Source organism: Salminus brasiliensis, chromosome 1, assembly GCF_030463535.1.
Source record: "Salminus brasiliensis chromosome 1, fSalBra1.hap2, whole genome shotgun sequence".
NCBI lineage: Eukaryota > Metazoa > Chordata > Actinopteri > Characiformes > Bryconidae > Salminus > Salminus brasiliensis.
The window spans coordinates 33,125,761-33,368,260 of record NC_132878.1 but is presented as its reverse complement, the minus strand read 5'-3'; the positions used below and the strand labels follow the sequence as shown (position 1 = coordinate 33,368,260).

The 242,500-nt window shown below is 41.4% G+C and overlaps 10 protein-coding genes across 14 annotated transcripts in view; 5 read left to right on the top strand and 5 right to left on the bottom strand.

Moving 5' to 3' along the window:
- The window catches only part of trim67 (tripartite motif containing 67), a 59,081-nt gene extending 30,130 nt beyond the window's left edge, over positions 1-28,951 (bottom strand). For both annotated transcript variants that reach the window (XM_072678166.1, XM_072678176.1), the window contains exons 1-2: positions 28,027-28,951; positions 3,373-3,468 (exon numbers count right to left, since the gene is read on the bottom strand). In XM_072678166.1, coding sequence (XP_072534267.1) covers positions 3,373-3,468; positions 28,027-28,866 — 936 coding nt within the window. In that variant the 5' untranslated portion in view covers positions 28,867-28,951. The remainder of the gene's footprint in view (positions 1-3,372; positions 3,469-28,026) is intronic.
- A 3,552-nt stretch (positions 28,952-32,503) lies between these two features.
- Positions 32,504-34,974, bottom strand: exoc8 (exocyst complex component 8). The gene has a single exon (XM_072695435.1). It carries the CDS (start codon positions 34,850-34,852, stop codon positions 32,798-32,800), a length of 2,055 nt encoding a protein of 684 aa, XP_072551536.1. The 5' UTR covers positions 34,853-34,974; the 3' UTR covers positions 32,504-32,797.
- Positions 34,975-35,222: 248 nt separating this feature from the next.
- On the top strand, positions 35,223-40,465 carry sprtn (SprT-like N-terminal domain). The gene is made up of 5 exons (XM_072695422.1): positions 35,223-35,989; positions 36,443-36,542; positions 36,677-36,805; positions 37,264-37,555; positions 37,815-40,465. Exons 1-5 carry the CDS (start codon positions 35,682-35,684, stop codon positions 38,843-38,845), a joined length of 1,860 nt encoding a protein of 619 aa, XP_072551523.1. The 5' UTR covers positions 35,223-35,681; the 3' UTR covers positions 38,846-40,465.
- A 2,703-nt stretch (positions 40,466-43,168) lies between these two features.
- fam89a (family with sequence similarity 89 member A) lies at positions 43,169-49,066 on the top strand. Its single transcript, XM_072678153.1, has 2 exons — positions 43,169-43,561; positions 44,120-49,066. Exons 1-2 carry the CDS (start codon positions 43,322-43,324, stop codon positions 44,393-44,395), a joined length of 516 nt encoding a protein of 171 aa, XP_072534254.1. The 5' UTR covers positions 43,169-43,321; the 3' UTR covers positions 44,396-49,066.
- Positions 49,067-56,356: 7,290 nt separating this feature from the next.
- On the bottom strand, positions 56,357-65,810 carry arv1 (ARV1 homolog, fatty acid homeostasis modulator). The gene is made up of 5 exons (XM_072678143.1): positions 65,328-65,810; positions 63,076-63,195; positions 61,800-61,953; positions 59,963-60,184; positions 56,357-57,992 (listed from the first exon to the last, which is right to left on the bottom strand). Exons 1-5 carry the CDS (start codon positions 65,421-65,423, stop codon positions 57,859-57,861), a joined length of 726 nt encoding a protein of 241 aa, XP_072534244.1. The 5' UTR covers positions 65,424-65,810; the 3' UTR covers positions 56,357-57,858.
- Positions 65,559-84,865, top strand: ttc13 (tetratricopeptide repeat domain 13). 4 transcript variants are annotated; one of them, XM_072678111.1, is made up of 23 exons: positions 65,559-65,800; positions 67,513-67,607; positions 69,036-69,111; positions 69,202-69,272; positions 69,863-69,928; positions 71,103-71,195; positions 72,002-72,118; positions 72,231-72,341; positions 72,878-72,960; positions 73,059-73,200; positions 73,982-74,156; positions 74,435-74,591; positions 75,190-75,320; positions 75,532-75,664; positions 75,835-75,927; positions 76,029-76,112; positions 76,259-76,343; positions 77,234-77,340; positions 78,562-78,697; positions 80,554-80,633; positions 81,248-81,326; positions 81,702-81,781; positions 83,583-84,865. In XM_072678111.1, the coding sequence occupies exons 1-23, from the start codon at positions 65,632-65,634 to the stop codon at positions 83,695-83,697; spliced, it is 2,478 nt and encodes an 825-aa protein (XP_072534212.1). In that variant the 5' UTR covers positions 65,559-65,631; the 3' UTR covers positions 83,698-84,865. The 4 variants fall into 4 exon arrangements, with proteins under 4 accessions (XP_072534212.1, XP_072534205.1, XP_072534233.1 ...); XM_072678104.1 differs by having other exon boundaries at positions 65,560-65,800; positions 77,231-77,340; XM_072678132.1 differs by lacking the exon at positions 71,103-71,195 and having other exon boundaries at positions 65,560-65,800.
- A 146-nt stretch (positions 84,866-85,011) lies between these two features.
- On the top strand, positions 85,012-96,821 carry selenol (selenoprotein L). The gene is given in 10 exon segments (XM_072693781.1): positions 85,012-85,033; positions 85,353-85,526; positions 85,631-85,724; positions 89,406-89,464; positions 90,310-90,350; positions 92,296-92,423; positions 93,269-93,383; positions 94,337-94,459; positions 96,216-96,353; positions 96,702-96,821. Coding segments are annotated over 10 exon segments (1,014 nt in total).
- A 3,028-nt stretch (positions 96,822-99,849) lies between these two features.
- Positions 99,850-110,228, bottom strand: clec11a (C-type lectin domain containing 11A). Its single transcript, XM_072678092.1, has 4 exons — positions 109,756-110,228; positions 107,275-107,494; positions 104,907-105,098; positions 99,850-102,144 (listed from the first exon to the last, which is right to left on the bottom strand). The coding sequence occupies exons 1-4, from the start codon at positions 109,867-109,869 to the stop codon at positions 101,744-101,746; spliced, it is 927 nt and encodes a 308-aa protein (XP_072534193.1). The 5' UTR covers positions 109,870-110,228; the 3' UTR covers positions 99,850-101,743.
- Positions 110,229-116,523: 6,295 nt separating this feature from the next.
- On the bottom strand, positions 116,524-122,330 carry c1h1orf198 (chromosome 1 C1orf198 homolog). The gene is made up of 4 exons (XM_072695411.1): positions 122,009-122,330; positions 121,566-121,616; positions 119,613-120,182; positions 116,524-119,422 (listed from the first exon to the last, which is right to left on the bottom strand). Exons 1-4 carry the CDS (start codon positions 122,318-122,320, stop codon positions 119,366-119,368), a joined length of 990 nt encoding a protein of 329 aa, XP_072551512.1. The 5' UTR covers positions 122,321-122,330; the 3' UTR covers positions 116,524-119,365.
- Positions 122,331-123,311: 981 nt separating this feature from the next.
- Positions 123,312-171,796, top strand: rps6kc1 (ribosomal protein S6 kinase polypeptide 1). The gene is made up of 17 exons (XM_072695397.1): positions 123,312-123,445; positions 130,890-130,925; positions 132,702-132,822; positions 133,274-133,389; positions 138,069-138,162; positions 139,064-139,123; positions 141,178-141,504; positions 144,774-144,898; positions 145,404-145,496; positions 146,039-146,086; positions 147,289-147,421; positions 151,295-151,638; positions 152,041-153,184; positions 156,324-156,413; positions 163,993-164,075; positions 167,905-168,000; positions 169,072-171,796. The coding sequence occupies exons 1-17, from the start codon at positions 123,344-123,346 to the stop codon at positions 169,171-169,173; spliced, it is 3,114 nt and encodes a 1,037-aa protein (XP_072551498.1). The 5' UTR covers positions 123,312-123,343; the 3' UTR covers positions 169,174-171,796.
- Positions 171,797-242,500: the final 70,704 nt, after the last annotated feature.

The following is a 242,500-nucleotide window of genomic DNA, read 5'->3' as shown; positions in this document are numbered from 1 at the left end:
CACCGAATGAGTCTGTGAAGCTGGACCGGAACAGTAGAAGGAGAGGAGGTGCAAAGAGGCTTACGATGGCTGGTTAGATGGATGTTACATTATATTAAGTTTACCATAACATTAGCATGGGTGAAGTGAAAAACACAGATTATCTTTATCTACAGTGGCATCTGCCAAGGCGGCAAGTGCTCAGTCAGTTTTTTAGGTTCATATGTTGGAAGCAGCAAAAATCGCCAAATGTAAGGATGTGAGCAAGGTCACTAATGTGATCAATGGAGGCCCCCCACCTTACAACTTAAAGGATCTGTTGGCAACACCTTGGTGCCAGATACCCCAGCACACCTTCAGCAGTCAGATCTATTGTGGGGGCACACTGCCTATTCGACATTGCAGGCGGTGCTAATCTTCTGGCTGATCGGTGTACCTAGTCTACAGTAGGTAGACACTGATCCAGCTAGACGTACTGTAGGCGCTCAGGGGATATGACAGCACAGGGAGCAAGAAATGTGTATGCGAGAGAGAGAGAGAGAGAGAGAGAGAGCGAGAGAAGAGAGAGTCCCAGTAGACTGCAGCATAATGCTGATCACAGTGGCACTCTACAAGAGCAAGCTGAAATGGTTGAGCACACACACTCAGTGCTGTCGCTCTCTCTGCCTGCTGGGCAGTACGAAGGGGCTTTAAACTCTCGACTGGACTAAAAATAATCCTGACCCCTATAATCCAGAGCCAACTCCACATAAAACAGCTCACCAAACCTGCATCAGTGGAAAGGCTTCGCTGACCCAAATTCCCCTCTGTGCAAACCCTTATCGATCTGTGCACGGTAACAAACACTTGTTTTTAACCCCCGTCTCTTAAATATTCATATCCGGCCCCTCCAGCGAACCTGCTCAAATATTCTGCTTTATACATGTAGAGAGAACCATCACACAACCCCCTTCAGCTCACGTGTGATCGCGGCTTGTTGCTTAGGAGCGCTATTAGGAGCGCTACTGTGACTGCGGATGTTTACCGTCACTTCAAACACAGTTTGTTTACCACGGCAAAAAAAGTAGTAGTAAATGTTGACTAGATATCTGTTTTCTTTTCCTCGTATGCATAAAAACACAAATGTTACACTTTTATGTCTTTGACATGTTTCAGTGTAGGAGATTCCAGCATCATGTATCTGGATCAGGACACTGAACAAGTACACCAAACACACGATTCACAAAATTCACAACCTGATCCCATACGATACTGTGACGTCTCCATTTGATTCTCTGCCTTGAAGTGTAAAATGAAAATGTGCCTTACATTAAAAAAGAACTGCAGTAACACTATACAATATATACAGTACATCTACAACACCACTATAATAATCTACAGTAGCTTCTTCTATCTATCTATATAAGATATCTATGATATTTACCTAAAAATGTCCTGCACTGAACCATAGTAGTTAGATAGATAGATAGATAGATAGATAGACAGACAGACAGACAGACAAACAGATAGATAGATAGATAGATAGATAGATAGACACACAGACAGACAGACAGACAGACAGACAGACAGATAGATAGACAGACAGACAGACAGACAGACAGACAGACAGATAGATAGATAGATAGATAGATAGATAGACAGACAGACAGACAGACAGACAGACAGACAGACAGACAAACAGATAGATAGATAGATAGACAGATAGATAGATAGATAGATAGATAGATAGATAGATAGATAGATAGATAGATAGATAGATAGTGCTTGGGCAGGATAATTAAACAGGGAGAACCAAATCTACAAAGCAGCTTTTGGCAAAAAGGGGATAGGTAGGTAGGTAGGTAGGTAGGTAGATCATGAAGGGAATTTAGCAGCCAGTAGCAGTTACAAAATAGAGCACAGTAACACGATACAATTATAAGGGTAGTACAGTAAAAATAAGAAATAAGATCCAGGCACAGCTTTAAAAAAAGAATTAACTATAGATAATACCATCAACTATAGATACATATATCCTTTATTACAATGAGGCATGAATTAACTATTAACTATAAGTTACAATCAAGTAAAATATTTACTATAAATAAATAATAATGTAACCTATAGATACATATCTCACTTAGTACAATGAGTCAAGAATATATACCAAAAAAACAACTATACAAATTATCACTGTAGATGACACATTAAAAAATGTCAAAATATGCATTTGAACCTAACTGAAGGTGAAAGGCAGTGCAGTAATAAAGAATACAGAATGAAGAATGTGCAATATAAGCGGGTATCAACAGATAAAAAGAAATAATAATAATAATTATAAAAAAAAAAAGCCTGACAACAAAAAAAAAAACATGCAGTTAAATAAACTAAATAAACATGCGGAGTTATCTGAATTTGCTGCACCATTCTTATTGGAATACTGTAGAAGTTGTAGTATTCCTGTACTTCTTTTTTGTAAGGCCATGGTAATGTGTTCATGTTTCTTTCTTTTTTTTTTAGGTTCTTAGAGAATTTTACATAAATAAAAGCACAGTTTCTGGAATTATGGTGAATACGAGTTCCCGACTTCGAAAGTTGCACATGAACACCTCCTTGAGACCTTCAACTTTTTAACGTGGCAAGGAAGAGGACAGTATAGTATTGTATAGTTCATAATTCTTTATTTTAACAGTGCAGTTGCTGTTAATTGTAGTTTGTGCCCATTATTTGAATCTGCAATCTATGTGCATTTAACCTGATATAGAACAATTATATTTATCGTTCTATACATCCATACTCTAACTACTGTGCTACCATGTATCACAAGTAAAAGGTTTTTTAGACATTATAAATGTTTCTATATTATTATTACTTAAAGCACATCAAAACTGGCTGCAAAATCAGTAGTGAACCATTATGTTTATACTATTTCTTATATTAATTATATTATATTATATGAATATATATTATATTAATATATTATATTTAATAATAAATAAACTTTGGCATTTATGCTGCATGCCATAAATGTAGGATGATGTACTATTAGGTCTCTTTTAAGAACTGTGTGTTTCAGCATATCTCAGAAGAACATCCGTACAGAGCATGTCTTAGTAGAGCCTCGTATTCCTGTATGCTACAACTACGACTTTAAATGTATACAAAAAAATCTAAAATACTTAGAAATACCAGAAAAATGTACATACACACAGATTCCCTACAGATTTTGCAGCCAGGGTTGAGGTGATAATAGGGTTGGTACCCTGTGACACACCCCAGTTGTCCAACCCACTGTTGACATGCATTTCAAGCTACAGTTCTGTTAAGACTTTGCGTCCAGGACACATACAAATAGAAAAAAGGGCCTTGGAATATGAACATCCCCTCAATAATGTTCAGAAAGCCAACACCTACCTGTATCTGTTGTAGCAGGTTCTTTAGCTGAACCAGGAACTCCTTGGCATCCTTTGCTTTATCAGACACGCCATTCAAGGCCTGGGACAACTGGCACTGCAGATAAGACACACATAAACACACATGCAGGTTAATGGAAGATGAGTTTTACAATTACGCTGCATGTCATTAAACATCTCATTACTGTGACGCTGCTGGTGGAATGTAGGATGACCCCTCTAATATATTCCAAATAGCCTTCTTGTCACGTTCCAACGCTAGATGACTAAGAGACGGACTGGGGGAGGAAATTGCCTCCGTAATGAATGACAGCATGCTAGCTGATCTGCCGCCTGGCCAGGCATGCATTGGCCCAGCACAGGCCCAAGTACCAAGGCTCAGCCAGGCCAGCGTTGCGACAAAGCACTGTTGTCCTCAGTGCCAAACACAAAACATCCCCCTGTATGCCAACCCAGCCAACAGCAGCAATCCCAAGAGCTGTGTTGCTGAGCTACATCTGTTTGTTGGCATGTCTGGAACGTTTTCCTCCCCTGCCAAGAACCTGCTAGCACTGAAGTGCTTTTTTTTTTGAAGACTGAAGCTAGACCATCAGAACATGTATACCCTTAACTTTGCAGTTGATAACCCCAGAAGACCCAAATCAATGAAATTTCTTACAAATTAACTGGACAAATCTGTCATATAGTACATGAATGAGTCACTATAGCCTACAGAAGAATGGTTGGAACCGTATGCTAAAGCACATCCAACCCCAACACAGCTCTGGAAGCCAGCACTGGAGAGTCTCTCCAAGAATAAGACAATAAGGACTTGAGCATGCCAACTAATGCTAACAATAAAATTAGAACAATGCCCACTATCCTTATAGCCTTAACCCTCTACTCTGCACATTTTAATGGTACATGATAAGATGATTTTACATCATTTATTAGTTCTTTTGTGACATTTTATTGATAACACTCATGCCTCTATATTATTTTGGTTGCCTAAGAGCAACGATGTGTGGCAATGGCAAAAAATCATTTAGCAAAACAAGGAAGCTGTGTGTCATATCATGTCTTCTCATGCCTCTACATAGAACCGTTGTCTTTCCTAAAGAACCCTTGAGAGAGAAAATAGCTATATAAGAATGCGAGACCATAAGTGGTGAGAACACATCAAGTCTAAGCACTTCATCTGTGCTGTGAAACAGAGGTGTACTTCACACGTTTTGCACATCACCTTGGGTATGCCTGTGCACCCAGGAGCCCTGCACCTTCCCCTCAGGTCACATATTATAACATGAGGTACTGTCCAAGCAAACATCCAGGCTAGGGATGGGAGCAGTCAACCCCTGCTTCCTTCCCTTCTCCTCATACTGTTGGGAAATCCCAGCACTGGTTTCCCCCTTACTTCCTAAACTGTTTTTGGATTTGCACAGACTCTTGAAGGCATAAAGGCGCATGTGTTCACTACTCATCACTCCACCATCAGCACAATCCCATCTGTAGTTGAGTCAATGTCACCTCTGCAATTTAAGTCAAATGAAAGACAAGGCGGTGGTACCATTTATTTCATCTGATGTTGAAGCTCTGTACAGAACCTTATACAACACATTCAATCTGAAGAATCCTACATAAAACCACTGCCTTTACCCCTTGAAGAACCATATTAAAAAAGAATGTATAACTATCCATACAGCTGTATGAGAATAGGAGACTATTAGTGGTGAGACCAAGTGCCAAGTTATAAGCCAAACATAACAAGTCTGAGTCAAGACAAAGAACTTCAAAAGCCGTTAGTTAAGTCTGAGTCAAGTCCAAGACTTCATAGTAGCTGAGTCTGAATCAGTAGAGACCCAGACCAAGACTTCATATTAGTTGAATCTAAATGCAGACCAAGAACCAGATACATTACATCTGAATCACTACTTAGACTTTATAGCAGAGTTCAAGTCTAGACCAAGACTTCATAGCAGCTGAGTCTGAATCCAGACCAAGAATCAGATACATTTCATCTGAATCATTACTTAGACTTTATAGAAGTTGAGTTCAAGTCTAGACCAAGCCTTCATAATAGTGGAGTCTGAATCCAGACCAAGAACCAGATACATTCAGTCTGAGTCATAACCCAGACTTTATAGAAGTCGAGTCCCAGTCTAGACCAAGACTTCATAATAGTTTAGTCGGAATCTAGACCAAGAACCAGATACATTCAGTCTGAGTCATAACCTAGACTTTAGAGAAGTTGAGTCCAAGTCTAGACCAAGACTTCATAGTAGTCAATTCCAAGTCAAGACCAAACCAAGACTTTATAGAAGTTGAGTCCAAGTCTAGACCAAGACTTCATATTAGTAGAGTCTGAATCCAGACCAAGAACCAGATACATTCAGTCTGAGTCATAACCTAGACTTTAGAGAAGTTGAGTCCAAGTCTAGACCAAGCCTTCATAGTAGTGGAGTCTGAATCCAGACCAAGAACCAGATACATTCAGTCTGAGTTATAACCTAGACTTTAGAGAAGTTAAGTCCAAGTCTAGACCAAGACTTCATAATAGTCTAGTCGAAATCTAGACCAAGAACCAGATACATTCAGTCTGAGTCATAACCTAGACTTTAGAGAAGTTTAGTCCAAGTCTAGACCAAGACTTCATAGTAGTCAATTTCAAGTCGAGACCAAACCAAGACTTTATAGAAGTTGAGTCCAAGTCTAGACCAAGACTTCATAGTAGTCAATTTCAAGTCGAGACCAAACCAAGACTTTATAGAAGTTGACTCCAAGTCCAGACCAAGATTTTATAGTAGCAAAATAAGGAAAAATACAATAGTGGTTTCTGTGACTTACACACACAACTCAGTAATTAAGTGAAATGTTACTTCTAACATCTTACTTCTCAGGCTGAATCTTGAGAAATATCCGGTGGTGATCAGGGTTTGAAGGATTTGGACATGTAACCAACACTGCTAAGGGCCTCTGAGCTTGTGCGCTGATTACTGAGAGTAGATGATAATTTTTAAGCCCTGAGAGACCTTGGTCTTCATCCATGAATATACACATCCACATTACCATACAGACACACACACATACACATACTTTCCCTCCCACCTGCTCATCTTCCTCTCGGCCTTCCTGGGCCGCCTGAGATCAGCAGGGTCTTAAACAAACCGGTCCTCAACACTCCACACACATACACACAGACTCAAGACACACACACACACACACACATCCAAGCCCACACCTCCTCGCTCCATTAATGTGCCATCTGCCTCAACAAGCTGTCCAGTCCGCTAACAAGAGTGAGACGGGTCCCCCTCCTCATGGCTCCCTGCTCCCACAATGAGCGAGTGTATGTGTGTGTGCAAACACTAGGACACTGCCAGGGTCAGTGGTGCAGTAGGCTGGTCACTCCACCTCTTAGCCTAGACCTCTTCTTTAATTGGCAGGCTGAACTACTTCACTAAAATGCTAACACTGCAAAACATGACTAAATGCTAGAAGTTAGAAAAGATGATGCTAACTGGCCTCTCTTAGGATTCATGAATTTTTAGCTTTGTGATCATTTCCCCTAAATGAATGGGACTGAAGACTGAAGACTTGACCTTGCTTCTTGACCAGATGCACCCAGCGGAGGCTGATTATTGATTTCTGCTCAGAAAAGTCATTTAGTCTGAGCCAGCTGTCTGCTAGTCTTGCTAGGCAATCTTCAGCTGGTGATATGTTAAGACATCTTGATAACTGGTCACATAAACGTCCTGAACAACAACGTTTCAAATGAGTGACTATATCTTACTCTAAAACTGTAGGTATTATCCTGATGCTTGAAAGTAGTGAACAGCTAAAATTGAGCTTAGGAAACAACGGTTTCCGTTCAGGCAGGGTTGGGATTAGGGTGGTTTAGCATGCTTATGGATCTCAGACAATGTGTTTACATGGTGAAACCATCTAAGAATAAGAATACGGCTGACCACTGCTTGTGGGTGCTATTAACCAGTTATGCTAATAACTTTTTCCCACTGTAAATATGGCGGTATACTTTGCCAATCAGGATGCAACTGATAACTGACAGAAATCTGATAACTGATAAACGACAGCTTTGAGTGTTAACTGATATGAAATGCTCCATGTTCAGTACCTATGGCTGAACACATGTGGATAAGGACACTTGACCAATGTGCTAATGTGCTACTACCAATGAGCTATCTTTTTACTATAAATAGCCCATAACCGCACTGCAAAAATGTATCAATTATTAAATAGCAAAATACTATTCTGACAAGTACAGACTAGTTAAAACTAGCAAATATAAAAAAAAAAAATAAATAAATAAATAAAAATATTACATATATTTAGTAGATTTACTTGCCAAGGTGTTTTTATTTTTGTAAGTAGAGTATTATTACTCACATTATTGTAGGCCTTTGTTTACATGGTTTCAATAATTTTATCTGGTGAAATAATTTTATTCTATTGGAAAATAATTTAGCAAATCAAAACAGGCCAGTAATGATGCTTGAATTCAGGTCTGCTAGTTTTCAATTTCTGAACTAAAAAGCTTCCCGAACATCCTAAACAGACATATTATTTACAACATATTTTGTCTTTGTAAGTTTTAGATGATTCCACTAGCCATGGTCTTATTTTCTGTAGTGTAGATGTAGTTGTTATTAGGCTCCCATTTGTCTATGTGAGGAAAACCGAAGATGGAAAGAGCCCAAAGTCTCCATGAGGTAGAAAGCCGGCTGGCCTCCTGCTAGTTCAGCCACATATGGAAAACTGCCTGGCACATTTGGCACACCAATCCATATTATGCGCCTGGTGTTTGAAAACAACAGTGAGAGGAATAATGTAGGGATATGAAAATGAGAGGGAAGGTGGAATCCTCTGTGTGAATAAACTGGGAATAACATTGGGGTAATTAGGGAATATGTGGGAACTAGGGATGGACACAGCTATATGAATATATGGCTATTCAGACTGGTTATTAGGTATCTGAATAAGGTATAAACCCCCTAGAAGTCATATGCATGTTGTAATGATAAAAACAGTTTTATATTGAATATTTCAGTACCATTTACTGCTCATTAAAACAAATTCATATAGTTTGTTGAAAGAGCAGATGTGAAGCTTTCCGTTTGTGCCACGTCTGCATAGAGGAGAAATTTAATTATGGTTGTAATTAGATGGAAAATAATTATTTTGTGTACAGTCATGTTTTACGAAAAGAAAAAAACAATTTTACACATTATTCTTATTTGTTTTCATCAACACAAACTCATATCTGTCAACACAAAAAATGTTCACTGAATGTAGATGTGCTCTTCATCATGCATCTAATTACGTAACTGATGTGTAGAGAGTTCAAATAGTAAAACAATGGGGTTAAAAAGCCCTAATAGGAATGATGTGATAATAATGCAGGAGGGATAGGAGAATAATAAGGGACTACTCTGTAGTAGTACTCTGTGTATGCTGACAGTGTGTGTGTGTGTGTGTGTGTGTGTGCGTGATGGGGTTGAGCTGAATCAGAGTGCTCTCTGAAAGGCTGTAATGAAATGAGGTGTCCTGTTTTATCCTCTTTGCATCCGTCCTGCTGAAAACACCAAGTGCTATTATCCTATTATCTAATTCAATAGAACAATGGAGTCATGAGAGAGAGACACAGCGAGAGAGACAGAGACAGAGAGAGAGAGAGAGAGAGTGAGAGAGAGAGAGAGAGAGGGAGAGAGAGAGAGAGAGAGAGGGAGAGAAAGAGAGGACACTTCAGGGCTGTGCGTGACATTTAAAGCTGCTGTTTGCTGTTTTCAGACTGATGGGCTTGGCGGGTCAGTGTGTATGGCAAAGGAAGGCTTGTGCTGTGTGTGTGTGTGTGTGTGTGTGTGTGTGTGTGTCTAAGCAATCCAAGACAATACAAATATGTGCTGATGTAGGAGTGACCTTGATTATGAGTCCTCAGGGAACACACACACAGAGTGGGTCAGCTTAGCCATACGCATACACATTTTCACACACACTCACACACACACACACACACACACACACACACACACACACATAGTAGATCAGATTGTATAAATTCATATTCAAATTCTCTCTCTCTCCCTCTCTCTCTCTCTCTTTCTCAGAGCAGCTGTGTCATTAGTGGTCAGTGGAACCTATTTCGTTCTCTATCTCGCTCTTCCATCTCACTTTCTTTTTTTATCTCACTCTCTCATCTCTCTCTTTCCTTACTTTACTTTATGTTTATCTTCCTCTCTCACTTCTCTCCTCCTCTCATTCCCCCTCTCATTCAGTCTTTAGTTAAGCAGTATCTCACTCTCCCATTTTTCCCTCTCTTTCTTCATCTTCATCTCATTCTTCCATCTCTCTCTCTCTCTCGCTCCCTCTCTTTCTTTCTTCATCTTCATCTCATTCCTCCATCTCTCTCTCTCTTTCTCCTTCTTTCTTTACTCTATCTTCATCTCTCTCTCTCTCTTTCTCCTTCTTTCTTTACTCTATCTTCATCTCTCTCTCTTTCTCCTTCTTTCTTTACTCTATCTTCATCTCTCTCTCTCTCTTTCTCCTTCTTTCTTTACTCTATCTTCATCTCTCTCTCTCTCTTTCTCCTTCTTTCTTTACTCTATCTTCATCTCTCTCTCTCCCTCTTTCTTTACTCTATCTTCATCTCTCTCTCTCTCTTTCTCCTTCTTTCTTTACTCTATCTTCATCTCTCTCTCTCCCTCTTTCTTTACTCTATCTTCATCTCTCTCTCTCTCTTTCTCTTTCTCCTTCTTTCTTTACTCTATCTTCATCTCTCTCTCTCTCTCTTTACTCCTTTCTTTACTCTATCATCCCTCTCTCTCTCTTTCCTCTTTTCTTTACTCTATCTTCATCCCTCTCTCTCATCACTCTGTCTCTCTTCCTGCTTTTCTCTTTAATCTTTATTTCATTCCCCAATCTCTCTCTCTCTCTTTCTTTACTTTGTTTATCTCTCTCTCCCATGTCTCATTCCATCTTTATCTCTCTCTCTCTCTCTCTCTCTCTCTGTCGTGATGCAGCAGTAGGAGAACAGCAGTAGTGAGGCTGTGTTATTCAGCTGTGAGTGAAGCTCTTGGGACTGATTAGAATACTACATTACTACATGCCCCATCATTCATATATGCTTAAAGACCTCGCTGTATTAAATATTAATGGAGTTCTAGTTTTTCAGCAGTGAATATGCAGCAGAGAGAGCTGGCCTTCACCCACTGGCTCATGTTCCCTCCAACCCTGTCCGTTCTGTTCAGTTAAGAGGCAGCGCAGTTTTTATTTACTGTCAATCTGAAAATTAAAACTCACCGTGTTTTTAACTGAGCTCCTTTCCCTGCTTATATATGAAGCACACTGCATCATATCACGTCACTTTATAGACTACTAGTTTGTTTCTCCTTAGCCTTTCATTCAAATGCGATGACGTTTGCCGCCTCTAAGACGTCTGCTGTTATTTGATGATGTCCCCACGAACCAGCGGGCAGGGCAAAAATATATCAGCCCATCATACCACTTGCCTCTCCCTCATCAGAAGACGAGGCTCAGCTAGCTCAGAGGCCCTCCCTGATACAGTAATTTACTACATAATGTTACTGAGGAAAAACACACTAATTCACATTGAATTTAAAAAAGTGCCAAAGGGATCCCTGACAGGAAGTTGGAGAACCACTGATGTCTTCATTCAGCAGTGTAACCATAGTAACTCAAGCAGTGGAGCCGTGGACGCTGCGTGTGGGATTGGAGTTGCTCTCGTTCCATAAATAGCTGAGTGATCTTCAGGCGTTTCTGGCTGTGTTCACATTACAGGACTGGAGTGGTACAGAACCAGTGTTTTACTGAACTGACACAAGCAGGGGTGGCAGGCTATATGGCTATACACACACACATATATATATATATATATATATATATATATATATATATATATATATCATATTAACTGGTACACCATGCATATCAGGCTTTTGTTTTTCAGTGGTCCAGTAAGCTGGAACAGACGACACATGCAGGCAGTTAAACAGGATTAATTCTGCTCTCTTTTAAAGAGTATTTTTAGAGTATTTTCTACACACTTACAATATTGTCTATGTGCTCAGAAAAGCGCATTGTGCTGAAATGTATCAAGATAATCATCATATTTCAAAACTTTTAGACAAGTGATTTTTTTAAGAGCAGTGTGAACACAAAAAATCGGATTTTTTTTTAACCAGATTTGAACATTTACATAACAATCCTTATTGATGAATTCTTTGCTCAAATAAAAAAAGGCTCTTAAATGCATATACAATATAAAATAGTATTCTTAATTGTTACTGACAAACAGTTCTAGGAAAAACCTTGAATTGGTTTAGAACCTTTATATTATGTGGTTCTCTGAACTAATGTGACCATATATTTTTTTAAAACGACATCCCTTTAAAGAGCCATCAATTTAAAAAACTCTTTTTGACACACTGCAGTGTATGTAATTTTTTTTTTTTGCTGGTTTAACTGCTACTGCTGTGTGTGTGTGTGTGAACACAGTGATATGTGCAGTGAAATGTTATATAAAAAACAAACAAACAAAACATGAATTCGAGTCTCCCGGTTCACACTATTGACCGTGGCCACCTACACAGTAAGATACTGATCCGATTCGATAAAGCAGTACACACCAATGTTTATTATGACCAACTGCCCAACATGCTGCTGGTCTTCCTCCTGCCACCAAAACAGCTCCCTCTACCAGTCCTGAAGGTGGTATCTGTGGTATCTGGTACCAAGATGTTCCAGCAGATCCTTTGTGTAAGTGGTGTAAGTTGCAAGTTGAAGCTACAACGGATCAGACTTCTTATATCAGCACCTCCCAAAGGTTAAAACAAGACCTAACGGACCAGGCCACCTTCTCTGATGCTGTCTGCCTGTCCGTTTTAGCCAATTTTGACAGTGGACAGTGAGCACTGGCAATCTGACCGGCCTGCATCTATACAGACCCGTGCTTCCTGTAATCATCATTAAATCATTAAGCATTTCTGGGACTTGTGCCACAGTAGTCCTTATGTTGGTTTGGTCCAGATGGGATAACCCTCATTGCCCTTGCGCACTGATGAGTCTAAGGTGCTCAACACCCTGTTCGTGGTCGGTACCTTCTAGGACCACTGTCGAAATGTTTTTAGCAGTGCTGACTGGGTGCCCCTGACAAGCCTAGCTGACCAGTCAACTGGACGTAACAATCTAAAGACCTGAGCCTCATCAAAGTGGTAGTCACACTGTCAAAACTCTAAACACAATTAGCACAACGTCCATCTGTTATATTCCATATATCATCCCCAACTCCCAAACTCATCCCAATATTATTGGATGAAGCACCAGAGAACACAGTTCCACTGCTCCACAGCTCAGTGCCAGGGGGCCTTAAACCTCTCTAACCCCTCTAGGCATGGTGCCATACATTTATAGGTTGATTTGCCCCAGAGAGTCCTGTTCTATTGGCAGTACCTCTCTACAGGGACTAGAGTAGCTGTGTGTGTGCATTTGCACATCCGTGTCACAGCCATTTCACAGCATGTCAAGCATTTCTTTAACATTAAACATTCGCACTGACCATTTGTGACGGGCACAGATGGAATTTAGCATCCATGCAACAAACACACACATACACACCACTGAAACACACACAGTGGACAGTAAGCACAAATGCCCGGAGGGGTGGGCAGCCTTTGTCGCAGCGCCCGGGGAGCAGAGAGGGTAAAGGGCCTTGCTCAAGGGCCCAACAGTGTCAGCTTGCCGAGCCCGGGTCTCGAACCCACAATCCTTTCATCAATAGCAACCTGTGGCTCTAACCGCTGAGCCACCACTGCCCCAAGTGGTCAACAAGATGAATGGCATGGGAGTGATTCTGACATGAGATCAGTCGAATGCTGAAGACCACTGAGATTACCGTAAAACAGCTCTGTTCATGTCTGGGAACCCCTTTTTCGCACACAATGCTCCCGAACCCAGTGAGGGCGGACTAGCACGCGGCTCCTCCTACGTTGATGTCCCCCTCTGAACTGCATACCTGGCACCAATGCACCAGCCTGCAGATGGCAATCGAAGCAACCAGCAATCCTCTGATCATAGTGACTTTTGTCTACTCTACATTCCATACAGTAGATATCAATCATTTACAGTTTGTTGCCAAAAATGCATTATTTGACTCTCAAACTAAAAATACTGTGGTTTGCAGTAAAAACGAACTGAATTATAATTTTTAAAAACTATGAATATCATAATGTCAATTTGCTGGTAGGGAATAATAAATTACTGCTGTTTCTGCAATGCCATCAACTGTTAGTATTTGGACAGTGGTTGTGCTGTTGTTGACTAGAACAATGTTACAGAATTCATGAAATTCATTGTGATGAGGCCTATTTGGTCCACTCATACAGATACAACATAAATGATGCTCTTAATAAAGGGTTAGATTCACAGAGGCACCCCTCGCAGGACGCTGGTTACGAGCGTTAACGGAAGCGTCCCACTTTCTGCGTGAAGACTTGGGTGAAAACGTCAAACACCTCATTTAGTAGCGTAACCATAGTAACTCCATGATGTGTGTGTGTGGGTCCGAGCTCACTTTCATGCCATAAATAGCTGAATCATCTTCAGGCTTTTCTGCCCTTGCGTATTCTGTTGCAGTGTGCGCTCTCTCGCCTGCCTGCCTCCGCTACAGTGCTAACATGAAGCTCTTTGCTTACGGAGGAAAAGGCACACGAGAGTGGAAACCTTACTCCAAAATGATCAAACACACTCGATACAGGGTTTTCAACCAGTAACCAAAGTTACTCAGTGCTGTTATTCAGTATTACACACTGACATAACGACTTGAGGTGAGGTGATCATTGTAAGCGTATTTTTTAGGGCATTAATAAACATATGAGCCCAATTTTGGTTCAACCGCCACTGATGAAAGCGGCTTCGCAGCTTTAGGGCATCGCCTATGTGTCCCAGCAATGCCCAGTTTTTATTCTGGTTTCTGTGTTCTGTGCTTTTGCTTGTACAAAAACTGCACCGTTTCCCTGGCGACATATTACTGGTAGGCGAGAGTGAGGGGGAAAGTGCGAATGAGAGGGGAAAGGGGTCAAGAGTGAGTGTGTCTGTGCTGTACTCTGGAGCTTTAGCATGTGGAGTGGAGGTGCTGCACGTTTCAGCTACATTAACCTACATTCTCCTCACACTACTGTGTGTGTGGGTGGGTGTGTGTGTGTGCGCAAGCATACGCTCCTGTCTTCATCTTTAGTCTTAACCAGGGCCACAATATATCACAAAAAATAACTTTATAAGTGGAAAAAAATATATATTTTATTTAAGCCACATTGTATGCATCCTGTATCCTTGCCACTCCGTTCTCAGAATGCTGCTCTGTGTAACTTTGGTGAAGTGGGCAGGACAACGCTTGAGAGAACTGTTTTATTTACATCCCCAACATTTGCATAGGCTTTTCGAGGCTTGGCGCAGAATATGGAAGCGAGGCTAAAAGCTAACCGCAAAATGCATTTGCATATTTCAGTATAGCTGATAACCTTATGTTTACGTTTCAGCTGTGCACGTTTCAGCTGTGCATGCATTGTTGGATGCTTGGTAACAGACATGAAAAATAATTTCCCCAACAGTAACAGGAGGTACATAGAAAATGCTACAAAATATGTTAAAATTAAGATAACATTTGCTTCTGCAATATGAATTTGTCAAAACATCTAACCTTATTATTGTCAGATCTTAACTGTTAACTGTCAGTCCTGATTGTTCAAAGCTGGCAAACACAAGATTATCCTATCCGGCATCCCCAGCAGAGCACAGAAATGGTTTAAAGCCTACAGGAGGGGCGCTCTAATCTGGTAGCACTGAGGAGTATCTACAGCCACTCTTTCCTGAATCTCCATCTGTGTCCCACAAGGATTTCTCTTTAAATTCGCAGTCTTGTCGACCACTGTTGCTGACAACACTCAAATACTCGTCTTTTTCTTCCCACCGTCTGGCACTCTGGTTTCCAGTTGCATCTTGTCTTGCCTGGTTAAAATTAAGGAATGGTGCCCACCCCTAAATCTGAATCTCTCCAGTCTGGCCATCTCATTCGAAAACTTATGGGTCATTTTGCCGGAAAATGCACAAATCCGTGGTATAATTCTGGATAACCGGTTATCATTCTCAACTCATACTGCAAGCTGGCCATGGCCATGCAGATCAAATTTCTCCTCTACAACATCTGAAGGATTTGATCTTTTCTCTCCAGGGAGAAACAGGCCATTTGGCTTGTTTAGTCTGATGTCATCTCCAGGCTTGACTGCTGCAGCTCTCTCCTGGCTGATCTTCCTAAGCCTGCCATTAGTCCCCTTCACCTGATCCAAAATGCAACAGAACGATTCGTCTTCAATCTTCCTACGTTTAACCATGTCAGCCTAAGTGAAGCCTTCATCTGCTTGCCTGTGGCTGCTCACATTAGATTTAAAACCCTGATGCTGGCCTACAAAGCTAAAAATTAGTCTGCACCTCCCTATCTGATGGCAAAAATCTAAGTTTGATCCATGTTTGGAGCTCTTCAGCCTTGCGTACAGCCCAGCTTGTCATCCCTCAAGACATGCTTGTCCTGAAAGACAAGCTTTAAGACTTGGGTCAAAGCATCTCCAAAATAATAGGCAAGTCTTGGTGAGTTTTGACTGGTATGCAGTGGTGAGTACCTACCAAAAGTGCTCCAAGAAAGAATTTGGGGATCTACACAGCCCAGGCCTTGGCAGTGTCTCAGCTGGACCTATTTGTACTTGTCATTGATACACACATCTGTCCAATGCTGCAAATATGAATGAAAAGGGGCAGCTGACAAATTTAAGCAGTGTAAAAAAAATTATACACACAGTGAATACACTCTTAAGATAAGATAAGATAAGATAGTCCTTTATTAGTCCCGCAGTGGGGAAATTCCCAGTGTAAGAGCAGAAAGGGATAGCAAGACACTCAGTTACAAAAATTTGGATAAATAATTTACACTATATACACAATATAAATAAGAAAAGAGCAATAACAATATTATTTACAGCAAAAGACTCTTAATTGCACATGGGGGGGGGGTATTGCACATAGTATTCCCTGAACATGAACATCTGTGTGTAGTTAAGTTAAACACACACAAGAAATAATTCAGCAGAGGTGATGTGATTATTCTGATGGCTGATAAATAAATTGCTATTCTGTTTCTTCCATTCTTTCCCTTCTACCAGTCATTGCAAGCACTGTATGTGTTCTAGTGGTCAGCTGGTACATCAGACAGACGATATACTGAGGCAATATTTGTCATTTTTTAGTATTGGTAAAATGAGGATCAGTTATGTAATGCGATTCGATCCAATTATATTCACAGTGGATTAGTCTCATTTTTAAAGCCTATGCTTTATTAAGATTTTATTTTATGCCAGCATTGCCATTAGATCATCATCGGCCACACTGCTCTCTAAATATCAGAACTGGAGTTCAAAAATATCTGTATCGGTCAGCCACTAAAGTGGGTGTTGCAGATATTGCACAGCATTATTAAAACCCTCTCGCTCTCCCTCTTCAATCACAAGAGAAGTAAAGGCCGATACAGGTGTATTGACGGGGGACTCGGCTGGAGATGAAGTGGGGGAAAGTGATATTTTCATCATTTTATTATGTGTTTGGAACAGGAGGGTAAGCCTCCTTAGGCTGAACTGCAGCGCTGTTTTTCAAGCTTTTTAATATTTGATCAGAACCACACCAACACATTCGTGTGTATGCATGCTTCAGCTTCCACATCACAAGACTTCCATATCGGTGCTGTTTACTACAGAGAGCTAATGTCTGCAGTTACAGTCACTGAATGGGGCACATAGCACTGGCTACTTTATTAGAAACCTCTCTCTTACTGGTGTACAGAGACTGTAGAGACTCGTCTGGTAATGCCCAATTTAGCAACCCTTTAGTGTCCTTCATCAATGTTCAGCTTCTGACCACAGAGTTGCTCTTGATATTGGATATTGGATTTTGGGTGGTGGACCCACTCCTAGCAGTGACACCTCCCGTGTTGCGCAGCCATCTAAGCATTAGAACTACAAACGGCACCCCCCCCCCCCCCCCCCAATACTCAGCCTAATGCTAGCCAGGGCAGTCGTTAGTGTTCTCCTTCAAGCGCCTTTAGCTGTCTAATGACGTTGCATTAGTGGCAGTTTGAAAAGATGTAGTTGGCTGGTTGGTTGGCTGGCCCTCTTTCTCTCTCTATATATATATATACATTGAGAGAGAGAGAGAGAGAGAAGGGGGGGGGGGGCAGAAAGAAAGACCCCACAGGGATTTATTTAACATTACAGACATGTACCAAAATGACTCATACAGAAATCTGCAGTGTTGCCTGAGGCAAGAGGAAACACTTGCTCTCCTTTACCATTAACTCCTTTATTTAGACTTAAAGTATAAAAGTATATTAAAATATTCTATCTTACTCTGAAATGCTCCACCAAGACACGTTTGGTGTATTAAGTTGAACAGTTTTATGTCTTATTTTATCTACAGTATGTCAAGTATTATTCTAGAGCATGGTTACCAAAACCTTTAGCCAAAAAAACATGTCTATTACAATATTACATTGTATATCTGTTAATTAACTCCTTCAAGATAATGTTAGGGTCAAATTCAGTATACCCATAACATTAACATGCCTAATATTGTGCAGGCCCCCCTCAAGCCGCCACAACAGCTCTGACCCATCCTGTGGTAGTAGTAGGTACCCCACAAGACCTGCCTGATGTTTCGGAGATGCTCTGACCCAGACGTCTAGCTATCACTATTTGGACCGCTGCACCAGAAACCTGTCAGTGTTGCATACTAAAGATGGTCTGGTGAAAAGAAACAATGGTTTGTCCTGTGTCTTTGGCCCATATTGCATTCCTAATTCATATAAACCACATCAGAAATTGTTTGGAAGAGGACCATAACCAGCCTCTGAGGGCTCTCTGTACGCTTGTTTGTTGCACATAAGGGTTCTCACTTGACTACTGCACCAAGGGTGCTTTCATACCTACCTCTGTATAGCTAATTAAACACAATGCCCTCAGTAAATCCTAATACACAGTCACTCTTAGTGTTTCATACCTTTGAACATTCTAAGCGTTGCAAAGGCTCAGATTTCTTTTTGACAAGATCTTAGCAAATCAGACCTGAGGCATATCACCAAATGTAATTAAGAAGAACTGTCAGCAGGATCAAATTTTCAATTTTCAAGACTCTTTATACCTGCACTAACGCTCACCAAATATGGGTCTTCTCAGCAACTGTCTAAAGATCTGATAACAAAAGTAATCGATCCCCCAAAAAGAAGAGGAGGATAGTTTTTTTAGCTTGTGGTCTCTGCAGTGCAGACTGTTATTAAGAATTAGCAGTTCAGGGGAACTGTGTAGGTCAAGAGATCTGAAGGACCTCATATGCTGGTAAGAAAGGCAAATTAAAACCCCCCATATGACTGCCAAGATACTACAGGGCAATTTATCATGGGATGTGTGAGTCCTATGGGAGAAAAAAACAAATAACAGCAACACCCCCACCTACTCCCCCCACAAAGGTCACTCTCTGCCCTCTCAAGGGCCAGGATCATTCTAGTAGTGTTGAGACAGATGTTAGAGGTCAGAGTTCGAGCATCACTCTGATGAGGTGATCACTGTTAATCAGGCGGGGATGCAGAGGGTCAGTGTAAACACACAGCTGGTGAGCAGTGAAACACAGCCAGTACAGGGAAGCGTCTGATGTGGTTCATCCAGTTCTGTGCTGTTGCTGAATGCCATGGTCAGATTATGGCCAGATCAATGGCATTTCCATCAGTAATGATGTGAAAGTTGCTCTATAAAGTGACTGCATGGTTCATAATCCCACCCTTACCTTAAGTGTACGCAATCAGCACTTGATACACAGCACTTCAAACAAAACAAATATACAAACCTCTTTTTGGATGCACTGTGTTTTTCCCTGAGTGAGCACATGTGCAGTTTGGATCAGTTAGTGCCTACTACTGCTTTGTTTATGTTTTTTTTTTCAACCCGAGTACCATAAATGTGTGTGATATGCAACGTACATTCCCCTTCTTGTGTTTTCCTGTTTAAAATGAGTTTCTGACACTACCAGAATAACAGCTATAAGGTATATAAAGCTATATAGGGCCTTTATTTGATCATCTTAGATCTTCAAGTAAAAGCAACAATATTAGTGGGGTGTCACAATTATATTAGAGGAAAGATTGGGTTCAGAGTGGCTCAGAAGTCTAATGCTCTACCACTATGGCCCGAGGGTCTCGATTTTAAATTTTAAGGCATGCGGCCTTGCCATCAGCAACAGGCTGGCTTCACATTTATGGGAGTAGACATCTGTTAAGAGTACCAAATTATGAGAAAAAGGGGGAAAATGTACTAATTTATTTTTTAAAAATTAGGTAAAGGAGAGTAAACAGCAGAAATAACGGCTACTAAAGAAGTTGGCATGGTTGGAATCGAGGCCACCGCTGAGCTCAGCCCAAGTACTGACCCATATTTGATTCATCTGGACTCAGGCTACTGACTAATGAAACGTGTACCCTTACAGTGCAGCGTGCTGTTGACGTTTTGCAGCAGTCGACTCAGTTTCAGCAGTAATTCTATGTGACTCTGAAGATTTGGCGTGTGGTGAGTAATGCTGAGTCAACAGTCTAAGCGCTTTTGCCCCGGTGGGGTAAACACCGCCACATTCACATCGTCTCTAATCTCTAACTGCACTAAAATGCTAATACAGTGGTTCCTCTGGGGCCTGAAAGAATAAATCAGAATCAAACTCACATTCCCCAGATATGAAGTACAGCTTTAACTGCTCTGTTTTCACTTACAAAAGCTTTACATACAAAGAAGGATGGGGGGGGGGGGGGGGGTGTAGGTCATGAGAGAGCTAAAGAAGGAGGGTGAGCAAGAAAGAGAAAATTAGGTTGTGGTTAGGTTAATTGTGGTTAATTAATGGTTGTAGGTTAATTCCCTTGGTCCAGATTGAGGAAGGAAATGATAAATACTGTTACATTTTGGTCCTGGCTTGCTTTGAGTAGGTATTCGTTTTTTAATTTTGGTATTTGGATATTAGTTTCTTTCCCTTCATTAGTTCCACCTCGCTCTAAAATCACACTTCAGTTCAGGTTATCAGTACATCGGTATTAGAGATGCAAAATGCAGAGAAGCTTAGCTATTTGAAAGCACTTCTCCTGCTCCACTGGTAAATTTCTTAGTTTTTTTGTTTGTTTGTTTGTTTGTTTGGCATTTGTTTAAGCTTCTCTGTAATCCATAATAATATGATAGTGATTTCTTTTGAAGCTATTAAATTTTGTATTTGTAGTTTGCAGAATCTGCAATTTTTAATGGTTAAATAATGAAAGTTGTCAGGCCCTCGTTATCGTGCCCTCTCCCGGGGCGATCCCGAGCCACTGCCCACAGGCACATAAGGATTTCCTGTTCGTTTCTGTTGATTCATGTTCTGTTGTGTTGATTCACGACTTGTTGTCTGTTCATGTGTTTCACCTGGGACTGGGAGCGTTATCCCCTTTGTTTACTGCCGTGACTTGACTTCTTTGGGATCTCTGAGACGCTCTGAGATTCCTCACACATTACCGGAGTGTTCAGGTCGGCTCAAGATTGCGGTCCACGTTCGGGAGAAGGTCTCCACCCTACTCTAGAGGCAAGCGAGGTGCGTTCGCTTCCTGCTCAGGTATCAAGGCGACCCATGTTCAAGGCCGTACGCTGCAAAAAAAATGGTATTCGGGCCAGCCCTACTGTGTAGTGAGTTACTGTGTGTGATGGGCAAGCCTGCATGAAGACTCACCCGTGTGACTCATAAGTGTGGCTGCAAGAAGGCCTGTAAAACATCCATCTTGTGATATGTCTTCCTGCGTTTGGTTCAGATAGATACTTCTGGTTCATACTTCATACATTTTCAAAGGAAGCACTTTTCAGAGTTCGGTTCCGAATGGACCAAGACTAGAGCTGCATGCGTAATAGTTCCTTTGCAGGATGTGCCATGTCATGTGATAACTCACAGATTATATCTAATTTTATGGAGTTTATTTTACTCCAATCCTGAAAACAGAGTGCATAATCAAGACATGTTGAAACATCGGCTTCTGGAGAAATCTGATTATCACAATATATATCACAGAAAAAATATATATTGCATTGCCAATATTTTCCAATATTGTGCAGCCCTAACCGAGACAGACTGATGAGCATGTTTGGTGCGCACCATAGTTTCAAAAAGGCATTCACATTTCCAGAGCAATCACACCAGGGTTCGTTTTATTAGCCAAGGCTGACAAGTATAAACACAGCCTTACAGGGAGACAGACAGGAAGAAGAAGAAAGAATGAAAGGCAGAAACAAAGCTGACAATAAATGAACTGAGAGAGAGAGAGAGAGAGAGAGAGAGAGGTCGAGAAGAAAGACGAGAAGAAAGACAATAATAAGAGAAACAAAAAAAGAATAAAAGAAAGTGATATTTACAGACAGAGAGAGCTATGAGAGAGCAATGAGACAGGGAAATAGATAGAGAGAGAGAATGAAAGAGAGAGAGAGAGGATGAGGCTTAGACACAAAGAGCTGCTCGCGTTGTTTCACCAAATGCCACGACAAGAGATTTATGACCTCCCCTTTCTTCCATTCGACACACTCATCTATTTCTCCCCCCTCTCATCTCCTCCTCACGCCAGCAAAATGTAGCCAAATAAAAGCATGAGAGATTTGTAAGAGGTTTAGAGTACCCTCTCCACTTCACACACTCATCCTCTCTCTCTCTTTCTCTCGACCACTACTGTTCATGTGTCATGGCTAGTGAAGTGTTCTCGCAGTGTGGTCGGCTAATGATCGTAATGAACGTGATAGCCCTAAACCCTAAAGCTCTCGCAACCCGGAAAGATCCCGGCAAAAGCATGTAAGTAAGGAAGAGTTGTCCATATATTATTCATTAAGCTCATCACATATTTACAGTCTGCCACATGTACAGGGATTTAATGCTGGGTTTGTGGGACAGATTGGTGAAAGGGTTAAAGAAACTGATAATGAACACCAAGCAATATTTGTCACAGGACCCAGTTCCAGAGTCAAAACCAGTTAATAGAATGTATTTTCTGGCATTATAGTAAAGATATCAGTAAATTCAGCTACTTTGAGGTGCACCCATTGCTGACATAGGTGCACACATACACTCACGGATATACTGGGCACTACACTATACACTCCCCTAGCTCTGAGAACAGCCTCAAGTCATCGTGACATGATTTCCACAACATGTTGGATAATGTTGCATGTCTCGTTAATTTGGAGTTAATTTGGACCTGGCCTTGATTCAGATTCACTCTACTTTGGACCTGGCCTTGATTCAGATTCACTCTACTTTGGACCTGGCCTTGATTCAGATTCACTCTACTTTGGACCTGGCCTTGATTATGATTCACTCTACTTTGGACCTGGCCTTGATTCAGATTCTCTCTACTGTGGACCTGGTCTTAAATCCCTTTCTCTCTACTTTGGACCTGGTCTTAAATCCCTTTCTCTCTACTTTGGACCTGGCCTTAAATCCCTTTCTCTCTACTTTGGACCTGGTCTTAAATCCCTTTCTCTCTACTTTGGACCTGGTCTTAAATCCCTTTCTCTCTACTTTGGACCTGGCCTTAAATCCCTTTCTCTCTACTTTGGACCTGGTCTTAAATCCCTTTCTCTCTACTTTGGACCTGGTCTTAAATCCCTTTCTCTCTACTTTGGACCTGGCCTTAAATCCCTTTCTCTCTACTTTGGACCTGGTCTTAAATCCCTTTCTCTCTACTTTGGACCTGGTCTTAAATCCCTTTCTCTCTACTTTGGACCTGGCCTTAAATCCCTTTCTCTCTACTTTGGACCTGGCCTTAAATCCCTTTCTCTCTACTTTGGACCTGGTCTTAAATCCCTTTCTCTCTACTTTGGACCTGGTCTTAAATCCCTGTCTCTTTACTTTGGACCTGGCCTTAAATCCCTTTCTCTCTACTTTGGACCTGGCCTTAAATCCCTTTCTCTCTACTTTGGACCTGGTCTTAAATCCCTTTCTCTCTACTTTGGACCTGGTCTTAAATCCCTTTCACTCTACTTTGGACCTGGTCTTAAATCCTTTTCTCTCTACTTTGGACCTGGCCTTAAATCCCTTTCTCTCTACTTTGGACCTGGTCTTAAATCCCTTTCTCTCTACTTTGGACCTGGTCTTAAATCCCATTCTCTTTACTTTGGACCTGGTCTTAAATCCCTTTCTCTCTACTTTGGACCTGGTCTTAAATCCCTTTCTCTCTACTTTGGACCTGGCCTTAAATCCCTTTCTCTCTACTTTGGACCTGGTCTTAAATCCCTTTCTCTCTACTTTGGACCTGGTCTTAAATCCCTTTCTCTCTACTTTGGGCCTGGTCTTAAATCCCTTTCTCTTTACTTTGGACCTGGTCTTAAATCCCTTTCTCTCTACTTTGGACCTGGTCTTAAATCCCTTTCTCTTTACTTTGGACCTGGTCTTAAATCCCTTTCTCTCTACTTTGGGCCTGGTCTTAAATCCCTTTCTCTCTACTTTGGACCTGGCCTTGATTCAGATTCACTCTACTTTGGACCTGGCCTTGAATCCCTTTCTCTCTACTTTGGACCTGGCCTTGAGTCCCTTTCTCTCTACTTTGGACCTGGTCTTAAATCCCTTTCTCTCTACTTTGGACCTGGTCTTAAATCCCTTTCTCTCTAATTTGGGCCTGGTCTTAAATCCCTTTCTCTTTACTTTGGACCTGGTCTTAAATCCCTTTCTCTCTACTTTGGACCTGGCCTTGATTCAGATTCACTCTACTTTGGACCTGGCCTTGAATCCCTTTCTCTCTACTTTGGACCTGGCCTTAAATCCCTTTCTCTCTACTTTGGACCTGGTCTTAAATCCCTTTCTCTCTACTTTGGACCTGGTCTTAAATCCCATTCTCTTTACTTTGGACCTGGTCTTAAATCCCTTTCTCTCTACTTTGGACCTGGTCTTAAATCCCTTTCTCTCTACTTTGGACCTGGTCTTAAATCCCTTTCTCTCTACTTTGGGCCTGGTCTTAAATCCCTTTCTCTTTACTTTGGACCTGGTCTTAAATCCCTTTCTCTCTACTTTGGACCTGGCCTTGATTCAGATTCACTCTACTTTGGACCTGGCCTTGAATCCCTTTCTCTCTACTTTGGACCTGGCCTTGAATCCCTTTCTCTCTACTTTGGACCTGGCCTTGAGTCCCTTTCTCTCTACTTTGGACCTGGTCTTAAATCCCTTTCTCTCTACTTTGGACCTGGCCTTGAATCCCTTTCTCTCTACTTTGGACCTGGCCTTGAGTCCCTTTCTCTCTACTGTGGACCTGGTCTTAAATCCCTTTCTCTCTACTTTGGACCTGGTCTTAAATCCCTTTCTCTCTACTTTGGACCTGGTCTTAAATCCCTTTCTCTCTACTTTGGACCTGGTCTTAAATCCCTTTCTCTCTACTTTGGGCCTGGTCTTAAATCCCTTTCTCTCTACTTTGGACCTGGTCTTAAATCCCTTTCTCTCTACTTTGGACCTGGCCTTGATTCAGATTCACTCTACTTTGGACCTGGCCTTGAATCCCTTTCTCTCTACTTTGGACCTGGCCTTAAATCCCTTTCTCTCTACTTTGGTTTTCACCTCAGTTTCATGTTCCATTTCACATCCCTGCTCATAACTGTAGCAGCCTTCAGCATTTGGGAGTAACAGACAAGTGTTTGTTTTTTTCAGCCCTGCGCTCCGAACTGAACCCAATCACAGAAAAATGTGTGATTAGAGACCAATCTGTGCTGCAGGGGAGAAAAGCTCCTAAATTCGTTTTGTCAATTTGACAGCTTTATGCGGTAAAACCATGCATTCAAGCTGCCTGCATCCAAATCCATTAGTGTGTGTAAGTGTATGCGTGTGTGTGTGTGTGTGCGGGGGAGAGAGAGAGAATCTGGATCTGGGCTGAGTCACACACACACACACACATACACTTAGTCCTCTTCCTCTTACTGTAGCTACAAACTGGTGACCTACTCCCACAGATTCAAATTACACACACTGAGCTGCAGGCAGAGTTTGCGTCAATGGAGTAAAAACCACACATACACAAAACAGCTTTTGGAGGCAGTGTGTGTGTGTGTGTGTGTGTAATCAAGATACAGGGACAGAATGTGTGCGAGTGTGTATGTCCATACAGCTTATTCTTTTTTGTGAAAAGGACAAGAGGTCAGTAATGATAAATCAAATCCACATACACACCGCTGGCCTACAGCAAACTGACCACCTGCAGGACAGAAGTGACCAAAGCAGAGGCTGGAGCTTATAGCTAATCCTGTTTCATAAATCAGAAATTTGCCCCTTAGATTTCACCCACACCTGGACACAGCAAAAAACTCAAAAAAAGATCCCTGACAAAACACCTTACAACACTGAACAAACACCTATCAGTGCAGGATTAACACCTTACAACACTGAACAAACACCTATCAGTGCAGGATTAACACCCTACAACACTGAACAAACACCTATCAGTGCAGGATTAACACCTTACAACACTGAACAAACACCTATCAGTGCAGGATTAACACCTTACAACACTGAACAAACACCTATCAGTTCAGGATTAACACTTTACAACACTGAACAAACACCTATCAGTGCTAGATTAACACTTTACAACACTGAACAAACACCTAACAGTGCAGGATTAACACCTTACAACACTGAACAAACACCTATCAGTGCAGGATTAACACCTTACAACACTGAACAAACACCTATCAGTTCAGGATTAACACTTTACAACACTGAACAAACACCTATCAGTGCAGGATTAACACCTTACAACACTGAACAAACACCTATCAGTGCAGGATTAACACCTTACAACACTGAACAAACACCTATCAGTGCAGGATTAACACCTTACAACACTGAACAAACACCTATCAGTGCTAGATTAACACTTTACAACACTGAACAAACACCTAACAGTTCAGGATTAACACCTTACAACACTGAACAAACACCTATCAGTGCAGGATTAACACCTTACAACACTGAACAAACACCTATCAGTGCAGGATTAACACCTTACAACACTGAACAAACACCTATCAGTTCAGGATTAACACTTTACAACACTGAACAAACACCTATCAGTGCAGGATTAACACCTTACAACACTGAACAAACACCTATCAGTGCAGGATTAACACCTTACAACACTGAACAAACACCTATCAGTGCAGGATTAACACCTTACAACACTGAACAAACACCTATCAGTGCTAGATTAACACTTTACAACACTGAACAAACACCTATCAGTGCTAGATTAACACTTTACAACACTGAACAAACACCTATCAGTGCTAGATTAACACTTTACAACACTGAACAAACACCTATCAGGGCTGGATTAACACCTTACAACACTGAACAAACACCTGTCAGTGCTGAACAAACACCTACCCATGCTGGATTAACACCTTACAACACTGAACAAACACCTAACAGTCCTGGAAAAACACATGACAACACTAAACAAACACCTAACGGCTGAATAAACAGCGAACAGTGTTGAATTAACACATTACAACACTGAAAAAACAGCTATCAGTGCTGATTAGAGACATTAACTGGATTAACAAATTACAACAATTAACAAACAACTAACACTGCTGAATAAACACCTATCAGTGCTGGATTAACACATTACAACACTGAAAAGACACCTGTCAGTGCTGAATAAACATCTATCAGAGCTGAATAAACACCTATCAGTGGTGGGCAAATAAGTTTCAAAACTAAATGGTTACATTTCAGAACATCTTATGCATCTTATGTTAGTATTGAATACACACCTTACAGAACTAATTAATTTCCTGGATAGCTGGATAAACACTTTTTAGTGCTGGAAAAATGTTTTTCAATATTCTTGAATACCTTACAGAGCAGCATTAGCCAATTTCAGTATAAAACAAACACATAATAGTACTATAATAGTAACTAAATACCTTTCATGGCTGGATTAACACTTCCTAGCAGCATCGATTGAATACCTAAAAGTGCTAAGGCTGGATGACCACCTTGTCATGCAGAATTAACACTTTAGCAAGGTGGAAGTGGAACGTGTAGAATTGAAAGAACACAGCAGTGCTGAATAAGTGATGAATTCACAGTGTTCAATCAATACTGTCACTTATTTAACACGATAAGTGCAGGCATTCAACACTGTATGTTAATTCAGCGCTCTGCCTGCACAGCATTATGAATGGAGCTTTGTTCATTAGGTGTTCAGAGGGGTACAGAGCTTCTGTCACTGCAGGGTGTTGGTTCAGGACTGTGTGTTCATTCACCACTGTAGGCTTTAAAGCAATACCACTGATGGTGGTACAGCACTGCAGGGTTCAACACTCTACAGTGTTACTGTGTATACGTTAATTCAACACTGCTGGACTAAAATTAGCCCAACACTGCTGGTGTTTCTTCAGCACAGTACTCTGCAAATTTTGTATGTATGAGACTCAATAAACACCAGTTCAGTACTGTAGGTGTTACCCCAGCGCTACAGGTGTTCGTTCTCCCCTCTCTCTCTCTCTCTCTCTCTCTCTCTTACCTTATGCTGTTTCCACATCACCGCCAGGGGCTTCACGTCGTGTTTGCCGTGTTTGCCGTCCTCCACGCACACATAGCACACGGGAGTCCTGCAGCTCGCGCAGTACGCGCTGTAGTTCTCCGCCTCGTGCTCCATGCAGGTCGAGGGCGCGCGTGCTGCCGTGGCTACAGCAGCACTGGCCGCGTTGATGGTCGCGCCGGCGCTGCTGGAGGCGGGCTGCTGCTGCTGCTGCTGCTGCTGCTGAGCGAGCGCGGCAGGCGGCACGAGCCGGTGCTTGGCGAGCGGTCCGCGCGCGGGGTGGCACCTCTGCTGGCACGCAGCGCAGTAGGACACGTCGCACTGCTCGCACGTGACGGTGGCGTCGGGCGGGTTGCGGTCGCACAGTTGGCACTTGACGGCGCGCGCGCGGCCCTGCCGGTGGCGCGCCACCACGGCCTCGAGGAGGCGGTTGCGCGGGAAGGCGCGCAGCCCGCGCTCGTCCAGCGACACGCTGCGGTGGCACAGCGGGCACGTGACGGAGCAGTGGCGCGCTGCGAGCAGCACCGGCGGCGGGAACACGCGCACGCCGTTCGGCGACTTGGCGCACGGCGTGTACGAGCCGTAGCCGCTGTCCGTCTCGCTGTGCGTGCTCATCTTGTCCACGTCCAGGTAGTCGTAGTCCGGTGCTCCCCCCGAGGCGGCCGAGCGGCCGTGCGACGCCGCGTGAGGAGGGGTCTCACCCTCGGGGGTCTGCACGGCGATGCTCCGCGCGCACCCGGCGCACACGTTGTGCGAGCACGGCAGGATGATGGGGTCCGTGAAGAGCGAGCCGCACACGGGACATTTCAGTTCCTCCTCCATCGCGAGCGCAGCGGAGAGACAGCGAGAGAAGGAGCCCAACAGCACCAGCTCCACTCGGACAGCTCCCCCCACACATACACACGCGCGCGCGCGCGCGCACATACACCGCTTGTGGTTTCGTTTCCCACCCGTATTAGGGCCAAGCCCCGCCCCCTAGAGCGCTACGATTGGCTAATTAGATCACATTGGCCATCGTCTGTGTTGAACGTTCTAGAACACTGTTTACATTCAAGAACCAGCGATCTAGAACACTAAGGCAGAACGGCGTTCTAGAAGGCTGTATCAGCAAATCCCTCCCGCTCCTGGTCACGAACGGCTGGTCGTTTACACGCGCGAAGCGTTCTAGAATGTTTGTGAGTGAGACTTACTAGCCAATCGCAGTGCGTTCTAGAACGCTGCACCGCATGACAGGACCACCTACCAGCCAATCCTAGCGCAGGAGGGCGAGGCTTGCCTGAAAACGGGTGAGGAAAACAACGTCTATGCGCATGCCCGACAAGAGCAGAGCGTCGTGGCTGTTGTAGTCCGTACTGAATCGAATCTAAACGACTGCTCGCGGCTAAAAACTACAAATCCCTTAATCCCCCTAATTAAATGCGAAAAAGGCGAAGGCTAAAAGAAGAAAATCTATCACGGCCCCGTATCCTGAATAAGGGTCAACCAGCCCGAAGAAAAAAATTCATTTGCAATTTAAAGAAAATGCCTGTGCTATCAGCCGCGTCCAAATGAAGACAGAGCGTGTAAACTGCACAGGCGTTTCCATTTGTATTCAAAGGGGCTGCTAGAGAAAACGGCCCCTAAATAATTAGGGCAAGGCCATCACACAACAGCAGTGCTAGGCTTTATTTCAGAGAAGCTACCTCGTAGAATTGAGATTAAGCTTCTTAAGCTGTCTTTAATGTGATTTTTCTCCCGTTGGGCTGTTTTCAATTCCATTTTCTCATTAGGTCTCATTAGGCTGTTTAACTATATACATTATAAGCGGCATTTATTGGTCAGTAGGTGAATAAAAAGAGACACCAAGTCCAGGATTCTCGAGTGTGATCGATGTGTGTGAATTTATGGATACGTTTCTATTTCATCCTACAGTGCAAGTGTTTTCTAGGCTACATTTCAAGGAGAGACCTTAAAGGATGCATTTTCTAAATCACCTGTCCATTTACCAGGCTACAACCAGCCTGGTTTTGTTTGGTAGATTAGGGCCTAATGCTGGATATGAACGCCATAGAGCAGGGGTGGGCAATTCCTTTCCTGGAGGGCCGGATTCCTGCACCGTTTTGTGCTTTTCCTGCTCAAGCATGCCTGATTCAACTTTCCTGTTATTACAGCGGGGAAATCAGCAAACCGTGCTGGTGCTGAATGTGTAGGACATTAATAGGGAATTCTACTTAATTTAGCCATTGTGGTGTAAATAACGTAATTTTGAGACTCAGATTACTTCACTTTAGTGGTCTCTTTTAGCCCAAGAGACCTCAGAGCTGTAGACTACAGTCACTCTCCTTGGGCTGGCACTGGAGGGCTCCTGTAAAAGTGGACCTGTAAACATCTGAGTCACTCTGGTGGCCGGCCTAGAAACCCTCAGATTTGACCATCATCATCATTACATATGACACTTAATAGTCACTGATTTCACTGATTTTATATATATATATATATAATTGGGTTGTAATCATGGCAACCCCTGGTTCCTGTCACCACCACTGTAAGTCATTAGGTTTCTCTACAATGATGGCTTGTATCACAGTTGTTGTAACACAATTATGGATGCATTTGACAATTCAGTGGAATCGGTCTTTAATGAAGATGAACGGGACATTTCATCGGTCCAGTAGGGGTAGCTTCCATTAGAGCCTTAGGATTTCATCCGAAGCCTCCCCTCCCTTTCACTGGATTATCTGTCTTTACACACCAGGGGGCACCAAAGTGTAAAATCTCTGATTTAAGAAGAGGAAAACAGCCAAGGGCCAATGTTGGCTACAAGCATGTTATCAGGTTCAGACACACACAGTGCCCACCTTAATGTCCAGGACAAAGGCACTTTTTGCTGTAATGTGGCCCGCTGCACCTCAGACATTAATTTAAGGGTATCTGCAGTCATTTGAGTTTCACCTTTTTGCCCCCTCATTTCAATTAGACAAAACCAAGACCAAGAATTAGACAAAAAGGATCTGCCCACAATCCGAAAGCATACCAACTCATCTATGAAACATGGTGGTGGGGGTGTCATGGCTTGGGTATGTATGGCTGCCACAGGTATTCATGCACCTAACCTCAGAAACGATGTAACTGCTGAAGGCAGTAGAACAATGAATGCTATGGCATACAGGAACTTCTTATCTGCTCATGTTCCAGTAAATGCTTTATACTTATCGGGCGGTACTTCAGCCTACAGCAAGTTAATGAGCCCAGATCAAACAGCTAAGGCAACACAAGTGTTTCTCAAAGTAAAAAAGTTCTTGAATCTGGTCAAGCCAGTCCCCAGTCACCTAAATCCTACTGAGCATGCATTTATTATGCTAAAGAGAACAATTGAGGGAACGAAGCCCCAAAACAAGCAAGAGCTAAAGATGGCTGCATTAGAGGCTTGGCAAATCATCACCAGAGAAGGTACTCAGCACCTGGTGATGTCTGTAAATCACAGATTTGCAGGCAAGAGATATGCAACAAAGCACTAAAGATTACTGCTGAGATGTACTTATCATGGCTATGTACCAAACATGGTGCCCCAACATGAGTGGGACGCTGTAAAAAGCGCTGTAACTTCATATCGTTGGCAATTTTTGCCTTGGACAAGAGATACAAACATAACACTAAAGCAGTTCTGCTCAACCCCAATACTGAGCAGTCCAACACCAACTGACATACTGACGGACAGCCATCAGACAGCCTCATTAGAAATATATTGTAGTGTAATTAAATGAAAAGCATCATTTTAATCTGAATGTGTTTACTGTTTACTGTACTCTACCACCGCTCATTTACTTCATGCAGGCCTTGATACTGATCTGTTACTGGCATTGTAAATTACTAGGTTAAACAACAGTGACCTTTTATGAAAGGTGACATAAACCCCATATAAACACCCAAGTTCTCCACCCTCACTCCTACACAGCTTCCATTTTCCAGTGTATAGCAGCTACAAAATGATGAACCATAAGGATGCAGTGGTGTTGATAAGAGCCAATGGTCATTTACCCCCTTTAGTATCTCCCTGCTGCGAATGTATTTAAAAATGTATCGTTAAAGTGTCAGAGACTTAAGGCAATGTCTGCATAAGAATTTTATTATAGTGTAACAGTCTACTAAGATGTGGCTTTCAGGGGCATTCCACTGATTTTATCCACCAAACCAGTCTGACCTATCTTGAATTATGCCAAAATGTTGAAAAAGGGAAGGAAATCCCCTTTAAAGTGTGATTTTCCAGAACAGTAAAATACACTCTTAGGAGGGAGGGTTCCATATAGCACATTTAGCTACATGGAAACCATTTTTTTTTTTTAAATACAATAGCATTTTATCATAGAGATGATTCTGCAATAGAGCCCCTCAAGAACATTTTAAGAGTGTAAATAATGAATACTATGTAATTTGTGTTGTTTATTTTGTCTATTTTATGTCACGAGGACCACAATGGAAATAAGCTTTAGGGCTTTATTGTGCTTTTAGCATTGATTATGTGTAGTGTAGTGTATTTTATCATATTTGAAGTCACACTCATTCATTAATTCATTCATTTACTGCACAACACGTGTAGTTTAGCTGGTTAAAATTGTCCGTCCCTAAGATACCTCTTAGAAAAGTGAGTGAGTGCTATTTTTTGTATCATTTTAATGATGTAATTACAAACAATGGTAATTACACACGTGGCACTAAGAAGCACTGTGACATTTGAAGCTGTCATACTAGTAATTAACGTTATCTATACTCCCCGTCACACCACAGACATGGTGCTTTCTGGGTTGACTCGGACAGGCCGTGAGCTCTTCCTCAGATCCTGTAGCTGCTTGGCTGGTTTCCCCACACCTTCCTCGAATCTCCTTTCCACCACAGGAAGCACCGTCTCATGCAGGAAGGCGGCGTTCTGCAGGATGAAGGCTTTCTTCTCAGACTCCTGCTCACAACGCAGGCTGTAGTCCACATGCTGCACGGCCACCAGGATGATCTCCCTTAGGCTCTCCAGGAACACCATGTGCAGCTCCGGGAAGTAGAGCTTCAGGCCTTCTTCCAAAAAGGCCATCATCTGCTTGGTGAAGGCCACCACGGTGTAGCTGAGGTTGACCCAGCAGTCGTCACCCGTGTACTGGTCGAAGGTGCTGACCCCGCAGCTCCGCATTTCGTCCTTGAGCTTGGCCAGGGCTTCAGGGGTCATCAGGTTCATTCTCCTCCACATCTCCTCAGAGTTGCGGTGCTTGGTAGCCTCGATGATGATGTCCTTTTGGCTCTGCAAGGCAGCCTTGATGTCCTTGACCAGCAATGACTGCAGGATGAAGGTGAGGTCTAGGCCGATCTCGCCAAGCTGCCGGCAGTGTTCGCTGGCGAACTTGACACATTCCGCAGCAGTGGACAGGCTCTCCTTGCTGTCAAACACCTGCTTGCTGAAGGCATCCACAAACATCCTCATGGCCGAGCGGGACCACACCACAAAGGCCGAATAGCAGCCTGTGTTGCCTGCGAAGTCCGTCTCAAACTCACGGGCTGTCTCCAGCAGGCTGGTGAAGAAGATGTTGCAGAGTTTCTGGATGTAGAGCAGCGTGGCACCCTCAATGCGGAGCTGGCGGATGGCCGTGTGCACTGCAGCCGCACGGTTCTTCAGAAATAACTCGCAGGCCTTGGTGGACTGGCCCAGACGAATCAGCTGGGACACAGCCCGGCGGGTCGCTTTGGGACCCCCACGTAACGATCTGTCAGGTGAAAGCTCAAACACCAGGACCTCAGTCAGCTGTCGGACACGCTCCTCCACTTTGGTCCGGAGCTCTTTGACCCGCGGAGTCACTGGCTGGTCCTTCAGGTACTCGTTCAGCTTGTCCAGGAGGTCCACAGCACCCTCAAAGTCCCGCTGGGCGATGCAGACATCCAGGTCCTCCGGTAGCTCCTGGATCCACTCCGGGCTCAGGTCCACCAACTCCTCTGAATCCAAAGGTTCATCCTCATCAAAGGGGTTGGTAGAGGCCTCTGGCCGGACTGGCGACGTGGGGACCTCCTCCTCTTTCTTGTGCTGGTCTTTCGCCACTTTGTTTTTCTTGGTCTCTTCCAGGATCTCCAGCCATTCTTTTTTGATCTTGCTGTTCTCCGCTTGGAAAATGCGGCTGTCCGGGTACATCAGAATCTTGAACATGTCTTTCATGGGCGGGTTGTCTTTCACATTAACAACCGCAAAGCTCTCCAGGTCGTACAGCGCGTTATACTTGTACTTGACAGTCCCACGTCTGTTCGCCAGCCAGGTAGCAATAAGCAAGCAGTCGTTCATCAGGAAGGCGTGTACCTTCTGAATCTGTGACATGTTATCAGCGTCATATTCAAAGAGGTCACCATTGTAGACCAGATACCTGCCAGGTGCCTCCATGATGTTCTTGCACCCTTCCACCTTCTCGAGCAGCGTTGTCAAGGTCCTCTGCTTCACCTCTTCTGTCTCTTTGGGAAAGGCAGCCAGCATTTCTTTTGCGGTTTCGTCCTTGTCTGTGTAAAGCAGGGCCTGGGTGATGCTCTCCATGATGCTCTTCTGCTCAGTCAGAATGTGACTCAGCTGGTACATCTCACTTTCCAAGTATGAAATCTCCTTGGCAGTCTCAATAAACTGCCTGTAGTTCTTGTAGACGTTTTTCTTCAAGTTCTGGGCCGTTTCGTCGGCCAGGCTTTGGATCTTCTGGCGATGCTCCTGCAGGTCTCGGTCTCCATCTGACTGCTGAGACAGCTGCTTCACGTAATTTTGCGGGTCGAAATTAGCCGATTCCAGCTGCTTGCGCAGCCTGCCTCCAGTGTCAGTCATCTCAAAGACCGTGTTGCTCCTATAAGGATGGGAAGAAATCGCCCAGACAATCGTATTATTTGTCGAAATCAAGCCACCATTACTGTTTTGCTACCAGCCTTCTTCCTCCTCAGGAAAGAGAACAAGGCGGCTCCTGATTACGTCAGAGCACGAGACTGCCAATCGTAGGTTAAACCTTTTTAATATTTATTTATTTAAATTTTTTTTTAAAAAACGGCCAAAGAACGAAGTAATTATCATCGTATTTATTTGTAAAAATAAATAAATAAATAAATACATAATAATAAAACAGTACATGCAATTCCGGTCTGACGGCCACGCCCTCTGTTTACGTTTCCCGGAGGACTGAACGTATCCCGGCAGGCTCTTCCGAACCGGAGGAGCTTAACGCTAGCTGGTTAGCTACATGCTAACGTTTGTTTTCTTTCAGAAACAAACACGATTGGCTTTTAACCGCTTTAAATGCATTTTAAAATCATAATATATCGTTCAGCTTGTTCCTGGCGAGATTTAGACTTTGCTCTACTGCTAAAATACAGATTTATTTGACAAAATAATCGGTTGTTTTCATTTGAATTCTGCTTCGTCGCTTATGAGCAGGGAGCCGTTTCTCGCTCTTTCTATTTGAGCCGCTCTGGCATCAAAATAACAAGTTTATTTCACCTTCATTTGAACAGCTAAACACATTTGATCGTAAATGTGCTCCGAATGGGTGTCCCAGCAGGCGTAACGGTAGTTACAGCGGTGGGGATGGTAATAGTCAGTGCCGTTTCATGAATAAACAACAACCTAGCTAAAAACAAGGCAGCGATAAACAACAGTCATCATCATGGCAGATGAGGATTTCATCCTCGCTCTGCAGCTGCAGGAGCAGTTCAATAACGAAGCCTTGGCTCCTTCATGGACCGATGAAGACCAGGACGGCTTCCCTTTCAGCAAGAAGCGGAGAGTTGATTCTGCTGATTCGTCTGACTGGACTGTTGTCCACCCTCGAGCACCCCTCTCCATAGTGGACGAGAAGTGGGAGACGCTTGACCCCAGTCCTGATGTCCGAGCCATGTTCCTGCAGTTCAACGACATGTTCTTCTGGGGGAAGCTCAGCGGGGTGGAGGTCAAGTGGAGCCCTCGAATGACACTGTGAGCTTGAGATGATATTTGCTCTATTGAATATCACTTTATATTCACATTAAACTGTTCACAGCTTCTTGATTTGTCTGCACTGTTAGGTGCTAGCTAGCTAGCTACGTTCTCCAGGACCCTCGAGTAATATCTGAACTTTTGATCAAAAGTTTTTACAATGTTTTGGGATGCACTGATATGGAAATCCTGGGCTTATGCCAAAATGCAATGTTTTTATTGTACATATCGGTCAGTGTTGATGCCGATACACCTAATACATTTATTTGCTTCAGTAGTGCAGAACAGTATCTGTATTAAATAGGCCTGATGTATGTTTAATGAGGAGGGTCAGTGAAGTCTTCAGTGCTGTAGCATGTGAGGACTGGATTCTGACATGCCTTTGCTAAGTGTTTTCAATTACTTGGGACCTAGCGAAGTTGTTTAATATATGTTTCCAATCTTTTGATCCAGGTGTGCTGGTGTTTGCTCTTATGAAGGGAGAGGTGGTCTGTGTTCAATTCGTCTCAGTGAGCCGCTATTGAAACTCAGACCCCGAAAAGACCTGGTGGAGGTTGGTAAATAAATATAACATAAATATGACTGAATGTAGTTGTTGTGTTATTTGTATGGTGTTGGCAGTTTTTGGTTTAATCATATTGCTCTTCAAAACTGTTTCACACAACCTGTATGAAATTCTGTTCTTAGACACTCCTACATGAGATGATACACGCACTGCTGTTCGTGACCCAGAACAACAGAGACCGGGACGGTCATGGGCCTGAATTCTGCAAACATATGAACCGAATCAATAACGCAACTGGAACCAACATCTCTGTATGCATTTCACTGAATTTCACTTTAATTAAGTTGAATTGAACTGATTGTAGATCTGTAGTCAAGTAGTTTATCCTGCACTCTCTGCTCCATTCTTTACTGAGTTTCTCAGCACAGCTTTGACGCTGAAGGGATATATACAGCTTATTGGTGTATAGTTACAAACTATAGCTCACCTTTTTCCATGCATCAGTGGTCAGTTAATGTCCACAGAGGCGTTTGGTTGGTGGATCTGAGACCATGATATAACTGTACTGCTCCTATAGGGTAGGAATGCCTGAGAAAATGGCCAATGAGTATAGGTAGAAGGTAGATGAGTTGTAAATCTGTGTTGCGAATGGGTTGGCTAGCAAGGTGCTTGTTAGGCTGTGTCACTGAGCTGTATTACATGATGCTTACATCCTGTATCACACTTTATTCTGAGCAGTAATATCTCCCATGTCTCCCATATCTTCCAGGTTTATCACTCCTTCCATGATGAGGTGGATGTTTACCGGCAGCACTGGTGGCGCTGTGATGGGCCATGTCAGAACCGCAAGCCGTTCTTTGGTTACGTAAAGAGAGCGATGAACCGAGCTCCTTCAGCCAGAGACCCCTGGTGGGAGGACCATCGGAGAACCTGTGGAGGAACGTATACTAAGATCAAAGAGCCAGAAAATTATGGAAAAAAGGGCAAGAACGTGGAGAGGAAGGATAAGAACGCCTCCAAGAAGTCTGCAGGCAAAATCATGCCAGCTAGCAGCGCTGCAGGTGATTTAGGCTGTGTCATTGTGTCATGAAACTGATCGCCAGTCAGCTTGTTTTAAAGGAGCTGATAGGGTCTCAAGGAGTCTCAAATGCAATGCTGTGACAACTCTGATTGTGTATTTGGTTGAATTAAGGCATTCACATTACCTAAAAACACCAGATCATTTTGGTCACAAGTTATCCAATCAACTGCTCACTAATCTGTTCTATATGTTGCAGTTAGAACATGTTTGAATGCAGTCACTCTTTTGTTTTTGTTTAGGTTCTGGTTCCCAGGATATCAGGAACATCATTCCTTTCAGTGGCAAGGGTTTTGTTCTCGGAGGGAGCACACAGCTACCAGCATCCATACAGAAACCACCCATCCCAAGTCCCACACCCTTGCTGAGAACTCCAGAGGAACCAGCTAAAACTTCACCCTCAGACACGCGACCACAGCTGACTCCAACCCAGGCTGACCAGAGAGTCAGCACCAGCATTGTGACTGTGCTTCCTAAAAGGTCAGTCAGCAACACCAAAGCCTTCATCAACATCAATGGCTCTCCTGTGAGAATTACAAAAGAAAATAGTAGCTTGATGAGACCCAAACAAAGGACAGTACAGGACCTCTTCCAGGCCAAGAGCCTAAACTCTCCAGAGAAAGCAGCTAGCACCACAAATGCCTTAAAGTCTGCCACTGGAGCCACAGCATCAAACCAGCCCTTTAGAAAACCAACTGTAAGTAGTGCCTTGGACCGAAAAGCCTCTGGGCAGGTTTCTCATGGTACAAGCTGTACTGAAACTAACCCGTTTAACAAGAGTTCTTCCAATAACTCTGTTGGACCAAAGCCTGGTTCTGCAGGGCCACTCCTTTCTAAATACTTTGGCAGCCCCAAAAATTCCTCAGACATTTCCAGTGTGGCAAACTTTGGAAACCAAAAGAGGCCAGGAAGCAGCTCTACCTTTACAAGTACAAAATACTTTGGAAGTGGCTCACATGCTCCTGCCTCAACTTCCTCCAGACCCTTCGGGAGCCCTCACAAGTCAGGCACGGATTCTCCAGGAGGGCGGAAGAGATCGAGGGAGGATCGTAATTCTGCACATATCTTTGACTTCTTTCAGAGGGAGGTCAAGCAGTCGTCTGCGTCTGCCTCCTCCAGGGAGCAGAGAGAGGGGGGAAGGGCTAATGGTGGAACTGCTGAGGTGGCTAGCACCTCCCACAGCACTGTGCCTGTCACTGTGCACTGTCCCGTGTGCCAGAGCAAAGTGCTAGAGTCCCAAATTAATGTACATTTAGACTCCTGCCTCAAGTGATTAGTACAGAGAGGCAGAGGAGTGTCGTGAAATGTTCTGATGGGTTTGAATGCGTTCTAATGTGTTTGTTTTTAGCACTTTGTAAGAACCACATCATGATTGAAATAGAAAGTTTAGTATTAATGAGGACTTCACGTTGATCCTCTAAAAGCAAACAATTGGTGAATCCCAAATTGATCCCTTTTCTCTATATAGTGAACTTCTTAAGTACATGAACACTACTGTGGCATGGTCAGTTTTTAGTCTAGGTAAGTATTATTCAGCTGCAGTAATGCAGAAGTCATTGGAGATCCTCACACTTGTGGTAATATTGTGTTTTTATGTGTTTTATGTGTGGTCATTTCTGAATATTTACATTAATGGTTCAGCTTGACTGAGATTTGTGGTGGTCGCATATTCTGGCCATAGACCGTAACCTCGCCCTTCAGGGATTTTCAGTCATAAAAAAGTCATAAATCATTGATAAGCATTCAGTGACTTTTAATGCACTATGGATGCGAGGGATTCAGGTCAGATTCACTTTGGTGAGTCTGGTCTACTATGCTGACTGATTCTTGAATCATTTCAAAGCACTAATCAGATAAATATAACATTTTATATCTCAGGTTCAACAAGATAATGTTTCTGGGCGCACCAGCGTAGCCTGTTCTGGAATTCAGCCTTGCCACTCAACAGATTTTCTTTAAATGTGTCATGTTTGGTGCTGCACTTTAGAATTACAGTCAAGCAAAATGGTCATCTTTTGTGGACTGTAACATTGGTTTCATTTCAAGCTCTTAATGAGCATCCCATCCTCCTGCCAAGAGAGTGTCCCAATTATGGTAAAGGTGTTGGGATTAGTCAGCGTTACTGTGATCGACAGCATAATTGGCACTAGGCCAGTCATTCCCGTCCTCTCTGCAGGTCTTGGGACACTTTTTATGCCAATTCAGCGGTATTGAATTTCGCCTGCTTGCTGTTCACCTCTCTGCGTTAAAAAAGTGCTCCACTGTGTGCAAGGTCAGCCCGTAGTGAGGACGTTTTCATGTCTGGGTCATCAATAATACTTGTGCATGCTTTCTGTTCTTCATTCTGCATGTCAGCCACGTCCATGACCGTTTCTTTGAGGAGAATCAAGCCTGTTTTTAAAGGTCAGCCCCACCCAGAAAGCGTCTTACTTCGCACAGCATTTGTTCTCAGCCTAAAGGACTGATGTAATGACGTCTTGCCTAATGTCCGATGCACAAAACATTGCTCAGGTAACACCATATTAATCACCTTTCACCGCTCAAGGGTGAGATAATAAGGTGTTGGGTGTCGTAGAAGAATACCTCTTTAATGACTCATGAAAGCTGTTATGTCATTCCTGGGCGTTCTAGTGTTTAGGGAAGCGTTTAGATTTGTTTGTAATGTAAACATGGATTTGGATTTTTTTTTTAACCTTGTTTGTATTGGTTTTGTTTTTCACATGTAAGTGGACACTTAACCTGTTCGGGTTCTGTCTTCTGGGTCCACCATTTTAAGACTGAACATGATGCTGCTACTTTTTCTATAGTGTTAAATTATTTTAAAGGAATAACTAGGGATCAAGGTGCCTAATTCATTTATTTGCTGTGTTTCTGTTTGAGATGTTTGTCTATATCCTTGTTTGTGTTGAAGAAATAAATGTTTTTTTTAACTATACATAAATGTTTCAAGGTGTTTCACTCTCATGATCGCTTGTGTTGTTACTTTCTGAGAGCGCTCCTTTCATACTTTTTCATTCATTTTTTTTTTTTGTTATTTTGTAAAACTGTTGCTGAATCAGGTACAAACCAAAGCATTAAGTCATGGCCTTTCTAAGCTTTTGCACATTCCTGACTTGACAATACATTTGACTAACAGTAACCAGATGTTGACGTCCTGCGTACACACCATTGAGAGTTCCTGTTCTAACAGGATGTGCTTCCTGAAGGCCAGAGTACACTGACCAGACAGATACAGACAAAGAGATAGACGTTTGATTGGTGTGTCATACCTGTGTTTCATTTATTGGGGGAAACAAACTCTAAAATTGTCAATCATGAACTACTCCAATGCGATTCTGTAATAAATATATTGTGAAATGGCAGGGAATGGCATGAAGATGGACATACACTAAATGGACAAAAGTACTGGGACACCTGCTCATTTCTTCAGGAATCAAGAGTATTTTAAAGAGAGTTTGGGACTAGCTGTCTCTACTGTCCACAGAAGGCTTTCTACTAGATTTTGGAGCACTGCTGTGAGGATTTGATTGTGTTCAGAGTGTTAGTGAGGCCATGATGTTGGACGATTACCACCCCACCTCACCCTCAACTCCTTTACTCCTCCTAAAAGTATTTTAGTAATAGTTTAGGCATTATGCCAATAGGTTCATGTTTATCTGCTCCACATCTGTGTCGGCAATGAGCGTAGCTTTAAGTAGCTGGATGCATGCATTTGAAGGGGTGTCCTCATTTTGGACCAGCAATTGGACATATTGCGTACGTTCACCCAAACCTTCACGTGAAGCGTGGGAAGTCATTTGGAAGCTGGTAGAAACAACTGCGAGTAATAACATTTCAATTAAGACTCGGGCAGTGTCCTAATTGTGTACTACACACTAATATTGTAGGGCACAGACTAGTCTTAGTCAGTGTGGATTTGCCAGGTTAGTACACTTAAATATTAACATACGAACCCATTGTCTACTAACAGGACGTTTTGAAGCATTGCTATGGCAACATATGCCACTATAAGTTCTTCCCCGAGTGTGAGTGGCTCCCCCCCTTTCCGGTTCATGCTGCATAGTGGGATAATGGTGTCCATCGTAACCACACTCAAAAATCGACTGGATCTGCATCTGGAACTGCATAGCAGAAAATCCCAGACAAGTCCTGCCATTTTTGGGACGTTTTTGGGTCGTCTAGCCATCCCAACCCAACTCTTGTGGGATGTTCTCTGATTATTACGCTGATTATTACATTTTTCACACATCAACTTTAGGAACTGACTGTTCACTTGCTACCCAAATGTATGTCACACCCCCTGACAGGTGCCACTGTGACCAGATAATCAGTTCTTCACTTCAGCTGTCTGTATAGTGCCTGTATTGGAAGACAGACAGTGATAGCCTGCCATCTCCAGTTTGTTCATACATGTGTCTGTACAGCAAGCTTGGATTCCAGCTGTCAGTGCTAGCATATACAGGTGACACTCCAGTTGACTTTTTCTCCCTCCTCCTTTCCTCCTTTGTTTTCAGATGAAAGCTCCTGGAAGCTGGCGAGAGCCCTTGTCTTCCGCTCACAATTGCCGTGTGTGTCATTACACGCTTTAGCACGCCTTTGGGCCTAAACAATCTTAGAACATAGCAGCTGTGTGTGAGTGCAGTGAAGGCCATTGTGCTGGCCACATGGCGCTGGACTGGAATGCTTTTGTCTCCATCTGCGGCAGGGTGTGTGCTCTTGTGTGTGTGCTCGTGTGTGTGTGTGTGTGTGTGTGTGTGTGTGTGCCGTATCAGGGCAGGACAGTCTGTGTAGCTCCACTGAAGGCCATCTGCTCACCGCTCCTGACACATTAGGCTTCCTGGCCTGACCTCACCCCAAACCATGCCTGGACCACAGCGTTTAGGAGTCAAGGTCCTGCCAGCTGACTTTGGGAGGCTGTAACAGTTCATACTGTAAAGCACATAAAGCACAGTCAGATAGGAACACTGCAACACAGGGTGTTAAGGGTTTCCAAATAGTATGAAATGCGACTGTTCAACAAAGATGATTCTTTTGCACAGTAAGCCAGCTAATATGAGCTCAGATTACAATCTGTTCTGTTTACAGTTATGATTGTCTCTTTTTTAGCAAACAAAATTACTTTATTACTTTAATTAAAGTAGTTGATTGTTAGTTTTGCTGAATCAATTGTTTCAATGTTTAATTACTGTTTCAAAAACCCAGCTTTGATTTTTTGTATTTTGTTTCTTTACTGAAACATGTGTTTACAAATCGTTTTAATAACGTGGTGTTTAGATTTATTTAATGTATTATCGGAGTCTAATTTATTTTGTAATCTGTTATATTAAATTATTAATTCATGTAAAAGAGCCGTGTGTTTGAAAAAAAATTGTCTGATTAAAAACCTTCATTTGCTTTTTTTTTTGTCATTTTTTAATGTAAACACGGAAACTCCTAGTGGGTTTCTTTTTGTTTATTAAAAACGCTAAAGAATAAAAATAATAATTAAAAAAACCGCTCATGAATATTCATCGAGGCTTTTCCTTACGTCACGGTCAGCCTCGTCCTCTTAAAGGGGCCGCAGCAGTGAAACTCCTCTCGCAGCGATTTTCAGCTCCTCGGCGGACGGACGGGAGAGCTCGGCTCTTCTGTGCCGTTGTGTTTTGACGCTGGGCGTCGGTTCTCCTCCACCGTGTTTCCGCCTCGGTTAGCGTCTGTTTACGACTAAATTCGGTCAAATATCCGAGTTCGGTCAAATATCGGAGGTAAAATGAACGGGAAATCAGCGAGCGGAACGCCGGCCTGTATCGAGGGTCTCCCCCCTCTTCCGAAGAGCCTGAGTGGCTTGCTGAACTCGAGCGGCGGCTCTTGGAGAGACATGGAGCGGGTGTACGTGAAGAAAACCATGATCCAGGACGACCTGAGCCGAGGCAGGGCCAACGCTGACGGCCTGCTGGCCAGCAAACCGGCCAACCTCGACGCCGCTTTGGCTCTCCTCAGAAAGGAAATGGTGAGCGGGGCTGGGTTGAGCGGAGAGCTGAATCCTGAGAGAAGAAAGAAAAGCAACAGCTGCTTTAGCTCCGTGTGTGAACACTGCTGCAGCCCTGGCTTTCTAACCTTCTCTAAAGCCCACGACGTCTGAGTGGTCAAAATGTGCCCTTTGTCAAGCCAGGCTACTCCAAGTAGTTTTATTATTATTATTATTACTATTATTACTATTATTTACATTGGTGCTAAAAGGCAGCTGAACTCTGAACACAGAGGTGTCAAAGTATATCAGGTAGCTATAGCTATATGTTACCGGTTTATTCTGTTTCTAGATGTAAAAGCTGTCAAAAGTCACTTTAAATCATGGAAATAGAATAAACTAAATATTAACTTAAATTTATGTGAGATTAAAAAGATTAATGTATAATATTTTGGTGCATTCAGGAAGAAAAATGGACAAAATGCTAGATATAGGCCTTTCAAGTCAACAAATGGCTCTTTTGTATTTACATAGTGTGTGTGTGTGTGTGTGTGTGTGTGTGTGTGTGTGTGTGTGTGTGTGTGTGTGTGTGTGTCCTAGGTGGGCTTGAGGCAGCAAGATATGTCTTTGCTCTGCCAGCTCTGGTCCCTCCACGAGTCCATCCAGGAGTACAAGGGCAGCTGCCAGGACCTGTCGGCCGGGTCCAGCGCTGATGGCCCATACGGGATGGAGAACGGCTACTTTGACGAAGATGACGAGTACTACACGGAGTCCGGAGTGACCCCCACGGAGACGCCAGAAGGGCCCGAGTTGTCGCCCCAGAACGGGACGGCCCAGGGCAAGTGGCTTCACGACTCCCTTCACGTCACGATATGAGAGACTGTGCTGCCTTTCTGGCTGCAACCCTGAGCCGGCTGGGCCGCAGCGGAGGCAGGAGGCTGCTCTCTTTGAGACAGAGCTGCGACGCTGCTTCTGTTTTTGCTGGCTTTTTCTTCCCCCTTGTTTTTTCCTGCAGACTTTTTTCTATAGAAGATATAAATCGAGATTATTTATTATATAATACAGTATAGGATTTGTTCTGATTTAATGGACGTTTAATTTTTTTTATGACTTGTATATGAGGAGTGAAGCGCGTCTCGTAATCTTCACGTTTACACTAAAAACATTTAACTTGACTGACTTATCCATGCTTCGCCCAGAAAAGTGATCTTCTGTAGCAACAGTTGCTATGGTCATGTGATGTGCCACAGTCCTCTCACCTGCCAGCTCTGGTCTCTTTTGGCAGATTATTTAACAAAGGGGGACGGTCATCATACTTCCTCCATTAAAATTTAGTTCAAACTATCATAAGGCTATTGAATTATGAATTCGGTATTGTGAGCATCGTTAGACCCATGTTCGCTACATAAAGTTGAGTCTCCTACTTCACATTCTCATTAAATTCCTGTTTACGGAGGAAGGAGAACGCAGCGTAGGGTGTCTTGCCCAAGGACTCTTACTGATGTAGCGGGGCTTGCTCGCCCAGCCAGGGAATCGCCAACCACCATGCTCACGTTATCCTGATTACGTTAAGAAACTTTTCGCACACAAACAAAATAATTGACTGCGATACAAGCTAGCAACAGTTGCTATGAACTATGGACGCCTTTATATGGCCGAAGCATGGGAAAAATCGGTTATGCTGTGGGATAGAAATGTGACCTTGGTCTAGCTGGAATAGCAACAGACGAGTCAGAGATGTGGCGGAGAGATGTGGCGGTTGCTATAAAAGCTCTCTTAATGGGCGATAAAAAAAAATGTGAATGAATTATAATGCTGGAAATGCTACCTATATTGCTCCAGCATGTAATCCAGGGTATAACCACCAAACCCCAAGCAGATCCTCCTCCTAAATCTAGGTTATTTATGCTAGAGATCAGATATAGTAATCAACGGCTTCTGATGTTCTTATATCCAGCAGCGTTTTTACTAGCTCCTCTTTTTTGTTATAGACTTTCTGCTGAAACCGCAGGCAAGACACCACACACACACACACACACACACACACACGTTCTGAACAGCTGCGCCATGTTTTAATGGCATTTCTTACCATGGCAGGAATTATTTAGACAGCCTGTACGTTAATGGAATAATTTGGCAATAAAAGGTTTGCTTGAACCTGAATCATAACTAACCCCAAGTGCAGTCGATCAGCCAAGATGTGTTTGGTATCTGCTTTGTGCATTCGTTTACAACGAGAGATACTAGGCTAAAGTTGCTAGCATACACTGGGCTTGGATTGTCACCAATTCCATCTCTGTAAATGCACTTCCAAAAACGCCCCTCGCTTGAAGTGCAGCCAGATGTTCATGTGCCTGATGTGGTTTAGAGCACCTCAGTCTATAGAAGTTTTTTAGAAATATTTAAAGCAAATAAATAATTTTGGCAATTTACATTGGTGACAATCTAAGGCCAATGTTTTTTGTTTGTTTTTTTAAAAAGCAATGTTGGCCCACTTTTTCCAGATCAGACACCAAACACGGCTTGCCTGATTGACTGTGTCTGGGCTAAGTGATGAGTCATGTTCATGATTTTTTTTTTTACTTTTACCTTTAAAACTACACAAACAACCCCTTTCATTAGTCTACAAATTACTGCTTGTGGTATGCACATTCGAACCAAACCAAACATTACTGCGGGAATATTAAAAACCAGGCTACAATACTATATGCATACTAATATGGGTGCTAACATGCCTAATGTCTTCCATTATCGATGGATTCCTCCTTTATGTATGTCAAGGGAGTCATTAGCAAGCACCATAATGCTCCCTCCATTGTAATTTTTTACTCTTACTCTGTTAAGTTTCCTACTAACTGATCACTGCTCAGGCACGCAAACCAAAGACAAATGCTGTGCTTATATCCTACATGAAGCTGCATATCAGTTCTACTCACTCGAGATGCTATGGCATCGTAAATCTTTCTTAAGATACGTTGTCGTTATTGGCGGACGGTTCTGTGCTGCGTCTTTCTGGTACTGGTATTCGAGGTGGACGGTGTTTGAAGTGATGCCGCTTGGCAGTCCTTGGCATCATGTCTGAAAGGATAAAGGTTCAGTTAGCTCCAGAAACTGGTGCAGAGTTTACTGAGAGCATGATGACTGGTGTATTTGTATTCGGTGTCAGATTGGGGCAGTAGGAACTGGAACTCTAAGAGGAGTTGAATCGGGTGTTCTAGACCAGGAAACCCACTAAACTCTGCAATGGCTGTGGGCCCTGTTTGGAATTTAGGGGGGCTTCTGATTCAGGTTTCTGCAGCTACCCTCACCAGATGTAGTCAATCGGCCAAGACCTTGTTTGGTGTCACAAGTTTGCTTCTCAAGCTTTATACTTGTGCTATGAGCGTAACGTAGCTAACAAGCAATAGAAGCAAATGGTCCACCAATGAGCATGAGGCTAACTGCATGCCTGATTCGTCACATGCTTGCATCAAAAAAAGTTACTTATGTGGCTTCCATTACATAAATGTGCAAGTTATGGGCCACGTTCATGTTCCAAGCCGCACTGAATGGGGTGGTGTGAACTGTTTCTGCATAGCGTAAACAAACCTGCGCCCTGAAATGACATGCAGGTGTGGTTCAAATCAATGACATCATGGGAATGAACAACGTGCATCATTAACATCAAACCAAGGCTTAATGCCCAAATGGCTCCCTACTCTAATGCACTCCTAGAGTTCACAGCTTCTGTGATCAAGTAGTGCACTACATGTCTATTAGGGACCTCATTGATTTGAGGGCTTCATACCAACGCATCCATACCACTGCAACCTCGGTATGTGAACGAAGGCTTAATAATGCAGGCATGTGATGGTTAAGTTATGCAGTTTGCAACTTGTCAATATGGGTTACACATGGTGTGTCTTGGCTGGTCGATTGCATTTGGTTTAAGGGGGATTGTGTGAATCTGAATTTCTGTCCCACTGTTCCCATTTAATAGGTACAACACAGGCCAGGAGGAGGACTAGCAAGGTACTCTCCATAATGGACAGTGAGAGGAGATCAACCAAGAAAGCTGTTTGTTCTACCTCTGCTCCAGACTGTGTGCTATATCATTCTGAATAACCTGGTGGCTCATTTCCTCACATCAGCAGACACAAATGAATGGCTCTTCTCTTCCCTCCCTTGAATTCCTGGCCTTAGATTGCTGTGGCATCACCAGGGATTTAACATGTGATCTCCTGATGATTGGGCCAACTCGTTCTGGGGTTTAGATGGGATTGGATGGGGTTAACATGAAAAACAATGTTTATCTTTGGGGGTTATTACACCCCACAGAGCCTTGTATGTATCCCTCCACCATGAACAGATATAAACACGTTCCTGGCCAAGACTTTAGCCCAAGGCGCCAGTTAGCATATGTGTAGCTCTTTCGCGTAATAACTTTCTGTAATTCTGCCGTTAAACTTTTCAGACTTCCAGCTAACTTCCAGCAAACTTTCCATTCAGCACCACTCTGAATACATAGTTTGCAGCTGGTAGTTATAGTGCTCCTTTCTTTACAACGCAGCATTTGATACCAAACCACTTTTGAGAAGTCTGGAATTGTGCGGTAACTCTCAGAGAACCATATCAGCCATATCATACACTCACAATGATGCTGCAGTAGTTGTGCGTTTCGTGTGTAGCTACTGCTGAGAGGTTGGACGAGCTTTACAGAATCGTAAATAGGGGGTCTGGGCAGAGCTATACTACAATGTACAATCAGGGCCCAGGTTCCTAAAAGCATCGTGGTGTTAAAATCATCTTAACTGGTTAAGAGGGTGTTCCGGGTGATGCTCGCACGGCCACCTTTAAGAACCGTCTTTGTGCTGAGATGCTTTTTTTTTTTTTTTTGTGGTAAGCCAGCCCAGAACAGTGGCAACAATATGTCTATTGTCTGTATATGCTGCCAGGCTTTGTGTACGTTCACATAGAAACATCACTGATCGTTCCTCACATAGTGCCTTCTGAACAGCCCGGGCCTCAAACACCAGACTTCTTCAAGCATTCTGGATTTGCAATCGTCTCCGTCAATCACTTCTGACATCAGTAACTGCATGTACCACATATATACAGCTGGTAGGAAGTTCTAGAAAAACCTTCATGAATGTCTCTCCACCACTCAACTATTGTATCGCATCATATCGTATATATCTTTTTTCCTCCCTTGTGGAAATCCCATTTGTTCACAGCAATGTGCAAAAAAAAAAAAAGTTTGCGATGAACTCCATCAGTAGTTGGTCATGAGATGCATTCCTCCAATGCTTTGTGTGCTGTGATTGTAAATGAGTGATGGATGAACATGATGGCAAGATTGGCTATTTTTATGGTGTTTTTGTTTTTTATCAGTTGAAATCAGACTTTCTTTCTGAGAGCGAACAAAAAGGCTTGTCCAGAGTGAAGTTCATATGTGTGCGTTCTACAGAATGACCTTACTACTGTAAGTTTTGGAGGATTGTTTTTTTTTTTTTGTATGCTTTTTTGTATATGTAATTATATTAAAGGAATAAATCACATCAGATGAAACTGTCTGCATTGTTTTCACTGATGCTACCATGCTACCAGCCTTTTGACCTTTCCTCTAAAGATGCTTCACAGGTCCTTTGACTCATGAGAATTATATAATGTTTTTTAAAAAAATTCTACAGCAGACTGTGGGATCACGTAAGCAAGTGTAGCAATTTAAGGTGTTCTGTTGCCAGAGATCTTGGAAAGAGAACACGAAACTCCATAAAGACTGCGAGCAGAGTGAGGATTAAACCCACAATCCTACAATCCTTGGGACCCCCCCAAAACTTGCAGAAAATACTAAAGTGATAGCAATTAATTATTAGTTTAATCTTGGTTAAATGGTTGTGTTTCTACAGAGCATCTAAACTGTACCATCCAAATGTAATGGACATGATTTAGAACTGACTATGTTTTACAGCAGGTGATGCTAGGCTAACATTGCTAGCCTGTGGGCAGTGGTGGCTCAGCGGTTAGAGCGCCGGGATATTGATAACAGGGTTGTGGGTTCGATTCCCGGGCTTGACAAGCTGCCACTGTTGGGCTCTTGAGCAAGGCCCTTTACTCTCTCTGCTCCCCGGGTGCTGGAGTTGGCTGCCCACTGGTGTGTGTGTGTGTGTGTGTGTGTGTGTGTGTGTGTGTGTGTGTGTGTGTGTGTGTGTGTGTGTGTGTGTGTGTTCACTACCAGATGGGTTAAATGCAGAGGACACATTTCGCTGTACAGTGACAAATACATGCACCTTTAACAAATACACTGCAGGTAGACTTACCATCTAATCTCCATCAATACACACAAAATCATATTTGCTTCTACAACATTGAAGGTTTCTTTTTTTCACTAAAGCAATTTAGTAACAGGACCTTATTTAATCAGGCACACTAAATTACAGTTTGTGATACTGTGCTGAGGTAAAAGCGGCGTCGTTTACCTAAAATGGCTGCCCTCATCATTCAGCTCTGTGGAGATGTTTAATTTTGTGTTTATACACTATTAGAGTAATGCTGCGTTCCATTTCAACTGGGTTGTCTGGATTTCTGGGTTTCAAGTAGAACATTTCAACTGGAACTCCCCCACAGGTCAGGTTTTCTACTGAGAAAGGCGGCAAAGCCTCGCCAACCCTCAGTTTAAAAAACCAAGATGGCGGCACCGCACATCAACAGTAATAAACGCAGTAGTGTTACACAGTCTGCAGTCAGCACTTCTGTCTGCGTTTCATGACTGCATTCATATCTCTGCTGTCCAGTGAAAACCATGTATCTCCATTTGTGTCCGTTTTTAGTTTTCTCCATGGTTTGAACCCTGTAGCTGCTCTGTACACCATGTACATAATTCTGGATGAATAGACCAAATAGAAATGCTCTGAATTACTTGGAATAAACATTTTTATTTACATTGACTTCCATTCAAAGCTAAGAGCATTTTTGCCTTCTCCTGCGAAGTCACCATTTTGGAGAAAGTATGTGTTTTTTAGTGGACTGCGACGATATGCTCAGTATACATACCAATAATGCTAACCTGGGACATAAAAAGTGGAGCATATATCAGTATATAGACCACCGTAAAACACCAGATTACCAGTTGTGGTAAACTCTGAAGTCTTCAGCTAACTGTTTTGGAAATATTTGACATAGAGTTCAGTTCAGTAGAAAGCAGCACTGTGTTCTAAACCACTCTGATTTGTCTGCACCAAACAGATGAAGATCTAGGTGTGTTTTGAGAGACCAGCTGAGAGACTATGGGGGGGGGGGGGGGGGGGGTACTGACAGAAAGGCGACGAGAGACAATCTGAGCAGAGTGTTTGTTAGCAACGTAAAAGAAAACTTCAGATACCAAACATGCCTTGACTGATCGACTACATTTGCAGTCTTACAGTGAGAAATCAGGGTTTTAAAAAATGATTCTTTAGGGAGAAGCCATAGAAGACTTAGTTTTAGCACATGGTTCTTTAAGGGACTGTGTGAACTGTGTGTGTGTGTCCTTTTTAATGAATGTTTACAATAACCATACAATACAGTGTGTTTCTTCTACTATCTGGGTGTTACGTGGGTTTCCCCCCTTTGCTACACTGTTAAAGGTATCCCTGAGAATCCTTTTCTTCTACGGTCCTTTTCTGGAAGGTTCCTCAAAGCACGTTCCTCCAGTTTCAAACGGAAGAACCTCCAAATGTTCCTCAAGGATCTTATACTTATACTATAACAGTGCAAAGTAACAGCATCCATTCTTCTCAGAATGCTTTACACTAAATGTTTGAGCATTGCTGTGATGATCTGATTGAATTCAGGCACATTGGATGATTAGGTTGGCACTCCAATTTATGCCAAAGGGATTAGATGAACTCCATCAGTCCAGAGAACACAGTTCCAGTGCTCTACAGCCTAGTGCTAGGGCCTTTCGGCATTTGGCATTTGGCATTGGATTCATGACCTTCGGCTCATGTGCAGTCTCTTCAGAGAGTCCCGTTCTGTTGGTTGATGTTTTTCTACATGGAATATACATATAAGTTGTGTGTGCAACTGAATGCCTGTAACAGCAATGAGTAGACCAAAATGAAGCTGAATTGGCTTATTAGAAGGGACACTGTCTGAATACTTCTGGACATGTAGAAATGTGTATAACAAACTTTTTGAAAGGTATTAAGCTGTGAACTGCTCCAGCATTTCTCTACGGGCAGCTCAATATACGCCTCAGTGTGTTCAAACACCTGCTCAGGAGATTGGAATGGATTACAGTAATCTTCACTGAAAAGCAAAGCCATGGTCTGCGTCACAATGGTCGGGAATTGCGCTGCTCAGTGTGCAACAGGTGGACTTGGTCAATAAGCTGCTAACATTCTTCAGACTGCAACAATGAAACTTCTGACTTCATTTATGCAACTCAACATTTCATAAGGAGCATTAGTTATAGCTCTTGCAATCAATAACTCAGTCTGGTAAACTCACAAAAAGAGCAGGTGTCCCACTGTGGCCTTTCTGAGAAGTTGATCCAATCAATATATATGGACATTCCCTAGAGTACACTGTGAGGAATAATGTTTGTTCTGAGGTTTATGAAAATATTTTCTCAAAATAAAGACTAAATATAGTTTAGACAAATATGGATACATATGGAAGACATATTTTCTTAAAATAAAGCCTATATAAAAAAAGAAATACCTATCTTACCTTCTTATAATTTGCAACTAGTTTCTCAATATAAAGACTCAATTTCTCAAGATTTTGCTTAGTTTTGCAAATTAGACATATTTAGTGAAGTGTGAAATAAAGACTTTAAAACAAAATGAACACATAGTTTCTTAAACAATTTTAAATACTTTCTTAAAATAAAGAGTAAAAAAAATGATAAAAAATAAATAAAAGAGTGAAAGACTTCATTTGTGCTTAGTTTTGCAAAATAGATGTTTTTGTTTTTAAGTAATAACTTTTAAATATAATTAAACTTAGTACTTACAAACTTACATTTGTACTTAGTTTCTCAAAATTAACACCTAGTTTCCTAAAGTAAAGATTTTAAAAACATTTTTAAATAGTTTCTTAAAATAAAGACTTTTCAAATTTGTACTTAATACAAAATAATTAATGGTTGAGCTCAACATCTTAACTTTGATTTTGTTAAAGAGTTTTAGCGTAGATAATTATTACTTCATTTTAAATAAAGCAAATATAATATAATATATAATATAAGTCATTATTCCAAAATAGTCATTATTTTGAGATGAAGTCTAAATGTTTGTGAAATGTGAAACCCATTTGACTCCCATTTAGTGTTACAATGACTTCTTATCTGGAGCAGTAAAGCTACTGTTTGCTCTGACACACTTACTGAAACTCTTATGCTGCTGATCTGATTAGCCAGGTACAGCAGCTGCTGCTGCATGATGTTAAAGGCTTACAAGCCTGAGCTACAGATGCTTGTGTTTCAAACCAAATCACTGTTTCACTACTATTTCATAAACAAACAATTCATTCAGCAGGAAAATAGGTACACCACACTTACATAAGACCTTATAAAAAGCCACCGATTTAGATTTCATGTAATTGCAGGTATTTGAACATAACAGTTGCTACCTTTCTCACTGTCTATCTATGTAAATATCTATAGTTAAGGTCAGAAGTTTACAAACACTCATCATGGACATGAATGTCATGGCAATATTGGGCTATCCATGATTTCTTTGAACTGTTGTCTTCTGGGGGGCAGAACAAAAATGCTACATACATCTTTATTAGAAAAGACAAGAAAAGTCAACACAGGGTCAACATTATACATACAGAGTAAACAATATACATACACCAGCTTAGAATATTAATTCAATGCTCTTAAAAAAGTTATCCTTAGTGTCTTAAAACGTACCAGTACCAAGACCTCTTAACTTCCTGTTAGTGATCATGACTAACTACAGCTGGTAGCCTCCCTGTGCCCACATAAAAAGAATTTGTTTGACAGCGCTCACGGAATTGACCACAAGACGAGTACAATGGGAAAGTCCAACAGATCTGAGAATAATGTAATAAATGTAGATTTAAATAAGTCAGAAAAGTAACTTAGTAAAGTAATTTCTAAACATCTGCAGATTCCATGACCATCTGTTCAAACACCTGCATGTAGGGTGGATTGTCACCCTCAGTAAGAAGAAATTGGCCTAGACAGTCAGGAACAAGTCATGAACTGTTAGCTGCTGGAACACCAGTGTCACTGTCGACTGTCACATGGGTTTTACTGGGCCTGTGCTCCAAAATCAACAACTTCCAAGCTCAACTAATGTTTGCAGTTGACTACTTGGACTACGAGAAACCTTCTGGAAGACAGTTTTATAGTCAGATGAGTCAAGAAAGGTTTGGCCACAATGTCCAAGGGTATGTTTGAAGGAGAAAAGGTGAGGCATTCAACCTCAAGAACACTGAGCCAGCTGTTAAGCATGGTGGTGGTAGCATAATTCTCTGGAGCTGTTTTGCTGGTACATTGCACAAAGTGGAAGGAGAGTTCTTTTAATAGCTTGTTGATGTATACCAGAAGTGCTTGGCCAAGATGCATGTACTTAACCAAATATAATGTCTGCTATATGTATAGGGTTAGAAAAAAAACCCAAATAAAGCCAGAAAAACAACAATTTGATAAAAAATACATTTTTGGCATATTTATGTCCACAATGTGTGTATGTGAACTTTTGAACACAACCTTCTATCTATCTGTCGCAGACTATCCATTAACCCAAATGAGATACATTAGATAAATCAGGAGCGTCGGCCCAGGCATGGCTCTCTGTCAGAGGTTAAACTGTCACATGTGTTTACTGGGTAAGGTCATTTTTCACTCAATTTGTCCTTACATGCTGCTAAGACAGTAAGAACTGGGACTATTCGAGGTGTAGACACAATGGCTGCAGTTTTCTTGAGCAGGCACAGCATCAGAAAGCCAGGCCTGTGGAATGAAGGTATCTCCAGAGCCTGTCTTAACTTGCGCAAGTCCCGTGGTGTCTTATATTAAGCAAGTGCAAGAAACATATGGCTTGCAGTTTTAACCAATGAACATATGTTGAATATCTGCTGGGGAATAACTGTTCCTCCAAAAAACACAATTATTTATAAGACTGTAGCGTATTAGCAGGTATCTTGACGCCTGGAATTTTGCGTTGGCTGCATCATCAGGAAACAACAGTGCAAACCCCAGTTTTGCCACAGCCATCCAGGCCCAGGAGTCCTAGTATATAAGCATTACCAGCCTTCCTTTCTTTGATTCATCGCAGTAAATATTCCTGTCCTGCAAAGGGTGCAGTCTGTGATCCACAGCTAAAGATCAGCATCAGCTTAGCTTTAGCCTGGCTCTCCCCTACATCAGCCCCTTAGCCACAATGCTTTACTGCTCCATTTCTCCTACTTATACAAAGTGTAGTCCTCAGCCTCGCAGGTACAGGGATGTACTCAGAAACCAGGCTGGATGACGACTTGTGAACATTTCGGCTAAATTATTGCTGATGCTAATGAGCAGAGGCTACATCATCATTACAGTGAAGTAATGAACTTAGACCTTTTTAGAACAATGAAACACAAGCCAGTGGTGTATTAGCAGTCATATTAGACTTGGTTAAGCCATGCGTTTTTAATGCTGCTAAATGTTAGTGCTGTTGAAAGCTGAGCACAAAGTACGGGACAATAACACACACACTAGAATGCAACAATACGTATGTTGTTGTAAGGTAACTTGTCTAACCAAGGTGAAATCATAAGGCGAGAATTGGGACAGGGCCTAAGCCTTAAGCAGCGCCTGGAAGTGCACTTTTATGAAGTTGTCGAAGGGCAGGAAAAGGGGGCTTGAGCTTTAAAGGTGTCGAAAGAGTTTAGAGCAGAATTGGGACACACTTGCTGCTAAACTGCATGAGTGGTCAGTGGCAGAGAACCATTTCAAGAATAATAAGACTTCAATATCACTATAGCAAGTAAAACACTTTGAGAGTCTCTTTTCTCCATTTTTTGGATGGTTAATGCAAGGAATGTCACTGGATCGCTGTGGAACATGCACACCTAGTGGGAATGTGCAAACGAGAGGTACGAGGGTGCAAGAGTAATGGGACAGGGCCATACTCTGGTCTAAACCACATTAATTTGTCTGTGTTGTTGGTGTGGTGCAACAGATAACACCCGTCAATGATCATCACGCCATGTAGGAGACTGGGGTTTGATTCTCGGTCTGACTGTGCTGCGCTACATTAATAAGAGTCACTGGGCAAGACTCCGAACACTACATAGGCCCGCCTCTGCAATATGAGTAACCTTGTAAGTCGCTCTGGATAAGAGCGTCATCTAAAATGCCATTAATGTAAATGTAAATGATTTTCTGTGTGAAACAAATAAAGAGGTTTTTGGAGATTGGTGACAGTGTTTGTTAGCAACATTAGCCTAGCGTCTCTCATTGTAAACTACAAAAAGCAAATTTCAGATATCAAACATAGCTTTGTTGATCGACTGCATCTGAGGTCAGTGATCATCAAGCTCATTCATTATTTTGTCAAACTACTCCTTTAAAGTGTATCTCTGAAGTGTGTCCTGGTGTAAATGCAGAATTCCTGAATGAGAATCTGCAAAACAATGTTGGGTGGCGTAGCAGAACAGCTAATCCTCAAAAACAGTCAATGAGCTCCAAGTATTTCCAGACACAGATTAAGCTCAGCCAGCGGGAGGAACAAGGGGTTTAGAATAAAGAACCCTCCCACCACCAAGAACAGAGGAACTCGGTCTGAAACCTGGTTTAATCGGTGTCTGCAAAGCCACCTCCTGCAGACAGGTTCGTAACAGATATACACAGACTGCTGATTTGTAAACAAAATAGCTTTATACATATTTTATTCAGTGTACAGAATCACATTAGGATTGTGAAGCATGGCAGAGGTTAATGAATAGGAGTGTGTGCTGTAGGCACAGGCCAACATCTGCAGTGTGTTTGGCTAAATGTCTGCAGCTCAGTGAAGCTAATTGGCAAGAATTTGACAAATGACCTCAGGAATGTGCAGCAGCCCCTCTGAAAACTCCGTAAACACGCACAGGATTCTGCCCTCTGCCTTCATCGACATATGTAATGGGGCAAGCTGGCACGGTTTTCTCCCTCCTGCCTGGAACAAAGATTACGTAAAAGTGTTCCTACACACACATGCAGCTGAAGGTTGGTTGATCATTCTTAGCGCTTCTTTTTACAGTCATAACAAAAACTCACGGCAACTGAAGGAGGAAAATTTGAAATGTACATTAAGAGCATTTCAATTTTGGACTGTTTTCTATGGGTCTATGCCTTATGTAGCGTTCACACAATGTAAAGAACAGCTAAGGTTTAAGCCTGTCTGTGCATTACATAGATTTTCCATTGAAGATGAAAATCCATTGAAGGTCAAAGAATACATTTATTTAGTATCAATTTTTTTTATTATTATTATAATTTTTTGGTGTATAATTAAGCCTTTGACTTTGCTGACAATTTTAGATGCTCATTTAAACCCTTGTTATTTTGTCTCAGAATAAAACACAATGACTTTTTTGTATGGGGGTTGGTTTACAGCAGCACCATGGCCCACTGGAGCTGCTTGGCCTAGCCTACCCTAGCCTTGACTAGCCTAACACAGCTTAGCACTGTAACAGGTTACAACACGTTTTCCTGAATAACTGCTGTCCACTTGCTATGGTGTGCAGCTATCTTGCTCGGGTTTAGCGTCCGCAAACTGCATTTCTGAGTTCTATTCTGCTGTAAGATTAGCTATACTATGAGGTAGTCCAGTTTGTTTTTGAGGGAGCAGATGGTAAAACTGGTCAGCTAGCATCAGCTTCTAGCCTAGCATGGATCCCTGCTTACTTCCAAGCTTTACCTTCCTTGCTCCGTAGGTTTGAGGTACCCTCCTGCGTACACTGGCACATCAAAATGCGATCATGAGGTCATTCAGAAATTTACTGACCTTAACCTACATTACATTTAAGTGTTTTTCCCTTCTTCTAAAAAGTTACCATTTGTGAGATTTAGGTACAACTGTAAAAATCCTGTAAAGTTATGCAGCAAGCTGTATGCACTCACATTTTTAATATTCTTATGTTATCGTGGATTCCAGGAGAAGCAGCTGTTGTCCTTGTCACTGCTAGTGTGATCCAAAGCAATGAATAAACAGTCCTAGAGGCAGGCATGCATTATTAGGCAAAAGGCACCTAGTTGGTTTTTGACACACTTCCACAACTTATTGCTGCAAAGGCAGTGCAAAACGTCTTAGGAGCTGCCGACTGGTAGTGTTCCCTTAGCTGCCACCAGTACGCTACACAGTCACGGCGGTGTAACCGGTTCAGGTGTACAGGTCCGGCAGGTAGTCCTGTGAGTTTAGCTGCAGTTTTTGTAAAGCGTGTGACACACACATCTCTAACAGCAGCCCTCCGAACACAGCCAAGACGGATAGTCTTCTTCTGCAGTTCAAAATCACTGAAACACAACACACAGGAGAGCCCAGAGTCACTTAAAGCAAACAGCAGAATGAGTGGTGAAGAACGAGCACACAGGGATGCTTGATGAAGCAGGATTTCTCAGCTAGCCAGATAACTCGAGCCCTCAGGGCAGCGCTGTACTGACTGTTCAACATTTCACTCTTCACAGGCACTCGCGTGATTCCTGCAGCACAAGATTCTCACGTACAGACCGTTAAGGATGTTAAAGATAGGCACCCAAACAAACGAGGAGTGTAAACCGCCTTAGAGGATGCAGTTATTGCAAACAATAACAAAAGCTTGGTGTAATTCGATTTGGATTATTTTGTATTTTTATTTGAACTGGAAAAAAGAGCAGAATTTGTGTAGAAAGCGCACTTTAGACTTTGTTAGGGTTTATAAGTAAAAACAAGAGATCTGGTGTGTCCCAATTGCATACTAATTACTAATACTAACTAGTTTGAAGTATGTTAAATAGATAAAAGTGTCACAGTTGAGTATATTTAAATAGCTAAGAACCGTTCTTGAGTGTGGTGACTATGGACATTACCCCACAATGCAATGCGAAACAGAAAGGGAGGAGCTACTCGCGTTGTAATGAATAATAATAATGTAAAATTATATCAAACACGTGATGAACAAGTTTTTTGCTGCTTGATAGAAAATGTAAATCCACACTGTTCTTCTTGTTGACATATCTGACACATGACATATCTACCAGAGCTGCCCAGTATTGTTTGCCCAGTATTTTACTCTTGGATACAATGAGTGCATTTTTTATATAATGACAAGTCGGATCATTGACTTCTGGTGAAAACTGTTTAAAAATGTATATTTTAAATATCGCAATATACAATGCAGAAAATATTTATTTTGCCATGTCAGTTTTTTGCAATGTTGTACAGCCCTAGTTAGTACATTAAAACTTTGTGTACTTAACCTTTGCTTTTAAGAGTACAGTACATAGTATATACCTTGCATATACACACTGTCAAACCCACAATATTAAGATTAGTGCATAGCATATACCTTATAGTAGTAGTGTGTAGTATGCAATTGGGATTCAGCCATATTATATCATGTTGATTTCCATCAGAAGTTACTGTTGTGTTAACAGGTCAACATGAGCCCTAAATGAATCATCTAAATTATAATGAAAATGCGACACAGTGATGTGAAGTTGTTTGTTCTCCTCCATTTCTCTGAGCAAGGGTTTTGTAATAACCGTTTATGTAGAGTATCCAACACTCAAGAACATCATTTCTGCAGGTGAGAATTTCCCACCTTATACGCAGAGCAAAGCAAAACAACAGGAACAGAAGCAGAAAGATGTCTTAGCACACTGGCGCCATCTAATGCAGGCATATGTTAGCCTAGGCTGCAGAACTGGTAGTCATCATTGCACTGCATTAGTGGCAGTAAAAATAAATCAATAAATGCATGCTCTGAAGAAGTATATGTGCTAGCCTTCACTCTCCCAGCGCTGGTAGCACTACACTATGGTAAATAAGAAAAGCAATAAATAACATAATGACACAATTTAGGGCTGCTCAAAGCTGTCCAATAGGAGCTCAGGGGTATTCCTAATGGACAAGTTATCCAGCTTCATAAATACTGAGAAATCCTGCTTTCCAAAAATATTCACTGAAGATATAGTTTGCAAACTGTGGCAAATCCTCATTCCCTCAATGAGTGTTTCTTACTTCTGTACAGGTCAGCATGTTGGTGATTTTGGCTCCAGAATGTCTGCGTTTACTCTTTATGGAGTTATGTTATCTGTCAGGGTGTGTGTTGACCCTAAATGGCCTGCGTGCTGGAGATATATGTACCGGCCTGTGTACGTATGGCCTAGGGGGTGGATTTATGCTCATCCACTCTGTACATGCCTTTAAACCCTCCTACACTGTTCTGTGTGTGTGTGTGTGTGTGTGTGTGTGTGTGTGTGTGTGTGTGTGTGTATATATTTACCCCGTATGGCCTGTGTGTTGGAGGTGAGGACGAACAGCCTGATGAGTCTGAAGCACAGGGGAGAATAGTCGTGCTCCCAGATCACCGCAGGAATCAGCAGCACTTTCCCGTAGCAGGAGAGCAGCAAACCCTTCAGCAGTGGAATCACCTCCAAAGAGAGGCCGTACAGCCACTGCACCGGCCACAACACTGCCAACACGCCTGCACAGTACACCGCCAACTCTGACAACACACACACACACTTACACACTTAGTTTGCTTCTTGCTTAGGTTTTCGCTGGAGCTGTGAGGCTAATTAAGCTAACAAATAATGGTAGTTTTTACACCACCAATTAGCACTGCGCAAACTGCTGCTTGCATAAAAAAAAATAAAATAAAAAATAAAAAAAATTCATATACCATCATATACCAAGTAATGTCTAATAGACTTTCTGGTGCGTTTTCTGACCATCTTATCTATGACTGGACAAATGGAAAAGGTGAAAACATGTCAAAATATAAACCGTCCTTCAGAGCAGGTTCGGTGTGAAACGCCCTATTCTAGAGAAACTTGCTTAGTCAGGATTGTTCACAGTGGCGGTGAAAGGAATCAGACGTCTGAAGAACTGCGTGCCTTTCAAAGGTCAATCACAAAAAGCTATTCCATGAAATGCATACCAATATGATGGCTCATGCATTTCTGTATATGTGTATCACATTTCTGTATGTGATTCTGGAGAACAGCTTTTGATATTTAAACCCAACAGCAAAACACACACACCCCTCCCTTCAGTGCTCATTCAGAAGCCACACCTACCAAATTAATGCACGCGTAATGTCAAGGTAATGACAATGATGACGTCCAAGCACCCCACCAATGTTTACACGTGTGTCTTCACCCATCTACTTTTGGGCTGTTTCTGGGCCATCTCTCCTTGACAATGCATGTAGTTCAGCACGTAGCAGATGCACAGTCTCCCCTGCCCCTCTCCATCCCCCGTCTGTGCGTGAGCACGAACGCCCCCTGTTGCTGATTGGCTGGAACAGTGTTGTACGAGATACTTTCTTTGTTTCCCATTTACTGATCTAGGACTGAGTACACACACCAGCTTTTTTTTTTTTTTTTTTTTTCCCCATTGCACAAACAGATCGGAGACCTTGCCAACCATGAGGAAACGTACCCTGAATATTTACAAAAATAACAACAACAACAACAACAACAATGTACTGGATTGAAATCATTAACAGTGGAAGGTCATGGAGGCCGGTCATGATGCTCTTTTTTTGAGGATATATTCTTCCACAACCCTTAAAGACAAGTTGTGTTTGGTTTTTTTTTTTTTTTGAAAGGTAATTAAAAAATATTATATATGTGTTGTACTCATGGTAACTCCTAGTTCGTATTACCGCCACTGTAAAATCGAGAAATCTGTGTGGGTAAGCTTCTCAACAATAAATCTTTCATCCATTCACTCTGCATGACTTTGATTACATCTAAGCCTTTGAACTGCAGATCTTAAATATCAGTGGAATTTCCCCATAAACAACTCGCCAGGTTTGAGGTGAGTGTTATGATAAATGATGGCTATAAGCCTTCATTACATGAACCCCCCCAATGCAAAGTTCCAAAAAGGAAGAGTGCCTCATTTGCCACAGCACTGTACTGCTAAGGTCTCCAAAGGACGGGAAAACAACAATCCTCTGTGCAGTTAATATGATCCTACAAGCATGGACTTGCTTGCAGATGCTCCTATAGGAACTAGCGTACTGAAACAGGTCATCCAAAAATGTGATCCAACAACGAAAGGCGGTCAGTTTGTAGGGGTTTTTTTTCGTGCACCATGCAGTGTGTGGTTACCGAGAGCAGCCAGAGCAAACATCCCATAGAAGTCCCATTCTTTTGTGTATCTGATGATATCAGCAGGATCGCTGGTTACGTCTGAACCCTGGAGCTGGGACCACCTCAGATATGCCTCGCACAACAAGCAGAAGATGCACAACTTCCAGTGAATCTGGAAAAAGACAGAAAAGGAGGGTAAGTTCAGTTCTGTCAGTTCTGAAGGTCTCAAACACATAAGCCTTTTCATAAGTCATAATTCTGTTTGACACAATCTCAATTAAAAACAGCAAATTAATGAACCTCTGATTTTTATATTTTTTATATATCGTACCGCTGTGCAAAAATCTCCAAAATGTCAGCTTTCCAGGAGTTAACCTTCTTAACTTTCAATAGAAGTGCAAAGACTTTATTTAAAGTCATTCAGAACATTTCTATTAGTCCATTCGCCATGAACGTGTCACAAAATGTACAGAACAACTGGCAGATTTACATTATGTTAAAGTGGAAAACAGCAAAAATGGAGGGACAAGGTTTTTGCTTGACAATATATAGTACAATATTAGAACCTTTAGATCAGAACAGCACAGGTAGGTTTTGCTTCAGTTTAGTGAAAGCAGTGCTTTATATTGCACTGATATGACACACTTAGTTCTGCAAACTAATATATTAGCCTCAAGCTAACACACTCAGATGCTAGTCACAGAAGAATCATGCCCAGTTATTCTAGTACCCATGTTATATTCATAAGGTTGATGCAATGCATGTCTGTCCCAACAACCTCTGTGAACGCTTCAGACAGATAACTTACAAAGCAGCTTTTGTATGTCCCAGCACACTATAACCATATTTCGCCGATTAGAATACTTCAAAATATATTAACATGCATTAGAAACCCATTTCATTCAATGTAGGTTATGAGAAATATGTGTTTTAGTTGTGTCCTTCAACACTCACTCGACCCTGTTACCTGAACAGGTTCACATCTCTGACGTATTTGAAATATTCCACAACTCACCTGTTTTACTAAAAGTTACATCATCAGAATTTCCTGAAGATAGTTAAAAGAGGATGTCAATTGTTTTTGCATTTGGCAAATAGCTTGGATGCTAACTAAGCATATTTTGTGAATTGCTGTGTTCAATGCTAAAAAACCTAAAACTCTGAAGTACTACCCAACTTCAGCCACTGGCAGCACAAATACTGGTCCTCAAATGGCTGTTAAAAATACTAAATGGCACCCATAAAAACGATCTGTAGGAATGTCAGCACTGCCTTGGAAAGGGAACACACTTACCTTTATTTCAGTGTTGAATAGAATATGCCTGAAAGCCTGGATCTTGCATAATATGGCATCTATTAGAATAATGACAGGATCATATTCGATGTACTTGTCCACAGGCTTCGCACATGATTTCTAAAAAGAAAAGGATTGAACACAGAATCTTAATTTGTAACAGCCAAATAAAACAACAGAATCCAATCAGTAACCATAATGTTATTCTTCTGTTGTCAAATTGCATTGTTAGGTCCTAGCCACAGTATTATCCTACTGCCATCGATCTAGCCATGATATGTAATCTATTATTATCCCATTGGTATGGCTCTAACCATACTATCCTGTCATTACTATATTATTATAATTCTGAGAGTGCAGTTCTATTGTTTGCCATGAACTGCAGTCCACACCTGATAACACATAGTATATTTAATATTCAGTGTTAAATGTGTTGATAAGTAATTGGAAAAATCAAAGTGACATAGTTCATTTGTTCGCTTTATAGCCTATGTGGTATCCATAACTACCTAACTACGTAATTTAACTACCTAACTGCCTAATTTAAGTGACACTAAAGTCACTTTTATTAAAGAATAATAATTAAAAAGGTCAAAAATATTCACAGTGGTGATAATTGGAGCCGTACCTTAAAAGGTTTAATGCTTAGAGCTTTAAGAGCTTTTTCACAGAAAGCTTTTATAGGACAGGGTTACAAGTATACTGCCTCATGCATGAGATATTGTTCCAAATTAGTTTTAAGAAGCTTTCAGACTTATATTTATAATTTTTATATATTTTATGTTCACATTACAAACAGACATAGAATATTCATACAGAAAAATTAGTCCACACAAACTTTACAATCTAAAGCTCAATCTAAAACTCAGAACACATGTGATTCACTGAGGTGTTTGGATAGAAAATAAATTGGATGTGTATGTGTGTTGTAGACAGGATGGCCCCTGGTTCCTATTATCACCACTGTAAAGACACCTCTACAATGAACCACTGTAATATACACTCAGAGAGTCCTTTATTAGGAACACTATACTAGTACTGGGTATCTTTTGCCTTCTATATCTTTCAATTCTTTGTGACATGGTCCATGCTGACATAATGTTGAATCCTAAATGTGTGTGTGTGTGTGTTGTGGTCTTCAGCTGTTGAAGTCCATCCGCCTTAAAGATGTTTCTGTATCTGTATCTGAGTATCCTTTCTGCAAGCTGCTCCCAGTCTGTCCATTCTCTGGTGACCTCTCTGATCAACAAGGCAATAGTTAGCTAGCATCACATCACACAATTCCTGCAGATTTTTCAGGAGCACTTAATAGCTGTAAATCTGCCATTCTACAACATCCCAAAGATGTTCTCTTGGATTCAGATCCGGTGACTGGGAAGGCCACTAAAGAGCAGAGAACAGTCATGCTCCAGTTTGAGACTTCTTTTGCTTTACGACATGGTGCATCATCATGCTGGAAGTAGCCATTAGAAGATGGATAATCAAACAGGCTGTGGCATTCAAACAATGGCTGATTGGTATTACCAGGCCAAAAAACATTCCCCACGCCATTACTCCACCTCCACCAGCCTGGACTGTTGACACAATGCAGGCGAGGGGCCACGGATTTATGTTGTTGGTGCTGAATTCTGACCATGAGACCCTTAATCTCAGGGTCGTGGGTTCGAGTCCCACGTTGGGCGTAGTTTCTTTATGGGGGTGGCTGAGTGGTGGCTCAGCGGTTAGAGCGCCGGGCTATTGATAACAGGGTTGTGGGTTCGATTCCCGAGCAAGTCCCTTTACCCTCTCTGCTCCCTGGGTGCTGGAGTTGGCTGCCCAGTTGCTGTGTGTGTTCACAGATTGGTTAAATGCGGAGGACACATTTCGCTGTACATAGTACAGTGACAAATATGTGCACCTTTACCATCTATGTGCCTCAGCAGAAATGGATGTTCATCAGACCTGGCTACGTTTCTCCAGCTCCACTTTACTCCTCTTTTGGTGAGCCTGTGACCACTGCAGCCTCAGCTTTCTGTCCTTAACTGACATCATTTTGAATGTGTGTGTGTGTGTGTGTGTGTGTGTGTTTTGGTCTTCAGCTGTTGAAGTCCATCCGCCTTAAGGATGTATCTGTATCTGACTAGCCTTTCTGCGAGCTGCTCCCAGTCTGTCCATTCTCTGGTGACCTCTCTGATCACCACGGCAATAGTTAGCTAGCAACAGTGTCGTCAACAACACATCAACAAAAGCACCCATACAGACACGTTACTCACACAGATAGTTATCTTCAGTATCCCGTTGCTGTAATCCCGGTGTAATTCAGCTGCGTCTTCATTACATTCAATACACTTAAAAGCCGGTTTTGCCATCCTGACACATTTGGACAGCGTTTGCCGGCCACAGGCGTTCAAACGCTCAACATCCGGGAACGCATCCGCCTTCGTGCGCGGTCAGGCCTGGGAATTGTAGTTTTTCTCGACTTCCTGTTCCAGCGCTGTCGCCGGCGGCGAGCAGTGCCACGGAACTACAATACCGAGCCGCCACCGCTGCCTTACCTGAGCGAGTGGCCTCAGAAACATGGCACCTGCTGGCAGGGCTGTTGTTGTGGTAGCGCTGTCGCTGCTGTACTTGAGCCGGGCTATTTTTTCCACGGAGTATTTCTCCACGCTCACGTTCTCCGACGGCGAGCTGAGCGAGCACGGCTGCGGCCCGCCGTCCGAGTGGGAGGAGTACGCAGCGGACTGCGGTAAGAAGGAGAGTTTTAATCCTCCACACACAGTTTTTTTTTTCGCCACGTCCTCCTAACTCGCTTCTTCTTCTTCTTCTTCTTCTTCTAATTCATGTTTCATGTTTCCGGATCCGTTGACAGGCGTTGGTTGATGCAACTCAGCCTGTGGGTTTGGGCCAAATATCCCATTTGTCCGCGGGTTTTCTCCAGTACTAGATAGCTACCCTCTCACCCTAATGTCGAGAGTCAGCCCAGCTTAGAAACACCAAACTACTCCTGCTGTGATAAGACTACTTTGAAACACTTTCTGCTGAGCTGGATTTGACACATGCCATGTTTACTTAGCCCTAGCCAGCCAGCCAGCTTAGTGAAGCCCCTGGTTCACAGTGAAAACTACAGTCAGGCCGCTAATGTAACTCAGCTGGGCTTCTTGACTGACAGACCTCCAGTGTACTCCAGCCTTGCAGCTCTAGTGCAAAGCCACAGAAGCACACACACACGTCTAGCTAGCTTCAAATGCAGTGCAAGTTTACTCAAATCATGCTTAAAACGTCTTACTTTCCCATCACAGTGTATTTACCTTTACTGCCTCCAAAAGGCCCCTGATGTCAGCATGCACAAGTGTGCAGAGCAGAACAGTATTAGGAAATAATATCGTGTTTCATCTGTCATCCCCCATCTGTCATGGAGAGAAAACACCCAGCTAGCTCAGAGACCCTCCCTGATAGCGCTCTTCTGTTTATCACAGGAAATGCACAGTAAGTTCTGTTTCACGGTGTGATTTCACTGTTAATACCTTTATACTGAAGATGGGGGGGGGGGGGGGGGGGGTCACAGCCCGGCCCTCAGTCACATTCGAGGGTCTTTAGTGCCTGGACTTCCGAGTCAGGACTTTGACTACTCCTGAATGGTTCTATCTATTAATGCCAGTCACCCAGTGCCCCGAAGCAGCAATGCATCCCTGCACCTTTACACCTTTTACCACCACCATGTTTGACAGCTAGTATGATGTTCTTATTGTGGGATGCTGTGTTAGGTTTACGCTAGATATGACGGTACTCATGTCCTGTAAAAAAGTCATAGTCAAATCGCAGAATTACAAACACTGATCTCGAAGTAAGCGAGGCCTCCAGGCTGATATATTTTAATCGCGTATTAAAGCGAGTGCATGTTTTTTATGTTTCATATCATGTTCAAATTGAAAGTACTGTTGAGTAGTCATTTCGAATGGGCCACTAATAAAAGTGGGGCAGCCTAGACTATATATATATATATATATATATAGATTATACTTTGCCTTATTGTAGTGTTAGCACTGTATGTTGTAGTATATGAATGGGGACAAGTAATCTATGTTTTACTCAGTTGTTCCCATTTAGTTCCTTCCTGAGTTCCTCACATGACCTTCAATGTCTTTCTGTTTTGCTGGTTCTACTTCTGAACTGCTTTACATACCACTGATCCTATCTCCTATCTGACTTTACTGCTTTAGCATTACTTAGACAGTGTTCTCTCATTATTTGACTTTTATTAGTATAGTATAGAGATAGGATGTGAACAACAGTGAATGACAAGCATATTCAGCAGTGAAGCTGACAGGCTGGTCCAAAGTCTCACTGAATCACAGCACTGATACTCTGCTGTTACTGATTGGGGGTGGGTGGGGTCAAACTGTTACCTGTTGAACACCTGCAACATAATTGAGTGTGTGTGTGCTTGTTGTCCTGCAGAAACTACGGTCCTCCAGCTGGAAGACCCTGACTGTGAGGAGGGGAGCAGCCCACCATGCGAGTCAGTCTTTTCTCTGAATGCAGAAAAGATCCTGGTAGGTGTTACGTTAGCTAACACACTGTGTTCCAGTCAGGGCCACTGTTTAAAGAGCTTTGAGGTTGCACTGTAATGCAGTGTCCGTCTGTTTGTCAGTGTGGTACTGGAGCTGAAGATGGTGGTGCTTTCTGGGGCTGTCAGGATTAGAATGTTTGAAAAAAGTAAATTTGGGGTTTTGTAACTTGTCAGTCTTAAACGAAGATAAGGACAAAACTTGAGTATAATTTACAAAACTAGCTGGAAGCCCTAGTTTAACTTGTCTGGGAGTCACTGAATTACACTTCATAGAACCCCGTTGCTCAGGTCTGATGGCCGCAGGAAGTGCGTGCATCTCACAGCTTGTGTGCACTCCCTGGGTCTGTGTGGGTTACCTTTGGGTACTCTGATTTTCTTCCAACTCCCAAAAACACACATGGTAGGTAAACTGGCCATGCTAAATTGCCCCTAGGTGTGTAATAGAATAACCGTGTCCTTTGATTCCGGGTAGGCTGCAGACCCACCGTGACCCTAGCCAGGAAGATGCGAATGAGAATATCTGTACACACAGACTGGAACACCACAGCTCTTTGTTAGACATTTGATGCTGCTCATTATGTCAGAGTAATATATTCTGATGGTTATTTGATCAAGGACCGCAACTAATACTGGCTCAAATCTGAGAAGATTAGACTCAGATCAGAAAAAGTGGTTGGTGTGGCGCAACAGATAACACCACTAGCTACCACACTGGGGAGACTGGGGTTCGATTCCCGGTCTGGGTCACTATGCCGCTTGCCTTGGACTCAGGTTGGCCCACCTCTGTAATAGGAGTAACCTCGTAAGTTGCTCTGGATAAGAGTGTCAGCTAAATGCCATTAATGTAAATCTAAATGTAAATGTAAAAAAAACTAATCTGATTTAACCTGGTAGTGCAGGGGTATATATACAAAACCTTTATTAAAGGCTGAACTCAAATGAATGAAGTAAATATGTACATGTTTAAGCTCTGAGGAAACATAAAATGTAGTGTTATTCACAGTATGTTATAAAGATATTGATAATTATGCAAAGGTGCACAGGGTGGCGGTCTGGACCAAAGTAAAGGGGCTTGGCAAAGTTTTGACGTTCTGTAGTTCCACCTAGATCCCTCTTCGGCTATGGACAGTCATGGAGACTGTGTTGCTGTTATGAAGAGACGTGTGGACTTTTGTAATTTGATATAGGAGTATTTGAATATCGGTGTGTGCACAGTAGAAATGACTGATTTGTGATTTCATTTGCACACAGCCACCTTCTGCAGCGGTCAGCACTGTGATAACTATAGCAGGCTGTATTGTGCCAACATTTTAAGCCACATAGGAAATAATTAAACAGCAGAGAGTGTCATACACTGTCAGAAATCACATTAGCAGTAGTGGTGAGTAACTCCGTGTGACTCTCCTTGCAGAGCCAGGCGAGACTGTTTGTGGAGCAGCAGCGCTTCCCGTTCCCCGTTGAGGACCACAGCACCAATGAAGAGCTTGGTATGTTCCGTTATGTGCTTTCTCTCTCAGGAAATTGTGTGAAGGGTGAGTAATGTATTGTACTGATGTGGATGTGTGCTGGCTTTGCAGCCATAGGATACGTCCTCATTGGCAACGGGCTCTACGATGAAGCCGTCAAACACTTCTCCCTCTTACTGCAGGTCAGTTTTATGTCTATGGATTGAATGGCTGTCTGTTAATAGTCCTTTAAACATATAGTTTGATACCACACAACTACACAATTTCCCATCTACCCACAAATCTAGTCAATCAGCCAAGACCTGTTTGGTGTCTGCCATAGTGAGAATATACTACTAAAGGCAAGAAAGAAAGTAAAATTGGAAGCATATTAAACAGCTTCAGCGTCCCACCTTCAAGCTGCGTCATCACAATGGGGGTTTCCTTGTCTTTAAACCTGCAAATGTCTCTCTAAAGGCTACTGCAGCACTGCCGAGGGGCAAGTAGGCATGTTTACAACAGAATTAGTGATGGTTGTATTTTTGAGTTCCCCCTCATCAGCTTGATGCAATTTTGAGGATGTTTCTGCTTAAGGCAAGCAGTTTGCCTTAATGCGAATTTGTGGTTGTAGATGCGGTTATCAGCTTGTTAGTTACATCAGCCTTGTAGTTGCAGTTCAAAACTGAAGCGGCAAACCGCAGATGCCAAACATGTATTGGTTAATCAGCTACATTCAATATAAGGCACCGTGATTTAAATTAGTTTGTAAGCAACTAAATGGTTTCTTCATCAGGGCGACCCAGAGCTGGTTAGCGCCATGTATGGGAGAGGGATAGCCTATGGGAAAAAAAGCCTGCAGGTAAGACATCATAACTTTTAATGCTGTTTAATATGATATTGTTCACTTGCTGCCTAATATGTCCCACCACTTGACAAAAAACACTGTAGATTAAGATTAAGTTAATGTTTTTCACATCACCTGTCAGTGGTGCTAATGCTATGGCTGATCAGTATATATGTATACATACATGCATCAGTAGCAACAGATTCTTAAAAACTGCTGTTTATTTACTCTGCTCTGAGTGACAATGATGTATATTCACAATCTGCTGCACTGCATCTAATTAAACGGCACTGATAACACCCTCTGTAATGAACTGTGCAGTTGGTCTGGATTCCTTAGGTACTGACTATACCCACGATTAGCTCGCTTGTATCACAATAACAAAATCCATCACGTTTGATCAAATTTTGTCTCATTGCCTAACCCTACTTTAGGGGTCTTGTGCAGTCCATGCCTATTGGCCATATTTTATGTGGCAGTATGAGAGGGACCTACTCAATAATACTTAATCGTAGGCAGCTAATGGTAGGTGTTAATGTTATGGCTAATGCACAATTTACCTCAAACTGGTTTCTTGAACATGACAGTGAGCTATGTTCTGCAGTCGTCTTCCAATAGGACCTTTGGATGTGGTAGAATAGGAGATTCGCAGAATAACAGTGTTCCTGAAAAATCATGACACCATCATGTCAACATGGAGCAGAATCTCAAAGCGCACATACAGTATTCACAGTAAGCGTATTGTGATGCAAATTGAAGAGAAGCCCATCCCTTCGGGCCTATCTGGAGCCTGCATTACCTGCTGAATGACATCACCCTGCTTCCCCCTTGTCTGGCTGTGGAGAGTGCTTACCAGAGCAGTTTTAGGATGAGCTCTGATTACAGTGTGTGAGGAGACAAAGTCAAATCAGTGGCTCAGTGCCGTTAATGCACCTCTAAAACTGGCTGTCAGCAGGAACACACCTGTATAAACAATGCTAATGGATTAGAGGCAAACGACAGGCTTTTCTAATTCCATTGTCCTTATTGTGTGTGTAGAGGTGATGCTCATCGGGTCTTCTTTTTTTTTTTTTTTTTTTTTTTTTTGTCTTTTTTTTTTTTTTCCCTCCCCTTCTCTTGCGCTATAACCGTTTCACTCGTTGTCTGTCGATCAATCTGTCTGTCTGTCTGTCTGTCTGTCTCTCTGTAGGACATAAAGAATGCAGACTTGGCTCTGTATGAGCTGAGTAGAGTGATCACACTGGAGCCTAACAGGCCTGAGGTGTATGAGCAGAGAGCAGAGGTATGCATTTGCATATTTGTGTATGAGCAGAGAGCATATTTATGCATTTGCATGTTTGTCCTTCACTGGTAAAAAAAAAAGCTAAAGGTGCACGTAGTGTACACCGCACAGCGAAATGTGTCCTCTGCATTTAACACATCTGTGGTAGTGAACATACACACACACACACACACTAGTGAACTAGGGCCAGTGAGTACACACACACCAAGAGCGGTGGGCAGCCAACTCCGAACCCACAACCCTGTTATCTACAGCCCGGCCCTCTAACCGCTGAGCCACCACTGCCCCTAGTTCCCCTGGTAATTCTCCACAGGCAAATATGTATTAATCTCACTTGTGTCTGTGTGTATGTGTGTGGGGGTGGGTGTTCTATTACTTGGAATGGTGCTTCATAACCGTGTTATAAATGGGAGAAATGTTCAGTTCTTTGGTTTAGGGCTCTATTGGCCATTTACCTCATCACCATCTTTGCTCATCTTATCAGCACTGACATAAGCTGTTTAGAAATACCCATAGTTTTAAATATGTTCCTCCGTGCTTATGCATGCCTTAGGGAGTCACTATGCAAGCCTTCAAATAATGTTTAAAATTTATGCAGGATTTACACAGAGTAAGAAACCCATCACTGTTGTCTCTGTTGGGTTACTGAAACAAAATACAATACAATACAATGCATTGTGTATGAGTTTGATAATTATTGTATGTAATGGATATTGGAAGTTAATTGAAGCTCATTGTATATGTGTTACTTAGTGTATAGTGTTATATTAATGTGTGTGTGTGATTGATTTATTTATTTTTTTAAGATCCTCTCTCCTCTGGGCCGTATCAGTGAAGCTCTGAGTGACCTCACTAAAGCCATCCAGCTGCAGCCTTCAGCCAGACTGTACCGCCACAGAGGAACACTGCTGTTTATTTCAGAGGTATACACACTGGACCGAATGAACCGAATTGGTAGATTATAGAGACCAATCTGAGTCATCTGAGTTTATGTCTCTTATCTGAGAGCTGTTTTTCTATGCATGTGTGTTTTAGGACTATATCGCTGCTATGGAGGATTTCCAGCAATCTCTGGAGCTGAAGAGGAACCAGCCCATCGCCATGCTCTATAAAGGTCTCACCTTCTTCCACAGGGGACTACTCAAGGTACACAGGCCTCTGTATGTGTGTAGAAACTAATTGGCTAAAGGAGGAATTACTCTGGTTGCAAAGTTCATGTGGTATGTGGTATGTGGTCATTAGGCCATGATCTTTACTTTCTATTTCTATTTCTAAGACAATTGCTTTAGGATGTAAAAGCAACATATTGGCCCTCTTTGCTGGACTTTTTTTCTTTACTTTGCAGAACTTCTGTATAGAAAACTTAAGGCCTTGTGTTCTCTTTTTGCTACAATATTAGGACATCCTTAAACCCGATCAGATAATTAGACGACTCATATTTTGAGACACACGGACAAACACTGGACAGCATCACCTTGACTGTACAATTACAGGAAAAAGAAATAAAATGTAACAGCTGCATTATTCAATAATAAATAAGAAGTCAACTTAGGCCATGTTGTGGCCTACAAGTGTTCTACATTCTCTTCTCTGTTTGAAACCCAGAGGACACTGCAGTAAAAGCTAAAGGGCATTAGGAACAGAATTGTGTCTAATTTAACCAGCTTTTCTTTCATGTGCAGGAGGCCATTGAAACATTTAAAGAAGCACTGAAGTTGAAGTCAGACTTTATCGACGCACACAAAAGCCTGGCTCAAGCCTACAGGTAAGACAGAACCGTGCTGTTCACACCCACACAGCCAGGATCGCTCTGCTTATATGGATATGACCGTATACAATTGTGTATGTATGTGTGTTTTGTAGGGAGCTGGGGGATTTTGACAATGCCATGGAGAGTTTCCAGAAAGCTCTGCTGCTCAACCAGAATCACCTCCAGTCTCTGCAGCTCAGGGGGATGATGCTCTATCACCATGGCAGCTTGCAGGATGCCATTGGCAATTTTAAGGCAAGTGTGTATGTATGTATGTGTGTGTGTGTCTCCTCGGATCTCCTACAAGTTCGATGCACAACGTTCTCTACTGTTTAAGCAAAATGTTGTGATAATGGAAAATTTGAAGGAAGCTGGTCAGACTGGTTCGAAAGAAAGGCTGGGGTAACTCTAACCACTCTGTGCAATTGTGGTGGCCACAAAAGCAGCTACACCATGAGGCAGATGGGTTACCATAGCAAAACACCATGTGGGGTTCCACCCTCTGTCCGCTATAAACAGAAAGCTGAGGCTGCAGTGGAAACAGGTTCACCAAAACTGGACAGCTGAAGAGCTGGAGAAATAAAGCCTGTTCTGATGAGTCTCTGTTTCTGCTAAGACACACAGATGGTAGAGGCAGAATTTGACACCAACAGCAGGAATCCATGGACCCAGCCTGTCTTGTGTCAACAGTCTAGGCTGGTGGAGACAATAGTGTGGGGAATGTTTTTTTGGAGAAATAGAAATTAAGGAATTGGAGGTGGAATGAGCCTAATACAACAGATTACTATCCCAATCAACTAGATTGGATTTGGACATTCCTAATGTTTATTTATCTTTAATGTGTTTTTGTATATTTGTTGCAATAGAAATCAAAATATCCATTCATACAATATAACCTAACCCAACTCAACCTAGCTAGCTTGGCAGTGTGCAGCTAAGGGAGTGATGTAGAATGTATGCTCTGTGGGACGTATTAAGGTAAAATCGCTTGCCCTGTTACCATGTTGACCCTCTTGTTTAACCGTTTCCCCTGCAGAGATGCCTGCAGCTCGAGCCGTATAACGAGGTGTGCCAATATATGAAGGGTTTGAGCCACGTGGCCATGGGACAGTTCTACGAGGGCATAAAGGCTCAGACTAAAGTCATGCTCAACGACCCTCTGCTAGGCCAGAAAGCCAGCTCTGAATACCTGAAAGTCAAATACCTCCGAGGTGAGACACAGAAAAGCACACAGGCTTTTAAAACAAAGATCCATAATACTGGTGTTTAGCACCAAGCTGTCCATTAACATAATACACTGTCTAGTAAAACTGTACGTATTGTATTAAACCCTTGTTGTTGATAACAGTGACTGAACAGTTTATAAATGTTCTCACACTTCTAATGTATCACACTTGATTGAGCTGATGAAGCTTCAGAGTTTCTGAGTAGGAGATCAGCTCAAAGCTCGGTTTCCTCATTTAATCATGTCCATTCTTTCTTGTTTCAGAATATTCTCGATATTTGCACTCCCATCTGGACATCCCTGTAGCAGAATACAATGTGGACCAAGATCTCCCTGGAAACTTCAAGAACCACTGGGCCAAAAACCTGCCTTTTCTGATAGAGGACTATGAGGAACAGCCTGGCCTACAGCCACACATTAAGTGAGTTGGGTCTGGCTGTTTATATTCTGTCCAAAAATTCATTTTTAGGACTGACTTTGACTGTATAGGGATTTAGATTGATTATAGTTTTGTAAGAAATGATTTAATGCATTATGAAATGTAAAATGTCATATTAAATATAAAATATAATAATATAATAATATAATATGACATTTTATTATTTCATAAATTACATTTTATTAGTTAAATTACATTTTATTAGATTAGAATTAGATTCTAAATTAATTTCTGGAGTGGCAATTTAGACTACCAAAATATAGACAATAAATACAATCGTTATCATTTAATTTTGGCTCATGCATCCTGAATGTAATGAAATATAAACATGATAAATTCATTTTAATGTGGCATTTTTTTAGTTCCAAAATCATAAAGTACTTTACATAAAATACAAGGGGAAAAAACATGGTAAATGAAAATGGCACAATTGCAAACAATAGAAAGAAAGAATGTGTAATTGTGTTAATTGTAATCATCAGAACTTAAGGAACTAATTTCATAATTACACATATCCTCACTCTAAAATCTAAATCACTAAATCAATCTTTCTTTCTCTTTCTCTCTGTCTCTCTTCTAGAGATGTTCTACCTCAGGACTTTGAGAGTTATTCTCCAGAGGTGCAGAAGTTGATATGTACGGCGGATCACCTCGGTAGTCTGATGCAGTACAACACATCAGGCTTTTTGCCCAACCTGCGCATACAAAGGGGTCAGTCCACAGCCCTGATCCATCTCAGGTTGCCTTAAACGACAAAAATGCACTTATCAGGAACAGTTCAGGAATAATTACTCCTCAGAGTTTGCACTGATTTTAGGAAATAAATATTGTCTTCTTTTTTTTTTTAAAGCCTCAGAAATGAAAGAACTGAAGAAACTCCTTAATTAAAGCTATTAATATGCGTCTCTCTCTGATTTGAAAGCTATGGGTTTGGCCACCATCGAGGTTATGCAGGCGATGCAGCGTACCTGGAGTAACTCAAAAGTGCGTGTGAATGGTAAAACCAGGCAGCTGCAGTGGAGAGACATGTTCGATATTGCTGTTAAATGGAGGAGGTGAGACCTGAGATGGCCATATAAGGCTTTCCTTTAATCTGTTTAGTTAAAAGGACAAAAGTATTGTCACGTATGTCAGAGTTAAGAGGTGTGTGTGTGTGTGTGTGTGTGTGTGTGTGTGTGTGTGTGTGCGTGTGCGTGTGCGTGTGTGTGTGTGTGTCTGTGTGTAGAATTGCAGATCCAGACCAGCCTGTTCTGTGGTTGGACCAGATGCCAGCGAGGAGTCTCAGCAGAGGATTTAATAACCACATTAACCTCATCAGGTAAAGGATGACACCCGTTTTATGCTAATGAATGTGCTCTCTATTTGAATCTGGAGCAAAGCTTAGTAGTAGCTAAAATGGTTAAGTTTTTGTACTTTCAGGGGACAGATCATCAACATCAGATACATGGAATATTTTGGCAGCATATTAAACTTCATCAAAGAAAGAATATTAGTCTACCACGGGTAAGTAGCATTTCGAGGCAAAACATGTTGATCTTAAAGCTTGTTTGTCTTGTTTTTAATTGTTGAAGTCAGAAATGTAATGTCCCCATATGAGAACGCAGGGGGTCTCAAGAGGTTAATCTATGAATTCTTTCTCTTTCTCTTAGGGCATATAACCCTCGTGGTCTTCAGGATGTGAAACAGGCACTGGAGAATGTGAATAAAGTGGAGGATCTGCTGCCTATAATGAAGGTATAGCAGTCTGTTATTCTTGATGATCCCCTGTTAAGGAAGGCTATTTTGCTCAGTAATATAAGAGTCATATATTGCTGACAGTCGGCAGATACCAATCCAATCTTTGTGTTTCTATAAATAATACAGTCCTCAAGATAAGCTAATGTACACTAGTAAACAATAGTGAAATCCCTATTTTTAGGAACAGTTCCTAAACTGATTTACTTAGTTTGGATCAATTTAAAACAACTGTTTTAAACTCTGTAGTGTGTAATACCTCGCAATCCAGTATGATTGACCTAACTGACCATTCAGCTCCCAGTTCCTTTAAAACTCTGCAGTCAGATCACTTATGTGTGCATTAGCCAAAGAAAGGATGGTAAGATGAGAAAAAAATTAAAAGAGAACTTTATTGATCCTGGAACATACATACATTATTAGAACAAAAATATATAGTTTTCTGAAAAAAAATTAAGTTTATTTACAGCAGAGGATCAGGTCTAGAGGACGCCAGATGGTACCCTGCTACAAGGATAGAAAGTGGATCGGAACCTTAAAAGCCGATACCTGATCCATTAAAAATGTCTGAATCGGCCCCTAATACCGAGTCACTTGTTCGGACTGGGCCATCTCTGGTTCTGGCAGCAGATCAGGGATAGACCAGTAGTACTTAACTTTTTGGTTTGGATGTGCTCTTCCTAATTTAGAAGTCAGGTGTCTTCATTTTATTACAGAACTTTCAGTCGTGCTCTTCTGTGTTTTGTGCAAACATGAAAAGTAATGCGTATCATTGATTTTTATACATACATCTGTACATATTCTTTAGTTGTCTAAATGGTGTATATTTGCATATTTCTGTGTGTGTGTTTGTGTGTGTGTGTGTGTGTGCATGTGTCCCCCTGAAGCAGTTCAATAGTAAGACGAGGGATGGCTTCACGGTGAACTCGAAGGTGCCTAGTATAAAAGATCCTGGGAAAGAATATGACGGATTCACTATCACCATCACCGGAGACCGGTCAGAAAAGATGCCTCTATAACCTTTAACCGTTACCTAACCAGAGCTTAATTTCACTATGCTACAAGGCTAATGTTACTAACAGGTAATGGAAGCTTATATTAAGTAACCTATATCAGGCAAGTGTGGGATGGCTTTGGCGGGCTACTTGATGAGCTACAAGCTTCCAATACTTAAACGAAACCTAACCTCAACTACAAGATTGTTGGAAGAAAGCAAGTATGGCAAACAAAAGCTGGGCTGGGTTTGGATTGAGACTTGCAGTTGGAAGGCATTTGTCTCGTATTAGTATTGTACGCATATATCAAGCTGTGTGACAGGGCTTGAAACAGAATAATATTTCCCAGAGAGGGGAAAATAAATTCAGCAGTAAACCTGACATTTCACTGTAAAAAAATTGTTTGTCTTTATTATGTAACATTATATTCCCATTCATTTTTTTTCTAAACTCCATAAAACATCTTTTTCTAAAAACACATAGATAAGAGTCGCTTCTCTTTTGCCAGAAAGGATGCAGGCCAGATTTTTAAAGGAGAATTGATTTCTGAAACGCTGGCTGTGAGTAAAGACTGTTGCTTAGACTGAATTCCATCTGTAGGTGTGTGTGGAACACTTGATCCTGGGCTTTCAGAGCAAAATATCATAATGATGTTGAAATAACATGTAGTGGATGTCTGGAGCCAGACTAACATATCACAAGTTCTAAGATCTGGCTTTGTGTTATGTGATGACTTCTCAAACTGCTCGTTTAAACCTGTTTAAGCTGCTTTTGTGCATTTTGATGCCATTTAACCCTGGAATGTGTTGGGAAAACTGATGCTTGTTGAAATAAGCACAATATAAGTATAACACTTAATAAGCTTAATAAATGTTATATGTAAGGGGCTCAGCGTGGCTCAGCATGGCTCAGCGGTCTAATGCGCTACCACTGTGGTCTGAGGCTCATAACTTTGAATCCTGAGTCATGCTGCTTTGCCATCAGCATCCGGAGTCTGAGAGCACAATTGGTCTATTAGGACGTCTGTTAGTCTGAGCATCTCAGCTGTCTGGTAATGCCACATCAGCTTCAGTTAGAAAAGAGTCGGTGTCTGGCTTATCCTCCGACACATGTGTTAAGTCCTTCACCTCTGCTAGTGCTAATTGGTTGGTTAATTTACAGTACCAACAGTGTGTATTTAGAGATATGATGTATTAATATAAACAAAAATTGTATGTGTCTAGTGTGGGGAACATGCTGTTTTCAGTGGAGACTCAGACAACGGAGGAGAGGACGCAGCAGTATCAGTCTGAGATTGAGGCCCTTTATAAAGACCTGACTGCTAAAGGAAAAGCGCTCATGCTCTCCTCTGAACTAGGGGTATGTTTGACTCCGCTTCATTCAAATGCGTTTTATTGGCATGAACATGAAAAGTCAGTTTTTCCAGAGCACCTAAATCTGTTTCTTAAACGGTAGTCTTAGCTAGGGATGTCACAGCCACACCATTAGGTGCTAATTCATAATTTGTAAAATGTTTATAATGTGACATTTTTGTTTCTAGGCCTTGTTTCTACTTTTCTACCTTTTTTTTACTTTTTGTTTATAATTTTAAATAGGTTTGATCCAGTTTACTGTTCACTTTGTATACATGTGCAGTGATGTACACTGATGTCTTTTATGTGGTATAGTTGTATGAAAGACTTTTTTATAGTGTGGCCGATTCACTATGGCTAAATCAACTAAATCAGCTCCTTATTTCCTAAATAGTGCACTAGATTTTTAGTGTGGCCGATTCACTATGGCTGAATCAACTAAATCAGCTCCCTATATCCTATATAGTGCACCACATAAGTCATGAAACTATAGCTTCTGCACTTAAATAGTGGAAAAAATCCAGCCTGTGGCTTTCTATTAGACAGAGAATAGTCCTAATGTCCTAAAGACAACCATATTCACCATTTGTGGACACAGATGTAATTTAGCCTCTCCCTTTAACCTACCCCATGCAGTGAACACATGCATACACACCAAACGTTCAAACACACACAGTAATTGTTAGCACACATGCTCGGAGCAGTGGGCAGCGAAGAGGAAAAGAGAGGGTGAAGGGCCTTGCTTAAGTGCCGGGCAGTGGCAGCTTGCCGAGCCGAACCCACTGCCCTGTCATCAATAGCCCAGGGCTCTAACTGCTAAACCACCACATCAGCACAGTATTCTGTATTGAGAATTGAGAGGCAAGCTATGGCTCCTTACAGCAATATGAAAATCAGAGGCTGAATCTCAAATGGCTCTGTACACCCTATGTTCTAGTGCACTAGTAATTCAAGTTATTACAGACATGACACGAGTAACAGAATTCTTAATTAGACAGCAGTCAGGAAGTGTAATCTTTTTACAATGCATTACATTACAGCTTCCACCACATTGGCCTTAACACAGATCACTCATGTCACTATTTAATATGATGAATGGCCTTTTTTAAATGTGGAAAAACCTAAACCTTGCAACCTGTCTTTTCATGATACATTAACAGAGACAAGGAAGGTTATACCCTTCTCCTAAGTACACAGGTCTGCTATTCACATTCCCTGAACCTGCTCTTCTGACCACCATAGATTGTAGTCATTTCATCCTCAGGCCATTTTTCAAACATAAAACTTAAACAGCAGCTCAATGTGTTGTTTGACTGTATTTATTTCAGTTGCTTTTGTATGTTAAGTATATTTAAAATATTATTATTATTATTATTATTATTAATAATAATAATTTAGTTGTAGTTTACAGTAGTGCTATCATCCAAGTGTTGGCCTAATCATTTAGAGATGTTTGCTGTCAGTGTCGTCCTCCCCCACCCCCATGACTCAGAGCAAAAAACTGTCAGTTAGCATTTACCTCTAAGCTTGTTTAGCTGTCCATTTATGTCTCTTCAGTCATAGTTCAGAAAAAGTAGTTGGCTGGCTTTACCCTGCCAGTGCTGGAAGCATTGTGGATGACTTCCAGCACTGGCACTTCCATGTGCTTCCTCCGAGTCGAAGCCGATGTGAAGCCGGAACCACTAACACAACATCACTGGACAGCTGAACCACTCATGGGTCTAATTGTAGCCTATTGTTTGGCTAAAGAATTGTTTTTGTTGCTTTTTATGAATAATAAATGTGTTTTATAAATAAATTCATTATTATTGTTTAGTTAATTTTATATGTTACTTTGCTCGCTTACACCTTCTCTCCTTGCAGGATGCAGATGCTGTGTGTAATCTAATCCTCTCTCTGGTGTATTACTTCTGTAACCTTATGCCCCTGTCCAGAGGCTCCAGGTAAAGGAATCCATTCTGTACAGTAGCAACTTACACTTAGCAACATTACTTCACAGCTTAGCAGTACTTCACTGCTGCCATTCTTGTGAACGGTGGTAACAGTATTATATAAAGCACACTGCAGTTCATGTCACATGCTGTTGTGAGCTTGTGTGGTTTGCTTTGGGTCACCTAAGTGTGTGTGAAGAGGTTTTACTAGTTTTATATAGGGCCCATATCCTACACTTTTTATGGATTTATTTTTTATGTTTCCTTAAGGTCCACTTGTGTCATAATTCATTTTTTCACAACTGCTGCTCATCCCTTCGCATGAAATAGGCTTTTAAACCTTGCAACATATGTAAATAAGTTGGTTTTCACCAGAGAAGCAGTTCATTCAAAATGGGCTGTTTACTTTATTTCCTTGTATGGACAGTTCAGACTGGCGTAGTAAACAGGAGGTTTTGACATTTTAACAATTATGTTACTTCAAATGTCTTTATTTTAATGAAGTGAGCGAGTTTTAGATTGTCATGATGGAGGGCCTTTAAGAAGGTGGAGACTAGAAGTCTTATAATTAGGTCTATCTTTAACAGTTCAGTTAGGAATAAATTTTGTGTGCTTTTGTCCTGCAGTATTGTGGCTTACTCCGTCGTGATGGGAGCGCTGATGGCTAGTGGCAAAGAGGTGGTAGGCCGAATCCCATCTGGAAAGGTAACGTCAAAACCACATAAGCAAGTCTATTATAGACTCCTGAATACAGCCACACTGTTTCCGTGATTCCAATTGGTGGCTGTAAGCTTCCATTACTTTCCAGCTACATTAGCCAGCTACATTTAGCCAATGAGCCAACTTTAGACACCAGACCTGTCCTGGTTGATCAAACATATGTGAGAAAAGTCAAAAGGGAGTTGACTTTACTGAAGTCTTTCTTTAAGCCTAGCCCTAATTGCCCTAAAGGCAATTTCATAATCTCATTGTACGTTCTCCCAGCAGTCGACAGCTAATAGTCAGCAGTCTGTTAGAGAACAGCTCATTTTGAACAAGTGTTTGTGTGAATGCAATAAACAGTTATGGTTCATCTTCCAGCTGGTGGACTTTGAGGCCATGACCACACCCAGTCCTGATCGCTTCAGTAAAACCACCAAAAGCTGGATGAACCTTAAGAGGTGAGACTTTGCAGAACTGCTTAAAATGAGTTTGTTTATTTATTCATTTGTCTGTCTGTCTGTTTCTTCTTAGTGCTGTGCAACATGTCAGAGGGCTGTCAAGATTACTCAATTTTCTTCTCCCAATGTGTTTCCCAAGTATCCCAATGTGTCATCACATCACTTTAGTCTGCACCAGACATGTCTAAATGTCGTGCAAATGTAAACAAATCACAGGAAAGCTCAGAATTACTAGCTGAAACTTCCAGCACTGCAGCAGTTTCCATTAAAAATGAGCTCTCATTTTTTTATTTTCATTGTTCAATTAATTTATTTTTCTAAAATAAAAACAATAGAGGGAGGATAATAAAAAAAAAAACCTTGGGTGTTCTTAAATGTTTTGCAGCCAGAGCCCCCACAGATGTTTATAATGAATACAATCCAACTGCTGAAATGTCGGGCGCATTAAACAAGCATGTACCATCATGCTTATTTAATGGCAGCACAAACTGTTCTCCAGTGATGTGTGTTTTTTGGCTTTTAGCGATACGCTGAGCTGTGTTTTGTTTTGGTTTTTTTCCTGAAGATTCCTTAGTGTTACTGGTGTAATCAGGGTACTTTATAACCAGACGTAGCTCTGTTATTATAATGGGAGGGTTTTGGTTTTGTCATTCCAGTCAGAACAAGGTGCACATTAGTCCCTATACTGAAACTGCTTTGCCAAATACAAAGTTCAAAACTGAAAGATGATGTTTATTCAACCCTGTTACCCTGAGGAATGGTTGTTATACTTGGAACTTTTTTTGCATTTTATCATTTGAAGTATAAAATATAAGTGATTTATATTTTGATGTGAGGGCTTCTTAAAAATATATATATATATTTTGTAATGTTCAGTTAAATCACTTTTCTATTGTGATAACAACTAAAACTACAGACGATCTGATTAGTTATATAAGTGTAAAATAGTGACAGCCCATTTTTATAATTAAACACACATGGAAATGTTGGCTGATGTGATGTTTTTCATGTACACATCTGCTGATGCTGCTACATAAACCAAGAAATCTTATCATTTATTCTGGGGTTACAAGAGAAGTAAAATGAATATAATTTTAGTGCAGTAGTCAATAAACATGCCATCTGTCCTATGTTGATGTGATTGCGCACAGTGGTGAATCTTTTTGTTTTACTCAATTTTAGTGTTTTATGACGACTGAAATGGCTTACAGTAAAATCACTGACAGGTGCAGTGAATAACCCTGATTATCTACTTACAGTGGCACCTGTCAGATATACACTATATGTCCCAATGTTTGTGGGCACCCCTTATACTATAGGCATTCAGCTACTTTCAATTGCACCCATTGCTGACACAGATGTGCAAGTGCACACCCACAGCTTGTCTAGTCCCTGTAGAGAAGTATTGCCAATAAAATAGGAGAAACATGGTGCTCCATCTAATACTTTTGGGATGAGTTGGGGATGATGTGGGGTGGTGATCATCCAACATCCTGTCGCTGAATGCAATGAAATCCTCCTAGCAATGCTCCAAAATCTAGCAGAAAGCCTTCTTTTCTGGACAGTAGAAACAGTTACTCCAACAAAAGCAGGATAAACTCATTGTAATACCCTTGATTTCAGAAGAGACCATGAACCAGTGTGTTGCCCCTGTCTCTATAGTGTTCATATACATTTATATCATTAATTGTGTTGATGAGATTAACACCGAATGCATCCCCAGCCATTACTGTCATATTGGTGTTGACGGTCCTGCTCACTGTCCTTCTCACCTTTTTTTCCCCCCTCTGTTTTTCTCCAGTTTGCCGAGTTGGTATCAGAACCTTCCATCTGTAGCGGAGACATTCCAGTTTTCCAGAACCATGATCGAAGTCCTGAACACTGACTCTTCCTCCCACTGTCCCAAAAAATCTTAATGTAGCCTCGTCCTGTTCTGACACGGGCTGCTTCCACTCCTTCTGCCCCCCCCCCCCTTCCCCCCCTCTACACCCACATGGGCTGGATTTCTGCTTATCCTGTCTTCCATTTAAAAAGCTGCTTCACAGTAAAGCGGGCAACGGCAGACCCTTTTCCCTTCAAGTCTTAAACTTAGGGGCTCCACTGACGTCCCTATTTACAGATAGGCCTGTGTGTTCATTCCCTCCTGGCTGATGCCCGCAGATGGTTTAGTTTATTAGAAATGACCCAAACAAAGCACACTTAAACCTATTCTTTCTTAAACTCTGTTTTGAATTGTTTCTCTTTTAAATTTCATGACAATCATATTTTAATTTGGCTTTGGAGTTTGATTAACGTTTCGAAGCAAAGACTGCAAACCCAGCACAAGTCACCCTCGTGGCCTGAACATTGTGGATTTCCCGGTTACACGCTTGTTAAAGGCTTGATAATTCCATCATGAGTTGAAACATCTGCGCACAAGCGGGGAAACCCGAAAAATGTGAAGACCAAAATAAATGTGCTGGACTCATTGAGCCTGGATACTGAGAACCACTTATTGAGTCCAAATACTTGATCATAGCCAAAAAAACAACAACAGCAACAACAAAACAATGGTCTTTGTGATGTTTGGAAGAAAAAGAGCCGTTAGGCAGGGTTTATTGAATTATTTTGATCTCTTATTATTCAGAATGTAACCCTGCTTCCTTTTTTCCCCTTCACCTCTGAGCGTTTCAGGTCATTTTCAGTCTGTGTCTGAGCGTGGAGGATGGTGGAAGAGTTTCCTAGAAGCTGAGAAACGGATTCTTTGAGAAACAGTCCTGCCATCTCCTCCCTGTTCAACATTTAGTTTGTCTCTCTACTGTGAACTTGAAAGAACAAAACATTGGTTAAGATTCACTCTCTGTATTTTATTTGGAAAAAGCCTTCCAACTGCTTGACTTGAACCTTTTACTTGATGCCATGTTTTAAGTTCCTTTTCTTAAGGTTTTTATTTAAGTACTGATTTAAAGAGGAGACGTTTGAATGGCTTACTCTAGGAGGGCATTGTCTTATCCTGAAATGAAACTTGAATAAAGGTTGAGTTTTTTTTGAAGAGCAGTGGGGGGGAAACAAGCGTTAATAAAAGTCATGAGATTAACAATCCAAGCTGCCCTGATTATTTTATTATTATTATTTTTTGGTGTGATGAACCTCATGGACCTGATGCACTCACACATTTACTCACTTACTCACTCATGTTCATCTAGATTGTCTATAAGGGGGCTCAAAATAGCTTTGAGCCTTGGGTGCCCATGAAGGTACTTCGCCAGGGAGGTACTGACCACTGCATAACAGGAACACTTCACAAGAGCTGCCCTTCTGGAGACGCAGTCGTCTAGACCTCATGTCCTCAACACATCACTATGGCTGATCAGTGTAAAACTGTACAATATAATGATGTAAATTAAATTTTTAATTCAAAATGTGAATTACTGTTTATTATTTGTGTGAATCGTATAGTACTATCATTTGTAGGCCAGTGCAGTTCAACACAGTGGCCGCTAGGTGGCCCGTGGAGAGAGAGACAGGTAGCCTTGCCTAAAGACGGCCGACTCTAGCTGACTTGGTGTGGGCAAAATCTCGCCCATTAAAGCACTGAGAGAGCTGGTCAGCGTTGGACGCGCTCAGCTGGACGGCGTGGAGAAAAAGCTAGCTCAGGGTGAGTCGAACAGCCTTACAGCCCAACTGGAGCCTGCTCACCAAACCCACATGACCAGGGCAGCAGAGCATCAAGCAGAGGAGGCCCAGCTGCTGTTGTCGAGCATGTGTTTGTTTCTCTTCTGCTGTATTTGCACTAACTTAACTGGATTCAGGTGATGCCATGCTCTGTTTTTGTCAGGAATGATTTGTGTCCTGTTTCTGTTTCTGCAGCTGGTCGTTTCCCTCCTAAGCGCCCACATTTCACATTCCTCCCCGTTTACACAGTAGAGCTGCAGCAGCACCAGCACAGGACACCGCTCGTGCTGTATTAGAGAGCAGCAGTAGTGAGACTTACGCAGTGGATTAAAAGCAGTTATTTTTACACACAGAACTGTATGCTTTTATTATAGAGATTTTATATTATTATTTTTTTTTTTTAAATAAAAATTAATATATAAAAAAAAGTACGTTTTCCTGGACCCATTTGTCCAAGTAATTAAAACACACACACACACACACACACACACACACACACACACACCCCTGATGCAGTCCATCAACCAAGGGCACGAGACGCTGGGCCAACGTTGCCAGTTTTATTTACGTCAATAAAGACCAAACTCTATCAAAAGACTACGGAAACAGAACAGATGTTGAGTTAAACAGCGCAGACAGTCCTTATTTAAGTATTTGAGCTAAAACTTCCTCTGTTGAGTGAGGTACTGTAGTTTGTATGCCGCTTTCCTAGGAGCGATAGCCCGCGTTTTACTGAGGAAGCCAGTAGCGGGTCCAGACACTAGCGCTCAGCTCTGCGGACAGGTGTGGTGATGTGTGTATGACCTCTTTATGGAGGGGGTCCCGCTAAAACACACTGAGTTATCAGCACCGGACAGTTGAAGATTGCTGTAAGAGGACTGAGTAATGTTGTTGGCGTGTATTTACAGAGCTGAGATTGGTGACACGAAGTCCAGTGTTTGTGAGCAGCGTTAGCCTAACGTCTCCTGTCCCTAACGCCTCCTGTTCCCAACACCTCCTGTTCCTAACGCCTCCTGTTCCCAACACCCCCTGTTCCTAACGCCTCCTGTTCCTAACACCCCCTGTTCCCAACACCTCCTGTCCCTAACGTCTCCTGTTCCTAACGCCTCCTGTTCCCAACACCTCCTGTGCCTAACGCCTCCTGTCCCTAACGCCTCCTGTTCCCAACACCTCCTGTCCCTAACGTCTCCTGTTCCTAACGCCTCCTGTTCCCAACACCTCCTGTCCCTAACGTCTCCTGTTCCTAACACCTCCTGTTCCTAACACCTCCTGTTCCCAACACCTCCTGTGCCTAACGCCTCCTGTTCCTAACACCCCCTGTTCCCAACACCTCCTGTCCCTAACGTCTCCTGTCCCTAACGTCTCCTGTCCCTAACGCCTCCTGTTCCCAACACCTCCTGTTCCTAACGCCTCCTGTTCCTAACACCCCCTGTTCCCAACACCTCCTGTCCCTAACGTCTCCTGTCCCTAACGCCTCCTGTTCCTAACACCCCCTGTTCCCAACACCTCCTGTCCCTAACGTCTCCTGTCCCTAACGCCTCCTGTTCCTAACACCTCCTGTTCCCAACACCTCCTGTGCCTAACGCCTCCTGTCCCTAACGCCTCCTGTTCCCAACACCTCCTGTCCCTAACGTCTCCTGTCCCCAACACCTCCTGTCCCTAACGTCTCCTGTCCCCAACACCTCCTGTTCCCAACACCTCCTGTTCCCAACACCCCCTGTTCCCAACACCTCCTGTTCCTAACGCCTCCTGTTCCCAACACCTCCTGTTCCTAACACCTCCTGTTCCCAACACCTCCTGTCCCTAACGCCTCCTGTTCCTAACATCTCCTATTCCCAACGTCTCCTGTTCCTAACATCTCCTGTTCCCAACGTCTCCTGTTCCTAACATCTCCTGTTCCCAACGCCTCCTGTTCCCAACGTCTCCTGTTCCCAACACCTCCTGTTCCTAACGCCTCCTGTTCCCAACACCTCCTGTTCCTAACATCTCCTGTTCCCAACACCCCCTGTTCCCAACACCTCCTGTTTCCAACACCTCCTGTTCCTAACGCCTCCTGTTCCCAACACCTCCTGTTCCCAACACCTCCTGTTCCTAACGCCTCCTGTGCCTAACGTCTCCTGTTCCCAACACCTCCTGTTCCCAACGTCTCCTGTTCCTAACATCTCCTGTTCCCAACGCCTCCTGTTCCCAACACCTCCTGTTCCTAACATCTCCTGTTCCCAACACCTCCTGTTCCTAACGCCTCCTGTTCCCAACACCTCCTGTTCCCAACACCTCCTGTTCCTAACGCCTCCTGTGCCTAACGTCTCCTGTTCCCAACACCTCCTGTTCCCAACACCTCCTTTTCCCAACACCTCCTTTTCCCAACGCCTCCTGTTCCCAACACCTCCTATTCCCAACGCCTCCTGTTCACAACTTTTCACGTTTCCTATTCCCAACACCTCCTGTTCCCAACGCCTCCTGTTCCTAACGCCTCCTGTTCCCAACACCTCCTGTTCCCAACGCCTCCTGTCCCTAATGTCTCCTGTTCTCAACGTCTCCTGTCCCCAACATCTCCTGTTCCCAACACCTCCTATTCCTAACGCCTTCTGTTCCCAACACCTCCTGTTCCCAACACCTCCTGTTCCTAACATCTCCTGTTCCCAACACCTTTTGTTTCTAACGTCTCCTGTTCCCAACACCTCCTGTTCCCAACGTCTCCTGTTCCTAACACCTCCTGTTCCCAACGTCTCCTGTTCCCAACGTCTCCTGTTCCCAACACCTCCTGTTCCCAACACCCCCTGTTTCCAACATCTGTTCCCAACACCTCCTGTTCCCAACACCTCCTGTTTCCAACACCTCCTGTTCCCAACGTCTCCTGTTCCCAACACCTCCTGTTCCCAACAGCTCCTGTTTCCAACGTCTCCTGTTCCCAACACAACTGTTCCCAACACAACTGTTCCCAACATCTCCTTTTTCTAACGTCTCCTGTTCCCAACATCTCCTGTTTCTAACACCTTCTGTTCCTACTAAAGAAGTGAACCTCAAAGACCAATCAGCTCAGTTTAGTTCAAATCACTTAAGTTTCATTCAAATCAGTTCAGTTTCATTCAATTCAAATCAGTTCAGTTTCATTCAAATCAGTTCAGTTTCATTCAAATCAGTTCAGTTTCATTCAAATCAGTTCAGTTTCGTTCAGATCAGTTCAGTTCAAATTAGTTCAATTCAAATCAGTTTAGTGTCATTAAAATCTCAGTTTCATTTAAATCAGTTTAATTCAGATCAGTTCAATTCACATCAGTTCAGTTTTATTCACATCAGTTCAGTTTCATTCAAATCAGTTCAGTTCAATTCAAATCAGTTCAGTTTCATTCAAATTAGTTTAGTTTAAATCGGTTTCATTCAAATGTATTTCTATAGGCTTTTCATAACAAATATTGTCACAAAGCAGCTTTACAGAGATCTGGAAAAAAACTTCCTCGGGTCGAGAAGGAGAATCCTTGAGAGGAGGATTAAAACAGTCTGTTGTTACTGAAACCTGCAGCAGATCAGTGTTTATTATGCACTAACAGTATCCTCCATAAACTTAGAAAAGCTTATTGATATCACGATAACACAATTTATCACAATATGAAAAAATATCATCATATTGCTCAGCTTTGTCTTGAGGTATTGTGTATTTATGTCAGGTCACCAACTCCTATGTTAAAGTGTTCGATAGATTCCAGTGTAGTGTGTATTGGTCTATAGGATATAGACATTCCTGTCTTGTTCCTACTATTCCTGTAGACTGTTTTCCATTAGGGGCTCACTCAGGTTTGGATTGCAGGTGGATCACAGGCTGCAGGTGCCAGCTTCTTCAACAGGTGAAAGACAGATATTTGCTCCATCCGTGATTCACTTTTCTCTTGCATATTGTTGACATCATCTGTCTAATGTTTTTCCCCATGGCCTGACCTTACGTATGGCTAATATTCTTGATATTTTTCAGCCTTTCTGTGAAAACCAGGGGAGAAGCTGGGAGCCTGTGGGAGCAGCACTTTCAGAAAGAACGAAAGAGGGGCTTTACTTGTTGCACTTGATTAATCATGATTCTTGAAGTGCATGTCTCTGTCTCATGTCTCTTTCTTAAGACTCATGTTTCTCCCATGCGGTCTCACAGCTGTGAAGACAAATCCCACACGTTTTGCATTTTCTGAAGGTTTGTTTCAATATGTGCTGTTCGGTTTCATGAACGCATCAAAGCCCAGCGATATTGGCCAATACAACAGTATTAGCTTAAAGGCCCTAGTCCGATATCTTCTTGTATTATATTTCTTTCTCTGAGGTTCACTGGTAACATTTGTGCAGCTTTATGTTTCAAAAAGGGTCTTAATTTTTTTTATACAACATTTCCAACCTTTCGTTAACGCTCAGGATTAAACAGGCTTGGACAGATATTAGATAATATTTACAGTCGGCTGATGCTCTTACCCATAGCAACTTACATTAAAACATTTCAGACAGGGAGGGGAATATTGTTAGGAGCTGCATAGTTCCTGGTGTAGAACTGAAATGGACTTTGCACTGGTTGGCTGTCCTATAAGAATAAGAATGGGCGGGGATAAATTGTGGTAGGTTAAAGTTTTCTCTATATAGACTGGACTGGTGAGGGAAATTCAGTTTCATTACATTTGATTTCACTCATGTAAATTTAGGAAAAGTTGGAAGCTAAGATGAAACTGCCATCTCCTTCATACATGAGACACCTTTTCTAAATAGAACAGTCACATTTGATTGTGTTGATAAGTAAATATGTGTGGGTAATGTTAAACTGACACAGTAATAAAGTAAATTATTAAGTTAATTCATTATTGTTATATTGAATTTTTTCTTTAACTTTTCTATTAGGAACACAGAGATCCAGGATAGTGTTGAAGAGTTGGTGCAGCTGGAAGTATGTGATGCTAAATATATATTCTCTCTCTCTAATATAGTTATTTGATTTTTTTATCTGGATTACAAATGTCACTTTGATATTTTGTATTGTGTCACAGTTTATTTGGTTCTGCATGTGTTTTCATTGATTGGTTGTAGGGGAGTAGCGGTATGTGTATTCGCCCCCAACCATCATGGTTTAGTGCATCCCATTAAGTACATAGTACACATAGCCGATATGTGTGTGTGCAAAAATTGATGAATGTAATGCAGAACTAAAGTTCACAAGCGCAGGTTTCACCCGAAACTGGTTCACCGTACTTCCAAGGGTACTAAGGAAAGCTGCATTCCAAACACTAGGCTGCAGCTAAGGTAGGGCGGATCCTCTGTGGGACCTGTCCTATGAAGACTCCTGCTTAGTAGCCTATTGGTCTCACACACACTTCTAAAAAATGTATTTTTAACTGTTTTAAACTCTGTTATGGAGGGTTCCTATTAGATGTGCGCAGAGAACTATGGGTAACCGACAGATGGAAAGATCCATCAGTTGCGTCATTTGCCTTGAAAACCCACAGAACGTAGGCTGCATTTCTGGGCTGTATACGAAAGTTCCTTCTCTGTGGAACAGCCTTCTATGACGTATCGACTGAGAAATGCAGTCTACCTCGGCTGCAGTCTAGGCTTTGGGACGCAGGTTACCTTCTTTGGTCCGGATCTTCAGAATTTTCAGTTTGATCCGCACCAAAATAGTAGATGTGAAATGAGGCACCTAGAAACAACAGCAGGATAAAATAACTAGCATTGTGCCGAAATCCGACCCTCCTTTTGTGTGTGGGAAGTTGCAACAGATTTCGCTTGCAAATTTCTGTTGTGTCTGTTTCTAAATAATTCTTTCTCTTGAATTTTCCAGCATAGCAAACATCAGAACACTGCCACTGTGTTTCTGATTCTTTGTGAAGCACACTGGTTTTTGGATGTTAATGGATGTCTGAAAAAAAAAACCAAGAAAGTCACGTGTCAGCATTCTCATCATTTGTTTGACATTTACATGATATTTTCATCTTTTTAAAGACACAGTTACACTTTAAATGTTGATTGACCCTTATTTCTAAACAGAAATGAAAGGACTCCTTGGAGCATAATCTGTTACGCTCATTCTGCTGTCTGACGCTAGTGCACTCAAAGAGAGTCCCGTCGAGTTGACAACACTCTGACCCCAGACGCTCACCCTTGAAGTTCTTTGGTGCACTCACTAAATTGCAGTGTGAAACCAAAAGTATCTGGTTCAGGGTTATACAACATAACAAAAACATGAGCCTTGGTTAAGACCTTCCTCTGGACTTTCAGGTGTAAAAATGCCCTGAAGCGCGTCACTCGTCCACATTTTTTAAACTGAAGTCTGAAATAATCCTCTCTGTCTGCAGTGACTGGTTACTACCCAGTTACACACCAGTGAAACCAGTACTGACAGAGTGATCAGATACAGAGAAACCGTCCTCAACAGCTTCCTAATATTAAGATCATCTTAAATGGGTGGAGAGAGTGTTTCATCTGATGCTCGCTCTACCATTTCCCAACAACCTTTTATTTGTGCTCAGAGGAATCCCAGGCTTGTAGCTTAACGGCACGGATCACAACACTTGTAAAATGTGGCTAAATATTAGTGGACTGTATTATTATGTTCATACTGATCATTTGTGCTGACTGGATCACATCTAAATACAGAAAAAATTATCATTTATTTTATTTATAAATAAACAGTAAACTGATAAAAGAGCCGTAATGAAGTGTGGGGAACCCTTGCTGTTGCCTGCAAGCTTTTAGCAACATGCCATGCTAATGTTAGCTCAAGCTGATTAGTGTCTAAAATGAAAATATGAATAAAAAAGTTTTTTTATACCCCCATCTGAACAGTGACTTGTGTCACAAATTCAAATTCAAAACACATTCCTTTTGATCAACAGGCCAAGTGGGATGGGTTTCTGGCCCGCTTGGACACTCAGACCCAGATGAGTGATGGGACTCTTTCTGTCGTTCCGCCAGCACACATGCTAAGCCCTGACTTACAGCTTACTGATGTCAGAACTAAACAGTGAGTATTACACCTTACTCCCCACACATCAGGTATAGAACGCTCAGTAGCTGAACACTCTGCAGATTGCTAACATGGCTATCAGGAATGAAAGGTAATGGGGAATGGTCTTCTCAAATAGAGTAGACTGTTCTCATAAACATAGTTCTAATAAAGGTCTGTATTTGGCCTGCTATTATTGCGAAGCAGCATTGTATTTTAACTCACTAGGAACCCTGATGATGTCCGAGACCTTCTTCCATGCTGTGCATTTCTTTTACTTTTGTCTCTGTATTCTTGCAGCGTAGGATCAAATAGAGCAGTGGCCTTTATTTGATTTTTGTCCATGTCGTGCAGACAGAGCTGTGCAGACAGAGCTAATGGTTGGGCGGTCCTTCACGCATTTGTCTGCTACTACCCATAGAAAATAAATAGGGGTGGCATTTGGGGATGACAAGTTTGCCTGCAGTGGCTACGTACCATAAGAGTTGGCCATGTTAGCAGGAGATCCCCAGTTCCACTCTTAGAGATGCCCCAACCAGCAGAGGCTGATGCAGCACACCTGATGCAACTAATAAAGCCCCTGATTTGCAAATGTGTGCTTATATGAGGGTTTCTGTTCAGGGGTTGAATAATTCTGAGACTGCAGTGGTCACTAAAAATGGCATTGTGTGTTAAATATGGAGAAAGCTCTTGTTCTGTTAGTTGTGTTGAGCTATTTAAGTTGGTCTTGTTTGATTAATTTATGGTAAACAGCGGAAATTTGTACATTTTGCTGATAAGTCTGATTTGAATTGCAGCTGTATTGTGTGTTAGGCTAAGAGAGGACTGTACTGAATGCTCTATAAGTGTGTGTGTGTGTGTAGGACTGTTTCTCTGGTTCAGTACCTGGGTAAAGGGCAAAAACTGTTGCTGGTCCTTCTCAGGCATTTCGGATAACTGCCGTGACGAGACCACCTGACTGAGCTTCAGGACAATAAGGTAAAATTCCAATGAGCGGTTGGTTACTGGACATGCGCACAGTATATGTATGGTGTAAGAACTGCACTTTTATCATTTTTAATATGGTTTATGGTTCATGCTAATTCTGATGGTTGTGTTGTATAAAGAAGAATTAAGTTCATCTAAAAATAGAATGGATCATATTTCTTAGAATTTAAATGGTTTCATGTTCTTAAGCCAGACTGAACTCAACGACTGAATGACCGTTATGGTTAGAGCCCTGGGTTAATGAGAACAGGGTTTTGGCTTCGATACCCCAATTTGACAACCTGCCACTATTGGTAAACCAATTATTATTTGTAAACCAGTGAGTTTATCTGGCAAAAAATGTAAATAAATGTAAGAAAAATGGTTTAGTAAAAGCTGGCGCAATTTTATTGCCTCCATTTTGCCTGCTATTAGTCTGTGGTCAGAGAGAGATTCTAATGGCTAAACGTTAATATGTTTAAAAGGGTAATTGATGCATGCATTTACACTCAGGCCTAACATTTATTATAATATATATTTATTATAGATAGGATAAGCACTGTTCTGATGCTGATGTTCTGATTGTATTATTTTTGTAATAAAATATTTGAATACTGTAATTACACCTGTAAAATTTGTCTGATAACCCCCCCCCCCCCATGTGATTAAAAACTGGCAATAGCACCCAAACCCTACCTATAATTTTCCTAAAATCTTATTTTTAGCATTATATTGTAATTACAGTGGTTTCAGGTTCCTTTTTTTAATCTGGACATTGCTGACCTTGCAGTCCTCAGTTTCACTTTGATTGTTTCCATGTTTTGCTACATTCCCTGGCAGAGCCCTGCTGTGCAGTGATAAGGTTGCCAAAGTCTGTGGAATTTCATTTCCATTTGGAACATTCTCTGCTGTCCTTTAGTGCCAAGAAACCTTCACCTCTCTTTCTCTTTCTCTCTCCCTCTCAGGCTGCTCTTGAGGCTCAGTATGTGCGGGTTCTGGTGCTTTCGTACGGTTCTTTGGAGGGGGCAGAGTTTTGGCTGACTCAGACCAGCTGTGACTTTGACATGGTCTTTGATCCCGAGCGTAAGGTCAGAAAGGTCACAAATCACACATCACCTGAGGATCCCATAACTGTAACACTTCTTAATTTAGATGTCTAGCTGTGGTGAATCAAGGTGACTAGTGTTTGGAGTCATGTGTGAGGAAGGTTGTATGTGTTTGCTGTGGTTCTTTGGGATTTTAAACTGCAGTAATAGAGCAATAGGAATTATTCAGGAGCTATAGACTATTCATGAAGTTTGAGGATCCTAAAATAACATCAGTCAGTTTACATAGCTTATTGTCCTTTTGCTGCCCAAACTGCCTTCAAGGCCCAGCTGTCCCTGGAGAACTTTGTTTGGTTGCTGGGCAGCCTTTGCTTTGACAGCAACAGGAACATGGCCTTGGAGTTGTGCCACCTGACTCAGCTGTGTGGTTTAAGTTTTGCCTCAGCTGTTTGGCCTCAGTCGCTTCTGGCCCTTAAGGTGTCTGTTCATACAAGTCCCTGATTGACCAGATACACACTTGATTGTGTCTGATTCATACTTAACTGACACCCAAAGAGCACAACCTGTACCCAGAAATCATTCTGGGAATTGATTTCTTGCACGGTTTGCTTACCAACAGAAACTCTGGAAAACAGCACTGGGTGCTGGGAGCGTGACATGTCTCATGCAGGAACACGAGACATGGACAAACACAAACACACACAAACTGGACTCTTTCCTTACCAGAGAATATTTTTAGCCATGCAGGCTTTCACAGGACTGATGCAGAAAAGTGCAGTACCCTCCCTCATGGAGAATCTGCAACCTCATATTAAATGTTTAAAAGTTTATGTTTGTTAAGTTTCTTTCTAGATCATTTGTTCATTTTGCTTCACTAGTTTGTTTACCTAATTGGTCTAATTAGTCTGTTTACCTAATTGGTTCATTTCTTAGTGATTAATTTTAGTTAACACAATTATTTAATCGATGTATTTTTATTAGTTTTATAATAGCTTATTATTAAATAGTCTTTTAGTTCATTTGTTTAATAACTGGGTAGTTTAGTAGTTAATTTTTAGCAAGGTTGTTAGCTAGTCAGTTGGTTCAATTTTTTCGTTAGTAGGATAGTTTGTCCATCAACATATTTGTTTGTTAGTTCATTAGTTTGTTTACCAATTGGTATATTTGTGCATTCTTGTAGTAATTAGGGGATTGATTAGTTTATTAATTTGTTCATTATTTAGCTAATCTGTTCCTTAATCAGTAAATGTGTTAATTTACTAATTAAATTATTCATTGATAGGTGACGATAAGGTAGCTCCTTAGTTCCTTAGAGAGTTTGGTAGCTAATTGCTAAATAAAGCCCTTTATTCTGTATTTCATTACTCAGTTTAATTTCTTAATTAGATGGATAGTTACAAGTTTCAGTTCATTGTTTTTAGTTTTTTTTAGTTAGCTAGTTAATTTAGTATTATGAACTAGCTTTAGGTATACATAGTTTAGTTAATAGTGTAGTTTAGTTTAGTTAGTTAATTGTTTAATTTTAGTTTTTTGTTATCCTGTTAGTTTAGTTTTAGTTTAGTTTTGCTGTGACAAGATAATTGGATCATGTTATTCGGTTGGGTGCTCTGAGTGGGTAGCCTTTGAACACAGTCTGTACCGCTGGTGGAAAAGAGGGCGTTCACAAAGGTTCAAAAACAATTTGTACATTTTACCAGATATTCTAGACTTTTCTGTTCCTGGCTCCAGAAAAAACTTCCTGTTCAGAGAACCCTGTTGTAACGGCTGTGTGATCATTTCCTGTTCTCTGTTGCTTTAGGTCTACCAGGCATTCTCTCTGGGCTCCTCCTTTGCTAAAGTGATGAAGTTCAACAACATGCTAAGCTACGCGAAGTACCATGTGACCAAGCGGAGCATTCCTCAAGTTCCTCCGCAGTTTATTGAAGACCTTTTTCAGGTACCCTTTTACATTTAGCACATGAGGCTACATTGACAGCACCACTGATGAATAAGCTCCCAGCTTTTGCAGGTACAAGTCTGTAAATGTTTCTGATTAAATCTGGGGAATATCGGAGCTTGCATCTTTCCTGGAATGCTGCTCATGTGAACGGAATGGGCTCCAGTAATCCAAATGAAACAGAATTCCTTGGAAATGTTGCTTAACACCAACTGAAAGAAAAACATGTTTTCTTTCATTCCCTCCTCTGTCTTGTTATTGTATTCTCTGTTGGTCGTGTTTTCTTTATTTCTTTCTCTCACTTGCTGTCAACCTCTCTCCTGTTCTCTACTCCTCTTTGGCTGATAGATGGGTGGTGATTTTGTGCTGGATGAAGGAGGTACAGTGATCTTTTCCCACCAGTGTCAGAGCCCAGTGGACCGGCCTTCGGCTGAACACATCCTGGCTGCCCTCTCGGCTTCATCTTAACTGCCTCTGCTTAAAGCGACAGTTTGACCATCAGTCAGATTCACGTTTACTTCCCACCTCTTTCCTCCAAATGCCATTAATCAGCCAAGGCATGGTTTACTGTCTTAAATGTACTTCTTTAGCACGCAGAGTAACGGAGGTAGCAAAAAATGAATGTTTCTTCACACCATTTAGCATAGTGATAACTCCAGTGCTGATGGGCTTTAGTCCAGCATAGTTTGACCATTTCTTCCAGCTTAGAATCTGCAAAAAGTAAACATATACACAGTTGTCCGTATATAAGATTGAATTATTTTGACCTCTTAAACTGCAAGTTTACCCTTTAATATTTTTCTTGTTTGGACATATTTCATCTAAATCATTCAGTAACTGCTACGAATTACTCATTATGTTTATAGACTATTTATACTAAAAAGTATTCAGTAACTACAATTATTTTTTTACTTTACTTATTAGATTAATCACTAATGTAAACCAGACACTTATTTTCTTGGCAAATTGCAAAATTTTTGTTGTTTTTTTAATGACTCTTTTTAATAACTCTAATTTCTTAGTCCGTGTGATAGTTACATGTTCATATATAAGATATTCTTTAATGTAATTCTTATTCATCTTAAAACCTCAGCATGTGAATCTAAACTACAATGTATTTAATATAATTTATTAATTAATTTATTAACTGCTTTGCATTGTGGAGTATTTAGTAACTACAATGAATGCTTCAAGTATTACTATGCATTATTTTGTAACTTCTATAATTTTATTCATTAAGTTCTGTGTGACACAATGCAGTAAGTGATTTACCAGTTACTCTTGATTAATTACTATAAATTATTCATACACTACCATTATCTAAGTATGATTCAGCCATCAGTGTGAAGTATTTTGTAACTATTAATTATTCAGTGTTACAAATGATTCAGTGACTATAAATTATTCAGTTACTACTATGATTATTATGAAGAACTGAAATGTGAGTCTTTGCAGTTTGAGAGGTTAAAGATTCTGCCAGATTTTGGCTAAAATCACACTGTCAGCTGAGTATCTGCAGTGAAAATCATTTTACTGTCACACTGCGCCTGGAAAATCAGCCACGTGCACCCAAGTGTTTTGTTTTTCTTCTGCTTTAACGCCTTATTTATACGCCAGCTTATCCCAAGATCTTCAGGAGTCCAGTCGGTTTCAGTTGAGGAGCAACTTGGCTCCTCATACGTTCACTTTGCAGGGTTGAAGTGAATTCTGCAGACTCAAGAGAGAGAGAGAGAGAGAGTGCTGTACCAGATGCTGTGAGAATGACGAGGTGACTCCAATTCAGGTAGAAGAGTCACTTCTGAAAAAGTACACACCTTCTGGTCCACTCAGCTTCTCTTATGTTGAGTCTGCAGTTGCACTGTCATTCACACTATTTTTACAGATGAATGGACCATTTTTATACACTGACTAAATCTTCTAAATAATAATCTCATGAATGTGAAGCACATGTTTACTAACGGAGCAATGGAGAAAAAATGATTGACTGATTTGATTAATGTGATCTGGTGCAGGGTTTTTTTTGTCAAACCTGAAAATGTGAGAATGCTACTAGATATAATATTTGAAGTATGATGATCTACTACTTTTGATCTACTACTCCTGTAATACCATGGTATATGTGTGTGTACTGTATATGCATGTCTATGTGTGTGTCTTGGTTTTTCCCCAGGTTTCTTCCTTCAGCTTTCAGGGAGTTTTTCCTTGCCACAGTCGCTTTTGTAAAGATGTTCTAAAAAGCTCTGTACAAATACATTTGGGATGTAATGATATGCATATTTTAAAGGTTTACAAGGTGTGCGTTATGCCTCGATTTAAAACAATCCAAATGTTGTCTCTGAAAAATAAAAAAAAGATCTCTAGACCAGTGTAGACTACTAAAGACCTGTAATTTGGTTGTCAGCATCATGCCCAAATTAGGAACTCTGGTTCCACTCCCTTTTCTCTAAGAGAACAATGTACTGTTTTCTATTTCTGTATGAAATCTGACTTCAGATACAAATCACATCAGATACATAGAGGTCATTCTTAAAACCCATCATTTGTCTCCTTCTGGCTATATAATAGTGTGTAGTGCTTGGACCCCTATGATCATCATTTACAATGTCATTTGTAGACAGCCGTCCTAGGCTGGCATAACAGTGATCATTTATATAATAACACTGTACATCAACCATGCTACACAACATAGACATAAGCCAAAGACATGTCATATGCATGCATTTGAAGACTAAGATTATGTGTCATGTTACCATGACCACTGACTGTCAAGATAGATATTGGGAGTGGTGTCATGACCATGTATGTGACATGCACATTTAAACTCATGACATCTGTATATGGATGTATCTGCCATGATGGGTACCCGTGATGGTGACATGACACAAGCTATAGCTCCATCGACTTTCTGCACAATTTATAAGCTCTAAAATGTTGATGCATATTAATGTTTGCAATTTTTTTTTTACCAGCTCTGATTGAACACATGACATTATGTGTTAAAAGAAAGTTTAAAAAGGCTGCAGCCATTTCTGGAGCTTTCTCTTACTTGCTATCCTGTTGAGTGCACTTCTAGTTTTTAAATAGAGAAGAGAGTGTGCAGTTTGGGACGGCGCCTCCGTGATAACGGTGTTCTTTTCAGAAGCAGGTTTTTGCAACATTTCTAACATGGAGAACCCAGTCAATGGGGTTAAAAAACACATTCATTAAATATAACAGACAATGTAAGTTTCACACAAATACTTTGTATGGAACACATCTACTGTTATATTACTGGACATAATATGACATGTTTATGGTGTGTATGATGTCAATATTACAAATAGAAGGGTTCAATAATGTGTTTAGCATATAGAACAGTTTTTGAAAGACTCACTTTTTGAAATCTGTTGAAGAAAGAATTGTATCTCCACACACACACTCTCAGGGTATCAGTATTTGGACTGTGACTATTTGTTTTTGACTCAGCACAGCAATCAAGAGGAGATTGAAGAGTAGATTTCCAGCTTTCATTCAAGACATTTAATAGAAACTTAGCAATAACCATTAATTACAGCCATTTTTACATAATCCCTTGGTTTTCACAGGCTGAAAAGTAATTTGAAAAACTTTCAATACTTGAATGAGAATTCCTTGTGGGCAAAGACTGCCTGAAGTCTGGAACCTATGGACATCACCAAATGCTGAGTTTCCTCCCTTGAGATTTTTTGCCAGGCGTTCACTGCAGCCGCCTTCAGCTGCTGCTTGTTTGGGGCTCTTTCTGCTTTCAGTTTTGTCTTTAGTAAGAGAAAAGCTGCTCAGTTGGGTTGCGGTCAGATGACTGAGTCAGCCATTTAAGAACAATCCATTTCTTCGCCTTGAAAAGCTCTTAGATTGCTTTTTCGTTGTGGGTCATTTTCCCATTTTCTGTACTGTACAATCTGGATCTAACCAATCTGTTTTGCAAAATTACTAAATCTGAGTACAAAGTATAACTCTATACAATCCAGAATTCACCCTGCTACTTCTATCAGCCGCCCCATCATCAATGAACAACAGTGACTTAACTACGTCCCAATGCCTCAGTTGCTGAATTTCTCGGCCGCTGCGTCACAAAAGGCTGTACCAAAGTGATAGCCTCTTCGTATACAGTCCAGAAATGCAGCATGACTTAGAGAACAGAACTGACGTATCCTCCCCAGCCCTCGGTTACTCACAGTTCTCTGCACACATTCAGCATGGGGGAAAAAAAGGGGAAAAACAACACTACAAAAATCGCGAAAAATGAAGCTTCCAGAGCAGAGTTCATTTTAAAATGTTACTATTCATGAAGAAATAAAAAAGCAAACAAGTTCTTATGCCACAATTGAAAGAAACGGGAACACCCGTTGATGTCAACACGCAGCCTGATTAGACTGTTCAATCTGTGTGATCAATAGGCTACTAAGAAGAAGTCTTCAAAAGACAGGCCTACTGAGGCCCTGCCCTAGCCCATGCTTTAGAACACAGCTCTGGTTTCATTGGCAGTGATAAATGCCCATACTGTAACAGTACCTCCACCATGTTTGACAGATGTTGTGGTATGCTTCGGATGATTAACCCTTTCTTTCCTTCTCCATACTCAAATTAAACTTGTTTTCATCTGTCCAAAGAATTTTGTTCCAGATCTGGTCAGCCTTTTAGATGTTTTTGGGCAGTCTAATCTGACCTTTCTGTTCTCGGGTGTTAATAGTGGTTTTCTCTTGATTGTAGACTTAGAGTATTATTATATATTATGATGATAAAATTCTGCCAACATCTTCTTTAGTTGTCTTCCAGAGCTTGCCAGAGCATCGCTTCTTTTTTAGAAGGCACCAAATAGTGGATTTGTTCACTCAAAAAAACTCTGCTACCTTTCAATTTAGTTTTTTCAGCATAATGATAATCTCCTCCACGCTTACATATGAAGAGTTTCCATGAACAAGCACTGAAAGTTAATTCAACAATTACAAATCAACTCCAGATCCTTTATGTTCTTAATTTATAATGTATAATGAGGGAACAGGCCCTACCTTGCCATGAAACGGCTTATCAGTCCTTATTATCAGTCCAGACTATGTTCAAAATGGCTGTAATTGATCACAAATGCCTCCTGCACCATCTTATTTTTTGAAGAAAAAAAATATTCTGATTCTGAATTAAATAATAATAATAATAATAATGTCTATTTTAATCCTCCTGGGGTATTCAGAAACCCCTTGGTTATTAATAAAAGGATATTTCCCCCCTCATTAGCTACATGTGCGACAACTGCAAGTAAACAACACTGGATAGCTGCTCCTCTTACCTTTACATAAAAAAAAAACAAGAAATGCTGTAAAACTCCCCAACCCCTCTCGTCTAACCAACCTGGCCTCATAATCAGAGGTCAAAGGTCAAGCATCGAACTCACACAGGTAGTACATGCGCCGGTCGCAGTAATTGTCCCACCAGTCGCCGTCGTCAGACGACATGGCCACACAGTTCTCACGCTTGCCGCCGTCTGGCTGGCTGGACAGGAAGTGCTTCCTCCACTGGAAGTATGTGACGCGGGTGGTGTCCTCAAACAGGTAAAGACCTTCAGAGCGCAGGTCGTTGATGCCCAACCACACGGGCCAGTTCCCTGGGTGGAATGCAGACTTCACGTAATCGGCCAGCGCCTCCTGTTCCCGCCGATCCCGGGGCATGGCCATGCGCCCACCGCGCTCCTGACACTTCTGGGACGCTCCTGCATACGCCTCGTACATCCGGTATACCAGGAAGCACTTGTTGCCAACCTTCTTGCCCTTCACACAGCCTGCCACACAGAGAAGGAACACTGATAAAGGACTTCTCCCACCCCCTAACTAAAATGTAGTCATTCAGACAAGAGGTTTGGTGTCTAAAGTTGGCTTATGTAGTTTGGAGCTATGAGGCTAATGTAGCCAACCAGTAAGGAAAGTTTATAGCCCACCAAATTAGCATTGTGTAAATCACACACTGAGTAATGCCAAAATTCATGCTTGGGGGTGGCTGCTACTGAGTCATTCACATTTACGGAATTTAGCTGACACTCTTATCCAGAGCGTCTTACAAGGTTACTTGTATTACAGAAGTAAGCCAATGCAGTGTTAGGAGTCTTGCCCAAGCACTATTATTAATGTAACACAGCACAGTCACCCAGACTGGGAATCTAACCCTGGACTCCCACATGGTCTAATAACTCACTGGGAGGTAGTGGTGTTACCTGTTGTGCCACACCAACCACCAGCATAAACTCCTTGCAGTGGTATTTCATGTTAATTTATTGGTAAGGGGGTTCTTTTAAACACAGGCCAAAATCTAAATATTCGTAAAGCACAGAGGAACACTTCCTTTTTGTTTGGTTTGGTGGGAAATGTGAAAAATGCCACAGTAGTGTGTTTTGATTTTGGAGAGTAGCGTAAAATCCTGTACTGTTTACCTGGACTTTTAAGATGAGTATAAACTCATGCCCTTCGATAAAATATTTTTATGCATATATTTAGTTTATGTTCAGTTTAGCATGTTGGTGTTGTTTTAAGGACATTGCCAAAAAATGCAATCTGGCCTAATACATTGTAACGTAGTTCTATAGAGTCGCTATGGAAGGCTGAATTTCCGATTCCTGTACCTAGCTGCACTGCGTAGTTATAGCCGGCTATTGGCAGCCTGGAAACAACGATGCATTTGCCATCATGCTAATGTTAGCACGGTTACATGACAAAATCATCCACTACATCACTACATCACAAAATATTGGAATAAATATCTTTACTAATTAATCACTTCAGCCGTAAATCAGGCTGAATAGAATTTCCAGAAGTTCTGTAAAGCCTGTGTGGGTCTGAAAAAACCTGTAGCCTTGATGTTTGAAGTAATTCTGAAAAGTAAGCCTAGGATTTTAAATCCCTGCTCTTTGTTCTTATAAGCTTACATAAGTACTTGGTCAGGGGTTGCTGTTCAGCCGGTCAGTGCGCTAGATAGTTATTTTTTGCGGAACACTGCCCTTGACTGTGCTTAGAGCTAAGCAGAGGGCTTTGGGTCAGCCAGGGTGCTGTTTCTGAAACTTTTAATTAGTTCTGCTGTGCCACAGGATGAGTATTGTTTTCAACCAGTTAAGTACTATTTGACCCAGGCTCTGCCCACAAAATGCATGCCAGGTTGGACAGGATTTATAGAACATTGGATAAATCTGTCTGCAAACTAATAATACCTGAGTGAATTACACTCAAAAGCCTGATTTGTTTAACCTGAGAAGGTCCAGTAATGAACTTTGTAAGGGATCTGACTGGTCAATTTGTATGGGACTAAACATCTATGAAATTTCCCCAAGTGACAGCAGGATGTAAATGCAGTAGCCTGGATGTTAACGTTCGCATTGAGTTTAAATAAAACGGGTTCAAACACATAAACACTTCCAGTCAGTTCCAACACCAACACCTCATTCAACTGACTACAAGACACTCAAAAAGACCGAACCTGCACTTCTTGTCCTGTGAGATTTTCAAGGTTAGCATTCTCTATCTCCTTTAAATTAGGCTAACAAAAAAATTGCGGTTAGCCTTCTGCTGTCTCTTACCAGGTTTTGTTATTACCATGAGGTCCATTCGAACAAGATGTCTATTACAGACCGAGCTGGTCAATTATAGAAGGTCATTTTCTCTGAAATAACTGCTTTGAAAAGTCCAAGATTCCAACTGGATGAGAATCCTGGATCTCAATGGTAATTATTTGAATGACAGTACCCACTCCTCAGGTTAAGCTAGGCCAGCTCAAAAAGATCACATAATTCACCAAACCCAGAGCGCCCTCTTTAAAAACCAGTACCACCAGTATGAAACGAATTCAAGATAATGTAATAGCAAAACTTGCTATAATAGACAACAGCATTTCTTTTTTGATGAATGGCAGGCATGGCTAATCACTAGACTGTAGCGTGATTTGCCAGTTCTTTCACCCTCCGGCTCAACACAGGACTGCGGTAACCTGCAACACTTTTGGTACCACATTTGGTGATGGTCTAACGGACAATGAAATCTCTTAATGAGATTGTTGGTTGGTATTTGGTACATTGAAATAGGCCACGTTACTAGCCTAATGCTACTCAATGAGCCATTGACTGGAAGTTTTTGTTGTTTGCTGACATTCTGGCTAGTTTCATGGATTCTTTGAATCAGCCAGTCAGATGCCTTACAAATTACATTACCGGACCTCCTTTGGTAGAAACTACTCCATCTGGAATATGGCTTCAGCTAAAGCTGATTCACTTCATAGCTTAGCCTGTCATTTGACCTTTGACATGTTATTTCAGGAAATGAAATACTGGCCTTATTTACAAATGTGTGGCAAATCAAGAAGTCTTTAATCAAAATAAACGAAACGTGGTGAAATGAGCTCAGCCTTATCCTCCAGATGCCATTTAGGTTGAAAACTGTCTGAGTATTCTTTTAAAACAGTCCTCCAATTATGTTCCAAAAATTGATTGCAATGAATGCAACATTCAGAAATCTTTTTCGTGTCTTCATAACAGTGAGAAGTAAACATGAAGGAGCAACGAACCCTCCAGGCGGCCAATCTCTTTGCGGTTGTCCTTGCAGTAGGCCGAGACCTGCTCAATGGACTCCTCAGTGTTGGCCACTTTGTTCTCCAGCCGAGTCAGCCTGTCCAGCAGCTGGACCACCTTGACGTCCAGCGTGTAGTGACCCACGTTGAGCTTGTGGATAGCCTGGTCCATCGCGGCCAGCCTGGACACTGGAAAAAAAGGGAAGAGGGAACCTCAGAAGTGTTTACTTTTACAAAGGTCTGGAAGAACCATGCGTTCTTTTGCATTTCTAACAGCTGAAGGTTTTGAACGCTGAGTATTTGGTCAATCGTTTAAGGTATTTTAATATTGAAATCACCATTCTGATCTATGCTTTTAGGTTTGAGCAGAATTGTGGTTTCAGTTGTATTAGTGAATATAAATTGTATATATAATTGCTGCTACTCCAAAACATGTCGCTAAGCACCTGTTTGAGAGGTCAGAAGTAGTGGCAGTATCTGTTCATCCACTGACTAGAAAGTTAGGCATATTTTAATGGATCGGGTATCAGCTATTCGAGACTCGTTTGTATTAACCACAGTGGTCAGAGTGTCATTGCAGACGTTCTCAGAAGGTAAATAAAAGAGTGTAGAATCTGCAGTGTGGAGCTATTTTACAGTGAAGCATTATATGCACGTTCAGTTTTACCAGCGGGAGAACCGCGTACTTTCTCTGTTTTTAAACCAGCACTGAAGAGCTCATGCAGAACTGAGTGGAGGCTAAAGCTAATACACACACACTATAGAAACGCAAATCACAGCACAATTACCCACTATATAACTCACACTGGGAGCTGGGAGCTGAATGGTCAGATTTTACTGAACATATTAATCAGCAGCACATCTTATCTAGACTGTGTGACTGTGTTACTTACACAAACACAAAGGTGATATATCAGCTGATACTCATCATTAAGAAATCTTAATCGGGACACCCCTGAAGAAAATCTATAGTATAGAACACAACAAGTACTCACAACTAGTCACCCGAAGGTGTAGCCTTTATTATTCAGCACGCACAAAAAGCTGTTCAGCTACTTCTGAATAATACAATATAACTGTAATTATAACATACCACTGAACTGTTTGTGCTTCTGAATAATTTAGTTTTCTTGTCCCTGCAGTTAAATGAATATCCATATATTAATTCTTATGGATATTGAAATATCAAAACCAAACAGAATCCTAATCCCTGGAACTGAGGACCAAAGAAGAGGAGACAATGTCTGGCCTTTGGCTCTATTCCCAAGGTATGATGTTAGTGAACAGGGTGTGTAGATGTAGGTCCAGTGAATCTGAGGTTCACAAATGCCCGCATGAAGCTAAGAGATTGTTTTGACTGTACGTCTGCATCCGAAAGACGTCTGTAATAGAGTCCAAAATCTATAATAGAGTGTTAGAACTCAAATGACAGGAGGTAGGAACTCATGCAATAAGCACTCTTCCCAAGGTTAGGGAGCTGCCGAGTAAACACAGGAAACATTTGTGATTACTGACATCAGCGATGAATCCCATATTTCATTGTACAAATGTGTGGCAGCTGCTTTAAATCAACCGTTTGCAGAAGAAAGTCTGAACCTACATTCCTTTAGGGTTCCTTTCTGCACATCCCCAAGTAAAAGGTTTAGTGAACACAGAAATACAGAATTCTACAGTCAAACCTGATATGCTAAAATAGAAGTTTGGTAAAAAGTCACTACAAATGAATCAGCCAAGATGAGTCTGGAGTCTGAAGCTGGCTTCTTTAGTTTAGCACTCAGGCTACTGGTGAAGTGCAGCTAACAAGTAATGGCAGCTTGTACCCCCACCGTTTGTACCCTTATGTGGTTTCTGCCTATGTATGTCATTAATAAACAGGGACAAATTCTAAAGCTAAAAATGACAGCATCAGAAACTTTCACTTCTGCTAACAGACAACAAGCTAAACTGAAAAGACGAGCTCATGACATGGACTAGGTGACCATTTTGGATTTTCAAGTATCTGCCGATACCGTGTACCAATACTGATACCAACTCTGACTTAAATACTGGATAGAACGGCTATAAATTACACGGCTATTACACTTTTTATAGGTTGTACCGATACCAGAGTGCAGTACTTTGTACACATACAGAGGCTATCTTTTACAAGTCAGCTACACTTCACACGCATCACCTTCAATACGGAACCCTTGAAATGGTTCAGATGAAGCTGTGTGTTTGTCCCAGATAGTGTAAGGCATCTGTTGCTGCCAGCTCCGCTGATTTGAATACTAAGTGTGGCTTGCATGTGCCTGTCCTGTGGAAGAACAGGCATGCCTTTGAATGGCTATAGGGGGTGAGGAAACGGTGTAATCTGTGGACGCACACACGTAGTTGTAGGTGTTCTCCAAGTCAGACACAGCAGCCGTCGGCTCAGGCTCGGGCTCAGGCTCGGGTTGAGGTTCGGGCTCAGGCTCGGGTTGAGGTTCGGGTTCGGGCTCGGGCTCGGGCTCAGGCTTGGGCTCGGGCTCAGGCTCAGGCTTAAGTTCGGGTTCCTCATCCTCAATGTCTGGAGTGTCCCCTCTTCCTCTGTGGCCGGCGTCATTCTGCAAAACATATTGAAATACTGTTTCTGAAGGGAAAACTGTCTCTCGTTTTCCTTTTTGAAATGAAAGAGTTTGTTAGAGCTTGTTAAAGTTGCAAATCGTACTGTTCACCCATTAGCCCATACGGTATTATACAGAAACACAGCTTGTTAGGATTCCAGCAGTACATTCTACCACATCACCACATGATGATACTGCAATTCATACAAATAGGGACAAAGTTGCCAATTAGTGCTTGGACCCCTTATGATCAGTGCTTGCAACTAGGGTTGCACCGACACAGATACCATATTGGTGTTGATACCGGCACTTACACACAGTATCGGTATCGGCAATAGAGAGCACTAATACTATGAAGCCTACATTTTTTTTCTACATATTTCATAAAAGCAATACTTTTATACATAGAGACGTGTACCTGATTGTGAAACTGCTGAATAAGCACTTTCTGTTTCTAAACTGTTCTGAAATGTGAATTTTACACCAGTTAAAAGCTGTTTAGTGAAGCTTAGCCAGATTATGCTTTCCTACTTGCACATGTTTTGCATTGTTGGCAAATTATATTTTTTCAAAGCTCTAAAACTTTTCAAATGCACAGATACTCAGCCATCCAGTATTTAAGTTAGTGCTTGTATCGGTCTTTGGCATCGGCAGATACTTGGTATCGGTATCGGTATTGGAAAGGAAAAGGTGGTATCGGTGCATCCCTACTTGCAACTATGATAATTATAATGATAAAGATAAAGAAAAACACAGATACAGTTAAATGTGTCCAAATGTTTGAACTGCTTTGGACTACCTTTTGGTCTACTGCCATACTGTACACCATACAGAGTAAATTTCCCTTGACTTTCAAAGCTCAGATTAACACAAATCCATCACTGTGATCACTACTACTCAATAACTTCAGCAATACATTGATGGTCTGTCCACAAATGCATTTACTGCTAGGGTGGACAGGCTTTACAGAGCACTGGTAAAAATCCCATTTAACCGAATGTGAAACTACGACTTCTATCAGGATATACTTTGTGACTAGCCTAACTGAAACTAGATAGGATGGAAATGGCCATATTAATTACATGCTAATGTTACCTGGATTGATAGTTCATACAAAATATACTCCAAAATCACAGAGGTTTTGCTGGCAAAAAACTAAAAAGACGAGCTGCTTTTTGTATTTGTCGTGATTTTGATCGGCAAAGAAGTACAGCTAATCCCTCTTCCGTCACAGCTTTCACTGAAAGACCCTATTACTGTTGTTCAGACCATCAAAGAAAAACACGCTCATGATGTGGGCGAGTTGACCAGTGCCCAAAAAGCAAACCTCAGCACAATTACCCACTATAGAACACACGCTGGGAGCTGGGAGCTGAATGGTCAGGGAGTTGAGTCAGATTTTACTGAACATATTAATCAGCAGCACATCTTATCTAGACTGTGTGACTGTGTTACTTACACAAACACAAAGGTCATATATCAGCTGATACTCATCATTAAGAAATCTTGATCGGGACACCCCTGAAGAAAATCTATAGTATAGAACACAACAAGTACTCACAACTAGTCACCCGAAGGTGTAGCCTTTATTATTCAGCACACACAAAAAGCTGTTCAGCTACTTCTGAATAATACAATATAACTGTAATTATAACATACCACTGAACTGTTTGTGCTTCTGAATGATTTAGTTTTCTTGTCCCTGCAGTTAAATGAATATCCATATATTAATTCTTATGGATGTTAAAATATCAAAACTAACTAGAAACAAAAAGGCCAGCTAAATGTATACAATGATAGTTTTTAGGGTCTAAGCAACCAATTATAAACATTATTAGCTTTATAAGTTAGCACTTCATTACACCAAATATGTCTTGGCTGATGTATGCCTAGCAACAAATGTAGACAAGCTTTACAGAACACAGTTGGGCTAATAAGTGTAAAACTGGGTTTCTGTCCTATGATAATAAAAATGTCATTTTAGATTTTTTATTGTAGTATATTGTAGGTTTAGTTGGGCACAGACACACACACACACACACACACACACACACACACACAATTAAATGGGATTGATGGGATTTTTGCTTGTGTTCTGTAAAGCTTGTCCAACCTAGCAACAGTTGCTACGAAAGACTTTGTAGGCGGAGCCTGGACAGGCCACATGGATAAACTGATTCTAAATTTAGTATTGTATTTTGTATTAACTGGTACCCATCTGTGTTTGTGTGTGTGTGTGTGTGTCTGTGTGTAAGCCTTACCTGAATTTCAGAGACAGTCTGGTCCTGGATCAGTCTTGTACTGTTTCCTTCATTATCGGTGCAGGACACACACGTCAATCCCACAAACACCACCAGGAGCACGGCTAAAACCATCTTCCCTCAAATCACTGGTCTTCCAGCTGGACAGGTTTCCTCTCTTTTGACTTTTAGCTCTGTCTCTGCCTCTTTCTCCTCCTCTTCCCGCCGCCACCTACGGTCTCTTCTCTCAACTGAATTCACCCTCTCTTTCTGTCCTCTCCCTCTCTCTCTCCCTCTCTCTCTCCCTCTCTCCTGCCGTCTCGTCTTGAGTAAATCTCCACCGACAACAGGAAACTCCTGTCCCACCTCCTACTTCCACGCTTTGTTTCCCTTTTAAACACACAGACACACACACACAAACACAGAGAAAGCCTTGTGTTAATTCCTTAGGGGGTGTCATCACTGTTGGAGCCCCTCAGGCCCATGTTGGAGTGTGTGTGTGTGTGTGTGTGTATATGTGTGGAGTGTGTGGCCGCTAAAGAAGCCACTAATGAGCAAGTTTCTGCAGCAGCTGAGTTCCTTCTTCACATGGAAGGAATTTCCATGGCCCGGCCACACAAAACGCTCTCTCTCTCACAGACACGCTCTTTCTGTTTCACACACTCACAAATGTTTTTATATACAGTGTGGGGACTTGTCCAGTATGTTCTATTTACACAGTTGGAGAAGTTTTGGCACTCCTGGTCAAATGACATTGTTGATGCTCTAAGCGTAAATGAGTGGGCCTACACATTGTCTATGGAGAACACATCTGCACATTCTAATACACCACACTTGTTCATTTGCATATTGGGGGAAATGTACAGCAGCATCAGTGCACTGTTCTACTGTGCAGAAATGCCTGCACAAACATGACCTTCATGGTCACCAGCAGAAAACTGTTCCTTAGTCCTAACCACAGAATTGAATGTACAATGTTTTGAGGTCCTGAGGTTAAAACTGACATTTCTGGTTGCAATGGTGCAGACGTATGTATAGAGAAGAGAATTTCATGAAAAGCACACATCTCCAATTGTTAAGAGCAGGGCTAGATCGATCATGCTTTGGGCTTGTGTTGCAGCCAGTTGCACAGGGAACATTTCAATGAAATACCAGCAGATTCTGGAAGCAAACATCACGCCATCTTAGCAAGGCTGAAGATGATGATGAAGATATCCCTCCAAATCAAGAGGCACAAGATGAAGGTTTTGCTGTGGCCCTCACATTTCCCTGACCTTAACATCATTGAAAATTTGTAAATAGACCTCAGAAGAGAAGTGCAGCCCAAGAACTAGATGCCTGTTGCGAAAGCTCTGAGCATGCAGGGTGCCCAAACTTTTGCTTCCTTTTCTTTTTTTGTTATTAGGAAACTGTGACATTTGAAAATGAAATGGAAATCTTGCTTAAAATATATAAAACAAATGAACCTTATACCTTAAAAGACGTGGAAATCAGGTCATTTTAGATAGCTTTTAAAGTAACAGATATTTTTACCAGGGGTGCCTAAACTTTTGCATGCCATGCTTTAATCCTCTGAGTTACTGCTATGCAGTTTCAGAACACCAGGACCAGTAGAGGTTCATTAAGGTTCATAAAGGAGCGCTACAAACTATTCATGAGCTTTCTGTCAGATTTTAGCTGTGATTTCAAATACAGTTTTTGCAACAGTAAATTTTAGTGCATGGCAGTATTGCAAACAAGGCCACGGAGTGAACAGACTTGGCTTTCAGTTGTTTGTCAGCGCGTCAGCGGAGTGGTACAGTTTTAGTGTGAAAAGGCAGCTCTGTTACCACAAATATCAGCAGGGTTAGAAGGCCTGAGGTCTCCATATTGTCTGTTTTTAGTTTTCCCCATGGGTTGAACTCTGTAGCTGCTCTGTACACTGTGTAAATCATTCTGGATGAATGGACCAATAGAAATGCTCGAAATTACTTATTACTTATGTATTATTATTATTTTGGAAATACATGTTTTTTGTTGGACAGCACAATTTTTGTGATGCTTTTATTAGACATGATAGCTTTAATTCAATAAGTACTGCATTAACTATTTAGGAATTGCAGCCATTTGTACAGACAGAAGTAATAATATAATTTTAATTAAAAAATAACAACAATGAATTCATTGGAAAATTGTCTGATTAGCATTGTCATTGCCAGGGTGGCCTGTTTGCTAATTATTTAATGACAAATTAAGTAGATAAAGGATCTGGAGATTATTCCAAGTGCTGAAGCTGTATATAGGTAACTGTTCATGGGAACAGTTGAGGTTGAAAGAGGTAACGCAATTAAAGCAAGCCTGACATGACATGACAGAAACTATAGGTCAAATCAACCATGCAGACTCAGCAGCACCAAAAAACCCCAAACAAACCCTGAAGACCACACAGCACTACTACAATCGATGAATTATTCCCAGGTGAGAAATAATAAGACTTTTAGTTCAATTATTTGGACAAATGAAGGCAGGATTCACTTGATTATGGAGAAGGAAAGAAAGCAATACCACATGATCTATCAAACATGGTGGAGGCAGTGATTCGGCATGGGCGTGTATAGCTGCGGGTCTCACTGTCTCACTTGTGGTTATTGGGATGCGACAGCTGTAACAGAAGTAGCAGGATGAATTCTGAAGTGTATAGACCTATACATTCTGCTCAAGGTCAGTCGAATGCTGCGCTTTACAGTACAGATAGATAATGAGCCACAGCATACAGTGAAAGCAACCCGCGTTTCTTGAAAAGCTGAGTCAGTCACCTGACCTCAACCCAAATGAGTAGCTTTTCACTTACTGAATGCAGAAAGACCCACAAGCAAGCGGCAACTGAAGGTGGCTGCAGTGAAGGCCTGCCAAAGTATCTAAAGGAGGAAACTCCTGTAAAGTATTTGGGGACGTCCATAGGTTCCAGACTTCTAGAATTCTATTCTATTAAAAATAATCTAGTTTGTCAAATTACTTGGGAGCCTGTGAAAATGGAGGGACTATGTAATGTGTCATTATGCTTATGTAAGTTTGGCCAGGTAATATTTTTCTAAAAATGTCATATGAAAAACTAATTTAAAGCTCAGAAACAAAAAAGTCTCTCTGATGTACAAACAGAGACACACACTCTTTTGTTCTCTCCCTGGTGTTTGGATGGGAGTGAGGATGTAAGGAGGTGGAGTCTGGCCTCAGTTGGATCCTTTCGTTATATAACTCCACTTCTCTCCAAGTAACTAAATCTCTCCAAGATGAGAATGTAGGCTCTACACAGAAAGTGAAACCATGCTCACAACAAAGCGCACTCATTAATACATGATTACACACTCATTCAGCTCAGGTCTTTACAGTTAATGAGCTCCTTTGTGGATAAAAGCGGCTTATTTAAAAGCCATGGCTAATACATTTTACAGCTGCAGGAGTAACAACCGCATGCTCTAGGTTTTATTAAGGTCCAGACTTAGGGCCCTATTTTACACCCAGCGCAAGGCTCGCCGTGATGCTCATTGCTATCGTTAACATCCATTTACACGCCTCCCGTTGTTTAAATAGCAACGGTGCTTGCTAATATATCTACGCCGAAAGGTGCGGTGGTCTCGAAATGGGTAATGTGTGAGGGTAAATTTCTGGCATATTGCTGTCTCGGTAATGGAAAACAGAGGAGTGCCACTGACTGAAAACTACCTAGGCAGATGTCAACAGTCAGACGTTCGTTGCTATCTTGGCAGTTAATTGTCAACACCGGCGCGTGCCCGACGCCCGTACACCGCCGCTTAGCACCATTGAAATAGCAATCCACCAAAGTCAGACTGCACCTGGCTCTTAAAGCATCGGAACAGCAGGAAAAATGCAAAGATAGGAAAGACATACTGACAAGCCCTAAATCAAGCTGAACCGTATGCACGTTTGACGGCTCGCCTATAGTTCGCTAAAATAGGGCTCTTAAGATTAAAACATCCACTAGATTTGGTCATTTTGCTGGGTTATCCGAGTTGTCCAAAGTATCAGCTATTACCAGCTGATGGGTTGTTGACAATGACAGAGAAACCCAGCCAATGTGTCAGTAATCAGCATTAATTAACTGACAAGAGGCATAAATAACTGACAAGTCAGTCAGAATAATTAACAACACTTCAGGAAGCCTAACAGAAACCTTACAAATAGTCACAACTGACAGGAATGAGAAAATGTTTCTGAACATATAAAAATGATAATATATAATACACACTGCTCAAAAAAAAAAAAAAAAAAAAATAAGGGGAACACTCAGGGAACTATTCTCATTGAATACTTTGTTCTGTACAAAGTTGAATGTGCTGACAACAAAAATCACACAAAAATCAATGGAAATCAAATTTATTAACCAATGGAGGCCTGGATTTGGAGTCACACACAAAAATCAAGTGGAAAAACACACTACAGGCTGATCCAACTTAGATGTAGTGTCCTTAAAACAAGTCAAACTAAGGCTTAGTATTGTGTATGGCCTCCACGTGCCTGTATGACCTCCCAACAACGCCTGGGCATGCTCCTGATGAGGTGGCGGATGGCCTCCTGAAGGGTTTCTCCTCCCAGGATCAGGATCTTGCAGGAACTGCTGACACACTCCAGCCACATGAGGTCTAGCATAGTCCTGCATTAGGAGGAACCCAGGGCCAACCGCACCAGCATATGGTCTCACAAGGGGTCTGAGGATCTCATCTCGGTACCTAATGGCAGTCAGGCTACCTCTGGCGAGCACATGGAGGGCTGTGCGGCCCTCCAAAGAAATGACACCCCACACCATGACTGACCCACTGCCAAACCAGTCATGCTGAAGGATGTTGCAGGCAGCAGATCACTCTCCACAGCGACTCCAGTCACGTCTGTCACATGTGCTCAGTGTGAACCTGCTTTCATCTGTGAAGAGCACAGGGCGCCAGTGGCGAATTTGCCAATCCTGGTGTTCTCTGGCAAATGCCAAGCATCCTGCACGGTGTTGGGCTGTGAGCACAATCCCCATCTGTGGACGTCGGGCCCTCATACCATCCTCATGGAGTCGGTTTCTAACCATTGCACATGCACATTTGTGGCCTGCTGGAGGTCATTTTGCAGGGCTCTGGCAGTGCTCCTCCTGTTCTTCCTTTCACAAAGGTGGAGGTAGCGCTCCTGCTGCTGGGTTGTTGCCCTCTTCCGGCCTCCTCCGGCCTCCTCCGGCCTCCTCCGGCTTCCTCCACGTCTCCTGGTGTACTGGCCTGTCTCCTGGTAGTGCCTCTACGCTGACAGACACAGCAAACCTTCTTGCCACAGCTCGCATTGATGTGCCATCCTGGATGAGCTGCACTACCTGAGCCACTTGTGTGGGTTGTACAGTCCGTCTCATGCTACCACGAGTGTGAAAGCACCACCAACATTCAAAAGTGATCAAAACATCAGCCAGAAAGAATAGGTACTGAGAAGTGGTCTGTGTTCCCCACCTGCAGAACCACTCCTTTATTGAGTGTGTCTTGCTAATTGCCAATAATTTCCACCTGTTGTCTAATCCATTTGCACAACGGCATGTGAAATTGATTGTCAATCAGTGTTGCTTCCTAAGTGGACAGTTTGATTTCACAGAAGTTTGATTTACTTGGAGTTATATTGTGTTGTTTAAGTGTTCCCTTTATTTTTTTGAGCGGTGTATAAAAAATATTATAATGAGACATTTTACTGCCTGTTCAGACAAATCAAATCAAATCAATGTTTCATTTCAAGTAAAAATGATGAACTGTGTTTTTGAGCGGTTGAGGTGGAGGAATAGGGTTAGCTAATGTAAGCTTGCTTTAACTGGCTAATGGTTAGCTTAGGTTCTGTCAGGGTCCACTGTCCCATTTCTGATATTTGTTAGTAGAAACTTACACATTAATGTCATCTGTGTAATATTGAAAAGAAAAAATATTATTGTATTTTGGTTAACACTAGCATACAAGCCGAGTTACCCAGATAGCTAGCTAGCTAACCTGGCTAACCAACCAAACATGGCTAGACCAGCTTTATCTGACTGCTTTTCTCCTGATGTTGGGGACGTTTCTGAGTGAGAAATATTTGCAATGTGTTTTATTTATGTTCCACAAAAAACGTTTTTCTGTTTTTTTTTATTTATTTATTTATTATTATTATTATTATTATTTTCTCTTTACATGTTGGAACACCCATGGCAGAATATCTACATCCAGCTAAGAGGAAGCATAAATTAATTTTACATTTTAAATAAAATGAGAAATCTTGTTAAACTAACCTAACCTCTTTTTTTAAATTAGGAAAAAGAAAATAATAAAATTCAGTTAAAAACAAGCTTGTGCTGGATCAAAGTAGCCATATATTTGGGTTATCACTATTTTGACCAATCATTAAAGGTTAATTATAATTTTATTGTAATTGAAATGTATTATTAATTTTACCCAGCAATGCTGACACTGTTTAACACAGCATTGTCTTTAGTATGCAGCCCTAATAACTCTCATTATCAATATGTATGATTAGAATTACAAATAGTCTTTTTATGAATTCCTAACTAACTCAATGGTGGTATTGTATCCCTGTTCTGTGTAGTTGGTGCCTCTGACTTGTGTGTACATTAATAATTCATGCAAATATAAAAAAATATATATGCAACATGTTATACAGAAAGTAATATAAATATGCTTAAACTTAAAAACTACCTAGGGGGGTTTTACTAGTTTATGCTTCGTTGCCCCCTAGTGGACACGTTAAACAGACAAAAAAAAAAAAAAGAAACTGGACTCAAGACACTGAGGTACCCAATGTTTATTAACTTCTTGCTTTAACAATATCAGAATGCACGAGTACCAGCTCTAAGACATGGTTTATTTGGTGTGTACAAGTTTTTGGCCTCCTCCATGAGCTTGAACGGCACCTTTCCTCATCCTTGCCCGCTTTGCCAGACGCCCAGCGCAAGCAAAAATCTCTATGCTTCGGATCAGCAGAGCTCAGTCCCAATTCCTGCCCACTGCATATTACTCTAACACATCGATTTAAGCTTACCAAAGCCTTCATAGGCTGAGCCAGGTGTGTTAGAGCAGGACAAGCACAAAAAAACATGTTGAAAGTGTGCGCTTTTGTGACTGAGGACAGCTGCATTAGTTTGTATTGCTTGAATCCAAATGGCTTACCTTCTACATCTGACCAGATGTGGGGCTTTCTGTGAGCAAGTGCTGAATTGGCGTTTGACTCTGAATACTCTTAAAACTTAAAATGAACAAAAAACAGTTATGTAAAGTTGTGTAGCAGTATGTAATATCGAAGATTTTGCATTATGAAAGCGTTGTAGGATGAATATTATACTATTATGTAATTACTGGACTGGACGAGTGCTGGACAAAACACGTCTTAGCTTATTTACTGCATCTGGGGTCAGAGATGAATCAAGTCCAACTGATAATTCATTTTCCTAGTTCTTTACAGTGTCCTTTACTCATTTTTACTGCAGTGAGTTTAAAGCTATGGTAGTGTAAGGATCCAGGCTGGCTACCGAATAGGATTTCCCCCCTTTACTTACACAGGGAAAAAACAGACAAGTGGGTATGTAGAAAAGAACCATGGCGAAATAAGCAGACTAACTGGTATTTGTGCATAAAAATGACAGTCGAATCCCAAAAGTGTCATTATGGCAGTCTGGTTCTGAAACTTGGCCCTCAGAAGACAATGGCTGCCAAAGTTTCAACTGTAACAATGGACTGAATCTTCTCCCCAAGCTACAGAAACCCTAGTTCAGGCCATAAACAGCAATTAACACGCAGACCAAACCACCAGGCATGGTCTGCAATTTGCCAGCTTTTGGTACATCTGGTCGTTTCTCATTCTTTCTCTTGCCAAGATGAGGAAAGGTAACGTTCAAGAAGAATCAGGACAAGGCCTCATAAATACAAACTGACCCGAGTCAAAAGAGTGCAATACATGAGGATAAACAATACAACGAACAAACGAATGAAGGACAGGCTGTGTATAAAAAGTCTACAAAACCGACATATGCTTGTAGTGTAAAATGCGTCACTTTAAAACCATGCTCGTCTACATCCATAACTGCTCTCTAAAGCATCGCAGCACTAGTACTGAGGTCTAAATAACAAATAGAAAGAGGGAAAACGCCAGGCAGTGAGGCAGAGCTACAAGGCAGACTGCTCAGTCCAAAAAACATCTAAAAAGGAATGCCTCATCTAAAAATGCCAACAAGGCAGTTTTCAGCCTTGCATAACCGAATTAGCATTTTTAGGTGAAGTATCCCTTTAACCCTTTCCCCATAGACCCTTACTAGGGTCTTATCCAGTTCAGATGGAGATTGAATGGTAGCTATACTTATTATTGCCCTAATGCTCACAAAGCAGGTTAGGTGTAAGGCTGCACGATATATATAGTCGGTTAATCACAGAAGGCTGCGACAGTGCTGGGCGGTCACAGTGGTTTTAATACTATATGGAAACCATGTGATTTTCATGTTCAGGTCGTGAGTTCTATGGTCATATGGTGAAAATAATGTTAGTGAATTAATAACTGAAAGAACTAACTCTATGCTCTAGAGCTATCACAGTACAATCACAACTATTAATCACTATTATGTTAACTGTTTGACAGCCCTAATTAACTGCAGTTCATAACACAGAATAATGTGTTAATGTGAATAAAATAATTTGACAGCCCTAGTTATAGATTTATGATTTACTGTTTTTTTTTCTCTTTAGAGTCAAATCTATGCCAAAAAGAACAAATGCAAAGTAATGCGATTAGTCATGATTAATCATTTGACAGCATTTTGGACTGTTCTTTTCTTTCGAGTCTAATTTCTAGCACAGAAAATATAATTAATCATGATTAGTCATAATTAAACATCTGACAGATCTAGTTAATCTAATGCGATTAATCATGATTGAGAACACAGAATGCATCGCCCAGCACTATGCCGCTGCAATATGCAGATGAGCTCAAGTCACTAAATCAAACTGTTCATGTGATCCTGATAAACTTAAATAATTTGTCAAAAGAATGCATCCTCGATCAAACTATTGATATTTTGCAAATTGCAATGCATATGCAGCAAAACAACAAAGATTACATTATGCCCATATCGTGCAGCCCTAGTTTACAGTAAGGGACTATGATCTGGATCTGAGCTGAGACGAAGAACAAGTTACAGTGTCTTAAAGCTACAATCAGTAAGATTCAGGAATACACTCCTTCATTTACGGGTAGAAGAGTTTGTAGCCATGGAAACTTTCCTGCTCCTGTCGGAAAGATAAATAAAGCAAACCTCTTTTAAGTTTTTATAAATGGAAAAAATATTTTTTCATAAAGAAAGTATTTAGATTTTTTCACTGATTAACATCTCAGCTTTTTTTTTTATTTGTCTACTGTTTGTATGTATTTTTACCCCTGGGTTGACCTATTTAATTAGCACACAGTACGAATTAAGTAGGATAATACCGCACAGTTTGCATAACATACTGACTGTAGCTTTAATAAGACTGTAGCTTTCGATAAATGGCGAGTTCAACCATAACTGCTCTGTAGTGTGAAGTTGTGAAGGTTGTAGGTCCGTTATCTCGGGAATGGATCCGCTGCTTGAGGGTACACTCCGGTGTTACCAGTTGTCCAAGAAGTCAAAGCCAGTCTTCAGGATGTTGCTGCTTGTATTGAACTGAGGAATGAAACAGGAAAAATGCTGGTCAGAACACGGTTTCCCATAAGCATCTTGTTACAAAGAGGAGGAGGAAAGAAAATGGTAGATAAATAGACAAGAAAAATGAGAGATAAACAGCAAAAAATAAATTGCGTCTTCCAGAGAGAAAGACATACATACAGACAGACAGAAATAACATGTATCTCACTTGTGAGAAGGTAGGGCTTGCGGCCGGTGACGTATCTGCTCTCTCGCTCTCTTTAGCCATGATGGTGTGAGGCTGAACCTTGGTGGCCAGTCCAGGGCTGAACACGTCGTCCAGCGGGCTGCTGGCAGCGGGCAGTGTGCTCTGGGCCCTCTCCCAGCCTCCAGACGGTGCCGGAGGGGCGGGGACGGGGACAGGGGCTACATTCAGAGCTGCTGGGGTGACGCTGATGGGTGCAGGTGGAGGCGGTGGTGGTGCTGGAGGTTTGGGGGCTCTCTGCTTTACGAGCCGAGGGGCCTGAGGAGCCTGAGGCTGCTCCTCCCCCCCAGCGTCCGACCGCAAGTACGAAGGCAGGGGCTTCTCCCCTTTCTCCAGAGACTTTATCTGACTGGGAGTCAGAGACTGGAAATCTGCCTTTTCTCCCTCCAACCTGGAGCGTTCGGCGCTGATTTTCCAGAAGGAGGATTCCTCCTCCCTCCGACTGCTTTGGGACGTCTTCGGTTTGGATTCGGGCACGGAGGACGAAAGGACCGTCTCTGGGGCACCCGAGATCACACTAAACTCCAGCTGACTCTGTGTGCAGAAAGAAATGCATGGGAAATTACATCTGTTGCTGTATTTGTTGGACTAGCTTATTTTACTGCTATTGTGGACTAATTGGCTGGGTCACATTTAAAGCTGTAGTAAAAGATGTGATAAGCACAGTCAGTCAGTCAGCCAAGACAGCTTTGGTAGATGCTAAACTAATGTTGCTAACAAACACAGGTCCACTGTTCAGCTCTGTGCAGAAGTTCAGTTTAAATAAGTAAACCCGGGTTCTAAACCACACTGATTTGTCCTAGTAAATCAAATGAAGACCTGGGTGTGTTTTGAGTGGTTCAAGAGACGTTTGGGAGATGTTCTGTTGTGAACAGGATATTTCAAATACCAAACATGACTTATATAACTGCATCTGATGTTACATTATTTAGATGTTTGCATTTTACAAGTGGCAAACTAAGATCAGGTAACAAGACCTAGGCTACTGTAACTGCTTTAAACAGGCTACTTTACTGCTAGTCATGTGACAGTGAGAGAGACCTGAGCCAGAAAAAGATTAGTCATGATTAATCATTTGACAGCCCAAGTTTTAATTCATTTTGGACTGTTCTTTTCTTTAGAGTCGCATTTATATCACAGAAAACGCTTTCATTAATCATGATTAGTCGTAATTAAACATCTGACAGATCAATCATGATTGAGAACACAGAATGACGCCATTCATCACGATTAGTTGTGATTAATCATTTGACAGCCCGAGTTTTAATGGACTTTGGACAGTACTAATCTTACGGGTCACATTTATGGAACAACAAGTGTGATTATTCATGATAAACGTCACAAAATAATGTGATTAATCGTGACTAGTTGTGATTAATTTTTTGACAAATAGAGTATTATGGTATTTATGCAAAAACAAAACCAACCAACCACACAGAAAAACGCAATGACGATTAAATAGACTGAATAATGTCACCAATTACGATTATTTAAATCATTACACTATATTACCTTAGGTGTATTTACATCATGTCATCAACCAGCTATATTAAAAAAACATGCAAACGTCATTAAAGCTGTCATTAACTACATTTATATGTACAGAATAGCCAACAGCAAACGACGTGGATATATATATTATATATATATATATATATATATATATATATATATATATATATATATATACAGCTATATAAATGGTCCAGGCCGTTGGCTGTAGGCTATTCTGTACATATAAATGGGCTGACAGTTAATGAGTGATCTCAATTTTTGTTAAAAATGTTTATAAAAATAAATAAATATCTGTTTTTATTATTTATTTATTTATTTTTTATTCTGATGAAGTTTCACTCAATTTGCTGGGACAGCCATGTAGGCCAAATTGCTTATTTTTAGCAGCAGTGCCCCACATACTTTGGTCTCCCAGGAGAAGGGTGCCGAGTGCTCGTCCTGCCAAGTTAAATCCTTCAGAAAGAAGAAAAAGAAGAAGAACAGGATGTTAGGAGTTGGCATTTCATTACAATTATAGAAACAGTTACACCCATCACATCACATCACATGACATCACACCACATCTGTCTGGTCCAGCTGACTTTCTGTGGTTGCTTGCTGTCCAGACCAAGCTTTAAAACCAGTCTGACACGTTGCAAAGACGTTAAACATCAACATCAGGCAAAACTACACGGAAAACAAGAGCACACTGATACTCCACCCAGCTGTCAGTGTGTCAAAGTGACAAACACCAGCGTTAGGTTAGCTGAGCACGGCTAACGCCCCAGTCAGCAGCCCAACACACCGGCTTAGCTAGCTAAGTTACACACGAGCAGCAACAGTCCAAGAAAGACAACCCCACTGACCTCCTCTCCGAAGTGGACGATTTTCTGCCCGGTCTGAATGAGCAGTTTGGGGTAGCAGACCAGCTCCTCTCGGTCCACTCGATGCATGGCGTACCGAGCGCGGACTTTAGGGTCCATCATCCCGTCGTCTATGGCCGTGTCCTGCTCAGCCGGACTCATGTCCTCCCACGCCGGCCCGAACTTCTCCTTGATTTTCTCTCGCTCCAACATGATCTTCTTGGCCATGGAGTTGATGGAGGAGAAATACTCGAACTTTTTCGCCTCCATAATGGGCCCGTCGCCCGCAGAGCTAGCCAGCACCGTGGCGGCCATTTTGTGAACAGCTGGATGGGGGTGAAAACAAACGCGGTGACGTAGTAGACCTGTCTGACGCAGCCACGTTCCTGTGACCTTCCAACACGGGGAGGCGCGCCCTAAGTAGGACGCCTATCGAGTGGACTAGCACTCGAGCACTCGGTTAACCGTTCTTAAAAATCTTGGAGAAAAGGGGTCTTATTCCTGTATTCTAACACTGAATCACATGGAGGGAACGTTAAACTATGGGAAACACACTATATCGTGTGATCTTGTGCAAAGATTAGTGCTTTAATAAAATACATTTTATGTAAATGTCAGGAGAGAAATGTCAGGTCATGTAACAGGCAAATTTGTATATGTTAGAATGGTGTCCTAATGAACATCTTTGGCACAAATAGCACTTTTTTTAATTGATTATGTCCCTGGTTGCTTCTAATGTAGAAAAAAGTAAGCAACATCTGCACAGTTATTACCTTTTTTTTTTTTCTTTCGTGAAATATCCTAGTGTACTTGTTGTGCTCTTTAATTAACTTTAATTAAACATTCACGGTAAATTATAGTGATGTATAGTGCTATTGACATAAAAATACAATTAAAAAATAACATATATATATATTATTTTTTATTTTATTTTTAATGTCATATATATATAATTTACGTATTTGTTTCCGAAATCCAATCCAAGCTTCCCCATAAACAGTGGTCTTTCGTGTTGTATAAAATGACTTTTAAAATTCACGTTTTTATGTCAGTTTTACAAAGTTTTTTTTGCAATACTTACTTAATGAAGATAAATATCCAATCCGAACTTAATATATTATATTAATTAATCCATATATCCATACAAGTGCTGATATTTCCGTGCTTTATGCTCAGTAAAGACTGTGGAGAGATGGAGTATTATAAAAAGAAGGACTTTTATTTTGAAATGTGCTGCTCTCGTTCTTCACCGGGCTTCTCTAGCGAGGCTACAGTAGCTGACAGGGTGTAGCTTGCTGTCTAGCTAGCTGGCAAGCGAGTGGCAATGCCTCAATCAGAATGATATCGCAGAGGGAAAGAGGTGAACTCGCTCGATTTTACACTGTTACAGACCCGAAGAAGCACACGAAGGGATACACGGTGTACAAAGTCACAGCCAGGGTGAGTTTCATTGCGGGGTTGTTGTTGATCTCAGAAAATACATGACGTTAGTTAGCCAGCCGAGATCAGGCGGACTGCCCTGGCTGTAGTGCTCACCTGCAGAGAGCGCAGTGTTTTGTGGCCACATTAAAACGGCAGACCACATGCTTTTGTATTGGTTTATTGGCCGAAGTGGCTTTAATGCGTTTATTACGGTGAGTAAGAGATGTCACAGCAGTTGGCTATGAAAAGCGCTAGCTCAGCTATGCTATGCTACGCTGGCTACCCTGGTGGCACAGCGGTCCGTTCTGTCAGTCAGTGTTTACAGTTCACACAAGTCCTCTCTCTCTGGAAAATGCTCAGTTGAACGTCCTGCTTTGTAAAACACATTAATTTACAGCATTTACATTGTTTATATTCAGTGAATAATTTCAGCAACAGTTGCATATTAAATTAGAGTAGCGCCAACATGCGATAAACGTGTTCTTGTGTAGTTTGACTGAAGTTTGTGGACACCCCGTTTAATAAACGCATTCAGGTTAATGACTTCAAGATGCTGCCATTGCTGAAACAGTTGTCAGCTGGTCTAGTCTAGTCCCAGATTATCAGTAAACCTAATGGCACCATGCCTAATGCCAGGTGTGGGCTAGAGGGGTATAAAGCCCCCCAGTGTTGAGCTGGGGAGCAGTGGAAGAACTGTGTTCTCTGGAACGATGGATGGTGGAGCGCCATCCAACACTGTTGGGATGAGCTGGGGATGAGGTGGGGTGGTGATCATCATCATCATCATCATCATCCAACATCAGTAGGTTTAAAACACTAAGTGTACATTTCGGGGGGGGGGGGACTGACTTTAAATGATGTCATTTCACTGTTATTTCAAGATCGCTGTGATGGTAAAACTGTATGTAGCAGGCGGTATGAGCTAAGGGTGTAATGATTTCAATAGGTTATCAGCAAATCAACGTTTGAAAGGGTGTGGGAATGTGATAGAAATAAGACCCCATGCATTTCTCCCCATTCACAAAGTTGGGTCCAAACCAGTGGTTCCCAACCCTGGGCCTGAGAGACTCCCTGCCCTGTATTTCTGAATGTTTACCCTGATACCTCAGCAAGGGCTTGAATGAGGCGATTCACTGCTTCAGCAGCTTGAACAGTGCAGTGTTCAGAGCAGAGCAGAGCAGGGGTGGGAACCGCTGGTCCAAATGGTCAAAGAGACCCTAGAGTAAGTTATATTGCAGTTTGGGTTGACGTACAGCTCTAACCGATTCGAAAATTGGTCTTCGGGGAAGGTGGAGTAATGCAATTTTACTACAAGAAATTTATGAGCAACTTGATGGAGATGAGATGGGATTGGCTCCTTGACCTACACACTGTATGTCCTCTCCAAAAAACCCTGATGAAAACCAATCTTATAACCCAGTTATTTACATTTACATTTACATTTACGGCATTTAGCTGACGCTCTTATCCAGAGCGACTTACAAGGTGACTCGTATTACAGAGGTGGGTCAGTGTAGTGTTAGGAGTCTGGCCCAAGGACTCTTATTGGTGTAGCGCAGCATAGTCACCCAGACCGGGTCTCCACATGGTGTAGTAGCTCAGTGGCAGGTAGTGGTGTTATCTGTTGCGCCACACCAACCACCAGTTATAGCAGTAATGAAGTTCTAGATAGCAGCTACAGTGAGTCCAAGAAGTATTTGATCCCTTGCTGATTTTCTTTGTTTGCCCACTAATAAAGACACTATCCTTCTGCACTTTTAATGGTAGATATATTCTAACATGGAGAGACAGAATATCAAGACAAAAATCCAGAATATAATTTTAAAGAATATATTTTAATTAATTTGTATTTCAATGAGGAAAATAAGTATTTGATCCCTCTTGCCAAACACACTCAATACTTAGTGGCAAAGCCTTTGTTTGCAAGCACAGCGGTGAGACGTTTGTTGTAGTTAACCACAAGTTTAGCACACACACCAGGGGGAATTTTGGCCCACTCTTCTTTGCAGATCCTCTCTAAATCATGAAGGTTGGTGGGCTGTCGCTTGGCAACTCTGACCTTCAGCTCCCTCCATAGATTTTCGATCGGATTGAGGTCTGGCGACTGGCTGGGCCACTCCATGACCTTAATGTGATTTTTCTTGAGCCAATCCTTTGTTGCCTTTGCTGTATGTTTAGGGTCGTTATCATGTTGGAAGACCCAACCACGGCCCATTTTCAGATCCCTGGCAGAGGGGAGGAGGTTGTCCCTCAGGATTGTGCGGTACATGGCTCCATCCATCTTCCCAGTGATGCGGTGAAGTAGCCCTGTACCCTTGGCAGAGAAACACCCCCAAAACATTATGCTTCCACCTCCATGCTTGACGGTGGGCACAGTGTTCTTGGGGTCATAGGCAGCATTTTTCTTCCTCCACACATGGCGGGTGGAGTTGAGGCCAAAAAGTTCAATTTTGGTCTCGTCTGACCACAAAACCTTCTCCCAATAACTTGGTTCATCTTTCAAATGATCATTGGCATACTTGAGGCGCGCCTCCACATGTGCTCTCTTCAGCAGGGGTACCTTTCGGGCACTGCAGGATGTGAATCCATTGTTGCGCAAAGTGTTGCCAATTGTTTCCTTGCAAACTGTGGTCCCAGCTGCCTTCAGGTCATTTGCTAACTCCTGCCGAGTGGTTGCAGGACGATTTCTGACTGTTCTCAGCATCATTGCCACCCCACGAGGCGAAATCTTCTTTGGAGCACCGGGCCGAGGTCTGTTGATTGTCATGTTATACTCTTTAAACTTTCTGATAATTGCACCAATAGTTGTTACTTTCACATCCAACACCTTACTAATCTTTTTGTAGCCCATTCCAGCTTTGTGAAGGTCAACAATTCTGACTCTGAGGTCCTGTGACAGCTCTTTGGTTTTACCCATGTTGGAGACTTGAAATCTGTGTGATCTGTCTGATTCTGTGGACAGGTGTTTTTCACACAAGTGATTAGTGAGAACAGGTGGCTTCAGGTCAGGTAACAAGTTGATTGGGAGTGTCTAACTGGTCTGTAAAAGCCAGAACTGCTAATGAATACTAAGGGATCAAATACTTATTTCACTCCATGAAATACAAATCAATTAATATATATTCCTTAGATTTATTTTCTGGATTTTCTTTTTAATATTCTGTCTCTCCATGTAAGAATACATCTACCATTAAAAGTATAGAATGATCATGTCTTTATTAGTGGGCCAACGAAGAAAATCAGCAAGGGATCAAATACTTCTTGGACTCACTGTACATGTTCATAGCACCTGTGTAGGCTATGGGCAATGACATAGGCTTCATGCCTCTTAGGAGTCCTCTGTCTGGTCTTCTGGATTTGACTGAGGTTTGCTACAGACCTGAACTTGCCCGAGGTATCTGTACCAGCCATGCTAACACTAAGTGCCTTCTCAAGCACCCCCATATTATGTTCTTTTTATGGCTCGTTTTGCAGAAGGTAAAAGGCAAAAAAATGACAGACATGGTGCATCTGAAAGGGACTAAACTCATAATTACATTACCTCACCAATGTAAAACTAATCCAGTCCGAATAGAGCTTTAGATGGATATGTGAGCTTGGAACCTGGAGATTTTTTGTTGTCTTCAGTGTGAGGTGAAATCTGCCCTTGAAAACAAGATGAGATGTGTGTCGGTTCGGGGCGAAAACGATCAGAGCACTGCTCAGAGTTCAGTGTACAACATTTTTAAAGACTTTAGGTAATTCTGTCTGTCAGGGACGTCAGGGACGTGTATCCCTGTTCAGTCCAGCCTGAACAGGGATATTGACTGTGCTATTTTAGCACAGGGCAATTTGAATAAAATCAACGTCAGTGGTCAAAATCGCTGCCTATCCAAACAAAAGTGGGTGGAGTTTATGCTATAGACACACCCACACCCAAATTACTGGGTTTTTCTTTTTCTTAGTCTCTTAGAATAGAGGGAATGTATTACTATTATTATTATTATTATTATTATTATTATTTTGGTATTTTTTTTCATTATCATGTTTTTAAATATTAAACAATTATGAAAACCGAATCAAATCTTTATCTGAGAATTAAACAAGTGTACCAGATCGCAACATCATGTGTGCTGTCCTAACACTAAACAGCTTTGGAGTGATTTTGACCTCAGATTAAGTGAATAATACCAAGCTGAAAATGAATTTTCTTGTTTTCTGCAGTTACTTCAAGGTCTGTTCTGGCTTCAGTTCTGCCTGTGGTGCAGTGATGGCAGAGAATAGCCACATCTGTATGCTGTAAACATGCTTGTGTGAATTTAAAGGAAGATCGCCGTTATCATTGCCTTTGTTGTGGAGAACAAGTGTCTCCTCCTTGGCGACGTGACCCAGTTTAACTTGCCCTTTGAGACTGGCCTGTGTTGTTCTTGAGCTCAGTCGCTTTGCTGAAGTACGCCAAGGTTATGATTAAGGTTAGTTAGTTTCGGTGAGCTTATTACACAATTAATCTCACATTAGGGTGACCATGGAAGGCTGTTTTTTTTTATTCTGTTTTTAGATCACTGTTGGAAACAATCGCCCCAGTGTTTCCTCCATGAACCACAGAAATGCACAATACACTGGGGGATATATCAGACCGTTGCCTTTACTGAAGCACCCTCGAAAATTTATGTAAATGGATCTGTCATGTGAAGAAAAGCAGCTTTACAGCAGATGAAAAAAACCTTCATATCTTAGTGGAAATCAATGTAAAATCGATTTATTTCCATGTCATTTCTATTGGCCAATTCTTCATGATATAATAATAATAATAATAATACAATTCTGACCTCTTGTCATATTCTGATGAAGTCATATATGAAGTAGTATATGAACATATAAACATTTGGCCATTCAAAATTGGCCCTGGATTTCAGTCAGTAAAGGCAAAAATGGCCCTAAAATTGAGTTTCTACACTGATTGACTTTCTACCACAATCTAGGACAGTGCTATATGTCTGCCTAGCATTGCACTGAGCGATGAGACGGAGAGACCATTCTCTCTGGGACTGCTGGCCTTGGATGCCTATGGCATTAATGGGGCTCGAACTCTGAACCCACATGGTAAAGTTTAGGCATGTCTGCTTTCCATATATTCGAATAATACTGAGAACATATCAAGCCTTTTGCATTAATACACATGAAATTGTGATACAACCAAAACTTTTGGATTCTTTAGCTTTCTGAAGTCTCATCTTTGCACCATCTTGTCTTTTGTACAGAGGACTCAGCTGCACTGTTTATAATGATTACACCAACATTTCAGTTTACAGCAAAAGGCTTTAAATCGCAATGATATTAAGACATACTTTCAGAAAGGTTGGTTCAAATACTGTATGTACTTTTGATGTGTATGTATATGTGTGTGTGTGTGTGAATGCCTGTGTCCACATGCAGTCCCACTGAATACATCATTTAAACGGATGAGGTTATGATTCTGTTCTTGGGACTTTTCATCATGTCTACTGTTATTGCCTGAAATTGCTCACCACCTGGTGGTAGCAATTGGAATTGCACTTTACACGTCCTATGGTTCTGTGCTCACATGCAGACATTTCTAATGTTGATTTTCCATCTTTAAATAATTTTTTTAACTCCCAGCCCAGAAACTGAAGAGTTTTACTGCTCTAGTTCCGCAAACATTCACAGATGTGGGACTGTAGGCCACAGCCCCACACATTGTAGAAGTCGGTTTACAGGCATTTTCAGGTCTGTCACTCTTTGAAAGATTGGAGTTATAGATTTTGCTGCAGGCATCACCTATATGTAGCCACAGTGTTGATATGCTGCTCGCACCAAAAGCCAGATTCTGTTTTCCTGCTGCTGACACTGTATTTGATGCAGCATTATGCCAAAATAGCCATTTCCTGCTTTTGGGCTCCACCTACAGTCATGAAGTGGGATTTGCACCAGGAAAGGGCACGCTTTACACTTCTTTTATTTCTGGAGAACCGGCCCTGAATGTGAAAGAAGCTTGTAGACTGAGGCAGTGGAGTAACATTACAGAATTTGACACAAATGTGATGAGACATGTGCAGCGTTACACTGTTCTGGTGGCCGCTTTCTTACATTTAGGCTGTTCAAACAATCTTTTAAATCTCTTTAATCCGACATTTGTCTAAATAGTTCATGCTCCTAAACTGACGCACATTCTCAAATATGCCTTACATGAGGTTTTGGTTTCATCTCCGCCAGCATCACAAGAGCTGCCAGGGAGTTCCAGTGGCTGACAGCTGGGCGTATCACTGAGAACTCCTTTAAGCTTGCTGTAGAAAGGGTTATTCAGACACTTCTGTGACCATGTTCAGACGTTTCCTTGGAATTGTCTTTAAACACGGAGCGGTTGTTGTGATCTGTGCCTTCTAGTTTAGTTTGAACAGAGACATCACCCCAGATATTCTGGTACCTTGCTGTTCCACCACTGAAAGCGTCCTTCACTGCTGTCTGTCTTCCTTTTTCCCTTCTCCATGGCGAATGTTGGAGTGGGATCATGTAGAAGTTGCATGAGTTCCAGTCTGGCTATTCGGACTGAGTTGCTTTGCTGTGTATCGGATATGTATGAGATGTCAGTACCACATATAAAAGTGGCCCAAATCAGAAAAAATCTGATTCAGTGTGTTTTTGCTGTATTTGGGCCACTTTTACCTGCTTTTTGAACATGGCCATAGTACACTTAGCAACATGCTGAGCCCAGAGTGGCAATGATAGAGACACTATTCTCCTTAAAGAAGTCAGTGGAGCATAATATTACATTTTTTGCTTTAAGGTCAAATGCTACCAAATGTTGATTTGGTAAGTGCAAAAGTCACAGTATGTCAAATCACACTACCTACACTACCTACATTTTCATCTTTAAAAAGAATTCCAATAGAATTGACACTGTGATAATATAGTAACTTGTCATCTGCCTGGGATACCACCATAACCCCCCTCCTCATCCTGGTCCTGCATATACCTGTATAGCTGTACATGTATAACAGCCGATGCATATAGAACACAGCTCGGGACGCTATGAGGCAATGCCTAGCTCTGTCTCTGTTCAGCACTGTTTTCTCAGTGTGCATAGACTCTTCATTGTTCTTGTACACCCCTCCCTATATCCTTTCCTACTGACACACACACTCACTCATCACACACACACACGAATAGTACAGTGTTTAGTACAGGCTTTCAGAGGGCCACATGGCCACATAACCTAATAAGACCAGGTTGTTGTAACATGGCGGTGGATGTGTCGTTCTAATGGGCTGGAGGTCTGTACTCCTGCAGTTGTGGGCTTTTTCCTCAATTGAGGTTTTCTTCAAAACGAATAGTAGAGCAGATTTCTCCCCATTCAGAGTTCAGTGATAACGCGATCTGGACTGTGGGATACAAGCAAGAAAGACACACCTCCAGAGGAGTTTTCCTGCCTGATGACTGATTGTATTCACTGCTGTTTTCACAGATTATCTCCAGGAAGAACCCAGAAGACGTGCAGGAGGTGAGAACACTGGGTGTAGAGAGTGCTGATGAATGCAGTTACATGAACATTTAAAGGTCTGGTGTCACTGTTTTAGATAAAATAAAGTGATTGTGATATGATAATAATTCAGAATATAATTTAGAATAAAGCTGTTATTAAAATGGAGTTCTATTAAAATGTAATAACACTAATGAAATTCTAATAAAATTAATAAAATATGCTCAAATTAATATAATATAAATGAATAAATATAATAGAGTTCATATCTGCTATGAAGTTCTAACCAATAATTTATAGTTTATGGCCACTAATGCTTATCTACTTTTAGCAGTACAAATTAAAACGTTTATTAATGTGAATTTTGGTTTCCAGTTGAATCACACACACACACACACACACACACACACAAAATAGTGGTAGGGCCATAATGTGGCAGCTGTGATTTGAATTAACGGCCAGTGTCTGTGTGGGCTGGAGTGAACGTCCCACACACATGTCTCCATTGTTGGGTTGATTTGATCTGAAAGAGGAGCGATGGTCCTGCGCTGCACAGTTTTGATGTTTTTCATGATGTATCTCCACCAGAACTTGGAAGAATGATAGAGAAAATATACAAGAGTTTTATCTTCAGTGCGGTTGTGTTTTTAGGTGATATGGACAAGTGGAATATGTGGGTTCCTACCTGTCTGTACACTTAGTTTTTTCTATCAGTGTTTTTAATGATTTAGTTTATACGTGTGGGGGGAAAAAAGAATGAGTGAAGGAGGGGACTGGCTGGGTCTGGTGCAGCCACAATACGTGTAACTGCAAGAAACGTTACAAGTAAGTAAACCAGGCTGCCTTTAAATGTGTAACAGAATTCTACTAGAGGTTGAGGGATTAGGTATATTGCTATCAGTACTACCGTCTAGTACTACAGTTAAGCCTTGTTTCTCACATCCAGGGCTCACCATGCGCAGATGTTTACACAGCGTTTGCTGTTCGGTTCTTTACTAGCAGAGTATCTACACTTTTGTGGCCAAATGAAAAATGAATGTAAATAGCTATCACAGTAAACGGCGCCGTGGGGCTTAAATAAATGAAGCTGGCATCCGCCTCTTGTGAGAGAACCCCAGGTGATGTCACAGGGTGAAACCAACCTATCATGGAAACTGCGCTGAACTGAACAGCGCCTTCAGAGTTGAGAGGAGGTAGCTAAAGCACACATGCTACAGAAAAGCTAATCGTAGCTCGCTCAGTCTTGGCTAGGGCTCGCTTGTGATTTTTGAAGGGCTCACATATTTGTATTTTTTGACCAGGATTCACTTGTATTTGTAATCTCTGTGAGACTCTGGTTCAGTAAACACATCAGTAATGGACATACAACAGCAGCTCTCAGTGTTTTGACTGCAGCATTATAAAGGAACTGGCAGCTGAATGGTCGGGTAGGTCAGTCAGACTGGATTATGAGTTATTAAAAACACTGTAACGTTTAAAACAGTCATTGAAAAGCTTTAGAATGTCTCATTATAGGAACGGCTCACTAGAAATACAGGGATTTTACAATTAACAGCATGTCTAAAACCATGTCATATTGTCCAGCACGCATTGAAAATACACTGATTGGTTAAACAGCTTGTTTGCACATTGCTGCCTTCAACTATGTCAGTATTACACAGGCAGTTGGCTTGATGATGATGATGTTTAGTAAACAATGTATAATGCAATCCTACATTCATAAGTGAAAGTGAACTGCTCTCTCGTCTAATGTCTCTCTCTCTGTCTCTTTCTCTCTGACTCTCACACTCTCTGTAGATCACAGTCTGGAAGAGATACAGTGATTTTAAGAAGTTGCACAAAGATCTGTGGCAGATCCACAGAAATCTCTACAGGCAGTCTGAGCTTTTCCCTCCATTTGCCAAGGCCAAAGTCTTTGGTAAGCTGTATGTTTGTATGTATATGTGTGTGTGAACGGGTGGCTTGTAGGGGGAGGTTCTACAGGGCTAAAGCAGGTCACTGTCTATCATATAGTCTTTATTGCTCACCTTCCACGCTTTCTCGGATCAGTCGTTTAACTGTAGAGACTGAATTTGGTTCTGAAATGTAGAGAGTGTAGATAAGGCATGTTGAGCTGCCAGCTACTTAAAAAAGGCTTAGTAAGTAATTAGTGTGACCTACTGTTTGGTTTTTACTTTCCTTTTGGAAAGTTTCGTACTTTACAACATTCACAAAGCGCCCCATAAGTTAGCTGCTTTTTACTCTCTCCAGCTACAGACGCCTCCACAGGGCTTGATCTTATGCCTGGAAAACCCCTTAACTGTATGTGAAAGAAGCCCACGTATGAATAGTGTCTGTGTGCTTGGGTGGGTTGGTGGGTGTGTTTCCAGGCCGGTTTGATGAGTCTGTGATTGAGGAGAGGAGGCAGTGTTCGGAGGACTTGTTGCAGTTCAGTGCGAACATTCCAGCTCTCTACGGCAGCCAGCACATACAGGACTTCTTTAAGGTATGGTAGGCGTGCACCAAACACACACACACACACTTTCTTTTTATTATTATTATTGTTGTTGTTGTTATTATTTATTTGTTTACACAATTTCAGGACACAAACATGTCCTGTGTGTATCATAGGTATGAATAACAAGCTTCATATGTATTATGTATATGGTTGCTGAAGGATGATGAATGGGCCAATAGAAATGCCCCAAAATGACAAAATGAGGTTTTTCCTTCTCCTGTAAAGTTGGGACCTGGAGAAACAAGGTTTCTGCTTTACGGCAACAATACATAAGAACCACAAGAAATGTAGGTACCTATATATTAAAATGCCCCATGTGTATTAAGTAGTACTTTTATGTAAAAATTGGGTTTGTAGAGATGTGCATTCATGCCAAATCACATCTAAATACAGAGCCAATTAAAGATCTTTTTTTTTTTTTGGTTATATGTAAAGAAAAGTAAGCTGAGTAAAAGCAGATACAAGTTTGTCTTATCGTGATAACATTTGGGAACCCCTGCCTTCAGCTGTAAGCTGGTAGCAATATGCCATGCTAAGGTTAGCTCAAGCTGTTTAGTTTAATTGAAATTAAAACTAATACAAAGAAACCCTTTTTGGTTGCTTTTGTCCCCAGCTGTGCTGAAATCGTACCCAACTGTGGTGTGCACCAAACCATGACCTTTATTAATACTCATACACACAATCTAGACAATATACAATCTCTTCTCAACTTATTGGAGCAACAGGACCAACTGTTTTGTTTTTGCTGTGTACTGAAGACATTTGGGTTGGGATTGGGAGATGGATATGAGATGATGGATCAAAATTTAATTCCTGATCATTTTTAAAAATCCATGTATGTTTGGGGGAAAAATGAAAAATAGAACATCTACATCAACACCTTTGCGGGCAGACCACCCAAACCAAAAGTTTTTTTTTCTGAGCAAAAGTATTGGAAGTACATCCCTCACTTGCAGCAAACTGTTGCATTCTTCTGTTTTGATGCTTATCCACAGTTTCTTTCAGTTAGTGTTTGTCCCCCCCCGCCCCCGCCTCCCCCCCCATATAGAAGTCTTTTGTTTTGTAGCCTGATGAACAATGATTAGATTGGTTACATTTCTCTGTAAACTGACCTTTGAAGACCTCGAAATTCGTTCTGCTGATACCAGAACTTTTGTGACTCATCCTAGTGTTTATTGGCAATTCCAATCTGGTCTTCAGATACTGCTGAGTAGTGGTTTGTATCTTGTGGTATGACCTCTATATCTATCCTACAGTCTCCTTGAAACAGGGGCAGTATATATATGGATTTTTCTCAGCAGTCACAATGTCTGTGCAAATGACCCCAAGGGACTTCTATTATTTCTTTTTTGTTTTGTTAATATAAGATTTGTGTGACTTGCGTAGACTTTAGGAACCTACCACTTTGCCTTTTCTAAAAAAAATAAAATAACAGACTTTCATTTCACTTTCACGGACCTGCCGGTTATTAATAGAAGGTAGATTTGCGGTAGTGGAAGAAGCAAAAGCTCCGGTACAGGTACTTGTGCAGCGCTCAAGTCATTCATATATATTTGATATGTGCAGTATGCAGTAATAGTTGTGTGTAATTTAAAACTTGCCAGCCTTTTCATTGAAGCTGGTTAGGGCACTGTGCACTGGTTAATTTACATGCAGTTGGATTGAAGATAGGTTAGGTGGAGTTAGGTGTACTGTAACTTTAGAGCTTTGGTTTGGATCCTTTTTGACAACAAGCACGGTCTTCAGAGGTGAAACCCAGGCCTTGAAGCAAGAGTAGATATTCAGATTTGTTCCAATAATTTTCTCACTTGATAAATGGGTGTGTTTAAAATAAAAGGTGTCAAGCTCAAGTGTTAATAATTCCAATAGTTTCAGTAATTTTGGGGGAGCCAATGTTTTGGCAGTTTGCTGGTTTGGAGCATACAGGTGTGTGTCAGTGCCAAGGAGGAAAGATATCAGCAGTGATTTTAGAGAAGCAGTTGTTGGTGCATATTAATCTGGGAAGGGTTAACATTCAAGACAGTTGACAGTCTGTCCAGGAGTGGACATCACTGCAAAAAACCCTGGAGCTGCATCTCATTAAAGCCTCTTCTTTCTAAAAAGTACATGGTTGCATGGCTTTGGTTTGCAAAGTTGCATTTAAACAAACCACAAGACGTCTTAAGCAATGTCCTTTGGACAGATGAGACCAAAGTGGAGATGTTGGGTTATACTGCACAGCACCACGTTTGTCAAAAAAACTAACACAGCAGATCAGCACAAACACCTTGTACCAGCCATCAGTCACAGTAGTGAAAAGGTGATGCTTTGGGCTTGTTTAGCAGACACAGGACCTAGGCACCTTGCGTTGTCATTAAGTCACCCATGAACTCCTTTTTATACCAATTATTCTAGAGTCAAATGCCTGCAACAGGACAATGATCCCAAGCACACCAGCAAATCTACAACAGAATGGCTGGAAAAGAAAAAAAATCAGAGTGTTGTAATGGCCCAGTCAAAGTTCAGATCTGAACTTAAGTGAAATGCTTAAGAGAGCTGTGCATGAATGTCCTCCAAAATTCCTCCAGAACAATGTGAGAGACAGTCATACAGAAAACCGTTACTTCAAGTTACTGCTGCTAGTGGTGGTTCTACAAGCTTGTTTTTCACACATGACCTTTGCACGCAGGCTCATTTTAGTTAAATAAATAATGACACAGTGGAATCTGTTGGGTGGTTTTGTTCCTCTGAGGTTGTATATACCTAATTTTAAGACTGGCTAAAGACCAGATTTTTTTTATGATGTCCTGATATGTAAAACTATAGAATTTAAATAGAATTTAAAGAGCATGTAGTTTGGACACTTGAACATGCTAAGCTTGCAAAGGCTTTTTTGAAATGTATTCTTTTAATTGTTATTATTTATTTATTTATTTATTTATTTATTTATTGGACAAGCTCTCAGCTCTTGACTAACAGGCCTAAGACATGTCACCAATGGCAACAATAGGGACTGTAAGCTAAATCAAACTTCCAAGCTTTATACATTCTCTGACCTTTTACGAACATGGGCTCCTTCAGCTGTCTAAACTGTCTCAATGTCCAAAAGGCAAGGGAGGTCCATAAGAAGATAACCCTAACCCTACCGTTTTCAACCTGTGGTTTTTACAGTGCAGAATGTTAGTAAGAAATGGCAATTCTGGAAATCTGTGGAAAGTGAATTTGAGATCAGGAAAGACCAGGAAAACTCTCAAAGAGAAAATGAACCTGAATTTGAAGTTGCCTGAAAACAGTTGAAAACACTCCTAAGTGTGATTTGAGCCTCAGTTAGCTGGAACACGATCAGTGCTGTGGTGTTTAACCTGCTAGCTAACGTTTCTAAACCTACGAGCCGCCTACTTGTTCAAACACTGTATATATGGTCTATCATTTTACTTTCCTGTTACTTCCAACGCCAGATGCTCGTCTTCACTCCTAGAGTTTTATTATCATTTATTTGGCAATAGCCAAAAGCCGATCTGCACCAAGAGCCCTTCAAGTATGGCTCGGCTCGACCCGCCACCCCTTTAAAATCCATGGAAGACAAGCATCCAGGCTTTTTTCCGTCCTGCACCAAAGTGGTGGAACGATCTTCCCCTGGGTGTTTGAACGGCAGAGTCGCTCGCTGTCTTCAAACCCAGACTGAAGACCCACATATTCAGAGAATACTTGGGTGAATAGTAGAGTACTATGGTCACCTTATTGACTTGTGTTTAGAGGTATCTTTGAACTATTAGTCTATTGAAACTAGCTGAGGTTTTTCTTGGGTAAATAGCGAAGCACTTTTGTAAGTCACTCTGGATAAGAGCGTCTGCTAAATGCCATAAATGTAAATGTAAATGTTGACCAATGTGCTGGTAACACTGTGTACAACTGTATTGTTTTTTTGTTTTTTTCCAATAACGTTATGAAAAGTGGACACTGCTCAACCCTAGTTGGATGTCCTTGACAGACCACACTAATAATTATTATTTTATTATTATGTTATGTCTGCTGTCTTTCATAACATAAAAAAACTAAGCTGAGAATATTGATAAGCGACAGAGTCTGTGTTTACTACTAAAATTCAATGGAAAAAAAAACCCATAATGACAATTGTGCCAAGGGTGCCCAAATGTTTGCACAAGTCTGTACATGTAGTAAGAAATCTCACTCTGATCCTGACCTCAGTAACCAAAATGAAATGACTTTAGAGACGCTTCAAAAAGAGTATCTCTGGTTTTACTAAAAAGTCAGGATTGTTTTTTTTTTCCCCTGAAAGTGTACCAGAACACACACACACACACACACACACACACACACACACACACACAGAGCACCTAGCATGTGTTTGTTCTGCTGACAGACTGCTTATGTAAGACTCATTTGTTCCACACACAAACACACAGAGCACTTCTTTAGGATACACACACCCTTGTGTATATACTCAGAGTCAGCAAGCTTCTGTCTAGGTACACATGCATGGTTTCTCTTTGTTCTTCTCGCGCGCACACACACACACACACACACACACACACACTCTCACTCTACTTTACTTCCTGCATTCTAGTTTCTATTGCTGTCACTTTGCCTTGCTTATGTGTTGTTTGTTTATCTCACTGTTTTCTCAGTGACCCCGACTAAGAAGAATTGTTTATTTGTTTGTTTAGGACGGTGAAGTCCAGGACGGCTCCGAGCTCATCGGGCCGGCAGAACCATTCTCCGACTTCTTGGCCGACAGCCTATCGGACAGCAGCTCTGATGGTGTGTGTGTGTTTGTGTGAGGTTTTAGTACACTGATGTGGTGTTGATGCTGTGCTGGCAATATAGTGGTCATCTTGCTCAGAATCCAACAACAAAAAAAATGCCCAGCAGAGGGCGTTCCCATACCACATCCAGCTCCTCTTGCACTCATAGGAATGCTGTTGGAGGGGATGTTCTTCATGGTTTACTTTCAGTTTACATGGATGTGGAAGGGATTGGTGTTTCTTGATAATCCGTACCTATAATAAGATGATAAACTGACGTGTGTGTGTGTGTGTGTGTGTGTGTATATATGTATGTGTGTATATATACAATTGATATACATATACAATAAGGAACATAAGGATGTATACACTGAACAGGGCTAAGCCCATCAGAGAGAGGTAGGCACACTCATATGCTGCCACCCTAGTTAGCAGATTGTGCCAGTCTCCTATCCGACATGATGGTGGTCTGAATCCTTCCTGTATAGATTGCTGGAGTTGTACATGGGATGGGTCCCCTAATAAAAACAGGCGAATGTTAAAAGGGACTTCCTGGCCAACAATTCTCTGAAAACCATCGTGAACTAGTGTCCAAAAGTCCCTTGACTAATTATATATTTTAATCATTAATTAATAGATTTTTACCTTATATTTACCATTATATTTAAACCTGAACCTGATTAACTCGGTAATTAACTAGGCAAATGCATAAACATACTTGTATGGATCCAGTACTTTTTAAATGAACCATATAAATGGTTCTTAATTTTATTCTTTGCCTGTTTGTTTGTTTACTTTTTTTTTCTGGTTGTTTGTTGTTGTAATGTATGTATTTTATCTTTAAAAGGTAGTTGTCTTTTGCCCCTTGCTCATGTCTATGTCTGAGCCTTTTTTCTTTTACTTTCTCTCCTGTGCAGTCCATAAGGACATTGGTGGAGCGGATGATTTGAACGTTACCAGTCAGTCCGAATATGGAGGTTAGTGTGGGTTTGAATTAAAGCGGATAGGAGCACACAGCAGTAGATTTTCTCCAGCGATCAAGGTGTCAAGCCACTCATTAGACAGTCAAACATTTATCATAAACCTGTAAGTTTTAAGTGATCGGGGCATAACTCTTTGCATAACGCTCTTTGAAACAATGACGTGAAAAAGTAGCTTCTTATCATTGACTGTATGTTTCACACTCCGAACACAGTGAGTGCTGAAGGGAAATGCAAATACATATAGGAGCACTTTGTAGTTCTGAAATTCCAGACTGTTTCTCTGCATATTCTCTGCATACTTTATTACCCTCTTTTCACCATGTTCTTTAATGGTCAGGACCCTCACAGGACCACCACACAATAGGTATGATTTGGGTGGTGGGTCATTCTCAGCACTGCAGTGGCACTGACATGGTGGTTGCTCTGGTATAGGTGGATCAGACTCATAAACTCTCTTGGGTCCTGACCATTGAAAAACAGGGTGAAAGGAGTCTTAAGAAAGTATGCAGAGAAACAGATGGACTACAGTCTGTAATTATAGAACTACAAAGTGCTTCTACAAAAAGTCTGACCAGAAATGTCTGCACACCCCTTTCTCCTTCTCCATGTTTTATTACGTTACAGACTTCTACAATAGACTGAGGTCATTTTTTTGTCACAGAATTCTACACAAAATAGCCCACACTGCTCAATCCTGGTCCTGGAGATCTACCACCCTGCAGAGTTTCAGGAGCAACAAAACATTAGAGTCAGCTGTGTTGGATCTGAACTCTTCAGGGTTGTAGATCACCAGGACCAGGACTGAGCAGCCCTGATTTAGAAAATATGCAATTTACTGACAAAAATAGGCTATGTGTAGGGATCCACACTCTTAGCCTAAGACTTGATTCACTTTTGGCAGCAGTTACAGCTTCAAGGGTTTTGGGAAAGAAGCTATGAGCTTGACACACTTGTTTCTGGACATTTTGGCCCATTTCTCTTGGCATATCCTTGCAAGCTCCATCAGGTTGGATGGGGGGCGTTGATACAGCTTTTCCCACAGATGTTCAATTGGATTCAGGTCTGGGTTCTGGCTGAGCCATTTCGGGACATTCACAGACTTTTTCTGAAGCCACTCCTTTCTTTTCTTGGCTGTGTGCTTTGGGCCATTGTCCTGTTGGAAGGTAAGCCCTTGGTCAAGTCTGAGGTCCAGTTTTTTTTGTTCACGCTGCTAAACATCAACATACTTGCTAGTTCCAAATGTCTTCCATTTATGAATGGTGATGGCCACTGTGCTCTTTGGGTCCTGTAAAGCAGTAGCAATTTTCTGCACCCTTCTCCAGATCTATGCCTTGACACGGTCCTGTTTCTGAGGTGTGCTGTTACTTTCTTTGACCCCATGCACTGTCATACATGGGGCCTTATATAGGCAGGTGTTGGCGATCTCCAATCATGTCCAGTTAATTGAATCTACCACATGGACTCCAGTTATGTTGTAGAAACATCTCAAGCAGTATCAGTGGAAACAAAATGCACCTCAGCTCACTTCTGGGTGTCATATCGAAGGGTGTGCACACTTGTGTACATATGATATTTTACAATTAGATTTGTAATAAATTAGCGTTAATGTCTAAAATCCTGCTTTCACTCTGTCAGTGTGGGATATTTTGTGTAGAATGTTGTGACAAAAATGAAGAATGTAGAATAAATCTAATGTAAAACGTGAAGAGGTTGAAGGGGGTGCACAGACTTTCTGACTTGACTGTATATGGTAAGTGTAGCTGATGTATAGGCAATGAGTGTAGAAAAAAACAAGGGGTATTAATGTTATGGATGATCTGTGTATACATAAAGTATGACTCCTCATTAGCCTGTCATTCTGTTTTCATTTTAAAATGTGCATATTCAAAATTCTGGTCCTTATAATTTATTCAGTAGGATATCAAGGCCAGAAACTAGTACTAGGTGAGGTATACGCTGTCTCTGATTGCTCTATGTTGCAGTGATGATATTATACTGCAAAATGCAACTAAACTTGAAGTGGCCATTAAAGTTGATGTCTTTCTCAGGTCCGTCCAGTGAGAGTGATTTGATTTCCCTGCTGGTTGATGGAGACTCCCTAGCAGAGCTGGACGATGGAATGGCCTCAGGTCGCAGTTCCCCAAACCACCCTGCAGGTGGCAGCTGGCGGGACGTATCCCCCAGCCGGCCAGAGCTAGAGCCCAGCCGGGCTAGCAGGGCGGCGCTGTTCCCCTCTAGCCTCCGCAAGAAGGACTACTTAGAAAAAGCCAGCGAGCAGATTGGATTGGCTGTCCAGAAAGAGGTGGAGCAGGACTTTGCAGCTGCATTTTCCTACTATCGCAGTGGAGTGGATTTACTACTACAAGGAGTCCAAGGTATGCATACACTGATGTTTTCATACTTTCACAGGATTTCACGCATAAACCTTGTATCTCCAAAATAGCAACTTTAAAGGTGAAGTAAAAAAAACAAATTCTCAAGATAACTCTGTGAAAGTCAATGGCAATAGTTTCCTAATGGTGGGTTTTCCTTAAAGTTTAGGTTTAGTTGTACATTATCAGGACTTTTCTGTTTATTCCAATTTGAAGTCTATGGTAACAGCTGGGAAAATTGAGCTCCTGACACAGTGGAAGACTTTTCCAGCCTTCTCCATTGAAAAAACATGATATATATGGTTTACTGTCATCTGTTGAAACACAGCCTAATTACAGTGGCACGCAAAAGTTTGGGCGCCCCTTAGGGTTGGGTGGTATCCACTTTTTCTGTTATACTTCAACTACTGTTATAGTCTTCAAATATTACCGTGGCACACTGTAATAGCTGGGGTAGGGAGTAACACAGATAAAAAAGATGGTTCTATGTTTATGTGACTTCTGTACAATCTCATCCTGCTCCATTTTAAAACCCAAAAATGATCAAAGATAAAGTTTAGTTTGCTCACAGGGTCACAGGCTAAGTGAATCCTGCAGTAACTGTTAAACCGTATGACAACTGCAAATGTTAAACTGCTCTAAATCAGAAGAGAAAAGCTTAGTTAGCCGGATAACAATCTGCTCACCCAAGAACTCTCCAGATACCCCACTTATAAATGTTTAGATGCGGATGGCTCTAATTGACCGATTGCTGTTGGAAGGACAAAGAGCTATGACTGTGAATAGCTAAGCAAGTAATTGATGACTTGATTTCCCAAAGGCGTCAAGTTGATTAATTTTAGGTCGGGGGGATTGTGAATTTGCTGGTATTTAATGTATTTTTCCTTCTAGTGGAATTTACCCTGTGCCACTGGCTGCAACACAAGCCAACCAAAACATGATCAGTGGGAAAGGTCTTCTTATTAAGATTCAGGATTTTTTTTTCTCCCTGTAACCGTACAACCAAAAACCCCTATGTTTATCTTCATCACCTTAGGGCTTGCTTCCAAAATGCATCAGGGCTTGTTTAGATGTTCCTTCAAAATGTCTAATGCTGAATTCTGTGGTGAGGACACCACTGAGGACATGTCCATGTAGAGTGTTTAAAAAGCTTTGAAAATTGCATCACCTAGCCTTCCCAACCAATGCTTATGAACAAGCCCTAACAAGCTCCTTAAGGTCTGTGTTATCTGAGAGCTCTGATCTCTTGGGAAACCTAAACTTTTGCATGGCGCTCTTTCCTTTATTCATTCTACAATTGCATAGAGCACAAGCTATTTTTGGAGATTCATGTGCTATTTAGATCAGGTGTGCCTAAACCTGGGCACATCACTGTTTGTGTATGTGTTACTATACACACGTGTGGCTTTGGGAAAGGGTCCATTTAAGCTGGTTCTTTTCTGGAAGTTAATTTACTATCTGTGCCGAGAAGTCATTAGCTAATGAACAGCATTGTGGTGCCATTAGGACCGCGCTATAGCTGCCATTTGAACCTTGCCTGATGGCTTCTTTGGCATCAGTCTGACACACAAACATGAATACAAACCTTATTGTTCTTAAACCAGTGCCGCACAGTGTTTACCTGGCGCCATCTGAATGCTTTGGCTTGTTTATTTGTGCGTGTTTACTCGTTAATGTGTTTGTGTTTGTTTACGGGGGCGCGGCGGCTCCTGGTGAGAGCAGGTGAGCGAGAGTGGAGTTATTAGAGACGATAAAGCAACTGAAGGCCTCCGTCGCCGCGCCGCTAAACCCTGCAGGGCTGCTTTTGTGAATGGCTTCAGCCGGAGCTTTTAGTACCTGCCAGGCCTCTTTAGCTCTGTGTGTCGCGTAAATAAGAGACAACGGCGGGAGAAATGGAGGAAGTGTGTGATGGCTTTTTGCTGGCTGGCATCCATCCCCCGTTGTTCTGTTGTCATTGCTGGAATTGGTGCTGAGTTGAGAATCTTTTAAAGCAGTCATGTTGGCTGCAAGTGAAATGTATACCCCAAACGTAATGGGTCACTTTCCTTTCCCTTTCAGGGTGTGTTCTGCTTTGTTAATTTCACACTGAAGGATAATGTAGCTGATGTGCACTGGAAGTTTATACCATTTCCAATTATCTTCACTGTATATGAGATGGCACAGATCTCATATCGGACATCTGAGGGAAAAGAAGATTGAATCCGATCTGCTTGCTGCTAAACCTTTATGCAAAATAGGTCACACATCAGTAGCTGTGATGGCAGAGATTTGGGGAACAGTATATTCTATTCAGTTCTATTCTATTCTAATACATTTATTTAGCTCTCTCCACAACATATGTTGTCACAAAGCAGCTTTACACATTTCACACGATTCATACTTTATAATTATTAATCAAGGACATAGTTAACTGTTATTTAGGGCTGATATTGGAGAAGGGCCGATTAGTGTTTTTTTATTTGGGGGGGGGGGGGGGGGGCTGATACTGATTTCCGTTCAGTGCGATCTGTCGAACACTGATACCAATCAAGGGTAGCTGTGTTTGATAGCTCCAGCTGAATATCTACTAATGATTATCGGTTGGGCTTTAGTAAAAGCGACGTGTTAGCTGCATTAGCCTTATAGCTCTAGAACATACACTATACGTCCAAATGTTTGTGAACCCTTCTAATGAATACATTTAGTTACTTTAAGTTGCCCCCATTGCTGACACAGATGTGCAAAATTGGTCTAGTCCCTATAGAAAAGTACTGATAGATTAGGACTTTGGAGCAGATGAACATAAACCTATTGTCACCATGTCTAATGCCAGGTATGGACTAGAGGGGTATAAAGCCCCCGAGCATTGAGCTGTGTTCTCTGGAATGATGGATGGTGCTCCATCCAACACTTTTGAGATGACTTGGGAGGTTGTGGATAAGGTGGGGTAGTAATCATCCAACATCCTGACCTCACTAACACACTTGTTGCTAAATGTAGTCAGATCCTCACAGTAATGTCCCCAAAAATCTAGTAGAAGACCTAGTTCTAGTAGAAGGCGGGAAAAACTCTTTAAAACCCTTGATTTTGGGAGAAACAATGAAGGAACAGGTGTCCCAATACTTTTGTCCATGTAGTGTATTTAAAGAAACTTCAAACACTGAACTCAAACATGTACTTAAAGTAGTGGTTTATATGCTCAACACGTTTATGCTTGTATGTGTGTGTGTGTGTGTGTGTGTGTGTGTGTGTGTGTGTGTGTGTGTGTGTGTGTGTGTGTGTGTGTGTATTAGGTGAGGTGAGTCCGAGCAGGAGAGAGGCTGTGAAGAAGAAGACTGCTGAGTATCTGATGCGTGCTGAGCTAATCTCCAGTACGCACCTAAAAGACAGCATGGGCCAGAACTCCACTCAGAACCGGGTCAGTCCACCAGAAACGCTCAGCGTGTCCACCACTGACCAGTGTATATCTTAATAAGGATACTGATAACCCACAGTTAGCCTTTTTTCCTTTACTTGTATGATGAAATACTGTGTACGTTGGTGCTGTCACTCCACAAAACCTTCTTAACTTAAGTCAGAGTAGGAAGATTTTATTCTGGGTCATTTTGGAGCATTCCTATTGGTTCACTTATCATGACATAGTGTCAAGAACAACTGTCAGATGCAGTTTGTGTCAAAAAGAGGCAAAAAACAAAAATAAAGATACAGTGACTTATCTGTCAGCCCCGAAATATTCATTTTATCATATAGTACGTTTTATACTGCAGAGAACCACTGTTATACAGAACTGAGCAAAAGTACTTCTTATCTGTGTAATAAGTATTCTTTCTCTCCCTCTTGCATATCCCTTTCTCCATCTGCCTCTCTCGCTCTCCCTTTCTTATATCTCTCGTTGTCTATCTCTGTCTCTGTTTCCCTTCTAGGCACTGGCTGCTCAGTGTTGTAAGGGGTCTTGGGGTCAGCAGACTCAGGCTGATGATCTTCACAACTACAGAGTACTAGGGGTCATTGACAAGGTGAGAGCGTCAAATCGTAAATGCATCTGAGATACTTCTTTTATTTCTGTGCTGCAATGGAGAGAGATAGAGAGAGAGAGAGAGCTGCTGCTCCATTCATATTCATTTAGGCAGCACCTTTTCAAGTTTCTCAAGGCATTTATACACACACACACACATGGATAATGGAGATAGCTGATTGATAAAGACTTGAGTTATGTATTTCTGTTTTGTAAACCTGTGTAGCAGTTGATCCCTTATTCTGGACATTGCATTGATATTTAGGGACCACCACGTAAAGGGCTTCTGATTTCTGAACCATTATTTAGGAAATACAGTGCTTTGTAGAATTGTAGCATTTACCGTTTGAATGTCTTGCTTTGTCCACAAAATGAGCAGATCATTTGTTGAATTTTAATACATTGATTGTGGTGTTCCAGGGTAGTTGAATGGCCTTCGTTTGTGCATCCCTGGAGATTTCCTACAAGAGAGGAAATCCAGTTGTATTGGTTGGTTTGTCTGCTCATGTGTTTTGTTCTTCTTATGTTGTTTTAAACCTGCAGGTGCTGCTGGTGATGGACAAGAGAACGCAGGAGATGTTTGTTCTGAAGGTGAGCACCAGCGTGTGGCTGTGAGATCAGCTCCATGCTGCTCCGGAGAATTTCACCCACACGCAAACTGTTAGAAACTGAGATTAGCCTTTATGCTAATAGCATACCTCCATGCTCCAGCATTAGTGAAAATGAAAGTGGTGGACATCACCACTTTGCTCTGGCAAAAGGTGTGTGTGTGTGTGTGTGTGTGTGTGTGTGTGTGTGTGTGTGTGTGTGTGTGTGTGTGTGTGTGTGTGTGTGTGTGTGTGTGATGCCATTATTTGTGGTCTCCTGTGCTCTGGATAGGCTCCAGATGCCAGCTGTTAGCATGGTCACAGATGATGCTAGTGCCCCCCTCCTCACACACATACACTTGCACCACTTTGGCTTTGATGGGTAAATTGTGTGTGAGAGTCCTTGTGAGTGTAATGGGATATCATGAGTTTATGATGCATCAGTAAGAGATGAGAAAATGGTTTAACCCTAATAATAATAATAATAGAAGTAGAAGACAAAATGTAAAAAAAAATGTTTTGTTATTTATTATTATTATTATTATTATTATTATTTTTTTTTACAATATGTTAAATTCAGTATATACATATTTACATATTTAGACGTGCCATATGTAGAGATGGGTTTACTAATTTACGCATAGAAAATCAACCAAATGGGTTATTTCACCAGGGATGACCTTTTGCAAATGACCATGATATAAAAGCAATGTTCTTGCAGATAAATGTATAAAGTTTAAAGCTAGTCCAGTGCACCTTTTAGGTCTCAGATAATAGCCAGTAAGAAATGTTAGATGTTTCCAGAGGGATGAATAGAAGTGGATGCATTTCATTTCATTTATTGTTCTTAAAACCATAATATTGAGTAATATAATTTGCCAATGTTGTAATATTATTTGATAATATTAAATGCTCAGTGCAATATAACAAAAATACATAAGAAAAATGGAATTAAAATAAGAAACAGTTGAAATAAGATGCAAAGACAGTCGAACAGTAGGAACAATGCTAAGGAAATTCATTTAAATAAAATTGGTATAATAAATAAAATTTTGTATATAAAGGCTATATAAAGGCGGTCTAGTAGTAGTGAATGAGATCTAAATGTATCTATTGCTCTGTAATATATTTTATGCATATGTAATATGTTCTTATCATATATAAAATAACTTGTATGTTTAGGTTAAAGCTGTTTATCTTTTTTAGGGGCTAAGAAAGAGTAGCGAGTGTGGACGTGTGAAGAAGACTGTTATTCCGCGGGCAGTGCCCAACATGGTGCGACTCAGGAAGTTCATCGTCTCAGAGGACTCTGTCTTTCTGTTGCTGCAGTACGCCGAGGGTAGGTCTCCCACATGCACTTAACATCTGGATTAATAGTTAATCAAAGCTTCATACGTTCCACTTCAAAAAGCAGGAGAATATGATTTCATAAGGCATTATAATAAGAGCTAATATAGTGCTCTGTTTGTTCTAATATTAGGACGGTGTATCTGTGTAGTTGGGAAGCTGTAAGGTGTGTGTTTGGAAGCACATCAAACAGGCTGCATTAGCTACCTTAGGAGGAGCTCACTTTTTCTCCCGATGTAACAAACTGGTACCGAACCATGGGGTCCAAACCGTGGTGTGAACCAAGCCATAACTTTTGTGTACCGTTCCACCACTATTCAAAAGTGATGGATTGCATTTATAAGGTGACCCCCCCACCAATCGAATCTTACTCCACATGTCTCTGGTGCCCTCCCCTCTCTCTTCTCTTCCCAGTCTTCTTTCAGCAGCTCTCTGCCCTGTATAAGCTGTAACTCCGCCTCAGTCTCTCTCTTCCTCGTCTGTCTCTGTCAGCTCTCTCTGCTCTCAGCGTCTCCAGCCGTTTTCAGCCAGTTAGCCTTTTGGCTCTCTCAGTTGAGTGTTTATTGAGAGCCACCCCCCCCCACGTCTATTTCCTTGGCTCGTCATGACAAGTACTCTCTCTTTCTTTCTGACACACGCTCCCTCCCTCGTTCAAACACACACACACGCACACGCGAACACACACAAGCTCTCGCTCGTCTCTCTCTGTCCTTGTTAAGCTTGTGTCACAGGTCATTATCTATGGTAGCAGGTGCTGCTCTGGATCATTAACTAAGCTAACACCTGCGTCTCCTTATTCTCCGCTGTGCGTGTATGTGTGTGGGTGGGTGTGTGTTTGTGAGTGTGTGTGCGCACACCGACACATCTGTGTTCAGGGTTGTGTTTATATTGGAATGAATACACCACTTAATCTCAGAGCCATTTGTGCGACATCATGTGCCTGTGTTAATAAGTTGCCTGAAACCTCTCAAGTAGCCTAAAGCGCCGCTTCTTATCACCGCTGGAGTGTGTGTGTGTGTGTGTATGTGCGCGTGTGTGTGTGGGGGGGGGGGCTTGCCAAGTGCAGTTTAATTGTGCTGATTTTGTCTGTTCTCAGTTTATTGCAGATCCCTTTTGTTTACTTGAACAGAAGTTCATGTTCTTTGTTACAGTCATTATTAACCAACCCACCATCATCATTACCCGTGTTTCAAAAGGTTCTTAAGGTGAGAGGGGAAAATATTGAGGGCGGTAGAACCCCCCCCCCCCCAACCTCCGCTCTGGATTTGGCTGCTGAAGAGCACTCAGAGTGAAACTGAGAGAAACCTCAGTGTTAAGTTAACTTTGCCTGTTGCCAGTTTCTTAGTGAATTGTCCATTCCACCTTAAGTGGTGCAGCAATTATATTTTGGACAGGCTCCAGAATGTAGCAGCTGTAACACTTAAGGTGAAATAAGAGTTGTAACACTGTTTGTTGCAAAAATTAATAAAGAAATAAAGAAATAAATGTTGAACTAATTAAATTATTGTCCTGTGCATTTCAGCTGTAACAGACAAGTAAACATTGAAGTCATGTCTGGAGGCAACCAGGTCATCACCTGCTCATTACCTGCCCAATACCACCACTACATTAAAGCATGGTGGTGGCAGCATCATGATGAGGGGGTGTTTTCAGCGGCTGGGACAGGGAGACTGTTCAGGGTTGATGGAAAGTTTAGGTAATGGAGAAAAGTACAAAGGTATTCTTAATGAAAACCTGATCCCGAGTGCTCAGGACCACAGACTCAGCCAAAGGTTCACCTTCCACACAGAGGTGGCTTGTGAAAGTCCTTGAGTGGCCCAGACAGTGCCCAGACTTCTCCAAATTCAGGTGCGCAAACCTGGTGACGTCATCAATCGCTGTCAAAGGTGCTTCAACTACTTAGTAAAGGGTCTGAATACTTATGTCAATGCAATATTTGTCTCATGGCTGCAGAATGTTGGGAACACAACACAAGGTTTAGCACAAGGTTGCTACATAATGTGTAAAAAGTGAAAAGATCTGAAGATTACATTCTGGAGCCTGTACAGAACTGCCACACCATTTAAGCTGGACTGGAAACCTTTCAATAAGCAGTCAGCAAATGAGAAGTGCCTGAGTGACTGAGCTTCATCTCCACTTTGCTTTGTAAGCTGATCATTCGGCTGTTGTCTTTTTCCACCCATCTTCAGTCTTTCCAAAAAAAAAAAAGGGTAGACATGCAAAGTTGTAGCTGGGGGTGTGGTGTTCATGCTGTAGCTACAAGGGTGTGACATGATTTTCTTTATTTTTTATTTTTTCCCCTCCAAACCATTCTTAAACAGCCAGACTTGAAGAAATGGCATCAGTTTAACGTGTTCTCAGATAACCTTCGGCACAGAGAACCACCCCAAGTACTTTTAGTGCTGAGGCAGGAATGTTGAGATCAATACCACTGTGTTTTGAGCTGAAAACAGTCCAAACACACGCAGATATCGGATTGGGGAGTTTTGGGCTGCTGACCCGAGTGACATTAGCGGAGCCCGATTGGCTGCTTTTTTGTTTGTTTGTTTGCTTTGTTCGTAGACTGGAATAATTTGGGCTGCAGCGGTGTCATTATCTTAGCAGTGAAGAGCCAATTCATTCTGTTAACACAGCAGATGTTACCCTCCAATCACTCACAACACAGCTGTGTGAGAGTGTGTGTGGGGTGGGTGTGGGGCGTGTGTGTGTGTGTGGGGTGTGTGTGCATTTAGGCTTGCAATCTGTTAGAAACGAGATGGTATCATTTAAAAACCCTGGCTCTTTACATTATAGTGACCTTTTTCGTTCTGCAAGTGCGCTTTGGTGATTTGCCTTACCCAGCATTCTCCTCTATTGATATCTGCTGCCTAGTTTAGTACAACTGCTTCTTTTAACTTGGCTTTAAAGCGATAATTTGGCAAAATTCAGGGCTGCACATTTTCCCCTTTTACCTCAGATATAGTGGATCAGCCCAGGCATAGTTGGTGACATTTTTTCCCCCCACTGGATTGCCAAAGCTAATGCAATTTAGAGGTAGTTGAAGATTGTTTATTACCAATTAGCATCCTGACATCAAGACATATGCAGGTCTGTTTGACTTGACTTAACAGCTCTATGCTGTGTGTGATGATTTTGGACAGTGCTAATGTGGCGTTACTCCAAGACTCCATTACTTGTTATCTACGTTAGCCTCAACATTCAGGTGCAAAACTAAAGACTAAACACTGGCTGGACACATTAAGCACACTGTGCAAACATTCACAAGACATGCTAGAAAGCAAGTGAACCATTGGTATTTACTAAGCTGTAGCTCCATCTTAAGCAGCAGTTACCTCTGCAAAATATTTTCTGTAGCTGCAAAAATATTGAACTGTTCCTTACTGCATATGTGTTTTAGCTAATCAGTGTTTCCAAGATGCCTTTTCAGGTCATGCGACAGCATCTCGATGGGGTTAAAGTAAGGACTCTGACTTGTGTGCTTTGGGTCATTGTCTTGTTGCAGCACCCACAGTCTCCTGAGCTCGAGGTCATGGACTGCTGCCCTTATATCTTCCTGTAAACTGTTGATACATCTGAATTCATGTTCTCACGATAATCTCACAGCATCCAGGCCCTGAAACTGCCAACGAACTGCCAACCATGAAGCCCACTTCACCATGCCTCGCAGTTGGGATAATGTTTTGATGTTTGTGTGCGGTGTTCTGTTTCCTCCAATCATGACTGTGGGTTTCTGCTAAAAATGTTACCTTTTGTCCCCTCTGTCCATAAAACATTGTCCCAGAAACATGAACCTTTAAGGAGCATTTGTTGTTCCAAAATACTTGGATACCTATTTCCATCTCTCCTTTTTGTCTCCTCTCTCTAGGAGGTAAACTGTGGTCTCATATCACCAAGTATCTCCATCAGGGCACTCCAGAAGAGAGCTTTGATATCCCCTTCATCCAGAAGTCCCACACGGCGACCGTACGCTGTGCTGAGCGTCTTGACCCAGCCTTGGCCAGTTCAGACAGTGCTGGTTCTCAGCCCAGCATGGAGCTCCAGGAGGAGGAGGAGGAAGAGGATGATGGGACTGCTTCACATGGCCTTCCACAACTGAGCACCCTGAGCCTGGGGGATAGCAGCTTGCAGGCCCCTCCACCAGACTCCGCAGACACATCTGAGGAAGAGTGCACAAACAGCTACCTGACGCTATGCAACGAATATGAACAGGTAGGGGTGTAAAGGTGTATCGATCTGCACTACCAAAAATATTATTATTATTATTATTATTATTATTATTATCTGGGTTTGAATCACGTAATTCCATTGACCGCATAGGTTTAAATAAAAATGATACATAATTAAGCTTAATGAAAATAATTCTCAGATATATTTTAAAAGAAGACAAAAAGAATCAAACTGAGATGAGAATCCTAAAGAATCATTAAATCACACCCTGTAGTAAAATCAAATCAGACTCCCTAAAGAATCATGTAATTGTCATTGCAGCTTTTTAGGAAGATATTTAATCAATAGTCATAGTTTCTTTAAACAAATCCCGAAGGGTCTCCTAATGAATCAATGAATCACTTCTTACAGAACTGTACTTGAATTGATTCATTGTGTATGCAGGAGAAGGTGGAACCCGAATCTCTGGGTGACGAGGAGGAGGAGGAGGATGCCGAAGAGGCAGAGGAAGACTCCCTTGTCACTGGGGGCGAGGGTTCCGGCATTGCCGTAGCACCGCCCAAGTTGTCTCGCACGCGTTCTTTGCTAAGCGGTGACAGCTTGTGCTCTCCGATCACAACACAGGAACTGCGTTTCTTCACGGAGGAGGAGGACCTTACTGACCCACACACTCTGGACTCTCTGGACCAGTCCAAGCGCTCGCCCATGGAACTGTTCCGCATCGACAGCAAAGACAGTGCCGACCTCTCCCGAGCCCTGTTCTCCACCTCAGACCTGGGCTCGGAGGTCACGGAGGACCCTCTGGAGGTGGGTGAAGTCGTGGAGGTCAAAGGTCATGTGACAGACCTCTGGCGCTTTGAAGGCGATCGAGGTTCCAATGAGTCTGTGCCAGTGATCTCGTTTAAGGATGCCATGGTGGAGGACGAGGGGCGGCCACCGGACCTTTTGGTCAACCTTCCCGTAGTCAGAGGGGTCGCGGGGGTCACCGTGGACGATTTGGAGGAGGAGCTTGTGGCGGCTGGCGTGGCTTTTGCGGTAGAAGCAAAGCCCTCGCCGAAATTCGGCAAACCAGACGTGCTGCAGCTGGGAGAGGAGGCGGGACTGGACCTGTCAGTCAAGGTGAATGATAATGTTGATGGCCTTGCCTTCTCCAGTTTTCATAAAGAATCGAATGCCGATGGGTTTGATCAGAAAGTCCCTCCTATTCACGGTACTGCCGAGCCTCACTCACTTTCGAGCTCTCATTCTCCCTCCAACTCACTCACTCCATTACCACAGTTCTCTGATCTGCTGCACTCCACCGACCCCAGGACTGAGTCCGGCTCAACCCAGCTGCAACTACTGTCTGGACAGACGGGGTCCGAGGTCCCGGAGATCATGGGGCCCCGGGTGGAGAGGGAAGGCCGGAGCGTTACAGAACTGTTCCGAGAGCTGGACGAGCTGGCTGAGGTGGCGCTTCACACGCACATCCCGGAGGCGCTGGTGAGGAGCTGGGCCGTGGACATGCTGCTGGCCGTGGACGCTCTCCATCAGGAGGGCATTATCTGCAGAGACCTTAACCCTAACAACATACTGCTGGATCACAGAGGTACGCACATACTCCTCTTGCCTTGACCTTGGTATGGAGCTTGATAATAGACTTGCACACGTGACCGATAGAGTGGGGCACAAAATATGCACATTTAAAAAGTATTTGAGCATAATTTTGGATAATAACCTACACATCTTATGCTGTATCATGTTACAAATGAAAACATAACATAGCACCAAATGTTTAAGTGTCAATGTAACAAGTTAACACAGGGTTAGTTGTGACTGACTAATGGGATAATTTAAGCACGCATTCATTCAGTACATTCCTCAAAAGAAACATAATTAGAAAAAAGAGGCCATGTCAAAGTTCTTACAGACCAAAAAGGAAGTATAGATATAAATATCCAATAGAATTTTATGAACAACTATCTATTTCATGCTAAATGAATTAAAGACTAAAGTCTAAACAAAATAATATTCAAACAGTTTTCAAAGGCTTGTGGGCTTCTCACATTGTTCAGTTTGGGGGTCTTTATAACACCACTCTGTACATTAACCTTGCTAGTACTTTAGCCTGGCTGGCTCTTGCTGCAAGTTCTGTATCTGCTACTAAATGGTGCTCTATTACAGCCACCAAGAAGGACATTCAAATGATATAGATGTGAAATCTGGCGTTGGGAGAATCTTCAGAAATATCCGATGTCCAGTTCCAATATTGGCTTGAATATGTGTAACTACGCAAAAAGTCTGTGCTACGTTTTAGTCCATATGAGTTCATACCCTGCTCTCTCTGGGACTATAACACATTCCACAGCTGTAACAGCTGTATAGTGCTCATGTTAATCTGTAAGGATAAAACCAAAATGTCTCTACATATACATTACATGGACAAACCTTCCGAAATCAAGGGTATTAAAAAAAGAGAGAAAAAAGGAGTGTGTCCTGCTTTGGTTGGGGCAATTCTTTAGGGAAGGCTTTCTACTAGATTTTGAAGCATTGCTGTGATGGTTTCATTGCATTTAGCGACAAGAGCGTTACTAGGATGTCAGATGATCATCACCTCACCTCACCCCCAACTCATCCAAAATTATTTGATTTGAGCACAGTCATTCCAGAGATCACAGTTCCAACGCTCCACAGCTCAATGCTGGGGGCTTTATTCCTCCACTAGCCCACACCTGGCATTCTTTCTCCTTCCATATATTGCTCATCTCTGGCACGCACTTACTTCCAGAACTCAGCGGCTAGAGTTCTCACTTCCAGCAAGAATCTGCACACATTACTCCCATTACTCACAAGGAGCTGCACTGGTTACAAGCCCTGGTCACTACATTCTAAGACCTTCACGGTCCGACTCTGGTTTATCTTGGAGAGCTCCTCCACCTTTACTGCGCCCCTTGTATCCTAATCCCTTAGACAGCAGCTTGCTAATTGTCCTTTGCACTGCACTTTCCACTGTGGGCTGCAGATCCACACCTGAAGACCTTCTTATTTGAACAATCCTTTCTTTCTTTTCATCACACCTTTTTTTTATGCTGTAAAGCATTATCTTGTTAGCGATCTTGGGGTTGTGAAAGGTGCAATATAATCCTAACTATTATTATTAATTATTATTATTACTTCAATTACTACTATTGTTATTTCTAATGGGTATCTGTGTATCTGTACTTGACAAGCTGTGTGTGTGCATGCACGCATCTGTGTCAGCAGCGGGTGCAACTTAAAGTAGATAAATGCATTCATTAGAAGGGGAGTCCACAAACATTGGGACATAGTGTCTCGTGCAACCTGTTGCATTTCCATTTGCGTTACTTATCTATGCATGTGTGTGATCTGGGCTGTTAGTGATATATCTGACCCTCCCTGCCCCCTCTCAGGGTTAGATGGCCTACACAGAGATCAGAGCGCTAATAGGGTCCAGTGGTTAATAACAGCATTGCTGCCAATGACACACTGCTAGCACTCAAACCACAGCAATTACTGCTCCCTCATTCAGAGGGCTGTGCGTGCGTGAGTGTGTGCGCACGCGTGTGTGTGTGTGAGAGAGTGCGAACACGGTGGGGGCAGATTCATTTCATGTTGGGAGCAGATTGTAATTTTGTCAGGCTGTGTTTTAGTGGAGATGTGGGGTAGCTTTCAGTTTAATTAGCCAAACCATTTACTCTCGCACGCTCTCCCTCTTCCTCTCTGTCGGCCTGTTCTTCTGTCTGTCTTGCTCTCTTCCTCTCGCTCATTCGTTCTGTTCTGTTCTCTCTCTCTGTTTGCTTTCTCTCTTTTACCCTCTCACTCTTGTTTAGTAACTGGTGATTAATTGCTGTAGTTTTATTTCACTAAAAAGAGGTTTTTGTTGTTTTTTTATAATAATATTTATGTATTAATGTATTTATTACTTTTATTTATTTATATATTAATTCATTACCAAGTAGCATTATTTTCACATGAACCTTAATATGAAAACCAAATTAATGAATGCACTTCTCAGTTCTGATCAAATACCGACTGATTTAATATGTATTGATATCTACACTGAGGAGCCAAAACATTATGACCACTTACAGATAAATAAATAGCGTTAATTATCTCATAACAAGGGTGATTGTGAAGATCTGGGCTGTCAAATGTGAGAGAAATGGGCAACATGAAGACCTAAGCTACTACTAGATAAGAGCTAAATAAGTGGAAGCAGCTCCTAAACGCTAGAGCTTCCGACAGTGATCCCACAAACCGAAGATGGAGCTGGACTCCCAAGGGACATTAATGCACATGGGCAGCGAAGGTCCCGTCTGGGCCGAACAAACAGTAAGGCTATTATTCATTAGGGTTTAATGGTGGTTACGGGAGGAAAGGTGTCACCTCAAGTCCCTAGAATGAAAGCATGCGAGCATCAGAACTGGACCTAGCAGCCATGGAAGACGGTTGCCTGATCACCTGCAGCATTACCTCTTGGAGGCCCTGGAACGAGCAACCTGATCCACAGTGGTTCCAGTCCTCAATTTCTAGGACTTTTAAAGGGTTAAAGGGTCTGCTGGTTGCTTGTGAAGGACCATCAGCATCTTAGGTCTTAATGCTTGTAGATTTTTAGTTTATGTGGTGGAATGTGTTCACGTGACCTTTTGGCCTCAGTCGACTAGATTGTGTTCCTCCCTTTCTAATGCCTCTCTCTCTCCCTCACCCTCTCCCTCTCTCTCTTTCAGGTCATGTGGAGTTGACGTATTTCTGCAGCTGGACTGAAGTGGAGGAGTCCTGTGATCCTGAGGCCATCACGAAGATGTACTGTGCACCAGGTACATCCTTTCTCACATCAGAGTTTGGTGTAAAACTGAAATGCCCCAAAATGCAGTGCCAAAAGGTTGCTTCTTTTAGCAGTGGGGCTAATTTGGCTGTCAAGTAGCCAACAACTAGCACACAAGAGGTGCCAGCACATTGGTTTAGCAACAAAAACAGCTGGTCTGTACCTTGAAAATGGAATTGCTTCAAAAGATCCTCTCAGATGATGATCTCCACAGCCACATGCTTTGTGTTGTTATGATATTAAGCATATTGCTCCTTGGTTTTAGGGTGCGTTTTCCTTGCTTTATCAAAATGGAAGGTATTACAACCAGCAGAAGCATCCAGAAACCAAAGCGTTGCTTCTACTTATGGTTGGATTTAATAAAATATCTGGATTCTGACGAGATACACTACTTTCAATTCCCAAGATGTTTCAGTACACATTAAACCAGTGTTCTGGGAATTGGAAAGGTTTTTAAGCGGTGCATATCCATCCACACGACACACGCACACACACATCGCAGTGCTAGCAGTCATGCTAGGTGGCTTAAGGATGCTCTTTTAGGCCGTGGCACTTTTTAATAAGTATGAAAGCAGGATTTCTGATACCCCAAAAGCTATACGAAAGCTAACCAAAGCTCTGCCATATGGTTCAATCTCTGTTAAAGGCTTACAGAGTCTTCAAACCAAGTGAGTGTGACCTCGCAGGATTTAACTCCGCAAAGGAATGATGGTGTGTGGGTGTGTGTGTCAGTGCTTGTAGACAGCATTTGAAGGCTTTATTTAGCTGCCTTACAGACATTTTGAGGGTTACAGTAGTTTGAGGTGAATACCGTTTATCCAGATGAAGAATAATGCCTAATGAAGACACAGTCAGCCTACAACTGGCCTCTCTCTCTTTCCGGGTCATTAAAAGTTCGTCTTTTCCGACCCCTGTCGTTCAAGTTCCATTGGTCAGACTCTGCTGTGAAGAAACAAAGCCTGCGTTAGGATCGCCGGGGTATGAGAACCATCTGAGAAAATTTCACGATTCTTTTTCTTCTTCGTATTATTATATATTGACCGTTAGAAAAAAACAGGGTATTTTTTGGATGAACAAATGTATTTACTGTAGTTAAAATGATTTATTTATTAGAACGCTGCACGTGAGGTGAACTATACCTTTGAACTAATTTATTGCCAGCTGATTATCTGTTTTTATAGGTTGGAGCGTTCATGTGTATTAATTTGCCCTCTAGAGGGAGCCACATCACAAAATTGTTGCGCTCTTTGAGCCACGGCTTGACTGTGTTCCCTTGTCTCACTGTCTGTAAACTGTCCTCCCTCACGCTGGATTGACTGTCCACTACTGCTTTGTGTTCAGATCCTTTATTTCACTTTTCATCTTCTTAGAATTAACACTAGAGACATCCACTACACAGACACAGAGAGAGAGAGAGAGAGAGAGAGAGAGAGAGAGAGAGAGAGAGAGAGAGTCACTACCTTCAGAGAGTGTAGACCAAAAGTGCTGAGATTTGCTCATAGTGTGTGCTTATAAGGTAAAGGAGGAAACAAACAGTGAAATGTACACTATACGGACCAAAGTATTAGCCGAGACACCCGCTTGTTTCTTCTGAAATCCTGCTTTTGTTGGAGTAACGTCTCTACTGTCCAGGGAAGAAAGCTTTTTACTAGATTTTGGAGCATTACTGTGAGAATTTGATTGCATTCAGTGACCGGAGCATTAGTGAGGTCAGGATGTTTGATGATCCCCACCCCACCTCATCCCCAACTCATCCCAAACTCATCCCAGAAGTACTGGATGGAGCATCATCCATCATAACAGAGAATACAGTTCTTCCACTGCTCCACAGCTCAATGCTGGGGGGCTTTACACCCCTGTAGGCCAACCTGGCATTAGACCTTATGCCAGTAGGTTCATGTTTCTCTGCTCCAGAGAGTCCTATTCTATTGGCAGTACTTCTGTACGGGGACTAGACAAGCTGTGTGTGTGCATTTGCACATATGTGCCAGCAATGGTGACACATGGTGAACTCTCTCACTTCTCTACATGCGAATACTGCACACACACAAACACGGACACACACATACACACACTCCCTCACTCTGTGGATAGTGTGTTTTTCAAGCAGTGAATAACAGAAGGGTGGGCTGGGAAAAGTAGACTGTCGGTGTTGATTTGACACACCTGCACAAAAGGCTTTCCATTCTCCTCTCTCTCTCTCTCTCACACACACACACACACACACACACACACACACACACACACACACACACTCACACACACACTGTCTCTCTCTCCCCTCCCCCTCGTTTACCCTCTCTTTTACTCTCCCTTTTTCACTGTGTCTCTCTCTCTCTCTCCCTCTCTCTTGCTCATTACTTTCTGAATACACATTTTATTAGAAGTTCATTTTGGATCTCAATGTTATCAGTAGGTGTAATCTTGCAGTTTCTCAGTCTGATCAGACTCATCTACAGCTCTGTTCTAATTTATTTATTCATTTATTTGCAGCTCCTCAATGATCAAAAGTTAGGCGGTATCGGCATCATATCACAGTCATTATGCACATTTATCTGCAGCCGGGCTGCTATTTTGTGATTGGGAACAGTGATTTCCAACATTTGACCAGTGCACATGTGTTGTACAAGCTATGTGTGTGTGCGCACGCGTGTCTTGAGGCACTTCTCCTGCGGTGTGTTATGCTGCCGGCTGCTTCCTCCCAGTGACAATAGAGCGGTTCTTTAGGGAAATGAAACGTTTCACCTGTTCCTCCAGTGCCTCTGTCTGAGGAGAGCAGCACTTCCCTCTCAGTCCTCGAAACGGAACAGCGAGCAGCGATGGCTTTCAATCACACACACTCGAAGCTGCACACCCACGCCAAGCCTGGATGTACAGGCCAAATAGAGGAACTTGTTCCTTCTCACTCTACGCAAGATTACTGAACAACTCAACAACCGATTGTTGAACTAACTTGAAGTGACGCTGACCGCAGTCCGCTTAGACGGAACTTCTGGTGGCTCAGAGTGAATGGAGGTCAGCGGAGGCCCTTCTTTACCTAGTGGGCCTGGACTAGATCAGACTTCACAGCCCCCGACTTCATAGTCTGTGTCAGTTAATGCTGAAGATCTGTTGATACTGAGCCCTGATCTGATGATGTGCAGTTCTCAGACTGCAGGCTGGGGTTCTAAGAGGGCTGCAGATAAAGTAGTATATCGCTAATATGAGAAGGTCCATCAGTCGTGCATGTGAGCAATGGCTGCAGGGAATCTTTAGCACAATGGATATGTTTCTGTTGCATCTAGGACCTGGTTAAGTAAGTGACAGTCAAGATAGTGGGCCGAAATAGGGCTCCATAAAGGGGGCCTTGGACTAAAGGTTTAGAACCACTGCAGGATGTGTACACCTTAAGAACCTGGAAAAAGGTAAATCTATTGCTAGGTTGCTAATTCAGTTATCAGCAGTAGTGATAGGTGACTACTGCAGCGGTCAGTGAATCATCCCATCAAGGGTTCAGTTTTCCCTACTTTTGCTGTAGGCAGCTTTAAAATACTGAAAATAATGAAAAATACCCTTTGTGTTCAAAACCTACAAGATAGATAACATCAACAGGCTTCAAGTTCAGTGTTGTACTGAATAAGTCATGAAGTAGAGGTTTGTTCCTTCCTTTCCACCTTAAATGTAGTTATAAATTATATAAATGCAGTTATATTCTGGTACAATTGGAACAGAAAATACAAAAAACAAACAAACAAACAATGCTCTTTAATACCTGAATGTACCATTGAGGGTAGGAACAGAACATTAGAAAATCCTGTAGTGTCTGAAGGTTACTGCTGCGCCATGTATGGTAGAATAAGAAATTAATTTAATATTCAATTTATATATATATATATATATATATATATATAGGGGGGGAAGCATCTCTGGTAAATAAAACAAAAACAAAAACAGAGCCTCCAGTTTTTGAATGTTCTGGCTGCACCATTTAAGGTGACATGGGAAATTCAGTCTAACAAACAAAAAAAAATTAACAAAGAAAGACCAGCCTCTCTGGTATCTGTATATCAACTGCTGTACCATTTGAGGAGAAACAAAGAATTGCAGAATTAAAGCAGGAGAAAAATGTGTAGATTTGCAGATGGTTCTGTTTTCCAAAAATGGTTTCATGTTACAGGGTTTCTCAAACTTTTTGCAGTCAGGAACTACTTTCTGTGTAGGGGTGGCAAAATAATTCCACGGACCCCCTACAAATTTATTAGTGATTGCGCATTTCAAAAACCATAGCAACCACTATCTGGACACTATTTTGCAACAAGGACAACCACTTATTTCTTTTGTCTCATGTGAAAGTTTTTATTGGCTCATTTAAAAAAACAGACCTCTTGCTAAGGATCCCACTCTGAGAACCATGTTTGATTAAAGATCCTTTCTTCTGTACTGTACAGATAATTAAGTGATCAAGAGTTGAGAACCTTCACACATTTTCTGTTAGTTTGTACTTATTATAAAACTATCTCTATACTTTTCTCTCTCTCTCTCTCACATGCACTCTCTCTCTCTCTCTCTCTCTCTCTCTCTCTCGCTGTCTGGTGCATGCTCGCTCTCTCTCTCTCTCTCTCTTTCTCTTGTCTCCTCTTGTTTGCAGCGCAGTATAATGGTTTCCTTCCCTGGAGTCTCGTAGACATTAATCCTTTGTGATGACAATCGACCTTGCTGAGAGACTTCTGTGTGTTATATGTATGTGTGTGTGTGTGTGTGTGTGTGCATGCCCAGCATCACCCTGAGCCACCCCTCCATCTCAGACCCACACACAGGTACAGCGTGAGTCTGTTTGATGATGATCCTTTAGATAACGCTGTCACAACATCTCTGCCGCGTCTTTTTCACGAAGCAGCGCTGCTCAGTTGCAGCGGCCGGCTGCAGGGCGCTTTCAGCCTGACCCTCAGCAGCCTCACCCCGGCTGGAAGAGAGCGGCGGAGCGGCTGAGGGTGGACCACGCTGGGCCCCTAGCTTCAGGCTGTGGCTCTACTTGACTCTGTGCTGGAGGAGCTGGTGAGCCATCTGGTCCCCCTGCTGAAGCCCTGAAGCCTTGGAGCTGGAGCTGAACCCCCTGTCAGTCTCAGTCTAACTCTCCACCCCCAGAAACCCTGAACGGTCTCGAGGGGGGGGTTGGGAGGGGGGTTGAAAGCGGCCCGCCCGAAGCTTCGGCCAGAGAGGAAGGACGACAGCACCTTCAGAGAGGAACATAACTGACTCAGAGCGCTGTGCTTCCAAAGTGCAGAAGCAGAAAATCCAAGGACGTGCTGTAGGACTGAGTGTAGTTTAGAGGAAACGGTCACCCAGAAAGCAGTTTTTTCACCTTACCTCACATGTACTGGATCAGCCAAGATGTTTGCTTCCTTACTTTTACTCCGAGTTTATATGGTGGCTTTTACCCCACCAATTGAAAAGAAACGTGGAAACCTCTCACCTTAAACAGTGTGGAGTCATTCAGCAGTCTTTAATAGAGTTGTTTATGTGGTTTCTGAGGCTGCATGACATGCTGTTTTCTAGAAGCATGGACTTTGCAACTTTGTTTGTATTTTAGCTAGATGTTAACTACTCTATCCACTGTTAGCTAGATGTTGACTTGTGTAGCTGACGATGGATAGATATTGACTAGTATGTCTGACCTTGGATAGATGTTGCGTAATCTAGCCAACATTGGGTAGATGTCGACTAATCAAGGCCAACATTGGGTATATGTCGACTAATCAAGGCCAATGCTGGATAGATGTAGACTAATCAAGGCCAACGCTGGATAGATGTCGACTTCTCTAGCTCATATTTGGTATATTTGGACTCCTAGCTCATGTTTGATCTTTGATGTTAGATGTAGACGTTGACTGCTCTTACTGATGTCCAGTAGATGTTGACAAATCTTGCCAACGTTAAATGGATGTTGACTGCTCTAACTGATATTATATTAGATGTTGACACGTCTAGCCTAATATCAGATAGGTGTTGACTAATGTACTTGGTGTTAGATAGATGTTGACTACTACAGATGACGACTGCTCTACTGTAGCCTGATGTCCGATTGATATTGGCTACTCTAGCCGACGTTTGATGGATGTTGGCTACTCAAGCCAATGTTAGATATTGACTACACTAGTAAATGTTAGCTCTAGATGCTGTCCGCTGTGCTTGATGTTCGTTCAATATGAAGACAAGTCCTCATTAACATGCAACACTGTGCTGGCAAGCTGTGGCCACTTGTTAGCTGCTTGACAAAGAAAGCCTCCATTACTAATTGGACACCAAAACCCTAAATGTCCAGATTTAGTGATTTTTATCTTGCTGAGTTACACAATTGTTAACAGCAGTAAGGCCCATACTGAGAAAATGTTCAGGGGGGAAGTAAAACTGCAATATAACTGAGGAGAGTACAGTTTAGTGGCAAGTAGAAGGACATTGGCTATAGTAACACTTTCTAATAACATATTTCATATTATATAATACATTTTATATTATTTAACTATTTTTTAAAAACATAATCTAATGGCCGCTGCTGCTGTTATTTCATTTAATGTCAAGTTCTGACAGAAATTTAAAGGGTCAGGCTTGACACGTGGCTCAGTTGAGCTCTGACAGAAAGTTGGACAGGCTATTTTTAGATTCTAAACAACTGTACCAAACTCTGTACCAAACTTTATGGTTTTGAATTGAGTGTGTAAGGATTTAGGCTTGCGGTTTGCGCAGTGCTAATGGGAGGGCCTGAGACTCAGTCACTTGTTAGCTAAGTTAACCTTATGCCTTATTCTCCAGCTGCATAACTAAAGCAGCAGACGTCAGCCACTGAACAGGTCTTGGTCGATTCTCCTACAGTTGAGCTAAAGGGACAGTCAGTGTTGTGTTTTTTTTTTTTTTTTTTTTTTTTTTTTTACAGACCTGCTCTTTTAATGTAAAGCGTACCTAGGATGCGGGGGTCAGCCTGAGTTTGACCTGCGGCCTGTGTGTTTATTCAGGGCTTGGCTGTAATGTGGGTTGAAGCAAAGGTCGTTTTGGAGCAAAACGTTGAGGTGCATGTAAATGTATGGACAGTGGACAACATAATAAAATGATTTAGATTTAATTAAACTCTCCTGTGTGGTTTGGGCTTCAGTCTGCTTTAAAAGCATTTGTCCAGTGTTGTCTGAATGCTAAGGTCAGGCATATGGAGGTCTGGCCTTGCAAATTGTTTTGTGTGTGTGTGTCTGTGTCTGTGTATATATGTGTGTGTGTGTGTGTGTGTGTGGGGGGGGGGGGGTGGTGGTGGTGGTGGAGTGTAGTAGTTGACCGTTTTATTATGTAAATCACCTGCTTTACAAAACAAGACCTTCTGTTCCTCTTCATGTGTTTGTGAGTGTCTTTGTGGGTGGGTGGGTGTGTGTTCTACCCGTGTACCTGATTTACATATTCCTTTCTTAAGAAGCAGGAAACAGACACTCCAGAAAAGAGAAATGGTTTTCCAGTGAAATGTTTCAGGTTTCATTTGTAAAACTGTCACTAACCGTTATTACTCTCTCTCTCTTTCTCACTCTCACTGTCTCCGTCTGTCAATCGTCTAGAGGTGGGCGGGATTGCTGAAGAGACGGCGGCCTGTGATTGGTGGAGTTTGGGAGCGCTTCTCTTTGAGCTTCTTACTGGAAAGGTAAGAGTCCGCTTACGAGAACCTCACACCTCCAAAATGGAGAAGGAAAACATGCCTTTAACTGTAAGTGATGAGTTTATGCAGGGCTTTCCAAACTGTTTTTATTCTGGAATCCACATATACACATAGTGTGCCGACTTCCACCAAACAGGACGAAATAAGCCTCTCATGTTTTAGTCCACGTTTCTGCAATATTGCATTACATATCTGGTGAGATAATGGAAGATAGAAGAATATTAATAATCATGATTGACATGGGAGTCTCATCAGTGTGATATTTGTGACCACTGCTCGAGGAGCAGGTTATAAACAAACAAACAAAAATGACACTGTGAAAATGAATAGATTGATCTCTTTGTATTACTGTAAGTTACTGCCCACACGTCATGATGCTCCTCTACAGATTATATACCAATGTTCAAATTGTTAGCAAATTATGGTGGTAAAACCTAAGGTTAGGGTTAGGTTTAGGCCATGGATAGAACTTAGGATAAGGTTTAGGCTATAGATAGAACTTGGGGTTAGGTTTAGGTCATGAAAAGAACTGAAGGTTTGGATTAGGTTTGGGTACAGATGAACTTGGCTAGGTTAGGGTCAGGCTTAGGTTGAGTAATAGTTAGGTTTAGGTTCAGATTGAATAGAATCTATTGCATTATTGCATTTTAATATTTTAAATTAATAACGACTATATTAAATAAATATACATGTATACACACTCACCACTGTGTACACAGTGTCTCTTTGTACACACTCACACATACACAGTGTTGATGACGACTGGTATTGCCTCCAGCTATGACTGGCAGAGAAGAGCAATTTATTTTTTAGTATGATCAAACAGAGCGTCCACACACACACACATGCACGCACAGACCATTACCATTATCCTTTCACCCTCAAGCATCTTTTTAACTAGAATACAAACATAATTTGTAACTTATTGCCAATGTATTCACTCCCAGTCTCTTGGGACCACACACACACACGCTGTGACTCACACATACTCCGTTGCTTTAAGAGGGAGAGATGGTAGATAAGGTGTTGGCTGCAAGGTGAGGCTGAAGTGACTGAAGGAAATTCTCATTTAAATACATCAGCTACTGTGGGCTGACTCCCCTTTCCCTGTCATAGACACATACTGTTTGTCCAAACGTATATGGACAGCGTTTCTAATTAGCAAGTTCAACTAGTCTAATACGCACCCATTGCTCACTCGGGCTTAGAGATCGGCTGATATGGGTTTTTCTATAACCGATGCGTTATAGAAAAAATCAGTTAAACTGAAAAATATAAAAACACAACTGTGCATTATTATATAAAAAGTCCTCAGGTAACCAGCTGTGAATAAAAACTTTAGTTTTAGTGCACTTGACTTGGCAGCATCAAAAATCTCACATCAGCAAACCCCTCATTGAACTCTGTTGCAGTCCCTGAGTCTTCCTCACTCTACCCATGTTTTACTGATCCTGTTGTCGTGCTGGAAACAACTGTTCTGTATGTTCTCCTGTGAGGCGGCTCAGGCACACACAGGCACACACAGCTGACATGTTTGCTGCAGTCACAAGCCTCGCTTCACAGTTGGGGTTTTATTGTGTGGTAAAATTGGGGTTTGCGGTTCTTTTAGGAGGATGAGGCACACTGAAAGAGAGTAGAAATGTAGGATGTGCAACTTGAGACTGAGACCGAGACCGGGATCGAGACAGAGAGATGCTGATATGCTGTAATGATTGTTAACACAGCCGCTCTGTTCTGTTCTGTTTTCTTAACTCTTTCTTAAGTTGCATTTGCAGCTGAATAATATCTGGAAAACTATGGCTGCTCAGGTGAGCCCTTTTAATGAGTGTATTACAGTAGAGCAGTTAGCTTTAGCCCCAGGGCTAAGGAGTAAAACATCCTCTCTGGTTCACTTCTACGGCCGGGAACTATGTGTCATTATTGCTGCCATTTTTGGCTGAATCATTTTAGTTGTCGAATAATCAATGCGTCCCTAACTCGTAACTTTGGGGCTAATATGTTAAGCCAGCAAGCTGCTGATAGTTTACAACTACCGTCCTTAAAGTTAACGAAGCTTCAACCAGTTGTAGCATTATGTCAATTCACGATAAGTGAAGCAACACTTTATACTTTACTAGTAATATATAATACATATATGACCACAGGACTTTGAAATATCAGAATTTCAGCTTTACCTTTATCTACTAGGACTGTTGTTGCTGTTGCCTTCCAAAAGCTTTGGCTAGGGGTCCTTCACATACGGCAGCAGCAAGTTCCACCACACAAATATCACAGGTCTGGCTTTAAATCAGTGCGACTAAACACTGGTATTGGTCGATGTCAATATATTAAAAAGGCAAATATCGGCCCAATATATCGGTTGGCCTCTACTCTGGCATTCAGGTGTGCACACAGCTTGTATAATCCTTAAAAAAGCCACGTACAGTCAAGCTAAAAAGGCTGCACACCCCTTTCACCTTCTTGCTTTATTACGTTACAGAATTATTCTACAATAGACTGAGTTTATTATTGCCATTTTACTGTCATTGTCATTTTACAAGAATAGCTTATTTAGGGTTTACTTGTCTGTCCACACTCTTAGTGTAATACTTGGTTGATTCACCTGTGGCAGCAAAAACAGCTTCAAGGGTTTTGGGAAAGAAGCTACGAGCTTGGCACACTTGTTTCTGGACATTTTGGCCCATTTCTCTTGGCAATATACTTGTAAGCTCCATCAGGTTGGATGGGGAGTGTCGATACACAGCCATTTCAGCTCCTTCCACAGATGTTCAATTAGATTTCGGTCTAGAATCTGGCTAAGCTACTTTCTCTGAAGCCACTCCTTTGTTCTCTTGGCTGTGTGCTTCGGTTCATTGTCATGTTGGAGGGTAAATCCTCGGCCAAATCCAGGTCCAGATTGCTCTTGAGCTAGTTTTCTTCAAGGATCTCTGTGTACTTAGCTGCAGTCATCTTTTCCTCTATCAGGACTAGTTGCCCCAAAAACTGATGCACACCGCCATTCTTCACTGTAGGAATGGCATTAGCCAGACGTGACCCATTCAGTTTTGGTTTCATCAGAGCAGAGAATCTTGTTTCTCATGAATTGAGAGTTCTCTAGATGCCTTTTGGCGAACTGCAAGCGGGCTGTCGGGATGGTTGGTCTTCACAAGTAAATGCTGGAGCTCAGTCAGAGTGACTATCTGGTTCCTGCTCACCTGGTCAAGGCCTTCCTCTATCGCTCAGTTTGGCTGCAAGGCCAGGTCTAGGTAAAGTCTTGTTGGTTCAATTTGTCTGTACCTTTCTCCATATCTGCTTTGACACAATCCTGTTTCTGAGGTCTGCAGATAATCCCTTTGGCCAAATGGCACCAGCTAGATCGGAGTGCATCTAAGATCACTTCCTGACCACTTCCAACATCTAGTGTAAAGTTTTCCCATAGTAGTAGATGCTGTTACTGCAGCAAAGGGGGACAATCTCCACATTAATGCCCTTGATTTGTGAGATGTTAACCGTAGTATAGATAATAGTTAAGTAGTGCTTTACTGTCCAAAACCGTGTTCAAATAAGCTTTCAACCTTTAGGCTTTGCTTTAAAAGGGATCCAGAACATGAATTCTGTCTTTTAATATTGCAAAACATGTATCTTCATTTTTGTCTGTTTCTGTATATAATCTAATCTAATATAATATAATACCAGTCAGTAGATCCAACAGCTCTTATTGCAGGTCTGCACATGGATGTCTAGAAGGCTTTAACAATAATAATAGTAATATTAGTAGTAGTAGTATTAATAATAATAATAATAATAGCTACTTTTGCTGTCTGTTTGTGTGTAGTCTCTCCATCAGTGCCATCCTGCAGGCATCAGCAGACACACGTCTCTGAACATTCCAGATTTCGTGTCGGAGGAGGCCAGATCTCTGCTGGAACAGGTACACATGTACACACCCACTCACCCACCTACACACATACAGGGGCCTGTAATCATCCACTAAAGAAAAACAGGAAATCTCATCTGAACTGGGATTTTGCACAGATCCCCAAGTTGACCATGTTGTTGTTTCCTCTCTCTTTTGCATAGATATGAAGAAAACAGACTTACTGTGATGATCAGTGATAGCAATCATAAGTTTGAACAGACTAATGACTGCTGTTATCAGACTGCTGCTACCGTATTCGGTTTATCTCTGCTCTGTTTTATTAACATTGTTTCTCTGTCGTTCATTCTGCCTTTCTTTCTTGCTTTCTTTCTTTATCTTCGTATTTCTTGTTCGATTGCTTTCTTTTTGCTTAATTTCAGCTTTTCTGCTCTTTCTTCCTTTTGACTCATCTCCCCTTCTTTCTCTCTCCCCTCTCCCATCTTTTGTCTTTTTCTTTCTTTTTCGTCACATTGGTTCACCTCCTTCTCTTTTGCTTTCTTTCATTTCTCCCTTTCTTTTTTTCTGGCTCTTTTCTTTTTTCCTCCATTACTTTCTTTCCTTCTCTTTTGCTCTCTCTCTGTCTGTCCCTCTCTGCCCTCCCCTTTTGTCTTCTTTCTTTCTTTATTTCTTTCTGTCTTTGAATGCCTCTTTTTTTATTATTTATTTTGCCATACTCAACTCCTCAGTTTATTACCATATCTGACTTAAACGTAGCCAAAGCTACTGTAAAATGTGTAAAACTAAGGAGCCTCTCGGAAAAGTCTGATACACACAGAGACTACATCACTCATGAGCACATAAGGCTTCCAATCACTTACAAGGGACTGGAAGTGAATTCACTGGCAATGATCCCTTTTTTATATGACACTGTTGATACATCCAGCATGGACTCACATCTGAAGTGACATCACTCTGGTGTGTGAAGTGTTCTAAATAATGTAAATAATGTTGAAACAGTACCGTTGGACACCGGTCCCGAATTCCATGTACCTGTACCAGTATTGATTTAAATCTGAATGGTACCCAACCCTAATGTTAATGTTTATTACTTTTCTCTCCCTCTCTCTCTCTGTGGGTGCTTAGCTGTTGCAGTATAACCCAGTGGAGAGGTTGGGGGCAGGTGTCGCCGGAGTGGAGGATATAAAATCTCACCCCTTCTTTGCACAAGTGGGCTGGCCTAAATAAACCTGCCTATACCGTCTATACAGGACTGCCTGAACTGAGACCTGAACTGAACAGGTTGTGTGTAGGTGTGTGTCTGTTTGTGTGAGGAAGGACTTTGTTTTTCTGATCATTTCCATCTTCAAGTCTTTTGTGAAGACTGATCGCCTGTAAAACGTGTCCGTAAAGTCTAAACCCAACACGCAACACAACTCCAGATCTTGCAGCTGGGTTCTGGGAATGTTCAGGTAGAGAACTCTTAAGCCAAAAGAAAGCATCTGGACGCGTAACAGCAAGTCCACCTCACACCATGCAGTCTGTGTTCCTGCAACTACTTTTCCATGACCTTTTGATGGCATTGTGTTAACACAGTACATTTGTCCTTCACATTCCCTGTGCAGCCCCTCAAAATTCCTTAATATTCTTACAGAACTCAAACATGATCATTTGCTCTCATAGAAATCTATAGCCATATTTTTGCTGACTGTGGCTCTAAGGTGTATTTCACTACGAAAATGCCATTGGCACAAATTAAGTAGTTATTCATGACATAGTGTGACATTGCATTGTTAGCATTTTTGTGTGCAGTACACATTTGATGTGAAAAATAGTCTAATTTATGCGGTTTCCCAACCAAATTACCAACCAAAATATTTGATCAACCAAGGGCTGGCCTGGACAGCCTTTTACGTGCTTTAAATACTTGTAGGTGTTTCTGACTGAACACCTGAACAAAGTTTCTCAAAACCACCCTTATGAACAAAAAATACTTGGTGCATTTCTTAATGTACCACAGTTTTAACGCATTAATCGTGTGTAGAGGTGATGGCACAAATGAACTAAAATCAGCCGTGAACAGATTAAATGTTATATACTTACATATTTGAGATGATTTATCAACCCTGTAGTGCCTCATGCATTAAACAATATAACCATTTTCCATGTATCTACAGTACTAGTTCTGTTAAAGATGCCTGATGTAGTGTACTGTAGTTTACATTCGAATTGTTGTGGCTTAAAAAAAGGCAAGGCCTCTGAATAGTCCATAGGGAAACAAAAATAAATGGACACTTGAGTATTAAAGTGATTTAGGCCAGTCTTACAAACAAGCCATGTTTAAAGCTTTATTTGCACACAGTTATCACCATGCTATTAGGTGAGGTATAAGCTTTAAGCTTCCATTGCTTATCTACATTAGCCAGGATCTTCAAGAAGAAAACGTCAAACGCTTAACATGTCTGGGCTGATCAACAATGGGGAAATTGTGTAAATCAGATTTTTTTTTTTTTACTTTGAATGGGATAATTCTGCATACTTTAGTCTTTGGGTTGGAAACTACATTATTCAAAATGGGCTTGGTAGTTAATTATAATTCTAATTTATATATTTTTTTTATTGTACAGTCGTGATGAATGGAACCAGGGTCACGATGCTTACCCTACATGTATCCTTCCACCATAAATAACTTTTAAGTTATTAAAAAAATCTGCTCAAAATTAGAATTTGAGCATCAAGAAGTGCATTCATAACCCATAATCCCATTTGTTGTGACTGCTTTCTGTGATGCAGCTTGTAGAGACATTAAACTGTTCAGATGTCTGGTTCTGTTCACCACCACTGTGGACAATTCTGACTTGGTAGCTGTAGAACTAAGCGTTTTGCACCAAACCCACTCTGAATGACTTAGTTTGCACCGTAACCATTTAAATTTTAAAGGACATTTGATCAATTGGTTGGGTTCCTCTATAAGCATACAAATGTTTTTCACTGCACCACCAAACAGAATGTTTTTAGTAAGAATACTAAGTAACGGACACTGTTAAAGGCCAGGGTTTAGCACCAGTTCTGCTGTGAAACACTTTCATCTCACGTTGTTTATTGAAGTGAGAGGTGGAGAACTGTTAGAGCTGCACATGAACTTCATCACTGCACTCAAAGAATCTATGACTTTTGTGCAATATGACATTTGAAGTCACTTAATTAGATCACAGCCTCTTTCAGTTTTAGGTTATTGTTATTATTATAATATATACATTTTTTTTTTTGCACTCAAATGTGGTGCCAAGCTAAGGCCAACTTCTGAGCAATTATGTGAGCTGGATGATGAATATTGAAGACCAGTTAACATGTGCCTGGCCTTCACCATTACACATTTGACACTTATTAGCTCCCAATTTACTACTGCAGCAGGAGAGCGGTTGCATGCTCTTTTTGGCTCTGTAGAGCTACGCTGATTTGAATAAAAGGCTTAAATATTTACTATATGCCTCCTAAGATCAGTAAACCAAAACAAATAGCCTCAGAAACATGACCGCTGCCTGGACATGCAGTGATGACCGGTTCTTTTCTCTTGACCTGCGTGCTCTAAGTGCGTGCTCACCGAGTTGATGTATCCACGCTCCGCCTGCAAATGTGTTCTCATATGGTCAAAACCAGACTGGGCCCAGTTCACCAAAAGCATCTTGGAGTTATGATCCTCTTATTATTTACCTTTTTTTTCTCCTTTATTTATTTTTTCATTCTGTTATCTTATTTTTTCTTTTTCCTTTATTTATATATTTTTTTCCTTCTTTTTTTCAAATTATTTTCCTTCTTTTAAAACTTTCCCTTCTTTCTTTTTTATTTTTCATTCTTCATTTTTTTTCTGTTTCCATTCTTTATTTATATATTTTTCCATTTATTTTTTTATTTACTGTTTTATATTTTTTCCATTCTTCTTCATTTTTCTTTTTTCATTCTTTCGTTGTTGTTTTTTTTTCTTTACATTCTTATCTTTTATTATTTTTCTTTTTTCCTTTCTTTCTTTTTTTTCCTTTTTCCCTAAATTTAAAATGCTGCACTACTGAGCTGGACCGTGTTGTTGTAGGCAGGTAAATCTTTCCACGAAAGAATGCATTCGTGGGCAGAGCATAGACAAATCAATTGACTTGTGAACTCTAACAATGCCCAATACCTTGTTGCCATACGTCCTGTAAGCTTATGCCAATCTTCTCCTTTTTTTTTTATTTAGTCAATCATGAGAGAAATGGAGGCCAGACAACCAGCAATACTTTGTGAAACACAGAATGGCTTATGATTCAAGCTTAAGGTTAACAGAGGCTTCAGCAGAATGAAATGTGTGCGTGTTTTCGCAAGGCTGAGAATTCTTCGTGCACATGGTGCTGTTTACTTGTGGCTCTTCTGAATGGGTGAATGTGTAGAACTAGGAGACGATAAAGTGTGATGGATAAAATAATTCAGAAAGTCGAGGCTTTGTTATTTTTTTATGAAACGAAGTGACCGTATGAACTTGTGGTCCTGCAGAATGTCTGGGGATGTAGTATGTGTGACTGTTTGTTAATGTGTGTAATAATATTCTGTTTACTGAATCTTGCACTGCGAGCATGTACAGAAGAACTGATTTATCGTGAGACATACTGACACCACGTGTGATTTAAATGATCATTGTCGGTGGACCCTTTTCACATTTGTAGACAAAGAGCACGTGTCCCACCTGTTGGTTATGATTGTTTACAACCAGAAGCAGCTCGCTTACTTTAGTTGTTACTGACACAAAAATCCAATTTATTTCAAAAGCTCAAATTAGTGACGTCTAATAATTGTTTAGCGTTTTGTTAAAAGTGTGAGATGTGTAAGGAGTAAAGAAACCACAGCAAATAATATCTCAAACTAAACTGTGCTTATGTGCAGTTTTATGGGCATTTCACTTTCAATAGAAACCAACAGGATTGGACATTTATTATTCCCAGTACTGCAGGAAGAGAGTCCATAAATCAACACTATCAGCGCAGCTAGAGGTGGGCTCTGTATCCCGTGTTTTGTTTTTCTCGGCCCTCTCGTGTCTGAACTACATTTCAATAAACTCCCTGAATAACTAACACTCCACTTGACTGAAGCCATCGCCATTGTTTTTGTCTGACGTTTGTTGTCATTCATGTTCGGTGAGATGTTATGGAGGACTCTCTTTACAAATGGGGATGTTCTTCAAGGGGTTTTTCACTAATGGCACCTGTCAACATGTGGAATATGCATGCTGGGCAGAAAGTGAGCAGTCAGTTCCTAAAGTTGATGTGCTGGAAGTAGGGAAATGTGCTTGAAAGTTAAAGGTAAGTATCTACAAGGCATCTAAAGTGTACTATCCAAAATAGAGCCTCACCAGCTTCCATAATGGAGACATGGATCAGAATGATCTGGTTTAGCCTTTTTTTTTTTTTTACTGCTTTGACATGCAGTTTGCAATGCATTTAAATCAGCATATTCTTTCCATTGCAACAATTTGATGATGAGTGGACCAATAGAAATGCTCCAAAATGAACTGGAATATTTATTATTATAATTACTATTATTAATTGTATTTTATACAGTGGATTTTATTGATATTGTCCTTCTGTAAAGTTGCCATTTTTGAGATATAACGTTTTTGCATGACCGTGATGATATATATATATATATAGCATTACACAGTTTAACATTTCTTTACAATTTTTTTTAATGTATTATTGTTAAATATTGTAAAATTTTTTTTGTATTGTTTAGAGGTGTCACACTAAAGGACAACACAGCATAATGCTTTCAGTGGACAGAGTTCTGAGACAAAAACCTACCATGTGCACGTCATGGGCTTTACAGATTGCTTCAGTAACATGACCTTCAATAGGATCCTTCAACTGAACAATGTTTTCCATAGAAATTGCCCAATTTAAACTCAGGATATGGTGTCACACCAGAGGACATTGTTTTCAGTAGCTGGTAAAAGGTTGGCAGATTTACTCAAATTAAATCAAATCAAGTTCTTTGTCACATCACAGTATACAGGTGTAAAGGTAAGTAAGAAACATAGGTGCATCGTCTCTCACGGTAGTAGAAAAGAACACATATTTACAAAATAGAAATACTGTAAGTACTTCTAAATATACACACTATGCACATTCTCTATTTACAATTTTGCACTGGTTTAAAGCAGTGTAAATGTACAGCTTTGATATATGTTTGTAAATGTGTACCACAGGTAATTGTTCAGATATTTTTATCCGTAATTTATAAAAGCAAACATTTATTGAACCATGCTTGAGACATGAGAAAGAGCATGCTTTGACAACCCGTGGGTGTGGGGGTGGGTTGGTCACGGTACATGTGTTGTCTTTTATCAGTGTATGTTTGAGCCAAAGTCAGTGTAACAACAGCTCTTAAGGAATGTCAGCACTTCTTACACTCAGGGGAGAACACACACACACACACACACACACACTGAAGCTGCAGTGGTCTCCAAGAATGCTGCTGACACTCCTTTGCCATGGATCTGTCCTTCAAATTAAACTGTGTGCCACACACACACACACACACACACATACATACATACATACATACATACACTTAACTTAACACACTGTGTGTGTGTGTGTTTTAGGATTGTGACATATTGGCTTGTTAAAGTCATACTTTTAGAGAAAATCATCTACTGCCAGTAGTCTGTTCTGACAGTAGTTAGTGTTGTGTGTGTGTGTGTGTGTGTGTGTGTGTGTGTGTGTGTGTGTGTGTGTGTATGACCGCATGCAAATTGCTGGAGGATTCCATTTATTGTTAGCATTTTTAGCATATTGTTAGCAAGGCGCTAACAGAAACTGAGACTGAGGGGCCATTTGTTACAGTCGCTAAAGTTTTCCACCTTAATACATCAAAAATGTATCAAGATAAATATGATTGGTATAAAAGTGGCTGTGGGAAATGCAGCAAGCTTGCATACGGTCTCTATCTACAGAAATAAAATCATATATATATATATCCACAATAGTGACTTTTTAGTTAAAGGTAAAGTGTTTTTAACTTTACATGCAGGTCCTGAGCGAGGCCTTCGCCCTCTCTGCTCCCCGGGCACTGCAGCGATGGCTGCCCACCGCTACGGGTCACTGTGTGTGTTTGATCACTAGTGTGTACGTGGGTTAAAGGTGGAGGGCAAATTCCATCTGTGTCCGACACTTATGGTGAATACGGTTGTCTTGTCTTGTGTAAATAAATGGCCACATGTGAAGCTGTATTCTGTGTTTTTGAGTATGTTTTGATCATTCATGATGAAAAAACTGTCATGATGTAGTGAACAATTATGTCCAACAAATGTAAGAAACAAAAAATGGGGAGTCTGAAATGGAGTCGGAAGGCTACAGAAATGAGCAGTCGCATTCATTGAGGAACAGATAAAACCCTGGCTAAGGGAGCACAGTGGGTTAGCACTGAGTCCAGTTTCTATATAAAGTAGCAGTTCTGTTCTGTTTGTGTCTGTGCCATTAGCATTAGCGCCGCGGTTGCCTAGGTAACCAGCAAACAGCACCAGATCCTCTTTCAATGGCTGCGCATGTGGCATAAATACGCAAAGACTCCCGCAGAAACCTACCAGACCACTCTGTTTAAAGAATGAGTTTATTAGACGTTGCAGGGATGGTTGCGCCATTGGACACCGTTATTTTGCCCTCTCCCAAGCCCTGCCCCCGTTTCTCAGGAATACCACCAGGAAGAATCTTAAAGACTGTGCCTTTGACCCGTTACCTTTGCTGGAACCTTTGAAGAACCATTTTTCTAAAACTGTATACACACCACTTGAATGAACTTGTGTTCATTTACTTTTGTTTTATAGAACCATCTTATATAAGATTCTATGTAGAACCATCTACAAAGGTTTTCCTTGGCTGTGCAGAAGCATGTATGCCTATATAAAAATTTGCTTTTACAATTGCTTCAATATAGCGCCAAAAAGGGGTTCCACGATTGTTACGATTTTCATTACTTTTATTGAACTTTTATTTCTTTTTTTGCTTCAAAGATTTGCCAAAGATTTGTCTCTGATCTGGCTATTTCCTATCATCTAAGGGTTATTTGTCTCCATCAAGGTTCTATAGAGAACCATCTGAAAACATGTCAGATAAACAATGAAATGTGTTCCACCAGTGGTTCTTTGAGTTGTGATGTGTCTATAAAGAACCATTGCCTTTACTGGAGAAGAGAAAAGCACACTGTCAATAGAACTAAATGTGCTCCACCGATGTGAAGACATGTTGAACTTGACAAAGAACCATTTAAGCACCTATACGGTTGTCGTGAGTCTCTATAGAACCGCTGCCTATATAGAAGAAAAGCACAAAAATCTGACAAATCACATGACTTTTAGAATGTCTCCAGAAAGTCGTCAGGGTAAATCTGGAGAAATATGTGTCTGATTGACCGATGTTCACAGATGTTGTTACTATGGGAACACTGAGAGGATAGTGAGAACAAGTTGGACTCTAAACTGCCTAAAAAGTTGGTGTTAGTTTATACCCCAGTCTGCCCTGATTACATACCCAATATCTGCTCTGCTTTCAGTAGATCTGTGGGTATCGTAACTGCAATGCACAACAATATAAACACAATAGAGTATTTTGTCTATATTCTGCTGCTTGTGTGTGTGTGTGTGTGTGTGTGTGTGTGTGTGTGTGTGTGTGTGTGTGTGTGTGTGTGTGTGTGTGTGTGTAATGAACTTGAAGGAGCTTTAATGAGGATCGTTGGACATTAAAGATTTATCTGACCTGAAGTAGAGTCACTCCTCTCTAAAGGATCCTTCTCTCTTCCACGCTCAAATGAGTTTGATCTTTTTGTTTAAGGTGTGTGTGAGTGTGTGTGTGAGGTGAAAGGTGTTTAAGGGGGCTGCACTGCGGTGGGAAGTTTGTACTGCTAAACACCGGGAATGGAAAAACGGGCCTGTGTAATGGTTATGTGAGTGTGTGTGAGAGAGAGAGAGTGTATGCACTTCCCGTATTACAGGAGTGTGTCCATTATTAATGTGGTGTGTGTGTAAGTCACACACATTTTGCTCTCTGACTCCGGCTCTGCTGAGGGGCATAATTACCATCATTACTGTCTACAGGAGTTAAAGGTAACCTGTCAATCATTGGTGTGTGTGAGAGGTTTGTCAGTGTCGCCGTGTGCACTGCCATCAAAGCTGCACTCCAAGTTGAATATTTATCAGGACTTTGCGCAAATGAAGCTTCAGCTTCCTCGTAGCGGAACGCCAGGCCTGAAGGAGGCTTCCTCGGAAAAAAAACAACGGACTTTCCACAGTTTTCCACTTTCCACAAAAGTGCTTCACGACCACTGCTGTACTCTCTGCATCTTCAAGAGTTCTTTAGGGAAGCCTCTGCTTCTGTTAAGAGCTATTTAGTGCCTGGCTATCCTGCTCTGTCTCCATGATGGAACACCTGTTGAGGATGGTTCTCTGGAGAGCTCTAGAAAGAGCTATGTAGTACTTAAAATGGCTCCGCCATTGTCATTGAGTCAAACCACCTTTTTGAGAATGATGGGACAGAACCCAGTTTGGGAAGAGATTGTACTACTGTCACATTCCAAGCAACAAAGGTTCTTTGTTACAATAGTGGAACCCTTTTTGTTGGTTGTTTGCATGGTTAAATTGCATTGTCTCTGTGACCGAAACCATCTTGTGTGTTTCTTTAAGGAACTTTTGTTCTACATGGCACCATGGGTTCCACCATTGTCAATAGTCAAAAAACCCTTTTCAGTACTGGAGAGAACCCTTTTAGAGTAAAATGTACTGTTTCTTAGTTGTTTCTTAGTTTTTAGAGCTGTGTACATTCTAAGCTAAAACGGTTCTTTGACTTGTAAAACTTGTGAACCTTTTTTGGTGCCATATACAACCATTATATGCTCTTTTGCATGATATGCAAGGGGTTCTTGGAAGGTTCTTTCATAAAAGTAGTGGTTCTAATTAGAACCACAATAACCAAAAATACAATATGAGTGCATGAATGGTTCTTTGCCTGGTTAAACTGCTTTGTCTCGATGACAGAAGCACTGATAAGAGTTCTGCATAGCACCAATAAGTGTTCCACCACTGTCATTAGTTAAAATGACAAAACGTTTTCAGTACCTAATAGAACCGGTTTAGGGTAGAATGTACTACTGTGTCTTTGTTTTTTATAGCAATGCACATTCTAAGATCAACGGTTATTGGACTTTAAAACAGTGGAACCCTTTTTTAGTGTCATACAGGTTTCCAACTCCAAGAGGTTTTCCCTCCATACACTCTTACAAAAGGGTTCTTCAGCAAAGGCAGGTTCTATATAGACCCAGGACCAGTCAAGACAAGGGCCTTCAGCAAAGGCAGGTTCTATATAGACAAGTCAAAGAAGCATTTGAATTCCTAAACAGTTCTAAATGGTTTTTCATGCACAAGGAAACCCACAGGTTCCACTGTTTTTACAAGTCAAGGAATCCTTTTAGTTAAGGGAATAAAAAGACCTTTTAGTGCTGTACAGAACAAATGTTAAAATGTTTCATATAGAAGCATGTACAAGTTTTTCCACCAATGAAGAACCATTTAACAAGGCAGAGTTATACATTCATGCATTCAAATGGTTCTTTGCTTTGTCATGGTTCTATAAAGAACCCCCCCCCCCCCCAATAAAAAAGGGATGCCAAATTTAGTTCTATAAAAAAGCGCTTTTCAAAGAGGTCCTTAGGGATCCTTAGATGGCCCATAGCTCCAACCCATCTTTTAATGCATAGGAAAAGGGCAAATATTTTCCTCCACAGTTTTAGATAGCCAATTACCCAACCCACTCGTTAGTACTCTCCCCCTATCGCATGCAATGCTCCCGACTCTAGGAAAGTAAGGACTGACACAAGCTGCCTCCGACACACGAACAACCAGCCACTGCCTCTTTTAGAACTGCTGCCAACCAAAGTGCTCAGAGGAAAGGGCCGGGTACCCAGCTATGATTCATGGGCCAGCCAGCATTACATTGAGTGAAGTGGGGAGAGTAAGCGAGGCCAATTGTGCTCTCTCAGGCTCTGGCTGCTGATGGCAGGCAGCAAGACCAGGGCTTTGAACCAGCATTTCTCAGGTCATAGTGGCAGTGCCTTATTCTGCTGGACCACTTGGATCCCCTTAAAAGTTTTTTTTTTCTTCGAGGGAGGCTAAAAATGTCTTTTTTTCCAACAACATGGGACCTTTTCAGCACCTTTTATTTGGAAGCAAGTAGTTTTAGTTAGCTACGAACAACATGACCTATCTTAGTGTGTAGCATGTAATTCGTCGGTAAAGCTTGTTCGGCGAGGCAGCAGTCGTAATGGAAGAACCAGTACAGCCCACAAACGCTGTTCCTTAGGGTTTGAGGGGTTAAACAAAAGACCCAAACAGCAGTAAGTGTTAGCCTTTACCCTGTCAGAGTGGTGGTGTGCTCGGCTCCACAGTCATTAAAAGCCTGGTGAAGACTTTTGTCAAAAAGACTTTAGTGGAGAAGTTCACGCCTTCGGCTGTGTTCCTCACACCCAGGATCAGAGACGTGCATCATCAGTGTCGCTTACACACACTCGCACGTTACACACATTACCACTGCAGGTGTCTTAGACCACAGCTGTCCCTGTGTGTGTCCTCAGTGATCACCACTGTGTGTGTGTGTGCTTATGGGCATGCCTAAGGCCTATGCATAACAACATTAGTTCTCTAGTCATATCAATGTGCCTGGTCTGTCTGAGGCATTTCTTTACGCTACAATACACCCACCTTCTGCGACTGTGTGTGTCCTCTCCTTACCCTCGCCTCGCTCCCTTGGGGCCCTGGGCACCAGCCGGGTTGTCAGCGGCAGGGGCTTGTGTGTGTCTGTGTGTGTGTCTGTGTGTGTGGTTCTAGCTGTGACTCCAAGAGATCCACCCAGACACCTCTATTATATCACTTACCCAGCCTGCAGAGGAGCAGGGGAGGAAGGACACAAGTGTGTGTGTGTGTGTGGGAAAGAGATGCCCGAGGTGATTTGGACTCCTCAAGAACATAGTGTTAATCTCAGCTTTGGCAGCAAGCAGAGATATCTGTGTATGTGTGTGTAAGCATCCTGTGGATCGCAGTTTTAGTCTCAGCCCCTCACAGCTTCTTCAGGCCTGGCACAGGACTGTGTGTGTGTGTGTGTGTTTTCATATATTTTCAGGGAGTGTGGATTAAGTATAGAGTCATTGCTTACAGATATATATATATATATATATATATATATATATATATATATATATATATATATACTTACAATTAATACACATGGAGCATTATTACTAGGGATGCACCAATCTGGCTTTTTCAGTTCCAATACCGATTCGATACATAAACTTTGATACCATTGCTGAATTAATAAACTGTATACCTCACCATGTGGGAGAGCACATTTAGTGCAGTCTCACACCAACAAATTAAAGTGAAAGGATCAGTTCCATGGAACGGCCTAATTATCCAATACCCAATTCAGCTAATTTTGTTAATATTGGGACCGATTATCTGATCCTAATATCGGATCGTGCATCCCTAATTATTACATACAGATCCTTACATAGATATAATACATACACAGCATTATTACATACATACAATTAATACATATAGAGCATTATTACATAGAGATACTTATAATTAATACATATTGAGCATTATTACATAGATATACTTATAATTAATACATATGGAGCGTTATTACATAGAGATACTTATAATTAATACATATTGAGCATTATTACATAGATATACTTATAATTAATACATATGGAGCATTATTACATAAAGATACTTACAATTAATATATATAGGGCATTATTACATAGAGATACTTATAATTAATACATATGGAGCATTATTACATAGAGATACTTACAATTAATATATATAGGGCATTATTACATAGAGATACTTACAATTAATATATATAGAGCATTATTACATATGGGTGCTTACATATGATACATGTGTAACACACACACACACACATATATTGTGCCTGCACAGTATAGTATACTACAGTAACATCAGTTTTACCACACTTTCAACAGATATTTCACATATATTGTTTCATTCTCTCTCTCTCACTCTCTCTCTCTCTCTCTCTCTCTCTCTCACTCACTCTCTCTCTGGCTTCACGTTGCTGTACTGATCAGTGCTCTTGTGTGACTGAGCGCCGTGTGTTCTGTGCCAAATGGCACACACTCTCTGTTCTAATAGCCAGCTGTGCAGCCCCAGAATCACTCCTGATTTCTGATTGTCTCCAACTCTGCTGAAGTGCCCTCCTACGACACTCTCTAGCACGCGCACACACACACGCGCACACACGCACCTCTGACCCCTGATCACAGATGCATTAAATGAATTATATCTCTTAACAAGTGGCTACCCGCTCAGAATACTACTTTAATTTGGACCGTTTTTATTGACGTGACGGGCTGGACTGTGTGTTGTTTGTCAAGCGACAAGCTTCACTGGAAAAGTCAAATCAATTAAAAAATAGGTGTTTCAAAGCCAGTCGCTCTGTGATATTGATTAGATTTGTTGGGTATTTCTTTCAAAAGCTTTTATAATAAATAACATTGGTCATTCTGATTATACATATTATACTAATACTAAGCGTAATGTGATGCCTTTTGTAGATGCAGTGTGAGTGAGTGTTTGAGTACAAGACATTTCGGGGTATATTTAAATAGTTTGGTACAGTGGAGTACATAAGTATGACTATAAAGGTAAAGTATACATATCCTTTCTTTACTGGCAGTCAAAACAACTCAAATAGACAAATCTGTAATGCAGAATTGTTTAGGTCCTCCTCTTCCCTTGCAGACTGCCACCGTGCTTTGTCATATTTTCATGTTTTCCAAAAATGATAATGATAAATGAACTGCTTCCCACACATTATTCACTGCTGTCCACACACCTCCCATAATAGTCAACAACTTCTCCACTCACTTTCCAAAACAGTCCCACAAGCTCTCTGTGGGGGTTAAATCTGCTGATTGTATTGCCATTACATCACCTGAACTCACCTCACCCCTCAACCCACTCCTTTACTTGATATGCATTGTGGGATCTTGCATTGTCTTGTTGGTTCTCCACCATAAAAAAGAAGTGGTATGGATAGAAGAGATTGAGAGTAGAAACAAATATAAGCTAGTTCTAGAAATGTGGGGAAAAAATGGAAAAGCTACAAAGCAAACCACTGCAAACTTCCCTGCAAAACTTGGTGGAGATAGTGTCACTGCTTGGTTGTGTAGAGCTGCCAGTGGTGCTGAATCACTCATGTTTATTGACAATGTGACTGGCGGCATTAGAAGCGGATAAATCCTGAAGCATCAACTGCTCAGATGCTCAAAAGTAATTGGAGGTCCTCCAATAGGACACTTTACATATTGCCTCAAATACCTTCCTCACATCTCCAGCAGTGTTTTTTTCCATTTAGATAAACATTAGGATGGCTCGATTCTAACTCTTTACACCAGTATCAAAACAAACAAATCTTTTTCAACCTTTCGTAGTAATACTAATGAACGGATTGCCTTAGCAGGGGGTAGTAGAGAAGTGTAGTCATGCTCAGTTGATAAAGATATGTTCACTTCCTCATTGACGTTCTCCTTTTTACGCTGGCTGTTAACATCGGCTCCACACACATTGTCTTGAATAAACAGATTTTCAGATTTTCAGAACATTATTCCAAGAGAAACAGCAGAGTACAGCATCACCTCCCAGCGTGAATCGACCTGATGTCGCTCTTGGCAAAGTAACAGCTGCAGACATGTAGGCCGAATTGCGCTGCCTTTTGTGCACACCTATAGATACAGCTGCCTAAATGTAACGGTGGGTAGGGTATTCTGATACACCATATGAGAAAATGCTTCCAACAGAAGTATAGGTAGGATAGCCTAAATCACTGTATCAGAGGTCATTTACACTTTGTAGTACTCAAGCAAGTCATCACAGTGAGCTAAAATTGTACAATGCCCCAGAGAACAGCAGCATTTACTCGAAAATTGAGACCCTCTAACCTTAGGATTGCATGGATCCATTTAGATCTTAGCATGTGCCGGGTTGGACATTCATGAGAACCCCAGTATGCCTGTCTTTGTGTTTTGAGTTGTGGCGCTGAGAAACACAGTAAAGCACCTTAAAGACCCTGGAAATGTGAAAAGTGGCCATTGCACCCTTTCCCATCCATTGTACCATTATTCCATTAGTGGAAATGTCAGTGCTAAGACAGTATGTGCAGATACTGACATGTATTGTAGATTTGAGGAACTGTGTAATAGACTTCTCCCTCCAAAAACTGGCCTTGTCTGTGATCTGTTCTACCCTCACAGTAGATTTTCTCGTCAGTAATTTCACAGTAAAAAGATTTTACAGGGGCCTGATTTAGTGATTTATGAAGATTTGAATCGGTTACACATATCCTGAAATCCTCTCAGACTTGCCCATATGCTGCCTGAATGTGCTATACGTTGCCCAAATTGCCTGGTTGCTGCCTCGATGACTTGAGTGTGTAGATGCATTTATGGTGGACCCACTTAGATTCAGCTCTGAAAGCTCTTTAAACACATATGCTGCTGCATTATCATTTAATCAGTCTATATGCTCAACATATATGGCCTGATCAGCCTAAAGGGATTTAGACCCGGACACTTAGCTGTGTTTTGCCTTGGGTTTAACCCTTCCACTGAGAGACTGTGGATGGGTTAACCCTGTTAACCCTTCTGTGTGTGTGTGTGTGTGTAGAGGCGTAATAAGTAACCTCTTATTTGTTTTCATATGGACTGTTTAGCTCCACCTAAGTGTATTGGTGCTCCCGTTCATACTGACATATCAGAGCTTGTGTGCGACCTGTTTCGGTACTGTCTGTACTGACATTTAGTAGTGTTTGGGTGTGGGTGTATGAGAGAGTGTGTGTTCTGATTAATACAGATTACTTACACCCACCAAAAACAGGCATTACTTTCTAATATGAACTGCTTAAGGGCTGAAAAAGGGCAGAGATAATCATGCTGAAGAGCAGAGCATTACGTACAGTCACGCATCCCCCTCTATACCCCTCTCAGTGTGCATTTAAAGTGTAATACCCTGTCAAAAAATCCAAACAAGTGTGTGTATGTGTGCGTTAATGTGTAAACCCACACATTCTTGGTGCATGTGTGAGATCCTAACCGTTACAAAGTGTGTGCATTTGTCCAGCATATGCAGCTCAGGGTATGTGTTAATGTGAGTGTGTCGAACCCTGGATGTGTGTGTGTGTGCTTGACCCTCCTCTCTGCCTTCTCCTTTTGCCATGGCTAGATCATGCCTCTTAAACCTGTTCTCTCCCCCCATCATCGACAAGGCCGACAACTAACAAACAAACAGGTTCTCCTTATCTAGCTCTCTACTAAACAAGGCCAGATAACTAGCATGATCATTTACATGCAGCATAGTTATCATAGAACCAGGTTTTGCTAGTGGGCTAGCATATATCTGTTTTGGCTGAGCCAGCTAGACTATTTAACTAGCTAAACATGTTTGTAGGCTATGTAGGTGGTAGTTAGCTAGCCTTGTTTCTGTTGGTAGATCAAGTTTTGGTACTAGCTAACTGTTTTCCACTGGTTACAGATGTAAGCAAATGACCTCATGAGCACAAAAGTGTTTTTTTTTCAAAGCTTAAATTCAAGTGTTTATGTTAAAATGATACATGAGAAAATGCTCTTTCTTAAAGAGTAACATACTGTTTTTAATCTTTTTTCAGAAGTAAGTGGCTGCCAGTATTGACCAACATGAAAGTTGCATCTAAAATATAATTTAATAAACATTATTTGTGATTAAATAATTATTTTACGTCCACGTTTATAAATGAGTGTGTTGCCAAGGGAGACAAAGTCATGAAAAACTACAAGACGAACCACTTTGTAGAACCAAGACTCAAGCTCTGTAAAAGCATGGGGCAGTTACACTGAAACAACCAAGATCTACTCTCTAAGACCTCAACGGAACGAGACTAAAAGGAAGACTCTTCATGAATTTGAGGAAAAAGGACTGAGAGGAACCAAGACTTAGAAGGAAGAACATGAAAAAGGACCACAGAGAAGACCTAAAATTAATGATTATTTTAAGGAATATGTGTGTCCTTGTTAACATATATGCATTCAAAATTAGTTAGTGACACTTTCTTGCCTACAAGTAACAAGTCAAGTAACAAACTGTTGTTTTAAATGACATCCCAAAAAGAATGTGACAACATCCGGGACTCTCTAAGTTCTAGCATTTTTTGTCTTGTTTATTTATTGCTTTTTGTGTTAGACAGGTTCTGCCCAACCTAACCACCCCATCATGCACCGACATGGGTCCTAGGTCAGAAACTTGACTACATGAACTGTGGCCATTTTAGGGTTTTTAGGATGTACCTTAGTCACGTTCCACCTTATCACACTGTATTTTGAATATGATTATCCCATCTCTAAATAAAGGGATAATATTTATAAGGATTTTATGCCTTAAAGATGTTTTTTTTAATAAAAGCAAAGTGGAAATGGCCCCTGTTTTATAGAAAAAAGTTCTCATATACTGATAAGAAATAGTGACTATAGAACTGGACTGGACATCTCAGGTTTATGTGCTTAGACATTCCATTTATTGACATATATGGCATATTTAATATCAGCCTATTAATTCTTAAAATGTCCAATGGAAAATCATCCAATCAAGATCTTGCTTCCAATGGCATCTACTAAGATTAAGCCAAGCGAGCTCTCGTTCAGGGTCTTGTTTAGGCCTTAAGGAGCTAAACTGATGGTTTTACACACCAGATTAGCCTCCAAGGTAATTAGAGTGGCAGTGAAATCTTGCAGTCACATTTTCTTTTACAGTGAGCGGAACCAATATTACCAATATTACCAATACACTTCTAGACGTCCTAGATATGTGACTGACTGTAGTCTAACCAGTCAGTTGTTAAAAATGGAAAACAGGTGGTACCTCATTAATACTACATACGGTACAAGCTCACATACCTGTTAATATCTTTTACAAGCTTAATGTGTATGTGTGATCTATTAATAGTCAAGAAACATTCATTTGCATTTCCATAATCTTAGTGTTGATATGTTACATTATTATATAATCCTAGCAGAAATTTTTGTCTAGCTCTAAAAAGTCTTACTGCTGACTAGAAGGAATGTTCACCTGTATCATATTAGGCAGGAAATTCATGTTTAGGATCATTCTGATGGCACATTCTGAAGGCAGCTTTATTTAAGTGTGAACCCTCCTGCCTCTTTGTCTCACTGGGCAACAGGGCAAGCGTAGCAACCCAACCGCAAACCACTTACACCCCCAGCAGAAGGCAGATGCCTCCATGCACTGGCATTTTGCCCAGCTGGGCTGCAAAGCTGCCACTCACTCGCCTCTAAACCCTAATCTCAGATTTACCCCTCCTCCTCTCTTGTCTTCTCTCTCTCTCTCTCTCTCTCTCTCTCTTTATCTTTTCCTCATCTGTAAATGGTGCAATCTGAGTATTTTTTTTAATGCATTTACCCCCCCCCCCCCCAGAAAATCTGTTATTAGGGTCTGAAGAAAGCCGGCCACATAATACCTCAATCAGCCAATCAGACAAGGCTGCCTGATTTTGGGTCTTAGAGGCCCTCTGGCCTCCACTCACTCCGAGGATGATCCCGGCTTGTTAGCTTTAGCTGTGTTAGCTTAAGCCTCAGCTCTGACTCCTAAACATGCCGTAGAAGACAGATATTCTACCTTTCAGTTCCAGTGGTGTAGTCTTAACTGCTCATTGAAATAATCGTTTGTACCTACAGACATTTTCCCAAAGCAGCTTTCCAGAAATGTGGGTCCACGTTTATAAATGAGTGTGTTGCCAAGGGAGACAAAGTCATGAAAAACTACAAGAAGAACCACTTTGTAGAACCAAGACTCAAGGTCTGTAAACGCATGGGGAAGTTACACTGAAACAACCAAGATCTAAACAGAGATACTCTCTAAGACCTCAACGGAACGAGACTAAAAGGAAGACTCTTCACAGATTTGAAGAAAAACGATTGAGAGGAATGAAGACATAGAAGGAAATACTCTCTGAGAACACGAAAAAGAACCACATAGAAGAACCAAGACTGAAAGGATGACTCTTCATGAGCCTGAAGAATAACAAGGGGAACCAAGACTGAAAGGAGAAACTCTCTAAAAACATGAGGAAGAACCATCGAGAGGAACCAAGACTAAAAGGAACTGAGACTAAAGGGAAGACTCTTCACGGATTTGAAGAAACTCTATAAGAGCATGATGAAGAAAGACTGAGAGGAAACAAGACTGAAAGGAGGGCCTTTCACTAGCCTAAGGAAGAATGACTGGAAGGAACCTAGACTGAAAAGAGAAACTGTCTAAAACATGAGGAAGAACCATCAAGAGGAACCAAGACTGAAAGGAGAAACTCTATAAGAGCATAATGAAGAACAACAGAGAGGAACCAAGACTGAAAGGAGGAGCTCAAGAAGAACATGAGGAAGAAACATCAAGAGGAACCAAGACTGAAAGGAGGACTCTTCAATAGACTAAGGAAGAATGACTGAGAGGAACCAAGACTGAAAGGAGGACTCTCTTATGAGCCTAAAAACAGGATGAAGAAGAACCAATAAGGGGAACCAAGACTCAAAAGCTGTCCACCCAAGACCGAAAAGGTGAAAAAAAAAGATCATGAAAAGATCAAGAATCAAAACTCAAGAAAACCATCTAACAGCATGAAAAAGAACCACTCAGAGAAATCAGGACTAAAAAAAGGAAAGGCCCCCGAAGATCATATGTAAGAACGTCTGGGAGGACACAAGATGAGCCTGAGGAACAAGCAGTGAAAAGTAAAAGCTCTCTCAGAGCATTAAAAAAAAACCATTAAGAAGAACCAAGACCCGCCCTCCTCTTGACCGCACTGACTGCTTTGCATCGTGCACTACTTCCCAAAATATTACAAAGGCATGTGTGTTAGCATTAGCAAAAGTGGTTTTTGAGGACTTGCAGTAGTCAAGGTTTCCAATTGGGCCTCCTACACCAAGGCATGATGGCCCATTAGACGTCCACCTATGCGTCATGGTAAAATTTAGAGTGCTCCTTCACCGGCAGAGTCCTAGAAGCACACCTGTGAAATTAGCATCCATGTTGGCTGCTAGCGCGCTAAAGACTCCTTGGAACCGAAGCGCTGGCGAATATTAATAAACACACACCTGTAAACATCAATGGCTGTAAGATTAGCATCATCTAAATGTGTGGGGTCTTGAGGGGAAGAAAGGAGAATGGGAAAGGGACGAGAGAGCCACAAAAAGAGCCACCTTTTTTGTTTATCATCGTTAGCGGGGGTGCGCCGAGAACATCCATTCAGCGCTCGCTCCTTGATCAACGAGGACGTGGAAAAAAAAAGAAGAGAGAAACATTCAGCAGAACAAAAAGGGGTTTTGGTTCAGAATAAACACGCATTATTCTCCCAAACAAACCGGCGACGGAGTCTTCTGCAATGAAGACATGATGTGTCATGATAATTAGAAGGCCGGACAAAAGGGGCCTGTTAATGAGCATGCAAATTTATGCACCCCCCCCCCCCCCCAACCCATCCCAACATTTCTGAAGCAGGCAGAGATGCATACGGCTTTTTTCCCCCTCCTCTCCCCCTCACTAACTGTCCCATTTATCCTCATTGCTCCACGCTCAAAAAGCTGGCGGATGAGTGCAGTCGCTAATGTAGTGCAGGTCGAGAGAGGAAGGGATGGAGGGGCGGAAAAAAAAGAGAGAGAGAGGGACAGACAGAGAATGTGTGGTACACCTACAGCGCATCTCTGAGCCTCATCACCCCCCAACACACAAAAACAAAGCTGATTGCACCCCCATACCCCAGTAACACCAACACACACACACACACACACACACACACACACATAAACACAAAGCCTTCATAGTAATTACTTCCAGATGCAGTCATAGGCTTTCAATGGGAGCGACGTGGGTCATGGGTGCATGTGCGCGTGCGTTTGTGTGTACATGTGTGCGATAATTACTATGGTGTGTGAGAGTGCGGTCGGGTCGACTTCGGAAAAATATATGAATTTGTGTGTGTGTGAACAGACGCTCCTGTTGAAAAGTTTAGAATGAATGTTTTCTTCAATTTAAAGCCAATTTTTTAATGAATACATAATTGGATAAAAAATCGCTGTGACACAACCGTCTCGATCTCTTCACAGCTTTCCATTAATTAGAGGATGTAAAAATTCTAGCAGTGTAGAGTCCTGAATGATGTACAGAGCTGAAGAGGATTCTGAGGATGAGGTTGTTAGAAATTCTATTAGGAGCACAAAGATATGAGTGAAAAGAATCTTGGAAATTCGAAACATGAATTTCAGAATTTGTCAGTGCTAGGGTGTGTGCCACACAGCTCCAGGGGTCCGTGTAGGTGAATCAGCTGTGCTAAATTGCCCCCTAGGTGTGAATGCTATGCTATGGTGTGTGAGGTGCCCTGTGATGGACTGGCACTCTGTTTCTCTTGCGCCCGATGAATTCAGATAGGCTCAGGGCCCACCAAGTACAATGGATGGATTTCAGAATTCCCTACTATTTGGGTGTGTATCCTGCTCTCGAGCTGCATGAACTTCACAAGTTCGTCTAACTTCCTTAGATAGGCAGATCAGATCCACCTGAGAGTCGTCCGAACACCAGATTTAATCAAAGAGCTCAGACTCAAAACCTGACTCCAAAAATCGGATCTTTCTGAACACAGGCCTACAAATAGGTAACAGCTTTATTTTTTCCACAGTGTAAAACCATTTATTTACAGGTTTAACTGTAAACTCAGTTAATAGTAGATGTAAGTTGAAGAAGTGTATAGTATCTGTTGGCCTATTCACTGGAAAAAAAGTTCACACAGTGTAAAGTCCATTTTCAGATTCTGTAAAGGAAAGCTGATATGGTGTGATATGATTCTAATACTTCAGCTCAGTGCAATGGTTTAAAATAATCAGTAGGACTCAAGGAAACTGTAAGTGAAATTGAACAGAGGTGTAAAATACTGTAAAGTGACTGAGAAAGCTGAATACTATACTAAAATACAAGTCACATCTATAATTTAACCGTAAGACAAATAAGTTGATGTAAAAAAAATTGTATATTTTATATATATATATATATATATATATATATATTTTTTTTTTTATATATATATTGTTATTTGTTTTGGTGAATAGTTTGTTTAAATCCTAGTGTGCACCAACTCTACCTGCCTCAGTTGCACACCTTCCATTTAATGGACTGACTTCATTTTTCAATGGTTGCTATTATTATTATTATTTATTATTTTTATTATTATTATTTCTATAACTACTGTTCCATATATCAATGACTATATCAGTACACTTAAGTCTTAGTCTTAAGTCTAGCACAGCACGCCTTTAGAGGTCTTGTGAAGTCCATGCCTCAACGGGTCAGAGTTGTTTTGGTGGCACAAGGGGGGTCTACTCAATATTGGGCAGATGATTTTAGCATTTAAATGTTTGGAATCACTTCGATTAATAGAAATCTTCTTAAATCATATTAAAAATCTATTTTTTTAATACAGTAATAACATATGCATAATACTTACATACAAATACACATACCACATATAATATGTACAGTCTATATCTTCAGCAGTCTTTGTTCTTTGTTCTAAGTATGTGTGTGTGTGTGTGTGTGTGTGTGTGTGTGTGTGTGTGTGTTTTGGAGCAGGCCATATAAATGAGAGTGGCCTAAAGCAGTGGATTGTGGGTAGGTTAAGGTGGCCAGGGTCTGCTCTCTCTGAGCAGATGGCATGTGGGCATTCCAGCCGTCCATATTGTGTTTTTTGGATGCGAGCAAGGAGGAAGAAAACTTCGTCCTGCATCTCCATTACTCTTCAATTACTACCACACACCCTCAATCGCTCTTAGTCCACCGCTTCCTACCTTCACGTCCCGTTGCTTTTTTCAGACGCTCTCAGTATCCATCAGCTGTTGTTTTGTGTTCTCACCTCGCTCACATTTTGCTCTTCCCTGCCTGGCCAACTTCCTAAACTCCTGTAAATGGCAGATGTGCTGCATTTATTCTCATTTCTGGCCTGTCTCTGTCGTTTTTCTCACTCTGTTGTTTTCTCGCTTATGCTGTGATTCTTTTCCTCTCTCTCATCTCTCTTTCACTCCCTCTTCTCTCATAAACAAAAAACAAAAAAAACGCAACCCAAATAATTTATGAATGCAAATGCAGCTCATTAGTCATTCAAGCCGGATTCCCTTTAACCCCTATAAACTCTAGTGGCCCATATGTAGACCCACATTTCAGTTCCACACTGTCATACCTACACACCACACTCGCTTACTGATCATACAGTATGAGAGGTTAATGATAATTATCAGATAATTCATAGAAGTGACTGTATTGTTGCTATTAGTAACTGAACAACAGATACCAACTAATTTAAGCAGTTAGCATTTATAGAGGGCTTATTACTTTATAATTCATAGCAGATAACAAAAAATCCCAGTAGATAGTAATTCATAGTAGTTCATAGTAGTTACTGTATACTAAGTGCAAAATCATTTGAAGTAGTTACTAGATCAAAGTCATTAACAGCAGCTATGGGATAACTAAATTACTGAATATTAGGCTAATTACTCAATAATTCATAGTATTTAGTAAGTAGTTTATAGTAGTTACTGAATAATTCATAGTAGTTCGTTAATAATTTATAGTAGTTACTGAGTAATACATTGTATCTCCGGAAATCTTCATAGTAGTTACTGAGTAACTCATAGTCATTATAATAGTCGAATAATTTATAGTAGCTCCTGAAATTTTCTCAGTCCTTACAAAATAATTCATAGTAGATATTGAATATTCATAGTATTTACTGAATAATTCATAGTCGTTGCTGAATAATTTATAGTAGATACTGAATAATTCATAGTCATTACTCAAAAAATGTATAGTAGTTACTAAATACATTATACTCGTTACTCAAATAATTTATAGTAGTTACTGAATAATTCATAGTCATTATAATAGTCAAATAATTTATAGTAGCTCCTGAAATTTTCTCAGTCCTTACTCAAATAATTCATAGTAGTTACTGAATAATTCAGTAATTACTCGAATGATTTATAGTAGTTACTGAATAAATTATAGTTGTTACTCTAAAAATGTATAGTAGTAACTGATTAATTCTTAGTAGATACTGAATAATTTATAGTAGATACTAAATAATTCATTGTCATTACTTGAATAATTTATAGTATTTACCGAATAATGTATATTATTTACTAAATAATTCATAGTCTTTACATGCATAATTTATAGTAGTTACTGAATAATTCTTAGTGGTTATAATTTATAGTTGCTAAAAGTAAATATTAATAGTTAATACTGGTTCATAGTTACTTAATAATATATAGTTAATGTTAGTCAAATGTGAAGTTATCATATCTTTTCTGGGTGACAGATAAAAAATAGATACATTTCGGACATATTCTTGCCTTTTCCCCCTAAAACAAACAGACAGACTTTAGAAATCCAGTCTCAAACCTGCGAATACAAAATGTAAATTAACATTAATAGTGATCATATTAATCATAATATAGTAACATGTAAATGCAAATGTAGTCTAAAAACTATTAAATATATTTTACATTTCAAATAAATTACAAATAATTACAACTGTTTCAGCTGTACTTATTTGGGTTAATGAAGGTTTTAGTCATTTGTATGCATTTTTGCTACCTTTCAATCACAATCTCCTACTCAGGACATCAACTCTGCACTAATGCCCGTAGGTTACTGCACTGGGCTACCGAGAATGAAGATTAATTGCTTCCAATTATTAATTAATTGTTCTGTTGAATGCCTTGCGTGTGTCTGTGTTAATTCGCATGTGTGAAGGCACAATGGACGAGAGAATGAGATTACTGTGTGTGTATTTGTGGGCTGTTTTGTCAGGTAGACATGAGTGTGTTGCTGAGACAATAAGAATGGACACGGTAACAAAGAGATGCTTACAGACAGCACTTAGGCCTTATTTTATCCAAATAAATGAGGTGAACGCCCTTTGAAACACACACACGCACACACACACACACACACACACACACACACACACACACACACACACAAAATCACTGTTTTGCGTTTACTTCATTAGCATTCCATGTTTTCCATCATAATTACAGCTTCTCACTTTTCCACCACTTGAAGGAAAAGAAATGAGGCAAACAAAGCACTAATCTACGGTGCATATCTACCATGTGTGTGTGTGTGTGTGTGTGTGTGTGTGTGTGTATAAATGTGTGTGTGTGCATTTGTCTGGTCTGTATAAGAGAGAAAGAGGCAGAATGGGTATTTCCAGTGATTGTGACCCTTTCTGAAATTGCACTTTTCCCCGTCCCCCTCAGTGGTCCGTACACATTAGACGATTACAATGGAACGGGTCACTAATGCACCACCTTGTTTCTCTCTCTGTCTCTCGCTCTCTCTCCCTCCCTCTCTCTCTCTCTTTCTCTCCCCCCTCCCCCTTACCCTCTCTCTCTCTCTCTAAATTCAGTAATTACCCATCTGCTGGGGTGCCCATAATAGCACTCTCAAGGGTTCTCCACCGTGTGTGTATGTGTGTGTGTGTGTGTAATAGCAGGACAGTAGTCTCAGTAACAAAGCATTACCATCTCTGATGCTCATCTCACTAAGTTTCAATGACACCTTTTTCTCTCACATCTCCATCTTTCCCTCCCTCTTTCCCTCACTCATTCACTCCTTCACTCGCGCCTTTCTCGCTCTTTTCAAAACCAGTAAAGGGATCTAAGCGCTGCTTCTTGGCTTGGAGGTACGGTTCTAGGAAAGTCTTTTAATTGGTTGAAAACCTTTACTTTATGTGTTTCATTAAGGTTTTTGGCAATCCTCGCACACCTCTTTAAAGAACCTTTGTAAGGCTTCGCCCCTAAGAACCCTTATTGTAGGTCTAAGGTTTAGCAGGCAGTAAGAGTGTGGTGTTTGAGTGAATACAGAGAAAACATGGACACGGTTACATACAGCGCCTCCAAGTAGTATGCAACCCCCTGCAGATTTTGCAGGTCTACACATTTGGAGGTAAAGTAGCATTGTGAAATTTTGACTGTAGATGGGCCTGGACATGTGAAATGCACTGCAGCAAAAAAAGAATGTTGTTTTTATGTTTATTTTTTAAAGTTTACCACAGGGTTAATTATTATTCAACCCCTCAAACCACCAGAATTCTTTTTGGTCCATTCAAGTATTAAAAATTTATTGAGGAATTTATTAAGAACAATGAGCTTCACATGCTTGGATTTGTTATCTTGTTATAATCAGCATAGCCCCTTTTCCAAACAAGTGAACGGCACTCATACATGGTCAACATGGGAAGACCATGTTGGCCACTAAGGCCATCAAGGACAAAATTGTGGAGGGTTACAAGGCTGGCAAGGGGTACAGAACCCTTTCCAAAAAGTTGGGCCTACCTGTCTCAACTGTTAGGAGCTGGAAGGCTTATGGAACTACATTCTGCTTCCCATGGCCTGAACAGCCTGTCAAAGCCTTTTCATGGTGATGGGGACACTGGTTTCAATAAATACCATTAGTAACGCACTCCACCGCAATGGTCTCCGTTCCAGACCAACCTGTAAGGTAGCTTTCCTTTCAAAGCCTCTTGTCAAGGCCCGACTATGGTTTGCTCATGATCACTTGGAGGACTCTGAGGCTGACTAGTTCAAGGTTCTGTGGTCTGATGAGATCAAGATTGTGGTATTTGGTGCTAGCCACACCTCGGGTCAGAGGATGACACTTCATACGACCCCAAGAATACCATCCCTACAGTCAAGCCTGGTGGTGGAAGCATCTTCTCAGCCAAGTGGCCTGGCCATCTGTTCCGCATCCATGGAAAAATGAATAGGACAGCCTACCTGGAGATTTTGGCCAAAAACCTCCACTCCAACACCTCTATCAAGGATCTTAAGATGGGTCATCATGTCATCTTCCAAAAGGACAATGATTAGGCATGTGCTTGGGGTCAACCTGGTTTAAGAGGGAAAAGATCAAGCTGTTGCAGTGGCCTAGTCAGTCTTCAGACCTTAACCCAATTAAACACTTGTGGAAAGAGCTCGAGATCAAAGTCCATAAGAGATGCCAAAAGAATCTAGACAACTTGGAGAAGATCTACATGTAGGAGTGGGCCAAGATTACTCCAGAGACCTGTGCCGGCCTGATCAGGTCTTATAAAAACATGTTTAATAGCTTGTTTAACAATAAATGTTTCAAATAGGAACGAATCTTTGGGGTTACACCACAGAGGAACCACTTTTAAACTTTAAAGAGCCCTCTAGAACCTTAAAGAACCTTTAAAGGCTGTAAAAAAGTGACACAGAGTTTGATTAACATTCTGATGAAGTGCATATTATCACATTAAGTAAATGGGCGGTTCTTCAAAAGGAGATACCGGAGATACCAGGTTTTTGAAGGACAGCGATGATTTGAGATACACTATAAAGTCACTATGTTAGTCACTTGGTAAATCCAGTAAAATCAGTAAAAAACAATGACGACTAAGATCCAGTTTGTTTTTAGTGAGAACAGTGTCTGTCTCAAGGTTCTGGCAAATGAGGACTCTCCAAAATCTGCTTACAGAGGACCCTAATTACACCAGCTACACAAAATGATTAGTCATGGGCAAGATTAGGGAAAACAATCTTCAGAAACAAAGAGCAGTGAGCCAGGGCTCTGTGAGAACACACATTATTGGAGAAACTCTTGTGCTCCCGTCAAGTAAACACGACAATACACAATGATATCTGCCTTGGTTTCAGGCGTTTAAACAGGTTAATTGTAATTCCTAACAGAAATCTGTGGGGGTCTGTAGTTTTTGTTTTTCTCACACAAGAAGGGGTCCCTAGCTGCAAAATGTCTGATCAGCCTTAACATTAAACCCACAGACGGTTGAAGTGAAAAACAGAGGCACCTGTCAAGGCAGTGAGGGAACAATCAGTTCTTGAATGTGTTTTTTGGAAGCAGGAAAAATGGGCAGGTCTAAAGATCTGAAAGACTTTGACAAGGGCCAGATCCCAGTATGCAGGGCTCAGTACCTACCAAAAGGGCTCAAAGAATAGACAACTGGTGAAGGATAACTGCCCAAGGCTCATTGATGCATGTGGGAAGCGAAGGTTAGACCTTCTGGTCTTAGTGCACAGAAGAGTCTTGTTAGGTCCACACCACGACAGGTCAGAGCTGCTTAGGAGCTACGAGAGGGATCATTATTAAGCAAGTGGCTGCAGATGTTCAAGTCTAAACACATGAAGAGATGATAATTGGCTGGAAAAGGTATTGTGTGCTAAGGAACAAAAGTAACATTTAATATGTTCTGTAAGTCTGAATGGCTTATACGCCTATAAATCTACTGCATTTTGAAAAGCAAGCTTAACTGAACAGCCTGGTCAGTGTTTATTACCTGTGTAATATCAAGCAGAGGCTCAGTATTACATAGCAAGGGATTGTGCACAAACCTATACACATTTAATAAATGTTGATGAAAAAAGAACCTGTTCTGTAAATGAAGTGTGAGTTTGAAAAACCCATTGAAAGTTAAATATTTCTTTTTAATATCCAAGGTATAAAGTAAAGTATAAAAGTATGCAGTCAATTAAATCTTTAAACTTTTTTAAACATCTTTTTAATTTTTTTAAAATCCAGTTAGAGACAATAGTGAGTAATTTCCACTTAAAAAGCATTGCACCAAATCTAATCAATTCACAAAGATCCAGGAGATTTACCTGCTTGCCTTATTTTATTTTTTACAAATACTGTTGGTCCCACTTTATGTTAAGCCTCTAACAACTGTGTAATAATCCATGCAATATGTTTGGTGTTTTTTTTTTACTGTTACATATGGGTTACAGTGGCACAGACATACACATGTGCATGTGTAACTTCAGTTCATGTAATTATACAAGTATATCTCCATATCTCCATACCAGCAACAGTATATCTATCTCCAGAATGGAGACTTTACAGTAGAAGGTAAAAATGATCTTAACTTTGAGTGGAAGGTAGAGGTATCTTTGAACTATTAGTTTACTCTAACTAGCTGAGGTTTTCTTGGGTAAATAGCAAAGCACTTTTGTAAGTCGCTCTGTATAAGAGTGTCTGCTAAATGCCATAAATGTAAATGTAAATGTAAAACAAGAGTTTATTCTAAGTCAGAGCATTTATATTGGTCCATTCATCCAGAATTATTTACACAGTGTACAGAGCAGCTACAGGGATCAAATGATGGAGAAAACTAAAAACGGACAAACATGGTTTTCATTGGACAGCAGTGATATTCTCTTTGTGTGGTTATACATGTGTAACATAAGAGAAGGATAATTGTATTAATATGCATTGCTACTTTTCCTGTTACAGCTATAGAAAAGTGTATAGTCCTATATGTATATAACCTATACACTCATAATCACATATGTCTTTACATAAGCTGTACTACTGTAATGCATTTGCAATGCTGACCACATCACCATAATTATATTATACTTATTACATGGATTATTATTGTGTAACTACACAGTAATAACATAATGTAACAGGGCCATACTTTTTATTTATTTTTTTTGTTTTTACCAAAACTGTTACAATGCGTGATTACAATCCCAGTTGTAATTGTGTAATTGTGTAATTGTTCTTCTCCTCTCACATGTGACAGCAAAGCAAACCAACCTGGCTGCACAATCCAAACTAGTTAATCAGACCACATTGTACAGAGAGAGAGAGAGAGATGACAAGTAAAAGAGGAGGACAGCATAGAGAATAGCGAAAGAGAAAAAGCACCAAAAAGACACTGCAGGATTTGCCAGTGCCATAATTACCTGCAGAAGAACCAGCCTTCTGTTGGTTCTTCATGCCAACTGTTTGAAGAGCCTTTTGTTTGTAGGATCTGTCTATCGCCATGCACACAAGACTCTCTCTAGAACACTATGCATTGTTTTAGCCTATTTCACACTTGCACATGGACCCATCAATTTAACAGAAACAGTAAAATGGAAAGGTTTAGTGTGAACATGAACTGGAGATGCAGTTCTGGTAAAACTGACAGCAATTGACTAGTACAATTCACAGGAAGGGTTTTTTGTCAAAACAAAAGCTGATGCAATCCTAAAAAAATACAGTGTTGTCTAGATTAAAAATAACAAAAAACAATTGTTTCTGCAATAGGTTTTGTTGCAGCCTGGTCTTAAGAGGAATTCGTACATATGCACGAATGACATGTAAATATATAGATTACTGACGCAACTCAGACACACAGAAATCAATCGATTTGAACAGAGAATGTTACAAAGCAACCAGTGTCATTCTCTCAGAACCTAGTCCTCAACCTAAACCTAAACTTGATCTACTACACCTAAACCTAATTCTAACCATAACCATAAGCTAAACGTAACCTAATCTACCATTCAACCTAAACCTAAATAAATCTACTACGTCTAAACCTAATACTAACCATAACCATAACCTAAACTTAACCTAACCTAACCTAAACCTAAACTTAACCTACTACACTATAACCTAATTCTAACCTTAACCTAAACCTAAACCTAAACTTAACCTAACCTAACCTAACCCTAAACCTAACCTACTACACCTAAACCTAATTCTAACCATAACCTAAACCTAAACTTAACCTAACCTAAACCTAACCTACTACACCTAAACCTAATTCTAACCATAACCTAAACCTAAACTTAACCTAACCTAAACCTAACCTACTACACCTAAACCTAATTCTAACCATAACCTAAACTTAACCTAACCTAAACCTAAACCTAACCTACTACACCTAAACTTAATTTTTTATCATAACCTAAACCTAAGCTTAACATGACCTACACCTCAACCTAAACCTAAACCCAACCAACTACACCTAAACTTAACCTAACCTAAACCTAAACCTAAACCTAACCTACTACACCTAAACCTAATTCTAAACTTCTTGGGGTATGCTTTTAGTCACATATATGAATTTTATTAACCTTTTTTTTTATAAGCAACTTGCATTTTGTGCATCATTCTGAAATTAAGTTGCTATTGGTCGTTCATGCTGAGGACATGGGGGCTGATTTAAATAAAACAACAACAAAAATGTTGAATCGAATGACAGGGACAGGGACAGGCCCCCTCTCTTTAATTACGGTGGTGACAAATGACCCAATGCCCTTTCTTAGCTGGTACCAATGATTGAGGCCAACAAATCCGGTTCACCAGGACTTTCAAGTATGAATGTGTACATCTCTGTAAAATACAGTTTCAAAGGTTTCAAGCATGAACAAAGCCAAGCCTGAACATCCAACTGTCTCATTAATGTCCTGGATTTTTAGTATGAAAAGGGCTTTTCTGTGCAAATCCATGACTTTTCCATGCTAAAATGCCTGAACACTTCATTAAACACTTCACTTAATTAGTACTGATGGCAGGCTGTGCTTGTTTGGCCCAGTTCATTACAGCAATAACCCAGAGGCCCCCAGTCTAAACGATTGTGTGACTTTGACCTGGGAAGTGATGAGCTCAGAGGTGCTGGAGCCTCCTCTGGCAAGTGAAGAGGATGGACTGAAGTGCTGGCTGTCATTTTCACTCAGGATTGAGAGGAAAAAGAATGGAAAGAGAGAGCAGAGAGGAAGACAGAGACCAAATGCGAGCGAGCAGAGAGGTAGAGAGACAAAAGGAGAAGGCCAGGGAAGAGAGGCCTGCATGAAGAAATGCATTGCAGGAGTAGACAGAGATAGTAGAGATGTGTACTTCCCTGCTAATTTGTGGGTGCTTGCGTTTATGAAGAGACCAAATTACATCCCGATCCATTAACAAGGTTTTTTTCCTTTCTAGCTGACCTTAATCCACTCCAACTGAGACTCCTCTACCAGCTCTGCCTTTTGTTCTGCCAGTCACAAATCAGAATCCTCTCGTTTTGGATGCTAATGAATTAAGAAGGCTATTAGGAGTCATTTTAAACTTACTGTTTACTCTCAAGACAATGCTATTTAGTGAATTAACTAATGAGCCGGTTAGGAGTACAGATGCATTAGCATATCAAAGAGTACATTTCCATAATTATCAGGACTATCAAGTTTATTAATAAGACAGTTCAATTCGGTCAACACGGGGATGATCAGGATTAAATTAACATAATTGGTAATTAAGGAACATCCTGTATGCTGTTTCTTCCAGTCTTTTAGCCATCTTTCAGTAAACGAGAAACAACATGGTGAAACGATCCAATTAGCCACACGAAGGCAGAAAGCATCTCTTTGTGCTGGGCAGCAAAGCCTCAAACATTAACATAAGGGCAGCTAAGGGTTATGGGGGAGTACAGGAGAGTTCTTGTTACTTAACCATCAGCTGCTCACCTCACATTAAACATGTTCCTTCTTTTAATGAGAAGGAGAAACCTCTCGTTCAATCCTGAGAGGTCTAATCAGGTCCTGTCATTAGCGGAATTGTGCTAATCCACGCAGACGACAACTGAAAGCCAACTCAAGATGTTAGGTTCAATGACATGAGCCAGAGTGAATAGGTCGGTTGCAGTTCAGAGCAGATTCGAAATGTCCTAGAATCTAGACTCTAGGCCAGCAGACTAATCCTTTTGATTTAGATAGACCTACTCCAGGAGATCTGCCCTCCTAGTCACATGTTAGTTACTGTCTTATTGCTGGAAATCCATTCTCCAGCAGTGGTTGGTTCCAACCCTGTTCCTGGAAATATATTACAAAACATCGTTTTTACCCTTCTTGCAGAAGTTAGTTCCAACTTTGGTCCAGGGGATGTACTCTCTTATGTAAAGATTCAGTTCCAGTCTGGCTCCTGCAGACCTGCCCTTCATTGGAGGAAAACTAATCATTGCTTTCCTACAGAAGGGGCCAGGTTTTGCTTTCCTACAGAAAGAGTCTTATTTAGGGTTTAGGTGTAGCCCCAGTCCTGGGGATTCTCCCGTATGTCTTGTGTTCTTTGAGATCTCCCCTACTACAAATGGTTGGTTCGAACCACTATCCTTAAAATATGCCTTGCTTTAAGGTTTAAGCAGCTCTTAAACCTGAACTACCTTCTTATATAAGGGATGGTTCCAGTCCTCCCTCCTGAGTTTTTTTTTCTAGTTCCCCACATTTGGACATCTAACCTCCTTTAGAGTTTACTTGCTCATGGAGATCTACCCTCTGCTAATAGTTTCAATCATTTTATTTAGATTTATATAAGAGCTTTTTCCTGACCCATTCTTTGAGATCAATCCTCCGAAAGTGTTTACTGCCAACCCTGCTCCTAGAATTCTAGTGTCCTTTAGGGTTTAGCTTTAGTTCTATTCATCAAAACACCTTTTCACCAGCAATGATGGGCTTAGTGGTGGTCATGTGGACTGCAGATTAGAGATAGAAACATCTAGAGGAGGGTAATATTTGAGGGTCAATTCTCAATAGTTAATATCTACACAGCACTTGAATTCTTCTGAGGCATGGGGGGAAGGGGTTAATGGGCTAATAGTAATTCTAATAACATCTAATAATTCTTCTATGCAACACCTGCCATCCAAAATATCATAACAGGAAACTATGAGATTTTTATAATCAATATTGAAAACGTTTCCATTAAATACCCCAGAATACACAGTGTTGTGTATGTCTGTCCATGTGGGGGTGTTGTCTTTTCCATGACCTTTACTAATGTCAGAAACAAGTCTCTAAAATAATAAAAAAGCAGTCGTATTTGGACTTTTCCACTGTCCTTTGTGAAAAGAAAAAAAAAAAAACATCACCCTCTCCCTCTGCCCACTCCCTTACTGCCCTGTTCTCCGTCTGCAGAAAGTGATTAACGCAAGCCTGCGTATTAATCTGTTTTTGAAATGAATTTTAATCCCTCTCTCAAATATTTACAATGTTATGCTCTTGCCCTGGCCGGTCAGAGAGAGGGCCTCTGGGGTGACAAACACAAGCAAGGCAAATATCAAAGTCATCGACATCATCGTCATCGCTGTCATCATTGTGGCGATGGCAAAAGATTATAATCCTAATGCATGTTTATCAAATACCCAATTGACATGAGCCTGTGGTGGAAGGGCTATGCTCTGTGTTTTGTTCGCTTAAATGCAGATGAGGGATTAGGCTGTCTCTGGGTATGTGTGTGTGTGTGTGTGTGTGTGTGTGTGTGTGTGTGTGTGTGTGGGAAAGACTGAGAGACCAAGCTCTAGAGGAATAGGGGGTCTGGCTCTATCCGTGTATGTGTTAGAATGTGGCCTGTGCTTGAGGGTCTGGAGGTCTTTTTTTGTTGTTGTTGTTGTCGTCGTTGTTATTGTGTGCATTTTTGTGTATGCAAAGAAACTCTTGCAGGGGGTGGGGTGTGTGTGTGTGCATGGGGGGGGGGGGTTCTTTGTGTGTGTGTGCGCGTGCAGACGCACTATGAAATGTTTACAGATGTAAGAGTAATCAGGGCCTGGTAGGGCTTCCCCAGGGCAGGCTCAAGTGAGCAGAGCTAACCTATTTTCTTTGGCAAGGTTGGGGAGTCACAAAGAGACTTTTTTCATCTCACTCACTATCTATCTCCAGCTCACTCGCTCTCTTTCTTTGCATCCCTCTCTCCCTCTCTTCCTCCCTCCGTCTGTCTGTTGTTGTAATATGCTGCAATAGTAGATAGATGTGTCTGGTTTGAGGGGGTTTCAAATGTGTGTGTGTGTGCACGTTTAATTTGGGTCAGCGGAAGACACACTGACCTATCCAAAGGCACTGTCCGTTCTCCTTCAACTTTGGTAAACACCTTTGGCTGAAATAATGGCTCCATTTACATAGAGTGGCTCCAGGAGCTGCGCAGTCAACACAAAGGTCTTTTTGCCCAGGAAAAACACACGGATGCTTCCAGACTCTCCCGTTCTGGACTTCTCAACCTCCTCGGTCAATGCCAATCCTAGCAAGACTGTTATTAGATATATTATTATATTAGAGGGCTTATAATGACTAGTTGCTTGTTGGGGGAAGGTGTGTGATGATTTGGGAACGTAGTTTGCTTAACACTAAGTGGTAGGATGGAAGCTTTCATGCTTTTCAGGCAAAGAAGTGATTGTTTACCTAGCTAGAGTGTTCCTTTTTTTTTGATGTACTAAACTCTTAACAGATGATCAGGGACTTATTAGTGAAGCAGCAGCAATGAAACAGCAGCTTTCACTATGTGAAGTGGCCAAGTTTTGATCACAAATGACTGTGGCATGGCTATAGATTGAACCTGCGCCACTCAGGAGCCCAGGTCAGATCAGTTTTGGCCCAAAATTTGAAGACTGTACTAACATTTCACATGGTAGGCCAAATGTGGCTACTACAACTGGTCAATACAGTGCTTATTGCCATACCTGACTCATTCTTGAGTACCTTGACCTAGGCTCTGGGTTAGTTGTTGATCTAATACTAGCCCCTGCTCTCCATACCAGTGTTGAACTTGATGACAGCTATTGTGTAAACTCACTAACATTTACCACAATCCTCCTAACCCTTTTGTTTCTCCTTCCTTTCTGTTTCCTGTGTCTTCCCCATGTAATGAGATGCCCTCTTCTGACTGTTTAGTCCCCGTGCTGCCCAACCTGACTCTCCACTACCCTGCTGCCTGCTGAGGTGCTGTCCTGCTTTGGATTCTGGCATTGATTCATTCATGCTACACTAGATACTGCATAGCTGTACATATGACTGTTTAACCTGCATGGACTTTCACATTAACACTGAGCATGTGTCCTACATACATTCACATTCTCGTGATTAATGGCTTGCTGTCACAATAGCCATAGTGTTTCATTATCTCACTATTTTTGTCCAGTTAATCTTGCTGTTCTGTTATTTGTTGGGCAATCTGCTGTCTATCTCAGAGTCTTGGTTCCTCTCAATGTTTTATGATTTTTGCTTGATCTGAGGAAACTTTTCCTTGCCACTGTTGCCTTTGGCTCGCTCAGAAGAGTCTCTGTAAAGTTGCTTAATGACAACCTTTGATTCCACATTTGATTTTGAAAAGCTAAAAGCAACTACCAAGAGAATCCAAGTGCTTTCAGACTCGTCTAACACTATATTACAAATGTCTGGGATCAAAAGAAAAATTTGGATGGGCCTGCAGCTGTAGCTTGATTAGCCAGGTAGCAAGCATAGCTAATGTCTGTCTAGCTGATCTACTGCACAGCCCACTTTTCAATATCAATACTGCCCCAACAACTCCCAAGTGAGCTATGTAAGTTGACCATGGTGAAGTTTGAATTTGACCGCTTCAGCACACAACCAGCATAGAGTCAAACTTAGCAGAATTACAGCCCTCAATGCTAAGGCCAGGCAATCAACCATTATAGAAAATATAAATGTATGTCTAAGATCAAGTAGACTGGGAGGAATGACTACACACTGAAAACAAGTGAAGGGGGTGGGGACGCACCTGATAAGCACATAGATGCCAGGGGCCAATGGGAAAAAATATTAAAGATTTTGTACAATCAAACACAGCACAGCTGACTCAGTTCCATATACTTCTATATACAGTACTATTAACTGGTGAGAAATCATGAAATCCAACATGAGATCAGTGTTTTTTTGTATGTGATTTTTACAAAAAATAAATGCAAAACAGTGGAAATGTTGGCACATTAAAATTATGTATTTTGATCAGAATGTTCTTTAGAGTTTACTATATTTCACCTTCATGGTTTGATAGGTGGGCAGATATGTGCAAAGCCAGCAATTATTATGCGTTGTTTTTAAAATATAAAAATTTCCCTCACCAGTACAGTACAGTGAATCTCACGCTAGCCTTGCCACTAGATCATAATGTAAGCAAGCCTCTGCTAAATTAAAAAAATTCAGGCTATAGCACAGTTTCAAATATTTTTGGTTTGCTCAACAAATTGAGATCATGAGCCAGCAGCTTCGTTGTTGGGCCATCCCAATTTCTGTTCTCTGCACCTGAAACTTGCTGATGTGGTGTCTGGCACTGCATCTGTCAATAAACATGGACGAAACATGAAACCTTGAGTTACTGTACTTTTGCTAATAATGGACATTTCCATTGTTCCACTGTTTCCATTACTTGTTAGGTTTAACTACCTGACCAGTTAGCATAAAACTCACCATCTTTTCTTAATAAGTTAATTTATTTTATTATTTAATTTTTTTTATTTATTATCTTCTTAACTAGCAATCTTAAAGTCAGATTTTTTGTTTGTAGTTTTGAGAAAATTGGTGGTTTAGGGAGGGTAGAAAACTGCAGAGGTTGGAGTCACACATTTGCAAGTCCCAAGTCCTTCAAATCTCAAGCAAGTCCCAAGTTACCTTGACCAAATTCAAGCAAATCAAGTCGAGTCCCTGGTATAAGTCATTCAAGTCTTAAGTCATACAGAATTATGATGCTCTTGTCATTTCAACAGTGGTCATGAAGAGCTCTCTGGGGCCTTTAGAAAGAAGATTGTAGAAGCAGATGAGTCTGGGAAGGGGTTTTAAAAAATCTCACAACACTCAGCTGTTCCACTGTCCGCAAAATACTTCACAGCTGCCAACATGGCCAGCTCAGACTGTCCTAGCAAGTTCAGTCCAACAACAGAACACAAGTTGTATCTCCAGCAATCCTAAAATGTCATTGCGGGACCTACAGGTGGCTCTTGCAACAGTTGATGTCAAAGTACAAAGTACAAAGTACAACATCTACCAAGATTTTCATGGGAGGTGTGCTAAGAGGAAACTCTTGCTGTCACATCCCCCCAACCCCCACGAAAACAAACCCATCAGGACAAAACTATAAGTTTGTCAAAGAACATCTAGAAAAATCAGGACTTCCAGAACTGTGCTTTGGACAGTGCTTTGGTCTTGCCTTGATTTCTGGAATTCCAGACTGATTTCTGGTGAGAATTGTACTGATTGGACTGATTTCCTGGAATCTGAGATCTAGTGAGAATTGTGGGTCATACCAACTAAATGTGGACCAGAGTGCATTGTGAGACATTAATACTAAGTGGACATTAATTTACCAGCAGACGCTGACAACCTTATTTTCAACCGATCTTGTTAACCCCTTAAACAGCCTATGGTCTGCCGGTGGGTGGAAAGTGTTATTACAAACTTGTTATTACCAAAGAATAGCCCCACCAGTTTGTACAGAAGGCCCTGTAGTTACTGAGTAATACACCTCAGTCTTTTATCAGTGTTAGTCAAGCAAATCTCACGTTTTTAAATTGACAATTGTGTCAAATACATTTTTAAGCACACACATAAATATTTAAGGCAAGGTTGAAGGTTGGTCCCTTCAAAGCAGTACACTAGATATGGCTGAATAGATGATCTCTAGTCAAGCTGATCAAAGTAGAAGCAAACCTTGGCAAGGGGGAAATTTGCTTTTTATTTCCATACATCTCCCTTAGTGCTCCTGAACCGTGCGTCATTGTGTTTTTAAACAGCGATGAGTTCCATTGTTAAGTGACATTATTGAAATAATCAGATGGTCAGACATCTTCGTTTGAGTGTCGTGCTTTTTTTATGGTCTTTGTCACTAAGTGATTTGTTCTCTGGGATCATGTGAAGCCTTTAGCACGCGTTCGCTTTCAAACACTGCTCTCAGAGAGACCCAATCTTTAGGAGAGCTGTGGTATCACACCTCCATTCAGGCTGGAGTATTTCTCTCCCTGCGCTCGAGTGCGTCCACAGCGATTACATGGGGAGCGCTGCGCCGGCTGTCCTTTTGTTTAAACAGCGTCCACTAGACTCCTCTGCTCTCGTCCTCCTCTCGTCCCTCTCTCCCTCTCTCTCCCTCTCTCTCCCTCTCTCGTCCCTCTGTTTTCCTCCACTTCATCGCGCCATCCTCCATTCTTTGGGAATCATTAACGGTAACCCATCAGGCCACTTCTCTTGCTCTAAGTGGTCAGTCTATTAGGAATATAATTAGCATACCGCCTCCAGACAGCCTGGCTTCTGTCAGATGAGAGAGTTTATATAATGTTGAAAAAAAAAGATGTATACTGTATATAAGAACATTTTTAAGGCATGTCCGAAATATATGTAAATATCTGGTTTGTTTGCTTTTGGTCTTGATAAAATTCAACTGGCATAATCTTTCTTCTTGATTAAGTAGAATGCATTCTTAGTAGAAGTAGAAAAGTAGCAAGTAGAATATATTATTTGAGCTATTTCTTAATTTCTATACGGTTTTGAACTATGAACAGAAAGCTTAGAAAACAGTGCTGTAGCCACATCAACTTGAGCAAGCCAATGGCAGCAGGCTCAGTTCATTAAGCTTTTGTTTTCAGGCAGAAGTCAGACTTGAAAGTAAAAGTAAAGTATGTTCAACCAGGAGTGACTATGGTAACTGTGGTGATAACCAATATGAAAGATAAATAATAACAAAAAACAAAGCTCCAAAGCTCAGTTTCACTTGAGTGAAATTGTGGAACTAATCTGAACAGATTTGTAAAGTTGGCACTGTAGACACTGTTACTGTGTCTTACAGCTTACTGTTAATGCTAGGGAGCTCTGTGGTAGTTAGTCCGGGACAACCAAAAAGGCTATGGGCGAGACTGGGATGGGTGAGCGGTGGGGCTGTGTCTCTTTGGTTTTACACTTTATGCTAACATTTTATGCAATTTTAGCTAATGCTAATTGGTGGGCTATTAGCCCTGTAGCTGTAAAACTGAAAGACCAAACTTCAGACCATATATATTTATTCAATAAATGACCTGACTTACCGTTTACGTTTAGTATAAAGGCGAAATAATGAAATATTATTATTATAATATTATAATTATTATTTTGCTGAACTATGACTTTAATTTGTCTGGATAGATTAGAAATCTTTCTCAGCTTTTTGTGAAGCTTTGTGCAATAAACCTTCCTCTTGTTTTGGGTGAGCAGTGTGTGCTTTGAGAGGACAGACAAAGGGTAGAGCTGAGCGTTTTAGTGTTTGGGTGTGAACTGAAACTGTTGTAATTATTTCCACCATTCGTTGCCCCTGAAAACACACACACACACACACACACACACACAGAAAAAAACAGGGGTGACTTCACACAGGCTGGCACAGCCCAACTTACCTGGCGGAGAGAGAGAGAGAGCGGGAGTGAGAGAGAGAGAGAGAGTGAGAGAGAGAGTTGGAGGAGGGGTGAGGTTAGACGCTGGGCATAGTGGCCTGGAGTGAGGTTAGCCAAAGGAGAAACAAGCAAGGACAGTCTCTCTCTCTCTCTCTCTCTCTCTCTCTCTCTCTCTCTCTCTCTCTCTCTCTCTCTCTCTTTCTCGCTCATGCATACAATCAACCAACAAAGAACAAAATAAACAAACAAACACAAACACTCACATCTTCTCTCTCTCTATCTCTCTCTACCTTTATCTCTATCTCCTTTGACAAACAAATAGGGGGGAAGAATGAACATACTGTTCTAGCAAAATGCCTTCAACTGGTTTACATAATGTGGAGGTTCTTAAAACATTTACAAAGGTTCTTCACACTCACACATCTCTATTACGAGAAAACAATCCTCTTAAAGGTTCTTAAGAGAACCAGAAGTGGATCTACTAGACCAGGATGAAGGAGAGAAGAGGAGGTAAACAAAGCAAAGCAGTGGACCCTGAACACCACAGGTAATGTATGCCCAGTTTAATGTTTGATATATAGACAGCAGTGAGTCCACTCTCATAAAACCAACCTGGCAAAGAGAGCAAGAGAGAGAGAGCGAGAGAGAGAGAGAGAGAGAGAGAGAGAGGGGGGGGGGGGATGTGTGATGACAGAAAGAAGGTAGGGAATCTGTGTGAAAGAGGAGCTGTTGGGCATATAGCATTCATCTGCATATACTGCCTGTCCCTACTGAGCTTGTCTGGTGTCTGGCTTATAGGTGTGTTGACATGTGCATGTGTGACTATTTCAGTATAAATATATATATATTAGCACATAAAGGTATTCACATAAGATAATCCATAAGATAATCCTTTATTAGTCCCACAGTGGGGAAATTCCCATTACTTAGAATACATACTTAGAGCACATACGGGACAGTAATTATTGCATATTAGTTTGTACATATATTTACTATATGCTTTCTTCTCAAACCACTGGATCTGATTGCATTCAGAGCATTACTGAGGTCAGACCCCAATTTATCCCCAACTTCCCAACTCATCCCAAAAGTACTGGCTGAAGCACCAGAGAACACAGTTCCACTGCTCCACAGTTCAATGCTGAGGGGCCTTTACACCCCTCTAGCCCATATCTGGCATTAGGCATGGTACCAATAGGTTCATGTTTATCTGCTATAGAGAGTCCTATTCTATTGGCAGTACTTCTCTACAGAGACATTTGGACATCTGTGTCAGCACTGCATGCAATGCAAAGTAGAAGGGACATCCACAAAAAACCTTTGGACACGTAGTGTTGAGTATGTGTCTTTCCATGTGTATCTGGAAAAAGCCTGAGTGTGAGTGTCTGATAACACAGAGATGACATCACAGGGATAGAGGCTTGTTTTCGTCTGACCCCTCCCAGATTTCCCGGCATGCCTTATGTTTTTAATAACAGGTGTCACATCGGCAGGTGCCTGGGAGTGTTTTTGTATGCCTTACCACAGCCGTCAAAACAAACACGGCCATGGAGAGCATCCTTGTGTTCCAGTCCAGGCACCATGCACTATATTGTAATGATACACAATGTGAACTGCACTGTCTAGTGCTCGGAGTGTTGTAGGGTAATATCACCTCAGGTTGAACAGTATCTACAGCGTTCTCTTATGCCCCTTCCTCTGACATGTATGGCAGTATTTTATTCATCCAGGTTATATAATTAAATCACACCCACATCCCTGAAGTAGTTGATCAGCTGAAATATGCGTAGTGTCCACATTTTATTATATAATTCAATTAAATAAATTAAATAAATTGAATTACTGACATTTTACCCACATCCCTGAAGAAGTTTGGTAGTTGCATCTGTGTTTTTGTAAGCTATGATGCTAATGTTGCTAACCATCACTAGAAGTCATTGGTCACCCAAACTGCATGCAGTTTTTCTTTTGTGGCCCGTCAGAGATTTGAGCACCCAGATAGCTTTTACCATGGTCTTAAATTTTCATCTACTCGGAAGATTCATCAGAAGAAATCCTTCCCAGCAGACTGTCCACAAAGAGGTTTAAAAAATGAACAGCTCTGTCTCAAATGCGCTGCCACTATCCCAGCTATCCCAGGATCGCTGGTTTGAATCCCAAGTCATGCTGCTTGCCATCAGCAGCCGGAGTCCAAGAGAGCACAATTGGCCTCAGGGTGAGTTGATGGCACTTCCTCCCCACATCTCTCCTAGTGTGATGTTGGTCAGTACCGGCACCTGATAGCTGTTTTATCGGAGCTGGGGAGCATCACGCACTGGCTTCTTAGCGATGCTAGTTTGAAAAGAGGCAGTGGCTGACTTCACATGTGCTAGTCTTCACCCTCCCAGTGTTGTGGACATTGCTATTGATAGGGGGAGTTCACATGAATGGGGATTGGGTAATATGCCTTCTAAATGGGATAAAGTTCTGGGTGGGTTTGATCATGCTTAGGAAGATTTCACTGGTAGAGAAAATGGATTCAGCTAAATATCACCAAATTCTGGAATCAAACATCACACTAAATCCAAATCAAGGGCAATACCAGGAGAGATAGCCAGACCAAGTGAATGCCGGATAAAAAAAATGCATGTCCCTTCAGTTTAGCCTGAATGCTGGGCTGTGCAAAATGAAACATGCTCATAGATTAGATGCTGAGTGAGGTGAGCAGTGACCTGTGTTTCTCCCCATGTAGGTGTATTGATATCAGGTCCTTTGCAAATGCCAAGTTTCAACACAGTGATGCATTTCCTGTTCCACAAACCCCAAGAGACAAGCTCGAGGCAACATCAGTAACTTGTTGCTTACTGATGTGAAGGCACAGTTTTTTTTTACTCTACTGACAGCAGACAGAGCTGCACTACCTTTAACCACCAGAAGGCTGTGCTGCTGAGGGGGCCAGTGGAAGGTTGGAGGGATAATGAGTGAAGAGAACAGGGGCAACATGAAAAGATAAAGGACATGAGTGAAGGGAAGAGTGCAGCAAGAGGGTGTAGACTGGTTTGACTTCCAGTTTAAGGTGAACAGAGGAACATATGACATAAAAAAAATGACAAATAGATAAAAAAAAGCTGATTATTATTCAATACAAATTATTGTATATAGTGACTGATGTTACTATAGGAAGCACTGGTCTTAGAATGTGAAGGTCACGCGTCTAAGACATCCAAAAACACAAAAGGACAGTTCTCTGTAATGCTGACTGTGAACATAGAAGAAAAAAAGGTCATCGGGAGTGTGATGTAACTGTGTGGAGAAGTGCTGAACAGGGAAAAAAAGGAGAGAGAATGGAATAGGAGAAAAGAGAGAGAGGAGAAGGAGGAGGAGGAGGAGGAGAGAAAGGTCTGTGTGTGTTTTCCGCTGTTGGGGAAATGCATGTATTGGCTGTTCTGATGACTGTGTGTGTGTCGATGGCATCGATCATGCAGCAACCTAAAGGCACTGAACTCTACTCCAGCACACACACACACACACACACACAGATACACACAGATTTGTTTTTCTACCTTATCAGGATGGGTATAAGTCACAAACTATGTGTCCAAAAGTATCCAGACGCCTAATTTGTCAATTCAGCTACATCAAGGTGGACCCATTGCCAACCCAAGCTTTCAACTGTATAATCTCTATAGAAAAGCACTGACCAATAGAACGCTGCACTCTGGAGCAGCTGCCCAATGTCAAGTATCGCCTAGAGGGATATAAAGATGCCCCCAGCATTCACTATGTCAAAGATGGTACAAAGGGTTCTTTGAGCAATGCCATAAAAGAACCACTAATAGATCAAAAAAGAGACCATGTTAAAGAACCTTAAAGCGTCTTTACCAGTATAAAGGTTCTTCACACTCATTCAAAGAACCCCTATGTTTTAAGAGTGTTGAATGAGCAGAACCGTGTTCTCTAAAGAGACAGACATGGGCTACCGGATCTAATCATCCAACATCAGTACCTGACATTGCTGATGCACTCTTGTGGCTGAATGCAAATAGAGCCTCACAGCAATGTTCCAGCATCTAGTGAAATGCCTTCCCAGAACTTTAGAGGCATTATGATTTCAGAAGAAACTGGGCTGGAGGATCAGGTGTCTGCAAACTTTTGGACACACTGTGAATGTCATTTTCTAACCATACTCGTATCCTCACAGACCTAACAGACCCAACACTAATCTTGACCTCCAAACTGAAACGCTCACTTTCAGTCTCTCTCTCTTTCATTCAAAGAAACACACACACACACACACACTCACACTCTTCCCATGTGCAACGGCTGACCCATGATTCCCACGATCATAGGTGGCGTCCTCTTAGTATGTGTGTTTATGTGTGTATGTGTGAGATTAACTCACTCTGGCAGTGCTCAGAGTGCAGTGAGAGAGAGCGATAGAGGGACGTGTGTGTGTGTGAGCGCGCGCGCGTGTGTGTGTGTGTGTGTGATGACCTTGGTCACTGCTGAGGGGACCCAGTTTTTCTTGCCAAATCAATCAATACGCTAAACAGGCTATAGAGGGCATGGGAAGCCAAACTCAAACACTGATCGGCTATCTGCCTCTCACACACACGCACACACACACAACACACACACACACACACACACACACACACTGCTGCGCAAATATTGGACGAGCGCATTTTTCACGGTGACTTGCATTTGGTAGAGAAAAAGCAGCTTTGAAAGCTTACAGACACAGAGCAAGAGAGAGGGGGGTGAGCTGTGGAGAGAGATAGAGAGAGAGAGAGAGAGAGAGAGAGAGAGAGAGATACAGAGAGAGATAAAGAGAGAAGGCGGAGGGGAAAGAGAGAGACAGAAGGAGAGACAGACTGAGATTGTGAGCGCGAGAGAGAGATTGTGCGAGAGTCAGAAACAGGATCAGGTCTAGGAATAGGGTGAGAGGGTGAGAGTGGCCATTGGAAATAGTGAAGAGAGAGAGACAAAGTCAGAAAGAGAAAAAATAGGGAGACAAAAGAGAGGGAGGAGGGAGGATGGGGAGAGAGAAGTGAAGAAAGGCGAAAGAAAGACAGAAAGTGAGACAGAGCGGGTCTGAGGTAAAAAGGGGAGAGAAGAGATAGAGAGAGATAGAGAGAGAACAAAAGAAAGGGGGGGGGGGGGATGAGAGACCAAAGGAAAGAACATTGAATGTTTGAAAAACAGGTCTAAGAGAGAGAGATTGAGAGATAAAAGAGACAGTTGGGAGACCAAAGAAGAGAAAAGTGAGCAGGTCTGAGGAAAAGAGAGCGAGAGAGAGAGAGAGATTGAGAAAAACAAGAGATTCAGGACACTGTTTTATAAGGACATCATAAAACACAGAGTAGGAAAACAAGGACATAAAGGCTGCAAAGAGAGAGTAAAATCACTTTATAGCTCCATAATGTGAAAACACATCCCCATACTTCCACATGAAACTCCTGATCAGGACAGTTTTAGCTTTCTTCATGAGGGTGGTGGAGGGAGTGAGTGGAAAACACCAGTCTGACCCTAAACGTGACTGTTTATTAAAGGAAACGCTTACAGTGTGGCACAGTAGCATTGCTACAGGCAGGGAAGTGCTTTTATGGATCAAAAAGCAGAATGACATGGACAAAATATGTTCATTTTTTTTACAGCATACATACCGGTTACTGTTGCTGTGTCCAACAAGCATAGACATAACTATTCATTAACGCCAAACTTTATGCTTCAGTCAAATCACGTCAGTAGAAACGTTACAACCATGGCTGTGACTGAAAAGGCTCCCTATTTACGTTTTAGGGCACTGTTATGTGTGTCTATCATGAGTGTCCCTGATTTTGAAGACACTACACAACAACATCATACAAAATCAATCCCCCTCAATGCACCCATAACTTATAGTAAACATTGTGGGGTTACTAAGCAACAGACAGTGCAACGAAATGAAGCCGACGATGTTCATAAGTGATAGTTACTAGCGTACGAGTGATAGTCGACGGCAACTACAAGCTGTGAATTTCATGTCAAATTTTCCCATGTAGATTATTAATGGTGGGTTAATGGTGGGCTTATGTTGCTAAGTAGCATAACGGGCAGAGATGATTCCATGACCAGCACAGTGCTTTTACTGATTCAGGATTCAGCTCATGTGTGTACTTAGTAGACTCTCCCTATATAGCTCAATACTAATGAGGGAGTAGGGTTCCATTTCAGTCCCAGCCCATGAGTGCTAACCACAGTTTTTTTTTTAGAAGCTAAAACACCATCATACACAGGTATGAACACTACTGCTGCTCCAGTAATGCTATCACCATGGCAATGCTCGTATGGCTGCAGTCTGCTATTGGTCATTACTGCCAATGAACCAAAAACAGCCACATTACCATAGTTTTTTCTTTAAGATTTATTTAAACAGGCTGTTTTTAAAATGGGTGTATGTAAATAAGCTCTTTTTTGATTGGCTGTTATGTAGGCCAGGCTGAAATATTGCTTATGACTTCAGTGGATGGGGCTAAACCGCTGTCACTTGTATATTTGGAAATGCATAGTTTTTTTGTGAAGCGTTGTTGCTATACATGGATTGTATAGGCTTTTGAGGAATGTGTACATGCTAAATCAAGCCTTCTAAATATTTTAGTTGTCCATGATATGGGCCCTTAAACTTACTACAGCTGAAATCTACTGAATGAATCTCTGAAACAGTAACTTTGTCAGAGATGCGAGGTGATCTTAATCTTAATCTGATCATCATTAGGCCTAGTTAGCATGAACTGTTCGCAAAAAGAGGTGAAGAGGAGCCCCGGCATTATGATCGGACAGAAAGCCAGTCTACAGAACTCTCTGAAGTTTGGTGAACCGCAGCTCATGTTGGGGTAAAGTTAATGTTTTAATATGCGGTTGGAAAAAATCAATGGGAATTTGACCCAGTTCGAGTGCCGCAATGTCTCCAGCAGTGGGAGGATTATCAGTCTGAGAATCAGAGAGGTGTGTTCGGACGTGCGTGCGTCGGCCTCAAAGTCTGTTTGGAATGCAGATTTGACACCTGTGCATTCTGGGAATTTGACTGGTTCCCAAATACGGAGTCGAGGCGACTGGAACAATAGTGGCCCGGCACTGATGCCAGCTGTGCTGCTATCAATAATAAATGAATGACACATGCCAAGTTGTGTGTGGGGCAGACAGAGGGACAGCCACGCGCATGCACACACACACACACACACACGCTCACAAAACGACACAAAAACGACGCCTTCCCCTGCCAAGTGGCTGTGGCATCGCAATCAATTTTAATCAAAGATAGAGAAAAAAGCCACAAAGGAAGAAACGGAGTGAGTGAAAGAGGGTCTTGATGATGAAAGAGAGGAGATTAAAGCGTATACATGGACAGATAAAAGACAACAATTCAATCAACCCGACCTTATGACTAAACCATTAATATGCAAGATTTCTGCACAACCAGGAATACGTTTTCAACCAGTCATTTTGCCATGTAAATTTAATGTGTGTGTTTTTTTCAATAAGCCTCTGGGAACACATTCTGATATGAATTTTTCTGTATAATACTAAACTTGGGTCTTAAGTGAAGCGTTCAGCAAAGTTTAAAAAAAAAAACCCCACAAAGCCCAAATATGATAAAACACTCATCAGACCTCTCTGCGACTGCTCTGAGCGTGGCCTTAATATCCTAATGAACATGCATGACTGACAGCCCCTTATTACTAGCAAATACAATTTTGTTTATGTTTCCATGGCAACAAACACAGCCTTGACAGTGTCAGAACTTAGCTTTTGACTTTTGATTTCCCATTTTTTTTCAAATTTACTGAGGTTCTGATTTCTGTAATCGAGTAAACCAGCCTTCAAGCTTCAGACTTGACCTCACAGAGCTGTGACATATGTGACGTATCTGCACTACAGGAGCTTCTACTTTGGCTACCATCTTCCAGTTCCAAGAGGAGCTCTACCACCGAGAGGTGCAGCCCGGTTACACAACCCGGCTCTTTCTCACAATGCTATGCAGACCAAGCTCTGCCTCTTCACAGAGAAGCAGCCCGGCTAAGACCTGGCTCTGGCTCTGTCTCTCGCACTCTTCCCACACGGTGAGAACCAGCTGGCTCTGTCTCATGGTGCCTAGAAGCCAGGGGTCTTATCCAGGCTTCTCCTTACGGTGTAGCAGAGTGCTCGATCCGAGCAACCTGCCTTCTGAGTGAGGATGCTGAAGCTGTCCTCAGTAAAATGTGTACTGCATATGCTGGTCGCATTGTAGACAATGCCACTGTGTCCATGACCAACTCAAAAACGTATCCAGTTTTTATGTCATTTTACCATAAGGAAGGTCAGGCCTTATTCATTTTTTCTCAGGTGTACCAAGCACACAGATAGCTTGCTAGCTAGCTTACTAAGATGCTTACTTAGTTAGCTTTAACTTGCCAGGTTGCTCAAACTCAAAGAGCCAAAAGCCAAATTCACATCCTATGTGAATTTGCCCATTCTACATTTTACCCAGGCCCAGAGGGTTGAAGTCAATGTGGTCGTATTCATTTAAATGATTGTTGCAGATAAAAGAATAAAAGAAAAATGAGAAAATAAGATTCTAATTTTAATGACCTTCTTTTAACTCTTTTAACCCCAAGGCCAGCATGTGGGCCTACATTTGAATTCCTTACTCTTTTAACTACACACCATTACTACAAGTTTAATAGTAGTTTATCAATATTTCATTGTAAATATTACAAACTACTTATTGAATAATACATCTTAAGATGTGATGAAAGAGTGTGTGGAAAAATAGCATGGCAACTGTCAATGCTGGCTGGCTGCCAACTCACTTGGACAGGATTTACAGACAGTTTCAACATCTGCTAAATATTTCGATAAACAATTGGGAACATTTTCACTGTGTATTTTCATTCTTTCTGTTCTTCACACTGGAACAGTGAAGACAGGAAGGTGTTATTAGGAGGGTAAACACTATATCCTAAATCAAATTTTCCTGACTCTGTATTTAAACTTCTATTTAACGGATAAACAGATCACTATGCAAATAATAAGCCTGAAGACTAGGAGGTTAAAGGAAGGACTGGGAGATGTTTTGACGGGACAGGACTCATAGATGCCACTAAGACATTTCATGCATATGATGTGAATGTGCCAATTAAGCATAAACTTAATCAGATGTTCAGTCTTGAATGCAAACACACAGTGTACATCTGTGTGCAAAAAAACAGATGAAAGTCCACCTCTTAGCCATGAGACTGTATGGATGTACTCCCCGTTCCTGTCAAACACACTCTGACTTTATTTGCCTTTCTTTTCCTTGAACTCAGTTCAAGGGCACAAGTACAGAAGACCTAAACACATTTGTCCAGCTCTCTTTTATGTAGGAAAGGAAAAAAAAATTGAGAGGCGTGTCAGTGGGAGTGCATGTTCTTGGTTAGCATTAGCATCTAGCATTACTGCTGCCAAGCCCAGCGTCCCTTTCTGTTTCTGACAATGCAGCTTATGGCTAATTATCTCCGGCAAAACTGGCTAACGGCGCTGGACATGGGGGAGTCTGAGTAATCGGCCAAGAGTTGGGGGAGAAAGGAGGGGTACTTTGGATTAATTTGTTTATCTACCCCTAGGGCATGGATTCTGGGTTTAGTCTTCATCAGGAAGTCGAGGGCTTGGATATCACATGACCTCTGCATGTGGGGCAGGGGAGGGGGTGGCAGTGCCTGGAGGTGGGGTTTTATCAGGAGATAAGAGGTTGTAATGCCCTGAAGAGCAGGAGGGATTCTACTGACATTGATACCCTCTACTGCCACTTATACCCCCCACTCGGCTAAGAAAGGAGATGCGAGACTTGTGCGGAATATTGAATATTAGGATTAGCCTCTTGAAACTGTAGAGCTGGCCCATGGCAGTTGACCAGAGCAGTTTTTCCTCATCAGCCAGTGAGGAGCTGGATCAGCAGATCGTAGCTTCTCGCAGCTTTGTGGTTTGATACAGTGATGACGTCTAATTGATGCTCACTAGAAAGAAGGTGCCTTTCACACAATGTAATTTTGCAACTTTTGCCCTGATTCTGTTGTGGGATAACATGGAACTGTTAAGGATTGGGATTGTGGGCCTGTTGATGGAATCTCAACTGCTACTGTTCTGTTGGGAATGTTCTACATAGGACAACCCTGTACAACGTCAAATGCATGCATCTCCAACACAGTGATTTACTCGAGTACTCAGGCTGATCACGTTGGGGTACCAAGTACACTGAACAGGGATGCGGACAGTGGCTTCTGGTTAAACACAGTCATCATGTGTTTCATTAGCACTCAAGCTACCCCACTCCTGCTACGTGTTTACTGTTATTTGAGGTTAACTTACTATCTTGTCAGGTCCATTTAATCAAAAGGCCCTAAACCAAAGCATTTGTGTGAAAAAGAGACCTTGTTTGAGGTTTTTTACATTTTTATACATCAAGCAAGTAGTGTTGAATGTCAAGACAGATGATTCCTGATTCGATAGCAGGGAATACAAACTCAATTCACTGAATTCATTCAATTCATCGTGAAACTGTGGTTTTCTGTTTGTGCTCCAACCCCCTGGGCCACCTTTTTTGGTTGGTGACTAGACACAATAGCAGTAAGCTATGTAGCTTACACTAATCCAGGGGCTGATAGCCTCAAGATACTTCCCAATATTAAAAACAACACGCAAAGTACTTCATCTTTAACACTATTTACATCCTGAAACGCATGTGTGAATTTAAATCAGTGACTATTTTACATTTGTGGAGCGTTAGGGTACCAGCTAGAAACGAACTAGAGATGGTTTATTTATTCCTATTGTTGAATTGTTGGGTAGATAACGTTAGGCAGACACTGCATTGTGTTCTTTAATAAATAGCTAGAATTATGAGGGTTCCTTCTCTGATGTAGCTAGCTAACATAGCCAGCAGCCTTTTTTTTTGATCTAAATGACTGTAATGATGCTGATGGCTGAGGTAAACATGCACTAGTGGCTTGCAGGGTGCAGGAATGATGGATAATAATATAACTGATCTCAGACTAGAGTGTCCTAATCCGCTATTTTATAAGCTTCCATTTTGGCTAGGGGCAAAGCAGCTCACTAGGCATTGAGACATATCCAACACATTAAAACTAGAGGTCTAGAGGTCTCCAGTTCCAGGCCCCGAGTCTAGTTTCGAATCCTGAATTTTGTGATTACTGGTTTTAAATTGAATTGTTGATGGAAGTAAGTGTCCACCAAATTCAAGGCCCAGATCTATGTGATCTCCAATCTATTTGTAGTTTGTGTGAAAGGTATACATACTATTTGTTTGAAAGGTATACATTTTTGAGGTTGGGCTTGTAGGTTAGGCTTGGTTTTATAGATTCTTAAATAACCCTGTTTGTACAACATGCAAGATCTGTAAGAACCTGGATCTGTTATTAAAACTGCTTCTGTGAATTCTATTATTTTTCAACTCGAAATCGAAAAAGTCAATAAGGATGCCTTTCTGGGTCTTTCTTAAGCCCATTGTTTTAGTGTGAATAGAAGCATGTAATTGCAGGGATTTCCAAGGCTCGTCGGAATCGCCGTAACCCACCACAGAGCCAGAGACACAGCAGAACTAAAGTGAAGACAAGGCCAGATCAGCTCAGCCTCTCTTCCAGCATAAAAGCCTTTTGCAGATTAGTTTAAGAATTAAGCACTGTCCATTCTCTCTTGCTGTCACACACACAAACACACACACACCATATTGGACTCCACCACATTATGGGATTTCAACAAGAGTATTAATTCAGGGTTTGCGAAGGACAGTGAGCTAGAATCCCGTCTAGGGTATGCTCTGTGTTTGCGAGGTTTGCCTGAAAGAAAGGGCTCGTAAAGCCGTTGTGTGGTGGGAATTAAGAGCTAAAGGGGGCTTAGAGAGCTGAGAGGAGCTGAGAGGAGCTGAGAGGAGATCAGTATTAAGAACATGCAGATTCTCCTCCTCTAAATGCCCAGAGTCTGCCCGGCTCAGGACAAATCCACTTAAGTGAGTCCATCCATCTGAGAGAGCAAGTGTGTTTGAACGGTGATTAAGTCACTTGTGACTGGCCAAGCAGCATGCGAGTGTGTGAGCGTGTGTGTTTGTCTGTGTGTGTTTAAATGAATGTAAAGATTCTTCTGTTCAGTGTCACATTTTTAAGGGGATTAGGGTCGGGCGTAAACTGTGGATGAAGAGGGAAAGTGTCCATCAGTTTTTAATCCTTATAGACCTCCCCCCTCCTTCCCATCTCTCTCTCTCTGTCTCTTTTTACACTGTCTAAATGTCTTGAAAATAAATATAGACATGTAAAGTTGTTATCTCATCACTAAGAGTTTAGTTGGATCTAAATAAAATTTGACTTGAAATGAATACAAATAAACAAGCAAACAAAGTGCACTGTAAGTGGTGTGTCTCTGCACGTGAGTGTGTGTGTTAGGTTAAGAGAAAGAGGAAGCCCAGTATGTCCAGTTGTCATTCTACACCTAGTTTATCTAATCTAGTTTATCTAATCTAACTGTGTTCTTCTAACTGTGGTCCTTTAACTGTGTTCCTCTAGCTGTGGTCCTCTAACTTTGTTCTTCTAACAGTGGGTCTCTAACTGTGTTCTTCTAACAGTGGTCCTCTAACTGTGTTCTATTACCGGGAGTCCTCTAACTGTGTTCTTCTAACTGTGTTCTTCTAACAGTGGTCCTTTAACTGTGTTCTTCTAACTGTGTTCTTCTAACAGTGGTCCTCTAACTGTGTTCTTCTAACTGTGTTCTTCTAACTGTGTCCTTCTAACAGTGGTCCTTTAACTGTGTTCTTCTAACTGTGTTCTTCTAACAGTGGTCCTCTAACTGTGTTCTTCTAACAATGGTCATTTAACTGTGTTCTTCTAATGGTGTTCTTCTAACTGTGGTCTTTTAACTGTGTTCTTCTAACAATGGTCCTTTAACTGTGTTCTTTTAACGATGTTCTTCTAACTGTGGTCTTTTAACTGTGTTCTTTTAATAGTGGTCCTTTAACTGTGTTCTTCTAACTGTGTTTTTTGAACAGTGGTCCTCTAACTGTGGTTTTTAAACAGTGGTCCTCTAACTGTGTTTTCCAAACAGTGGTCCTCTAACTGTGTTCCTTTAACAGTAATCTTCTAACAGTGTTCTAGCCAACATACCAATTATATTACTCACAGCACATTCTGACCACAGATCACTGACCAAATGTTTATTTTAGGTTTATTATCTCGTTAAACAGTTTTCTGACTTCCTAAGACTATTGCGATCTATAAACAAAATATATATGTACTGTACATGCTGTTTACAACATAAGCAAAATATACATATCTATACTCTTATCATGATAAATTATTCTTTTCACATTTACACTTTTTTAAATACATTTTCTGATAAATAGCAAATGGGCCAATATAACAAATATGCAAAATTGTGTTATAAAAAAAATGCAAATAATATAGATATATCTAAACTAATCATGCAAACAATATATATCTATATCTAATCAAGCAAAACAATCACAAAAGATACTTTTAATCTTTCAGTGTTAAGAGATGTTATTTAAGTGATATGGGATCATTTCTATTGGTCCATTCATTATGAGATTTTACCACAATATGAAGTGCAACCTTGAGATTTACATAATGTTAAAAAGTGAGAAACAAAAACAGAGATACAAGGTTTTTGTGTGACAGTGACGATGAGCATGTATGTATGATGAAACCTTATTTCTCTCTCTATCTCTCTCTCTCTCTCTCTCTCTCTCTCTCTCTCTCTCTCTCTCTCTCTACATTATCTAATTTCTTTCCTCTCCATCCATTTCCACTGCACAGGAGATCTTAACCAGCACTTTTGTGATCACTCAGTTCTCTCAGGCTACTATTTTTCCACACTCTGTTTTCTCCATCTCAATCCATGCTCTCTCTCTCTCTCTCTCTCTCTCTCTCTCTCTCTCTCTCTCTCTCTCTCCACTTTCTCTTTTTCCATCTTTCTTCTCTTTCTTTCTTCCTCTTCGTTTTCTCTCTTTCTCCCTTCTCTTTTCATCTTCATTTTCTCTCAATTCAATTCAATTCAATTCAATTCAATTCAATTCAATTCAATTCAATTCAATTCAGTGTGCTTTATTGACATGACAAATAGTGCTACATTTGTACTTCTCTATTTCTCTCTTTTGCTTTATTTCTCTCTGTTCTTTCTCCCCCCTCTCTGCCTTCATTCTCTCTCTCTTTTCTCTCTTCACCACTCTCTCTCTCTCCTTTCTCTTTTTCCATCTTCCTTTTCTCTCTCTTCATTCTCTCGCTCTCTCTTCCCCCCTTTTCTTTTTCCATCTTACATTTACATTTAAGGCATTTAGCAGACGCTCTTCTCCAGAGCGACTTACAAAAGTGCTTTGCTATTTACTAAAGAAAACCTTAGCTAGTTAGAATAGACTAAAATTCAAAGATACCTCTTCCTTCATCTTCCTTCTTTTTCTTTCTCTCTCTTTCTAAACTCTCTCTCTCTCTCTCTCTCTCTCTCTCCCTTACTTTCCCTGCTTTGTTCTTAGCATCGTTTTCCACCTGCCCCTACGCTGTATATACATATTTTGTAAGCAGAAGAAAAGTCTCTCCTTGAGTGTGTATGCGTGTGGTGTCTGCAGCTGCATGTACATATAAGCCAGAATCAACAGGCAAATGCTGAAACACCTGTTTCCATTGTCACCTGAATACAGGGCCAACCTGAGCACACACAACCCAATACTGAGTACACACACACACACACTCAAAAAGATGTGGCTTCAACACATCCCTGCACATATTAGGCCTTGAAGCTCAGTGGTTTAGTCTTACCTTGTGTTTGCTTTGTGCTTGAATGTGTGTGTGTGTGTGTGTGTGTGTGTGTGTGTTTATGTACACATGTGGGTTTTCTTCACAATAATGAATGATGCAGATGGTCTACACAGCAGTATTAGAAGGAGATGAGAGGAGAAGAGTAATGATATCAGTTTGAGTTAAGTGTATGTGTGTGTGTGTGTGTGTGTGTGTGTGTGTGTGAAGCAGATGAGAGGAGTGTGGGTGTGTTCCATAGCCATGTTTGCTTGAGAAGTTCAAAAAGGGCCTTTGTGTTTGCAATGATCGAAGAATATTGCTCTATTGTGTGTGTGTGTGTGTGTGTATGTGTGTGTCAGTAACACTACCAGTTAGACATATATACTGCCTAATATGTTTTAATGTTCTAAAGTGTGACATTGTAGTTCAGAGCTGTTATAAACTTGCACTTGAAAAAGTGGTGAGGACAAAATCCTGCTTTTTCAGAAAGGGGTGGGGACAAAATCTAGCACTTCAAAAAGTGATAGGGACAAAATCTAGCACTTTAAAAAGTGATGAGGACAAAACATAGCACTTCAAAATGTGGTGGGGACAAAACCTTGCCCTTCAAAATGTGGTGGGGACAAAACCTTGCCCTTCAAAAAGTGGTGGGACAAATCCTAGCACTTTAATAAGTGGTGGACCAACATCTAGAACTTTTAAAAGTGAAGGAGACAAAATCTAGTCTTTCAGAAAGTGGAAAGGACAAAATATAGTCCTTTAAAAAGAAGTGGACACAAATCTAGCCCTTTGAAAGTGGTGGGAAGTAAATGTAGCATTTCAAACTATGGTGTCCTCAGTGTCCTCAAGGTAATTCACCCTTGGTTTAAGAATAATCCTTTACATGTAATTAAAACTATGAAAACATCTTCACATGTGGATCCATCATCTCAACCTGTACTCATCATGAACCCCCACTGAAAGAGCACAACTCTTTTCTCTCTCTTTTCTGTTTTCTCTCTATCTTGCTCTCTCTCTCTCCCTCACCGTCTCTCTCAACACAAAAAGGCCCTGCAAGGTTAATGCATTCAAGTCGGGATAAGCAACCAGCTGTTGACCTCCTAATACTTAAAACCACAGAGAGAAAGCATGAGAGAGAGAGAGAGAGAGAGATGAGATGGAAAAAAATCAGAGACATCTGTCCTGCTGTATTTGAGTTATTGTGTCCGTCTTAACTGAGCTCCTAAGCAACAGCGTGCCATTTTTCTCAAAGTCTCAAAGACTTACAGCGGATAAGAGCTGATAATGGCTCACTGGGTTTGTGTGTGTATGTGTGTGTGTGTGTGTGTGTGTGTGTGTGTGTGTGTGTGTGTATGTGTGTGTGTGTTACACGCTAAATGGCGGTAATGGCTCAAGGATGAAGGGCTCCTAAGAGTTGTGAGTGCTTTTGTAAACAATGGAGAGACATTAGTATGATAATCTGCACATGCTTCCATCTGAAATGAAGATGCCATGCTGTGTGACACTCACGCGTGTTTACATGTGCGTTATATGTGTTTACTCTCCGAAAGGTGAAGCAGAAGTGGGCAGGTTGACTTACAAACTGACTGAATGTGGCATTTAAATGTAGTCCATGTGATTGGGTTTGTCTGAGTGTTCTCGTGGGTGCATGTATTTTTGTGGGTTTGGTCATCTTCATTGCCCTTGTGCTTTGAGAAGCCTCGGGCCTCCAACACCCTGTTGCTGGTTTGTTGTTTGTCCCTTCTTGGACCTCTGTCGGTAAGTACATATTACGTAAGTACCACTGCTGACCAGGAGCCCCTTGCAAACCTTGGTGTTTAGAAGACACTCCAGCCCAGTCATCTACACTCTTAAGAATAAAAGCACTACAAAAGGTTCTTTGAGTGATGTCATTTTGTAAAAGTGGCGTAAGTGTGAAGATCCTTTAAATTGGTAAAAACTTTTATATTCGCATCTTTAGACATTTAAAAGGTTCTTTATGCATGTCTCTTTTATAAAAATGAAGAACATCAAAAATGGTTCTTCTATGGCATCGCTCAAAGAACCCCCTTGTAGCACCTTTACTTTTAAGAGTGTTGGCATAACAATATGGCTCTCTTCAGATCTCCATGCCTCACTAGTTCTCACACTGTAAGTGGTCATAATGTTTTGGCATATTGGTGTATACAGTAGAGATTTAAGCCCCTTTCAGACATGCATGGCAACCCAGAACTTTTGCAGACATTACCTGGAAGAGCTGTACATATGAATGCAAATGTGTGGGTCAGTTGTACTGGACATTACCCGGACTGTATCCTACAGCCCCCTAATACAAAGTCTGGGTAATGTCAGAGGGAGCTCATGTGTGAATAGAGCAGGTCAGTTTCTGGAGAACTGAGAGTGGGCGTGTTGCTATATGATTATGGATGAGTCAGAAGTCTTGTTCACCTCGTTCAAGTGCTGCCCCCTGCGTAAACCATGCAGAACATTTCCAGATAATGTCCAGACCTGATTCTGCTGACATTGTTCAGGACATAGAGTTCATATAGTCGCTGTCCCGCATCTTGTACCTCCGTTTTTGGCATTTTTCATTTTTGACATAATGTGAATCTGATCGTTGTTCTTTTTGTTTTGTCAGAATTGTCACATGTGACAGTTATCAGATGAATGGACAAATATTCTTTAACACTGAAAACTGCTTTAAAGGCACATTATGCAAAACAAAATTTTCCATAAATTCTTTTTCATCACGTTCCATTAATGTAGAAACTAAAGTGCAAACACAACCCATTCTATAATCACTGTTTTTGTGATATTTCAAATATATCACATATATATAAACAGCCTATAGCAGTTTAGCCGTTTAAATTGAAGTGTTATGAAGTGTTTTAGTCTGACTGAGGCCCAATACAAAAAAATACAATGCAATGCAAATGTGGGATATTGGGCCCTTTAATAACTAGCTTTACTAAAACACTGAGTGTGTGCTGAATCAAACAGACCATATTTATAACATGATACAAGTGTAAAATAATAAGTTACAGTCAAACATGTTAAAATATAGCCAGAAAGCCACTTTTAGGCTTCGGTTCTGAAGGGTTAACAGCTAATAAGTCAAGGTGAGCAGGGCATCTACAGGGGACTCTAAAAATAAAGTCTTACCATTTTTCTTTGCTCTCCCCTCTCCTTTTAGCCTTTCTCCCTCTCTCACACTCACACATACACGCACACATGCACGGCCTTTTAGTTACTGTGGCATGCTACCATCACATGCCTCTGTCACGCTGCTGAGCTGTGACAAGACGAAACAGCTGGGAAAGAGGGATGAAGAAAGAAAAGCGGGAGGCCTGGAAAGAAGAGATGGAACGTACAGAGGGAAGAGGAACAATGAAAAGGAATTTGGAAATGAACCCCTCGAGATGGAGCGAGTTGTGGACTTAGAGGAGGGCTTTAGTGTGGCCTTATGGAAAAAGTTCGCCTCAGTTAAATTATCCTGGACCACCCCCCTCCACAGTGCCTTAGAGAGCATTGTTCAGCAGGGCCATGTGATGGCATGGCGTGTGTAACATGACTCTGAGTACCACAGACAATAGGCAGCTGAATTCTCTGGACTGTCTTCAAGACTTGCATGCGTTGCTGAGTGTGTATTTTTACATCAGGACTCTAGCACACCTCCCAGACAGAAGCCCATTTAAAAGCTGAAGATTTGTGGAGTCACAAAGCACCTGGCAACCCCAGCAAGGTCAAAGATCCCTGGGCTCCAAGTCATATGCCTAATTTAGTGTGTAATAAATGTTACTAGACTGAATTCAGTTGATCTTTCTAGCTTTGCCCATTAATGCGTTCTTTCATAGCCACTGTAGTGAAGCTGAGCAAGCTGTACAAAACCTAATGAGTAGTAGTGCTTAAAACTTCAATTTAAAAGTATTTAAGCAAGACTAAGCCTATTTTTACTATTTCTACAAGCAAATATGTACAGTTCATAAAGTTTTGTGAGTGCAGTTGTTATGACTTACTCCATTATGGGTTATTTATAATGGACTAAGAGCTCTGAGTGGCTTAGCTGACACTGACACTATGGCCCGCAAGTTATAATGCCGTGTCATGCTGCTTCGCCATCAGCAGCTGGAGCCTGAGAGAGCACAATGGTCCATGCTACTCTCTGCGTGGGTAGGTGGCGCTCTCTCCTTGTCACTCCCACTGTCATGCTGGCCGGTACAGGCATCTGTCCACTGAGTTGGGGATCCAACGCTTTCCTCCGAACAATCATGTAGGCAATCATGTAGGCGTGTGCTTGTCCTCAGGAACATTACAAGTGATGGGGCCAATCCTAGTGAGTGGACAGGTTAATCAGCTTAGCTAAATTGAGGAGAAAATTGGGAATATATTAATTTAAAAAATTGTAATGGACTGTGGGGTTGTTGTAATAGTCCCTGAAAATGTCAGCTAATTATAGCAAAACACAATCTATTCATTACAGTTCTATGTTGTTTGAGCCAGACAGGCAAACCCATCTTAAGACACTAAAAAACAAAAACATCTGCATCCAAATAAATATGATTGGTGAAATTATTAATTACAATTAGAGGACTGAAGTGTAATCCAACAATTACTGCTCTTATGTTTACGTCCCTCACCCAAATCAAGCATCTATCATTTAGCATATGTTTTTTTTGGCCCCACCAGTGTTTTATTCAAGTTGGCACCCATGACTACATCCATGAGCCAGCTGAGAAATGACAGAAAGGACATCTAATGGCAAGGCTTATTTTAGATGGTGGCACCCATGTAGCCACACGTCTGTGCTGATCTCCAGCCTTCCAGCTGGACACCTCTGATATAAAGGAAAGGTCCATGCGATAAACCAGTGACCAATGTAGAAAATCTGCCAAATATCTGATGCACTACTGACTGTGTGGGACATATACAGGATGTTAGATGTAAAAACATGATGTGGAAGAATTTCAATATGAATGTAACCCTGCTTATGTCGGCCCAAGTTTGTCTCTTGTGTGTATTTTCGAGGCCTCTTGCATTGTTGTGTGTGCCCGTGTGCAAGGTCTAGCTTGTAATGTTTTAAATATGTATTTAATGATTAATTAAATAAGTAAAATAACAGCAGTTGGGAGCCTCTCTTCCATGTTTTGCACCCCTTTGTTAAGAATAGGAATGAAATGCCGGTAGGAACTAAGAATTCAAGGAGCAGAAGCTGGGGACCTCAGAGCACCGCGTCAAAGTTTGGTCTGAAGAATTTGTAATTGTCACTTCACCACGTCATAATTCATTTGCATAAAGTTTAAAAAAAAACAACTTGTCGCTCTGCCATTGTGTTGCATGCTACTCGACGCTAAATCGCAGCTACGAATTGTGTACTCCCATATTACATGTCTGGTCGTTTGTCGCTCTGTGGTCTGCTGGTGTGAATGCAGGGTTAGGAGGATTAAAAGTTCATTAGATAGTTAGATAGTGGAATTCTGATCCAAGTAGTACAAGAATGCTTGAAAGTTCCAGTAATGTGTGTATGTATGTGTGTTTGTTGCATATATAAAGTTAAGGGATCTGACACTTATATATGCAAATGAACTTTTTGTGCACTTTATGTATTGTCCATAAACACTAGTGCTATCATAGTAAACACTTTGTCTCATCTGCAGGCTGAAGCTCAGCTGCTTGCAAACTGTATGTTCCTCTGACAGAATCCGTAATTGTAGCACACGGGGCACCATATTATGGCCATATTATTAGTGGTCATAATGTTTTGGCTCATGTGTGTATTTTATACATACAGTCGTTGGGAGGAAGAGGCAATCACTGCTGCTTTCCCTTGTCGGTAGTGAAAATGGACCTCCTGATTGTTTTTTTAATGTGTGCTAGCGTATCGGTCACTCCAGCGGTCATTCCCGTTCATGCCTTGCTTTGTTTCCTCCTGTATTTGGGTAATGGAAATACAGGACAGTGATGTTACGCACATTTCACTGTAGGTGTGTTTATGCCACTTGGTGTGTGTGTGTGTGTGCACATGTGTGTAGCAGAAATAAGGATGTGTTGCTGGATCTCCGCTGCTTGTGTCAGCAGTTATTGGCGAGGTTGTTTCCTTACAGGTGACTCAGTGAATGTTCGCTGACAGATATACACATCCTGCCTTTCTGTCCCCCCCTGCAGAAGAGAAGAAAAGGAGAATAGAGGAAAGAAAACACGGAGCCAGACGACTAGAGCTGCCCTCCGCAGCGCTAGACATACCCGGCCTTCCTTCTGACCCGACCCGGCCACGCCATTCAAAGGTGTGTGTTTTCGTCTGCGCTTTCCTGTGTGCGTGAGTGAGAGTGTCTGTCCGCTCAGGAGAGATGGCGTAGTGCGTCTTTGTGACTGTAGACGTGTTGAAGGCGAAGCTGTGTGATTTATTGCGGACGCTGTTCCATTGTGACCCCGGCCTGTACAAGGCCTGTAAGAGGTCAGAGCGTTTTTTCATCTTTCTGTGTTTTTCCACCTTTGTTCTTTCATGTCGGCGTGTCGATGTGTTGATGAATTTTAGCTTTCACCTTGTCGGAATGGCCGCCTGCGTTTAAAAATGCCTCAGCAGGAAGATAAGCTGACCACTGTACGATAAGGAGGGGAAAAGTACAGTGGAGCCTCAGTGAGCCTGATAAAAATATCCATTTACTGCATGAATTATGAAATACCCATGATTTCCTGATTTTTCTTGTTTAAATTATTATTAATAATTGTTAGAAATATATATTTAAAAATTTAAAAACTTTATGGGGCCACTTTCAATATCCAGGTCTAAATAAAAGCATGCTATATATATCATATAGGGACAAAAGTATTAGGACAAGTGTTCATTCATTGTTTCTTATGAAATTCAATGGTATTAAAAAACGTTTATCCTGCTTTTGTTAAAGCAACTCTCTACCATCCAGTGAAGGCCTTTCCAGGGAATTGCTGTGAGGATTTAATTGTGAGGTCAGGATGTTCCCAACTCCCCAACTCATCCCAAAATTATTAGAAAGAGCATCACCATCATTCCAGAGAACACAGTTCCACTGCTCCACAGCTCAATGCTAGAAGGGCTTAGGGATGGTGCAAGAGATTCATGTAGATCTGCTCCAGAGAGTCCTATTCTATTGGCAGTATTCTCTACAGGGACTAGACACGCTGTGTGTGTGTATGCATTTTGTCAGCAATGGGTGCGACCTAATGTCGCTAAATGAATAAATTAGAAAGGGTGTCCACAAACATTTGGAAATATAGTGTACCTTGCAATGCCTGGCCTAGGTCTGTGTAATGTCTCATTAGTAATAACAGCCACAAGCAAAAACCCTTTAAAAAACAAAGAGTGTCTGACTTTATAAATTGCATTATAATATAATAACACATAATAGAGCATTATATCAGGTCAGTACAGGTCTAACAAAGATACTGTAGTATATTTTGAAGTCTGTGTTATGCTTGTAAGCTAGCTATGGTTACTTATGAACAATTATTCGTTAGTAAGTGATTACAGGATGTATATCATATAACACATTGTAAATGCATGTATACTGTGTTATGAATAAAGGATTCATTGGAAGTGCCACTGAAAATATGTTTCTGAATATAAAAAGGTCCTAAAAAAATATGTCCAGTGTGTCCAGTGACGGTTTATTTGTGTACTCCTGTTGCATGCATTGTGCGTTGCAGTTGCATTGTTGAATGCTGTCGCCATATAACCTGATATCATCTAAACCTTTTTTGTATATGAAAAACTTCCCACGGACTGTGTTTCAGTTTTTCCCCTTCCTGCTGTAACAGGCGTGAAGGCATGAAGACATCAAATCATCACACAAAAAGCCTTCAGTTTCCCAAAAATTGACAAGAAAGTCATTGTTGCCATATGGCAACACCATGCCATAAAGGCATAAAACCCTGCAAAAGTGTAAGTGTGTTTGGAATGAGTGCCTGAAGAGTTTGCTGTGCCTCCTCACAGAATGTTCTTCCACCAGCAAATGACTGAGCTGCCTGATGCCTGAGATACTGCTGTATGATAGGAACACATACAACCCAGAACCCAGTGGCTATATTTGTGTTGTAGTCACAGCAACCCATAGTCCCTGTTTTGTCTACACTAAACCATTTCACACCAAACACCACTTTTTACATTTCAGTCACTGAAATAAGCAGATTCTCTTTTAAAAGCTCAAACATGGCCAATAATATGGGTCAAATATTGGCTATAATGGCTTAAACTGAAGTCCACTAAAAGTGTGTGTGTGTGAGAGAGAGAGAGAGAGAGAGAGACAGAGAAAGAGAGAAGAAGACGTGGTGTGAGCAGAGGTGAAGGTTCTCCGCTCCTTAGTGGGAGTGTGTGTGAGCCTAATCCCAGTCGGAGCTGGGCGTTTGATGGGCAAAACAAGCAACCTCACGATCACGGCAGCTCAAAGTGATGAGAGACTGATGGGAACAGGAAGTGGCTCTCCAGCAGCTGAGGGGACTTATTGCAGAAATCCTGACCGGGACCAGAGCGCAGCAGGACACACACACACTATACATGCTGTGACAGGAAAAGAATGGAAAAGAGCTGTGTGTGTGTGCGTGTGTGTATTTAGAGAGCAAGGTTCAAACGCCATGTTTCACCTTGACTTTGCCTTTGACCCTGGACTTCTGTCTGCCCAGCGTCTGCACTGTGTGTGACTGGGTGTGTGTGTATTTAGCTCCTAATAGGGACCAGATGTGCCCAGGATGATGGAATCATGAGAGGTTTTTGTTACTGGGAGGACAGTTGGCTGCTCGCCATGAGGCCAAGTGCTTTTTAAATTTTGCTTTTAGCACAAACTGCACCATTTATTAGAGAAAGTGAAAGTGATCCTGAGGTTAACTCTCAGACGTCCACAGTTATTACTGTTATTGTGCGATAGACTTTAAATGCAATTACATAATTATGTAGTCTGTTACACCACTGACCCATGACACCCTCCATACTGTTACACCACTGACCCATAACACCCTCCAGACTGTTACACCACTGACCCCAAACATGCCCTATATTTGAACTGCACTGATGTGAAACACCTCATTGCTTGTAACAATGTTTACTGTTACACCACAGTTGTGTTACAACACTTGCCCCCAACATGTTCCATACGGTTACACCACTAACATGAACTGCAAACACGGTCCACACTTCTAAACCACTGACCTACAGTATAAAGGACTCTGTAACACATCCCATAGTGTTACACCACTGACCCCAAATATGCTCTATATTTTTACTGCACTGAAAAACTGAAATACACCATTGATGGTAACAGTGTTTAAACTGTTACACCACTGACCCCAAACATGCTCCATAAAGTTAGACTATTGACCTGTAACACCACTGACTCATAAAACACTCCACAATATTATCATCATCATTAAAATCAACACACCTAATACTGTTACACCACTGACCTGCAACAATCTCCATCTGCTAGTATTTTAATGCATTTACATAATTATATAATCAATTCCACCAGTGACCCCTAACATGCTCCATACTGTTACCCCACTGACTACTAAAACACTCCATGCTGTTACCCCACTGACTCCTAAAACACTCCATACTGTTACCCCACTGACCCTTAAAACACTCCATGCTGTTACCCCACTGACCCCTAACATGCTCCATACTGGTACACCATTGACCCCTAACATGCTCCATACTATTACACCATTGACCCCTAACATGCTCCATACTGTTACACCATTGACCCCAACATGCTTCATACTGTTACCCCACTGACCTGTAAAACACTCCATGCTGTTGCCCCACTGACCCCTAGCATGCTTCATAGGGTCACAGAACTGATGTGAAGTACGCCATTGCCTGTAACCACCAACTGTTACACCACTGACCCCTAACATACTCTACACAGTCACACTGTAACACAATCTTACAATCCTGACCTGTAACGCACCCTATAGTGTTACACCACTGACCTGCAACATGCTCCATACAGCAATTTTGTGTCAATATTTAAATGTAATTGTGTAAGTATATACTCAGCTAAATGTGAATACTATAGCAATACGGCAAAATGCAGAACCTCCGTTTGTTTCCAAAATGCCTAAACGCCACAAAACATGGCAAAAAAGCCTACCTACAAAACCAATCTGATCACCATGCTACACTCAGGTGATAAAATATGTCAGATCATTTAACTCTCAGAGACCCAAGCATTGATGTTATTGATGGTTTTTCATGTTTTTCCATTTTAAACTGTTCACCCAGTGTGTGTTTTTACACTGATTTTCTACACTGGTTCTTCTGTTTTTCCTGCAGTGCAGATCACAATGGACACACACATATAGATCCTTTGTAAGCATTTATGGATTCACTGTATGCCTGTGTGTGTGTCTGAGAGGGCATTGAGCTGTTAGTGTTCTGATCTCTAGCTAACCTTGCCACAGGCGTCTCTCTCTCTCTCTTGCTCTCACTCTCGCTCTCTCATTCTCTCTTGTTCACTTATTCTGTGTCATTGTCTCTCAGTCTTGTTCTCCACCAGCACATTATCCACACACACACACACACACACACACACACACACACACACACACACACACTAAGACACACTAAGACACACACACACACACACACACACACACACTATCTCTGGCTCTTTGGCTCTTGGTGGAGTTCTTCTGTTCTGTATTGAGTAGAACAGCTGGTGACATCTGCGTAGACACACACACACACACACACACACACGCACACATACAAAGGCACTTACTTTTTTTCCATCCCATACTTCTCCTTTTCTGTATCTCTCTCACCCATTATCTCTCTTTCTCTATATATCTCTTTATCTCTCTCTTACTTGACACACACTCATGGAGGTGTGAATAGACATGATGATATTGGTGAGTATGTTTAGTGAGTATGTGTGTGTGTGTGTGTGTGTGTGTGTGTGTGTGTGTGTCTGTCTGAGCATGTGGTTCATCCGTGTAAGTAGGGATGGCACAATACCAGAATTGGTTCTTCACAGAATTTGGACGTTGGTACCAGTACCTCTAAAATTCTACAATTCTCCATGCCTCTTTGCCATCAGCGGTCGAAGTACGAGAGAGCACAATTGGCCGTGCTCTTTCCGGGTGGGTAGATGTTAAGCGAAGTTGGCCGGCACATGTCAGTTAGCCCTTAGCTGGTGTGGTGTTGCTGGGACCCCGCCACATTCTTAGGAAAGCTGGCGATGCTGCATTGATGGGTGGAAAAGAAGTGGTGGCTGCCTTTTGTATGTATCGGAGCAGACATGTGTTAAGTCTTTACCCTCCTGGTGTCAGGAGCATTGCTAGTGCTAGGGGGAGCTACGAATGAGTGGGTTAATTGGCAGAACCATATTGGGTTCCTCATTTTCCCCAAATGTAGTCAATCAGCTAAGATATCCAACTAGCATAGGCTAACTGCATGCCCATATCAACACACACTTGCCTCAGACTGTGGGCTATGGGCTTCCATTACCTGTTAGCCACATTAGCCTTAATGTGAAACTAAAGAAGTGACCATTTAGACACTAAGCATGTCTTGCCTGGTCAGCAACACTCTAAACTACACTAACAAAATACACTAAAATGAAGACTCATTACACGACTTCTTTAAACCATCAGACGTTCCTCACACACACCTTTTATGCAACCAAATGTGGTTCTTTTAAGAACCCTTAGTAGCACCTTTTTTTAGTAGCACCACATTTTTAAAACATGTATATTTGAGGGGAAATTGTGTACACTAGATTATAGATATCTATAATATGTCTATTACCACCTCTAGTGTTCTACAAAACAGACAGGAAAGTCCTCACACAACCTGCTACTGGAAGCTTTGTCCTGTTACTGGAACTGTGTGTGTGTGTGTGTGTGTGTGTGTGAAGACAGTTATTGAACTTAGCTGAAACAGAGTGATCTGCACTGAGGCTTTTGGAGCCTGGAGGAATGTCAAATGCCCTGTGTTTTACACACACCCACCCAACCACTCATCCACACACACACATACACACACACACAGTAGTGTTATTCTTGGTATTCTTACTCACCCAGTGAGCATCTAGTGTTCCCATTTAGTCTGCAGAACAAGTAGAATACACAAATAAACCACTTTTACACACTCAGACTGGATTAAGAGGAGATTACAGTGAGCATGACTGTCATTACTGTACAGCACACTCTCTACTGCTCATTAAACAGCCATGCAAAAGAGCCTGCAGTTTTCAACACACACACACAAGCTACAAGCTCATGCGCAATCGCAAGTGTGAACATCATCAACACTCTGATGATCCTCAGTTACTCAGAAAGACCCCTGACCTCAGCTCTAGCTCACTCACTTAAACACTCAGACAGGGTGAAAACTGCATAAAAGTTTCTCTGGCATTAACATCAGTGTACAAACTCTGCAGTGGGAGCATCAAGGCATGGGTTCTATCTGTCTGTCTATCTATCTATCTATATAATAATAATGATGATAATAATAATACATCCTGATACATTAACATAAGTGAACAACCAGTCTCTCTTGTAAAGTTACCGTTTCATTGTTCACTGTGACAAAACAGAATTATTTATACAGGGCTCCTCTACCGCATCACTCCAAGTGTGTATGTGCTTTGTGGGGGGTATCTGCAGGAGTGTATGTGTGTGTAAAGGTTAAAAGGTCAGGTGGAAACAGCTCTATGTAGTAGTAGTTGTTGTTTTGTGTGTGTGTGTGTGTGTGTGTGTGTGTGTGTGTGTGTCAACGCTGGGTCAATCCCTCTTTTCAGAGGGGCTGAATGTGAGGACTGAGTCACTCTACACCAGCTCAGCAACTCACACGCACACTCAAATACACTGTCCTAAACTCTGCCTTCATTTGGAAGTAATGTAATGTTAACGACTCTATTCTCAACTTTTTAATAAGAAAGAAAAACATGCAAAGGTTCAGTTAGCATAAAGCAGCCAAGTGCTTTGAGTGTACTCATATTCAACACTCAGCTTCATGCTCATGAGTGTCTGTCTTGCAGTAAAGATAATGACACAAAACTAGGTAGCATACTAACCTCTATCCTAACTGCAGGCCCACACTGATACATGGCTGGGCTCTGAAAAGTTCCGGTCTACACAGTACCGCAATAGTAAATAGCTAGCTTTAGCACGCTCCAGTATCTGCAATGAAGATGGTGACAGTTGTCCTCTTTAAACTACTGTTAAAAGCAAAGATCTGAAATTTTGTTTGTTGTTTTTTTTTTTTTTTGTTTCAAAACATCTGATTGACCGGTGTGACCGCTGATGTGTACTGACATCACATCAAGGCCACGGAAAAGGTAGGGTTAAGGTAGTGCAGGTCTGTTTCGCATGTAGAAGGTCAAGTGTGTGTGTCTCTAAATGTTTGTTGAGAAATATACATGTGCATATAAGACTCTTGCATTGTTTAAGATATATTTCAACTGTGGTTTACAGTAGATGTTTATTATCTTAGTGCAATGATAGAAAAATAAACATTAAACAAAATTAAACTATTTTGCTGGAAATCTTTAAAACTTATTTTTAAGACTTATGATTTAATACTACTAACTACTAAACTACTACATATTATTCAGTAACAACTAGATATTAGTCAGTAACAACTAGATATTATTCAGTAACTACTATGAATTATTCAGTAACTACTATGAATTATTCAGTAACAACTAGATATTAGTCAGTAACAACTAGATATTAGTCAGTAACAACTAGATATTATTCAGTAACTACTGTGAATTATTCATTATCTACTGTACATTATTCAGTAACTACTGTAAAGTATTCAGTAACTACTAGATATTATGCAGTAACTACCAGATATTATTCAGTAACTACTGTGAATTATTCACTAACTACTACATATTATTCAGTAACTACTAGATATTATTTAGTAACTACTATGAATTATTCAGTATATACTGAATTATTGAATATCTACCATGAATTATTCAGTTTCTACTAAGAATTACACCTACTATGAATACACCAGTGTCTGCTATGAATTATTTTGTAAGAACGTACTTACTTATTTCATATTCTTTGTAGATTATCAAGTAACTAAGAATTATTCCGTTCTATTATGAATTACTTTATGAAATGACTGTCTGGCTCTGCTTTTCATGCTTTCTTTATATTTGTGTGCACTTTATCACAAGCATGTCTTTTGTATGGTTTACACTTGTATCATGATGTTTATTGTGTATTTGATTTGATAATGGATTTGCAGTGACGTGTTCTTACATTGTTGTTGTTGACTTTGTTTGTTATCTTCATAGGTCTTCTTAATATCTTCTTAGTCAGGGTTTACTTGCAAAAGAGCCTTGAAATAATATAAAATACAATTTGTTTAAACCAATTATTATTCCATAACTATTATGAATTATGCCCTAATTACCACAAATTCTATATCTACTATCAGTTGTTTAAAATGAAGTAAAATGCAAAATTATTCAGTAGCTGCTACAGTTTATTCAGTAGATACTATTAATAGTCCAGTCTCTCCTATAACATTCAGTAAATGTAACTACAACTGCTGTCGAACTAATGTGAAAGTTATGTTCTATTGAAAGTGAGGAATTTAAAGGTTTAGGGGGTTAACGGGGGGCCGATGCTGTCACAGTGAAACTGGATGCCGGTAGTGGATAATATTCCGTTTCAGAAGAGGCCGTTGTGTTCGGCTACGTCCGATCTCTCCGGGGGTGGTGTGAGTGTGTGTGTATGTGTGTGTCGAGGGGGTGATAGAACTCAAGACAAAAGAGGAAGGAACTGCAGGGGAGCAGTAACTGAAGCTCGTTGTTATTATGACAGGCAGGCGGTAACATGAACTCCTTGGAAGACTTCTTCTGTCATCCGCTGCTGCCTCTCTCTTTATCCCTCTGTTCCACAGGCCGGGGAACCAGAGGTCACGTCCTGGGGCAGCTTACAGTGTGTGTGTGTGTGTGTGTGTGTGTATGTGTGACATTTTCAGGACAAGACAACTTTGTAGGAAAACCAGAAAAAACATTGTCACTGTCACACAAAAGTCTTGTATGTCTATTTTTTGTCATTTTCACTTTATTAGAATCATTTGAAAGGTCTGTTGACAAAGCAGGTCCCCTATGCATTGTGCTGAACTCTCAGAATGAATAGACCAAATGAAATGGTCAAAAATGAAAATACATGCTTCCATTATGAGTGAAAACTATTTTTGGCTTCCCTTGTAAAGTTATTACTTTAATAAAAGAGTGAAATAATACAAATAGTGGATAAATAGTGGTTTAAAAGTGTATAGTTGACAGTCATACATTATATAACTGATATGAGACATAATGTTACATAAACTATAGGCACCCTAAACTATATAATCCATATAAGATATATTACTATTACATATAAATACTTGTGTGTGCACATATAATACAGGAACAGGATCACTGCATGGTCAGTACTGAGTAATAAGCCCTATGGCAAGTATCACAAGGCTTTTTGTAGGGCCTTGTCAAACCTTCAGCTTGTGCCTCTTGAGGAAGTTCATTGCTTATTTCCAGGTGTGTTTAGGAGGTTAACCCTGCTTTAGAAGCTGTTTCTTTAGATGGTGGGATGTTTGCTTCCAGAATTTTCTGGTATTTTCTTGAATCCATTCTTCCCTGTGTCACTGGCTGCAACACAAGCCCAAATCATGATCATGATGAGTTGGAAAGGCGTTCTTGCCATTAAAATTCCGCACCCTTTGCTCTCCAAACATATCTTTGTTAATAACAGCCAAAAAGTTCTATTTTAACTTTGTAGTGAAGGATGCAGGACAGGTTCCACAGATCTTCCATTAAAAAGGCTTATTTGTGCAGGTGTTAGAACAGTAGAACAGAGCACCAGATCTTCCAGATCTTTCAGACCATAACTTCATCTCTGCTGTCAGTATTAGGCCAGGTTCACACTGCACAACTTTCATCATACTGTTACACTCTCCACACCACACAACCTGTTGTCTTGTAATCAGGACATTTTCTGTTGGCCGTAGTTTGTATACTACATGGGCTTGGCAATTTACCAGGAGGAACTTTCGACCAGTCGAGAAACACATGCGGGACCTGACATGTTGTTGTCTTCCAAAATATATGTTAATAAGAGACGAGCGATTTAAGTTGTTTGAATGATGATTTCCAACAAAACACATAGAAGAAAAAGAAAAGAATATGGATAAAGACGCATGTAGAACACTTTGTGTCTAGTTGCTTCACTAATTTCCACTTTTCACACTACTGAATTGAGAGTTGCTGACAGGCCCAAATATTAAACCTGCTAGATATTTGTCGAAGGCTTGCAAGGCTTCTGCCATCACTGGGTGAGCTCTCAGATTGCGTCCTCCGCAGTTCACATCTAGCAACCAAGCCAGAGCTGAGTGACCGCCGATTTGCCTCCAACTTGAGGCTGCGAGGTCAGTGACTCGAAAATCGGGCTGCAGTGTGAACCTGGCATTACATAGGCACATATACGGTGTAAGACTGCTCACTGTTACATCAGTGTAGCTGACCAGCGGCCTCAGTAATGATGGGTGGGGAATGAAGACATAGTCATACTCATGTTAGACATAGTCATACTCATAAACACAAACCATGTTAAAGAACTTGAACATACTGACTACAGTAAACACAGTAAAAATGATCCTACTTTTTGTTAAGATCGTGTAGGCTTATGAGGTGTGTTTTTTACTCAGCAGCTTCTCATTTGAATTTTTGTTCCACCTTAAATAGTGCAGCAGTTACAGTCTGGCACAAGAACATAACAGCTGTGCTTTTTAAAGTGGAGCATAAAATTCAAATGAGAAGAATACAAATAAGAACTTCAGCTTCATACTGGGCTTGAGGTAGGTCTGCACGCTTACACTGTGTGCATGCTTTGGTAATAGGCAGTGGTACCTTCGCAGTTTAACGTAGCCGCAGTTACGTAGCCGCTCTTTCTCATTTCTCAAAGGTTTTCAGCTGATCTGAGGGCAGGATGCCATGACAACTGTCTAAGAACCACCTAGAAACAGCACACCATGGCAACCACCTAGCAACCACCTACCAATACTACAGTAACCACTCAGCAACCACCTAGCAACATCCACTGTAACCACCTAGGAGCTACCTAGCAACCCCATAGCAACCACCTGGTGTACCATAGAAACCAGCTAACAAAAACAGATTTACTATAGTAACCATACAGCAGTGGCCTAGCAACTGCCTGGAGGATGGAACCACTTAAGTTGCGCAACCACCCTGCACCATTCTGTAGTAGTAATAGTGATAAAAAACTGTGAGTAATACTGTATTTATCCGTCCTTACTGTGTGAATTCATATGATGTCATTCTCCATTCCAGGGGTTAAACTGACCAGACCGATTTTTAACATATTTGATTGCTTTCTAAAGCTTTACCTTGTTGCCATGTGAACAGACAAGCAATGTAGGCTATTGGCCTCTATAATGTAGGCTATTACAGTTAAGGGGTCAAGCACCTGACCCTGAGTGCATTGAACTTCAGACACTGACCATGTTTCAGTCAGGCTGATTTGTGAAATATTTATCAGTCCTAGTTTTCCTGTAAGTAATTCATTGGTAGGCTACTCAAAAAAAGGGTCTCTGGAGCAGCTGTACATGGGCCTAAAGTCACAGTGTTCACTCCAAGGTATTCCAAATACCTCAGAGGGGTGAATGTGTTCAGGTCACGGGGCTGAGTGAATTTTGAGGGACATACTCAGAGCGGGAGGGAGTTTTACCATGCCACTGTCGCCCCCGGCTTGCTCACAAGAGGCTCGGACCTGGGTCTCTGTAAATCTGAAATATGCACACGGGTTATTGTGATGGACACTTGACCTCCTTAATATGATGCAACATATAAAAGTGAAACACCACCGGGACACAAAACAATGAGCCATCCAATAGGCTGCAGAGTGATCTGAGTCATCCAGCACCTTTGGGATATGACCTTTGGGGTCATTACCTGACCTCACTGCTGCTCTTGTGGGGCTGAATGCAATCGAATCCTCCTCAAAGCAATGTTCCAATATCTAATATTAAGCTTTGCCACAACAGCGGAGTCTGCTCCTGCAGTCTTCATGCAGGGGCTCGACCCCCTCTATAAAGACCCTCCTGTTTTTATTGTTCGCAGAAACGTTGGTCGAGCAGGTGTCCCCACCAACCTTTAGACATCGTCCTCTTCACTGTCCGCACGAGGCCTGTGGCCGTACATTTGGCACGCGAGTCCAGATGTGCTCGCGACTCGCTACATTTCAAACGCGAGCTGCTTTCCAGAGAAAGTTCTTTGCTTTCATGTCGGCGCGCGCGCACTCCCCCCGAGGGCGCGAGATGACAGGACAGACCCTGCCGTGTCGCGCGGGGAGAGCGCGCGCGCCAAGAAAGTGACAGCACGCTCTCTCTCTCTCTCTCTATAGCTCTCTCGCTCTCCCTCTCTTTCTCTCGTTAACGGAATACATAAACGCGAGCTGCAAAAAAAAAAAAGGCGCGCGAGGGGTAACCTGAGACAAAGATCAGAACGTCAAAAACAAATGAGACGTCCATTAATCTCTCTCTCTCTCTCTCTCTCTCTCTCTCTCTCTCTCTCTCTCTCTCTCTCTCTCTAGAGACACATTACCGTGACACATGTATTATTCACCACTCTAGTTTCAGAGGCGCAGCGGCTTTTGACGAAAAAAAAAAAAAAACACAACAGTGGCCAAGTTTGGCCTCCTATCACTGAGCTGCGCCACCTGTTTGATAGAGAGAGTGAGAGAGAGGGGGGAGAGAAAGAGAGATGTGGATGGGGAGGGGATGGGGGGGAGATAGAGAAGCTCTTGATTCATATTTAATACGCTCTCGGCTCGGTACAGTGTTTGTTCTGATAGACAAGGCGCTCCGCCGCTGAATCCTTTTACATGTCCATTGAAAGCCTCTTCAAACGTATCCAGGAAGCTGGAGTTTTACTCACTTGACGTGCAGGGTTTCAATCCAACCCTCACAAGAACACGAGTGCTCTCTTTCGGACTTTCCCTCTTGAGGATACACTCTCCCCCTCTTTTTTTAACCTGGTGACTTGTGCCGTGTCCCGAAAGCATGCTGTGCACCACGGCCATGTCTGAAATGGCACGCTGTGTACAGATCGGCTGATTAGTGATCGTATTGCTTAGTGTGCAAGTAGAGAAAGTCGTGAAATGACAGACTCAGCTCATGACTCTAATAAAAGTCCTCTTAGTGTGAACCTGAGAACACACACAGGGCAGGAAGTCCACACCTCTCACACCTTTTATGTCTCTAAAAAAACATAGCGCATCCAGCAAAGTCCTGTTCCTTCTACCGGCCTGATTTCCTGAGTGAAAGCGACCTTAACCTACACCTAAACCTACACCTAAACCTAACCTTAACCTACACCCTTACCTACACCTAAACATAACCTTAACCTACACCTTTACCTACACCTAAACCTAACCTTAACCTACACCTTTACCTACACCTAAACCTAACCTTAACCTACACCCTTACCTACACCTAAACCTAACCTTAACCTACACCTTTACCTACACCTAACCCTAACCTTAACCTACACCTTTACCTACACCTAACCCTAATCTTAACCTACACCTTTACCTACATCTTTACCTACACCTAAACCTAACCTTAACCTCTCTTTAACCTACACCTTAATCTACACCTAAACC

What these genes read in the sequence shown, in the direction of transcription:
- exoc8 (XM_072695435.1), bottom strand. Translation starts at nt 34,852, where the DNA reads ATGACTGACACTGGAGGCAGGCTGCGCAAGCAGCTGGAATCGGCTAAT.
- sprtn (XM_072695422.1), top strand. Translation starts at nt 35,682, where the DNA reads ATGGCAGATGAGGATTTCATCCTCGCTCTGCAGCTGCAGGAGCAGTTC. An exon ending in CCCGAAAAGACCTGGTGGAG is followed by an intron (nt 36,543 to 36,676) that starts GTTGGTAAATAA and finishes TTCTGTTCTTAG; the next exon opens with ACACTCCTACATGAGATGAT. An exon ending in GCCAGCTAGCAGCGCTGCAG is followed by an intron (nt 37,556 to 37,814) that starts GTGATTTAGGCT and finishes GTTTTTGTTTAG; the next exon opens with GTTCTGGTTCCCAGGATATC.
- fam89a (XM_072678153.1), top strand. Translation starts at nt 43,322, where the DNA reads ATGAACGGGAAATCAGCGAGCGGAACGCCGGCCTGTATCGAGGGTCTC. An exon ending in CTCTCCTCAGAAAGGAAATG is followed by an intron (nt 43,562 to 44,119) that starts GTGAGCGGGGCT and finishes TGTGTGTCCTAG; the next exon opens with GTGGGCTTGAGGCAGCAAGA.
- arv1 (XM_072678143.1), bottom strand. Translation starts at nt 65,423, where the DNA reads ATGGCAAAACCGGCTTTTAAGTGTATTGAATGTAATGAAGACGCAGCT. An exon ending in TACTGAAGATAACTATCTGT is followed by an intron (nt 63,196 to 65,327) that starts GTGAGTAACGTG and finishes TTTTCTTTTTAG; the next exon opens with AAATCATGTGCGAAGCCTGT. An exon ending in GTTTGCTCTGGCTGCTCTCG is followed by an intron (nt 60,185 to 61,799) that starts GTAACCACACAC and finishes GTGTGTTGTCAG; the next exon opens with AGTTGGCGGTGTACTGTGCA.
- ttc13 (XM_072678104.1), top strand. Translation starts at nt 65,632, where the DNA reads ATGGCACCTGCTGGCAGGGCTGTTGTTGTGGTAGCGCTGTCGCTGCTG. An exon ending in GGAGTACGCAGCGGACTGCG is followed by an intron (nt 65,801 to 67,512) that starts GTAAGAAGGAGA and finishes GTTGTCCTGCAG; the next exon opens with AAACTACGGTCCTCCAGCTG. An exon ending in TGTATGAGCAGAGAGCAGAG is followed by an intron (nt 71,196 to 72,001) that starts GTATGCATTTGC and finishes TATTTTTTTAAG; the next exon opens with ATCCTCTCTCCTCTGGGCCG.
- clec11a (XM_072678092.1), bottom strand. Translation starts at nt 109,869, where the DNA reads ATGGTTTTAGCCGTGCTCCTGGTGGTGTTTGTGGGATTGACGTGTGTG. An exon ending in GAACACCTACAACTACGTGT is followed by an intron (nt 105,099 to 107,274) that starts GTGCGTCCACAG and finishes CTTTTTTTCCAG; the next exon opens with TGTCCAGGCTGGCCGCGATG. An exon ending in AGAGATTGGCCGCCTGGAGG is followed by an intron (nt 102,145 to 104,906) that starts GTTCGTTGCTCC and finishes TCTGTGTGGCAG; the next exon opens with GCTGTGTGAAGGGCAAGAAG.
- c1h1orf198 (XM_072695411.1), bottom strand. Translation starts at nt 122,320, where the DNA reads ATGGCCGCCACGGTGCTGGCTAGCTCTGCGGGCGACGGGCCCATTATG. An exon ending in CCTTCTCCTGGGAGACCAAA is followed by an intron (nt 120,183 to 121,565) that starts GTATGTGGGGCA and finishes TTCTGCACACAG; the next exon opens with AGTCAGCTGGAGTTTAGTGT. An exon ending in CAAGCCCTACCTTCTCACAA is followed by an intron (nt 119,423 to 119,612) that starts GTGAGATACATG and finishes TTCATTCCTCAG; the next exon opens with TTCAATACAAGCAGCAACAT.
- rps6kc1 (XM_072695397.1), top strand. Translation starts at nt 123,344, where the DNA reads ATGATATCGCAGAGGGAAAGAGGTGAACTCGCTCGATTTTACACTGTT. An exon ending in CAGTCAGTCCGAATATGGAG is followed by an intron (nt 139,124 to 141,177) that starts GTTAGTGTGGGT and finishes TGTCTTTCTCAG; the next exon opens with GTCCGTCCAGTGAGAGTGAT. An exon ending in GTTGCTGCAGTACGCCGAGG is followed by an intron (nt 147,422 to 151,294) that starts GTAGGTCTCCCA and finishes TCCTCTCTCTAG; the next exon opens with GAGGTAAACTGTGGTCTCAT.